Source organism: Acomys russatus, chromosome X, assembly GCF_903995435.1.
Source record: "Acomys russatus chromosome X, mAcoRus1.1, whole genome shotgun sequence".
NCBI lineage: Eukaryota > Metazoa > Chordata > Mammalia > Rodentia > Muridae > Acomys > Acomys russatus.
In genome coordinates, this window is record NC_067169.1 from 85192464 (window position 1) to 85470848 (window position 278385).

At 38.9% G+C, this 278385-nt stretch overlaps 2 protein-coding genes across 2 annotated transcripts; one reads left to right on the forward strand and one right to left on the reverse strand.

Moving 5' to 3' along the window:
• The first annotated feature begins 88563 nt into the window (after positions 1–88563).
• Positions 88564–205363, forward strand: Pak3 (p21 (RAC1) activated kinase 3). Its single transcript, XM_051142529.1, has 19 exons — positions 88564–88846; positions 89959–90069; positions 95253–95402; positions 115733–115934; positions 132265–132365; positions 134868–134930; positions 136504–136548; positions 137700–137853; positions 138724–138761; positions 154897–155028; positions 156389–156554; positions 168374–168437; positions 186728–186776; positions 187043–187155; positions 188561–188678; positions 190265–190364; positions 190851–191047; positions 202126–202263; positions 204792–205363. Exons 4-19 carry the CDS (start codon positions 115760–115762, stop codon positions 204879–204881), a joined length of 1743 nt encoding a protein of 580 aa, XP_050998486.1. The 5' UTR covers positions 88564–88846; positions 89959–90069; positions 95253–95402; positions 115733–115759; the 3' UTR covers positions 204882–205363.
• Positions 205364–223987: 18624 nt separating this feature from the next.
• On the reverse strand, positions 223988–240762 carry Capn6 (calpain 6). Its single transcript, XM_051142139.1, has 12 exons — positions 240352–240762; positions 231756–231887; positions 230239–230447; positions 229544–229736; positions 228774–228967; positions 228460–228537; positions 228179–228365; positions 226678–226800; positions 226309–226511; positions 225639–225760; positions 225129–225265; positions 223988–224596 (listed from the first exon to the last, which is right to left on the reverse strand). Exons 1-12 carry the CDS (start codon positions 240514–240516, stop codon positions 224414–224416), a joined length of 1926 nt encoding a protein of 641 aa, XP_050998096.1. The 5' UTR covers positions 240517–240762; the 3' UTR covers positions 223988–224413.
• Positions 240763–278385: the final 37623 nt, after the last annotated feature.

Genomic DNA, 278385 nt, shown 5'->3' on the forward strand with positions numbered 1-278385 from the left:
GGTTTTTATACTCCCCCGCATTGTTTACATTCAAATCAAGGGCAACTAAGATGGTTGCATAGGAAGCAGCTGGTCTTTTCTGGGCATCCAGAGAAAGCTTCTAGATGGCAAATGAGAAATGCCTTTGAGTTGGCCTGCACTGAGTTTGTATCTCACCTTTACCTCTTAGTAGTTGTGTTAATTAGGACAGGCTCTTTAACATCACTGTTAAAGAGCTCTTCCTCTACAGAAACGAGACAGTCATCATGCTAGGTTCACAAAGTTGTATTAAATGAGATAGAGCTTATACAAAGTGCTTAGCAAGGGGAAGACAGATATTCATTTGATGGGATTTGATGGGTATTGATGGGTATTTACTGAGTTCTTCTATGTATTATTCATAGAAGTTCAAATCCAGCCAACCTCTACTTTCTAAATATGCAAACCTGAACATGTTATATTGGTTTAACTCTCTGAGACTTGGTAATTTTACTCTTAAATTAGGCTTGTACTAATAATATATAGCGTAGAGGATTTCTGTAAGCAATAAATGAGGTCAGACAAGTGTTAAACTCATGCCAAATACATAGACATAGTCTCAGCCAACATGAATTAACCTAATTTCCTTATTATTATTAGCAATTTTCCTCTGGGTTCCTTTTTATCCGCCTAACACTCTTTAAAATGGTCCTTTGCAGTCTCCTCCAGTAGACCTTCCCCAATTTGCATTGTCATTTCCCTAAGGGCGGAAGTCATATACTTCGTATCATTTCAGGAGTCTCCATTGGATCCAATAGAGGCAAGTGAAACATGAAACAGAACATCGTTTTTGCTGCAAGTACAACCCTCAATGGCTTCCTTGCCTGGGTTCTAGTTTTAGCCTTGTCTAGTTTGCTTGGAGATTTAATAGCAATTCCTTTTAACTTCTCTGGATTTCTCTTCCTTCATCTGGGGGTGATAATAATTCCTACCTTGAGGAATTTGCTGTGAAGATTAGAGTCTTAACACAAAGTGGGAGCTTCATAAGGGCTGGGTGTTACTATTATTTAGCAAAAGTCCGGCATTGAAGCATCATGGGAGTCACCCTGTGAGCTTACATGAAACTATGCGTATATACACTTAAACACATCTCCACTTCCACCACAGGTTGGAAGCATGAATGGAGAGGACCATTACCATAAAATGAACAAAAGTAGATATACAATGTCTGTAAAGGCCCTTTAAACTCCAAATTGAACTAGCATTCTATGTGAAAATTTCCACAGAACTGTGAGTCCTTGAGGTTTTCATTTGCTTGTCTGTGAAGTAAAATTCTTTTTTGTGTATGGAGCCCTGGCTGTCCTGGACTCACTTTGTAGACCAGGCTGGCTTCGAACTCACAGTGATCTGCCTGCCTCTGTGGGGGTGCTACCACCACCAGGCTAAATTCTTATAACTGAAAATTAGCCACCTTAAAATGAATGATTATGTGGCATTTAATACATATTCAGTGTTGCATATTCATAACCTCTGTCTCAGTTAGGGTTTCTAATGCTGTGTTAAAACCTAGGGAGGAAAAGGTTTATGTTAGCTTACAGCTCTCATGTCAGACTCCAGTGTTGAGAGAAGTCAAAGCATGAGCTCGAACAAAGCAGGACCTGAAGGCAGGAACTGATATTGAGGACATAGAGGGGTGCTCATGGCTTACTCTGCTTTGTTATAGCTCCTAGGACTCCATCCCAAAGGTAACAAGCTCCACAGTGGTTTGGGCCTTTCTACATCCATCACCAATTAAGAAAGTGCACCATAGGCTTGTTGATAGACCAACTTGTCCACAGACCTCATCCAAAATGACTAGTGTGTGTAAAATTGACATGAGAGTCAGCCAGCACAGCCTCTCAATATTTCTGAATTGATTACTCCTTTAGGCTGTCCCCAGGGCAAATGGGGCCTATTTGCTTCTCAATCACTCCTCTCCTTATTCTAGATTTCTTCACATTCAAACCTTTTTATCCAGACTCTCAGTATTTTCCATCTCTTTGTGGTCCAATAATAACACACACACACACACACACACACACACACACACACACACACACACACCTACCTGTTGGTAGACTCAGGTGTTAAAACTATGGAAAGATACCAGCTCTAAAGATTGCACTGGCAGAATGCATTGGGATTGGTCAAGATTCTTCTTACTCTGATATACTCAACACACATGAAAAAGGCACAGCACAGTGATACCTGTCTTCTAGTGGTCCCAGGGGCAAGAGACAATCTAAAAGATATAGCTATCAATTATAGCCTGAAAGAATCACAGTGCTTTTTGTTAGGTCTTCCATCTCTGGATTCACAGAGTGTTTGAGAAATTTGCTCTGTATTAAAGCAACTAGTGTATTGCAAAATAACCTCGACAAAATCTGTGACCACAGAGAGATCTACTGAATATTTGTATCCATGAGCATAAGGTATTATTATAAAGTTTAATAAAAATAGTTTAAATGTACTGGACATTTCTGTGTCAATCACTGTGCAAAAATCGTGTGTGGGGCTGGAGAGATGACTCAGAGGTTAAGAGCACTGACTGCTCTTCCAGAGGTCCTGAGCTCAAAACTCAGCAACGACATGGTGGTTCACAACCATCTATAACGTGATCTACTGCTCTCTTCTGACATGCAGGCATACATGCAGGCAGAACACTGTGTACATAATAAATAAATCTTTAAAAAATATGTGAATTATAGAGACATCTTTGCAAATGGCTACAGAGGTATGTATTGTTAATAAAAATATTTTTATAGAAGAGAAACTGTACTGGGAGTGGTGGTGCATACGACTTTAATCCCAGCACTCAGGAAGCAGAGGCAGGTGGATGGCTGTGAGTTTGAGGCCAGCATGGTCTACAAAGCAAGCAAACAAACAAACAAACAAACAAAACAAAACAAAACAAACAAAAAATAAAAGAAGAGAAATTAAGCCACAGAGTAGATAACTGACCTGTTCATGGCCATATATAGTAAGCAACTGACTACACCTTGGGGTTTTTGATGTTTTTGAGACATAGACTAACTATGTTTCTCTTGCTGGCCTAGAACTCTTTATCTAGATCATACTGGCCTTGAAAGTACAAAGATCTGCCTGCCTCTGCTTCCCAAATGCTGGAAAATCATGGGTTTTTATACTACCAAGTAATACTGCAGTATTCTCACTACAGTTACTAGCATAAGAAAACATACATAAACCATAGCCCACTCAACTCATCACCTAGGCTTTAACTCTAGTTCATTAACTTTGTCACCTTGGAAAGAACTCCTAACCTCTCAGAAACAGTTTCTTCATCTGAATAATTGAGACAATATTCCCGATGCATTTCCCTTGGATAGGTAAGCATAAGATATGAAAAGATGCAGACAAATATTTTGCAAAACTCTAAAGTGCTGTAGTGTTGTTTTTGTTTTGCTTTTTAAAAAAGATTTATTTATTTATTACATGCCTGCGTGTACTTCTGCCCCCCAGAACAGGGCACCAAATCTCATTATAGATGGTTGTGAGCCACCATGTGGTTGCTGGGAATTGAACTCAGGATGTTTGCAGGAACAGACAGTGCTCTTAACCTTTGAGCCATCTCTCCAGCCCTTGTAGTGTTGTTTTAAAAACAATTTCAGAGGATCTCTATGTTGGGCTAATATCCGCTTATGAGTGAGTGTATATATACCCATGCATGTCTTTCTAGGTCTTGGTTACCTCACTCAAGATGATCTTTTCTGGTTCCACCCATTTGCCTGCAAATTTCAAGATTTCCTTGTTTTTGATAGCTAAACAGTATTCTATTGTGCAAATGTACCACAGTTTCTTTATCCATTTTCAGTTGAGGGACATCTAAGCTGTTTCCAGATTCTGGCTCTTATGAATAAACCCAACAGAGGTTTAGGACAGATATCGGAACTTGCAGCTAGACCTTAGGTGGAGAGCTGAGAGTTGTATGGAAGAGGAGGGGAATGGGAGGACATGAAGGGGTCAGGAGCTCCACAGGGATACCATCAAAGCTAGTGGATCTTGACCTAGGGGGCCTAAATAAACTGATGCACCAACCAAGGACAATGCATGCAGAGTACCTAGAATCCCTGTCAAGATGTAGCTGATGGACAGCTCATTCTCCATGTGTATGTGGAGGGGTGAGAAAGGGGACTGCCTCTGACATGAACTCTGGTGCCTGTGATTTGATCACTGCCCTCTGCTGGGGGAGGCTTTGCAGGCACACAGAGGAAGGGGATGCAGGCTATCCTGATGAGACCTGATAGACTGTGATCAGATTGTGTGGGAGAACCGCCCCCAATCAGAGGTCTAGGGGAGAGGAATAAGGTAGAAGAAGGAGGGAGGATGAGAACTGGGAAATGAGAGCAAGAGAGAGGGGATAACAAACAGGATGCAATGTGAATAAATTATAATAAGTAAATTTTAAAAAGAAAGAAGACTGAATAAGCAATGGGGAACAAGCCAGTAAGCAGCACCCCTCCATGACCTCTGCATCAGCTCCTGCCTCCTGCTAGCTTCGATTTTTGAGTTCTTGCCCTGATTTCCCACAGTAGGAAGTGTGATATGAACCTATAAGCTAAAATAAACCCTTTCTTCTCTAAAAATAAATAAATAAATAAATAAATTCTCTAAAAATAAATAAATAAATAAATAAATTCTCTAAAAATAAATAAATAAATAAATAAACAAACAAACAAACAAACAAAATCCAACTCATTTTATTTTAGCAATAAAAACTCAGGATCCAGCCTCACATTTGACCAAGTCCCCTGGAGGGGGAAACCTGGTGGCACTCAGAGGAAGGACAGCAGGTTGCCAAGAAGAGACTTGATACCCTATGAGCATATACAGGAGGAGGTAATCCCCCTCAGGAACAGTCATAGGGGAGGGGAATAATGGGAAAATGGGAGAGAGGGAAGAATGGGAGGATGCAAGGGATGGGATAACCATTGAGATGTAATAAGAATAAATTAATAAAAAAAATTTAAAAAAAAACCTCAGGATCCAGATGCTGGAGTAAAAGCCTGCTAGTTCAGAGAGGCAGAGAAAGCACCCAGTTGTCCTTACTAGTCAGCCAACATCCCACAATGAAACAAAAACAAAAACAAATTCTAAAAGCCAAAAGTTCCTTCTCCTTCTCCATGCTGTCTTAAATACCCTTCAACTCAATGCCCTTCCTTTCTGTTTACTCTCTGTCAACTGGTTTCTTTCTCCACCTCTTGACCTAGGGTTAACTTTATTTAATCCTGTGTACAGAAAGCTCTTGGAATAAAGGCATATATTAGAGATGAGCCACACCATATCTTCATAACCACTGCTTACAATAAACAGAAACTTCTTGGATTAAAGGTGTGTGTCAGGGCAGAACCACAGCAAACAAGAAACAGGTTTTACAGCTCACAGTCTAGGGATTTACAATGGGATCAAATATCCTGCAATACTGTAGAAAACCGTGATCTGAATAATGGTTTTCTGGGACTGTGTGGGCCAAAAAGTTGCATCCTAAAGAACTAGACCTAAGGGTACATACCTACAGACTTGGGAAACTTGATTTGTTTGCCTAAATCAAACACTAGGCAAGTCATTGCCATTTCCTTCTCCGTAGCTGTATTAACCTTCATGTACCAGCTTTTTTGTAGACCATACCTGCAATTATTAAAGTACAGCTGAAACATCTGTAGGAAAACTTACACCTTTCAGGATATCAGGGAGCCAGGAATACCCAGGGTACACCTTAAAAGATGTCTCCAACTAGTTGTAGGATTTGAATTTTCAAACACCTACTTTATTTATTGTTCTTAAATGCTTCTACCTCACTTCCAATCCACATATCAGAGGTAGGAGAGAATGAAGATTTATATGGGTAGGGAATGTGGACCATTTTAGATGTAGTTCCTTAGGCCAGTTCCACTCTGCTTTGTCAGGATACCAGCACTCCAGACCAATAGTAAACACCAAACAGCAACATGAATCAGTAGCAGTGGCATGATCCAGCAGACACAGCAAGGCTCTGACAAATCAGCACGAGTCAGGAAAAGCAGCCAGACTCAGCCAGAGTACAAGTTCTCTGAAGTGTTTCTTTCTGCAAAGCAAAGACCAGAGAAGATCAGTGAAGTGATGTAAATTGTTGCATGGTATAGCAATGCAAAAGTGTCGTCTCATTGTCTGTGGGGTTCTATTTATATTTTTTCTAAACATCAGATGCTCTCTTATGTATCTTTTTTCAACAAAACATCACATTCCCCCTCACAAAACAGCTTCCAGAAAAAAACATCATGTGTCTTCTCACAAAATAGTTTTCGGCAAAACATCAGGTGACCTCTCATGGGTCTGTTCTCTGCCAACAAAGGTCACAAGATGGTGTTCGAGGTGGAAAAACACTCCCACATCCCATACTTTGGGACCAGGACAAACAAACAAACCAAACACAGACATACACACATGCGCGCGCGCGCGGGCACACACACACACGAAACAAAAACTTTCACTACAGCTAGTTCCATATATTTAGGGGAAAATTACATCTTACCTATCATAGAGGTTACAGTACAGATTATGTCAAGATGGCACATTTGAAAATGCCTTGCATAGTGCCTGCATCACAGTATGTGCTCAAATGATGAGAGTTCTTTGGTGAGTTAGTTTGTTATTCTTGAAGCGTGGACCACATGCCGAGGGACAAAGAGGCTGCAGTAGGTTGTGGGCAGATGTTTTGAGAGGTTGAGATTCTTCAAACACACAGGGCTTGAAATTTATTGATTCCTTGAAATATAAGCAAGAGTTTGAAACACAGCTGCCTCTATTTGCACAGGAAAGATTTATGCTTGAATCATTGCCTGACTTCCTATGTGGGCTATTTCTGTTTCCCAGAAATGTTGGGAAGGGGTGGGACTGAAGCTCAGTAAAATGCTTTTCTGTTCTTACAACATTCACCTTGTATTGCAAATGATTTAACAGCCAAGCAAACAGGAGTCTCTAAGAAAGGAATAACTTGTAGTATCTTTAGCATACACATAAGTATCAAGGGAGCATAAAAGATCAGGAAGCAGTGGAGAAAAGAAGTGATCTCAGGCCAGGTACAATTCTTTTAAAAATGAAATATTTTCAGAAATTATATGTGTTCTATGTGTTCACTGCCATTAATAGAATAATGCATAGGTGTTAAAAGTAAGCAAGGTGCTCATCCATTGCAGAGTAAGCAATATTAACAACTTTGCTTTGAATCTTCTCATGACTGTCTGTGTCCACACAACTATATATAGGCTTGTATCAGATAGATTAGAGACACTGCTCTTTGTTCTAGAATGGGATTACGGTATGTATGCTTCTGATGCTAAACAACCTATCACTCTCTTACCAGCATACACATAGATGCAGATCTGGTTTCTTCTTTTAAACAGATATTCATTAGTCCATAGTATGAATATACCAGGATTCATTTAACCATTTATCAATTATTAAACAATGCAATAGGAAGTAGAAAGATAAGGGACAATTCAACAATAAAAAAAAAAAAAAAACAGGAACAGTAAAGTGCTTTACTAAAGGAATTTATTTTCCAAAACTCTAGCAGGGTCATGGATACTGATTATAGAATTTCTTTCAGAGATATGGGAAGATGAGTTTATTGCTAAAGTACTTGTCATACAATGGGAAAACCTTAGTTTGGATCCACAGCACCCATGTGTAAGATGGATGCGGCATTAAGGGCTTGCATTCCCAGCACTGGGGGTATGGTGGTGGTTGAGACAGGAGGATTCCCTAGGGTTTTCTGTCCAGCCAGTATAGCCAAATCTGTGAACTGACAGTTCAGTGAAAGATCTTGTCTCAAAAAAAAAAAAAAAAGGTAGAAACCTAGTGAAATGGCTTATCAGGTGAAAGGTAATTTCTGATGGCCTCCACATGTGTGCTGTGGTACATGTGTCCATCACCCACAATAATGAGTTAGGAGTAGTAGTGAATTTAAAACTAAGATATGGCGACTGAGGTAAATACTTGGTATGAACTTCTCATACAGACATACATAAACATATAAACATGTACATATACATATACTACACACAGTATTTTTAAAGTCTGCATGAAAATATTAAAATGTTAATTTACAGTTTTACTTATTAAAGCTCGTTATCATATATCACTTCCAGGATACATAAAAGGTGCATCAAGATACTTTGTCATGTTTATAATACTTTAGGGCTTCTGTTTTCTTGCAGTGCTGGGGATCAAACCAACAGCCTTATACTTGCTAGATGACTGTTCTCCCAGAGAACAAGATGGTTTATGCCTTTTAAAGCATTTTTACAATCCAATTCTACTCTTGTACAATAAGACATTTTCTTTTTATGTGACAACAGGCAAACAGGCACAGAGAGGAAAGGATTTATCCAAAGCCACACATATAATTAGAAGCATAAATAATTTGTGTTGAGTTTGGAATTCATTATCCAGTGTTTCCCCTTCCCTGGACCAGTGAAGAGAGTATAACATGAAATACCAGCCAGTTCCATTTCTCACTAGGCATTTGCTTGGCTCTCACTTGGCCTAATTTCTCTTTAACTCTAAACATCTGGGAATCCATGCATCTTTCCATGGCTGACTTAACACCAGCTGAGCACCAACAATATGCTAGGCACTCTTAATACCTAACTTTGGCATGGAATCTAAAACATCTATTGCTGTTCATGTGTAGAAAAGCCTACAAAAACATTTCACTTCTCTAAGATTGTTTTTCTCTATTTCCTCTTAAGATGCCTCCAAGGACATTTTTTGTTGTCAGGTAGGAATATGTGTAGTTCTGAAAATATGGCCTCTTAGTTTGTCTGACTTGCTCTTGAAGATAAATGCATCCGTTTCTTTTCTTTTCCAGAATAGCAAATACAAATCAGTTTTCTCTTCTGATGAGTCAAAACTGCAGCTCACTCAACATGGATGAGTCAAATCATTTTATAATGTTTTCCATGACCCCAAGCATTTTCCTTAGCATTGAAATGTCCTCTTTAGAGGAGTAATGTCTTAGTCTTAATTCTTTCCTGCCAGGAACATCTAGTTAGTCACCTGCCCTATTGACCATGTTCTATGAATATCTTCTGAAATGTTTTGAAAAATCTGCCGTTTTCCAAAGCATTCTTCTGCCACAGGCCTTGTTGCTTTAAGCCGCTTTAAGCAGCCACAGAAAGGTACCTGCAGATCTCTCTGCTGTTTTTCCTGTCTAACCCTGTCATCTTACAACACATATTTCTAAGAGGCATTCTAGCTATGTCATGTCCCTAGTGAAAACTACAGATTTTTCAGAGTCCCTTTGCTCATTTATCTATTTGTCATTTGGCTTCCATTCAGCAGGAATACTCTATATTCAAGTAATACCAAAGGTGCTTAAGAACATAAAATGTAAATCAGATGAAGACAGATGAGCTACACAAAATGTAGATAGACCCCAGTTAAAATAAATATAATCCAAAGTCTTCGTACTTTCCCACCTCCTTACTCCTGGAACAAGCCTTGGATTTATGGCACAGTCTGAATTTCTTTCCATAAACCCCTTAGTTTGGCATTCAAGACTACTCTAACCTGGCTTTTCACATCCAAATATCTCCCAAAACACACTTTGCTTCAGGAGTTTGGTCTCCTGTCTTCCCAACACAGCTGGGTCACTCCCACCCCTTTGCTTTTATCCATGCCATGCACTAACCCTAAAATGTCCAATCTTGCTCTTTCTTCCTGTCTGGCCTACAGCTATCATTCAAAGCCTAGATCTAACCTCACTTCATAAACCCCTTGTGGTTTCCTTGTTTCACACCCTAGTTCCCTTATTTCCCAGGAGCTTGCTTCCTGGTTCATACTGTTTTGTGTAGCCTCTTTATCTTCATCTGCTTTACATTTTAGGACAATTCCTTTGCTCCATCACAGACATGTCTATTCAAATCCTTTGTTCATTTTATTTTTTTCTGTTTCTCAAAGTTTATTTCCCTTTTTTTTATCATTAATTTACTTATTTATTTTACATCCCAATCAAAACTTCCTCTTCCTACTCTCCTCCAAGTCCTTCTCTCTCCCCTCCCCTCCCCTCCTCTTCACTTATGTACCCTCCCTTTCTTCTCAGAAAAGGGGAGACCTCTCAGGGTTGTCAATCCACCTTGGCATAACAAGTTGTAGTAGGACTGGACACTTCTTCTATTGAGTCTAGACAAGGCTGCCCAGTTAGGATACAGGGATCCAAAGGCAGACATCAGAGTCAGAGACAGCCTCTACTACCATTGTTCGGGGTCCCATCCACATGTTACATATGTAGGGGGGCCTAGATCCATCCCATGGGTGCTCTCTGGTTGGTGTTACGGTTTCTGTGAGCCCGTGTTGGCCCAGGTTAGTAGATTCTGTAGGTTCTTTTGTGATGTCCTTGGCCTCTCTGGCTCTTTCAATCCTTCATACGCCTCTCCATAAGATTACTGAGCTCTGTGGGTCTCTGCATCTATTTTCATCAGCTGCTGGATGAAGCCAATCAGATGACAGTTATGCTAGGCTCCTGTCTGCAAGTATAGCAGAATATTATTAATAGTGTTAGGTTGGGCTCTTAAGTTAGGCCAGTCATTGGTTGGCCATCCCCTCTCTTTCTGCTCCCTATTTATCTCTGCACCTCTTGTACACAGGAAAAATTGTGGGTAAAAATTTGTGCATCTGGGTTGGTATCTCCATTACTCCATAGGAAGTCTTGCCTGGTTATAAGAGGTGACTGTTTGTTGGTCCATATCCCCTATTTCTAGGGCCAATCTGGTCTACAAAGAGAGTTCCAGGACAGCCAAGGCTATACAGAGAAACCCTGTCTTGAAAAACAAAAAAACAAAATAAGGAAAGAATAATTCATATGATGATCCACCTGTCTCTGCCTCCCTGAGTGCTGGGATTAAAGGCATGCACCACCACACCAGCTCATTTCAGGTTCTTAGCATTGTTTGAACGTGCTTATGTCCTGTCTCCCAAATGAGATTCAAAATTTTTTCAGACTAGAGGTAGTCTTTAATTTCTTTTATGTTTTCTGTTGTGCCATTCTCTCATTTGCCAGGCACATTATAATGGCTCAGAATTGTGTGCTGACTAAGCCATTGAATCCTGTCAACCCATTACCAGCCTTGCGTGCCTTTGCAAAAATTTTCCATTAACTGGGGCCTTAAAGAGTAGTCATTCAAAATACAGAAGTGTGGTCTAAAATACAGAAATGGATTGTAGGATTGGAAACAAAACCAGAGTCTATCAGGAAGCAGCTATTTTATGACATCGGTTGGGAAAATTGTACCAGGTGTTGGGTAATATTAGTTTATACTGCTACTAGTGTATTAGCTGCCTGCATAGGGGAGACTGAATAAGGACATGGAAACCCAAGGGATAAACTTTGATAGTTTGCTTACTGAAAGAGTGTGTATTTGTGTGCATGTATGTGCATCCATATGCCTGCGTGTGTGTGTTTGTGTATGTGTGTGTGTGTGTGTGTGTGTGTGTGTGTGTGTGTGTTTGGACATGTTCTTGCATGCAAAAGGACAGGTTGCAAGACATAAACTGATTTTATGACCAGGAATGTGATTAGATGTTTGTATTATTTCCAACAGCAATCATTATTCCACATAGAGCATTACCATCAACTATGTGACTGCTATTCCCTAAACCTTTCATGATGTCAGTTTTTTATTCGTCTTACTTGTCCAAATCAGTTCCAAGCTCATAGCAATTCTTCAATATACATTTGTATAATGAAGGAAAAAAGAAGGGGAAATCAATAAATGGAGGGAAAGAGGGCCATAAGGAAGTGGAAATACTCATCAAATGATTATATCATCTGCTATCAGAAATATTAGTGATAAATGGGATTTTCAAACTTGATGCTTTATTTTAAAATTGGTGTTGCTTTGGAGAATCACAGGGATAAACAGTGTAAACCCAACCCAATAAATATAGTGGGCCCTGTTTTGATCTGGAAGAATTCTCAAGAGAAAGTAGAATATTTTGACATAAATGAAAATATAATATAACAAAACCTGTGGAACTTAGTAAAAGCAATACTAAAAATATTATTAGCAGAGATGATTACATTAAACAAAAAAGATGTCCTTAACTCAAACCCCAGATTTTTCACTTATAGAATTAAACAAAGGGAGAAAACTGAACTGGAAGCTCGAAGAAGAAAGAAAGAACGATTAAAACAAAGATAAGAATTTTTTCAAAAAAGACAGAAAAAAATTAACAAGACCGAGAGTTGACTCTTTGAAAAGATAAACACAATTGTTTACCTTTTTCCTACATTTGGCAAAAAAAAAAAATTTAAATGAAAAAGAGCCTCACAAAGCTAAAACCAGAAATGAAAGGAAACATTACAAACAGTGTTGCAGAAATAAAAATGATTGTGAGAGAATACAATAGACAATTGGATGACATATTTGATAACCTATATGAAATGTGAAAAAAAAAGCTAGAGATATACAAGCTAGCAATCTTGAGTCTTAAAGCATTGAAAAATACTCATAGAGCTGAAACTGTGCATAGGGTTGGAATAGCAGCCCAAATGCACCAATAAAGAAAAAAAGCCCAGGACCCACTCCCTTTAAATGTTTTTCAATTTCAACCTTATTTTTATTAGAATATATTGGTTGTACAAAGTATAATGGGTTTCATGATAACATTTTACAATTCACTTTCCATGTGTCTTCTAATTATACCCTTGCCTGATTCCCCTTCCATTTTCTCATACATAATAGTTCTTCTTTAATTTTCCATAAAATCCATGTATGAGAGAAAGCACAATGTATGTATTTGTGAATTCGTATTATTTCACCTAATATAAAAATCTCCAATTCCATCTATTTTCCTATAATTGATAACATTTTCTTCTGATTTCTATAAAAATTTTAGGGAAAATTACCCATAACCTTTATTATGTTAAAAAAATTGTAGAAGACACTTCTTAGTTCATTCAGTCTGTGCGCTTATATGAAAACAAAGACATGGTGAGAGGACTACAGACCATTGTCCCTTATGAATATTGATGCAGCTGTCCTCAACATAATATTAGCAAACAGAATTAAGTAGTGTATAAACAGATTACATGCTATATTCAGAAGGGAGTTCCTTCTTGGAAAATAAGGGCAGTTGAACATAGAAAACAAGTTAATATAATGTAGCTTGCTAGTTTTAGGTCAACTTGATACAAACCATAGTCAGATGAGAGAAAGGAACTATAATTGAGAAAATGCTTCCATAAGATTGGGATACAGTCAAGCCCGGGCTGTTGGTCCTGGATTCTTCTCTGAGCATGATGAGCAAGCCATGGGAGCAAGCCCGTAAGCAGTACCCCTCCATAGCCTTTGTATCAATTTCTTCCCTTACTTCCTTCAGTGATGAACTATGATGCAGAAGTGTAAGCCAAATAAACACTTTGCTCCTCAGCTTGCTTTGGTAACGCTGTTTTATCTCAGCAACTGTAACCCTAAGATATCTAGCTACATTAACAAAACAAAAGCATAAAATCACAAGATCATCTCAAGTGAAAAGCATCATATATCATTATATAATGATAACAAAAATTCTTAGGAAAATAAAAACAAAGAAACTACTTCAACCCATTATAACAGTATGAGTCAACCTTAGTTTACACACAGCCAAATCTTTTATGTTAAAAACACAGAGGTCACAAAATGCACAAGAAATAATAATTCAGCAAAATAATTCAGAGTATAAAAATAACACAAAAGCTATTTGTATACATTGGCCAATGGATAATAAATTACAGTTTAGGAACAGGCAGTCCTTGTGTACTCTGGCGCAGTACTGTGACCATAATAGGTAAGATTTATATCTCCAAAAGCTTGACGAAAGAATAAACCTTAAAAGAAAAACTTTAAAATGCAATTGTAGCTGTAGAGATGGCTCAGCAGTTTAGAGTACTGACTGCTCTGCCAGAGGACCTGTGTTCTATTATCAGCACCCACATGGTGGCTTACAACCATTTGTAACTTCAGTTTCAAATAATCCAACACTCTCTTCTGGCTTGAAATGCTCTATACAGACATACATGCAGCAAAACACCCATACACATAAAATAAAACAAACATTTTAACATATAAGTGTAATATCATCCAGAAGTTGTACTCCTGGATAGATAATATCCCAAAATCTAAAGTATGAATTTGAAAAGATATTTATATAGCCATGTTCACTGCAGAATTATTCACTGCAGTCAAAAGTTGGCCTTAACCCAAGTGTCTGTCAACACATGAATGGATTTAAAAAGTGTAAAAATTGCACACCCTTAGGCCTAGCAGAGGTACATAGATCTTTGTGAGTTCTGGGTCAGCCAGAACTCATAGAGTCACTGTGTTTCAAAATAAATAATTAAGCTAAAAAATTAAAACAATGGATGGTTAGTCTTTTTAAAGGAAGCAAATTCCTTAAGCCAGTATGCAGAAACAAAAAGGACACATAATACATGATTCTATTTATAAATGGTAGTTTAAAAAATCATATTCATGAAGTAGAAAATAGACTGATGGTTGCCAGAAGCTGAGGTAGGAGAGAATGGTGGGATGTTATAATTGGTATAGTTTCACTTGTTATGATTTAAGGATCTGGAGCGGTCAGTAGTTCTACAAGGAGACCATCAAAGACAGCAGATTTGGACCCAGGGGAACCTGCGCAAACTGATGCACCAACCAAATAACACATGCAGAGAACCTAGACTCCCTGTTCAGATGTAGCCAGTGGACAGATCATTCTTCACATCTCGAGAGGAGAGTGAGGGGACGTGGAGCAGGGGGTGCGGGGGACAGGGAGCAGGAGATGGGGAGGAGGGACTGCCTCTGACATGAAATCTGGTGGCCCTGATTTGATCACTTCCCTTTGGTGGGGCAGCCTTCTAGGCCCACAAAGAAAGGGGATGTAGGCTATCCTGATATGAGAGGCTGTGGTCAGATGATGGAGGAGTAGGACCCCACCTGTCAGAGGTCTAGTGGAGGGGAATAGGACTGAAGAGGGAGGAAGGATGGGAACGAGAAGATATGAGTGAGGGGATAACAATCGGAATGTAATATGAATAAATTATAATAAATAAATAAAAGATTTAAGTGTTCTAGAGATAGATGGTGGTATGGTTGTATGGTAATGTGAGTGTATTTAATGCCACCGAATTATATACTTGAAAGTGATTGAAATGGGAAATTCATTTTGTGTATTTTTATGACAATAAGCACGTAATTCCTAGATATTTATGTTGCAATTTGAATATTCAAGGAAAGTAATAATTTAACACAGACATATTAGTTAAAATTTTGTTTTGTGGTTAAAAAAAGCCATATGTTATTATACATGTTAATAAAACTGCATGAGTGGAAACAGTGAGATAGCTCAGCCGTATGACTTAAGTTCAGTTTCTAGGACCCACAAAAGCTGGATGTGGTAGCCGGCATCTGTGATCACAGAATTCCTATGGTGAGTTAAGAGACAGAAACAGGAGAGTCACTCAGAAGCCCACACACCAGCTGTCCTGGAGAGCAGAGACACAGAAGCAATGAGAAGCCTACTCCTCAAGGTGGTAAGAAAACCTACTCCTGAAATTTGTCCTCTGGCGTTACATGGTTCCCTTCATACAATAATAATAAGCAAATAAATTAAATTTCAATAATTAAAACTTTAAAAAGTTACATTGGTAAAGAGCATATTAAAATCTGAGTACTTTAGAAGCACTTGTGATGTTCTAAATGCTATTTAACTACTATCTCATTTAATCTGCACAGCAACCTGTGGAGGAGTTACTATTATTGTCCCATTTTAGAGATGAGGCAAGTGTGGACCAGGAACCCTCTCCCTTTGAGTAGATAACAGTCATTCAACAAAGAGAAACCGTTAGGCCAAGTGAGCTCTCCAACTTTACATGTGTTATAAAGAAGAGGTGGAAAGGAAACATATTTTTGTGCCAAAGCCCTAGAAAAGACAGTTTGGCAACTGAATGGCAGATATATCCTATGTCATAAGTCCTCAAATGAGACAGAGTCTATGATGGCTTGTAGAAGGCAGTGAAAGGGCTATAGTTGTAAGATTTTATCTGGACTCTGCCCAGGAAAAGTGAGATGTTCTCTGGATATTATATAAATAAATAAATATGTAACCAGTTTCGGAGGACTTTCAAAATCTGGCATGAACTTCAAGGTCCTGGAATTTTTTTTCCAAAATAAACAACGAGAAAGGAACTCTTTTGGGAATGTGGGAGAAGAAGGAGAGGGAAGAAAAGAAAGAAGATGAGAAGGGAAGAAGGAGAAGGAGGAGAGGAAAAGGAGGAGAGGGATGAGAAGGAGAAAAGAATTAAAGGTGGTGCCTACAGGATAAGTGAGTTTAGCTATAAAATAGTACACCTAAGCTCGACAGTATTGCTGGAAGACGCTCCCTTTTAATATGTGTTTTTACTTCCCTATACCTGTAAGAACATTGGATACACGTGGTCCATGAAGCAGTTAGTGAAGGCCATCCTCTGGGTTCAGAATGAGAGCTGCGGTTCTCCCTTGGAGATGTAAGGACTTGGCTGCGCTCAGCACCATTAATTCGGTTCTCCCACCCATAGCAAACTGATGCCAATTTGAGGGATTGAATCACAGCTCCTTCTCAGCTGTCCAGCTGTGCTTGCCCAGAGGCCTGCCTTAATAGTGCTATAGCCTCTTTCGTACTCAGAGACTTTTCCTATTCATCATCATCTAGAGATTGCTCCCTGGTGCATTTCCTCAGAGTTTGGAGCCAGTGAGGCTTCACCAAGTTGCACAGGATGCAAAGGTTTAGGGGAAGGTTCCTTTTCCCCACATCTGTTAAAAGACTGGAAAAGAGAAGATGTATAAAATGTGTGAGAAGAGTTCATTTAGTTCAATCTAACAGTTGCTTAAGATCAGACATTCCTCATACTATTCATTATTTCCCATACTGTTTAATATGGCAATTAAAGTGGCTACATAGACTAGATGAATCGGTATGAGATGGATAAAGGATATTGGATGTGTGACTCACAGATGAATGGATGGATAGATGCTGGAAGATACATGGCTGGAAAGATGTTAAATGGATGGATGGATGGATGGATGGATGGTTGAAAAACTAGAAAAAATAGAAAAACACACATACACACAAATCTGCTCATATCCCAATAATGTTTGAAGTTAAGGTATAACTTTTTGAAATCACCATTAGATCATTTCTCTTTATTTCCACTAGGCTTAAAATATTCTCAACAGTGGTACAAATGACAAACCTTACCTTAGTGTCGATAAGTTTAAGTGACATTCATTTTCACTGTGAAAGTTTGAGTTACTTCTTTTTTTATTATTAATTTATTCAAATTACATCTCAGTTGTTAGCCCATCCCTTGTATTCTACCATTCCTCTCTCCCTCCCACTTCCCCCCCATTCCCCTCCCCTATGTCTGTGACTGAGGGAGGCCTCCTCCCCCTGTATATGCTCATAGGGTATCGAGTCTCTTCTTCATGACCTATTATCCTTCCTCTGAGTGCCACCAGGCGTCTCCATCCAAGGGACATGGTCAAATATGGGGCACCAGAGTTTGTGTGAAAGTCAGATCTCCTTCTCCACTTAACGGTGGAGAATGTCCTGTCCATCAGCTAGTCTGGGTAGGGGTTCGAAGTTTACTGCCTATATTTTCCTTGGCTGGTGCCATAGTTTGAGGAGGACCCCAGGGCCCAGACCTGCCTGTAGTTTTCCAAGACCCTCTGGATCCTATTTCCTCATTCTCCCAGGATTCTCACACCTAAATTCTCAATAGGATGTCCTCCCCTCTGACCTACTTTCCTGGTAGGTAAAGTTTTCCATGGGGACGTACCCCTTGGACTAGTGTATCGATATAAGTGAGTATATACCATTTAACTTTTTTTGCTTCTGGGTGAACTCACTCATTATGATAATTTCTAGTTCAATCCATTTGCCCACAAATTTCAGAAATTCCTTGTTTTTAATAGCTGAGTAGTATTCCATAGTGTAAATGTACCACAGTTTCTTAGTCCATTCTTCTACTGAGGGACACTTAGGCTGTTTCCATGTTCTGGCTATTATGTATAAAGCAGCTATGAACATGGTTGAGCATATGTCCCTGTTGTGTGGTAGTGCATCTTCTGGGTATATTCCAAGGAGTGGAATAACTGGGTCTTGAGGAAGCCCTATTCCCATTTTTCTGAGAAAGCACCAGACAGATTTCCAAAGTGGTTGTACTAGTTTGCATTCCCACCAGCAATGAAGGAGTGTTCCTCTCTCTCCACATCCTCCCCAGCATGTGGTGTCAGTTGAGTTATTGATCTTAGCCATTCTGATGGGTGTAAGATGGGATCTCAGTGTCGTTTTGATTTGTATTTCTCTGATGACTAATGAGGTCGAGCATTTCTTTAAGTGTTTATGGGCCATTTGATATTCCTCTGTTGAGAATTCTCTGTTTAGTTCTGAGCCCCATTTCTCTATTGGGTTATTTGGTTTGGTGGTGTTTAATTTCTTGAGTTCTTTATATATTTTGGATATTAGACCTTTGTCAGATGAAGGGTTGGTGAAGATCTTTTCCCAGTCTGTAGGCTGTCGCATTGTTCTCTTGACAGTGTCACTTGCCTTACAGAAGCTTCTCAGCCTCATGAGGTCCCATTTATTAATTGTTGACATTAAGGCCTGGGCTGTTGGTGTAAAAAACCCAGAATAGCAAAAACGATCCTATACAATAAAAGATCCTCGGGAGGAATCTCCATACCTGATCCCAAGCTGTACTATAGAGCAACAGTAATTGAAACAGCATGGTACTGGCACAACAATAGGGTGGTTGATCAATGGAATCGAACTGAAGACCCAGAGATGAATCCACACACATTTGGTCACTTGATTTTTGACAAAGAAGCCAAATCCATTCAATGGAAAAATGACAGCATCTTCAACAAATGGTGCTGGTCTAACTGGATGTCTACATGTAGAAAAATTCAATTAGACCCCTATTTGTCACCATGCACAAAACTCAAGTCCAAGTGGATTAAAGACCTCAACCTAAAAACAGAGACATTAATCCAGTTAGAGGAAGAAGTGGGGAAGACTCTGGAACACATAGGCACAGGAGACAACTTCCTGAACAGAACACCAACAGCCCAGGCCTTGAGTTACTTCTTAAGTCAGTTGTATTCACCTATACTCTCCACTGTTTTGCCATTTAGGCAATTGGTAAATAGCACACTACAGAAAACAGCTCTCATCTTTATTCTAGAAAAATTGCAATATGTTTGAATACTGTGGTCTAAGACAGTTGTTTGAAATGTCTCCAGTGGAAAACAAAACTAAACAAATATCGCACATTTCCTTTCATATATAGAATCTAGATTTTAAAAATGAAACAAGTAAAGAAAATAGACTGGAAAAAGTAGGCAGACCATTGGGACAGAGAAGTTGGGACAAGGAGAACGAATACTATTGAAGTACTTGTTTATGTATATGCATGAAAATGTCATAATGAAATCCATAATTTTGTACAGTTGACATATGCTAATTAAAATATTTCATTCCTTAGCACATACACGCAATGCACATAAATTGGTTGGCTATTGTGAGACATTTGTTTGTATTGTTCCTATGCATGGGGAGCTCCTAATCTAGTGTGAAAAAAACAAGTCTGTAAAAGAGGGCTCCAGGATGTGATGAATACTAAATCGGAAGTAGGTAGAAGCCGTTAGAGGAGTTTAGAGCAATGCATTTTGGGCTACCCAAGAGGATCAGAAAAGGCTTCTTCCACAGGAGAGAGTTACCTGGAATCCAAGTCAAGAAAAGTGGGTTTTCCCTAGCAAAGACAACTAGTGAATAGAAAACAGAAGAACAACAAATCATGACCATTTCTAGTTGATGCTGAACCATCATCACACTTTGTGGTGACTATATGTGAATGGCTAAATTAGCTCTGATTTCCTAACAATTGGTGGGCACATCTTTTCCTTTCACATGTTTTGATGGCATATTTGTTTCTTTTTGCCTCCCCTAGTGTCAGTGTCTCCATCTTCACTACCCTGATTGGAGCCATAGTTAGAACATTCTCTTATTTAAGGGTTACAACCTCAATTTCAGCTTTGTCCTTGTCTTTATCTCTCAAATGCAAGAATATTTAAACAACTAAAGATATGTAGACTGTCAAGCATGCTGGCACATGACTGTGATCCAGGTTCTTGAGAGGTAGAGGTGGGAGAATTGTGGTAAAGCCTGGGCTACACCGGAACTCTGACTCAAAAACAGCACAAAAGGAAACAACAATAAAATAATCTGAAGCTGAAAATCCATGCCATCTGTGATGGATAAAGCAACAAACATTAACGTTTGTATTAGCCTCCAACTAAAACAACTTTTTCTTCGATTGTGAATCAACAAATTACAGTGGTATTAGTAATTATTTTGGCTTTATCATTAATAAAAATCACTGATGTTTTGGATTACATGTGTGTAATTACCATTTCAAAATTATGACAGCTATGGGGCCTGGTATTATTAATTGACTAGTGTGTTAATAAAGCACACATTATTATAGTCACAAACATTTCAAATAAGACATTTCATTATTGCTGCTTTTCTTTTAATCCTATACATATAATTTTATTCATTAAAAATCACATTGTTTGGTGCCCTCAAAGAGGATTTAGCAGAACTCACATAAAGGTAGAAGAGAACTGATTGCACAAAGTTGTCCTATGACGTTTATATGTAGGTCATAACCTGCTGCCACATCACAGATGTGTGCACAAACACATAAATGAATGAGTGAATGAATGAAAACATTGTTTTGAGAGGCATGTATAGGCTGCAATAGAGTTCACTAGAGGTCCATAACATGAAAGTGGGTAAGAGGTCCTATCCTGTATTTTGTTTTCACGTAATTGCTCATCCTAGAAACTCAGGAAAACATTTCTGTTTGGCCACTGTGTTGTCACTTTCTTTCAGAAACATTCCCAGGCTTGCAAACATTTATATCAGTGCTTCTGAAGACCATTAAATCTAGGTAGTGTTTGTGTAACAAATTTGTGTAACATGCAGAAAATATACGTGAACAATTCTGTGGGTTTTTTGGAGGGGTTGTTTTGTTTTGTTTTTGTTTTTTATCTAAGTCTAGCTCTTTAGGGCACCAGACTTCTTCATGCAAGATAATCTATTTAGTGTCCCACTTGTAGCTACTGTTCCTGTTATTTGTGGACACAGTGAGAAATTGAGGTTTGGATACCTACAGTGTTGCATTTAACCATTCTTTTTCCCAGGATGGCTCTGTGAACAAAGTGCTTGTGTATATCAAATGAAGATAATGGAAAACAAAGGGAAGACTGCTGATGCTGAGCACAGACCCAGCAGGCACTTACGGACACTTGTTAGGAAAGAAAGAGGCATGGAAGACATGTAAATTTCATCTGACAGGGGCAATTTCGCTCCATTTCCCTTCCTGCTGATTACTGAAGTGAAAGAAGAAGGGAGGATTGACTCAATTGTCAAGAACATGAAGTAATTTGGTTCAGCTCCCCAGTAACAAAGGCCCTAATGAGATGGGTTCTTAATGAGCCAGATCTTCCTCCTTGTCCTCTTCTTAAGGGGTTCTTCATGGGCTCATTGTCAGTTTGTCTCCCATGCTTGTGCTCTTATCTTCTTTCCCTCATTAGTAACCTGCACAAAAGTATAATTGTGTGAGTGCACACACATCAGCAAATGACTCATACTGCGTCTCTGTGAATTGATTTCTTTTCGTTGGCTTTCTTGGAACATCCTGCTTTTATATAGTGAGAGGGTGGTAGAAGTCAAAGGTTTGCATCTATCCTCTGTACACCCAGAGGCCAAACGCATACACTCTTCCTGACCACAGCCTTTATGCATTGCTGCCACACAGATGTGTGTTAAGCTAAACCTCCACACACATCCTCTACTGTAAAGGCATCTGTGATGGGTGGGGAAACATACATTTATATCTTTCTGACTCTCTGAGACTGGAGAGGTGCAATTAGGAGACATGAATATGTCTGTGGGGAATATGCATTCCTAAATATTTTTTGCCTACCCCCTTCTCACATTCCTGCAAATGCAAAACTCATTCCATGCTTGGCATGGTAGCTCGTGCCTTTAATTCCAGCACTCAGAAGGCAGCAAGGCCAGTTTGGTCCACATATTTTCTCCCAGGCTAACCAGGCTACATATTAAGACCCTGTATTAAAAAATAAAAGAAAGACTTAGTGTCTCTGGTTTTATGTTGAGGTCTTTGATCCATTTGGATTTGAGTTTTGTGCAAGGTGACAAATATGGGTCCAGTTGCATTTTTTTACACATAGACCTCCAGTTAGACCAGCACCATTTGTTGAAGATGCTATCCTTTTTCCATTGAATGGATTTGGCTTCTTCGTCAAAAATCAAGTGACCATATGTATGTGGATTCATATCTGGGTCATCGATTTGATTCCACTGATCAACCAGCCTGTTGCTGTGCCAGTACCATGCTGTTTTAATTACTATTGCTTTATACTACAGCTTGAGATCAGGTATGGAGATTCCTCCAAAGAACATTCTCCACAGTTGAGTGGAGAGTGGGTTATGACTTTCACACAAACTCTGGTGCCCCATATTTGACCATGTCCCCTGGAGGTGGAGACCTGGTGGCACTCAGAGGAAGGATAGCAGGTTACCAAGAAGAGACTTGATACCCTATGAGCATATACAGGGGGAGGAAATCCCCCTCAGGAACAGTCATAGGGGAGGGGAATAATGGGAAAATGGGAGGGAGGGAAGAATGGGAGGGTACAAGGGATGGGATAACCATTGAGATGTAACAAGAATAAATTAACAAAAAATTTAAAAAATAAATAAAAATAAAAAATAAAAGAAAGAAAAACTCAAACAAACAAACAAACAAACCACCACAACAAAAACAGAACACTCTTACAGGCAATAATAGGGAAAAAAATCCCAAGGGACCTAAAAAACCACAAGTTCAAGGGGCCCTTGTTTCACAAGTGCTGTGTAGATTTTCAAGGTCCCACATTGAATGCACACACCCAGCAGGGGAGGCAAACATTTCTACGGACTTATATTTGATGGCCAGGCTGACAGAGGAGGCACCCCAATAGACCACCTTGGAAAGACTTTGCTCAGCATGTGGGAATACAACTTCCCTTGTCTTAGCTCTGCAGCTAGTAACTAGAAGTTGGGGTGTCTGCCACCCACACTTCTTAGAGAAGATTTCCTGACACCAAATTAGCCATTTGAAAATTGAACCTAAGTGATTCCTATTTGGCTAATTGCTTTTAAGGAGTCTGCCAAAAACCCCTCACTTCCTCCAACCCACACTCACTCAGAAATTCCAGAATAACACCACAGTCGGGCCAGTCATTAGACATACTTGTGTGGTTGCTGGAGCCCCATGAGAATTCCTAAGAAACATTTGAAAGGGTCCCCAAACAGATCCTAAGAAGCTCACCTGTGGCTGCTACTTCGTTTGGACACAGCTAAGTACTGAGAAATGCTGGACTCAATAGCGAACAGCATGTACAATATCATAGAACCTCTTGGGCACCTTAGACTACGGCTGCCAGAGAAAACACTGAAGCAGACAAAGAAGTGATGCTCACATGCACAGCTCCGCTTAGAGTTTTAAATTTTCACTCAATCTAAATCCTTTCAGGCCTCACAAGAGCAATACCATGGAACATATCAGCAAAGTTACAGGCTTGAAATCATGCTGCACTCAGTCTTTTTATTTTAAATTATATTTACTCACATGTTCTTGTGTACATGCGTGTGTGTGTGTGTGTGTGTGTGTGTGTGTGTGTGTGTGTTTGCACATGCCATACACATGTGAGGAGGTTAGAGGACAACTTGCTGGAATGGAATGGTTTCCATCCTTCCCCACCCTGAGACCCAGAGATTCAGCTCTCACAGGGCTCCAGTCCAGGAAGTTAGGGAAGTACTTACTCCACGCTGTACTGAGAAGAGCCCACTCAGTCCCCCCACTTTTTATTGAAAATAAAAATTTTCTCACATAATACATCCTGTTTATGCTTTCCCCTCCCTCTATTCCTCCCTCCAATCTGGATCCACCCCCTTTTTGTATCTTAATTAAAAACCAAAAGGCTTCTAAGGGGTAATAGAATAAAAGATAAAACAAAATTTAACACATCAGAATAAGACAAAACAAACAGAAGGAAAAGAGCCCAAGAAAAAGCAAAAAAAAAAAAAAAAAACAGATATAGATACAGAAAACCACTTGTTAGCCTACTAAGGAATCCCATAAAAACCCTAAACTAGATATATAAACACACACACATACACACACACAAAGGACCTGTAGTGCAAAAAGAGAAAAACATATATAAATAAAAAATTTTAAAGTGTTTAAAAAAGCTCTGACATGACATTATGAGATAAAAAACCAACAAACAAAAAACCCCCAATGACAGGCACCCCTGAGTCTGAACTCTGTTGGCCATCTATTGCTGGGCATGGGACCTAGCCTCAAGAGTAGTTTGTTTCCCCAGTGAGACTCCATTGGAGAAAGTTAAACTTTCACTTGCAAGTGTTTTCCAATTGGAGATAGCTTCTGGGTTAGGAGTGAGCACATGTGTCCACGTCTTCTTTCAGCTCTAGGACCCTATCTGGTGCAGACCTGTGTATGCTACTTTAGTCTCTCTGAGTTTATATAAGTGTTGTTCAGTTGAATTCGAGGGACTTGTCCTCCTGCTCTTCTCCATCCCCTCTGGCTCTTATGACCTTTCTGCTTCCTGCAGGTTTCCCTGAGCCATGATTGGAGGAATTTGAAGGAAACATCCCATTTAGGTATGAGTATTCTAAGATCTCTAACTCACTGCATAATGTCTAGTTGTGGGTTCCTGAAAATGTTCCCATTTGCTACAGGAGGAAGGTTCTCTGATGTTGAATGAGCAAGGTACTGAGCCTATGAGTATAGCAGAATGTCATTAGGAATCATTTTATTGCTATTTTCTTGTAGCAGAATACTAATATTTGTCTTCCGTCTAGGTCTCTGGGCTATCTAGTCTCAGGTTCTTGATCCCTCAAGCAGTGTCAGGTATGGGTTCCATCTTGTAGAATGGGCCTTAAATAGAATCAGATATTGGTTGGTTACTCATACAAAGTTTGTGCCATCACTGCACTACCGTATTTTACAGGCAAGACACCTCTGTAGGTTGCAGATTTTTTTAAACCTGGGCTAGTATTTACATTTCTTCTTTGGTAGAGTACAGAATATCTTCTTGTACTGAAGACACTAGCATATAAGTGTGAGTACGCTATGGCATTATTATAAAAACTGGTGTCCATAAGTATGTGGATTTATGTCTGAGTCTTCTATTTGTTTCCATTGAGATGGTCATGTGGTTTTTGTCTCTCAGTTCGTTTTTATGGTGGATTATGTTTGTTGATTTATGTATGGTGAACCACCCCTGCACCTCTGGGATGAAGCTTACTTGACTGTGGTGGATGATCTTTTTATGTGTTTTTGAATTCAGTTTGCAAGTATTTTATTGGGTATTTTGCATTTATGTGCATAAGGGGAATTTGTATATAAGTCTATTACTTCGTTGGGACTTTATGTGGTTTGTGTAACTGTGGCCTTATAAAATGAATTGAACAATGTTCATTTCACTTCTCATTTGTGAAATAAATTTGAAGAGTATTGGCATTAATCCTTCTTTGAAAGTCTGGTAGAATTCTGCACTAAAACCATCGAGCTCTGAGTTTTTATTGGTTGGGAAACTTTTAATAGCTGTTTCTATTTCACTAGGGGCTATAGGTCTATTTAAATTATTTATCTGATCTAGTAATTTTGGTAGATGGTACCTATCAAGAAAATTATTCATTTATTTCAGATGCTCCAATTTGGTGGGGTACAGGGTTTTTAGACTATGTCCTTATACTTCCTTGGATTTCCTTAGTGTCTGGTGTTATGCCCTCCTTTTCATCTCCAATTTTGTTAGTTTGGATCTTCTCTCTGCTGGAGGGGACCACTTTTCCTCTTACTCCTGTGGCTTGTGATTTAGTTCCTAACACACCCTTAGTTAATTGCTGGTTATTAGCCAGAGGCTATTCTCATTCCCTTGCTGCATGGCTTCTCCAGTGTAGTGGTTTACATCAAGGTGTTCAAGCTGAAAAGACAATGGGGAAAGAGTACTAACAAGATGCATCTACGTCTTCTGTAAATTCATCACCAAAGTGTCTTCCTATTTCCTTTGCCATCATTTAATCCCTGGAAGCAAATGTCTAGGTCCATCTGAAGATCCATAGCTATGATCCCTAGAAACCATACCGGAGGCGACCAATCTCAAATAATGTAAAGAAAAGAAGGTCTTTCTGGGGATCAGAAACCTAGTGGTGGAAGCTTGAGCAATTTTATTCACTTTCTTCTTGACTTTACTCTAGATAAGCACTAGTGATAACTACTACAAAGGATACATCAAAATGAAAATATATAAAGGCAGTCTGAGGAACTTCTAGTAAACCTCCCTTCTCCAGTTCCTTGAATCATTCAGAATGGAGGCTAATAGTTTAGTCTCAGATGCATAGATTCAGTCCAAGTTCTGACACTAATGATGTAATCTTAGGGCAGTTAATAGATCACGCTAAGCATCCTTTTGACCACCAGTAAAATAGTAATGACAAAACTATCTCTTAAAGTAAAGAGGAATGAATAAAATAATATTATCAAACATTTAGCAGACCAGCACACAATGATGTGTTAATTTTGTTATTGCTTTATTATTATATAATGGGAAATTATTTCATTCATTTTTTAAAAACACTCCAGTCTCCCTCCTTAGACCATTCCAAGGCTGTCATGCCATCAGTGTGCTCCCTCAATTTTCTAGCTTTTTTTTTCTTTGCCGCCACTAGCACACACATGACCACACAAGTGTTCGTACATCAGCAACTTTCAATTTTGATATTTCATTTATTTTTCTATTTGATTCTCAATGTGGATGGCAGCTAGAAAGTGAAAATGATGGATAGCTTATTTGCTCAGAAATGGTTATAGTAACATGAGCTAAACTATGCCCAAAGGGAAAGTCAGAGAGAGAGAGAGAGAGAGAGAGAGAGAGAGAGAGAGAGAGAGAGAGAGAGAGAGAGAGAGAGAGAGAGAGAAATAGAATAAGGGAAAGGGAGAGAAAGAAAGAAACCAAAAATGAAAAAAGACTCAAAGGAGAATTTTGTAAGTGATACCAAGAACATACAGTCTTCCATAAGCAAGAGACTGCAGCTGACTGTCTCAGTGGACATAGAGTTATCATGTTTCTACTCCTTCTTTTCTGACAATGTATAAAGTTTAGCTTTTACATAAGCTTCTTTAAGCTGATTTTTTTAGGCAACTCAATTGTCACTTTATGGTTCTTGCTGTTTTCATTCCTTGGATCATTTCTCCAGTCAAGGCAAGTAGACTACAGTGGCTTCAAAGGACAAGCTTGTTGTCATGAGTCATGTAGTTTTGTCCCACTGACAACTTCTGTATCCTATCTGAGCTGCTTTATCCACTTGAAAATGATCTTCATGTCTATGCTGGGACTTGCATTATAATGGAATGAATTCTTGACTGATTAAAAAAAAAGACCTAGATCTTAATTTCTTCACTCTTGCTAACTATAGGATTTGTGGCATGTCTTTCCTATTCTATACCTCTATCTTCGTTTTCTAGAGATGTGATAAAAAGGATGACCAAAAGCAACCTGTGGAGAAAATGTTTTGTTGTTGTTTTATTTTATTTTTTGGCTTACATATCCCAAGTCACAATGAACTGGGGAAAGTTAAGGCAGGAGCTCAAAGCAGAAACCTGGGTTCAGACACTGGAGATGAAGCCAAAGAAGAACATTGTTTACCATGGCTTTTTTGTTACCCAAGATCACCTGTCCCAGTGTGGTACCACTACAATGACCTTGGTCTTCCCATATCAAGTGTTAATTAAAGTCCTACCCTCCCCCCTCAGACTTGCTTATAGGCCAGACTTCTGGAGGCAGTTTCTAAATTAAGACTCTGGCTTTCCAGACACATCGAGGTTTGTGTCAAATTGACAAAAACAAACCAGCACAACCTCACTTTCTTTTCAAGAGAAATAGAACTATCCATTCCCTTCTTAACTACATAGCCTTTTGGAGAGGCTAATCTGAGTTCAGATCACATCCTAAAACCTGCACAGCTGTTATATTAATGGAAGTAGTTGTGGTCTATATGGGTCAAGGGTTCTGCTTCTTATTTCAGTTGTTACACTCTACAGGAATCACCCAAATCTCTAAGCCGTGGTTGATTCACCACATAATAGCCACTGTGATACCCACAGGGAGTTATAAGCAGTTGGCTGTTTTTCATTCGGAACCACCTGTTGTTCTTTACTATGGGTGGCTGATGCCATGCTGGGAACTGAATGATGCCTGGCATGAGAGTGGAGTGGAAGTGGTGTGGTGTGCCAGCAGGCAGAGGCTGTGGTCACGGCTGTGACACATTATTAGTTGGGTCTTTTCAGGCTTTCCTAGAGAGAGAAAAAAAATAGGAAGAAAGTACTTTAAAAATAGAATTTAAAATGCTGTGAAAGTACAAGGTATTACGCTTTCGTCCCTCCCAATTACTATCCCTTGTCTATGTTAGAGACCATGTTACACTTTGCCCTTGCAGCATCTCATTCCATCTTTGCCTTTGCCCTTGAGAGAATAATTAAATTGGCGAGAAAATTAAGCTTTAAGATAAACTCTAAAAATCTCTCCCAAGACCACACACTTTGAGTTGGCATAGCCTTTAATCCAATCCTAAGATCATTTTGAGACATAACAGTGGCCCATGTTGACAGGTCAGGAGAGTCAATGACTTATACAAAGCCAAAAAGCCAGTCATCGAAGCACAGAAGGCCCAACGTTCTATAAGATGCAAACCACAGAGCTTATCTCTCAGTGTGCGGCCACACCTCATGTTCACCATTCTCTAGGGAACATCTTGAACACATGCATAGTACCAGGGGTTTGCCAAATAAGGGAGCATTGAACACAGAGCTCAATCCATCTGAGACTCCAAGATATATGTAAGGATGAATTCAACTATCCAAGGCCAAGATGTAACTATCTACTAAGTAGTTACTTAGTCCTATGACCTAGTAGACAGCTTTTCTTCCATGAGATCAACGGTAACCAACCATTGTATGTTAAGTGCTCCAGATATGTTATAGGCCCATTATGCTTCCTGCCAAAATTCTCCATAGAAACTTTGTTAAATGTATAGTAATTGTATGTGAGACTATCCACCTCACAATGCTTTGAAAGCATTGGGTGTAATGATTTTTATAGGTTGCTCTTGCTTATCAGATGGCCAAAAATTATATCTAACCATTGTATCCACTTTACACATTTTATTACTAGGTGAAATTGAATATTTTTTGTTTTGTTTTAATTTGGTCCTTTTACGAACTTATTGGCAATCTTTAGTTCCTCATTTAGAAATGCTTTATATCCTTTGCTCATTAAGTGAGAGAATGTTTGCAAAGTATTAGACACAGACTGAGCAAGCTCTCATGAGAAGGAGCTATAGCAATTATTAAGAGTAGTAAATAGATGGTGCAGTGTGGGCAGAAAGCAAGATTGGGAGATCATCAGGACATAAAATGCAACCCATGTAAGGTTCCAACACACAGATACCAAGTCTACTTCTATCATCAAGTCCCCCTGTAACTATGAAAGAGTTCTTTTCCTTCTGCGAGCCTGATCATGACAATAAGTGCCATATCATCTTCTGTTCATCTGGAATGGAGTACTAGCCCTACCATGATTACAATTGAAAGAACCCCAACATCCTAAGATACCTTAAATCAAACATTAGGCATGGGAAAGACCTTTCTGACAGAATGAGCAATTATATGAGGAGGAAGAGGGGAATTCTCTGTAGGAGACTTCGGCAAAAGGGAAGAGCAGTTATACAGAGGGATGAATAAGAACAAAATATAAAGACATATACATATATATGACATATTTGTCTTTATATTTTGTTTATACATATAAAGTATGTGTGTGTATATATATATATATAGTGTACTTCTACTACATACATACAGTACCATAATAAAATAGACTACTTTGGCTTGGGGAAAAGGCTTAGTGAGTTCCACTGCCTTGTCCAGAACCCATGTAAATCTGGACATGATAGCTCGTGTCTATAATCCCAGACCTGTTCCCTTGGGATGGGAGCCAAGAGCCAAGAAAATCACTGGAAGCGCTCTCTCTTTCTCTCTCTCTCTCTCTCTCTCTCTCTCTCTCTCTCTCTCTCTCTCTCTCTCTCTCTTTCTCTCTCTCTCTCTCTCTCTCTCCAGCTAGCCTAGTGTAATCTGTAGCAAACAATACCGGTCTCTATCTTAAATACTGTAGAAACATAAGAACTACACTCAAGGTTGTACTCTGAACTCGGCAAACATGGTGTGTACATCAGCTGTCACTGACACGAACACCACTCATACACACACACACACACATACACACACACACACACACACACACACACACACACACACACACACGTCATATATACAAAAAAATTAAAATAGAAACCCATTACTTTGTGTTCTGACTTTAGAAAGCAGGAGAAGTAGTCTTGCTGAGATTAAATATAACATCACCTATGGGACTCTCGGAAAAATAACTAAGATCAGAATAGTTCATACTGCAAGGAAATAGTCTCCGCTCAATGAAGGCACATTTTATATTACTGTGGTTAAGTGCGTGGGGTTGGAATCCACATTACCCAGGCCAGAATCCTGCCTTTGGTATTTATTAGATGTGCAAACTAAAGCAAGTATTTCAGCCTCTTTAGCACTCGGCTTCCTCCTTGTAACATAAAGGTAATAATACTGGCTTCATCAGAGAGTTGCTATGAAGATGAAATGGATTGTTATTTGCTTTGATGAGTCTCTGACATATACAAAGCACAATATAAGACTTCTTTTTACAAAAACCAAATAGGTAAAAGTGAGAGCTCGTTAAAAACAAGTGGAAGCTGTGCTTTAAGGTGTAAGAGTGAGATCGCTTTCACTCCTAGAACATCAGCAGAAGTCATCCGTATGAAATATACTCAAGAATCAACAAAGGCTCCTTTGTAGACACAACACTATAGACGTTGCCACTGCCTCCTGCCTACAAGTCAGTGGAGGTCAGACAAAGTTTGCAGAGAACCTAGGTTAAGTCAGAACTTTGTAGTCTGCTCTGCCACTCTCACTTTCATTGTAGCATCTTTGCTGAGATCTTTACACCCATCCACAAAATTCGGAGGTATAAAACTCAAACATTCCCTGCTCCAAAAGCAGCTGCTACTTTGAAAGTCAAGCTTAGTCATCAGACACTGGACAAATAGGATTGACACATGACTTTTGGTGAAACTGTTTCATTGCTGCATTAGATGTCCCTTACTGATTCATATTCTTCCCATATGTGGGGTTTCTGTTGTTATTAAATAAAGGGAAGTATGCCATAAAATAGATGCTATCATTTGTCAGATTTATAGCTTGTCTAGCCTTACCAGCATTTAACTTTAGCCTCTTAGTCAGCAAACCGCATCCACTCACCCCCTTTCTACCACCTGTCACTCTTGATAAAGGCCTGGGAACTCTGCCTCCAGCCGAGGTTGTTCAGCAATGGTCTATGAGAGAACATGCTGCAATTACTTTAAGCTCAGCAGATCAGCCTGATGCTTTAAGAGACTATGCACACAAACGGCTGTGGGAGAACTAGGGCAGAAATGATTTCCTGCTTGGAGAACCAGGCTAGACTACTGTAGTTCATGCAGAATTAGCTTCCTGAATGATTAGAGATGGGGTGCCATTATTCTTAGTTGTAAACAGAGCTAGAATCCAAGCCAGGAAACCCCAACAAATGGCAACATCATAGGTGGAGGAATATTCTCCAGAATAGTTAGGTTCATAGGACTCTCTACAGCTTAGAAGGGGTGCTATGAAAAACACAAGTCCTAGGGTCTTGCTTGAAGCATGCGTCTTGATCCTGAGTATCCAGAGGGCTGTCTATATATGTCAGAGAAGGCTTGGACCCTTAATTCCTTCAGGGGCATTTAGTATCCCTATGAAAAGTAAAAATAGAAAAATACTATCTATGAGATACCATCCAAGAAGCGGTATGGTGTTAGAGGTTGTCACCCTCTCTGTATAAGACTTGAATCAGGACTAGAGACAATGTGGCTGAGCAACTCCAAGTGTGGCTTTGGAACTGAGACCTGAGTTCATGTCTATGCAATCATAAGCCAATAGGTGAATTGCTTACCCTTTCCTAACTTTAGTTTGCATTTTACTGAATTGGAAATGAAATTAAGTGTCCATGATTCTATGGGTGTTTGGAAAAATATATAAGATAGAATGCAAGTATACTTTATACTCTTATGCAAAAACTGAGTGCTCACTAAATATTAACAGTCTTAATCATCATCACCGTCTTCATTACAGATTAATCACTAGACACAGATACATTTAATTACTTAAAATGTCTACATATATTTCCACACTTTCAATTCACATTATATTTCATAATTACACTATTGTTAAGAGAAAATGGATGACTGTGATATGACAGACTAGTTCAGAACATATGACAAATCAGGGTTCATGCTTTCACCTATTCCCTAGGTATCCGGGCAACATGCTCAGCCTCTTAGGACTCAGAGGACCAATCATGCAGGACAGTGCAAGAACTCAGCAAGGAAATCCTGCTAACATGCCTAGAAGAGTGCTCTGCACAGAGTAAATGGCATGTTTTTCTAGTTATTGTCATTATGGATGTTTTTCTCTCTGCAACCCAGCCCTATTGTGATTCTGTTAGACTTTCTTCCTCTAGCCTGGACCAGACAGAAGTCCATTAAGACAGTAGTGGTCTCCTGAATTGTTGGAGGTTTAGGGGCTTATGGAATTGACACTATCAGGCTATAGATGTCGAACACAGTGGTACCAGATAGGGGCAGGGGAGACCACCCTATTAACTAAAGTCACTGTGGCTTTAAAAGGCGAAACTGGTTTCTACTCATCTCCACCATGGAGTGGGTTCTTCAGCAGCTCTTGTGCTATTGTGTAGCCTCTGTCTTCCAGTCCCCACCTTACCAGTCAGTTCTACATGTATGCTTCTGGCTGACGAATTTGCCCCTTTCCTCAAATATTTGCTAAAAGCTTCCCAAAGCAGGAAGCCTCAGGGCTGCAGAGCACTGTGAGAGAGATGAAGCAGTCGTTTCCATGACAACAATTTGGCACTTATTAGTGTTTGCGTAGGCACTGAGGCAAGATCTGGGGTCCAGACAGGCTCTTGCTATGAAGGACTGAGCGAACAGGATTGCTCTCACTTTGTCCTTTTGAATATGAACCCCAAGAGGCAATCTTAAGAGAGCAATTGGAGCACAATTTGGTCATTTCCCTCTAGAGACATAATTTTAGTGTTTCTTGAGGAGCTCAGAATCACTGTCCTTACTCGATGCCCACTGTCTTGTTAACTAGGTTTAGCTTCCTCAAATACCCTTTTATCATAGAACATACTCTTTTGCCCAAAACCTTTACTTCCTTTTCCTACTACCAATCTCTACCTTGTGACATTGGAGGCCTTCCACATTCTCTTTTCTTGAAATTCTGGTCACTTCTTCCACTATGTACTGTCTACTTCAGTAAAGCCTTTCTGTTTTATATCATCTTACAGGTGTTTTTACTTCCATACGATTCTTCCTTGGGCTCCTGATGCCATAAGTCATGCTTCAAGGATCTACTATTCCTTTACGACTCATTACAAATGTTAGTTTCTTCAAGAAATATTATTTAACCCCCCCTCCCTTAATGGAAACCTTTTCTATGAACTCAAGTTGAAGCACTGCTCAGATTGGCCATGCAGAAAACACCCTAATGCATAATGCAGTTTTTGTTGTATTACTGGTCTTTATATGGATCTACACAACTAGAGAGTAGCCCCTAGCCCCCAAAACATGACTTTATTTTTTTCTGTTCCTACCACAGTCAATACAGGCCCTGCTCTTAAGTAATTAGAATAGATAGATAGATAGATAGATAGATAGATAGATAGATAGATAGATATAGATATATAGATAGATAGATAGATAGATAGATAGATAGATAGATAGATAGATAGATATCACACAGACACACACACACACACACACACATACATACACACATACACACAAAGGCCTTACCCTAACGCCTGGTATATAGGAACTAGTGGATAGATGTATGATGCTATTACAATCATCCTCAATTAGTTCTTGATTCATGCCCTGGTACATCTGTCACCATTTCTATTCATGGCCCTCATAAAATGTCCCTGGATCTTCATGTAGTCTTAAGCTTGGAATCTTCATGAGACATTAGCTTGGCAAAGCTCAGTGAGTGGCCATTGACCTTATTTTCACCTTTTGCTGCTGTCTGCTTACCCCTCCAGCTATCAGGATAGACTGCATCATTTTCATCAGTGAATAACACAAAGGGATGACTCTGAAAGTAGTGAGATCAGAGTATTAAACCAAGCATAGGGTGAGTGTGGAATCCTGGCCTAGGTCTTGTATAGTTAGGAAGACAGGTCTTCAGGCCATACTCATTCTATTGTGCTGTTTTCCAGCCCTGGAACAGGATATAGAAAGTCTGTGAGTGGCAAACTGTACTAAATAGTTGAATACTAAGTTTCCGAAAGGAAAGTCACTGGAAGGTGAAGTACAATAAAAAGCAATCTGACACAGCTGTTGTGGTAGCTCTTGCCCTTCCTTGCCTAGGTTCTGATCAAGCCCTTTAATACTCCTATGCTGGTACTCTCTGCTTCTTCCTTCCCAGGTCTTAGCAAATTGGACCACAGAGAAAACATTTCATTTGTTTTATTTCCTTTTAGTTCTCTATCTGCTTTTAAAAACATTAATCATGATTAATTTTGAGGCTAATGTGAATAGGTCCTCCAACCAGCCCATGCGCCATTCACGAAGAAATGGAAAATGAGATCAATGTGTTTTCAAGAATTATAATCCATTATTATAGCTCTAAAGGAGAATTTGAAACACAAAACTAATCATTGCCTTGTTTTCTAAGTGCACATTTTATACATGTATTTAATCACCACTCTATACTGCATCACGATTTAGTTATATCAATTAAATATTTTTAAATGCTTAAAGCAAAGTATGACATAGATTTAAATCCTACTTTATCTTGTCCATAAATATATCAGAGTATTCTAACTACACTTTCTGAACATAGAAAGCATAATTTTATAGTCTGTCTCTGATGTTTCCAATACTGAAAGTTTCTACAGGTCAGTTTCTGGTATTTGCCTTTTCTTAAGGTAGCTGATATTTTTCTCTTCTTGTATCTAGCTGTCTTTGTTTGCTGGCCACACTATTTGGAAATTACTTGTAGGAGTAACTTGGATTGCACCATAGTTCCCTTTATTCAGGGGAACAGGGGGGAGAGAGAGAGAGAGAGAGAGAGAGAGAGAGAGAGAGAGAGAGAGAGAGAGAGAGAGAGAAAGAAGAAGAAGAAGAAGAAGAAGAAGAAGAAGAAGAAGAAGAAGAAGAAGAAGAAGAAGAAGACAGACAGAGAGAGAGAGAGAGAGAGAGACAGGGAAGGAGGGAGAGAAACCAAAGGTTGGTTTTGACCACTTTTCCGTGGTATTCCTGTTAGAGAACCATCTTATGATCCATTTTCTTTAACCATTTAAACTCAGGGTACAAGTGTAAGAGGTTGATGGTTGATGTGTTCACTCATCCTCCAAATACAATTGGATATTTAGCTCATTGCGGGGAGTGTTTTTCACAAGATTTCTCATCTTTGATTCTTTCTAGGCTTTTATTTCAGTAATCTGAACCCATAAGACTTTTACCATGAAGATTCAAGTTGCCTAACACTGGAAAGATGTTCCTAGTATAAAGCAGCGATCTCTGTCCTCATTCAGCTCTCTTTGTTTCTATTGTCACTTATTTCTTGACATTTAATGCTTGCTAAAGTTTTAGTTCTCTATTGATTTTAAGCTTTTATGCATATTTTCATAATTTAGGTGTTTCAACTATTATGGTAAACTCAAGGTATACCACATATAATTTTGCCACTATGCTTTGAAGTAGGAAGTTACAATGGAAGGTTAAAACCTCCTAACTTACAAGAAGACTTCTTGAATTTACTTGCTCAAGGCCATATAGTGAATTAGTGTCAGGCTTCTGCAGTGTGTCGCTGTAGTAATCCCAAACATTAGGAAACAACAGAGTAGCTTGATGACCCACTGTGCTGACATGTATGTCTGCTGAGGGTGACTTTTGGCTACTCCTAGTTTTTCTTCTACCTTCTTTCACCATCTTCTTTTAAATTCTTCCCTCATATGTATGGTGTATGTGTGTGTGTGTGTGTGTGTGTGTGTGTGTGTGTGTGTGTGTGTGTGTGTGTGTTTCCACCTCAGTATATGCCAATGCACATTTGTATGAGTTTGGGTGTGTGTGTGTGTATAGGCCTGAGGTTTGTGTATGGATTCTTCTTTGATTGCTGTCCACCTTATATGTTGAGACATGAACTCTCACTGAACCTAGTACTTTCTAACATGGTGAGACTATCTAGCCAGCTAGCTCTGGTGATTCCCTGTCTTCACCATCTCAGCATGGGACTAACACATGGCCTACCTGACCATCACTTATGTGGATTCTTGGGGTCTGGACTCCAGTTCTCATGACAGCATGGAAAAGGCTTTAATTACTAAACTATTCCCACAGCCCATGTATTACCATTCTGTACTCTTGTCTCAAGGAGCAGGACCTGATTCATTTGTTGGTCTTTTATGGTGTGGAGGTGGGGGTGGTGCAACAAACACTTAGAAAAAGAATAGGAAAAATTTCCAAAGCTGTGATATTACGTTCTTAGAATTTTCCCTTCGCTTTCTGCCTATGTGCTCTGGCCAATACCTACACATATAGTCTTGGAAACACATGTGTCTTTTGGCTTCTCTGGTTGTCTCTCCTGTTGTCAAGCCCTGCCTCGAACTCTGTAGTTGCTACCCCTCAGGTACAGCATTGGAGAACGAAAGTACCAGAGGCTTGGAGTGCTTTTCCACGTGAATGTTAATTTTCCCATCTATGCTGTCATCTGTGACTACCAGAAGCTGATCTTCTTCGAATGTGTATAAGCAGGTTAGTGGAACAAAATCTTTAAAACAAACAAACAAAAACCACTGTTTTGTAGTTACCTATCTAATTTGGACCATTGAGATCGTTAATTTCAGACTTTTATGGAGAGGCTGGTTTAGGAGACTCAGAAATATAAGCAACAGAATATTCTGACTATATCATGTCATAAAAGCTTGTAGTGGTGCGCACAGCCTCTATAACGGACATCCAGTGAACTTGACAGATACCTGAACCACAGACAGCCCCAGGCTTTTCTATGCCTTTCCCTGCCCACTAAACATGGCATCTGTCTTAGAGCTTAGATGTTCTTAGCTTCTTACCAAGGATCCTTAACAGATGCTACATGTATAGCCATGGACATTTGTTTGGAAAGAGGCCAGCAAGGGAAAAGGCTTAAAATTTATAGAAACCTTGAACATCAGTGTTATAGCAATAAGCACTGAGGTAGCGTGACACCAGTGAAAGGCAGAACCCCACTACCACTTTCCACTGTTATGAGCAGGTATTTCTAGGATGCTAGGCTTTTGCAATAATTTTTACCTCCAACCCTTGTATTTTCTACCATTTTGAGCACAATGCTTCTGTCCACTCTTGAGAAGCACTATGGATAGTTTAGCATACCTTTTCCCTTGAGTTTCCTTTCATTTGGGTTTCTGTTTTAATTAAGACAGTCACTAACTTTGCTCTCTCCCTATATTCAAATGATTGTCCTCGCTGTCTGAGGTTTGTTTTTCCAAGCTGATGAGAAGAAAGCTAATAGGAAAGTCTAGAAAGGAAGAGAATTGGAAAGTTGGAGTCACTAAACAAAAGTTGGATCTACTCTGTTAAGAGCCTATGTTTTGCCAGCATCCAATGCTTACCCACACACCCTTCCCTAGATGTACTGAGTTTTAGTGAGCAGTACTTATGTTCTTCTCAGAATGTCTGCTTTCAGCGTGTGTTCATGACTGATATCACTCCACCCTGACTATATATCCATGGGCCAGGGCTGGGCTGCACAGTAGACAATTCTCAAATGCATGGGTATCACTACTCTAGAGCTATAACGGGAATATGGTTTTCAACGTTAGTCACCTCTATTTGACCCTGGCTCTAAGCTTTTGTCTCTGCTACTGCCATATGGCTATGTCCATACAACATAGCCTTCTCACTTACTGATCTCCATTTCACTCTGTAACCTCATCTATTATTGAGCTTGCCTGCTTCACTTGGGGGACTGAGGGAAGCCTTGATGGATGGGTTACAGAGAGAGCTACATAGGATCTAAGGCAAAATGAGTTGTCTGCTGAATATCTACTATTGGCTGGACACTACTGGGCATTTTTCATGCCTGCATTCATTTGCTGTTAGTCAAAGAAATGTAGTCATCTTTAAAAGGTGGGAGGCCGATTTGTTTTCCCCTATAATAAGTGGAATAAGATGATTAAAGGGAGGGATTATTTCATGAGTAAGGACTCTGTGATCAAATAAATATATGACTTTAAGCAAGCCACTTTTCTTCTGTTTACTCCTCTGTAAAATGGCCATATAGTCTTTGCTCAGTTACCAATGTGCTTGTTATACAAGTGATAGAGAGTAACGTGCTTTCAAAAATTATAAAATCTCATGCACTCTTATGCAAGGCAATTAGAGTATTACTTAAGAATCAGGGTGCAGATGGGCTGCGGGGTTTTCTATCTGAGCTTGTCAACTTACAGCTTGTATATGGCCTTGGAAAAGTCATTTATCATCTGTGTATATAGGTTTTTCATGTTTGGTGCTGGAGAGATGCCTCAGAAGTTAAGATTACTAGCTGCTCTCCCAAAGGTCCTGAGTTCAATACCCAGCAACCACATAGCAGCTCACAACCCTCTATAGTGGCATGCTGGTTGACATGCAGGCAGAGCACTGTGTACATAATAAGGTTTCACATTTGTGCAATGAGGATATTGAGAGTCATGGTTCTTGGGATTTCTAAAGAAAGATTAGATCATATGAAGAAATGTTTGAAAAGTATGGGTATACAATAATGTTTTCTATACTGAGTATTTTACTTCCTTCTTTTCTCATAGCCACTCTTTCTTCATTAATAATCTGTATTGCAGCAGAACTTAGTTAATACTGCAAGTCCATGTACAAAGTATATAGCATTTTCTACACTAGGGCATAACAAATAATTTGATCCAAGAACATGCATGTGATATAAACAGGTGTTAGAAGCTCAGTACTCCTTTTTCCCTGGTAGGTAAAAGAGGGGCCCTGTTAAAACTGATAAGCTCTGATGTTTGTTAACTTTTTACAAACATGGTTTCTATACTAAATTAAATACACTAATGTATAGAGTAAGGGACAGAATTATTCTACTACTCTATATTTATTGACTGAACTTTATGTCATGTATGAGTTACAAAGAAGATTATTATTCAGTCTCTGATCTTAAAGACTTGACCAATTATTGGGAGATACGAGGCACACACTCAAACTTATATAAGAGAGCATAGAGTAATAGGCTAGGTAGATGTGGATATAGAAGTTGTTATATTAAGTAAATAAATACAGACTCAGAAAAACAAATACTAAAGTTCTCACTCTATATGCAGATTCTAATATTTAATATATATGAATATATTGGATGTGGATGTGATTTTCAGTGTAGGTATAGGTCATGCAACTAAAATTTTCACTATCTTGATTCCGGTTCCCTGGGTCAGCTATGTTTGTTTCAGGCTGTGAGAAGTGGCTTTGTGTGATTGTCTAGTCAGCTTTGTGTGATGGTTGATGTGAACTCTGGTTCTAGTCAGCAATTAACTCACACCACATGAAGAACAGGTATGGCCCTTCTTCTGCCCTTATTACATGATTAGTTTTTATGGGTTGGTCAAGTCTAGAGATTTGTTGTTGTTGTTGTTAGTGGCTTTATATCCAATTCTGATTAGAAGGATCTTTTCTCTTAAGTCTTTCCCATTGTTCCATCAAGAATTGAAGTGGGAGTCCAGGTGTTGTTGTACACGCCTTTAATCCCAGCACTCGGGAGGCAGAGGCAAGAGGATCGCTGTGAGTTCGAGGCCAGCCTGGTCTACAAAGGGAGTCCAGAACAGCCAAGGCTACACAGAGAAACCCTGTATCAAAAAAACCAAAAAAAAAAAAAAATGAAGTGGGATACACATTAGAGACTGATACTACATCCCAGGTAGGACTGGATCTATCTCCTTCCAGCTTGGAAGAACTGCTGTTGACTCTGAACCCAATGGCCTTATCCATTACTTACTCATGTCAGTACAATATGTACTGATCAGATCATAGGATGTCAAGGCTATTAGGCAATATTAGTAAATGAAGAGACAGTGCGGTGGCTATTTTTCAATGTCCAGTTGACTAGATTTAGAATCACCAAGGAGGTTTCTTTGAGCAAAATTTCAAAGAGGTTTAATTGAAGAGGGAAGACTCACTTTAAAGGTAGCACTATCTCATGGGGTGGGGTCCTTGGGTAAATAAAGAGAAAACAGAAGAGAAAGCAAGAGGAATATCAGCATCCATCACCCACTTTCTTTGTTTCTAGACTGTGGACATAATGTGACCAGAACCTCATATTTCCATCACCATACCTTTGATATGATAGATTGTAGCCAACACAATCTTGGATGCAGCATCAGCCCCTAGTGTGAGACCTTTCTAATTTCTAAACAGTGAAGCTTAGGGCCTTCTATCCCCAACAAAAATTTGAAAGTTTGACAGACATATGAAATCACCCAGGGTGGCAATACCTGGAGCAATACCATATTCTCTCTTCCTGTAGTATGAGCCAATCCCTAACCAGAGTCTACATTAATCATATCTGACTAAGTAGTTACACATAGAGGCATATTATCTTTCTTCCCTTAAGTTGCTTCTGTCAGGTGTTTTACCACATCAATAAGAAAAGCAGCTAATGTAGAAGACACAGTTAGAACCTGCAATGTGGTATGCAGAGATCTGTAAATATCAGTACTGCGGAGGCATTGATGGCGATGTCTGTCTTTTACAAAATTGCCTCAAGACAAAGTGTACACAGGTACAGACTGTGGCAATGATTATGTCACAATGTGTATGAAGCACTGAAGTCCTTTCTGGTTTGAGAGAGATTTACCTAGTGGCATGCACATTTATGCAACAGTTCCTGGAAAGTTATATAATGTTTGGTATAGTGCTTACAAAAAAGGATGGTGTCTAAATTATTTAGCAAGTGATTTTGCATGGGCACTGACCCATCAATACAAACATTGGGATATGATGCTGGAGCATGCATGCCTTATGCTTTCAGTTGTTCAGTTATAAAATTGTCCAGTGATCTGGAGTAGAGGGGGCAGATTCTAGGGCTAGGAGGATAGTGCTTTAGTTTTCTTCCTATTCTAAAACACCATGGCTAATAGCAACTGAGGGAAGAAAGTGTTTAGGCAGGAACCTGGAGGCAGGAACTAAAGCTGAGGCCATGAAGCTGCTTATTGACTTGCCTCTCATGTTTTTCTCAGCCTCCTTTTTTGTTTTGTTTTGTTTTGTTTTTCAAGACAGGGTCTCTCTGTGTAGCCTTGACTACCCCAGACTCGCTTTGTAGACCAGGCTGGCCTTGATCAGCCTGCTTTCTTATACCATCCAGGACCACCTGCCCAGGGATAGCACTACCCTCAGGGACCTGAACTCTCCCACATCAATCAGGAATCAAGAAAATATCCTACAGAATTGAGGTTCCACTTTCCAGCTAACTCTAGTTTATGGCAAGTTGAAAACAAACAACTCAGAACAGGTATTGTGGGAGACGGGTTATGACACTGGCTCTTTATTAACAGGCAGTAATATATTCAGGGTTTTAACATTTGACATGGTCATACCAGTGACTATATGAATATTCTTTTTGTTGTAAGCTTGGTGTATTAAACAAGAGTCGACCAAGGGTGTGAGAAACTTTGGATAGTAGCAGATGGCTGTCTTACACCATGTGGAGAAACAAAGAGGGCAGGGCCAAATAGAGCCCTTAGAAGCACTAATCACTATTAAGATTGTGATCGTCACTCTTCTCTTTGTAATTCTAAATCATACGAAAGATGTTTAAAACCCAAACAATAAAGCTCTGATTTTTCTTATCATGACTATTTCAGCTTTTGAAATTAACAAAATTTATGTTCTTTATATAATTGGATGGTTGGTTCCTTTGCAGTGCTGTGGTCTAAGCACATGCTTATTTGGCCCTCCAGATAATGCAGTGTTAATGAGGTAGGACTCTGTAAAAGTGGGTCCACCGAGCATTTAGTGAAAGACATGGACCCTGGTTTGGAGCAGGGCTTCCTTTCTATGAGTGAAATGATTATAGAAGCCCTGGTTAGGGTGAAAGATATTCATGTCAGCTCACAGTGGACCAGTGATGGGAAAGTTTCTGGTTTGTTTGTCCTATACAAACTAGTGGCAGCTGGTAGAGAATGACCTTATGATATGCAGTTATATTGCAGTTTAAAATGGGGTAAGATCCATCATAATGGCTAAGATCAAAAATTCAAGTGACACCACATGCTGGCGAGGATGTGGAGAGAGAGGAACACTCCTTCATTGCTGGTGGGAATGCAAACTAATACAACCACTTTGGAAATCTATCTGGCGCTATCTCAGAAAACTGGGAATAGGGCTTCCTCAAGACCCAGCTATTCCACTCCTTGGAATATACCCAGAAGATGCTCCAGCACACAACAAAGACATATGCTCAACCATGTTCATAGCAGCCTTATTCATAATAGGCAAAACATGGAAACAGCCTAAGTGTCCTTCAGTAGAAGAATGGATAAAGAAACTGTGGTACATTTACACTATGGAATACTACTCAGCTATAAAAAAAAAAAAAAAAACAAGGAATTCCCGAAATTTGTGGACAAATGGATTGAGCTAGAAATGATCATAATGAGTGAGTTCACCCAGAAACAGAAAGAGTCAAATGGTGCATACTCACTTACATCTGGATACTAGCCCAAAGGGCATGTCCCATGAAAGTTCTCATTTACCAGGAAAGTGAGATAGAGGTGAGGACATCCTATTGGGACTCTAGGTGAGAGAAGTATGGGAGAATGGGGAAATAGAAGGATCCAGATGGTTCTAGAAACCTATACGAAGAACACTGTGATGGGCAGATCTGGGCCCAAGGGTTCTGCTCAAACTATGGCACCAAGCAAGGACAATACTCACAGTGAACATCAAAGCCCTACCCTGATTTAGCCAATAGACAGGACATTCTCCACAGTTGAGTGGAGAGTGGGGACTGACTTTCACAAGAACTCTGGTGCTCCATATTTGACCATGTCCCCTTGATGGGGAGGCCTGGTGGCACTAAGAGGAAGGATAGCAGACTACCAAGAAGAGACTTGATACCCTAGGATCATATACAGGGGGAGGAGGTCCCCCTCAGTCACAGTCATAGGGGAGGGGAGTAGGGGAAAACAGGAGAGAGGGAGGAATGGGAGGATACACGGGATGGGATAACAATTGAGATGAAATATGAATGAATTAATAAAAAATTATAATGTAATAAAATAAAATAAAATGGGGTAGGATCAACTTCATCACCTTGGAAAAAGTTTAGCAATTGCTATAGTCTTGGAGAGTGTATTCTCACAGAAGAAAGAAAAGACACATAGGCCAGTGACAAGAATGCATAGTTCCAAGGGCTACTCAGCTGTAGAATAGACTTCCTTGGTGTGGTATGGTGTGGCTTGGTGTGATGTTAATAGCAATGTTCTTAATACACACATAGCTAGGACAGTCTATTGTTTTCTGGAACATAGGCAAGTGTAAGAGAGACACTTAGCGTATGCTCTGAACATGTGTGGACCTTCCATACCCTCAATATGTTCTGTCTGTACTTTCCCTGTTTAATGCATAGTGTCCCAAGGGGCCATGTCAAGGAAAGAGGAAATGAGGGGAGGGGAATAATGGAAAAATGGGGGGGGGGGAGGAATGGGAGGATAGAAGGGATGGGATAAACATTGAGATGTAACAAGAATAAATTAATAATAAAAAAAAAAAAAAAAAGAAAGAGGAAATGGTTCTTGAATAGATGTTGCTTTCTAGTGCGGTATGGCATTCAGAAGTGTCAAAAATGAATTGAGAGCTACCCCAGTGGATGTAGCCTGACCTATGGGCTCACTCTTAGCAAGAGCCTTCTGATGCTATGTGATACCGCAAAGGTGCCATGGCCTGGAACATATCTTTTAGCTAATTTTGCCCTTAGAATATATAGGGAATGAGGACGTTGGAGTATTGCCTAGGATTGGCTCCTAACTGCCCATACTTTTCTGTCATCTCATGTCTGTAAAGATAAAGACTTAGAAAGATATCAATAATACTGAATCTCTCGTGGAATTACAAACTTATACAGCCTTCAGTTTTCCTTTCTGCACTGACAGACAGTGGTAACCAGTGAGGTTTGGAGATCTCTACCTTTAGAACTTGTTCTTGCTCCAATTCTGTCACTCACTTATGAGTCAGTGATAGAACTTTATTTCTCTACAGCTCTTGAGCATAAGCCATTCCATCAAGTACACCTGGAGATGACACAGGCCTATAGTTTAATCTCAAAGTTCCTTCATAGAAGATTATGTGCTATAACACAACAAATATCTCAGAAGAGTACATGTGAATGGAATATAATTGTGTGCATGACTATTTGTGTTATACCTACATCACCACCATAAAAAAACTATCTGTGTCTGTTCATAGCATAATATAATATAGTTTATTATTTAGTAATAGTATTCAATATACCACAATAGACTCATCGTTTGCTCTTTTCCAATATAGATAATTTGCAACTTTATCATTATATGCCTTCTTCCTTGAATGAGGCCAATACTCTTGTAAAAATGTTTTTAACATTAAATTTGTTTTGTTGACGATTTCACACACACACATGTTCATTTTTTATTGTTCTTTTCTCTTTCTCCCATTTCCTCCTCTTGTCCACCACCCTTTCCTAATAATCTCTTTCCTATCTTCATATATTTTCGTTTTGTTTTTGTCTTTTGGGATTTATACAGAGTCATCTGTGCAGAGACCAAAACTTTTCCAAATTTTTCATTGTTATCGCTTGATTGGCTTAAGATTTCATTAAAGTAGGACTGACAGAAAAGAGCCAAAAAAGGAATGTACTTATGATAGTATATAGGTGAATACACTTGGTTGAGGTTAGAAAAATCTCAGATCTCTATCACACTCAGAAGTGGCATGACCCAGGAAAACAAAATTTGATCCTCAATTTCATTATGTGTGATGCAGTGGTAACCATAATTGCACCTGGCTGGTGGAAATCATCCTGAAAATTAAATAGAGTTGTGAGATAATGGTTATAAGATCTTTAAGACAGTATCTAGGCAGGCAGTAAGGACTCAATAAATATTAGTTTTCATTATTACTAATACAGTGAGGAGAGGGACTAAGAAAAAATGTTTGAGTATTATCCTATATTATCTAACAATATAGTACTTGGTTGTTTTATGCTGCCTTCTGAACACAGCATTTTCTGAGTACCTTGCATTTCAGGGTTTGCCCTAAATGACTCTTTCACCTGTATTCCATTCTATTCTCTGTATTTTGTTCATAACCTCTAACATTTGGCCCGTTCTTTTATTTCATGCACATTTTAAGTTAATTTTCCTTTCCTTTCCTCTTTAATGTTTAGAGGTTATTGGAGAAGCTGAGGGAGATGATGCCATGCATGGATACAATGTGAATTAGGCTTCTTAACAATCCAGAGTTAGGTAGAGACAAGAGTAGGTGGTTGCTGCTTTCAGAGTCCCCATCAAAGGCAAGTGGAAACATGGTCACCAGCAATGGACCTTCTCATATCCCAGCTTTCTCACTTCCTTGTTTTATAATGACCTAGAACTTGTTAAGAGTAAGTGAACTCAGCATCTGTGAGTTTTTGGAAAGGCAATCATTGTTGACAGTCCCAGTTAAAGACCTTGTTATCAGCACAAGTATTTTTTCTGACTAATGGTGATAATGGCACTGGGTGTAGGTAGAAAAAAAGAGAAGGTTAAGGCCAGTCTCCACTGCATGGCAAGTTTTAAGGTAGCCTGGGTTACATGAGACCATGTCTCTAAAACAAACAAAACCCTATGCACTCAGCAGACACTCACGCAGGCACACAGGCACACACAGTACCTAAACATGATCATTTCATTGAGCTGTGAATCATTACCTTATTGCCTTCCATTGCATCCCCTTTCATTGCCTTGTTCCAGTTTCATTTTTTTTCTCTTCTTCCAGACAGTGAAATTTGCTTACACACGTGCATATGCACACACACACACATACACATGCATACTTTATAAAAACCTACTAATGTCACACATAGCAAAGACCAGCAGGCAAGTGGGAATCCAAATTGTTGGAAGGCACAGATTGTGGCGACTCGGTGACAAGGAGAATAGGAATGGCATTCAATTATCATTATGGCTGCAGGGGGAAATAACTCAAGATGTTTAATGTGTAAGATTAGATGTAAAGTAAAACAAAAAGGGATGGGCACAATACCACTTAAAGAAAGTGATTGCTTTGGGCTTAGATTCTGCCTAGATTGTTTCACAAGCTAAATTCTTCCAGAGAATGCTAAGAAATGTTTCCACTAGATAAGCTGATTGTATCGGTGTGATCACTGAGATGGAATCTTTGTTATCCATTCTCACACTCAGTGGATATTTACTGTACATATGCTATTCTCAAGTCTTTACTGTAGGCCTTAAGGATGCAGGGATGAACAAGTTTCAACTAAAGTTACTGGTCCACTTCACACTCCCTCCAGTGGAAGTGGAATGGTCTCAAAGTCAAGTTTGAGCTTGGGTTTTCTTATTCCAAGAGTGAAAGCTCCAGAAAATATGACTTTCTCTCCAGGGCAAAGACACGCACACACAAACACACACACACACACACACACACACACACACACACACACACACACCAAATGAAAATGAACCCTTGAATTAAAACCAAACAATGTCTTGTCCTTGTTAGGAACCCTATTGTGTGCTCACCACACAAACCCTGACACTGCTTGATGCCCATTTGCTAACAGACTCTAAACAATCAATCCTTGATGGGCTCCTGGCTCCCACAAGCCCAGGATGAAGGGCAGCATGGAGAATGAAGCCTTGCTTTCTGCCAAAGAGATAGGATGCTGTAGCAGAATGTGGTAGCTGCCAACAGTGCCTTCTGAGCAGAAGAGCTGCAGCTAGAGATCTGAAGACCTCCTTGCTCAGCTCTGCTGCATACTCAGATGAGCTCTTTCGCTGGGAGAGCCACAGGCTGGCAGTGAGTAAAAATTAAAATGGCACGATGTCAAGCGACAACATTAAGGAATAAATCAGCTTTACAAACAGCTTTAGATGTCTGGGTGAAACTGTTGGTGCAGTTGCTGCTGACTACTTTCATTCTGGTGGCTTAAAGTTTCAGAATGTGCATTTAGGTTGGAAAAGTGGAGTAGTGCTGGGGACTTTATAGCTAGGCTTTCCCCATCTCCTCAAGCGATGCAGACTTACTGAGCGGCACTCTAGTTGCCTAGCTTGACATTTGCCCCTGTGAATAGTGAAAGGTATATCTTCAGAGGCCAATGGCAGAAGTGCCAAAATGCTTCCTCAGAACCCATTTCACAGGGCCAGCTGCAAGGGAAAATCTCCACATGGTTGTCCAAGGGAGGTAGAGGTTGAGGAAGTGAGAGATTATTGTAATCCCTTCCTTCTAGTATTTTCTTGGATGCTAGAAGGTGTAATAAGTAAACTCCTCCAAATAAGGATTACTAGTCTCTTCAAGTAGTTTGGACCCCTCACAGAATCCTATTCCTGTTGCTTGAGCTCTTTGTGCTGAGGACACCCATACTCTGTAGCCTCTGTCCTTCCTGCAGACTTGTAGACCCAAACAAAAAGTCTCTGCCTGATATTGCAGAGAATGAATGAAAATCATTCTGTACCAAACCTATCAATCTCCCTTCCCACCCACTAGTGATTCATCTCAGAAACTTCTTTATTTTAATGGCAACAATGTATGGAATCATTTGTTTCTTCCAATATGTTCCAGTTATCAACCTTTACTAAACTACTGTTTCTTTAGTTTGTTGCATTTTGATGAATGAAAAGATAATTACTTCACACCTTATTGATTTGTGTTGCCAGTTCTGATACTTTGTAATAGAAATGGTGACCAGAGAAGAGTCTTCCATTGTTTGCAGGATTAAGTACCTTTAGTTGAAATCTTGGTATGATTAGTCTAATATTGATTTTTTTTTCTCCTTCATTTTGCTTCTGACTGCTACCAATTTAATTAAATGCTTTAGTGCCTGTTGTCTGTATTTCTGCAGTAAATCACTCTGTTACCAATTAATTTTCTCAACATTCATTCAATGCATATTAATTCTGTGCCTACCACGTACAGGACACTATTGTAGGCTTGGGAAATACAACTGCCAATCCTGCTCTAATGAAGCTTACTTTCTAGTTGTATGTGTGTTGGAAAATAGAGAGTAAAGAGTTCAAGCACAAGAGAATTTCTTGGATATCAGTACTATGAATAAAATAAATGAATATTTTAGAAAGAAAATGACAAGGTCAGAAAAAAGCCTCCAAGAGGAAATGGCATCTATGCTGAGACCTAATGACAAAAAGCCTGTTGCATGGAAAGATCTAGAGCTAGAACTGGCTAAGAGTCCCTAACTGACTTATTAACCAAGACAGAGATTAGGCTATAGTGAGCATGCAGGATGTGGTACATGACAAGGCTGAAGAGACACCAAGGGTCCTTGTAAATCATCTAAAGGAGTTTAGACTTCATTCAAAGTGCATCAGAAAGTTATTGTGTGAGTCGTATTTTATGAGTTATGATTTAAAACTTGATTCTGGGGACATTGTAGTGAATTCATTGGAGGCTTACAATTAGTGATGATGATGGCAAATAGTAATAAAATAAAAGAACAAAAACAGAAGTGGGCAAACCATTTAAATAACTATTGCCTACACTATTGGCCACTTCCAGTTTTGGTCTTTGAAACAATGTTCCAAAGCATGGAAGTGGTTGAAACCACTAAGAGGCAGTATTAGTAAAGAAAAGTAGAGGGCATGGGTGTTGCAGTATTTAGAGATCTAAAAGGCCAGGTGCACAGAGCTCAGAAAATGAAAAGAAATTGTAAAGAAAACAAGGGAGAAATAAAACCATTGTACAAGCTCATGGAGGTTGCTAAAGATCTTGAAAAGAATAGTTGTTATAGTATTCCTAGTGAGAAAACCTTTTAGAGCTACTTGAGAATAAACAAGGAACGGAAATAAATTGAGTGTAACCTGTTTTTCCCAAGGGGATTCTGGCAGAAAAAAAGATCTCCATTTGTATATACATATCTTGAAATGAACAAGTGCCCACTGCCTATTGCAGGAGGGAAAAAGATTTATTTGAAAGAACGATGTCCTTCAGGTGGCCAGAGAAAATGATGTTTCTTATTCCCTGCTGTCAGAATGGTCCTCAAATAGGGAAGTTTGTTAAAGCAATATGCCTGCTCCAAAATTCACCAGTGTTCTCACACTGCCTAGTAAATAAGATCAACTTTGTATCTTACAATTTTAGCCTAATTCTAATCAGCCTTTCTAGCTCTGTTATGTCCCGGAGAGAGCCTAGGTACACACACAATAAAAGCAAAAGTAAGACACTCACCATTTTTACTCTGTGTATGTCCTTAGCTCAGAGCTTACCTGGTACTGTTTCTTCTTAATTTGTATGCTTAGGTGCCTTCTATGATGCACCTGGGAAGTAATGATTCCTCCATTTTCTACTTACTTCAGAACTTTACAATTTGCACAGCTTGTGCCCAAACTGCTGGAATTGGCATCTCTCTCGGTTTTTCCGGTTATAAAGAATACATGGAGACTCTGTTATTAATCATTTTTAAATTAGTTTATAAAACATTAAATTTCATAAGCATTTTGTACCCTTCCATTCCTAGTAGCTTCTTTTTCTACTTTGTTTCACATGTATTCTACTGCCCTAACCCTCTTCTGTAATACTTTCCCCCTTTCTAGTTGCATGACCTATTGAGGGAGCTGAAAAGGTGACTAAGGCCCTCTGAAGTGCCATCTGTTTCATGAGACAGCCTGGAAACTTCTCACATTCATCCCTAATCCTCCCTCCCACCCATTACCACCCCTTCCTTAGATGCCCTCCACTCCCGGCCACTACCAGTAACTCCTTATTTATCCTCTTTCTCCTTTCTTTCCTTCCTATTTCCCCTGATTTCTTTACACCCTTATTCCCATTCTGTCTTGGCCCAATCACTACAATGTTGATGGTTTCCTAGTCTCTTGGAGGCCAGAGGAGAATCAGGCAACTTCTAATGTAGTCCCTAACGCCTGCCAGGGCTGTACTCAGAGGTTTTGTTTCCTATAGGCAAATTTTGCTCCTGGACCCAGAGTGGGTGGGGTTGAGGAACAAATTCCTCTTTCTCTTGTTAGCAATTTAAGTATCACATTAGGAAAAGTACTTTGTTGTCAAGCTTTAATTAGATGTTTAAATAACCATAGCTCATTGTGGCTTATGTCCTTCAAACCTTTTTCTACTGAATTTCTCCTTTTATTGTATGTCATCTATTGGCTTCTATTCCTGTATATGATGTAATCACGCTAAATTCTCCTCCTCCCTCAAATATAAGGCATGCTTTATACCTTATACTTATTGTTTCGGGGAACAGTGTTTGCTTTATTGCATGTGAGCAACTACTTATATAGTGGAACCCTATTGACTGTGATTGGTTAGCACATTACTTCAGATAGAATAGTAAGAGCTCATACCACTAGGATCTTTATGCAGATGAAACCCAATAAAGGAGATGTGGAGAGTGCAGTCCAGACTCATCTACAGACCAGCTACCAGCCTACTCACACTGCTTCAGAATGCAGTGCTCCAACTTCCGGGAATAATCAGGAGCACAGTGTGCCACGCTTCTTATTTAGAAGTCCACTGTGCCAGGTAGGCTGGCCAACAGGATATGCCTGCACTTTCTCTTACAATGCATGTGAATTTCTGCACAGTATAGTGCATTATGGATAATTTCAATTTATGTGATCAATCTCTTAATTTCAGTAAGCATAAAAGTTGTTTCAGTTGTTCTGTTCTTGTAATATTTGTGAAAACCTTAACTTATGTAATTGAGTTTCTCTAGGATATACACTAAGAATAAGAAATGCTGGATCACAATAAAAATCGCTTTCATTTATATTAATAAATATCACAAAATTGCATTTCTAAGTAGTTTTCCAAATTCAAAGACCACTAAAGTATATAACTGTACAGGATTTACTAATTAGTATTAATATTTAATTTTGAAATTATTCATGTGCTAAAATTATCATTTATGAATAGCTAGAGGAAAATACATTATTTTCATCTAAATCTAAGTTAATGTTTTCTATGCTTGTTTTATCTATCAATCTATCTATTTACTGTCTATCTATCTATCTATCTAATATCTATCTATCTATCTTCTATTCATCTATCTTAACTGCTGAACTATTTCATAAAAACTGTAAGTATCATGACTCAAATTTGTGGTCCTGGGGATGAATCCAATGTCTCACACATGTTAAGAACACTTTCTGCCACGAAGTTATATCCTGAGGCTAATGTCATGATTCTTTTTTTAAAATATACTTTATTAACTTATTCATATTACATCTCAATTGTTATCCCATCTCTTGTATCCTCCCATTCCTCCCTCCCTCCCATTTTCCCCTTACTCCCCTCCCCTATGACTGTGACTGAGGGAGACTTCCTCCCCCTGTATATGCTCATAGGGTATCAAGTCTCTTCTTGGTAGCCTGCTATCCTTCCTCTGAGGCCCTGTCATGATTCTTGACCCTTAGATAGTTCAGCAAGTGCCTCCTAAAAGTAATGACATTCTAATATATAAGCATAACTTATTTTCATACAATATCTTATCACATGTATAAAATTAACAGTAGTTTCCTCATTCTTATGCCATTTAATATACACTTCACATTAAAATTTCCTGAGGTGTCACAAGATGTCATTTTAATGTTTTGTTTTGACAATCAGGATTCAGTCAAGTTTAACTAATTGAATATTTTATAAAGATGTAATTGAAGTACCAAGAAAGTCACTGTTTAAAATTGAACAATATAGTGATATGTTTTTAAATTTTGTTTGAGACAAATTCTTGTTGCCTATTTTACCTCATTCTAGTCTTAAACTCATGATCCTCCTCCCTCAGCCTCTCTGGGTACTAGACCAGGTGTATAGTACCACTATACGTAGCAATATTTTTAAAAATATGCTAGGTGTATTAATGTAATAATTCCATTACACTTTCATCACCCAATAAAGAAATAGTGTATCTATTAGCAGTGACTCTTAGGCTCCCTTACCCTAATTCCTCTTGAAAACTGAGGAGAACAGTGACCACATCTATTCCTATGTAGGATGTAGCGTCAGTCTCTAATATGTGTTCCATTTCAGATAGTTATAGAATGCTGGGCAGAACTTAAAAGCAAGATCCTTAACACTATGTCCAAAGAGTCAAACAAACTTCTAAATGGAATCAAGTGTAAAACCATATGTATGTGTAGTTTTTTGTGTATGTCTTCTTTTGTGTAGCCATTACATTCTCAGATTTTGCCTTTGTTATATTTTGGTATTTTATTTTGCTCATTTTATGGCTGAATCGTGACTGCCTCTATGGGGTTTACTAAATTTGGCCATTTAAGCATCTGTAGGTATACATTTTAGTTAATTCCACTTTCAGGCATCTATAAGTGATGACTGTGATCATTCATTGGCTGAAAAAAAATTTTGGGGGGGACATATATTTTCTTTGATATTGAGTATATATCTAAGAATAGAACTGGTATGCTCTGTAGTGCATGCACCATTTACTTTATCAGGAACTACTTATGAGTATCACAATATTTGCAAATATTGCCCAAAACTTAATTTCCAGAAGATGTCTCACTCAAGTAAAGACCTTTGCTAGCAAGCCTTATAACTTGAATTTGGTACCTGGAAAGTATGTGGTAGAAAGAGAGAACTAAATTCCACAAGTTGTTCTCTGACCTCCACATGTGTGCTATGGCAGTCCATACAGTCACACACACACAAAATAATAATAATAATAATAATAATAATAATAATAATAATAAGAAGAAGAAGAAGAAGAAGAAGAAGAAGAAGAAGAAATAATTTTTGTAAATAATTTACTTCTTTAATTTTCAAGCAGATATTTTCACATAACAAATTTGATGAAATAACATTTTAAACTGAGTTTTCATTAACAAAATTATTTCCAAGGGAGTGTTTTGTGTTGATGTGTGCTCCATTTCTCTCTAGCGCTCACGCATACATCAGTATTGTTTGAAGATGTCCATGAGAAATTGTTCACTTTCTCTTCAATGATTCCAAAGAATTCTAAACTATTTGAGGTTCTGCTAAGGAATCTATGTCGGGGGAGGGGGGAGAGAGAGGGGAATAGATCACAAAGATAGGTACCTCCAAATTGCTCTGTTTGGTTGATTATAATGTTCTGTATTAAAATGTGCCACTATTTATCTCTTTTTCACATTGAATTAAAATTATTTTTATTTAATCACTTTATAGCCTGATCCCAGCCTCTTCCCTCCTCTCTTCCCAGTCACACTCTCATACCCCCTCCCCCTCTCCCTCTTTTCCTTCCCAGAGAAAGGGAGGCACCCAAGAGGTACCAACCTACTCAGTCATCTTAAGTCTCAACAGGACTAAAGTCTCAGCAGGTATCCTCTCACACTGAGGCCTGACAAGGCAACTCAGCTAGGGGAAAGGGGCCCAAAGGCAGGCAACAGAGTCAGAGACAGCCCCTACTCCCACTGTTAGGGGGCCCACATGTTAACCCAGCTGCACATCTGCTCCATATGTGTAGGGGGTTCTAGGTCCAGACCGGGCATGTTCTTTGGTTGGTGGTTCAGTGTCTGTGAACCACCATGGGCCCATGTTAGTTAACTTTGTAGGTCTTCTTGTGGTGTCTTGGACCACTCTGGCTCCCTCAACACTTCTTCCTACTTTTCCACAAGGTAACTCAAGCTCTGCTTAATGTTTGGCTGTGGGTCTCTGCATCTGTTTCTATCAGCTCTCAGACGACAGTTATGCTAGGTTTCTGTCTGTAAGTAGAGCAGAGTATCATTAATAGTGACAGGGGTTGGCTCTTTCCCATGAGGTGGGTCTCAAGTTGGGCTAGTAATTAGTTTGCCATTCCCTCAATCTCTGCTCCATATTTATCCCTACACTTCTTGTAGGCAAGATAAATTTGAGGTTGAAGGTTTTATGGGTGTGTTGGTGTCCTCCTCCCTCCACTAGAAGTCCTTCAGGGCTATAGGAGGTGGTGAGTTCAGGCTCCTTAGTCCCTGCTGCTAGAATTCTCAGGGTCATCCTCAGAAACTTCCAGGAGCATCCTCTGTCCTGGAGATTTGTTCTCTCTTCCAGTCCTTCCCCTAGCCCCAGGCCACCCTTGCTCTCCCCACACTTCCACACACCTATTCTATATGGAGGGAAGGAGAGGGGAATGGCCCACAAAGTTAGATACCTCCAAAGTGCTCTTCTTGGTTGATAATAATATTGTTTGGCATTATAATGTTCTACTCACTAATTTTTTTCTCACACTGAATGAAATTATTTTATTTATGTATTTAATAACTTTACAGCCTGATCCAGGCTCCCTCCCTCCTCTCCTCCGAGTCTCACCCTCATGCCCCCTCCCTCTCTGCCTTCTCCATTTCTTTCTCAGTCTTCCCCCACACCCACTACCATCCCTGCTGCTCTTCTACACTCCCACACACCTGCTTTCCCCACACCTGATCCCCACCCCCATTACCCTTCCCACCCATCTCTCACCCAGTTCCCTCACTCCATCTACGTCAGATGTATAATTTCATTCCCTCCCCTGAGTGAGATACAAGCATCCTTCCTTGGGCCCTTCTTGGCTTTTTTGGGGGAGGATCTGTGGATTGTAGTGTGGTTATCCTGTACTTTATGGCGAATATCTACTTATAAGTAGTATATACCATATGTGTCTTTCTGGGTCTGTAGTACTTTATTCAGGATGATCTTTTCTAGTTCCACCCATTTGCCTGCGAATCTCATGATTTTCTTGTTTTTAATAGTTGAGTAGTATTCAACTGTGTAAATGCACCACAATTTCTTTATCTATTCTTTGGTTGAGGGTCATCTGGGTTGTTTTCAGTTTCTGGCTATTACAAATAAAGCTGCTATGAACATAGTTGAGCAAATGTCCTTGTTTTATGGTGGAGCATCTTTTGGCTATATGCCCAGGAGTGGTATAGCTGGGTCTTGAGGTAGATCTATTCTCAACTTTCTGAGAACCCTCTAGATTGATCTCCACAGTGATTGTACAAATTTGCACTCCCACCAACAATGGAGTAGTGTTTCCTTTCCTCAACATCCTCCCCAGTATGTGTTGTCCCATGAGTTTTTGATCTTAGCCATTCTGAAGAGTGTAAAATGGAATCTCAGAGGCATTTTGATTTTATTTTCCTGTTGACTAAGGATATTAAACATTTCTTGAAGTGCTTCTTGGACATTTGAGATTCTTTTGTTGAGAGTTCTCTGTTTAGCATTGTACCCCACTTTTAGTTGGTTTGTTTTGTTGGTGTGTAATTGCTTGAGTTGTTTATATATTTTGAATATTAGCTCTGTCAAATGTAGGCTTAGTGAAGATCTTTTTCAATTCTGTGGGCTATCATTTTGTCTTATTGATAGTGGCCTTTGCCTTGCAGAAGCTTTTTAGTTTCATGTGATCTCATTTATCAATTGTTGCTCTTAGAGCCTGAGCTGTTGGTAGTCTGTTCAGAAAGTTGTCTCCTGTGTCAATGAGGTCAATGCACTTCTTCACTTTTCTCTTCTATTAGATTTCGTGTATATGGTTTTATGTTGAGGTCTTTGATCCACTTGGACTTGAGTTTTGTGCAGGGTGATAAATATGGATCTATTTGAGTTCTTCTACATGTAGACCTCCATTTAGACCTGCACCGTTTACTGAAGGTGCTTTCTTTTGTATGGTTTTGGCTTCTTTGTCAAGAATCAAGTGGTCATGGTTTTGTGGGCTTATTTATGGGCCTTTGATTCAATTTTATTGGCCAACCTGCCTGTTTTATTCTTAATTACTGAAAACAGTTTTCCACATTATTATGATGATAAACATTTTCATGTGCATTTTGAAGAGATAGTGTCAAGTATTTTCCTAGTTTTGGTTACATTATTATTTTACAATGTGTTATATGTGTTACTCATATATTTCTAATCAAATGGCTCCTTAACATATGATTTACTAATATCTTCTCCTATTCGGTGGGTTGTGATGTAATTTTCTTTATAATGCCCTGTGGCACAGAAGAGTTGTTTTTTAAGGTTTTATGAAACCTCATTTGTTTTCTTTTAGCTGTTTGTAATTTTGTGAGGGACTGCATTAAATATATAGATTAATTTAGGGTATCATGTCATTTTATTGTCAAATCTAATTCATGAAGATAGACTTTTTCACGTTCATTCTTTGAAAATTCCTTTTTTAACTATGTTTTGCTTTTCTTATTTTCTGTGTATAATGGTCACATTCCTCTTAGATTAAATTATTCCTCAGTATTTTATTCTATTTCATTCACTATATTAAATAGTAATAATTTTAAATTTAAGTATTATAATATTTATTACCAATATAGAGAAATGTGGTCGTTTTATATTAATTTTGACTTTTACAATCTTTCTGAATTTGGGTATTGGTTCCCCTAACTTTTAGTGTATTCCTGGGGAGTGTTCTGTGTATAAAACGGTGTCATCCCCCAATGTAGATGAAGTAGAACACTTCCTTTTCACTGTGAATAACCTTTGTTTTTCTGCCCCATTGCCCTAGCTAGAACCTCTACTACTGAACTGAAAATGAGTGATGAGATCAGACACTCAGGTTTGTTTCTGAACTTAAGGGAATTCATTCTGTCATTCGTCATTATTTTAGTTTTGCTTTTTTTCCAGAGGTGGAGCTGTGTCCTGCCATTTCTAGTTTTTTAATATTTTTCTAATCATAAATGAATGTGAGTTTTATTGGATTTTTTTCTGTGTCTGTTCTGATTGTCATGTAGGGTATTCTACTTAGTATTCTACTAAGGATGGCAGAATGCTAGAAGAAATGTTAATTTATATTTGTGTGTTTAAATAAGCTTGTATTCTGGAAATTAATAGTATGTGTTCACAGTTTAAAATTAATTTTATAAGCTTCTGTATTTTCTTGACAATATTTTTTATATTTGTGTTTATCAAGGGCCCTGGTACAAAGGTTCCTTTTTAGCGATTTCATTTTCTGCCTTTAGTATAATTTAATATTTTCCTTAAAGAATTAGAACCTTAAAGATTCTAGGACTAGAAAGATGGGGATGAGATGATCACAAGTTCAAATTCATTCTCATTTATACAACCAATTCAAGTCAGACTGTGACTTGACTCAGTGAGAGCAAGCAAGGTGGGGGGGGGGGGGTGAGAAAAAAAGTGAATAGGAAGGAAGAAATAGAAAGTGTCCCTCTTCTAGTTTTGGTAAATAATGGTTAGTACTGATTCTTTAAGAATTCTCCTTGGAACTAAACAGGGAATTCTCAAAATTCATAGCACTAAGTGCCTTTAAAAAGAAACTGGTCAACAGAGGAATATCAAATGGCTGAAAAACACTTAAAGAAATGCTCAACCTCCTTAGTCATCAGGGAAATGCAAATCAAAACAACTCTGAGATTCCATCTTACACCCATCAGAATGCCTAAGATCAAAAACTCAAGCGACACCACATGCTGGCGAGGATGTGGGGAGAGAGGAACACTCCTTCATTGCTGGTGGGAATGCAAACTAGTACAGCCACTTTGGAAATCTATCTGGTGCTATCTCAGAAAAATGGGAATAGGGCTTCCTCAAGACCCAGCTATTCCACTCCTTGGAATATACCCAGAAGATGCTCCAGCACACAACAAGAAAATTTGCTCAACCATGTACATAGCAGCCTTATTCATAAGAGCCAGAACATGGAAGCAGCCTAAGTGTCCATCAGTAGAAGAATGGATAAAAAACTGTGGTACATATACACTATGGAATACTACTCAGCTATTAAAAACAAGAAATTCCTGAAATTTGTGGATAAATGGATTGAGCTAGAAATGATCATAATGAGTGAGTTAACCCAGAAGCAGGAAGAATCAAATGGTATATACTCACTTATATCTGCATACTAGCCCAAGGGACATGTCCCACGAAAGCCTTCACTTACCAGGAAACTGGGACAGAGGGGAGGACATCCTATTGGGACTCTAAATGAGAGAAGCATGGGAGAATAGCAACGTAGAAAGATCCAGGGGGTCCTAGAAACCTACAAGTAGCACATTATGATAGGCAGATTTGGGCCCAGGGGTCCCGCTCAAACTAAGGCACCAGCCAAGGACAATTCAGGCGGTAAACTTTAAACCCCTACCCAGATCTAGCCAATGGTCAGAACATTCTCCACAGTTGAGTGGAGAGTGGGATATGTCTTTCTCACGTACTCTGGTGCCTCACATTTGACCATGTCCCCTGGAGGCGGAGACCTGGTGGCACTCAGAGGAAAAATAGCAGGCTACCAAGAAGAGACTTGATACCCTATGAGCATATACAGGGGGAGGAAATACCCCTCAGGAACAGTCATAGGGGAGGGGAATAAGGGGAAAATGGGAGGGAGGGAAGAATGGGAAGATACAAGGGATGGCATAAACATTGAGATGTAACAAGAATATATTAATAAAAAAAATTTTTTTTAAAAAGAGAATTCTCTAGACCAGATCATTGAAGCATCCTTGTCCTTTGTAGAAAATACTTTGGTTTTTAATCTAATCCCTTTATAAAGGCCTATTCAGATTTTCTAGTTATTTATTTAGTCATCTTTGTCAGCATTGCATTTTGTTTTATCTCTTTAGTGTGTATTATTCTAGATCAGTATTACCACTCTTTCCCAATCACATCCATTTACATATTTAAATGATCACCAATTTTCTACACAAAGTCTACTATATAGTTAAGGTTCTGATTGCTTTGAGATGCTTATTATATACTAAATTCTTAAATACACATACTCCAAGTTTTTGTAATACTCCATTGATTTATTTTAATCTAGTCTTATACAACTATATTTAATTACTCATATATACAATATGCTTTTACATCTGTGAAGAAAATATGTTATCATTTTCTTTTTAAAGTGATCTTGGCTCTGCTTGCACATTCATTTTTCTGTAAAATTTTAGAATCAGCTCATCAAATCTTATGAAATATCTCTTGAGATTCAGAATCTCATTATGTTCATCTTATAAGATTCCTTCTGTGAGAATTTATAGCCTCAATATAATGAGCCTTGTATCCATAAACAGGATCTTTCTTGGTATTGTAAGTGATATTTTTCAACTGCACTTTCAAATTGATTATTAATAATACACAGAAATATCTTAACATTTATATACAAACCTTATACAAATCACTTTTTATTGTGTTTCTTTTTTAACATATATGTTTATATTATTACACATGAATAAAATAAACTACATACAGTAGGAAGAACTACAAGACAATCAGGAATTATATAAATGTAACATTCCTAGTGATGTGGCAAACATGAAGTAAATATCTTTCCTAACTTATTGAGTCTAAATTTCTGAATGAAAATCAATATCTATCATATCTCATATCTGTTAACTTAAAACATCATCTAAAGACATCTTAATCCCTACCCAACTAAGCTTACTTGTAAGACTAAACTATCTGGTATTCAACAACATCAGAGAGACTTGAGAAGGAATAAAACTTAATTACCTGAGTGAACTGGAAGTGCAGGTTAGCAGCTTCAAAAATGAAGAAAGGACTGAGACAGTTTATTGCCTGAACAGTCACCCAACACTCTCTATAACATTGGAGCATCATCTTCAGCCTTCTGGCCCAGTATATCAGACAGACATATTTGTGAGGCAGGAACTATTGAGGATTTTCTTACCCTGTCTTGGCAGAGTTTGGCCATCGACCATGCTAGCATCCAAGTTTGCCTTTTTTTTTTTTTTAGGTAGAATTCTGTATGTGGCAGAAATGAGGACATTTTCCCCAGTGGTTGGTTTGTCACATTTGAAGGCAACTCCATAAGGAGGTTTTTTGATGCTCATCATCCCCTTTGAGGTAGGTTGTCTTGTTGTCAAAGAGTCTTTAGAATAATAAAAACATCTTTAAGAGCCATATTCTCTAGGTCTCTGAGGCTTTTGAAGACTTTAACTATTTTACCTTATATATCTATAGAATCATACCTATCTGTTAGACATAGGATATATATTCTCATGATAAAATTAGACTAGTATTTGACATAACCATGATTTGTTCAACTAACAATTAGCTTGTATTACTTAATTATCCGAAATAGGCTGCAGCACCACTTTCAAGGTATTGGAAGTAAATCTTGTATTATAATTGAGGTGGATGGGTATAATACTTCATATTAGAGAAGTGTATGTATATATAGTGTGTGTGTGAAGAGTAATCTTAGATTTTAATTTTATACTAATGTATCATAATAATACTTATTTTGCATCAGTATACAAAATTCTATGCCAATGAGATAAAAATGACCTCATTTGTGAGTAACAATTAAGGCCTTGAGTTGAAGAGTAGACTCAATAAACTACCTTTTGTTCTATTCTTCCTCTATATTTCTGTATCCTCCTTTCTTTCTTTTCAACTCCTATCTCCTTACTTATGAAAGAAAGATAAAGGAAAAGAGATATGTCCCTGAGTCCAACCTAGTTTTCTCTCTGTATAAAACCAATAATACCTTATAACCAACTGCCAATGAAAATAAGCATCTGTAGACCAATAGAGCAAACAGAAACATACCCAACTCCCTTAGAAGAAATGGGACATTGTTCTTTTAAGGTTTCTTAAGGCTGATTTAAGGTGAATTATACCTTTGAATGGGCCAAAAAAGTTGGGGGGAAATGGTTAAGAAAGCCAGGAATAGCATTTGGGGTCAATTTTCTAAATGTTGAGAAAGTCCAGGCTTAATAGGAGTCCTGTGCAGGACAGTCTGAAATGCTGCACCAATTGGGATCAGATGCTTTCTATAACACTGTCTTGGAAGCTGTCCTGTTCTGATAGAAAACAGCAACTGAAGCACCCGGGGCTGGAACATGGAGGATGGAGGATGGAGGATGTCAATGTCCAGCATGCTGTGAGGAATGAATTCTGTCAGGTCTGATCCAGCATCAGTGTCCAGTTCTTTTGTTCTGAAAACATTTCTCACAAGCATTATACGGTTCTAACATTATAATGGTATAAGGTGTGCAGGATGCACAGAACAATTAAGGCTGGTTCTTTGCTCATTGTATGAGCAGAAGTAAGACATCTGCAAATCTTCCTTCATGCCATATTAAGAATGGCCTCTAATGAAAATTGCAGAGAATCTGTGACCAACATGAAGTCTTGTCTATGCATAGACATTCATATCTCAGCCAGTCTCAGAGCTAATCCCATGTAGTCGGATTAGCAATATAAGTTATCTGCTTGTTCTGCAGTTTGAATTCTTTATATCCCGATTACAGCCCCCTCCCTCATCACCTCCAGATCCCATCCTCTCCCTCATCCCCTTTCTGTCCCTCCCCTAGTCCTTAGACTGGGGAGCCCTTCTCCCCTAACATCTGACCTCAGCTTCTCCAGTATAACCTGTACTACCTGTAACCTCTTCCTCTGTGCCCTGGCAAGGCCACCCTGCCAGGTGGGAAATGAACAACACTAGGAGGCCAGAGTCCATATCAGAAGTAGCCCCTACTCCCCATATTATGGGACCCACAAGGAGACTGTACTACTTATCTATTACATCTGAGCAGAGGGTCTAGCTCCTCACCATGCATGGTCCTTGGTTGGCTCATCAGTCTCTGTATTATAATGTGGTTAACCTGAATTAAGTGGCTAACATCCACTTATGAATGAGAATATGCCATGTGTGTCTGTCTGATCTGAGTTACCTCACTCAGGATGATTGTCTCTAGTTCCCTCCATTTGCCTGAAAATTTCAAGATTCCTTTGTTTTTGATAGCTGAATGGTATTCCATATACAAATCACTTCTAAAGAATTTGGTGAATTATGATATTTGAAGTTTTTCTTTGTTTTAAATTTAATTTTTTCCTTTATTCCATTGGCTAGAATATCTACTTCCCTATGGAGTAATCGTTGTTAATAATCACTTCTTTCTTCTATTTCATTTTAATGAATGTCTTTTGAAATCATCACAATTAAAGTATATTTGCTCTTTGTTTTTTAGATAAGTTTATCAAGATAAGCCATTTCAAATTTGGTAAAATGTTTGTTAAATCATTAAACTATGTTTTACTAATTTCAGCTTAAATCTGAGGACCAGATTCCATCCTCATTAGGAAATAACACATAGGTAGAAACTTCAGTTGAGTTGAGTTATGGGAAGATGGAACTCAAAATCTGAAGCCAGATACCCATGAAATATTCTAGAAGCAAAGAGTTTTCTAGAAAGCTCTTTGTATAATGTCCAAACTCTGTCTTATGAAGAAGTAAGATTTGGCTTCCTGTCAAACAGGAAGAAGAGAATGGCATGGTAGGATCAGGCTTGGAAGACTATTTTCCTTTTGTGGACTTTGTTTCCTACCTTTGTTCAATGAGTAATTTGAGAACAGAAGAGCAACTTTGAGTTGTTTCACCTTCCAACTCTCTGCTGTTGTTCAGAAGATTATCTTATTTCATCCACTACTTTCCATTCCATTGAGGCAGCCACTGGCTAAGATTGATTGGATTTTTTCTTTCTGTGCTATACTGTTTACAGTTCCATATGGCAGTTCCACATTTTGATACTTGAACAAAATTCTTGTTTCTTACTCCAGCATAGAAAACCTTGTAGTGGAAACCAAATACCTAATAGGTAATGTCCTCAAAGAAATCTCTGTTCCTACATTTTGCAAAATAATTAGGAGGAAGCATAGAATAAATTATTCCTGTTTCATTATAATTAGTGAGAAACATTAGCTCCCATTGGTCTAAATTATAAAATCACTCCCTTTTTTCACATATGATATAAGCTGAACTGAATCATTTAATCTTTCTATGTCTTAATTTTCTGGATGCCAAGTAAAAATAAAAATAATTATGTACATCAAAATTCATTGTGGTGATTAATACAGATATGTATAAAACATTTCCCCAAAGGTCTCGATATTTTAAAGGCTCATAAAATAATATCTGTTAAAATGAAGTATTGAATTCAATTATCAGAAGCCTCAGAGAACCTGTATAAACTTGTCTCCAGTGTCTTGAAAGCAGACATCCATGAAATGACTTGATCCCAGGGATTCAAGAGAACCATGATTTCTCAAGAAGATCTTCAGTAGCCTTCAGTTTCTAGCCTTGCCATCTCTTCTTGTAGTAAAGTGTAGGTACTCAAAACTGAATATTCCTTGCAAAAGTAGTAACCCCTAAAACATAAAAGGAAGATCTAGGCCCCACTGAGTTCCAAGAATGACTATTCAATTTCTGAATGCATCCAGAATTTGTCTTGCCTTCCCTGGATGTTGCCAGGAAGGAGCCAAACACAGTTCAGCAGCACTCTAAACTGCAAGTACTTCCTAACCACCTACCTTGAGCTATGCTGATCCACTTCCTGTTCTAAAAATCGGCTCCCTGCTTGTTTAATGGGGAAACATTGCATGCTACATGGAATTCTGTCTCTGGCATGCTCCTACTTTGACCAAAATAGCTCTTCACTATGTAGAAACATTTTCTTATTTTCAGACAAAAGATGACATGGGAGTGGTAACTTTCGTTAGGACTTTATGAGAAGGAAAATCAGACAAGTTTTAAACAATGATAATAATACTTAATTGTGGTTGTTTACTACTTGCATAGTATATCAGAGAGAACACTGCTAAATGGGTCACATGAATTGTATATTTTACTCCTCGCAACAAACTAATGTATTGGTACTACTAAACACATCTGTCTAAATTATGAAAAAAAAAAGAGGCTCAGAGTGTTCAAACAATTTTCTGACAGTCTCATAGAGTTTTAAAGTTTCTGTTGCTAGTATGAAAGATTATTTTTCCTGTCATGTATCTTAACAAATTATTGGTGATGTATCAGAAAGCTATTGGTTTTTGTAGGCTATTAGTTTAATTCATTGTGTTCAATTTTAATGTTCATTTTAATCTTTTATTAGTTGACTCTAGATTCTTCATAGGCTTCTTGCTTATAAAAATCATGAACTTCTCTCTTTTGCTTTTAAATATTCTCTTATTTCTCTTACCTTATTGCATCAAAAGACCATCACAGAGTTGCGCAGTAAGTGGTGATAGTGGCCACTCGTGTCTTGCTCCTTGTTTTAATATTTTGTCAACAGTTACTTACACCAGCAATTACTGCTTGTTGGTGCTTCCTATTGAAAACCACTCTCACAAGGAGCTTTGTGTAGTTTATGGCAATCTTCCCAGTAGCATTAGAAGGAAGGTATTGCCATTCTTCTTAGTTTTGCAAATGAAAAAAGTGTAGGATGGAGTGATTTAATTTTTTTCTAAGATTACAGCATATGTATATGATGGAACCAATATTCAAATTTGACTCAAAAAGCTGGGGCCATTGCCAAAATTATCTCTACAAAATTTTATAAAAATGTCTTGGGTAAGTTTTCTTCTAACTCTTTCTGTATTGCTTTTTTAAAAATCATAGATGAGCATTAACTTTTGTTAAATGCTTTTTGTGCATTTGCTGAGATGGTCATATTAATTTTTTTAATTTGTCACTATAATGACTTGCATTAATGAACTTGTTCATGTCAAATTACTCATACAGTGCTCGGATAAATCCTATCTTATTTAAATACATAACTTTTAAAAAGCTGAGATGGGGAAAAGAAATTTTCCCATAAGATTTTGTTGTTTCAAGAAACCATTGTTGCTGTGTGGGCATGAGGTGTAATGCTGTGGAAACAAGAGGATACCTTTGCAGAATAGTTCTCTCTTCCACCCCCATGAAGGTCCTGGCGGAACTAACTTGGATTTTCAGGTTTGTGTTTCAGGACCTTTACCCATAAAGCCATTTGTCCTTCCATTTCTTATTTTTAATATCACCTTGGTACCTATTTTTATGACTGTTTATCTTTCTGGCAATGGTTCCTGTACTCTCTGCCTTCTTCTCATTAGTATTTATTTGAGGTACAACTTTTAATAGCAATTTTAGTTTCACACATCAACTCTAATTTATTTGTTTTCTATCTATTTCACCATTTTCTGCTTCTATCTTTATTAATCTTTGTCCTACACTTTACCTGGATTTGTTTTATTGCTCTATTTATAACTCCAGGAATAGATAGCTTAGTTAATTTATTTCCCATTTATTTTTATATCTTAATAAATGAATTCAAGGCCATATGGCTTTTTTGCTGATTGTGGCTTTGCCTGCATCTAAAAGATTTGGATATGTACAACTTTCATTATCATATTAATACAAATGTCTCTTCATCTCAAGCATTCTTCACAGAGGTATTTGTGTTTTAAATTTATAAATGTCTATTGGGATAGGCTTGTGTCAGCAGGGAGTGCCATAGTTGGTTATCTTTTTATTGTTGATTTCTAATAGTATTTGAGTCCTGCATGGCTGATTTCTGTGTTTGCATTCTCAATCAGTACAAATGGTACGAGTCCATCCTGTGTGTGTGAGAGGGTGTGTGTGTATGTGTGTGTGTGTGTGTATGTGTGTGTGTGTGTGTATGTGTGTGTGTGTGTGTGCCAGTTTACTGAATTGAAGACAGTGTAAGTGTACGTGGGATTGGATTTTTGCATTCTACTCCACCTAGCAGTGGGCATTTGAAAATGTGGGAAGTGAGACAGACTGTCAGTGTGAAAAGGTCAGCTGCCTTGCTGGAAGCCATCCCCTCTACAGCCTTCAACTGCGTTGAAAGAGAGCATTTGCTTTTTCAGCCCTGTTTCCTAGACATCATATGCACCATTTAGTCCTAAAAACTGTGGCTACCTTTCAGAGACCTAGTTGTTTGTTTATGGTTATAATTTATGGGTCATATTGATTAAGGCAGTAGAATCGTCAGTATTTTTTATAGATTAAAAAATAATCTATCCACACTGAAATGGTCATATCAATGATATAGTCCGTAAAGGCTAAGGTTTCTGGTTAATTCTTCTGGCAGGCAGTGCCTTTTCAAAAGCATTATCTCCATAAACAAAGAGATAGTTAGTCTATATTCTCATATATTCGTATATTCGTGGCTAAATAAAAACAAACAAGATGCGTACATGTCCAGCTTAGCAGCTTATATGAGTGCTTCATCTCTCCATTTTTTGTTTTTTGTTTTTTAGTCTGAAAATAAGAAAATGTTCCTACATAGTGAGAAGCTATTTTGGTCAAAGTAGGAGCGTGTCAGCGACAAAATTGCATGTCACTGCTTTATAACACAGATCTCTGTACACAGACGTTTGGAACGCAGCTGCCCATCGTATTTCGTTTGTATTGTCTACCTCCTCCAACTTCTACTGCCAGTCCCTCCATTGCTGCTTTACACAGGCTGAGAATGGTGGCTTTTAATTTGTTTCCCAGATGAATAGGGCTGCTACTACCCCCTAACTGGAGCCCCAGTACTGTTTCATTTTGCCTGCGACCATTGTGTTTAATTGTCCTGCTTCCTTGACAACCTTTAATTGGACTTTTGTAGACTGGGTATGACTGTGGTTTCCTTCTTTTCTCTGTCACTACGGGCAATGCAAAATAAAGTGAGACCGAATACTGTGATCCTTAAACATCTCTGCCAGATATTTCATTGCAGTGTATATGATTATCAGTTAGCCCTTTTCTTTTATGGTCATTTTTCTGTCCACGAAAGCCATTACACTATGATGTCACATTAGATGAACTCCCAAACAAAGAAACAGACTCTCTGCTGAGATTTCAGGGTTGTTGCACTAAGCCCAAGCTGCCGTGAAAACCTCTATCTTCATATAGCTGAGTTTAAGCATGTATATAGGCAAAGCAGGTTGATCCTGAACTGTGTGTGTGATTTTACTGTTTCTGACTTCCAAAGGTTGGTATCATGTGTCTAGACGAGGACATCAGATGGACACACCCAGTCTTTCTGAAGCTGAGTCATACTTGCAATAGACACAGTTGTGCAACAGGAAAAATTTTCAGTTTCAGCGGAATTAAGGGAAAGAATGAGACTTTTTTTTTTTAACACGAAGAGTATTTGAATATAATGCTAAGTTCTTTGCATACTTAAAACTGACACTAGAACTCATAAGCAACTCTTTCAAATGAGTTCTAAAGGGCCAGATAGATGGCTCAGTGGTTGAGAGCATGTCTTGCTCTTTCCAGTTAACAGCATATCCTTTTCCTCCTACCTGCAACAGGTGACCTACAACCTCTTGTAAGTCTTACCTAGGAAGGTGAGCATTATCTTCTGCCTTTCGTGGGCAACAGCACTCATGTGCACACACCCACACATATACATATATACCTAATTGGAAATAATGAATGTCAAATGCGTCATTTATCTTAGAGCTGAAAAGACCTTCATGTTGTCTAATAGTGAGTTATTCCTTTTACTGGGAATGCTATTTTTATCCCCAATTTATAGATGAGGCAGCTGAGCTTTACAGACAAGCATGCTGTTCTATAGTCACAGTTTCATGTAAAACTACTGCATCAGACTCCATGCCTGTCTTTTGCATCCTGTCTTGGTCACTGCTTTGATCTCAGGGAAAAGAGCCCAACTATGTTGTTGCATGCTGTGCCCCTGGTGAGGAGAATTTTCACCTGTAACATCCATAATTGAGGGTAGATCTGACTCACTCCTGCTTGCCTGTAGAGAATTGTTGTATCCTTTTAATGAAGCGATATTCTCACAAGCCTCTGCAGCTGCGTATAGTTCTGTCACATGCAGGCTGTCATTTTCCCAACTCTTTGATGCATGTATTAAAATATTCTTTGGAACAGTACTTCACGGCATAAACTTAGTCATCAGATGACTTTCTTAGTTAATGGTGCTTGCATACTTTAGAATCTGTAAGTGGTCCAATATAATAGGGCAGCCCATTACATATTTATGTCATTTAGGGTGGATATTAAAGATGATTTTGAAGACTTCTTACATACAAAACTAGATAATAGTCATCAGATTTTCTGATTGAGGTGTGCAAGCCCTAGAAATATTGTAGAGTATAAATACCATGAAACTCCTTAGAAAAGTAGTCTCTGAATTCTCCCATTAGGTGATTATCAGTTTTCCAACAACGGGACTAAAACAGGATGTCCCCCTCCCAATAATTTATTTCTAAAGGGAGAATTGTGATAAATGATATCGACAAAACATCTATATAAGAAATACATCAAATTCATAAGTGTAGATATTTAGATACAGTCTGATTATACAGTGTCAACTTTTTGTCAGCAACCACCTATACACCCTTCTATATATGCACCCAGCCAATTTTATACCCTAGAACTTGTGTGTTAAGTAGGGTCATCTGGAGGAAAAGAACCGACATAATATATATGTTATAAAAAGGGAATCTTGAGATTGACTTGCATAGTAGAGCTGAGTACTTGGGTAGTCCAACAGTGGCTATATCTGCACACCAGGAAGGGAGCCTGGTTACTTATAAGTCTATGGAGCTGGATGTCTTAGCAGTCCCAATCTAAGGTTGAAAGTTTGGCATTCCCTTGAGAGTGATTGACTGTTCATTAGAGACCCAAAGAACTGGAGTCTGATGGACATGAAAGACAGCAGCCACAATAGATGGACTTGTTTAGGTAAAGGAAGTGATGGCCGAAAAGCACACAGTACTTTTTCCTCGCATCTCTTTCCATTTGGACATCACATTAAAAGCTACCACCTGCTATGCAGACAGGTTTCTCCTGAAAATGCCCTCATAGACATGCCCCAAAGTGCATATCCTGGACCATTCTAAATTCTGTCAGTTTGAAAATCAAGATCAACTGTTACAGTATTTTGTATCTGTTTGGCCTGCAAAGCAAATAACTGACACAAGGAGACTGAAACGTACTTTAAAGCTGCCAGCACTTCACTGGGCAGAGTGTGAACTGATTCTAATCTACTCGTAAACTAAACAAACTACTCTGAACCTTATAACACACATATATTCCAAGCACTTGCTGCTATGACCTCTGGGCCGGTCTGTGTCAAGTTCCCACCATCCTCCAACCCTCCAAAAACCCCTGTCCCTCTCCACCCTTCCAACTTTTCTCTTCCCCGGCAGGAAGTCCCGCCTTCCACTTCCTGTCCTTCTGCCCAGCTGATTGGCTAAACAACGCTTTATTGACGGTTGATACATTCACTTAGCATTCCTCCACAATCAACTATCATGACTTGCAGGGAACTTGATGTTTAAATGCATATCGCCTCACTTGTGCCCAATTTCATCTGAAAGACTTTTATTCTCCTCTACTTTTCACCACATTCTAACCCTCTGACCTTAGATGTCTCTGAATATCTCCAAAGGTCCATTTCTTTATCGATAAAATTGGAATAGAAATTATTTCCCAGCCTTTTGTCTACTAGCCTTTGGGTCAAAGTAAGTTTTCTAATTTAGATTTTTAAAAGAATTGTACAAATGTGCAAATTTTGTAATAGTTTCAGTGGGATTATAAACAATATTCAGTAATGCATCACATTAATATTTCTAAAACAAAATATATTTGCTTTTATACTAAGAGTCTCATGTTAATCTCCGACAGGCTTTTTCATAACGTTTGGCAGGGAGTGAATGAAAAGCTGGTTTATAGAGCTCTCTGAAATTTGAATTGTTGACAATGGAATGTATTTTTGTACCTGAACATAAGCATTGTGTGTAGAAAGTTTTTTGATTGTTGGCAATTGAAGCTCAGATATTATAAGGTTGCTAGCCTCTGGATTCAGGTTCTTACACTTGCACAGCAAGTGTTCTTACCCACTGAGCCATGTCTTTAAGACACCTCACAATTTATTTTGTTTTGTCTTTGGATTGTTTTTTAAGATTGAGAAAGAATGTACCATTGGGTGGGTGGGGGAAGAATTTGTGACAAGTTAGGGAGAGGAAAGAATATGATCATAAGGCAGAAAATTTATAAAAATAGAACACTTAAAAATTAAAGATAAAATTATTTAAGCTTTTAGCTAAACTAAGGAAAAATGAGAATATGAACTAAAACTCAGAAATAAAAGAGTAGACATTGAAACTGGTATTACAGAAACATAAGAGCTCATAAGACAATAATATGAACACTTATATGTCAGGAAGGAGGGTACACAAGAAGAAATGAGCATATGTCTAGATAGTTTAAATATACCAATCACAAAGAGAAAATATGAACACAGAAATAATGATTAAGGAGATTGAAAAGGAAATAAAATCTATGACAAATGATTTCTCATTTTAATTGATTGGAAGGATTAGTACTATTTAAATGTCTATACCTTCAAGCACATTTCATATATTCTGAGGCTGGTCTTGTAGTAGTAGGTTATCAATACTAAAAGGGGCTTCAAATATCCAGTGATATTCCTGTAAGTTCCCAAACTCATTTTTTATAAAAAAAAAATAGGGGAGGAAATACTGAAATTAAATATAACTATAAAATATAATCGCCAAAGAATTCTTGAACTAAAAGGAACATAGAGGAACCACCCTACCTGATTTAAAGGCATATTATAAAGCTATAATAATTAAAACAGTATAGCATTATGAACCAATAAATCAATAAATATATGTAAGGTCAATTGATTTCAACCAAGATTCCAGTAACATACTACGTGGAAAGGAAATCTCTTCTTAAATGGTGTTGGGAAAGCAGAATATCCACATGCAAAGAGTGTTGGTTTGGATAAGTATGGCCCCCATAGACTCAGATATTTGAAAGCTTAATCACCAGGGAGTGAAACTTCTTGAAAAATTTGAGGTATGGCTTTTTGGGAAAAAAGTGTGTTGCTTCGAATTTTTAAAAGCCCACATCTCTATGTTGTCATGCTTTCTGCCATGATGATAGTGAACTAATCCTCTGAAACTATAAGCAAACCCACAATTAAATGCTTTCTCGTATATGAGTTGCCTTTGTTATGGTGTCTCTTCCCAGCAATAGACCAGTGACTAAGACATTATATTATACCCTCATATCCTATCTTATATGAAAATCAAGCCAAACTAGATTAAAGGCTTGAAGATAAAAACTGAAACTGTAAAAATCACTGAAAGAAAATACAAAGGAAATGGTCTGACATTGGTTGGATGATGAGTTTTTATAGGCAACATTAACAAAACTAGAGAAATAGGACTACATCAAACCAAAAATAAAAATAAAAATAAAATAGACACAAAAGGAAACAAGCACCAAAGAGAAGAAGCAATATTGGGAAAAGAAAAAATATTTTCATTTTACATCTGATCAAGATTTAATATCCTATATATGTGTGAAAAAAAAACTTAAGCAACTCAATAGTAAGCAAACAAAGCAACTTGCCACTGGCTACAACACTGATGAAAATTACCCCTCCTCTCTAAGCCACCATTAACTGCTAATAGCTCCTCAGGGAGTAGTGGGGCCTCAGGAGCTCTTCACATCCAGGATAAAATTTTGATAGGCCCCATTTTGTGTAGGTCTTGTGCAAGCTATGCCAGTTGTGATGAGTTTGTAAGCACAATGCCCATAATATGTCCAGAAGACACTGTTTTTTAGCACTTCTTACCATCCAACAACTCCTAAATTCCTCCTATCCCTTGTCCTGTGATATTCCTTTAGCACTGTAGCAGGTTATATAGTTGCCCCATTTGTAACTAAGCACTCAAGAGTCACTTGTTCTCAGCATTTTGACTAGCTTTGAGCCTCTGTTTTTAACTGCACCTATAGTTAATAGAAGCATCTCTGACAACAGCTACCATCAGCACTGATTTGTGGGTATAAACATAAGTATTTAGAAAGAAGTGTTGACAGCATGTCCAAATAGCAAAACAACAATAATAGATTCGCAACCAGGGCTATGGAGTCCTCAGCCACGGATTGTTTCCCAGGTTTCCAGTATCAGGCACAAATTCTATCTGGTGGAACAGTCTCTTCTCTGCTTCAAATCCGATCAGAAAGTAGTTGGTTGTTTCCATGTAATCATGCCACTGTTGCTGCAGTGGACACATCTTGCCTGGCAGATTGGTTTGTTTGGTTTTTTTTTTTGTTTTTTTTTAAGCTTTCAGGGTTCACAGTTGGTCAAACTATTGATTACTTTTCTCCCCCAGCAGTCTGCATTGCATCTTCTAGCACTATGAAAGTCAGTCAGCAAGGAAGAAGCTTCTAGTTGAGTTCCTGTTTGATTTCTCTATGTCCTATAACCAAAATACTAGTAGGGCTTTACTATCTAGTGCTTGTGGGCACGTAGGAAAAATGACAATAGCTTGTATTATTTTTGAGGCATCTAGGTTCTCCATGTTAACAACTCATAGAGTGGCCCACTCCTGGCACCGAGACTTTCATTTAATAACCTCTAACATCTGGGAGCAGTGGTATCTACCAATAGAGGATAGCCCAATTGAAACTCTTTTTAAATTATATTTTTAATTATCTTATAAAAATGTGTTTATTGAGAAAGTGTCTCAACATGTAGACCATTCTGGTCTCAAACTGAAAGGCTTCCTGCCACTGCCTCCTAAGTGCTAGAATTTTGGGTGTGTGCCACTATACCCAGCTTGCATTTTGAGATTATATTAAACAGCCTCATAATGTGCCAGTGGAATGGCTGGCTGGTGCATTCAGATATGCCCATGAAATGTCCAATGTGAATTACAATATTGTACGATGTCTGTCCAATATTTCTTGTATGCATATTCCCACTGTTTTCAGAATTAGCTATATTTATGAGCATCTGAAGGGCTAAGAGTAGATTTATAGAGAAACCATCTTAGTGGCATGTCACTCTATCACATATGAGCTAATATACTTGAAATATTTTGGAATCACCGGGTCTAATGAGTTATTTTTCCTCTGTGTTCTTAAAGGGAAGTCATGAACTGCTAAATGCAGGAACACTAAGGCGGGGCTGTGACTGGTCTGCACCAATTGTGAGGCAGCTTCAGACATGCACTATAAGTCCTCTGCATCTTCTTTCCTTGTTGATTTTCATACTGTACCCCAGCTTGAGTTATACCTGAGACAGTTTCTCCTCCAGGTTGCTTCCTTGTGGCCTGCCTTCCTCTCTGTGGTGTAAATGGATGGCACACAATATTTTCTAGTTTAGTACAGTAACTGACAAGCCCCAGTCTCAAGCTTGTGCATAGCTTACATTCAAATTACCTTGGGTCAATAATTGAGTCCTTCGTTTTCTATGCCTTTCTGTAATTTGTCTTTTTGACTCAAAAATTTTGAAGCTGTATCCTTTTGTGAAGTTCGGGGAGTGTGTTGTATTTTATATTTTGTTTTGTGCCTTCTTTATGTCTTTTGGCACAATAAACTATTTGAAAAATAAATACTTTCCCTTTATGTGAGTTTTTTTAAGTCAATTTAAATACACTTTATTTTTAGACAACCTACATGGCATGTTTTTTTTTTTTCTTACAAAAACAATGCCTCCACTCCAAATAAATCATGGTCAAAATAAAAGCTCAAGATGACATCAGTCCCATTTGTCCTAAGTTCTGGTATTGTATGATCTCTAAGCCATACTTAAAGAAAATCATGAAGGGAGTCACACCATCTTCACAGTAGTCCAGAAGTTTTTTCAAATGACCTATAAAGCTCATTTTTTTTGGATTGGCCAGTATTAAAAAACACCATTCACCCAAAATGGGCCATGGATCAATCCATTTGTCCACAAATTTCGGGTATTCCTTGTTTTTAATAGCTGAATAATATTCCATAGTGTAAACGTACCACAGTTTCTTTATCCACTCTTCTACTGAGGGACACTTAGGCTGTTTCCATATTCTGGCTATTATGAATAAGGCTGCTTTAAACATGGTTGAGCAAATTTTCTTGTTGTGTGCTTGAGCATCTTCTGGGTATATTCCAAGGAGTGGAATAGCTGGGTCTTGAGGGAGCCCGATTCCCAGTTTTCTGAGAAAGTGTCAGATAGATTTCCAAAGTGGTTGTACTAGTTTGCATTCCCACCAGCATGAAGGAGTGTTCCTCTCTCTCCACATCCTCACCAGCATGTGGTCTCACTTGAATTTTTTATTTTGGCCATTTCTGATGGGTATAAGATAGAATCCCAGAGTTGTTTTGATTTCCATTTCCCTGATAACTAAGTAGGTTGAACATTTCTTTAAGTGTTTCTCAGCCATTTGATATTCCTCTGTTTTGAATTCTCTGTTTAGTTCTGAGCCCCATTTCTCAGTTGGGTTATTTGGTTTGGTCATGTTTAATTTCTTGAGACAGAGGGAAGGACATCCTATTGGGACTCTAGGTGAGAGAAACATGGGAGAATGGGGAAATAGAAGGACCCAGAGGGTCCTAGAAACCTACAAGAAGAACATTATGATGGGGGCATCTGGGCCCAGGGGTCCTGCTCAAACTATGGCACCAGCCAAGGACAATACCTGCAGTAAACTTCGAACCCCTACCCATATCTAGCCAATGGACAGGAAATTCTCCACAGTTGAGTGGAGAGTGGGGTGTGACTTTCACACGAACTCTGGTGCCCCATATTTGACCACATCCCCTGGATGGGGAGGCCTGGTGGCACTCAGAGGAAAGATAGCAGGCTACCAAGAAGAGACTTGATACCCTATGAGCATATACAGGGGGAGGAGGTCCCCCTCAGTCACAGTCATATGGGAGGGGAGTAGGGGGAAAGTGGGAGGGAGAGAGGGAGGGATGGGATAAAAATTTAGATGTAATATGAATACATTAATAAAATATATTTTAAAATTTTTTAAATAAATAAAAAGAGCCATTCAAAAAACAAACAAACAAACAAACCTAAAACAAAAACAAAAACAAATTGACCATGAAGAGAATATCCATAGAAGCAAATGTATTTGATTTTTAGTATGAGCAGGTCACCCAAAAGTTCTCTCTTTAGGTGCTGAATTATTTTTGGATGTTCTTTTCAAAACAGTTGGGCTTAAGGGAAATAGAAAGTCCAATGGGAAGGAGAGAATGACAAATGTTCATAATTAGAGGGAGATAGTATCAAAGACCATTATATACATGTATGAAAATGTAATGAAACCCACTATTTATACAATTATTATGAACTAATAGTATTAAAGAAATTTATATTATTTTATTTGACAATTATATTTTAAAAAATAAAGCACTATATCATAGCTTATCAAAGTACCCAGTCTGAAAAACAGTTTTTCATTTCAGTCAGTCTGTTTTAATCACATATCGGAGAATTGAGCTAAAATTGCTATGAGATTGCTCCTTGTCCCCACTGTCTCCTCTGACCTTCTAAATGGGAAGGTATCAAAATTCAAGGCAGCAAAGACAGATGCTCTGAAACAAAGATTGGCCTAGACTACTAATATGATAAAATTGCAATTAACTAAAAACCAAGGGTCGTCAGCTCTGTGAGGCATCTTAAAATTTCTGTTTAATTAAAAGCCTTAGCTTTGTTTTAAGCTAGTTGGAGTTGAAGAAAATTCCTCTTTACATGTGTCTAAATACAGAAGTCTGACTTTGAAACATGTTGCAAATGTCTGAGTATCCTGGCTGTGGTGTGCTTGGGAACAAGATTCTGTAGAGGGCAGAACTCTTTTGTTGGGTTCAGTTTTCATTTTTGTAACTGGAGTTCACTAAGTAGCCCAGGGTGGCCTCAAACCTCTAGCCATTCTGTCTCCACCTCCTGTGTGTTGAGGACAATAAAAGTAGAGATGGAGGCAAAGACCCACATTGCTGCCTCCAGAAGCCTGACAAGTTCCCTTTATCATTTAGGAAACTCAACTCAGGCAAAACCAGAGCCTTGGCTTCATCAAAGAAAATAATTTTAGGATGAGCCAGTCTGAAGCAGAATTGGAGTTTATTAGGAGACTTTTTTTTTTAATTAGAAGACTTTTTAAAAACATAGATCTTAAGACTGACATTTAAGGCTGGAGAGATCGCTCAGAGGTGAAAAGCACTGTCTGTTTTTCCAAAGGTCTTGAGTTCAATTCCCAGCAACCACATGGTGGCTCACAGCCATCTATGATGCGATCTGGTGCCCTCTTCTGGCCTGCAGGTGTACATGCAGATAGAGCACTGTATACATACATACATACATACATACATACATACATACATACATACATACATAAATCTTTTTTTAAAAAAATGAAGTTTAAGAGAGGTACATAGGCAAAATAGGCCATTCCCAATCCTGTATATAGGTTTCTCAAAGGGAAGTCACCTTTATTCCTCTTTACAATAGTCACATATACGATTTTCTAAATTATTACCTACTAAAAATGATTACGAAAGAATTTAAATGAGACCAGAGGTAGTTCCTGATATGTACCTCATAAAATTACAATTTAAGAAGTAAAAAGTGTAGGGATGCAGAACGCTGGGCTATCTTCACTCTAATGGCAATTAACAGTCTAGTACAAGATTCACAGGAAATAGCTGGGAAAGAATAAGGCCATACTTGAGGACCATATATGTTTAGGCTTTAAGTCCATTTTATTGCTCTTTTATCATGATTGTGTCTGTGTGTGTGTGTGTGTGTGTCTGTGTGTATAGTGAGACTTATCAGTTGACAGTCTTATAGCAAATGCTAATTGGGTGGGAATTCTGTATTCTCAGCTGGTGTGGGGCTTCACTGAGACTCTGGAGTGAGGGACTCCATGTCCCATAATCCTTTTCAAGCTTTCTGTTCTGCCCAATTGGGTGTATAGGCTTGTGCCATCATACCCATCTTCAGTTGCATCATTTGCAACCTTAGTCCTCAAACTATCTTTCCACATTCTCCCTAAATGGCCAAATGCCTGCAGTAACACTCCATTTTCAATCTGCACTGTTTATTCTTGGATCCAAGTATTGTTTCCCATTCTAGGAGGATCCTCTGAAAGAAAAAAAAAAAAGATACCAGAAGAAGAAATGTCAATCAGGTTGCCTCCTTCCCAGATCCAAGAGAGAGTAGTGATTCATTAGGGCTTCTTTGTCTGAAATATGTCCCTGAAAGGAAGAATAGAACACTGGAAGGGAAGGACACATTATGACTATTAAGACTAGTCTCATTTTTGTAGGGAATAAGTCTATTGCGTCAGTTTCATACACAGTAAAAGGAAAACTCTGATGATGTTAGTTGGGGAGGGTGCAAAGAAGTGGGGAGAGAGGGAGGAAGGAGACAGATTCCTAAAATATGGGATATACTGAAGTAATTTTTAAATGAATCTAGATAGTTCAGATTTTACTTTAAAAATCTAAGGGAAAGGGTGAAATTTTAGATTATTTTAGAGATTGTCATTTAATCACAATGTTTCCCTTTTTTCTTTACTCTATTCTATACAAACACTTCCATATACCCCTCTCAGCTCTTCTTCAAATCCAGGATCTCTTCTGTTTCATCAATTTTTATTGCATGTATATATGTATTTACACACACACACACACACACACACAAATAGAACCTGTTGAGTCCATACAAACTTGTTTGTATGTTTTCAGGGCTGTCCACTTGGCACAAATGGTATACTCTCCCCTGGAAAAGGCCACCCTCCTGATCCCAGCTTTTCTCATTTTTCTGTAGCTCTTTGTGTAGGGTTAAGGCATTACTTAGTTTAGCGTGTTCTTTGGTGTCATCCTTATTCAGAAAGCTATGTGGAGTCTAGAATAGTATACTTTCGGAAGTGCCTTACACCTTAAGGCAAATTTAAATACAACAAGAAACTAGTGAGAAACCCTTGGTGCCTCTCCTCCTAATATATTTCTGGTAAGGGCCCGAGCATTTTGGTGGAGGACAGCGAAAACTGTGCTCTATTTCTTTGCCTTTCTCCAAAGAACTGAATTAGGGAGCATGTGTGCTTTCAATTGGACAAAGCCTTGTTAAGAGTGCTTTCTAGCCTTACAAGGGTGGTGAAAATTAAAAAGGGTCAAAGACAATCCTAAGATTAGTGAGAAAGTATATACCCTTTCTACCCCCTGCCATCCAGCAATCCCATTTACAAAGACACCCCATGTCTTTCAAAAGAGACCCGCAAATTGCCATGGAAATCTGCCCCAACAGGCTGTGCTCCAGTCAGAGGAGGAGCTTTTGTTCAAAGGGTTATGGAGGGGGGGGGCTGCACCATAGTGAACACCGTTAAGCCTCACTAATTCCCTGAAAAGGGGAAAGGCCAATCTTGATTTGTAAGAAGCTTGAATTTGAAAATATGCTGAAAGAAATGCCATGTTATTATTTCTAAAAAACCTGCAGTCAAACTGCTGGTTGCAGTCTGTGCATTGAGCTGCTGAGACTCTTAAGGCCCAGAACAAACAGATAAGGGCTGTAATTAGCATATTGGTCATTTGAATGCAAAGTGCACTTAGAGTGGCGCTTAAAAACCGTCTGTTAGCATACTCCCCTAGCAGGCTGTCACTTTCCTATGTATATAATATTAATTTGCCTAGCAACATGCCCTATTTCCTTTTTTGGCAGTAAACTTTAGCCTAGCAAGTCAGAATCCCATAAATTTCCCATATTGGCAGCAGGAGTAGAAGAGGAATGTAGGAATCTCAGGGATATGGAGAACTGCTTTAAAAAAAATCACCAGGAACATATTAGAAACTTCTATCTAACCCTTAAAAGTCACAATTGCTTACTATTTATTATTTACTAGCTAAAGAATGTATGCTGTTGGATGATTAAGAGGTGGGGGATGCACACTGTTCGAATGCCCCTCCTCCACAAGCGATCTTAGCCAGTCAACAGAGAAAGGAATTTGGCTGTAAGTCCCTGCTTTGTAGCAAAATAAAGATTGTTCATGAGGTACAACAGGTGCTTAATTATACAGAACCCCAGCACATTGAAATCACCATCCATTAAACGCATCTGTGCTGTTCAGCCAATGCTGCCTGCGTATTTATTAACTTTGTTTTAAAATTCCCACTTCAGGGCACTTAATTGGAAGCAGGGCTGAGTTATGTGGAAAGAGGGAAAGGAAAGATGAATACAACTCTGATTTTATTCAGTGTCACCAGCACATTGCTACAGACATGGGAGAAAGGTGTAGTAGTAGTTTCCAAGTCCAGCAAGCTGCCTGGTACACTCAGTAAGGAAAAGGCTGGTGGAACCTCAGAGAGGAAGGAATTAAATGCCTGCCTCTTGGGAAAATTCCCCCATTCTACTTCGTGGCCCTGTAAAAGTCAGAGACACTGAAAAAGAGATAGTGAGAGATTACCCATGAACCTCTTAGAGGAAAGATCAATCATCCTTAAGCAATGGAATCCCTAATTTAATGAATGGTTCCCAAACTTTGCTGCACATTAGAATCTGAGAAGATTAGAAGCCGAGGGAATTTTTTAAAGCTCAGATCCTCAGATATGTGCCATCAAATTAAACCAGAATGTTTACCAATAGGGCCTAGGCAATAGCATTTTTTAAAAAGACTTGTTTATTGTTATGTATACAGTGCTCTGCCTGCGTGTACACCTGCAGGCCAGAAGAGGGCACCAGATCTCATTCTAGATGGCTGTGAGCTGGGAATTGAACTCAGGACCTCTGGAAGAGCAGCCAGTGCTTGTATCTGCTGAGCTATCTCTCCAGTCCAAGACAACAGCATTTTATAAAAGTAATTTCTCCTGTGCAAGGAAGTTGAGAATCTTCTTTATGGGCATTTATGTTAATATTTCCAATTACCCTAAGAAGGAGGATTATATTTCACAGATGAGGAAAAGTTCAAAGGGGCCAAATATGTTGTCCAGAGTCTTGAAATTATAACACAATAAAAGTGGAATTTGTATGCAGTAGTTTAATTACAGAATCTGCATGCTAAAATTTTATGCAACAGTGCTCTCCAGACTTTTGTCCTCATATTCAGCACTAAGAAGACAATCCCATGTCAGTGTGCTGAGAATTTATTAGGCATCTGTTACATAAATCATGCAGCTTTAGTCACACTGTGTGCTTCTAAGTAGAGTCAAGGAAATAAGCCAGCTTCTGATAAGCTTGATAACCCTATTTTGATTGTCATTTCATTTGCTTTTTTGAAGCTTTATTAGATCAAGACTATCAGAAACAAGACTATGGTCTGACAAAAATCAGATTTATTGTGTGACTTGGCCATTGAACATCCTCAGTCACAAATATCAATAAAAAAGCAAGACTGGGTTCATTGGTAGGAAGGTAATAGTCAGCTAAGGGTGGAGGAGGAGCTTGATGACATTTCACAAGTGCTATGTAGCCCTGGGAGAAACTGTTTTCATTAAAGTTCCAGCTGGCTTTATGTGTCAATACTCCCACTCTGAATAATGGCAAAACTCTTATTCTCAACCCATGTAAATTGTTATTCTTCCAATCTCAGGCAGATGTAGACTCTTTCAGGTTTTTGCCATTTTAAAATTAGTTGGATCAGAGAGACACATTGATATTCATATCAGTCATAAATAGATGTATTGATTTCCAGATAAGTTGATAAAATATTTCACATAGGAGGACATGTCAACAGTGAAGGAATCTGAATAAGGTTAGTGTTTGAATTATTAGTGTTAGGACAGCATCAACTTCGATATTTTAAATATTCTGTAAATCAAAACAACAAAGATATTTGGTCAAGGATACTTTTGAGCTCTGGTACTTTTTTGTGACTCCTACACTACTCCAAATATTTAATCAAGTCATAAAAATTTTTTCTAGGATCATAATTTTGATAGTTATTGACATAAGGCCTTTTGGGGCTCAGGATGTAGCTCAGGTGCTAGAGTGCTTTGCCCGATAGACATAGTAATCTAGGTTCCATTCCCAGCGCGGCATACAAGTGGAATCCCCTGTGAAAGGTAGAGTCAAGAAGACCAAAAACCCAAGGATATTCTCAGATGCAGTAAGAGCTCAAGACCAGCTTGGGCCGCATGAGACCCTGTCTAAATAAATAAAAGCACTTTCCCAAAGTAGTCTGGCTTCCTGCTCTTCCACCAAGAGTTTGAAACTGGTAACACCAGTGTTCTTTTATATAGGTCCGTGGATTTGCCTCTTGCATGCATTAGTGTTGTCAGTGTACACTGACCAGTAGATACAGATCTCGAAAGGTTTATAGGTATGGGAACTGTTTGTTCATAAGGGTGCCAGTTAAATATAGTCTCACACCATATATTGCATATTACCAGATAAGAGTAGGTGGGACAAGTAGAAGGAAAGGCAGGGGGGCATAAAAGTAAAGAGGGAAACAGAATAGCTTGGTCAAGCCAACGCTTGGGCATAAGGAAAGATGAGTTGGAGCTGAAGTATGACAGGCCAGATAAGATTTTCTGCTACTGAAATCAAGTTTGCCTTGCATATATATGTATTGTTAGCATTTACCTACCTGAGTGTATACTTTGCTCTCAAACTAGATTCTAGATCCCCTAATGAGATGGCCCAAGTTTAGTTCATTTGTCGAACCTTTGTAGCACCTAGCCCCATGCCTTATCCTTGCTACACATTCAGTAAATGTCTCTCCGAAATGACTGTTATATATCATAAGAAATGTGACTGATCTTCCATTTCTAAATTACCTGAAGCCCAAATATAACATAGGATAGTGGTTTGTGTTCAGGAAAGGGGAAGTAGCAGGCAAAAAAAAAAAAAAAAAAAAAAAAAAGAACATACATACCAGCAACAATCCTGAGCTCCCTTTGCATCTGTCTTTGGAGACCAGTTTTGGCCAAGTCCTTCCATCTTGGACTCTGGGTCATACCCACGATGGATGGCACCCTTTGAATACAGAATGCCTATCACTAATGAATTTGACATTCTGCTCACTTCTCCCTCTCTTTGGCTTTAGTGAAAAGTTTCAGAGATTCTTCCCCTCCTCGCCACTTGTTTCTCAGGACTCTGTTTTACAACAAACATGTGAGTTCAGGAGGGACCTGGTTGGGGTGGGTAAGGAACTTCTGAAAGGGTGCACTATCTCTCCAGGACTTGGGTGGCATACTTTATCTGAAAGAGTGGCCCTCAATGTGCCTATTGATGAGTGTCCTCCTTCACCTCTGGAGAGAAATGTTCCACTGCTCATCATTTTAGATGATTGGGTGTGGGGATGGGGGCATTTCTGTTCCTGATAACCTTATTATGTGTTTATCAGGAGCAGACACTGCCCAGGTTGTCACGACAACCAGCAATGATTCAAAGCTTCCCTGAAAGGTCTGTATCTCTGGCAAATAATCAGCCTTTAGCTCCCAGCAGATGCTGAACTGAGCAGCCAATCACAGGTGAGCTGAGAAAACATGACATCATAGTCCAGCTGGTCCAAAAAAAATTTTTTTTTCATTGATTTTTTGTCCCTTAGATAATATCCCCCACCTCTCCTCTCTCTCCCTCCCTCCCTCCCTCTTCCTGACCCTCTTCTCTTTCCCTCCCCTTACCCCTTCTCTCTCCCCCTCCCTCTCCTCTCTCTCCCCCTCCCTCCTGCTCTCTCCCCCCTCTCTCCCTGCTGTCTCCCAGGAAAGCACACAAACAAGTACACACACACACACACACACACACACACACACACACACACACCACAAATCCATCACAAACAACAACAAGAAAATCCAACTTTTTCAAATACAATTCACTCTGCAGTTTGACTTAGGTTCCCCAAGTGCAGGGAGTGGGAGTGGAAGGGAAAGAAACTTGTAATGTGTTTCTCTTGGGAAAAAAGTCAAACAGCATCAGCTCGATTAAATAATGTGGGTTGATATGTAGGACCATAGTGGAGGCAGAGGTAACTAATACCAAGTCAAAGAAGAGAAACGTCCTACTTCTCTTATTAATTCACTCCAAGCCACCTGGATTCAATCTTCTACTTTTCTACCCCCACAAAAAGAAGCAGGACAGAGGCAGTGGACTTCGGAATCCTCTCAGATTCTGAAAGGAAGGCCTCTAGTGTGGGATGATTATAAGGAACAAGGGTTAGGACAGACCCTCTGTTCCCAAATACACATTCAAGAATCAAGTGTACATATGGCCTCGTCAAATTGAGTAAGGAAGTGTGTGTTTCTGAATTTCATCAGGTTTGCTATTGTATCATCAGTCATTTGCATCCAGACAACATTTCAGAGACAGATAAAGTGGGTTTGACAGAGAAGAAAACCAATACATGGGGAAAGTGGACTCTTGATAAACGGTCTGTCCACTTTTCCAGAGCTCTGCGTCACAACTCTGGTCTCAAGGCGAAGTTCTTAGCCATATGACTCTCTCTGCTCCACACTCTGGGTTTTCAGAGATACCTCTTGGCATGTCTGAACTCCCTGTATTTATCTCACATGCAGCCCACAAAACTGCTTGCTGCAGGAGAGCTTCAGCTGCTAGTAGTGGGGGGCAGGTAGGTAAGCAGAAAGAGGGGCAATTATATTGACTGCAGCATACAGTGGTACCAGACACTGAGTGGAGATGTACTTGGCACTTTGCTCCTAGTTAATGACTGGACACTAGTTGCTGAGCAAGTCGAGGTATGAAAGTAGCTTATAGACTCACACCTGCGGCCTGGAGATTAAGAGCACTGAGTGCCCTTTCAGAGAGCCTGGATTTGATTCCCAGCAGCTCACCACTGTATGTCACTACAGTACCAGGTCATATAGAGCCCCCTCTGGCCACTAGGCATGCAAGAGGTGCCTGGAAATACACATAAAAATAATAAAAATTAGAAAAGCACACTTGCTCCTGAAAATAATGTGAAGACCGAGAGCTGCAAAGGCTCTACATCCACTACCAGGAACAGCTTCTGGCTGTGGGCCTTAAGGTAGGAGTGGAAAGAAAGCTACGGCATGTGGACTAGTCCTGCCCTGTAGATTACATATTATTATTTTTGTGCATCCAGTCTGTGCCCAGAACTGGCTTAGTCCACCACACCTTTGATTGCTCTGCTTGAACCACTGGCCTGCCATTCACAAAGCTTTCAGGACGGTTAAGGTGCTGATTGATTTTGTTTTAAGCACTCTCCTGAATTATATTCTCCATTCTAATTATGATTATATAAGCAAAATGTACTATATGCTTATTATTTGAATGCATTCTAACCAATTTATTCAAACAATGGGCTTGCCTTCCCAGTACTGAGTAAGGGGAGGCAGAGGATCAGGAGCTCAAAGTCGTCCTCAGCTACATGATGAGTTTGGAGCTACTCTCAGCTTTTTAGAGCCTATCTAAAAAAGAAAAAGGAAAGAACGTGCATGCTAACAGTACAGATGTTTCCTCTCTTTTTTATACAGCTACATCAATGAAATAATTGGAACTTGAAAATGTATGGATTAGACCTAACCACTCTAACTTAACCCAGTCCACTGAAGAGAGTGGGTTGCTATTCCTTGGGATTCTGTGGCTAAAGGGGGCCTTGGCCAGCTGCTGCCACCTACAATTCCAAGAGAGTATCTTCATGCAGAAATTCAAAGTAAAGTTTCTATTGAATGTTTGTCACTTTTGCACCATGATACAGTTAAAAAAATATTCTGTATTGCACCACTGGAAGTTGGAGAATGTAAGAAAACACATATACTTATATGTCGTAATCTGTCCCATTTGTTGCCACAATCACATTTTCAGCAGTTTGCTGTATGTAATTTCAATGTAAACACACACACACACAAACATACATGCACACAACTTTTAGCAAGTATAAAATTATAGCATACATATTATCTTGCAATTGTTTTTTTTTCACCCAAAAGAAGGTCAAGGTGTGCTTCTTATTTTAGCATATGAGAATCTACTTGATTTTTTTTCTGATGAATAATATTCAAAAGTGTGTACATACCACAATTCAATAATTTTCTTTTTCTTTTTTTAAAGTTTAATAATTGTTTTTATTTTGTGTACACTGGTGCCTTGACTGTATGTATGTCTGTGGGAGGGTGTCAGATTCCCTGGAACTGGAGTCACACAGAAAATGTGAGCTGCTATGTGGGTGCTGGGAATTGAACCAGGGTCTTCTGGAAGAACATCCTATGCTCTCAAACACTGAGCCATCTCTCCAGCCCAACAATTTTCTTATTGTAGCCGGGGGGGGGGGGGCGGTGGTGTAGAACTTTAGGAAATAATGACTATATCTAATATCTTGATACTGGTGATAATTTCACAAATTCATCATTTGTATCTTCAGACTCCTGCCGTGTGTTCTTCAGACCTGTGCATCCTCTCCCACTGCAGTCAGACTTCGAATGAGTAGTTTACAAAATTCAAGAGTAGCTAAATGCTGGAGCACACACATATAGCGCCAGCACTTGAGAGGAAGAGGCAGGAGGCTAGAGGACTTGGGGTTTTGAGGTCCCATCAATGGTATGATGTTTCCTTTATTTAGTATATGACTGAAATGAAGGCATTAACTTTAGTTTACTTCAATTGCTAACAGCCCCAGTTTGGATATTTGTCTTCTCTTGTGAATCATATACCTGGTTTGGTTGGTAAGAACCAATAGAGAATCAAATTCAAAACTTGAAGTTTGAGCTACATCTATCTTTGCTGATGACATATTATTTTTGGTGCCACAATGTCCAAAAAATGTTAGTTTTACCAGCAAAATTTAGAGACCATCTCCATTTGTGGTGTGTGTGTGGTGTGTGTGTGTGTGTGGGTGGGTGGGTGTGTGTGGGTGTAAAATACTCCATGTCCCCCATCCCCAACATATGCTCATATAGTGTGATAGAAAGGATCTAATATTAGAATAGGAGGCCTGGTTTGTGTGACCATTTCTATGATCCAGTGCACTGGTGACTTCAAGGCCCTGGGATCCCACTGCCTGTTCTATGAAATTCAGATCATAATGCTTGCTGAGGTAAACTGTTGTGATTGTTGTGAGGATTAAATGGTGAGATACAAAGGAGGTTTGTAATCAGAGATATGTGATACCAAATGGTTATTAAATTTGCATCCTTAAACTCAGGAGCTTCTAGGCAAAGGAGGAACAGATAGTGGGAACAGGGAGGAAAATATTACACACAGAAGAAATATTAAGTATGTACAGTTTAAAGCCCTTTCCTCTTGCTCTGTATTAATGGAGAACAAACCCCATTGGTAGTAAAGACTATCTTTTTGTGTTAAGAATAACACAAGTTATCACGTTTTTTACATGAGGATATAAGCCTTTTCTGCTGGGCTTACCAGAGTTATTTGAATGACATTACCATGCTTCCATTTGTCAAGTACCTAATAGGATTTTGCTGCCGCACCCCCTCCCTAAACATGCTTAGTTTCTGTAATCACTAGGGACAGAAGAAACACACACATGAAACGTTTACATAACCATGTGAAGTGACTGCATAAATGGCTGAGGTATATGTGAGGATTAGAGTGAAATCAAATACCTTTTAATTACAATTTTAATCAATACCCCAGAAACCGTATTTGAATCATTACCAGGAAAATCTAGTTACGCTTCTTCTTCTTCTTCTTCTTTTTTTTAAGCATTTGGGTTTAAAATAACCCAAATAAATGCAATTTACAAATAAGGTATGTTACCATTAGGTAAATGACTTTTAGATCAGTATTTTTTAGATTACTTCCACCATTATGTATAAAAAAATCAATATGATGTAGTTACTTTTTTTACCTCCAAAGTTAATTAAAAAGATATCTGTAAACTCATTGGAAGCATCATCCTGATTTCAACCTATTAATCAAGAATGGGAGAGAGAGTGTGTGTTGCATTACAAGGCAGCCTCTAGGCTGGGTTTTAAAAGCGATTTTAAAATACCTTTAAAAAAAAAAACAGCACTTACCTTGTATACTTTTGTTTATAAAGCCAGTTTTCATAGCCATTAATACCATGATTGAAATTTATTAAGCTTCAGTATGTTAGAAAATCCATGGACTCTGTACTCAGATTTAGATATGAATCTCTCCCTGTTCTGCTACTTTCTACAAGCTTCATAAAGTACTTATGTATGAATAAATATGTATTTTTTATTGAAGAAAAATGTTGCGAAGTCATCCTTAAAAATGGTTTGAATTGTGTAGTTTATTTAGTCTCTGTTGTCCTTTTCCCTATTTTGTAGCAGTTTGGTCATTGTTCTCTTTCAGTTCCTCATGTTATTCAAAATGAATTAATTCTCCCCCACCCCCACTTCCCCGCTATCTGTCGGAGTTGTTATCTCTGGTGAATCCAGAGATCTTTTGTGTGTCTCTTCCTCAGAGCATCTGACACAACCTGAAACTCAGTCCTGGTGTAAAAATGCATTGTGTTGTCATTGTAAAGAAATGAATATTGGTTCTTACGCAGTGTTGAGAAAATTAAATCAAAGGGGCATCTGAAAGAGTTATTATTCATTTTAACCAGTCATTTTTGTGGAGATACACTTATCTTTATTTACAAAAACTTTACAAGTAGAGAAGAAAATAGCCTATAACCCCACTACTTTAACCTAACTATTGAAATTTTATGCTCACTTCCTTCCGTATTAGGAGGCACATTTTACATCATTATAGTTTGAGCATGCATACTATATTGTGTAGCCTATTGTCTCATTGCAGAGATCTGACATAATTTATATGATCTGCCAAAATTCTAGGGAATATGGATTTGGGAGTGAGAAATGATGATTTGCCAGAGTAGATGTTAAATGGCTTAGGGCACATGTCAAAATGTGAACCTTCTGGTAAAGACAAGAGAAATCATTACAGATTGTAGGGAAAAGGTGGACAAGGAGATCTGTATAAAATCAATTGGAAGTAGAATAATTCTTCCTTTTGTATATGCCACCTGTTTTGAAATGTATGTTTCATGTGCAGAATACTATCTCCCCTGTGTAAATAGCTGCCTTTCTAAATTCCACCGCCCCGTCTCCCCCCTCTTAGTTTTCTATGTAACCTGCTAGGCTGACAGGTGTCGTCCCAAATCCAAATTTCCTTAAGAAAGCCTACTCCTGTAGATGGATTCCAAGGCCTGAAATGTATCTCAATGCCTAGTGTTCTCAAGGGTAGCAAGAGAGAAAGATGCGTGAATATTTCCTCTCCACTCCTGTCTGGTGTCTCTTTCTCAATGGCTCCACCTTCCTCTTTAGACAATCTCGACAGTGTAGAAGTTTCCATCTCCTTTCCCTCTCCTTTCTCCCCCCCCCCCCCCCGCCCGTTCACTTTCTCCTCCCCCCCCCCCCTCCTCCTAGGGCGCTTCCTGCCTGGAAACAAAAGATTGGTCCCCAGTAGCCCACTCAGGGCGATTTTACTTTTATGCTCACCATCTGATTGGCCTAGGTACGGTGCAGAGCCCAGGTGACGTCATAGCAAAGAAGAGCTAGGGAGCGGTTGCTGAGCAGAGGGGCTCTATAGCAGGCAAGCAGCTGTGGCCTCAAACAGTCTACCGTCGTAGATTGGGGGCTGCAGCCTTTCCTCTCTGGGAATAAGAGCACCAGGCGAGAGAAGAGCCTTGGGGGGAGCGGACTGGGTGCGGGGCTGCAGCTGCAGCCACTGGGCTGCAGCTCTCCAGCCCAACTGCTGGCGTGCTCCGAGGTACTGGAAAGGTCTTGGCAGGGTGGCTGGACCCTTCGCAGGTAAATCCCGAGACTTCTGTACTGTACCAGGCTAACTCGGGGGAGGGGAGGCTACTGGGCAAATGTTCTTTCCTGTGTCCCTGTCCTGCTCCTGCTGTGCCCATCTTTGACTCTCCTACGTGGCTCCCTTGCCCAAGCCGTGGGACCCAGCATACAGTGCTTGAAGGGGTTTGCCTAGGCAGATGAGTGGGTGTGTCCGGGCTGGTGGTGAAAGACCTGGCCTTCTTCCCTTGGCCAAACCCAGGGGCTTTGGATCACCTGGGGCAAAATCCGCCCTGAAAGCTATGTGAGACTCTAAGTCTCCTACCATCTTCCCGTGCCCCCCACACCCCACCCCAGGCCACACTGTTGACAGCAGTCCGCCAGAGAAGGGGAGGGGGTGTGGCCTCACTCTGGCCAAGTCTGCATCAGAACAGCCCTACTGAAAAAGAAAAGTACCAGATTTCTTAAAAGGGAGCTTTCCTTTCTTTAAACATTTTTCCTCCCCCCCCTCCCCTTTTCATTTGGGGGGATGGTAATGACAGGAGGACTCTCCCCCCCCCCACCTTTTCTTCTTCTGTGAGGACTGAATGAATTCAATAAGGTCCTTAGAAAACCCTGGAGTACCCCCTGTTGGCTCCTATCTTTGTTTGGGGAGTGGGGTCCGTGGGTTTACTACTTCTTCCCTTCCCACTCCTCCTTAGCTCCCAGGAGACACTGTCCTCAGGTTGTGACCTGGCATGATGACTGGCGTACTTCTGAGTGAACAGAACATTTTGATTGAGACACTGGCAGGTTTTCCTTTCTTAGGTGATGGATGAGGGTAGGGTGAGGGTTTTTTTTGGGGGGGGGGTGTCGATGGTTCTTCCAAGGAGGGAACCAGGGGCTCCATTGGGCTTGGTTTTTGTTTTTCTGTTTGTTTGTTGGTTGGTTGGTTCCATCTTCCAGAATCCAGTTCCAGATTCAAGCCTTGAGGTTTCTGGGCTGTGCGGGCTATAGAAGCAAAGGAGGGAAGGGTGAGTTGCTTGGCTTTGGGAAGCATTATTGAGGTGGTTGCAACGCTATTTAAAAAAAAAGGCTTTCACCGGGGAAGCCCTTAGCCATGTTAGTTTTGCTCCCCCATGGTTTTACAGACACAAATCCAGGCCAACTGTACGGCTGTCTGAGGTATTGGAACAGAAGGAGGTCCACTCCAGTTGGTGACAGCACGGTGGCCCTGTTCTAGGATGAGCCAGATATAAAAGGTCAGTGTGGTTTGCTCGGGGCCTGTTTGTGAAATAATACTTCACCAGGATGTGTGATTTGGCACTTGAGCTTCCAGTCAGGGGCACCTTTGGGTAAAGGGGCTCACTGTGGTAATGGAGGTAATGGGTGATTAATAGGCTGGGATCTGGGAAGAAATCCAAATTGCCCTCTTTTTTTCTGGATACAAATATCATACGCCTGTGTCCATGCGAGACACGACATAAAAAAGTGTGGAAGATATGCTGAGTTAAAGCTGGCTACTGATAGTCCAGAATCCAGAGAGAGAGAGAGAGGGAGAGGGAGAGAGAGAGAGAGAGCCCTCAGCATGTGAGGAAGCAGGGTCTTTAAAGACTCTGAACAGAAAAGTTGACCCTGTGCCAAGAGTACAAGCAACAGGCCACAATACCCCACTGAACATTCAGAGTAGCTGATCATTCCCACAGGTGGTAGGGTTTTTCCCCTCCTGTTCAGAGAACAGCTGAGAAGTTTGCTGAGGGCTCAGAAGACACTGGGTAGTAGATTTGCTGGGTGAGGGCAATGGTAAATGACTGCAGAAATGGCAGGGGGTAGCTATCAGATTTTCTTCTAGTGTGAAGTCCTGACTAAACACAGGGTCAAAGAGGATGACTAGTACAAAAGAAATCAGATCTAGAAGTCAGACTGAATAGGTGGGGGCTAATGGCCTAGGTAAGAGCAGAGCTGTGGTGGGAGGGGGGGAAAAAGTCCTGTTTTTCTCTGGTAAAATGGTAATGGAAAAGTTTTGGTAGTCAAGAGGTAAGAGCAGAGCTGTGGTGGGAGGGGGGGAAAAAGTCCTGTTTTTCTCTGGTAAAATGGTAATGGAAAAGTTTTGGTAGTCAAGTCAGCAGTGGCTCAATCAAGGATTATAGGGACCTTCTAGCTGTTTAGGGAGTAAACGTCATTCCCAACTGCATAACCCATTTTCAGGAACTAGTAACTTTAGCCAGAGAAATGAGAAGAAACTTGAAGAGCAGTAGGAAAAAAAAAGACAGCTCTTTCCTTTTGGATAAGCAGAGAGGGCAGGGCATGGAGGCTGGAAAGGAGGGTAAGGGAGCAATAATCTGAGATGGGAGTCTGATTTTAAATGGATGAGTTAGGCCCAGGTTTAAGATTAAAAAAAAAATCTCAGGGGCCCCTGGGACCTTGTGTCCACCAAAGACAGCAAAACTTTACCCTGGAAGCTAAGTGTGGCATCTGGGGCACAGCCTAAACCTTAGCCGAACCCCCACCCCATTGCACCCACATGCACTCCTACACCTGTCAAGAGCTAGGTGGTTCCCTTTGCAGAGCCAGGGTAGTCTTCCAGGCCAAATCCTGGCTAAGTAGCTTTGCCAGCAGGGGGCATAAAAGTAACTATAGCGACATGGAGGCTCCAAGTCCTCCATTTCAAGTGTGGTTAGGACCAACTAACAGCCATCCATACATTTACAATGTGACTTAGGAGTGCCAGAGAACTACACAAACCTCCCGGTCAGTGTGTTCCCTTTTCTTCCCAGAAATGTGGCGCTTCCTGCCGCGTAGGAAGACACATGCATTTACTTGTGATTACTTGACTCACTAATACACACAGCCTAACCGGGAGTTTAATTGGAAATGTTAATCAATGCAATAGATCCGTGTCTGATTTGCACATTCGGTCAATTCTCTGCACGTTGGGACAATCTGTGCTGCACCCAGGGGATGCAACGAGGGGGTAAAACGGTGCAGCTACAGCTGGGACTAGGGGGGATGGGAAGCAAAAGCGGGGAAATGGCCCTTGAAGACTTAGAAGAAATGAACAACTTGCTGGTGGGGAGAAGAGTCATCTCAGCTATGTTTTCACAGAGAGGCTGGATCATGAGATGGATGGTCCAGAAGCTCACAGAGCTGATGCAGGGGGGGATGGGGGGGGGAGGCAAAGTTTTCTGTTGGGAGAGAAGGGGTTTAGATATAAAGAAAGAATATTTTTTATAGGGTGGGTAGGGTGGAAGCTAGGATAGCATGAGCCTTGGCAATCAGAAATCAGGTGTTCTTGACTGAATGCATATGATCCAGTGCCTGTTTCTTTGACCTTCAAATGACAGAAGTTAAACTAGGTGTTCTCTAATCTGGTGGGAACCTTTTTAGGAAGTGGATCCCTTTCTACTTCATAGGTGAGGTGGCCACTAAAGTTCAGCCCTCCTGCAACAAAAGAAAATAGCCCTTCAATATCACTTTCCATTTTTGTATGCTCTCCAATTTAGGAAAAGCCAATTCATAACAGGTATCCAGCCGTTTATCTTTTAGCCACATGACTTCACTTTCATGTCATGTGAATGAGGAACATACAGAAAAGGAGAAGTCCAGTTCTTGGTTTTGCTGGCATCCCTGTAACTAAGCCCCAGAAAAGCTCTGTATGGTAGTTTTCATAGACAGATCATAGGGAGTGGCACCGATACTCACTACTGTTTTAATTCTCCCAGTACAGTCTCAGAATAGAAGGGGCTGTGGTGAAGACAGATTTTTAAAAGGGGGAGCTTGCTTGGGGGTGGTTCTTTACCCTCAGCTCTATCTGAGCCTGGTGAATTCTTTGGAATTCTGCACCCTAAACAGACCACTATCTCTGACAGTTAGCACAATATCGCCCCCTAGTGGTAACTAGCGACATATTTTTCTTAGCTCCTCTTGGATCCCATTTTCTCCATGTAGGGTGCCAGTACTCTAACAGAGCTCTTACTCCTGGCAAGCAAAGGCACACTCCTTCTATCAAGACTGAAGGAGAAACTTGGGAGATGCAGCTTCCTTCACAGCATTCTTAAATGTGAGCAGGTTTAGAGAGAAGTGCATCACTCTCTTCTCCCTTGTGCTTTTTTTTCTTCTTTTGACTGGGAAAAAAAAAAAAAAAAGATCCAGGAGCTTTCCCCAGAAATTTTTAGTGCTGCATGTCAATGGTTCTGGGGAAGAGAGCATAACTGTCACAACTCTCTTTGATCTCCATCCCAAGGTTATAGTTTTAGCCCTCAGACAGGGCTTCTGTCGAAAAGCAAAAATGCAGCAAGGAAAGATTGTGTGTGTGTGTGTGTGTGTGTGTGTGTGTATGTGTGTACACACAAGATATGAGCATCCATACTTCCACAGATTCCAACAAGAGGTCTGAGCCACAGGCAGAAGGTAAGACAGCATAAACGCACGGTATAATTCAGCTATGTAACACTCACCACTCAATACAGATGTACAACATGGCATAGACTATACATGCTGCACACTACAAATTAGACACAAGGTGTATACACATACATGTAGAATGCATGGCAGAGATGCAATCACATTTTACACATTGCAGAAATGTAATGCATAGTGACAAGATAAATATACACAACATGATAAATTCAGCACTGCACATATAATACAATACAGGTTCACAATAAACACATCATGGTATAGATGTGACACACCATATATACATATAACAGTAAAAGGAATAGCACAACCATACATGACACAGCTTTTGCTGATACACAGAATAGGCTATACTCAAAATACATGCTCAGTAAACAAGCAGTGCACACAACTGGTCACTTGCCAGTTGCTTCTGCAGTGGTTCAAGCTACACAACTGGTGGGTTCAAAGCAAGCTACCAGGAAGTTAGCATTTGATGTTCCAAATGAGGGTATGTGGGAAAAGTGAGGTACACTCAAGAAAAACTTAGAAACATGGAGATTTTTGGTTAGTACAGGCTGTTGCATTCACCCTTTTCCTACTGTCCCTAGCATTCTTTCTCATCCCCCACAATCAGATGCTGCTTCTTCAGTAAGCCCTATCATCAGGAATGGGCCACATCTGATGCCACCTCCCATACACCCTGGCCCTTCTGGAGTTCTGACAGCTCTTGCCTCCCCACCTCACCTCACCGACTTGCAAAGTGAGCTTTTGAAGAGAGGGAGGAGGTGACTCATCACTCAGTGATGGAGTGGGAGGGATTTGGAAAGCTACTAGGGGTATGCCTGTGGGAAATCCACAGGAATGCTACAGATGCTAGAGGGCAGTTGTGATCGAGAATGGATACAAGAGGAAGAGGCGGACCTAGGGTATGGCATTATCTTTTTTGCTTAAGAGGTGGAATTGGAGACCATGGGACTTTTCCTGACTCCCCAAGACTTCAATTTTGCTTTCTCTTTAGATATCCTTCAGTTTATTTCTTTGGGTTAGAACTCTTTATTTTGGCATCTTCTAATAACTGAGTGCTAGCCTGAGTCATGCTCTATTTGAGTTAGCATGTAGTTGCTGCTTTCCTTGCAGAGTAAATATGGTTGTGTATGTATGGGGGGTTTAGGGGCAAAGTAGGTGGGGGTTGTAGAGATCAGAGTCATACAAAGAGGAAAATCAGTTTTTCCCTGGGAAGGATCAATTGATGGAGGGAAAGGGCAAAAAAAATAGAGGGATTAAAAAAACTTGTCTCTGGCAGAAGGTATAGCTGGATGGTAGAGTGACCGCCTAGCATGCAAGACCTGATGGTTCTAGATTCCATCTCCAGGACGAGATGGAAGAGGAGGGGAGGGAGAGGAAAGAGAAAGACCCTGTTTCCACTACAGTTAGAAATCTCTGTGAGGTTTGGTGGCTAAGGGAGTTCAAGTGGAGGTGAGACTTGGAATTGAGGGATGGAAGAAGTGAGCAGTAGTGGTGGGTTACTAGGCAGCTCAGATGGTTACCTCTATTGACTGCTGTACACTGGAATGTGCCATCTCTAGTTAAGTGTGCACATTTAACCCTAATTCTGAAAGTTGTGTAAAATTTTCAGCTGCATCTTCTTTGACTTATTCTTCCTAATACATGTCCAAAATGAATAGGGAAGCAGATTGTTTACAGCTGATGACAAGTAGGCCCAAAGTGGTGAGGTGGCAGGCATCAATTATTAATTGGTACTCTCATCTCCTAACTCCCAGTTCAGTACTTTCTAAAATCCTACACAACGATATGTTTTTACACTTCTGATTTACTAGCCTTCTTAAGTGGTTTTCTGAAATACCCAATCCCACCCTGTGTGTGTGTGTGTGTGTGTGTGTGTGTGTGTGTGTGTGTGTGTGTGTATGTGTGTGTGTGTGTGTGTATGTGTGTGTGTGTGTGTGTATAACATATATGGGGGTAGGATGAGGGAGTAGTAGCAGCTGTAGAAAGGGTTCTGTCTCCCCCACAATCCTTTTCTCAGCAGGCTCCCCCAAGAAAGAACAACTGGGTCCTTGCATCTTGTGGCAGTTGGTGTGCACAGCACTGAGTCAGTCTGAGCTGAAGCCAGCCCAGCCTCCTCTCATGGGCAGCACCCCTCTGTGCTGAGATCCTGAAGTGGTGGCTGTGTGAGGTGAGTAACGGATTGCAGGGCATGGAGTTAGGGATATTTGAATGTTGCCCTGTCACCTGAGCTCAGGCCCCATGTTAGGCTTCGGGGCATGACCCCTACTTTCTGAGGTGTTCAGTCTGTTAGGGCTGTCCTTCGTCTCTTGGTTCCTCCATCTCTAACATCAGAATGACAGCCTTGACCTACATTTTGAGGTGAGGAGGAGAAACAACATAGCAGTCATTGCCAAGTCCTTTGCAAATGTCAAGCACCATCTAAGAGCATCAGTGTGACACAGAAAATGCTTCCCATCAAGCTGTCATTTTTTTTCCTCCTTTCCTGATATCAAAGTGGCATTTCAGCCACATGTCACAAATCCTCCAATCAGCTCCCATGCTTTCCACTGCCCCATAATCTTAATGTTGTCTTCATATTCAAATATATTCCCAACCCACTCTTCTTTGCTTCTGGGACTGGCAGGCTCAGCTAGAATTTTGTGGAACCTTCTCTCCACCTTCCCACCTAAGCAGGTGGCAAAGGCATACTCCCTCCTCCAGCTCTCCAGCACGAGTCTGTGGTGTGCATTCCTTTTTTATTTTTCTCTCATTATAAGTCACCCTTAAAGAGATCCTAGACTATTTCTCTGCTCAGGTAAACTAGATTATCAAAGGCAAGTCTTTACTCTTATAGGTCTCCACTGTTCCTTACAAGTGACCAACAGTTCCCCAGCAGCTTTGCACATAGGACCTGTCTCTTCCTCTGTGCAAGCCTGTCATCTGCCCTTCTATCTGCCTCCCAAGCAATCTCAGTAGCTTCTGCTAGTGCCTTCCCTACCTGCTCTTCTATAGTAGTCTGCAGCCTAGACACCTATTTAAGACTCGATGGCCCTGCATCTCTCTGTCTAGTGCACTCACTGTCTTACCCACTGTCAGCTGCTTTTAGGCATCTCTCCTGTTGCCCAAGTCAACATCCTTCACTGCCAAAGAATTTGAAGAAGACAACCCAACAAAGAATATGCAACCCAATTCGCTTTCATGCTGAACATACCTTGGGCCTAGAGGCCAGTAGAGCTGCATCTCAGCAGCAGGTGTTTGTGTGATACCTTCTCATGAAAGGGAAGCACCAGAGTGTTGCGATGGACTGGAAGGGATGAAATTACAGTCCCGCTGATACTGATGCATTCAACTTTCTAGAGATGGTTGGATCCAGGATCCTCTATAGACTTTGACTGACAGAAGGTAACTAGAACTGACGAAACTAAGAAGTGTGTCTCAGAATCTCTCCTGGGTTTTCTGTGCCAGCGCCAAAAATACATTTTATTTACTATTTACTGTTGTCAGCCCTGAGCTAGGCACTCTACAAAAAGTGGGCATTTTCTCAACTAGTTTCTATTTCTGCTTCTGAAGCTACAAGTGATTCAAGTTTAACTTAGGGTTTTTTTTTTAATCGTTGTCAATGTAGAGGTTGGGAGGAGATCACTAACTCTAGAGCTAGAAGAACACTGCTGTTTGGGGATGAAAGACATTTCCTGAAGTTTCCCAGCCTCCAGTGTTACTCTCAGGACTCACCCAATCACATCCCTGCCTAAACTCACCCTCACTCACCATTCCTTATCCCTTCAGTCTCTCTCTCTGTCTCTCTCTCTGTCTCTGTCTCTCTCTCTGTCTCTCTCTCTCTCTCTCTCTCTCTCTCTCTCTCTCACGCACACACACACACACACACACAATCATATTTATAAGCGCAGCCTAAACACAGCTAAATACCCGTATTCATATTTTCATTATGATACATATACACCTTACACCCCACTTGAAGCCTCCCACCCACTCATACCTTTGTACTTTCTTAACGTTTTCACACACTTTTATATTTACTTACATTATAGAGGATCTAATGGAAGTCAGTAATATAATAACATACACCCTTACTTACTAACACACCTATTTAATCACTCTGTGCTCAGACGTACCCTAACTTTCCCCATGCCGAACTCAAACTTCTTCCCATGTCACAGCCATATACAATGCACCACTTTTGTATACTCTGGTATGTTTGCACTGGTAGTATAATTTTCCTCACAGTCACACATGACTCGGGGGCATACAGGTGTACACACATACTCATATCATGTATATAGGTGATAGCAATAGAAACACTATCTCGCCCACTTACCCTATATTTTTGAACTATTACACTCTCCTGCACTATTTTACGTTCACTCACATGCACAGCACTAAAGCCATCCTTTCTCCCGCATCATATTCTCAGAGAATCTCACTTAGCCATAGAGGCACGTATTTTGATACACATTGACATTCATGAACTTTCTTTTCATAGTAATACCTAGTCATCGCATTCAATACTACAGCTTCAGACACACCATCTGAAACACTGTGATACACACATTTTCAGAAACATGGTCATTTTCACCTGCTGTCGGCATTTTTCCTTTTGCGCAATCACTTATACATAGCTATGTTCACAGAGACACGCTTTGGCATGTACATATTCTCATTCATTACTCATTTAAAATTCATAAATACAGCCACCCTTAATGCATAGCCGTATTCACATACTTACACCCATGAATCTCTAAATCGGCACTCTCACTTTCAGAACTGTACACTGCAAATTGTTTATTCCCACTCATTCTTAGGGAACACATACTAACCCTTCCTTACGCTCTTATATGTACACCCTCGTACATGCCATCCTGATTCATACCATCACACATTTTCACACAAACACTGTTTAACTTACAACAGATTAGTATTTGTACATATTCCCACTCTTTTATTCTCTTACAGATACATCCTCACATTGTTACATACATTTATGCAAATGTACACAGAGTGACATGTACACTGTTTATAATCACTAATGTGCATTTTACTTGTATATACCACAATGGCATACATAATTTACATTGCAATAGTCAATTCACATAAATACTTACATGCAGTCACACAGGTGGTTGCTAACACCACATATGATAGCGTTATTGATATTTACATTCATTCATGTATTCACTGTACAAGAAACTCACTTACTTTGATTAATAGACCTACTCATATTGACCCATATCCCTGTGCCGTCACATACTCTCCTGCAAACAATCCCACACCTTCAGCTCCTCACATGGGTGCACTGATCATGTACATCTTCACATTGGCACTGACCTACACTCCTTCTGCAGTATAAGTACACTAACTAGCATTTATCCACATTGATTCACATACACTGATAGTGACCCACACTCACATGCAACTTCATATGTACTTTTCTGAAAGTCTTTATATGTGTTCACAAACTGACATTTTTGTATTTCTACACTTTCTCAATGATGTATACTCTAAGAGAATACTAACCAATCCCATGTAGCAGTGGTGGCATTTGCATGGTGTGATTATTTCCTAGAAGTTCATGCCTTAACTTGTTATCTCCTTTCCTCAGGGGAGGGTAAGAGAGGAATCTAATTCCTTAATGCTGTACCATGAATAATAGCACATGTATGGTTTTATGTTTATGACATAAAATTGTTGTTGGCTATAGCACATGAAAAGGGAAGATCTGCTCCACTTAGGCCTCACAGATCTACCCACATATATTAATACTCTGTTAACTTGGAACACAATATTCAACAAAGAGAAATAAGGCAATTCTCCTTTTAAGAAGCGCCCCACACACACACGCAGGTACATGTCTCATTTTTTCCTTGAGCACCCCTCTTTTGATTAACCCCTGTGCTTATAGTGTATGTTAAAAATGCATTTTCATAACCTCAACCTCTGCTTTATTAAAGAAAGGAAGAAAGGGAAAGAAAGAGTTAATATGCTAGCTGGATGATAAAATACATTTTTTACTGTGAGCGTGTTCACACATATGTAGACCCCACTGAAATTTCAACAGCTGTTACTAACGAGTCTCAGAGGAGGTTGCTCTGTAGGCATAGGTAAAGAGAAGCTGGTGGAAGTTCTTTACACTCCAGCCAGACTGCAGATCTTCCTATAAGAGCGTCAAAAGTAGCACAGGCCCAGGGGTGAGCCAGTGAGACATGAACTTGGATCTAGAGATTTACAAACATGAGAACACCCCCACAATAATCTTTTTAGTTCTTGGCTTCCTCCACTGGGGTCTTTTTGTACCACAGCTTGATATGGTATGGAACACAAGTGAGTGTGACATAATGTCCGTGTGGCATGCCATGAAGAAAAGTCTCCATTCAGAAACATCATTCAACCATTTGACTCCATCATTAGGTTGAAAATGCCTTGGATAGCAGTAACTCTATCATAGTACTTTAAAAAAAAATCTCTCCTGCCAGAAGGCTAGGCCACCAAGAACTACTTCTGTGACCCAATTAAGGAACTAAAAGGAAAAGGTAGGCGGTGGTATATTATCAGTACATACCCAGTCTTTCCCTCTTCCTCATCTTAGAATTCTAATGGCTGACCAGATCAGAAGATTCTTCTATAGGTTCTACATGGTGTCAGGCCCAGAGAGAGATTCAAATGGGTGAAAGACACATACTGTGCCTTTGAGGTTTTTTTTTTTTTTTTCAATTTGTGCATGAAAAGATAAAGCTCATGAAAGAGTCATAAAAAAGCAAGTCTTGAAGCTTGGCATCAGAGCTATCTTTATTGTATCATCCAGTGGTCTGTAGACTGTAAAGGACTTAAAGGCCCAGAAATGGTTGGGAACTTCAGGCAAGAGTTAAGGAAGCCACTTGCCAAAGTAAACTTTCTCATAGACATCTTGCTCAACACTAGGCTGTACCATCTTTCCACTGTATAATAGAGTCCTCTGTCACTGGGCCTAAGGTAGAGAAAGAGCTACAAACCTTAATGAGATCATTGTACTTTATCAAGATTAAGCTGCCACCTCCTTTTTGGAGACAGCTTTTGAAAAACAGCCTGGCAAGTTAACCTTTGATAGTTCATTGTTGATATCTAAAACTCACCATAGGCAATTTGTACAATTTATGGGGTGAGCTGAAGTTTTAAGCAGGAAAACTATGTACCAGCCTGGATTCACATCAATTTAATGAAAATTGTTTAGTGAGAAGATCGACTCTCCAGAACCTATGTGTTATTTTATGCCTTTGGAAATCCTTATAATGTGTTTCTCGATTATAAATAAAGCATTAGAAGAATCAACTTAGGAGTCAGTAAGACCAGCACCTGAATCCTTGGTTAGCCACTTTCTAGCTGTGTAACCTGGTGTGAGTATTAACCTCTCATAAGAGTCGGTGTATTTATCTGTAAAATCAATTTCGTATGAGGATGAAATAAGATGTTTTCAGAAAACAGTTCAATAGCTGCCCAATAGTAAACGTGCAAGTGGTAGATGCTATTATTATCTTTCCACTACCTTTGAAAGGCACCATCAAAGGGAGAGAGCTCCCAGACAGCAGAGAAATGGTGTGGAGCCCAAACCTTTGCAGCCAAAGGCTGATGTTCACTGGGCTCCCTTGGCTTATTTTGAATTTCTTATTTCAGCTTAGCCAAAAGCTAGCTGTCAGTGGTATGCCTACTCAAGGAGACAATTCAAAAATATGACTACCCTTTAGCTTTCTCAATCCCTGCATCACTAAGGCATGTTTATCTTGCCACCTCGTCAGCGTTTCTTCTTCACTTACATGTAATAAAGTGATATAAATGCTGTCAACCATTCAAGGATGGTACCTTCATTTACTGCTCCAGGAAGTTGGGGAGGGAGCATGGAAGAAACTCCTAATGCTAGAAGGTCAGCAGTCAGCACACTTCTGGCCCAGCCCAGACTCTAATGTTGAATGTCTCCTTTGTAGATAGATTGTTTGCTCTTTTCCAAGAATTGGTCTCAGATCCCACAGTGGAAGCACAGTTCACTTACTTTGAAACTGTAAGGCATTCAGGAGCAAGCAAAGAGTGATGAGCTGAGACTAAACAAATCTTTGAAACTTTGTGTGGCTGAAGAGCTATAAAGAAGAGCATAGAGACTTGACACAGCTCGGTGGCAGGGTGCTTGCCTAGTGGATATGAATTCCTGGATTGATTCCCCCAGTGTGTACAAGAAAGACCACAAAATAAAAACCAGAAAGTAGGCTTCAGAGTCACAGACATGACATTGTAAAGTCTTCATCTTTAGTTTACCGGATGATGGGGCTTGGGCAAATGACTTAGTGTTTCTGAATGTCAATTTCTTCATTTTTCAGATAGAAATAATACTAAAGCCTCATAGATACATGTTATGTGAACTTTTAAGTACCTAGGATATGATAAGATCTCGGTGAATAATAACAGTTGTATTTATAGCTTGTGAATTATGCAGCAGTAATGATAAGCATTTTATTAGTTGGACATCTTTTGTTATTTTGAAGCACAGTCCACATGTAGAATATTGAATCTTCACATGCATTGATGAGGCGGCCCCATTTTCCATATAAAAAGTAGCTACAGAACTGCCAAGCAATGTACAGAACACTACCAGTAGTGCAGGCCAAACAGGCTCTAGGCCAGCAGGAATATTTGCATTTTCACGTGAAAAGTCTTAAGGAGCTATAGCGACAAAATGGGAGCTACTTGAGCAGAAACTATTTCCTTCCTATGGGAAAAAATATCTAAAGGTGAGCTATGATTTTTCTGAAACCTACTGTATTTCACAGTGGATGAAACCCTCTGTGTATCTTACACAATGCCCAGCAAAACACAAGATTGTTATCAATGTGCAATGTGACATCATTATAGTATTCTTGAGAACAGAGCAGAGTATCAATAGCTACAATGGTAACAGCCATAACCAAGACGAATACTTCTTGACATGTAATCTGTGGTATGTCTCATGTTGGTCCAGTAACAACAGACTGTAGAGTATTAGTATTCTCAAAATATATAAGTGTATCAAAGACCTGTGGTAGTGCTTGGACATTTTGTTTCTAATGTGCAAATAACAAGAGAGCAAGCTAGACTGACTTTGCAGAAAGGCTATTTCTGACCTGTCTGTAACTTTGCATTATGATCAATACATTCAACTTGAAACATTCTCGTCTTAATTTCTTTAACCTCATACAATTCAGCTCTCTGACCTTTCTTGATAATCCCTGTCTTCTCTCCCTGTTCCAGATCCTCAACATTGATGTGCCCCAGAGGTCCTCTCTTTTCTATTACTTTATGGACTTTCTGGGCGGTTACATATTTCTTCATACTGATGGCCTCCAAGTTAAAATCTTGAGTCCATATGTCCAGCTGTTTTGCATTAATTCCACAAGCCAAACCAATGTGTCATAACTATACTTCCATTGTTGTTATCGTTTTAATGTTATCTCTACTGAGAAGAAATGCAACCAAAGCTATATATTTTTTCTATTATGTATGAACTGCAGTTTGCTTCAACATTTTCTTGCTTGTGATTTAAGAGCAAGATGCATAAACATTTGTCTTGCTTCCCCATAGACATTTCCAGACTCACTTTTACTGAGATTTCCAATGTGTCACTCTTCTTCCCCTCCTATCATGCATTTGAGATGTTTGTAAGTGTTTTGTCTTTCCAGAATTACTGCCTTTCTCAGAAGATCCTATGTTCAAATTTAGATGCATTTGCTGGAGCAAAACTTGAATATTATTTCTTGTTCTTCAGAGTACAGCTAATGCTGGCAGCCCAGTGTGTGCTATGCAGAGGAACACTAGTGTAATCACATGTGGTATCCTCATGCAAAATTCAGTATTTTATTTCACATCACATAAGATGGTTGATTTATTCTCATTTCACAAATCTGAAAAAAAAAAACATAGTTTTTGTTGAAATCTTCAGCACAACCTTATGCTATAAAACAAGAAGACCTCCCATGTTCCTTTGTATCCATGTATCCTGGGATAGTAATATATATCCATTCAGGTTTCATTTGGGAAATTAGAATATTGGTGTCATAGGGATATAGAAAAGACTATGATTTCTTTTAAAAACAATATCTAATGTTTATATCACTCCAGATTCAGCTGGTGTGATATAAATTGTTCAATTTACAAAATAGGTGCCATATCTCTTGAAATCTCTTGCTTCCTGCCTTCCTTTTTCTGTATTACCTGTGTTTGTTATACCTTGACTCGCTATCATAATATCATACCTCAAAAGTTATTCTATTTTTACTATTTGAAAATTTTAAAAAGTTCTGTCTTCAATTGGATATCTACCACATTGGCACCTATGGATTAGTTCTAAAATACAAGCTAATCATGCTGTTCCACTACTTGAAATATCTTTGTGTAGGCAGAAAGAATCCAAACCATTCTGGGCGTGTTAGTGCACACCTTTAATCCCAGGACTCTGGGAAGCAGAGGCAGGTGGATCTCTGTGGGTTTGAGGCCAGCCTGGTCTACAAAGTGAGTCCTGGACAGCCTGTCTCAAAAAATCAACACCCTCACTGCAAAAATAAAAGAAGTCAAACCAAAAAGAAAGGCATATAAGAGCTTTCTTATTTCGCCTTTACATACTTTATGTTTCCCTTTCTTTCTCTGATCTCCTTTGGACATTAACAAGTACAGTTCTTTATGCTTGGAAATGCCTTTCCTATGATCTGGTTATTTGTTCTCCCTAATTCAATTCAAATATACTTCCTCTGTGAAGCTTCTTTCTTCAGCCCCCTCCTTCAATAACAATGTTTTCATCTTTGAACTTAGGAGATGTGACTGTCCTTTTAAGTTTCTTCAAGGTGGCAGTGCTGCTCCTTGTTCATCTGGACACTATTAGTTAACCATTTTTTTTCTGTCCTTCCTGAGTATCTTCTGTATGGCTGGGCATAGAGCAGACATGGTGGAAATGCCGAATGAATTAACGGATCTGCGAACATTTAATGAGTCCTTGGCATTGAAGAATAATCCACAAGTAGAGCTGAAATCAATTTGTTTTCTCTCCTTCAAGATAATTTTTTTTTCAGGCTTATAAAAAGATCTACAAGGAAGCCATGCAAGATAATACAATTTAGTTTTTAAAGGCAACACAAAATAATAGTTTATTTTCCCAAGTATTGTTACTAATGTTTTCCTAGATGTTTGCTCATTCATATAGAGGTATCCAGTACTAAAATGTTTTTGTTTTGTTTTTTTTGTAAGACCCCACTGGTTTCTTCTTTTGTAACTTATCTGGAACCAGAATTCTAGCTCTTAGACTTGCAAATACTGCTTTCTACACAGTTTTGATATCTCTTCTTTCTCATGCAGCACCAATATCATTCAGCTCAGTAGAAACAAATACCCAAAACAGATAAAATAAGAAAATAAGCTAATGCACTCAGAGTAGTCATATGTTAGAATATATGATTGAATAATATAACAACATGTTGATTCCTACTTTCCAAAATCTGTTGAACTCTTGTACACTTGTCATACTCTATTCACCCTCTTGGCTCCTTTGGGAACATTAACGATGATTTCTATATTTCCTTCCTTCCGAAGCGTCTTTTAAGTATGTGGGTTGCAGCACATTGTATTACTCCTGTCTAACTTCCCTGAAGACAAGAACCAGTTTTGATCCATGTCTGTTCTCCCTAGATCCAATGCTATACCATACACATGGGAAGGTTGGTGGCATGGATGGGGGTATAAATGTAGGCTGTGTGGTTTTTTTTAAAACAACATCTACTACTTGGATACCATTATTTTCTTGGTAGTTATATTGTTGTCTATACATTTGGTATATATTTAAGGATAACATGCAGCCACTGTTTGAGCCTTCCAACCTTACTCTGGGCTATGTATTTATTTATGCTGATCACATAGCATGATACTTGGAACACAGCACTGATAAAGATTTGTTAAATAAATGAGAGTGTACACAAATGGGTTGCTTATGGAGTCCTTCATAGTAAAGTCATAATGTTCAGTTCCTCAAAGGGTAGTAAGTTTGGTTTTGTCCCAAGTTTTTTGAAATGAAGTCACCCTCAGATTAACAAAGATAAAGCACTAACTGGTGCATTTTTCTGTTAAAGGAAATGGTTTAAGATTCTTTTCTTGATAAGATCCTGATTAAGCTATGCAGATAAACAGATGGGACATTCCTAGGTGATCTTCCCAAAGCTATCAGCCTAGCCAATGGTTTTTTGACAAAATTTTGAGTGATCTGTCATAGGGAAGTTGCTAGGCTCACTTTCCAAGGAGCTAGGATATTCTAAGACAAACATCATATCATATAGCTGTGTATATTTATTGTGAAAAACCAGACTCCCTCTCCTTATCCCCAATTCATTTGTCACAGTAACATCTAAGCTATAGCTGCTGGTCCAGAGGACTAATCTGGAAAATCATTCTTGGTTCTTCCTCAGGCCTGGTTGCTTCTTCACACCACATTCTGCTTCTGTTTGTTTCCTCTACAGTTTTTCTCACCTGAACCCATTTCTTTTCTACTTTGAGATGCATGCTTGGACTTTTTAACTTCAGCTTGGGGGCTTGTCAGGGTCCTAGAAAAGCACATAACAGTCTCCACTTTCTATGTCTGTGAACACTGGAGAAGCAAAGCTGATTGGGTGCTGCAGTAAGGATCTGCTCTAGCAGGAGCCAGTCACAGTTCCTATCTTTGTAATCAAGTAGTAGAACGACGAACAGCAAGGAGACAACAGCATTTGTTTGATGTGACAGTTTGCTCTTGAAGAGCCTGTGTACATTAGTAACCAGATGGCTATAGGGAGTGCAACATAATTGTGAAGTCACCACGCAGATTAGGGTGTTTGTTTCTATACAACTTTTTGTGGCTTATCATCCTTTCTGAAGCCCATGGCTATTTTCCTTTGTGTTACTTCTATAAGGTTGAGACATGATCTCATGTAGTCTTGGTTGGTCTTGAAGTCTTTTTACTCCTGCTTCTTAAGTGCGGGGATTACATAAATACAACACTATGCCAGGCTTGGCTAGTTTTCTTTTTTTTTTTTTTAAGGAAACCACTTGAGATTGGAGGTGGTAGTTGGAGGAGGGCAGCAAAGATGGAGAATTTCTAACAAGGGCTGTACCAAGTAGATGTTTATATTTGACTATTTTTGAAGTAGGATAGATGAAAAGCAAGTTTTCTCACCTTCCATTCTTCCTCTGGTATTTTAGGAAAACTCTTTTTTAATGTTTTCATTTTAGTTTTATGTTATTTGTATCTGTATTTGACCTGCTGGATCCCCTAGAATTGGATTATGGGTGATTGTCACCATGGATGTGAGGACTGAGCATTGAACCACAGTCCTCTACAAGTACAGCAAGTGTTTTTTTTTTTAATTTTTTATTAATTTATTCTTGTTACATCTCAACGGTTATTCCATCCCTTGTATCCTCCCATTCTTCCCTCCTTCCCATTTTCCCTCTTATTCCCCTCCCCTATGACTGTTCCTGAGGGGGATTTCCTCCCCCTGTGTATGCTCATAGGGTATCAAGTCTCTTCTTGGTAACCTGCTATCCTTCCTCTGAGTGCCACCAGGTCTTAACTATTGAGTGACCTCTCCAGCTGGAGCCTTTTTTAAAAAAATAGACATTATTTCATATTGCCCAATGTCTCTCAAACAAGCTTCTGAAACACTTGCACAGCCTTTTAAAATTGTGGACATTTAAATTTTAATTCAAAAGCAAAAGCTGGGGAAGAGTTGCTATGCTTTAGGCTAGCTCAGACTTTTTAACTCCAGATCAGATAGGAACTCACTTTTGGCTGACCAGTGAACTGTGCTAAGTTGATGTAAGTTCTTGGTTTAAAAACAATACCAGGTCTCAACTGCCCTCTTGTAGTTCTCTTCAGGCATGCATGGACAGCTACCTTACCGGGAGCCATTCTGGGTCCAGGGAAATTAGGGACACAACAAGGAGCTCTGATAATGAGCCATGAGTCAGAGGTTGAAAGCAGCATTCAGCCATCTCAATGCCAATGCAAAGAGCCCTGGGAAATGCAGCAATTGAAATTCTGAGCTTAAATTTAAGGGAATGTGTTGCTGTTTCACTGCAGTGGATAATTATAATCCATGCATAGTAAGAGGAAGCAGCTAGAACGCAGGAGACCCAAGACTTTGCCTCACCACACCCTGCTCCCTAGGGCTATTAGTGTGCATCTAATTTGTTCCATCTGAATGTTTCCAAGGATATTACACTTTCTATTTGAGAACCCTGAAATGTTTTATTACTGGACCCTGCTTTCTTTTTATTTTCCCTACCTATTCCTTTGAGGTATCTCTGAGTGTAATTATTTCTGTTCTTTCACGCTTAAAAATATCTCTGCCTTTGTACTTTATGCATCTTACTTTGTCTTAAAGAGCTGAAGCCTGAAATGATGCATTAGTCTGTAAACATAAATACACATCAGACAATCATTAGCAACTTCTTGGCATTGGCTCATGCAGCATATACAATAAAGTATGGTGCTGCATATATTTAGAAGCTTAAGTAGTCATTTGAAAAAGAGCTATTTGTCCCTTGCTATATATGCAGAATATGAGGTCCAGGTGCTGGGAGTATACCTATTGACTTTTTTTTTTCAAAACCTGACACTGAAATCTGTAACTATAATCTGCTGATTTCTTGGACTCAATGCCAGGTTCCTGCTACAAACAATGGAAGTCTCTCATAAGAACATTAGCAGAGGACAGGGCTACTATACAACTGACCTCATTTGCGTGAGTGAATGAAAGAGAACATGACTGTGTTCTGTGTGAGCGTGCTTGTATGTATGTCATCAGTGAGCTATCTCTTGCATAATCTAAGATTGAAACTAGACAGCTGTAAAAAGACCCAGTGCCTCCCTTGCTCGTCCGACTGCTTTTGCAAACCTGCTGCCTGACAAGTAGCTAGGCTCCTCCCGATCAAGTGATATTACAAATGGCTTCCCTCCATTATCCACTGTAATGGTATCTCCCTGGCAAGGCTCTCTGAAACAGCACACCCCTGTCTCTGATAGCAGAGTTCTCTTGGTGAGTGCTCCCAGAAGAGGCAAGCTCCAAAACAAGGCCGTCTAAGAACTGGTACAATCAGTCAACAAAACCTTTTGGAGTTCTATCAATAAATTGAATAGCCGTGGGCCTTTGCATGGGAAAAGCAAATGAACTCAGTAAGTACCAGCCTGAAGTGAATTGATATGAAAAGGCTATGCTTGTTCTTTTACAATTTCAAGAGGTTAAAAATCTGTATATGAAAAGTGTGCACCTTTCTGTTTTCTTGAATATATATTGTATTGTTATAGGGTGTTGTTGAAAGGGGAATTGGCAAGAACTTGGGGGTTTAAGATATCCTAGACTTGTTGCTTTAGCTTCTTTTGTCACTTAATCTATACTCTGTACACTCTGCATGGAAGACGTAGAGATGATACTGCCTTCCTGGCTGTGTTGATGTGAGGCCTAAACCAAAGCAGAGCAAGGAAGTTAATTTTTTTTTTTTTTTAGAAATTACAAACTTATATATCTTAAAAATGAGATGTTGTTAGCCAGAAACTAGCTGCCTTCTAAATGATGCCCACTGGCCTTGCAGTTAGACTAGTGCTAGTATTTGCAAGCATGCCATTCTTGGCTCAGACTTTCTGCAAGTAGCAATGTAGACTTATGTAACATTATGAAAACCTACTCAAAGCTGAAACCAATGCCTAGAATGTATAGTGCTCTGTTTAATGATCTCAAATACAATGTCTGTTGAGAATACACTGTACTAGTTAATATGAATGTATGCACTTGTGAGGGCGATGCTCCTGACCTCATGGAGCTTATGATCTACTGGGAAAGTATGGCATGCGTAGTGGCTCAGTGTAATTTGAGACTAGATGACAGAAATCCTAAAACAGGCCCACAAAGCTGCCTGTAGTTAACAGCTGAGAGTAGTAGTGTGGTTCTCGAATATCTCAGAAACTCAGCTTTGTCTCATTATCTTTCCAATAAAATATCCTCTTTGACATAACATAGTATAAAAACTAATGTCTAAAACATGTCTAGAAGTATTCAGATACAAGTTGCTAGAGAAATGCAAAGTAATATATAATACTTTTTTCATGATACTATTTTGTAACCTTATGGAAAACTACATGGTTTTTCCTTTCTTCTAGTCCTTTCTTTATTTGGTGGTTAGAAGGAAGGAGACAATTTATAAATTATCTACTATATTTTCTCACATTGTCTATCATGAATTTTTGAGGTGGGTAAGTAAATTTGGTAATAATGCATGCAAAGTAGAGTGAGTTCAATGTTGGTTTAGGCTAATTACCAAGACACAGCTTGTTTTCTACTCAAGTCTATAGCTAAACATTTCCATAACCATCTTGAAAATGTGTGTTTCGGGTACAAGGGAATATAGAAAAAAGCCAAAAAGTGTAGTTCTTGAATCCTCTTTCCTATCACCAAAGTATACTTCAATGTATACATCATTCCAGTAAAGGCAGCAATGTCATCTTAACATAAAAAAAATGATTCCATATTGATATAATTATCTAAGGAGACATATGATGGTTTTAAATCTATTCTTATACAATTCCTTGAGGTCTAAAGGCTGTCATTAAAATTTTAATCCTTAGCCAATGGACAGGACATTCTTCACAGTTGTGTGGAAAGCAGGGACTGACTCTGGCATGAACTCTGGTGCCCCCTATTTGACTATTTCCCCCTTGGTGGGGAGGCCTGGTGGCACTCAGAGGAAGGGTAAACAGGCTACCCGGATGAGACTTGATAGGCTGTGACCATATGGTGGGGGAGGATGTCTCCTTCTTTCCCAGGCCTAGAGGAGGGGAATAGGGTGAAAGAAGGAGGGAGGGAGGAACAGGAGGATACAAGTGAGGGGATAACAATTGAGATATAATCTGAATACATCAATTAAATTTTAAAAAGGGAAAAGAGAACTAAAAAAATTTAATCGTTGATCTACAGCACTAATTCTTTCTATACAGAACCTTCCTCCAAGAACATTTATATAATACACTCATGTTTTCATAGGAATCTGTCACAAGCCTACTATGCTTCTACTATCCTAAAACCCATCTTCTTTTATATGTCCTTGTGTTAAATTATTGTTGATACTTCTGTCACAACAGCTTTTGAATATTCTATTCTGCTCTGTTCTATTCCAGTCCCATCTGCTGTATTCTATATCTGTATTCCAGAAAGATTACAATTTACCCTGGACACTTCCTCTAGGCTCCATTCCAGTCTTGTATCCTCTAGTTTCATATGCAAGGGATATTAAACAATGTTGGTGTGATCACCAATGTCTGATGGTAGATTTATGTTGCTCCTGGTTTTGGAGGCTTTCTTTTGATTCTGGCTGTGTATTTGCTAGCCTGGGCATTTGGTTGAAAGGCAGAGAACATATTTGTTTTGGTGTGAAAATATGCAAGTAAATAATTACATAAAAATTGAAAGTATACAGATGTTTATTTCTATATATGTCTCTCATGGTATTTGTTTTAATATTTATTTCATTTGCTTATGGCTTAACAAGTGGTCTTGCAAGCAGTAGGACTAGAATTTCTGTCTTATCATCCTTCACATACCTGGTATATAATACCTGAAATAAATGGGCACAACTGGCATTTTTGGCTGCATCTAACTCAACATATATACCATAGTGTGGATTTTGATCATATTAGCTAGTCTATAGTTGATTGTCTTTCTTTTTCCTTGATTGTTAGATCTGTGAAGATTAATGGCTTTCTTCTTTTAACCTCCAGAGAGTTTAGTCTGCTATTGCATAGCAGGATAATGCATATTGGAAAATGAGAGAATAGCAACAGTAGTTGAAAATTTCTAATTCAGTCTATAGATGTCCTTCATTATAACAACTGTGTTCCTCTACAGATGCTTTGCAGCAAGGTTCTTTGTCAACAGGCAAGTCAGTAAAGGGTTGTTTGTGTTCATATAGTCACCCATGCACACATGCCCTCACACGTGTGCATGAGACTGAGAAGAGAAAAAAAAAAGATGTAAAAAATAGACGTAAAGTATCCTAGTGGTTTTAAAATAACCTGTTTAGGATTCTTGGTCATAGTGAAATAAAATAATTTTTAAAATAGCAGATGAGTTTCAATTGCAATTACAGAGCCTATGTCAACACTAACTCCCAAGGGCTAGCTCAAAAATACATAATGTCCACAAAAAACATTTCAATTATTTGTGAAAATGTAGTAGCTCTGTAATCAGGATATGAACAGATATAAATTGTGGCTGTTTATACACTAATGTTACCTATTTTTCTACAATGATAATGACCAGTATCTGAAAGTGAAACAAATATCCCGTGGCTAGATCTGAAGTGCCACTCAAAAGTTTCTGTTGTAGCAATGAAAAACAACAGTTAAACTTACTTAAGACTAAACAGTTTTTTGATTGGGCTCCTAGACAATAATAGTACTTTTGTGTAACACTTGAAATGGAGCCTACAGCCATCCCAAACAAAATAGTCTCTCTTAAGATCTTGGAAATAATGACATCATAGGCAAATTGAAGCAGCAATCCATTAATAGTGTCCTTTGTCTCAGAAGAGGACCTGACTTAGTAAATTGGTATACTTTACAAACATAACATAAAATGATTATCTCTTTCTATTGAAGTGTACAAGATACCTCCTATGTGGGAAGAAATACATTAACGCCGATGCTTCTAATGTGAATACATTTCCTTTCTCCACTTGCTTTGAAGTTGGGTTAACCATGTCAAGATGTTAATTTTTTGTTTGTACTTTATAAGTATTTACAAAGAACTGAAGTAGTATCAAGATAATTTAAACAAAATAAAATCTGTAAAGTCTATAAAAACGGAGAGTATTTAGGTCATGTTTTACATTCCCAGTGTGGAACTGGACATCCATTCCTCAGTCTCATGGGCATCTCTGTAAAGGTTGATTCCAACCCTTCTGATGACCCCCAGATGAGACTAATGAAGCTAGAACAATCTATATTTGTGGTTTGTTGATATGTAGAAAGTCTGCCATATAAGCTTGGCTCTCTGCAGAGTTCCTGAGATATCTATCTGTCACTTATGTGTTTTTGAAATCTGAGTTGTAGGTTTTAAGTACAGATAGATGATTTTAATTTAAGTTTTCTATCTAGAATAGTCTTTAATCCTCAATCTAAAACATACCTGGGCAGATAGCATCAGGGTCATTAGGTAGCCTGAAATGAAGCAGTGCACAAGCATGCTTCCTTGTTTGAAGAGTATAATTAGTAATGCGTAAATAGGTGTGGAAGCCACACCTATTGATCAAGAACAAAGGAGCACAGTATCTTAAATTAAGTACTTGCCCTAGAACCCTTGTTGTCCTAGACTCTTGTCTTGTTATGCAAGATCAGATCTGTTCTAAAGAGGGCATACATCATCAGAAAATATATATCATCTGGAAAATGGTAGCTCTTTATCCAGAATTCTGTCTCTTGGTATTTCTATTTAAATACTCAGGTCCTGCCCAATAACTTCCAAATTTGGTTCTTAATCAAGCTAGATGTTGCATATTTGAGATTTCTGTAATAATAACTTCACATTTGGATATTATTATCAAGCCCAGAACAATCAGTTTCATAAGAAATTCTTCCCAATGGCTAAATGAAAACTGTGAGCTGGGCCAGTAAAATTTAATACCACTGGTGGAGTCAAGTGTTTTTGGAGAAAAGTAAATTTAGAAGGACCAAAGGTCAAAATGCAAAAGAGAATGTAGTTCATTAGCCCTGCTTTCACCTTTCACATATGTGTTATAATAATTACTAGTACCATTAGCATGTGGTACTTACTATATTAGCATACATTTCATCTTGACATTATAGTTATTTTTCATTGTACCTATGCTATAATGTCATAGTTTCACTTATACAGGATACATGGGGTTTATTAGGTTGTTGTGGTGATGACAAAACATTGCCAGATGCTTTCACCATAATAATTACTGAAGACACACAGAATTGGTTTTAATACATTAAGATAATGCATCCCATGGCAAAGGAAAAGGAAACAGATCTGTGTAAATGAAGATCAAGCCAATCTTAGGGAATTGGCAGCCACCTGGCGGAAAAAGACATTCTTTAATACCTATTCTTTTTTATTGTTTAACGGTTTCATACACTTATATAATCAATTTTATTCATTTTCACACACACACACACACACACACACACACACACACACACACACACACACACACCCCGTTCCCTTCTTTCTCATACCTCTCCACCTCTGGATGAAATTCATTTTCTCACCCGGTCTCCCTAATTTCATGTTTTCTTTTTTCTATGTGTCTCACTTATTTTTAATTAGGCTCTTACTAAGGTGTAAATGGGCAGTTACTTACTAAAGCAAGCACATCCTATAAGCGGTTATACCACTGATGAATATGATAGGCCCTCCCCCAACAACCTATGATTTTGAGTAATTTAATTATATAAATATATATGTATGTTTACATATGCATATGTGTGTTATATACTATACACACACACACACACACACAAACACACATATGTTTACATCCTAACTTCAGTTTCTCCACCCTCTTCTCCTCCCAGTCATTCCCCTCTTCCCTCCCCCGACCGACTCTTCCTCTGTATCTCTTCAGAAAAGTGCAGGTCTCCCATGTATATCAACCAGCTCCCTTTAATTACCAATAGGCCGTTCAGTGACTGTATATATTGATTGAAGTTAGAGTATAGAAAAATAATTTAAAATTTTATTAACATGTATTAATTATACAAAATAATAAGTTTCATTATGCTATGTGATACATACACATAATGTACTTGGATCGTCTTTACCTTTTTCTTATCTTCCTTCATCTCCTTTCCTGGTCCTCTTTTTGTTCTAAAATCTCCCTTATACTTTAATATCTTTTATTTAATCTGTATTTTCATGTGGGAGAAAGCATAATACTTGTCTTTTAAAGTCTGGCCAATTTCTTTATTTTGTTACTTCCTAATGTGTTCATTTTTTCTATAAACAGGATTTCATAAAACATAGTAAAAAATTTAAATTGTCCTCATATGATATAATTTATAGGTCATTATTAAAATCAATAAAAATACTGTAACCACTAAAGCTAAAAGGAATAGTAGCAGACCCTTTCTTTCTTTCTTTCTTTCTTTCTTTTCTTTTCTTTTTTTTTTAGACAGAGTTACTCTGTGTAGCATTGGCTGCCCTAGAACTCGCTCTGTAGACCAGACTGGCCTTGAACTCTGAGATCTGCCTGTCTGTTCCTCACCAGTTCTGGGATTAAAGCTATTCACCATTCCTGCCTAGTGACAAGCCGTTTCTTATTCCAACAGCTAACTAAGGATACTCTTTGTTATTGCTGTACTTACATTCACTTACAGTAAATGTCCTTTTATAGAGTGACATAGTAAGTTATATTTGGAGAATTCATAAATTCATAAATTAGTACTAAGTAATACTTGACAAATTTACAGAGACTCCATTGTAACTAGGTTTGATTTTTCTTATATTAAAACCAGGAATTGATCCAAAAGACACTTTTGAAACTTGACTTGTGCCCATGAGGATCAACTTCTATAAGGGTAGGCCAGAATTAGAATAAGAGGATGCTTGGACATAAACATTTCCTTGGAGATGCTACACTTTTTCCAGTTCATGCTCTGAATTGGATGAAACAGGAATGTTCCCAGACTTTGACATAAGAATCCAAATAACAGTGAAATTCAGAATAAATAATAAATTCATAAAACCTAGACTAGATTTTACAACCCAGTATGTTCCTGGGACATGAAATATGATAGAGTAAAATTATGATGTCTCCTCTGAGTTCAAGTGTTTTCTGCCTTTGGCCGTAATGACATCCAACCCACCTGTTTTAGATGCTTGCTTGGGAAAAGCATTGTCTGCCAAGACAGTATGCCCCAACCTTCCTGAAATTGACATGTATATAAAAAGCTTTCTTGCACTTTTGATTAAAAAACAGCAGAAATCACTTTGCAAATCAGGTACACAGAAGTAAGAAGCAGACACCAAGGCATGCCAATGTTTAAACATCTAATAAATTGTGGTGGTGGGCTTTTGACAAAAATCTATGCTTGTGTCAACTTAAAAGTGTAGAAAGTTTGTGTCACTTGACAATTTGATAATCAGCACAATATTTTTTAAAGAAAATCGATTCTAAATTGTTCGTTCACAGATTATGCATGGACAACAGAAATTAGAGAGTCTCACTGTGGGAAAATCAAGGAAGCTTACACATTTGCATATGCATATTGAAAGTCACTAGTGACTGCGCTTACTTCCAATTTGGCAATTTGTCTTCTTAGCCCTTGGAGAGGCAAATGTCTTCTCTTTGCACAGTGAATCCGAGTGAATAAATGAAAGAGCAATGCTGTTTTCGAGATGATAAGCTCCCCATGTGTACCAGACTTGCATTAGATGTGTCTTCCCTTACCTCCTGTTTGCCACTGCTTTTCCTTAGGAGCTGTGAAATCAGCTGCAACTGAAAATGTCTGACAGCTTGGATAACGAAGAAAAACCCCCAGCTCCCCCACTGAGGATGAACAGTAACAACCGAGATTCTTCAGCACTCAACCACAGCTCCAAACCACTCCCCATGGCCCCTGAAGAGAAGAATAAGAAAGCCAGGCTGCGCTCTATCTTCCCAGGAGGAGGGGATAAAAGTAAAGTATCAGTGGCCGGGTGTTCAAAACGGGCCAGTTTATTCTTTCCTTGTTTCTTGCTTGGGTAGTCCTTTCTGGAGCACTGGCTGCTCAGAGCCTGCTTGGCCTTTACAGCTCCATCTTCAGAGGTTGTGCTACATCAGAGGATCATGCTTAATTGACCTCCTATAGGATAACGGAAAATATACATGCTGTGTTTGCTCTCACACGAATTGAATTTATAGATTTAAGTAAAGGGAAACCATTGCAAGAGCACTGTATTGAGTGTATAAACAGCAACTGACTTTCTGGAAACGTAGGGTAGATATTTAAGCAATGTGTTCCTAACTTTAGGAGCTGTCCATTTTTGATACTTGAGCGTATGGGTAGATTTCCTTCCATATATCTTCTTGGTAACTGATGGTATTGAGTTAAGTATATAGGAATAAGTCCAAGTTACCACACTGTTTTCTGTGTGAATCACAAGGTAGGAAAAGGAGGGCTTTGTTTCTTTATTCCTCTACCAATTGTCACCTACGTAATCAGTTCCATGTTCATGAAAGTCACAATATATTATCATTTACCCATGTGGCATTCATAAATACAACTTGTTGCTTAAATAGCATATGCTACAACTTTGTGACAATTGGTTTTGTGAATTTTTTTAGTAACTAGCGTATATGGTTGTATTATTTGCCGGAAAGCTGAAATATAGCTTCTGTAAGTGTAACTCTTGAACAGCATGTGAGTAAAGTAAGCATAAAGTTGTTTTCATCAGTGAAATTGGTCAAAAGGGAAAGAAAGGTAATGTTTTTGAAAAAAAGTAATTATTGATATTTATCTTCAAGGTAAAATAAGTAGTTTGGGGGTGTTTATATGGTGTTAATGAATTTATAATTTGTATCATAAGAAGAGGTGAAATTCTTGTTAGTCACTGTGTTGCCTCTTGTATGTTTATAAGGTGTTTCTTCTTCATGACCGAAGGATTGAAGAGAAGTAAAAGGGTGCCTTGCCTTCCATACAGAGGATCTGTGACCATAGAAGGGAGAGTTTTAAAAACATGTTTGCCAGTACTTAAGTGGATCTTGAAAACTGTTTTGTGAAAGAAAAGGGTGGTTTGGGTTTGAAGGTGTGTCACTATCTAGAGACCAAGTCATTTGTAATAGTTATGCCAAAGAAAAGCTCTCTATACAACACCTGCTACCCGCAGACGGTGCATAATGGATGACAATACACAAATCTTTGGTGCTATTGAAAGTGCATGTTTGTAGTGTCTTTGAAAACTCCTACTTTGAGGAGCATGGGTTTTGGAGAATCAGAGGAGTTGACATTTCTGTTTTGGGCCAGTAGTTCAAGTGACCTCATAATGAAACCACTGCAGTTCTCGAGAAAATTATGCCCAAATCTCTTCAGGGGAAAAGATCTGAGCCAAAATTTTCTTGAACTGGCATGCCCACAGAAGAGTCTGGATGACTTCATCTGTCATTCAGAAATGCCTTGAACGGTGCTTTCTTAGAGATATTCAGGACTACTTGAAGGAAAACAAGCTTGAATTCAAAAGTCTTGTTGGTTTTTTCTCATCCATTTGGTACCCCATGCATTTGCCAATATGTACATGTTCTAGGATATACCCAATCTTTACTATCAGCCAGACTTTACCTTTCAGCTCATATATCAATGTATGGTCAAGCCATTCAGGAATATGGAGTAATTATGTGTTGTTCAACAGTTGAAATCTCACAAAGGTCCTGGAGGTACTAATGTGAGGGATTCTTACACCATTACTAATGCTGAGTCCTTAATAAAAGAGGCATCAGTTAGTTTGCCAACTCCTGGTATTAGTGTAACCCAGAAGATTTGGCAACAGATGGTGAAACATCTTCCAAGATCGCCTCTTGAAGGCAGTGAACTTTTGGATCAAGAAGAACCTATAAATGATGAAAATTTTATGTAACTAAATTTGACTATGAACTTGTTCATACTACTATGTGATAAAGTATTTTATAGGATGATCCTCAGGGAGGTTCTTGTATGCCAGAGGTTATTATCATAGGAGACAATAAAGATAACTAGGAGACTTTTAGGAGACAGAGTTATAAGGAAAGGGAACCTTTTTTTTTAATAAGAAAACTTATGATAGTCCAAGGAAACTAATGAACATTGGGATCTTCTCATATCAAATATTACTTGTTTGAAACTTGAATGATTTTGAAGAGTTTCATAAAGAGGTATTATGAAGACTCACCAGAAACCATCTAAGTTAAGCTTTTAAGCCATCAATTGCCATTTACTAGTATTACTGGACAGGTGACACACAGAGAAAGCTTGGATAATTTAATTTCACTTACAAAGAAGGGCTAAAAATGTGCTTTTCTTTTTAAAAGCTGTTATGAGAAGAAGTCAAAAAATCCTAAATTACTGAGGTAGTGGCATTTAAATGCCTGTACTGGATAGCTGATAAGTTGCCTTCACAGCTTAAATGAGTTTACTGAACTCAATAGAGAAGTGGTTGGGTTTCTTCTAAAAAGATGTTAGACAGAAGTCTTCTTCACAAGGGGTAAAGTCATTAAATAATGCTGCTTATATTCATGTTTTTGATACAGTGTCAAGATGAGGTTTCAATGACTCTGAGAACATTTATATCCATGAATTGAACTAACAGTTCACCACTGTACATTGCTTCACTGTCACCTTCATTTTCACTACCATAGAGTAATATGTATGTTCATATCATCCCTAGAAATCATCTCAAGATCTAAACAAAAATATGTAGAGTCTTTCATTATTACTGTTTTAAATATTGGAAAGTCTTTTTGTCCTTTTTATTTAGTGTATTATTGTTATTATTAGTGCCTATAAAATATTTATAAGATATTTGAAAAGTACACTTGTGACCTCATTGCTAATGTCCACGTTTTCCTCTCCTATTTCCAAAATTTCCTCAGTTAAACTTTGCTAACTTCAGATTTGCCTAAAAACCTGACCTTCATTGGTGAAAAAAGAGTATTGTTTTTCTGTCCCTGCTTCTTGATGGAGGTTTGAGTAACATCACAGTCGTTTTGAATTAATAAAAAGAGCATTGAACTTGGGTTCTGGAGGCCTGAATTCATGTAAGGCTTGGGCAATAGCAATTGTGACTTTGGGGGCAGTCATATGGCTTCTGAGCCTGAATTTTTATCAACTGTTAAATGAAGATGGCAGGGTGTGCCATGCCATACCAAATCTTTGTACCTTTAACCTAAGGTACAAAGCTCCTGCGTGCTACAAAATGTAAATTAACTGCTGCTGGGTAATTTTGAGTTAATATTATGTTTGTAGCATTTAATAGCTTCCACAACCAATAGACTGAGTTATTGAACTTACACCTTTTAAAAGTAGCTTTTGCCATGATTGGAATCTGTATGTCAATTATAGAACACTATGCAGGAAAAAAATTTCCTTACACTTGTGTAAGCCAAAGGTCACTAGATTGATGTTATTCCTCATAGACCCTCTTTTTTAATTATATCATCAAAATTATTCATCAATGTCAACTTGTAAAATAAAGATAAGCCTTTAGAAAATAAAAATCACTCATAATCATCGAAATCCCAGAAATTATGCTAATATGTTGGTGGATTTCTTCCTACAATCTTCGTGTGTGTGTGTGTGTGTGTGTGTGTGTGTGTGTGTGTGTGTGTATTATTGGTTTATATCTTTATATAATGAATATCATTATATATATATATACAGCTTTGTAGTTTGATCTTTTTAATTTACTATTTTCTTCAAAATATTTGCCTCCCTTTTAAAGTCTATAAATGTAATTTTTAGTGGTGTATAATATGTCGACATATGGTGGCATCATGCTTAATTTAACCATTTTATTTTTTGATATCTTGGGTATTTTCCTAATGTTTCCCATTATAAATAACACCTACTTCATCACTAATTGAAAAGAGTTGATTTGTTTACAATTTAAACTTTTCTATTTGTATTGGAGAACGTCTATGGGTTGATTTTTTTTTAATGGCTACATTTCATTGACCAAATGGAACAAGAGACAGATAAAAGAAAAAATATAAAGTAGCTTTCATTTTGAGATTGAGGAGCTGCCATTGTTGGAGACTGCCCTAGGAGCTGAGTCTTTTTCTTTCTTTCTTTCTTTCTTTCTTTTTTTTTTTTTTTAAGGAGCTGAGTCTTGATGTTAAAGCAATGAAAGAGGCACAGTTTGACACCATTTTACTGATACTATACTATACAAAATTTGAAGGATTTAGACCTGGAAAAAGATATTGTAAATAAGTGGCCTGATTTTGTTGTTTAGAGAGTGTGAAGTGTGGGGCAGATTATGTTTCTCATTTGTTGCCTACTAGAATGCTTGGGGCCGAGTGCGTGGTTCATACATAGCACTTACAATAAGACTTCTTGGTATGTGCGTACTTTGTGCTAACTGTGTTCCAGCTTCATTTTATCTTCTTCCTTTCATTTTTTATTCTTCCCCTTTACATCCTTATCTGTTTTGAATATATGGATTCATGTTGCATTTTATGTATTCTTGCCATCCATGGCCTTGTGTCAGTTGCCATCCATTTTGGATTAAGCTTGTGAATAAGTAAATTGATGAATAAATCAATTCATCAATAAATGTATAACTATAAATGAACCAGTAAGGAGAAATCAATGAGGCAAATAAACACAGCAAGGACCCTGAAATGACATTGTGGGCCCCCAAAGTAATCAATGTTAAAGAGTTAGAGCTGAACATATAAGAAAGAAGCAGGTGAGCCTGCGCTTGGAAGTGACCTCTTCTTTGTGACAGCTGTTTCTAATGTCCTCCTTTGTTTTATGTCTTGAACTGCTTTTGAGCCTTGGATACGTTTTGGAGGATGTATGATGCGGTATGAAGGGCTGTGTCTTTAGTTCAAATGTGTATTTCTTGTGGGGAAATCTGGAGAGAATTGTGTCTTTGTGACCTGAAGAATGCTTGGAGACATAGGATAAAATAGTGTGATAAAAAGAAATTTATGACATATAGAAAATTATCACTCATTTGCTGACTACTTGCTGGGTGCCAGTCTGTGCTCCAGGCACCATGCATGAACATTCCTTGTTGGAGCCCCCTTTAAGTCATAGCAGTATATGCTTAAAGCATTTAAATGTACAATCCAGGACCACATAGCAAAGAACTGAACCCCCAAACACCCCAGTCTATCTCCAACCTGTTTTCATTGTACTACATTAACCTTCCTTGCAGTGAAACAAAGGGACTGAGTAGCAATCTGTGTTGCTCTCATCAGAAACCAGTGGTGGCTTTCATTTTTCTTAAAAAGTTTCAGTGTGCTTTAAAATGTATACAAATATCAGGAAAAGTTACTTTTTAATTGTCATGTAGAAACTGATAGTAACACAATATTCACAATAGAGATGGGCTAACAGTTTTTGGGTGTTTTGGGGTTAGGTTATCATTGAGAATACATAGTTCACATGCTTGCAAATGGCTTGCTTTAGAAAAGTGAGGCTCTAAGTTGATATATTCATATATGTGAATAAGTTATTGAGGTGCTACACAGTTCTTGTTACTGTACTGAAAATACACCGTTATTCTAATCCCTGGAATACACCATCTGTTCTATATCCTACACAGTGCTAAGTACTGTGGTGCAATGAGAAAATGCTCAGCTATCTTTAAAAGATGTATTTATTTATTATTTATACAATGTTCGCTTGCATGTACACTTGCACACCAGAAGAGGGCACTGGATCTCATTACAGATGGTTGTAAGCCACCATGTGGTTGCTGGGAATTGAACTAGAACCTTTATAAGAGCAGACAGTGCTCTTAACCCTTGAGCCATCTCTCCAGCCTGCTCAGCTATCTTTAATGGTCTTTTTAATCTAATGTTTTGGTCAATGCACATTACTAATTTTCATCTAATGCAAAGTAAAATATACTTGGTGCGGTAACAGTATGCAATCCTTCTTTGGTAAAACTAAGGCCCTTTGGAATCTTGCAGGAGTTCAAGGTGATTATTAATTCACCACCAATGTGTAGGAGTGTCAGTGAATAGAAGGATAGGATCTGCTACCAGAAAGCCAGGTGGCCGAGACTGGTGCTTCCAGAATAATGTGTACATTACATTTGGTACTCTAAAAGTGCCCAGAAGGAAGTCGTCTTTTTAAATTTGTTAAATATTATTTTTATGTTCCTTTTGTGTTGGGCCTACATGTATGTCTGTGTGAGGAAGTCGGATCCACTGGAACTTGAGTTACAGACAAGTGTGAGCTGCCCTGTAGGTACTAGTAATTAAACCCAGGTCCCCTGGAAGAGCAGCCAGTACTGCTGGGCCATCTCTCCAGCCCAGGAAGTCCTTTTTATAGATCACTGGCCAGTGTTTTGGGAAGCCTGAAGGATACATAGTTCTTTCTTGCCCTCTGGGATGAGTGCTATGCCCCAGGGGAAGAGCCTCTTATCTATTCCTTCACTCTTAGAAGATCCTTATTGAAATGGAAAGAAGGTGGGGTACAGATATCCACTCCCTCTCTCCAAAAGCCTGTGCCCCCACTTCAAGGGTAATAAACAGGGAAAATTTGCAGGTAGCCCGGTAAAACCACTATCTACTCAAATTGAAGAGAGGTATGAAATATAGAACTGGGAGATGTATACAGTGAAGTAAAGAGAAAAAGGATAAAGAAAAAAAGGATAAAAAGAAGAACAAAGGATGAGGTTAGAAGGGAGAAAAGAGAAACATGCTGTATCCAACATTAAAGTGAAGTATGAAAGGATACAAAAGTTACTAATAGCCAAGGATTAAGAAAGTCCTTTCTTAAAGTGGATGAGGCCCTTTTACCCTTCTCAGCCTTGTACTTTATTTATATAACAGTCCATTTGGATAGCGTGTCTCCCTAAGGCACTACTTCGTCTTTGCCTTATAGTTCTCAAATATTACCCATTGAAACTGGTCCATCTTTGTAATGAACAGAAATAAGACTGGAGCAAGTGTATGCTTCCTAGAAAGAGATGAAAGGCAACTTTATTATTTTCCAGACTGATCAGTATTGTTGAGTATTTCTGAAGATGAAACCACAGAAAGCTATGAATGTCTGCATGTGTCAATGGGGCTGACTACATGCCTCACATGGGACTGTCATTTCCTTGTGCTCATCTGATCATTTCCATGAACCAGCCAACACATGGATTAAGCTTGTAGCTACTCTTGCAGAAGCAGGTACCATCTGGAGGTTCTATCTGTACATACTGTCTTTATAGCTACTGAAGACCAGAGAGAAGGAAATTGGCTGACTATTTTCCCATGGAAATGAACTATACATAAAGAAAATTCAGATAGGTGAATTAGACCCTCTGAATTACTTTAGCTGGTTTCTGAAGGCAGAATAGACTTTACACACTGTACTGTCCCAACTACATATTGATGATGTTTAAAGTCGTGTTCTGCAATCCTCCTATGATGGAGGTAAGGCTTTCCTTGAAGCTACTTTATACAAGAGGCCATTTCAAAACCATTAAATGATGCCGACAAAGCTGAACAGGTGTAGTCTTCAAGCCTTAGTTCAATGATTACTTGCCCAAACAAATGAAAATAATTGAACCTTTTTTGAAAATATGTTTTACTCAGTGGAAAGTGCAAAATGGAATCTTTTAAGGAAAAAAAAGGAGAAACCTAGGTGAATTAGCAACGATGACCTTGGTCATTTTTATTTTCTTACAGGATTTTCTTCCTCTTGTCCCACTTTACTAGCAGGAAGTACCTAGACTTTTTAAAAATGCATTATTTTTCTGTAATTATTGTGTTCTTTCGAAGATGTTTAAATTGTTTTATGACAATAATGTTTGATGTTTATAAAATTAAAATATTGGGTAACTATACTAAATTAGAACAGAAGAAATGGCGATTGTTTCTTCTCTTATACTGATTCCTAAGCCAGCCCTCTTCTTGTTTGATGAGAAGCACCCTGCTTTTCTACTCAGATTCAGTGTGCATTTTTCCCAAGATGCTAGGCTTAAATAAGAAAGAGTTATGTGGAGACTTTGTAGTTTTTTTTTTAACCTGCCCTTCACTGTCAACTTCTTTAAATATTTGGAGCCAACATTAAAAGTGATGTTTTATGCCTGCTTTTTCCATTTCCATTACCACATAGTATTTCCAATATTTGCAATGGTAAAATAATAAATTTCAAGGCTCCCAAATGTAAAATCTAGACAATTACTTTTCCGGCTGTGTCAAGAAAGATTTGCATGTCATAAGGAAAGATTTACATGTCATAAATTCAGGAGGTAAGAAATTCCTGTGGGTCCCCTCCAAATAGGGTATTTTTATAGAAAGCAGGTGTGTTAGGGAGTAGAAGCTTGGCAGAAATCAATCCCTCTGGGACTATTGCTTTCCCAAAGAGCACCTGCTTGGTGATACCACCTGTAGGGCTATTGTTGCCCTAGGAAGAACAACGGTTCTGAAATACTTATACTTACTCAAGTATAAAAAGGGCTTCAGGAAGCTTTCCACTTTAGAGTGACGGCACCGTGCACTGGCTGTGAATCAGAGGGTGAAACAAAGTGATAGCAAAATGAAATATAGCAGCAACAATCCCATATGTAATGCACTGCCCTAGTAGTTAATTAGGCAGTAATGTCTTTTAAACCTCACAAACCACAAAAGCAATATTTTATAGACAATGTGTGAATCTCAGAAAAAGCATCTCTCATCGAGGTAAACAACGAGCACCTCATGAAGGATTGCCAGTTAGGAAAAATGAATGTTATCCCCCACAGAATGTGGATAACAGTTTAAAAAATAGTTTTTTCATCATGAATTTCCTAGAAAGGAAAAAAACTGTATGGACGTTGTGTTATAAAATAGGCTTCTGAGTATGGTGCATCTCTGACCCAGTCATGCCTACTTCCAGTGCAGAAAGTGGCTCCTCCTGGCCACACAAGTTATTTGGCTTCACTAATATACACCAGAAGGGACAAGGAGGTGTTCTCATGCCAAGTCAGTGGTTGTTGCATTAAGCAATTTCCCAGTAAAGTTCAAATCCACAGGAGCCCCAATTAAAGTGGCCTAATAAATTGCTTTATTAGCTCTCCATTATCTTAAAGGACACCCCATGAGATAGAGACATGGGAGCAAATGGCCAATCCCTAGATCTGAGTTGTATTTTGACTTTAAACACAAATGTAATTTATTGGTTTTTCAGTTCAGGAGTAAGATAATCTGGAGTATGTCTGAACTCCTTGTATCTGTCACCCAAGAGATAGTGGTGCCTGCTGTTTATGTGTCGAGCTGAGTGATGAACATTGTAAGAAAGCAAACTCCTTATCTGCAAGGGATTTCCCAATTGCAAAAATAATACATGCATGTGTGTACATACATGTCTCCACACATGTGTACACAAAGGAAGAGATGGAGGGAGGGAAGCAGAGATTATAGGAAATGCCCAGTAATTGGCCTTAGAAGTAAAAGATGTAGTCATAGGTAGGTGCTTTCATTTCTCTGTTGCACACCCACTGTTTGTTCTCAGCCTGAGTGAAGCCTGATAAGGCCAGGTACCTTAATAGCACAGAGCTAACGAGCTTGTCTTCATAAGAACTCCATTATCTCATCCACCTCCTCACAGACCTTTCCCACACATTCGTTACCATTATCTCCAGCTTCATCTTTCTGTCCTTCTTGATTTTCAAGACTATTCTCCCTGTGTTTACTGCTGTCTTCTAATTTATATGTTTGCTATATGCTTTCGTACTTCTGATTTTTTTTCTTCTACTCTCTTTCTTATTTCTTTATAGATTGTTTATCTACCTGGTACTTGTGGGTTTATTTCTTGGGTCCTACTTTTAGTTCACTTAGACTGTTGACTACAAATATCTCTATTTTTCCTGTGGCATGCATTTATCTTGAACATTTATTCTCTTTTATTCTGATTTACTTCCTAGTTTTCTCTAGTCTGGTAATATTGCTCCTTTTTTTAAATTGAGCTCATTCTCCCAGCTAATTTGTACCTTTAAAGTTTTGCCTAAGTTCTTAATGAATCATTTAGCATAATTTGTCACTACATTGATCCCTAATTTAATGCTCACTTCCTAACTGCTCCACTGACTGATTCAAAGACAATGAAAGAGAGCTGAGAGTTATTCCATATTGCCAGGGTAATGAAATGTTTACCTCAGGGAACTATCCAATCTGTATGTTTATTGTTCTTTGGAAACATTATTTTTGTATTTTAAATTATGATTAATATTTGGTTTTGGTCTTTCCAAATTAATACAGCTTTAAGTGTTGCTTTTTAAATTTTGCCACATGTACTGGAAGATATTGCATACTTTCCTTTGCTTTAATTTATTTGTGTGTGTGTGTGTGTGTGTGTGTGTGTGTGTGTGTGTGTGTGTGTGTGTGTGTACTTTTAGGGTAAATTTATGTAGAAAAGCTTTCTCTATGTCTGTCTCTTGCCATTCATTTGTTTACCTGCATGCTCTATTTTCAAGGAAGGTAGAAATTACTCTAAAATATAATTCTGGAAGTAACTTTATGAAAGCTAATGCAAGAAAAACAAAAACAATACTCTCTGGAATTTTAGGGGAGGATGGAAAGTGAACCTCCTAGAACAAGTAAATCCCATGTGACAGTTTTCTAAAGCAAATTACTGAAGATAAATGCCATTATTGAGGGATTTCACCTGAGGGAGACTGGTTGGTTGTCTGTACCTTGAATTCTACCCAACTGTGTCCCTAATATATATCTTTGACACCAAAGTGACATCTCACCCAACATGTGACTGAAGGAATATGGAGTCATTTCCTCCAATGCATAAAGATCACTGACACCATGAACAAAGTCAACTACTAAAATAATTCTACTATGTAGCCTTCACTTCCTTGGTCTTCTTAGTGGGCCTGGGTCATTGTTTCCTCATCAATGAACAAAGAGCAAACAATCATGCCCTATCTCCTCAGGGTCATTCCATGCCATGTAAAGCCATCTATCCATCCATCCATTTCTTTACTCATTGGACTTATTATGAAGCATTGAGTGTTATGATGTTCTGAGGCAAAGAAGGTCTAAATTCCAATCTCCGCCTTTAAGAAACTGATGGCTTGATAAGAAGCAAGTTAGTCAATGATTAGAATTTACTATGGCAAGTAAAAACAGAAGAGTACTGGAAAGCAAAATAGGTTGATGATTGAGGGGAAAAGGACATAGAGAAGGCTTTCTGAATGAGATGACCAGTAAACTGAGGTGAGTCTTAAGAAGTATACAGAAAGTATAAGTAGCCATGTAAGGAGTGAGTGGCTTTTCAAGTACAATGAGCAGCATTGCAAAGGCAACAAGCATGAAACACTGCTTCTTAATATAACTAGAAGTTCTGATTTGCTACTCTGAATGATGGGAGAGTAGGAAGTGGCATGATAAAGCTTTGGAGAAACAATGCAGGAACAGTGTCATTAGAAGTAGGAAATGTAGATCCATTATTTACAAAGGACGCTTAGTAAAAGAGAGGAATGAATCAGGTTGCAAGAAGAGGAACTGGAGATGAATGAGGTAGGAAAGCAAGGAGATGTAGTGTCATATTCCTTCAGAAATATTTGCTATAAGGAAACAGGGAGGCAAATAATTGGAGATGTCTAATGGGTGTTGGGATTGTGCTGAGACAAAGTTGAAATCATAGTGTGGATGCTGAAATAAAGGAAGTGTGTTGAAGAGATGAACCAAAGGGGAGAGTGTATTGATGAGGAGAGGTGACCCAAGGCAGCTTCTAGGGAATGTGATCTAAACAGCCAACAAAAAATATCTTATAAATAAGTCCTAAAAGAAGAGGCCAGAAATACAGTACTGGATTCTAGGAAAGAGCTATGTGGAGGAGTTTCAAGATGTTTCTGGTGCACAGTGTTGGTTCTTATTGAGAAGACATTTTTATAAGGACTGAAACATGGCACTTGGGAATTGAGATTAATGTGTGTTTGGGAGCTATTACAGTTGTTGGAGAAATGAGAGATGAAGTATAAATTGATTTTGTAGATGCTTAGCTTACATAAGGCAGTGGTGAGTGATGATAACAGTAAGTCATGGGTATGAGCATGTTGACAGGCTTTCTTGTCTTTTTGGAATGGAGAAATCCCAACATGTCTTTTAAGCCTAAAAAAAAGTTTGAGAGGAAAGAGAAAGACTGAAGAGGTAAGAAGAAAATGACTCTTCTAAGAATCAGTAGTGTTCTAGCTAAGGTCTGTGATCTTAATAATAAAACAATCCACATTTCCATGTAATCCCTTCAGGGAACAATCCATAGCAGCTTTAGTATAGGAATGGAGGGAATTTAGCCCTATGTCAGGATAGAGCTTTGTCACATAGTTGCTAAAGGAAATCATGGGGTGAGAGTTCCTAGGACCATAGAGCAGGAGCCATTTACATGATGCACCACAGAATGTAGGCCAGGGAGTTGGTATAAGTGCCTTACAATAGAGATAGCCAGAGAGTGTTGGTTTTGTTGACATCATTGTAGACATGATACAGGAGTAAGGGTTTCACAGAATTAGGTCAGTAGAGTGGTAGACTGGGCTTAGAGCATGAGAAAACAAGATTGAATATTTCAGAGAAAAGGTCATTCTGCTTAATAAAAGCAGCAGGGTTATTTGGAGTTTCCCCCCCTAGCCAAACATTGCCTCTTGGGTTTAGAAAATCATTTGTCTATATATAACTTCCAGAGAGCTTGACAGTTCCAACTAGACACCATACATTGAAATTGTATATACTTACCCATGGTATTGTGGCTAGAACCATTCAATTAAAAGGTGATGTAAACAGTGGGTTGAAAGGGGAAAAAAGGAGATAACACTGATCTGAGGAAGACCAAGGATCCCCTAAGGAAGGGGTTTGAAGAAGTTGCCCACTTGTATCTCCTGTTTCAGAATAATGCCAGTGTAGAGATTGGGAAGAAAGACTGGAAGGCAAAGTCTTCAAAGGAACAGGGGCATAAACAGGAAGGGGAAAGTGCCAATCACTTCAAAAGAAGAGTAATTTAAGTATTGACCTCAAATAAACACTTTGGAATAAAGTGACAGAAATGTAACTTCACCATTCTTGCAGATGGGAAAGTCTTGGGGTAGAGCACCTCCCTCTAGGATTATATAAGTAGAAATCCACACAAAAGGCTACAGTACCTCATTTTAAATATAGATTCCCTCAGATAACAGTGATTTATGGAGAAATTTGAGAACCCAAGGCAAGAAATGTTGAGAGTATTTAATGGTATAAGCTCTAGCTCTAGAGATAATGTAGACTATTAGGAATGGGTATAGAATCGGTATAGGTCACAAGATGGGCTTTTGTTTCTTTATATGGTGATAGAATAGAGATAGATGACAAAATATGAGATTTTAGAAGGTTTACCTAACCCTAAGGTAACAAGGAAAATTTGTTCATACTTGGAAGGTCCCAAAGTAAAATGGTGTTTGCATTTTGTGATGCAACCAGTAGTTGGTGGCTTTGCTCTCTGTTCTGACAGAATATGGAAGCTACACTTAGAAAGTGATGCTCACTTGGATGTCTGTTCTTTGCAAATACCAACCTTGGGTGAATCAGATTGAATCTTAGCCCAACAACCAGGTTAGCATGGATTTTAGTATATGTCACCAACGTTTCCTAAATTCTTAATGGAAAGAAATTCATTGTAGAATTCCCAAGAAATGAAGTAAAACAACAATCAGATATCTAAGCTCCATGTAATTATTGAAGATTTGCTGAAGACTAGGACAAAAGTTGCTTCATTTTTCTTGAAAATCTACCAAGTCATCAGCTAATTGGAGTCCAAGTTTATGTTCTTGGAACATAGTGAGAATTAGGTTCACATACTAGTTCTGCCAGCTTTATAAAGGTGGTTCCATAGTTTAAGTGAGATAACTCTGGAACTACTTTTTTCATGGTCAGTCTTCCAAAAATGATGGGGCTTGAATATTCATATAGGTGCTAGAGAATTGTAAGATGAGGTTTGTTGTCAAGTGTTGTGAATTTTAGACAGAGAGATAGGTAGGAAAAGAGCCTCTAATAATACAGCATTGGTAAGTGGTAAGCTTATCAGTAAGCTTAGAATATATACTAGGTGGTTCTATGAGAGAGTCTTCAAGAAGAATAAGGACTGGTAAAGTGCTTGCATTAAATTTTGTGAGGCTTTAATATGATCTCCAGCATGGTAAACAAAAATAAAAGAAAAATGTAACAACTGAATGAGAATAATCCAGGCAGATCTGGCAGGAGAAGGTAAGAAATTCAATATTTTAAGTCATAGCCTGGCATATATAAAAGCGTGGAGGCAAGAGAAAACCCTGATATTTAGGAAGCATTGAGAATGTGGATAGTGGTTTCCATGGCAACAGTAGAAACTACAGAGGTAAACTGTTGACCAGGTCATGCAAGCTCTTAAATACAGTGTTTGAAGAATAAATTTTAACACGTAAGTAATGAGATCTTAAAGGCAACAACAGTATCTGGTCACAGAATAGCTAAATGAATCAGAGGGGAGCAAAATGGGAGGCAGTGGTACACGAGGGAAATATCAATGCCTTGGACAAAGATAATGACTTATGAAACAATTTCAGGAGATAGAATTAAAAGAAAAATGGTGACCAACAATGTAAACTTACAGAAAAAAAATCTAGGCTGGCTTCCAAAATGTTGGTTTTGTTATCTGGGCCAATGTAGGAGTACTAACTTCTGTGGGAACACTATGACTTGGCTATACAACTCTTTTCAAAACTTTTTAAAATTGAAAAATTGATTCTTTTATGCAATATATTGTGATTATGGTTTCTCATACTATTTCTCTTCCCAGCTCCCACTTAATCCCCCATCTGGGTGAATCCCTTTCTGTCTCTCTTAGAAAACAAACAGGTATCTAAGTAATAATAAAATAAAACAAGTCTAAAACAAACAAATCATAATATGACAAAACAATCAAGCAAGAAAAGGGACCAAGGAAAAAGCCTAACAAAGGCATACAACTCTTTTAAAGACTCAAATACATGATAAGTGTCAGTATGCTTCGTATTTCCTTAATTTTGTATACTGTCAAATCATTTCTTGTAATTATCAGTTGGAAAGGAGTGATATACTCTCTTCTTCATTCCATTCCTCCCCAAAGAGGAGACTAAGACCATATGCCTCCTCCAATATGGAGGATGAACACATTGGAGTTTCTTACTTTTTGCACTTGGCCTCAAGAGAAGGCAAAAAACTGGCTATCAAGCAACTTCCTTAGAAAGACACTTTGAGTCAAGTCTATACAGAGACTTTCTCATGTGCAGTGATTATATCTAAGACTGTATGTCATAAATGTGCAGTCAGTAGAGAAGAGGGGAGAGTTTATTTACAGGCAAAGAAGCCATGGATGAAAGTTCCTGAAAAGATGTAGGGCATAAAACAAGGTCTCTTTAACTGGAATCTAGAGGTGTTATGAACTTATGAAAATAAATGCAAAATTGTGTATGTGGTATTATGACATTTTGATGGGTAGAGGTCCTATAGATTTCTTTAGATTTTTCAAGTAGTATTTGGCCCTATAGAAGATATCCAGAGCTGGTTTCTATGACATTACTGAAGTTACTTCAACAGGATTCTGCATCCAACTGGAACAATTTTAAAGCCTTGGGGAGCCTTGATAAATTATGAATTATGTACTTACAATTGTCTATTGTTCTTAAATAAAAGTCTTCCCAAATTGTATAAAGTATTTTGTAGTACCATATCTTGATCTGTCTCTGTCAACCAGATTAGGGAGTTCCCTGCCATAGGCTTGTGTCTGGGAGAAAAGAATATGTACAGAGAAAAACTGCAGGACAAAGGCTGCAGTAGGAAGGGTAAAATAACAAACCCAATGTTACTCAAAGAAATGACGGTTACTGTGTGAGGAAGAAAATCAGACCATATTGTCAAAGAAATGCAGAGGCATGTGGTTAGCCATGTCCAGCAAGGTTGGGAGGTCAGAAAAAAGGAAAACAAAGATAAAAAGTTACCTCAGTGGAGCAAGAACAAGGGGAGGCTGTTCCATTTGCCACTCTGAACACATAGAAATGGCCACAATGGTATGTAAAAATCAGAGGAATTTGCACTACCAAGAGGTCTCCAGTCACTGTTCAGTAAGGATAACATCAATTACTAAAGTAAACTTGTTATAAACAATGGAGTCTTCGCTGAGGTTAAGACACAAGTACATATGTACCTGAAAATAATGAGTCTTAAAGTTTAAATTTAAGATTTAAATAAGTCAGTTGTCTCTCTATTTTGTAATTGGTTTTGGTGAGGCTTCTTATGCAGTTTATGGAAGCCAAAACTATGCCTCAAATAAATACATGTTAACATTTTGTCTTTAGCAAATAAGAAGAAAGAGAAAGAACGCCCAGAGATCTCTCTTCCTTCAGACTTTGAGCATACGATTCATGTGGGGTTTGATGCAGTCACCGGGGAATTCACTGTAAGTAAGCTCCTTATTTGGTGTTGTAAGCCATGAAAACAAAACCTATTTTCTTTACGAAATAGGTTTCAAGTAAGGATTGCTGTATTCCAAAACGTGAGACTGACGATGGACTTTTCCTGGATAATCGTACATAGCAATGGAAAACAGGCAACAACATTGACAAAATGGTTTTGTCTGTCTTAACAAATGTGTCTTATCACCCTATAATTTTAATTGAAAATATTTATTTGCCAAGGCACAGAAAATATAGCTGTGGTAAGGAGACCCTGCCTGAACCTGTTCTTTAATCATGTGAAGTGAATCAAAGAATGATTTATTCAACTTGTCCAGTGAAGGCACCTGAATAATTCAGGATTTACAGTGGCTCCTGAATTACACAGATCAGCTAACTACAGCAACCAAAAGTCTCTGTAAAATTTGCCTTGTGGCCCCTTTGATTTTAAGAACATAGATTATTTTTAGGATTATTAATAGTTATATTTTGTATACATTCAAAACCACAAGCTCCTTGTTTCAGGAAGAAATATTAGTTGTATATCACATATGTATTAATAGTTATATGATTATTCACATACATACTATATATGAATAATCTATTATAATTGCCAACATGAATTATCTGGCTATGACATACATCTAGGTCTGTTTCTTCTTTGGATAATTGCAGTGCTCAAATAGCACAGTGTCTCAGATATACGCCATTTTATTCTTCTAAAGAAAGTATTTGGCTGCCCCCTCCTTATTAGAAGAGTGAGGGGAGAGAGGTTGTTAGAAATATGACCCCATATTTCAGCCAATTTTTCTATACAGTAAGCAACTCAATTAACATAAGCATTTGGAAACAATAAGGAGCTTCAAATGAATTTAGAAAATTGAACTTTGATAAAAATCACCACAATATTTTATGTTTTACTAAGGTAGAAAATATATAGACATTGAAGAATGCAATTTCCTGTCTTGTAGCATGATGGTTAGTGAAGGAACTGTGTCATGTGGTTAAGTAGGGAGAAAGAAGCAAGGCAATTTGATTTGGAGAACTAAACTACATTGGTGAATTGGCAACCAAATTATTTTATTTGGGATTAAGCAGTTCAAGAATGAAATAGAAACAGAGTAAATGTCTTGCCTCATAAATTAGTGTAGGCTGATTATTTCTATGTTCTTGTTAGCAAGCAGAAAGAAATGCTCAGAAATGAGACTGCTGAAATTGAGATCGATACAATTTAATGAATTTTGATATCTGAGTCAAAGACATTACTTAAAAACCATTTAGTTTGAGCCCAGGCTTTATTTCATTGCTAGAACATTTTCTTGGCTACATTTAGAAACTACAAACCGATTATCAACATTACCACCCACCGTCTTTCCCACCGGATTGAAGATTGTTTTTGTAGTCTGACCATTGTGTGTTTAAAAACATCCAAGGAGACTCTAGTTAATTTTCTGATATTTGAAACAAGAAACGCCCTCAAACTTTATAGTTTTGTCTAACAATTTGTCTCTTTTCTTTTAAGCATTTCATTTTTTAGTACCTCTATGTTTTTCTTCCATTAAAACTTCTCATAGTTTGGTTGCTGTTATTCCATGTTTTCTTATCTTATTCTTTTCCTTTTGGGGTTATCCTGTGAGTGTCATCTCATTTAGCATTCTTCACTTGCACTTTATTTATGTCTGCCTTATTTGACATCCTTTGCACAGTTTCCCCATCTTTAGCTCTGTCTTTATTTTTGTTTGAGCTGTGAATAAAGGGAAACTAAGTCACCACCATCTTGCTGACTGCAGCACTAAGCCATTTCTATAGTGGTCTGAATTAGAACCTAATGGACCAATCAGAGACGAGGGAGGTGGAATATGTTAGAGATAGCCTTTCTAGTCCTGATGCAACCAATCCAAACAACTTCCTCTTACAAAATTCTTTGGAAATGAATTAGCTGTTTACTATTTCCACTAATAGAAATTCACTGACCTTGCAGACAGACACACAACAAATTTGGAAATTTGAAGTATTTTTTGTCATCTTGATGATCTTTAGCAGCTGCTTGTACATACATTTTAAAAATGATAATAAATTCTTCCTTCTTCATTATCTTAATCTGTGATTTTCAATTAGTATTCTAGTATATTTAACTTTTAAACTATCAAAACTAATAAGCCTTTAAAACTTCTATTGGTAGGATTTAGACTTGAGTCTTAATTGCCATAGATACCATTAGGTTATTGTCTGTTGGGGAAACTTGATTATTGTGGTTGTGGAGGCTGAATTTTGAGCAATTTCCTGAACTGCAGACCAGTTGTATTACAAGAGCCTACTCTGTGGAATAATTGAACACTAGTCTGATATGTTGCTTGGTGATTGCCCTAATGGCTAGTTGGCTCATATGATCTGGGCATACACTTGGACCCTACAGCTAAAATTAGGATGGGAGGTGAGATTTTGGGGTATTAAATTATTACAAGTCCTTACCCATTATATTGCCATTTTTGTCCCAAATACTTCAGAACTCCCCTTTCCAGACCTCTAGACCTGTGACGGTCGCTTCAAGTCAATCAGAGGGAAAAATGGTATGAGTGATATAAATTATCATTTCTTATGATAAGATAAATGCTTGGCCTGTTATATCATGCTGCCATTCTCCTGGGCTACACTGGACACACCCCAGCTTGATGTACACCCACTTGTTATTGTATACACACAGGCATCGATATGTGCTCCTGCTCCTGATGCTCAGACTTGTAGGTCTCCCTTAGCTGTCTAATGTTTTAGATTGATTCCTCAATTTGGAGTAATGAGATGTCTCTCTGATTATATACCATTGTGGCACATGCTCAAATTACAGTTAATCAGGTATCATTGAGAAACTAGTTTGTCTCACCTTAGAAAAGAGAAATTATATCAGCAGTATAGTCATGTGGTAAGTAGAGTTATTTAGAAGAACATCTTCAACTGACAGCATTTCTTTTTGCTGTCTAGTGATTATGATACCACTATTTATCACAAAAGTTTAGAAGTGCCATGGGAATGTATTATACCTATAAATATTCTAATGCTTATGGTAATGATCATGCCAGTGAAGTCTGCTTTAGTGGTTATGTGCAATGCATACCTGGATTTGTAACACTTAATAACTCCTTTGGCCATTACAGTATTAACCAAATGCTATTAATTGCACTTAGAATCAGAACTGGGATCATGCATGGGCTCCTGAGTTCCAATTTTTGGCTTAAGCTTTAGCATCAAACTGCGTGATGAATGCATGTAAACGTGTTGTTTCACTGTGCTTGGAGTAACCATCAATGCCAGGAATCAAAGACATATATCCCAAATCAAAGCAATTGGGTCAAAGCATGTTCCTTTAGCATTTAAGATATTTTTAATTAGACAATTCTGTTAATTTGTATCTGATCTTATTTGTGGGAAGTGGGGTTTGGGAACTATATCATTAAATGGAAATTATTCATGCAAGATTTGAAATGAAATGTTTTCCTTTCCCTAGTATAAATGCATACTAAACCTAAGCATAGTACCTGGCAGTATAAGGATGGCTTTCGTATAATTTCCTCTAAGCCACCCATGACTTTAGCTACAAAGTACAGAATAATAAAGCTTAATATTACAACAAAGTTCACTATTGTTACATAGCCACCCTTTGAATTTTAGCCACATAGATAAATGCAATGTGAAATGGAAATTTAGATTACCAGAACTGGGAACTGAAATTGGTAACTTCATCCCATGGCCACGGGCTATCTGTGATAACCCAGTTATAAAAACAACTTGCAAATGATTATTTAAGCTTTTTGTGATGCTATCCCTTGTCCCTCCAAATTCTTGTTGCTGCTGTTTGGTGATTTCCCCAATCACTTAATGGTAATTCTTATTACTGCCTATTTATGGCCCAAAGTGGAATTATATATCCAAACTTTGTAACACTACTTTCTCTGTTCCCTTAAATTTGTTGTCCTGTAGCCTGTCCTTTCCCGGGTTTAGTTAATAACCCCCTATTTCCATAACTGCCCCGCTTTAAAAGGGATCCCCTCCCCATTCAGACCCATTGGTTTCATTTCTTCCCACCTTCTAAGTTGTCCCACATTCTGTTTTAACTTTCTTTTCTTTCTTTATTTACGTCCATTACAGCCAGATCTCTATGGCTCACAGATGTGCCCAGGGAAGCTCCCAGAGGTGCGTCACAGGCCCAAAAGAAGCTTGCATCAAAGTGCTTCTTTGAGATGTCATAGCACTGCAGTAGCAGGTTCATGTGTGTGCAGTAGAGTTGTTGCTTGGCTTATCTCACTTTTTTGTTGTCATTCCCAAACTCTGGAGGCCCATGTCACACATTGTTTTGCCGAGACTTCATGGGACAAACCATATAAATTGTGTCTGGATGCACTTCAGCAATAGTGTAGCTATTTCTCTCTCCAAGCCATTCTTGGAGGTTGGATAATTATAAAATGGGGATATCTGCAGGTTGAACACACAGGAAAGAATGCTCAATGTAAAGCTAAAACTGCTCTGTAATTTTAAATAATTCTCCTTGCCCACCCCCCGCCTCTGCTCCACATGCTTCATATTATTCATTACAAATTTTTGAAAGGATTTGATATAGTCCCCAGCTTCTAAGTGGCCAATGAGTGAAGTAGGGAGGGAGGGAAAGGGGGAGGAAAGGAGGAAACCATGCCCTGTAGAAAGCTGCAAGAAAAATACCCCAAGCAGCATAAATGCTACTGTTCAGGCTTTCAGGGGCCATTGCTCCCCCCCCCACAAATCTAGTTTTTCTCCTCCAAATTTGATCAAACCCTAGAAGCCCTAAATTCCATTTTGTAAACAGAAAGTTTAAGCTGACCATGGATGAGACTTTCCTTTGATTTGAAAGGATATTCTGGTTAAAACATACCCCAAGTGATCTTATGTTACTCCAGTCATTAAAGAAAAATCACTGATCTGCACTATACTATACTGTGCACAAATTTAGAGAAGTCTTGCTATGTCTGCCCTGAGTCACCAGAAAAAACAAATAAGCTAAGCTGTATACATCATTTCATGGATGAGCAGAGTCAATATGGAGGTGATTTTCATGCGCTTTTTTTTTTAATCACAATCATACTCTCACCCACCCTTTTTAAGTTGGATCCTAGTTTTACCTATGTGTTTTGATTAGAGGAGAGAATGATTGCATTATTAAGTTACTAACGTTAAATCTAGAATGTAACTTCAGTTTCCCAAGTGTAATCCTACAGGTAGCATGGGCTTCTTGGTGAAGAACTTTACTGGAACATGTGCATGCTCCTGATGAATGTTCTGAGCAGCCATTCTTTCCCTTTGGTTGTCCACAGGGAATTCCTGAACAATGGGCGCGGTTACTCCAAACCTCTAACATAACAAAATTAGAGCAGAAGAAGAACCCACAAGCTGTTCTTGATGTCCTCAAATTCTATGACTCCAAAGAAACCGTCAACAACCAGAAATACATGAGCTTTACATCAGGAGGTAAGGAGGATGCTGTGGTATCAAAAGGGGAAGAGCCAGTTCTCAGAGCTTCATGAGGAGGCCAAAGTATCTATAGGGATATTGGAGTTAGCGTCAGTATTTTCTGCACATGGCTTCAGTGTAAATTAAGCAGCAGATGGGGTGGGAACCTGACATTCATGTTAGAAGATTTGTTTTAGTTGGGTTTTGTTATAGTACAAAGAAGGAAAGTGTTCACTGGAGCAGTGATGATAGCTTGAATCAGCAAGGACACGTCTTTCTAACTCTTCCTGAGTACAAATGTAGTCAGTCATATAAAACTAGGTTTCTAATATGGCAATGAAGTAAGAGGATAAGGATGAACAGTGATATCTAGAAATTTATTAAATGATCTGGATCATGACAGCACAGAATAACTTTTGTGCTTGTCAGCTTATTTCCAATGGGTCCCCAAATTGAGAGGGGAAAAAACCATCAATGTCTTACTATTTGTAGAAACTGGAATATTGTTAATCACAATTTGTGACTCCATTTGCGGGTATGTACGTATCCAAGTTAAACCAAAACTGTAACTTCACTCTTATGTACATATTTCATTTAGTTGATCATTTTTATCATTTGAGAAAAATCATCTGAGTTGGCTCAATAGAGTAAATCATTTAGCGTTTAGAGAAAAAAAGAATACTATATCTTTACTCCCGCTGAAATGAGGCCTTCATTGGCAAAGAGACTTGCTGAAAAATATGATTAGGACCTAAAAAGAGATATTTTAGGGAGAAAAACACGCCATCTGTCATAGATTTAATACTGAAATTTTCTTCTAATTGAACATAAGCAGTTTTTAGGTACGATTTATGAAACAAAAGTGACTTTTTTATTCTGACTTTTCAGATAAAAGTGCCCATGGATATATAGCAGCACATCAGTCTGTAAGTAAAAATTTAAAAATTATTTCTCATAATCATTGTAACCTAAGATCTAATAGCACAATTGCTTGTATTTGTTTCATATACCCAACTTTCAGATATTAATTTTAAAAGCAGTTAAAAAGGCATTATTTAGAAACATAAATTTTATGTATTTTAATATATTTAATATATCAACTTAATATGAACCTATATTTTATCTATTACTAAAGGTACCATGTGTTTTAGTAAACTTAGGCACCACTGTTAGTTTCACTACACCCAGTTTTCAATTCTAAAAATAAATGACATTTGTTATCACAAGTTTCATAGAATTCTCTGATTTTACAAAAATTATTTTGTAGGAAAATATTTGACTACATTGTGATATTTGTGGAAATATCACTACCACTGTACTTCCAGCTAAAACTTCAAAAGAACTATAATTCCATATTCAAAGTATCCACCATTCACTACAACCCATTTTTGGAAAAGACAGGCCAAGCATATACTCTTCTGAGTGATATTCCCATACCGGGCAGTCATGTGACTTATCAGTATATATAGTCAACAGTCTTATTGCTATTATACACATCATAATAGTGCTAGGGTGCACATGTTAGATGGGACCTTTGCAACCCCTTAGTTGAACACTTTCCTTTTTTAAAGGGAGAAATAAGGATTAGAGGAATCCTCCAGAGCTCTTTCAGCAGTCTCTTAGAAAAGTCATCACAAAAACTTGTTTATTGCTCCTTAGAATATTGTTTTTTGTTTATAAGATTGAGGAAGAAATAGTAAACGCTACTGAAATGGTATGAAAGCTCACAGCCAAGGCCACTTGGGTCAGACATTAGATAATTAAGGTTTATAACACATCTAGAACTCCTGTAGAATGCTTTCCATCACAATCAACTCACACTATAGCCTCAATCAGTCACTAATATGGTGTTTGCCTTTAAAGGTTTACCTTTATACACATATCATGTAAGTAAAGTTGTACAGGATATAAACTTACATAGTTTGCTTTTTCATTTATAATATTTCTTCTAAGATTCATCCATGCTTTTGTTGGTGTCAATAGTTTGCAACTTATATTGATCCATTATTCTGAGATATGAATGTACCACTGCCTAACCATGCACTTATTCAAGGCTTTCCAGACTATGTCCAGTTCTCACATATTACAAATAAAGTTCCTATTAAAACTCATGTGTAATGGGCTAGTGAGATAGCTTCGTTGGTAAGAGCACTTGGTGCTCTTCAAGAGGACGTGGGTTTGATTCCCAGTATCCACAACTCACAACCATCTGTAACTCCAATGCCACAATGTCACAGAATCTTGACACCCTCTTGTGGCCTATGCAGGCGTGGCTTTTGGAGTAACCTAATTGAGGCAATGCAGAACAAAGAAATGAGAAACATGTTCAAAAACGCTGGGTTTATCCAGTAGACTCTGTGCTCTGATAGAGATAATCCACAGCCCAGAACCCACCCTATTTATTATATACAGTGAAATGAGGACTCAAGTTTATTATACTCAGATGAGCAAAGAGGCAGATTAGCTAATCCCGGTAAGGGGTCTTCGTAGGAGAACAATTAGAGGATGCAATTTTCCATTGGGAGGAAGCTGTTGTTGATAATTTCAAACATGTGCTGTGAACATCCATACTTGCACCAAGAAAAGACTGGTCATTCTGATGATTCTGAGGCATTGGAGTTCTTGTCATGGCCATGATTATGTGAACAATACACTTTCACTCAGGATTCATCCACTCCCCACACGTAGTACAATGCAGACATGTATGCAGGCAAAACACCCACACATAAAACATAAAAGAAATTCCTGTATATTTGCCTTTATGTGGACAAGTAGTTTTGTATATCTCACACTGTTCGTCTTGAAAATACTAGTCATATTAACAGTAATTTAATTATGGAACTAGTAAATTCTCTTAATTGAACACTCGCAAAATATATTTGCAAAGTACAGTGTGGGCTAGTTACTATTTGCATATTCATTTACTCTTCCCCACAACACAGTTACGTAAGACTTATCCCATTGCCGTCAGTTTTCAGATGTACAGATAAAGAAATTTAAGTTCAGAGACACAAACGTATTTTACTAGGATCACAACACTATATTTAATTGTATTATTTTTTAAAGTGAGGCACATGTGGGTAGATGACTTTCCTCAAAATCACAGAGCTTTGTAGAGGACAAACCAGAAAATATGTCACCTAATTCTTGGAAGTCCTGTAGTAACTAAAGGAACAGTCAGTCATATTCCTTAGAGAGAAAAGGGTCACAGGCAAGGCCTCTCTTGCTGTGGATTTTTATTTTGATGCTCTGATAGAAATTATTTCCTGCTTCATTTGATTCCCTAGAGGTGGAAGTCATCTTACCATTTACTCAGGGCTGTAGATAGCCAAGCTTGTTTTTATAGAGAGTAAATGCTGGCTTCATGTCACCTTAAGTAACCTGTATGACAACAATAAATAACTGTACATGGTAAAGCTTTGAAATAGTGTGACACTGTCTCAAAGATTACAAGTAAAATTACCATTTAATTAAGCTAGTCTCCTTCTATGTATATATTTAGAGCAGAAGGCAATGTCTTTGAGAGACTCTTTGTCCGCTTGTGTTCATAGCAGCTGCATCCACGATAGCCAAAAGAGGGAACATCACAAATATCTATAAGCAGATGAAGCAAATATATGTATTAAATACAAGCTTTTGATTGTTGTTTAGCATTATGATGGAAGAAAAATTTGAACATGATAAAATGTGGTGAATCCTGAGGGCCTGAAAGAAACAATAATAAGACAAATATTGTATGATACTAATCATAGGAATGCACAGAGGAGTTACATTTTTATTGAAAGAAAGTAAGATGAGTGCTAGGATCTGGGGCCAAGGAGAATGTAGAGTTGCTTAATGAGAACAAAGTTTTAATTTTGTAAGACAAAAAGGGCTAATAAGTATACAATAATGTGACTGTTCTTAGTACGACTTAAATATCCACCTTAAATTTCTGGAGAAAGTAATTTATGTTATAGATACTTCATGAGAACAAAAAATAAAATAAAGAGCAGGGTACGGATATAGATTAGTAGTTGAATGTGTGCTTAGCATGTATAGACACAGTTCAGTCTCCAGCACACAAACACACACACACATAAACACACAGACACACAGACACACACATACACACACACACACACACACTTATGCCTACATGCACACACACACTAAAAAACCAAACAAATAAAACACAGAGAAGAAAAAGAAAGAAATGAAACGAGAGGGGAAGATTTGAGCATAGTGTTTAATCTTGTTCTTCTACTTACTGACTGTATTTGTGAAAGTAATTTAGCTTTTCTGGACCTCTCTTTGCTCTGAGCTTCTCTTTACTCAACAGTAAATGGGAATAATAACAGTATCTACCTCCTAGGGCTTGTGTGAATATTATGTATAATAATAAATGTATTATACTATAGTATCTAGCAGATGTTCTGCATTAAATATAAGTTGCTATATTATTACTATTACTTGCAGATGGGAGCACTAGTAAAAATTCATTCTCTCTACATAAGAGACTTGTATGTGACCATATTTAAGCCTTTGCCCATACTCCCTCGAACAGAACAAAATGTGGCTCATATAACTGATCAGGCATTTCCTTACTTGACATGATAACTTTCTGGGTCACAGTGAAAATAAAAGAAAGGTCACAGCCAAGTAGAAAAAAATGGCAACAACCTACAATCAATACCTACTTTCCCCCAAATAATTTAATCTTATATGTGTGTAATCATGAATTCCCTGATAAAGACATAGATCTCTTAAAATATTTGTATTAATTCTTTGAGAATTTCATGCAATATACTTCGATCATACTCACCTCCAAGTCCTCTGTTTAAGTCTTCCTAGATCCACTTCCACCCTCCATACACCCTCAGTTTCAAGTCCTTTTATTTTTATTTAATAAACCTTTGACTGGCTAATTAGTTTAGTACATACACTTCTGGGTATGGAGCCTTAAAGAAAACTGATTTTCTGAAGTCACCAACTCTCCTTAACTCCTAGGTTAGTGGTAGTATTTCATGAATCCCTTCCCAATCCATGCTACTAAATAAATATTTATTATATTTATATATATTATAAATAAATATTTAGTTAGTTAGTTATTCACTTTACAGACTGATCCCATCCCTTTGCCTCCTCCCCTCCAAGTCCCTCCCTCATGTCCCCTCCTCCATACCACTCCCCTTCTCCTCAGAGAAGGGGTATAAACCCACGCTAGCACATGAAGTCTCAGCAGGACTAAGCACATCCTCTCCTACTCAGGCTGGACAAGGCAGTCCAGCTAGGGGAAAGGGATCCAAAGGCAGACAATAGAGGCAGAGACAAAGGGAACTCACATGTTGAGAAAGCTGCACATCTGCTACATTGTGTGTGTGTGTGTGTGTGTGTGTGTGTGTGTGTGTGTGTGTGTGTGTGTGTCTAGGTCAGCCCATGTAAACTCTTTTGTTAGTGGTTCAGTCTCTGTGAAGCCCCATGAGGCCAGGTTACTTGACTGTGTAGGTCTGCTAGAATATATTGTCTGGCTTGCTCTTTTACAGGTCTTCCCAGGCAAACCACAGCTGCAGTGAGTTTATAGGTGTGTCGTTCCTGTCCAGATGCCATTTTTGTGCTCTGGTCCTCCCTGACCTCTGGCTCTTACAACCTTTCTACCTCTTTTCTATGAAGGTCTCTGAGCCTTAGCAGAGGGGTTTGATACAGACGTCTCATTTGCAACTGAACACATGTGGATACTTTTCCCCTGTCTTTATGTATTTAATTAATTTATTCAGATTACAACTGAATTGTTATCCCATCACTTGTATCCTCCTGTTCCTCCCTCCCTCCCACTTTCACCCTGTTCCCCTCCCCTAGGTCTAAGTCCAAGGGGAACCTCCTCCCCCACTATATGGTCATAGGCTATCAAGTCTCGTCTTGGTAGCCTGCTTATTCGTTCCATGAGTGCCACCAGGCCTCCCCACCAAGGTGGTCAAATATAGGGCACCAGAGTTCATGTCAGAGTCATACGCTGATACTTTTTTTTAACTTTTTTTTATTAATTTATTCTTGTTACATCTCAATGGTTATCCCATCCCTTGTATCCGCCCATTCTTCCCTCCCTCCCATTTTCCCATTATTCCCCTCCTCTATGACTGTTCCTGAGGGGGATTACCTCCTCCTGTATATGCTCATAGGGTATCAAGTCTCTTCTTGGCAACCTGCTGTCCTTCCTCTGAGTGCCACCAGGTCTCCCCCTCCAGGGGACATGGTCAAATGTGAGGCACCAGAATACGTGGGAAAGACATATCCCACTCTCCACTCAACTGTGGAGAATGTTCTGACCATTGGCTAGATCTGGGTAGGGGTTTAAAGTTTATGGCCTATATTGTCCTTGGCTGGTGTCTTAGTTTGTGCAGGACCCCTGGGCCCAGATCTGCCTATCATAATGTTCTACTTGTCTAGTACAGCCACTTTGGAAATCTATCTGGTGCTATCTCAGAAAACTGGGAATAGGGCTTCCTCAAGACCCAGCTATTCCACTCCTTGGAATATACCCAGAAGATGCTCCAGCACACAACAAGATTTGCTCAACCATGTTCATAGCAGCCTTATTCATAAGAGCCAGAACTTGGAAACAGCCTAAGTGTCCCTCAGTAGAAGAGTGGATAAAGAAACTGTGGTACATATACACTATGGAATACTACTCAGCTATTAAAAACAAGGAATTCCCGAAATTTGTGGATAAATGGATTGAGCTAGAAATGATCATAATGAGTGAGTTAACCCAGAAGCAGAAAGAATCAAATGGTATATACTCACTTATATCTGCATACTAGCCCAAGGGGCATGCCCCACGAAAGCCTTCACTTACCAGGAAACTGGGACAGAGGGGAGGGCATCCTATTGGGACTCTAAATGAGAGACGCATGGGAGAATAGCATACGCTGATACTTAACCTCAGAACTTTGACCAGTTATGAGAGAAAATAATTTTATGTTTTAGGTATGTTAGTTATTTAAAATGACAACTTGCTGGGATGATGTGTATATTACATTTTATTTTCTCATGTGATATAAACTGTTTGGAGATTCTTTCTACTGGTTTTTATAAAAATGAAGCTAAGTTTTGTAACAGTGAAATTCCGCTAAATTAGAAAAAATACGATCTTGCTCTATGGAAATGAAAATATTTAATTACATATCCACTTTTTTAGTGCTTGTTTGTCAAATAACTCTTTGTATAAACCTTACAAGGTTTGAGTTCACCCTTTTAGGGAAATATTAGTATGATCAAAAGAAATTACAATACCATGTGGATGGTTTTATGCACTATTAAGTGTATTCATTTGCTGTGTAAATTCATGGTAAAGACATTGCATTGATGTGGAGAGGGTAAAAGAAACAAGTCTTTGTATTGAGATGTTTAAGTTTAGTGCTTGGTACAGATAGGTATGTGATACATATTTGGTGGATTTTGAGTTAGAAAATATATCATAAAAATGGCATTTAGGCAAGATCTTGAAGAGCAAATAAGAGTTGGGTCTATGAAAACGATGATAGGTACTCTAAACAAAAAGAATACCAGGGGAAAGATCATGATGAAGAGAGCAAGGGAATAACCCAATTGAGAAATGGGGCTCAGAACTAAACAGAATTCTCAACAGAGGAATATCAAATGGCTGAGAAACACTTAAAGAAATGCTCAACCTCCTTAGTCATCAGGGAAATGCAAATCAAAACAACTCTGAGATTCCATCTTACACCCACCAGAATGGCTAAGATCAAAAATTCAAGTGACACCACATGCTGGCGAGGATGTGGGGAGAGAGGAACACTCCTTCATTGCTGGTGGGAATGCAAACTAGTACAGCCACTTTGGAAAGCTATCTGGCGCTATCTCAGAAAACTGAGAATAGGGCTTCCTCAAGATCCAGCTATACCACTCCTTGGAATATACCCAGAAAATGTGCCACCACACAACAGGGACATACGTTCAACCATGTTCATAGCAGCCTTATTCATAGTAGTCAGAACCTAGAAACAGCCTAAATGTCCCTCAGTTGAAGAATGGATAAAGAAACTGTGGTACATTTGCACCATGGAATACTACTCAGGTATTAAAAACAAAAATATCCCAAAATTTGTGGACAAATGGATGGAACTATAAACAATCATACTGAGTGAGTTAACCCAGAAGCAGAAAGACTCACATGGTATATACTCATTTATAATTGGGCACTAGCCCAAAAGGCATCTCCCACAAAAGTCTTAGGAGGAGATTGGGATAGATGTGAGTACATCCTACTGGGACTTTAGGTAAGGGAAATATAGGAGATGGGGAAATAGAAGGACCCAGAGGGTCCTAGAAACCTGCAAGAACATCATGACAGGTGGATCGGGGCCCAGGGGGTCTGCTCAAACTATTGCACTAACCAAGGACAATACAATGGACAGGACAGTCTCCACAGTTATGTGGAGAGCAGGGACTGACTCTGACATGAACTTTGGTGCCCCATATTTGACCACCTCCCCGGCACTCAAAGAAAGAATAAGCAGGCTACCAAGATGAGACTTGATAGCCTATGACCATATAGTGGAGGAGGAGGTCCCACTTGGTCTTTAGACCTAGGGGAAAGGAATAGAGTGAAAATGGGAGGGAGGGAGGAATGGGAGGATACAAGTGATGGGATAACAATTGAGTTGTAATCTGAATAAATTAATTAGATAATAAAAAATTTTAAAAAGAAGAGAGCAAGGGAACAAGGGATAGGGGTTTGAATGATGATTATGCAAGAGAACGAACCATAGAATTTATCCATGAACGTTAAATTGGGGCCAAATTGCAGAGGTCCTTACAGGGAATTCTAAGTAATCTAGCTTTTCCAATATGCAGTGGAAAGTCCTTCAAGTGTGTTTGGAGCAGTGCAATTAGATGATTAATGTTTATTCTTTAATGAAGATTTAATTTAACAGCAAATGTCCAAAATTAATTAAAAGCAGAAGATGAGAGTAGATGAAGGGTGGCTAGTTAGAAAAATAATGTGTGATTCCAGATTAGCAATAATGAGGACCCAAAGTGTGTTGCTGGCAATAGGAGTGACCACTAGTTTTGTAGTCTAGACATGTTTGTTACTTGGACGTGGAAAGAAAATATGAGGAACAAAAGACAAATATCACATAATTTTCTTATATGCAAAATCTATATTTAAAAAGAGACTGTTTAGAAAAAAGAAGGCTGTAGGGAGAAGGCGAGGAGGACAATACAGTATGGAGTGTGAATATGTACAATGTACATGGATATGCATGTGTGAAAATAGCAAAATGGAGCCCATTATCCTGTATAATTGATATATGCTAATATAATATAAATATATGCTTAAAATAATATATAAGTAGAGAATAAGACCAGGTAAGATATTATTTTGAGAAAGAAGTAGTTTTCTTTTGAAAGATGCTGGAATTCTTATTGGACAATTTGACTTTGAAAGGCTGGTAAGTCAAGTAGTAGTAATTGATTACATAAGCTGTGTGCTTAAGACAAGGTTTCTGTTGATTGACTGAACTGAATTGGACCCTTAACTTTAATGAGGTTCACTTCAGTGACACTCAGTCACTTAGGAATAGAAAGAGTACACTTCACAGTGTACATTCTGTCTACACTTGGATTTCAAGTGGGTTCTGAGTTATTGAACTGAAACTGAATACTCTGTATTCAGTTGATCACAAGATTTGGCATCCTTTATTATCTTTGGTAGAACATTAAACATAAGCACTGCTGCACTCTCTAGGTTTTAAACTGCTTGACTATGTATTGAGTGCTGAATCCAGTGATGTTTTCTATAGTCCCATGTTCTTTACTGCTCACCTTAGTATGAGTGTCTGTGGTAAATAATTGTGTGTTCCTGTATGCATGAACACATGTTATGGGTAAGAGGTCCATGCCAGGCAAATACAGTAATCCAAGGTCCACCTAACTTTTGGAGACAGAATCTCTCACTGGTGTTCATTTAAGCTAGACTGGCTAGCCAGTGAGTTTCAGGGATCTACCTATTTCTGATTGCCCAGTGCTGTGGCCACAGGCTTGTGCTGCCATGTCAAGCTTCTCACACTGTGCTGGGGATCTGGCCTCAGATCCTCATCCTTTAATAGCAAGCATTTACCAAATAAGTCATCTCCTTAACACTATATATCACTTTTTTACATAGATGTACTTCAAATTTTGTTCAGGAGCCTTACCTTCAATTTGCAGCCAATTTTTGACTGTAATATTTTGTTTTGATCACACCGTTCATAGTAAAATGATATATTTATAATCCTGAGCATCTATTTCAAGTAATAGGTAAAAGCAATACTAACAACATGTCACAATAGTGCCTCAAAAATCTGGGTGTGGAATTAACAGATTCTGCATTTGGACTTGTAATACTGGTTCGTTTTGTTCATCACGGTCATTGGCTCTTTTGCTTAAGCACATGTCAGAGTTCCTCAGGAATTCTGACAGCCTGCAGATTCCAGGCTGTACTTCCAATAGGAGTCTACAATAGAGCTCTGAAATCTGCAGTATTTTAGTTGTTTTATTTTTCTTTTACTGAAGATTAATTTTTTCATACATTTTATTCTGATTGTGGTTTCCTTTTACCCAGGTCCTCCCTAGCCCTTCTCCCATCCAAATCCAACTTTTTTCCCTTTCTCTCATTAGAAAACAGGCATCTAAAATAATAATAAAATAAGATAAAAAACAAACAAACTGGAATAAGACAAAACAAACAAACAGAAGAAGAAGAGCCAAAGAAAAAGCAGTAGAAACACAGATGCAGAGACATGCATGCTTGCACACAGAGAAATTACTTTAAAGCACAAAACAGAAACTGTAGTATTTGTGCCAAAGACTTGGAAGGTTAAAAAAAAAAAGGCATGACAAAGCACTATGAGACAAAGAACCTCCAAAACTACCATTGAGTTTGTTTTGTGTTTGCCGTCTGCTGCTGGGCATGCTATCTACCCTTAAGAGTAATTTATACACCCAGTGAGACATGATGGAGATAATTAATTTTCTTTTGCAAGTGATTGTCACTTGGATGTAACTTTGGGGTTACAGATGGGAGCTCTTTTCCTCTCCCTTTCTTAGCACTGGAACCCATCTAAATTGTATCCATGCAGGTGCTGTACATGCTGCCACAGTCACTGTTTGTCAGTCCTGCTCTTTTTCGAAGGCCTTGCTTTTTTGGAGCCCACCAACACCACTGGCTCTTATAATCTTTCTGTCTCCTCTTCTGCTGTTCTCTGAACCTAGGGAGGTCATGGAGGGGATTTGATGGCGGCATCTCATTTAGGGCAGAGTGTACCAAGGCCTCTCACTCTCTGTACAGTGTCCAGCTGTGGGTCCCTGTGATTTGTTCCCATCTACCTTAGAAGGTATCTTCGATGATGGCTGATCAAGATATTGATCAATGAATGTAGCAAAATGTCATTAGGAGTTATTTTATTGCTCTGTTTCTTTAGCAGAATGGCAGTCTTTCATTTTCACCTACGTCCATGGCCTATTCAGGCTCAGGATCTTGGCCACCCAAGCAGTGCCAGGAATAGGTTCCATTTCATGGAGTGAGCATTAAATCCAATCAGATAGTGGTTCATTACTCTTAGGAGCTTTGTGTCACTATTGCACCAGCATTTCTTGCAAGCAAGTCACCATTATAGAGTGAAGGGTTTGTACCTGGGTTGGTGTTGTACCTATCTCCTTTGGTAATTTACAGAGTATTTTCTAGTTACCATGAACACTAGTCAGGGATGAAAGTTCTAGGTAGGCACCAGCATGACCTCTCTATGTTTAATGAATTGTGCAGGTGTCATCTTCAGCAATAGGGCCTTACCATTAGTTTGTGGAGAGCAACTGATACCCTTGGCATTAGCCTGGGTTGTTTGAGGGGTTTTCCATGGGACTGTTTTGGCCAACAACTCTGTTAGATGTAATCCATTTCTACGGCTGTAGGTTTCATTAGGTGACAAGAGATATCTAATTGGGGCTCCATCTCTCCCATTATTTGGCAATTCCATTTAGATATCTATTGTTTTTAAATTACAAGTATTATCAATATTATCTGTAGGCCTGGCTAGTAATCAATTAAGACATAAACACTTGTTATATTTTAAAATAGCCTTAGTTAACATGGAGCAAGGCAGATATCAATCCTCTAAACTACCTCCCATAGTGGGGCAGGCATGGGATCCCTGTCTCAATCCCATGCCATCTGTTTTTAATAACTTTTATCAAGTTATCTCTCATTCATAATCTCAAATTCTTGTTAGTGTTTTTTGTCTGGGCCGGATTCTCCAACCACATCGGCCATGTGTTTCTCTTCATTCTAAGCCATGGCAGCCTTCTTCTCTTCCCCTCAGTGCGCTCTCTCTCTCTCTCTCTCTCTCTCTCTCTCTCTCTCTCTCTCTCTCTCTCTCTGGCAGTCTTTTTGTTTTTCAGAATTTTTTTCTCTTAGTCCCACCTAACAGATATCCCTTATATATGTATATATTTTAGGAAGTTTCTGCTGTATTAGGTTTCCATATGACACCTCAAATGACTCTTAGTTTTAGCTGCCCCTCCTCATATTCCCCCCCTTACCTTCTCAAGCTCCTCATCCCTGTTTGATCCTACTATTACATACATACACACTACACACACACACACACACACACACACACACACACACACACACACCGATCATCCACATCTTATGTATTATATTTCTCCTTCCTAGGGCGCTCCCTCCCCCTAGTCCCTTACTGTCTACCTGACCTCTGTGATTTTACAGATTGTACCTTGATTATCAATCACTTAATAGCCAACATCCAAATATAAGCAGCTACATACCATAGTTGTTTTTCTGAGTCTGAGTTACCTCACTTAGGATATTTTTTTCTAGTTCAGTCCATTTGCCTGTGAATTTCATGTTTTAATTTATTAAATAGCTGAGTAACAGTCCATTAAGTATGACCATGCTGGGGGGTGTGTGTATGTGTGTGTGTGTGTGTGTGTGTGTGTGTGTGTGTGTGTGTGTGTGTGAAAACCATAATACAAATTCAGATGTGTTCCTATGGAGTACACCTTGCTTTTTGAGACAAGGTCTCTCATTGGGACCTAGGACTTTCAGATTAGGCTACACTGGCGAGCTAGTGAGCTGCAGAGATCCACAAACCCCTTCCCCAGCAGGGCTGGGATTACAAGTGTATCCTGTCATGTCCAGCTTTTTATGTGGTTGCTGGGGGGTCAAAAATAGGTCCCCATGCTTATATGGCAGGCATTTTACCAACTGAATGGTCTCTCCAACTCCAAGATTTGGTGCGTTATTGATAAGCAGGCATGAAACAGAGGAAAGCTTTCTGCAGCATAATATCCAAAGTCAAACAGCAACTTCTCTCTGTACGAAGCAATCCCCAAAACGTTAGTGTTTAGTGGAATTCTATCTATTGGAAATTAGGACATGTGTAAGACCATGGAACTAGAAAATGTTATGTTAAGTGAGATATCCCAGGAGGCACAAAAACACAAATCCACATGTTCTCTCTCATATGTGGATCCTAGCTTCTAAATATTAAATATATATATTTAGGTAGAGGCAGTTATGGGCTGATGCCAAGATACTTGAGGGTAGCACATAAGATAGAAAAATCACTAGGCATGTGTCTATATCAGGGCAGTCAAATGTTCTTTTAAATACTTATGCAAAAATTCTACAGTGTTCTCATGATAAATAATTCTTGCTGGCTCATATACAATGCCTAATCACTTCATATTACTCTACTGTAGATATTAACAAGATTAAAAAGTTGCCATATTGACTTTCCAAAACAGACATAAATCCTTCACTGTAATATTTTTGTTAATGGGATGCCTCAATTCTGACCTCAAGAAATGAAAATTCATTTTAGGAACACCTTGGGTGGCAAAACCAGCGGCAAAAACAGAAAGAAATTATTCAAAGAGAAAGCAAGACTAAAAATTAAAAACACCCACAGTAACACTGTGCAAGAGAAATACACTATAAACATGTATAATCGAAGTGGGTTTTTTTGTTTTTGTTTTTTTAATTTTTTATTAATTTATCCTTGTTACATCTCAATGGTTATCCCATCCCTTGTATCCTCCCATTCTTCCCTCCCTCCCATTTTCCCCTTATTCCCCTCCCCTGTGAATGTTCCTGAGGGGGATTTCCTCCCCCTGTATTTCAGTAACTACAGTTTAAAAATAAAAATAAATGCTAAAACTAACTTAATGATTTTATTCAAGCCAGATAAAATTCCAGCATAGAGGAATAGAAAGTGGCACAAAGTGCCACCCTTAGCACAGAAGCTATTTGCAATTTCTTTTCTTCAATGGAGTGACACACTAGTTGTATCAACCATACTCCAGAGAAGCTCCCATACACGGCAGTGCCAACAAAAATCGGAGTCCATGGCAGAGCTTTTGTAGGTTTTTTCTTTTTTTCTTTTAAGAGAGATGAAGAATATGAATTTGGATGGGGAGGGATCAAGGGGAGGAGCTGGGAAGAATTGGGGGCAGGAAAAGAATATGATAGAAATATATGACATTTTCAAAAATTGAACAAAATCTTTTAAAAAGAAAAGGGAGAAATGAGAAAAATGAATGAAACTGGGATGGTGTGGGCTCAGCTAGACTGAGCACAATACATTCTGATTGATTGGAAGTGACAAATTTTCTCTGACCTCCCTAGTTAATGTGCAAGAGCAAGCAGGAAGCACATTCTTTAGAAGAGGTGTGCTGTCTATAAAATGAAACTCTATGATGGGCTGTATTTCCAATGTGGTTACCAAAAGGGAGAGTTCCAACCATGTTCCTCCATTACTGGGAAGAGGCAAAATAATCAACTTAAAATTTAGCAAGGATTTGTGGGCCGACTGTGTGAAAAATAGGAATTAATATGAACAGGAAATGTCACTATCTATGAGAGCAAAGGGGACTAGCGGGAGGGGGAAGAATTCCAAGGGGAGTAGAAGGAGATATGTTCAAAATAACTAATAAACTTATGTGAAAGTGTCCTTATGAAACCCAGGCCCATGTACAACGAATATTTGCCAATTAAAATTGTTTATTACCAAAACAACAAAACCCTCCAATATTCAAAATATTACCAGGGTTTGGCAAATTGCTCACTAGGTAATGTTTTCCAGTGCAAGCAATGGTGACCTGAATTCTGTTCCCCAGAACCCATGTAAACTTCAGGAGCAGTGACACTTGTCTATTATGTTATTGTAGGCCTGAGAGTAGGGGCTGTTAGATCCCGAGAAGATAAATGTTTGCTCACCCCAAGTAGGGAAGACATAAGAGAACAAAGTAGGGATACACCCAAGTCTACCTTGGTGAACCAGTGAGTTTTATTGGGATTACTTATAGGAGTATGGGTGAGGGGTTACATATAGGGCAGAAGTGACTCAAAAACAACTGCATCACCAAAGCCCCCCACCCCCCGACATGGGTGACAGCCCACAAAAGCTAGAAACCTGGAACATGCTGCCCAGCCTGCAGGCAGCTTAACAGATTGTAGAATATTCTTACCAGGTGGCACAGTTAATCTGAGCCTGTTGAGACAGCTTGGCTGGTTTTGTTGTTTCTAGACAGTTTGGCTGGTCTCTGCTTCTTCCAGGTGGCTGAGCTGGTCTGGGTCTCTTCCAAGCAGCACAGCTTGCCTACGAGTCTCTCTCAGCAGTCCTTACTGCTTATATACACTTGAGGAAGGTGGAGCCTAGGGTACGTGGTTAGTTAGCTTCAGGCATTTCCTGAAACCTTAATTTCCTGAGCTTAAGGAGTTTTCTAGCAGAAAGGAATGCTTCACCTCCCATTAGAACGCCCAGCCCCCACCTTAACAAAACTTCCCAAGATGGATATTTACCTCAAAGGAAATTGTTACACAACAGAGGGACACAGACACCAGACTTAGACCCCTGCCCCCCCACAAGCATATGCACCTGCATACACATGTGCAGATACCTATATATCATACAGCATACATGAATTTTTAAATGCTTTTATTTAACATGTCAATGTAAAAATCATTAATGCATTGGTAAAATAATTTACATTTTCATATCAAGTATATAGAATAATATAGATGTACTATACTATTAGAACACATATCAGTTCAGACTAGCTATGTGTTTTGTTATTCAATATCCATGTGTCTAATATCTGTCTATATCAAACCTATATCATAATGTATGTGAGCCTGTGTCAGAATTACCTATAAGACCTACTATAGTACAGATTTCCAAGTGCCTGAGTTTCTGATTGATAGATGTGGGTGAACCCTGAGAATTTGCATTTTTAACAAACCCACAGACACTGCTGCTGCTGAAGAGCTAATGAGAATCGTGGCCTTAATTCTTTCAAAATTCAAATTTGCAACCATTTTCCCACTGTGTTAACATGAAATAAAAACTGGAGAGTAGGTACTGTTGTGATTAATATTGTTAGTTGCTAATACCATAGATTATACATCATTGCAAATCACCAGTATTCTGCTTGCTGCTTAATACTGAACAATTGTTTATATGAGTACATGTTCCTTGGATCTTAGTGACTATTCCTGAGTGAAGCTTTATTGGAGGCTTAGCAAAGAAGAAGCATTTATTGGCTTCTTTGCTCTCCATGTTTGTGGAGCTATGTCTATGCTCATGGTCATGACCAGCATTGTTATCAGGAAGTAGCCTCTAGAACATGGCAAACTAGCATTCAGGAAAATTTTAATCTACTCAGTACATATTCAAAGTATTAATGTCAGTTAATTTGATGTTTAATGTAGTCATTGGTTTTAAAAACAACTTTAAAATATGAAATGAACAGTTTGCTATTTTGAGCTCAGTGAAAAGAAAAAATAATAATAGACTTTGTGGTCCATTTTATCATGACACTAATTCTAGTCTGAATGAGCCCTGGTCTTCATTACTACATGGTCGACCGTTGTGCTTATCTGTGAAAGATACAGTTCCTTCCTGTCTCTACACACTTAAGTATTTCATCTGTTTTCTTGTTTCTGAAGAAAAATAATGAAAAATTAATGCCTTTTCATTAAACATTTTTTGTTCTAAGAACACAAAAACAGCTTCTGAGCCTCCTTTGGCTCCTCCTGTATCTGAAGAAGAGGATGAAGAAGAGGAAGAGGAAGAAGATGACAATGAGCCCCCGCCTGTCATTGCACCAAGACCAGAGCATACAAAATCAGTAAGTCAGAAAGACAAATATGGTATGTTTTCTTTTACTTATCTTTCCTGATTTTATATAGATACATAAAATCATAGATTCACACATTCAAAATATGTCCTGAAAGTAATAGTGGAACTATCTACTGCAGTGGTTCTCACCCTGTGGCTTGCTACCCTCATAGGGGTCACATGTAAGATATCTTGCAGATCACATATTTATACTGTGAGTCATAACAGTAGCAAAATTACAGTTACAAAATATTAAAGTAATTTTATGGTTGGGGTCAGCAAACATGAGGAACTGTATTAAAGTGTCATCGCATTAGGAAGGTTGAGGACCACTGCTCTAAGGGAGACCATATCACTGAAAATGAGGCAGAGAGCAATTGAGTGACATCAACTGGCATCCACATACACATGATACACATGTACATACATGCATGTGTGTGTGTGTGTACTCAAATATGCACAAACATGTACACATACACATGAAGGTTCCATTTGGAGTGTAATTTTAGGGTATTGTTGACCAACTAAAACCTGTTGGGCATCTCTTGTGTTCCCAGAACTAAAGTATAAGATACGAGCCTGGGGGCTGTAAAGAATGGCTCAGCAGTCATGAGTGCTTACTGGTCTTCCAGAGAACCCTAGTTCCCAGAAGCTATGTTGGGTAGCTCATAGACCATCTGTAACTTGAGGATCCTATGCACTCTTTTGACCCCATAGGTCCTGGGACACACATGGCACGGGCGATCGTGCGTGGGCACACACACACACACACACACACACACACACACAAATTTATAAAAAAAATAATTTTAACAGTAATATGGGCCTAAAATTAATCTAAATCATTTGTTATTTTTTGAGAGTTTCATGTATAAGTACTATATTTCCATCATTCCCACCCTTCTGTCTTGCCCCGCAACTCCTCTCATGACCCCCCGACTCCCTCTTAAATTCGTAACCTCTCCTTCTATAATTGTTTTTTGTATGTTTGTATTACATAATCCAAAAGCAACAGTAAATGGGCCCAGTTTTGAGGTCATGATTTGAAAGTACAAGATTATCCCATTCAATGACTTGCTAATAATACCAAAAAGAAAGGAAGAAATAAATCCAAATGTAACTACAAATTATAAAACTGGAGAGGTAGAAATAAGGAAAGAAATCCACGTGAACCAGATAAGAAGAAGTACTGAGGGAGTGGCCACAAGATCAGAATGAGCAAGGTGGTGGATAGGGACTTCGGATCCTTTAACGCATGTGATACGCCTTAATGTTCTTTAACAACAGTGAAGTGACAGTCCCTTCCTGCCACACTCTTCCTTTCCTACTGTATTAATTGTGGCATTGGGGCGGGCATGTTTATCTTTCAGATCTATACTCGTTCTGTGGTTGAATCTATTGCTTCACCAGCAGTACCAAATAAAGAAGCCACCCCACCTTCTGCTGAGAATGCCAATTCCAGTACATTGTACAGGAATACAGATCGGCAAAGGAAAAAATCAAAGATGACAGATGAAGAGATCCTAGAGAAGCTAAGTGAGTATTTGCCCATCGTAAAGTAGTTCTAACACAGCGCCTGAGAGAAGAATTGGTCCTTTGGAGGTCTGAATCCCCTTGTCAGACTCTAGGATCCAAGGTGTCATGGGTGCACACATGGCTCAGCAGTGCTCCAGTTTGACAAAATACTCAAGATTATGACATAGATTCTCTCCTGAAAAATGCCAAGGATCAAGGAATTGTATTTATTAAATTCACACATAATGGCTAGATATTTGTATCAGTGGTCCCAATTTGACTCCTAGTAGTACCTTATTCTGTGTTTCCTTTGCCTGATAAGATTTAGTAGCATGATACATTAAGACAAAAAGGGACTATCACTTTTTACACTTTTTTTCCAGCTAACAGAACAGAGCAAAGGAAGAGAGAAAATTCATTTGTTGGCCACACGGAGGCACTATAGAAATGACAATGGGCCATTTTGCCACCAAGGAGCTAGCTGATGATAGTTTTGATTTTTGGTTTTTGGTTTTTGGTTTTTTAGTTTTATATATTTTTGTGTGTGTGTTCTTGTTTACCAGTTTAGATAGGACTACTGTCATCTAGGTGATAAGAGGCTAAGAATGCTGGTAGGAATCATAGGATATCCAAGACACACACCCCCAGCTTCCCCTTCACAGCAAAGTTATCATTTGGACTGAATAATCACTTTATGTCTATTGTACTATTGTCGTTGGAAGTAGAGAGACTTGGGGAGGTCAAGGTTGAAGGTTCAGCTGTCAATAAGCACTTAGAACTGTAATTGCTACAATTTAGTAAACTGACTCTGGATACTCAATTAAATCTGCCTCTAGCGTTAGTGTCCACTATTTGCTATAATAAAAGGCACAATAATTCTTACATGAGGAGTGCTATGTGAATGGCCACTTTCCATACATTACTGAGGCTCATTTTCTCTACAGTCACTTATGGTAGATTTTAATGTTTGTATTTACAGGACACTGAATGTAGGCTTTAAAATGCTTGAGTGACCACGTCACCAGAATAATAAGTGGTAGACCCAGAGTTTGACCTCCCATCTGAATGTCTTTAAAGCTTGCACTTTTGCCATTAGCCACTTTGGTTTTGCATAACTCAACTACCTGTGTATAAAACAGAAGGGAGAGATAAAAGAACCACCAGGAAAATGAAGTTCAATGATTCAGATAATCACTACATTTCTTCCTTTGTTTTGTGCATGTGACATGAACTATGACAAAGATTACATTAGACTTTTAAAATTGGACACTCATGCATTAGTAAAAATGACTGTTCTCTGGTGTCTCTTTTGAACCCCGGTGCTTTTGTTGTCATGAACATGGATTTACACATTTCATAAGTAGGCTAAGACAAAACTGTTACATTTCTGAGCCACAGTTTTGCTTGCAGACTGTGATAAATGCTACAGCTGGGAACTTTCTGGCTTATTCATTTTGTTCTGCATTGAGGAAAAACAGAACAAACAGGAGAAAGAACTGACTTAACTGTTTTTTAACATACATTTATTTTATTATACATGGATAAAACAAACTACATACAGCAGGGAGAACCGTGAGACAATCATGAGTTCTATAAATGTTACATTCATAGTGATCTGGCTATTTGTATTTGTCAAACTTGAAGGAAACATCTTTCCTAGCTTGTTGGGTTAAAATTTCTGAATGAAATTTAATATCTATCCTATCTCTATCATATCTATTAATATCTATCATATTTTTATATTATTAATGAAATTCAATATCCATGATATCTCTATCATATCTATTAACTTAAATTCTTTATCTTGACCTGAAAAGATCTTATCCCCTAACCAACTAAACTTGATTGTAAAACTAAACTATCTGGTCTTCAATGCCCCCTCAGAAACTTGAGAAGGAATAAAACTTAAATGCCTGAGTGAACTGGTAGTGTAGGTTAGCAGCTTTCAAAATGATGAAATGACTGAGACAGTTTACTGCCTGAACAGTCACCCAACACTCTATAACGTTGGAGCCTCATCTTCGGCTTTCTAGCCCAATATCTCTGCCAGACTTATTCACATGGCAAGAACTATTGAGGACTTGCTTACCCTGTCTTGGCAGAGTTCCGCCATCGACTCTGCTTGCATCTAAACATGTCCATTTTTAGGCAGAATTCCGTCAATGGCAGAAATGAGGACGTTTTGCCCAGTGGCTGGTTTGCCACATGTGAAACCATCTCCATAAGGAGGTTCTTTGATGCTCATAATCTTCTTTGAGGTCGGCTGGGTGTTGTCAGGAGTTAACTTGTCTTGTTGTCAAAGAATCTTTAGAATAATAAAAATATCTTTAAATGCCATATTCTCTGGGTCTCTGAGGCTTTTCAAGACCTTATTTAACTATATCTATAAAATCATATTTAACTATATCTATAAAATCATATCTATCTTTTAGACTTAGAATATATATTCTTGTGCTAAATCAGACTAGTATTTGACATGACCATGACTTGCATCAATATACAAAATTCCATACCAATGACTTAGAGATAACCTTTGTGAGTAACATTAAGGCCTTGAGTTAAGGAGTAGGTTCAATCATCTACCTTTTGCTCTATCCTCCCTCTATATTTCTATATACCCCTTTCTTTCTTTTCAGCTCCTACCTCCTTACCTACAGATGAAAAATAAAGGAAAAGAGAGACATCCCTGAGTTCAGCCTAGTTTTTCTCTCTGTATAAGACCAATATAAGACCAATAATAACTTATGACCACCTCCCAATGAAAATAAGCATTTATAGACCAAGAGAGCAAACAGAAGCCTACCCAACCTCCCCCCTTAGAGGGAGACACATCGTTCTCTTAAGGTTTCTTCAGGCTGAGTTGGGGCATATAATACCTTAGAAGGGCCCAAAATAAATTGGGGAAATGGTTAAGCAAGCCAAGGATTGCATTTGTGGTCCAGTTTGTAAATGTTGAGATATTCCAGGCTTAATAGGAGTCCTGTATGGGACAGATTGAAATACTGGACCAAATGGGATCAGAAACTTTCTACAACACCGTCTGGGAAGCTGTCCAATTCTGATGGGTACCAGCAACAGAGGCATCTAGGTCTCAAGCAGGATGTCAGTGTCCAGCATGCTGAGAGGTATGACTCCTGTCAGGTCTGATTCAGCGTCAGTATCCGGTTCTTTTGTTCAGAAAACATATTTCTCACAAGCATTATACAGTTCTAAAGTCATTGTTGTATGAGATATGGAGGATGCATGGAACAATTAAGGCTTGTTCTCTGCTCTTTGTATGAGCAGAAGTAAGACATCTGCAAATCTTCCTTCATGCCATATGAAGAATGGCTTCTAATAATAAGTCACAAGGATTCTGTGATCAAAACGGAGCCCTGTCTATGCATAGGCATTTGTATCTCTGCCAGTCTCAGAGCTTATCCCCATGTAGTGGGATTAGCAATATAAGATACCTGATTGTTCTGCAGTTTGAATTATTTACATCCCAATTGTCACCCCCTCCCTCAACACCTCCAGATCCCATCCTCTCCCTCATTCCCTTCCCCTCCCTCACCTAGTCCTTAGAAAGGCCAGCCCTTCTCCCCTAATGTCTGCCCTCAGCTTATCCAGTGTCCCCTGTACTACATATAACCTCTTCCTCTGTGGCCTGGCAAGGCCACTCTACACTCTCAGCATTCCGCCCAGTATCCAGCTTCAAGTCCACTGGGTGGAATCTCTCAGACTCCTAGGAGCTCCCCTGCTAGCAGGAGAGTAGATAATGAGGATTGTGGCCTGAGCAGGTCTCTGCTTGGCCTGCTTGCCTTGTGTTTATCTGTATCTGAGCAGTATGCTTCAGGTGGGTGGGCAGAGAGAGACCAAGGCCTGGAGTTGCTTTCAGGATGGTGGCTAATGCAAACCCTGTCCCGTGCCTGAATTCAGCTCTGAGGGCCACAAGGTTATGTTCCCAGCTGTCCCCTGGGATTTTTCTGTGGGTAACTGAGTGGCTAGGGGTTGAACCCACCCGTGCCCCACACAATGTGGAACCCTCTCACCTGGGAATCAGCAGCACTTCTGGTTTTCCTGCTAATCAGACGCAGTGTATGATCGATGCTGCCATCTTCGATTCCTCCCTAACTTAACTGTTTTAATGAAAATCAAGCTTATGTTTGTTTGTTTGTTTGTTTTAGCTTTTGCTTTGCTTATTTGGTTGGTTGATTTTGGTTTTTTGACATATGGTTTCTCTGTGTAGCCTTGGCTATCCTGGACTAGCTTTGTAGACCAGGCTGGCCTCAGAATCACAGAGAAAACTGCCTGATTTTTCCTCCCCAATTGCTGGGATCACAGGTGTGTGACACCATGCCAGGCAAGAATTAAGTTTTAACGAAAAATTTTGTAAAGAAAAAAAGAATTAAGGGAATGTTTTTCTCTATTGAATTTTATAATTCTTTACCAAAGAGAGCCATTTTTCCTCTAGCAAGCAGGCCACCTATGTCTGCCAGCTTTTCTTTGTGCTTGTGAATCTTGCCAAGGAAAACCTACTGAGAAATAGAAAAGGCCATCTTAGGAAGTAGACATCTCAAATTCAAACCACCTAACCCCTAATACACACTCTCTATGTTCCCTCAGTGCTTTTGCACACTGACAACCAGAAACAAATCATTTAACCCTGCCTGGTCTCAGTCTCTTACCTATGAAATGGGTATAAGAAGCATAAGTACATTTTAAATTTTTCTCTGTAGGATGGATCATAAAAAGAGAGGTACTTATGTTTAAGTAACAAGAATAAATTAATAAATAAATAAATAAATAAATAAATAAAATGGAAAAAAAAAAGAGAGGTACTAGAGTCAGAAATCCCTACCAATGCTAGCCAGTTATTTAATTTTGCTCATCCTCTATTTCTTCATCCAGAAAGTTGGGATAAAATAATAATAATAATAATAATAATAATAATAATAATAATAATAATAATAATAATAATAATAAGGCTGGAGAGATGGCTCAGCGGTTAAGAGCACTGTCTGCTCTTTCAAAGGACCCTGGTTCAATTCCCAGCACCCACATGGCAGCTCACAACTGTCTGTAATCCCACACCCAAGCATAAAATAAATTATTTAAAAAATATAATAATAATACCAACTTCATAACATATGACAATGAAAACCTCAGCAAATGTATCTGGTTCATATTGGGGGGGGCAACAAATGCTTGTTGTTTTTTAATATATTTATTTTAATGTACATGAGTAATCTGTCTTCACACACACCCAGAAGAGGGCATCAGACCCCATTATAGATGGTTGTGAGCCACTATGTATTTGCTGGAAATTGAACTCAGGACCTCTGGAAGAACAGCCAGTGCTCTTAACCACTGAGCCATCTCTCCAGCCTACTTGTTGTTTTATTATGGTGACAAACTCTTGTACAATAGGGCAAGCTTTGAAATGATCATAACGAAGTCTGAGTCCTGTGCACAAAGTCTGTATCCCTTTGAAAGTCTCTTACCTTCCCTTATCTTCCAGTAATAGTAATAGTCCCAAAACAATGAGAGTTCTTTTTGAAGATTAAATAAATGCATCCAAGTAGGTCAGATATATAGAATAATAAACAGTTTTAAATTATTATTTTTTTTTTTTTACTGTTGTACCATCATTACAAAATGGAAGGGATCTTCCACTAGGATAGGATGCTTATAACTCAGGACACTCTCATAAATGTGGTACCTGTACAGAAGTCAGTGAGGTTCTTGGAATCAAAACTGCAAATGAATCTTGAGAAAGTAGTTGAGGAGCCTATGCTGAGAGACAAAGGAAAGGGGTAAAATGGTAGAGAAGTATGCGGATGGCCTGCCACCTACACACGAGTGAGCCTTATAAGAATGAGGAAGAAATGACAGCTTCTACTTAATCGTCCTCATCTTCAACATCAGGAATGTGATTACTAGGAACTGTGTGCCAAACCACAGAGCCTACCAGCCAATTCATCTTCCATTCAGATATTGATGGTATGGGCCAGACCAAGGAATCTTTAATAGCTAGAAGGGATAGATCATCTTTCAGTTTTACACAGACAGATAGCTTGGGTCTGCCTTGTTCACCTTGGTATGTCTGGATCTGTTGGAAAATAAACAACTGCTGCATGCGAGTGAACATTTTCAGAAGGCAGGGACAGTCAGTATAATTGTGCACTATAGGAAATTTCTCTTTAGCCTCCCTCCTCTAAGCCCCACGACCACTTATTTCTCTTTGCCCTCCTCCCTCTTCCCTAGCACTCTATGCTCCAAATTCTTTTTCCCAATTCACCATCAGAGACAATCAAAATTAATTTAGAGGATTATTAAGTTCTTCCTCAAGAATTAAAAAAAAGGGGGGGCCTAACCAGGTGGTGGTGGCACACACCTTTAATCCCAGCACTAGGGACGCAGAGGCAGGAGAATCTCTGAATTGCAGGCCAACTTGGTCTACAGAGCAGGTTTCTGAATGTCCAGGGCTACACAGAGAAACCTTGTCTTAAGAAACAAAAGCAAAAACAAACAAAACCCTGTTTTATGATTCCTGTCTTCTTAGTGATAAGAATCAGCTTAAATAAAACAGAAAATATAATGCTGTTTCTTTTTTCTCTTGAAACCACAACATGAATCCATCATCAAATACTAGAATTTACTCATTTCTTAAAACGTAATACTTTAAATTGAGTTGTTTGTTTCTTAATTGGTAGGAAATGGTTCTGATATTTCTATCACGCTTTTCTCCACTTGATTTTATTGGCTGACCCAGATTTTGCTTTACTATGTCCCCATACTTTTCTTTTTCTTGCTTGTGATTTGTAAAAGCAAATTGTAATGGACCTAAGGAAAGAGATGACTTGAAATGCTTGGTCTGTGGCTGGAATTATAAAGGAAAGCCTCTTGTAAGCTTGCCTGTCATCACTAGATGGCAGCACACACTGTCTGGTGAAGGGTAGAGGGTGTGGGGACGCCATTTTAATTGGACAGCAGTTAAATTCTGAAGCACAATCTCATCAAAATGGTTGTCTCCTAGTAATCCTTGTGAAAGACTCATTTCCAGTTGTTTTTTTTTTTTTTTTTAACATCACATACCGTGGAAATAATGGTTGAATAATTTACTACCACAAAGCCTCATTAACTGAACCCTGCCAATTGAAATTGGTTGCAATTCAGAAAGTGGTTTGAGCTAAAGCTTATTTGCTTTTTGATCAGCCTATGGAAAAGAGTTTGCTCAGCAACTTCATAGCAAAACTTTCTTAGAAAAGTATAAACCGTTTAATAACACTCTGGTTTCAAATGACTTTAAAATCATCATTTCATCAAAAGAAGAAAAAAGATCCAGGGACATACCCATTAAATAACTGACTTGAAGAAAGATGGATTTAGTGATGTGGAGCTCCATTAGACAATTAGAAAAATAGAATAGCAACTCACATATCACTAAGTTGGTGGCATTCTAGAGATATAAATCTAATAAAATAAAATATATTCTTCAACCTCTTTTGAACCATGAACTTTTTCCCCAAAAGGAAATGCCTAAATTTACTTGTGTTTAACACCACAAGCATTTACTGAGTACTTGATATATGCTATAGCTTGTGCTGTATAAGGACACAAGTGATATAGGGATGAATAAAACTAGGCGTCTGAAATTAAAATAGCCCAAATGGTGATGCCAAAGTAATATATGACTCATTAAGGACAGTGAAAGAGAGTATAAGAGAGAGAAAAAGAAAGTTATTAAATTTATTCAAAGGGATCATGGCAGCTTCTCAGTAGAAGTGACATCTAAGATAACCTTTAAATCAGGGAACTTGCTATGGGAGAAAAATGGCAAGTATGTTGCAGGTGGAACATAGCATGCAAAGACTTCACTTGATCTTGAATGCAAAGAATTGATGCTACATACCTAAAACTTTGTTATTTGAATAAATATTCAGAATATTATTTGAATAAATATTCAGAATTAGGAGAGATAGCTCACTGGTTTAAAAAAATGTGACTCAAAGGTCCACAGTTTATTCCCATCATGCATGTTAGGTAGTTTATAATCCCTGAAACTCTAGTTCTGGGAGATCTAATGCCCTCTTCTGGCCTTCTTGTATATCCTCCTTGCCCATCTCTCTCTCTCTCTCTCTCTCTCTCTCTCTCTCTCTCTCTCTCTCTCTCTCTCTCTCTCTCTCTCTCTCACACACACACACACACACACACACACACACACACACACACACAGTGAAAATAAGAATACTTTTAAAAATAATTACTTCTAAAGGTTTTTAACTGGTTTGTAGGTTTGTAGAAGAGGGCAGCTTAACTATTACTGCTAAGCAGGGGCTGCTCAGGAATTACACTTTATGTTGTATGGTCAGAGCATAAAGTTCTAGTTGTCAAAGATGAAATAAACAGATCATGGTGATCCTTGCATACTGTGCCAAGGACTTTGGGTCTTAAATATAGGTTTCCAGGGTCTCTGGTATCAAAACCAGAAACAGCTGACCCAGTCTGTATTTAAAAAGCATCCTGAAAGAGGAGCAGAGCCTGCGTGACATGACAGAGCCTGGCAAAAGGAATTCCAGTTTAGCGGAATGTTGGAACAAAAGATAAGGAGAGTCCAACAGAAGCAGTAGAATTGAGGAAGGTATGAATTGAAAAAAAAAAGTCAAGGAAGAAAACAGATCCAGACCCAGCACTAAGTAAATACCATGTGCAGGGAGGGAATGCAAGGGGTGACTCAAAGTTGTTTCTCAGATCTCACCAGATACTTAGAGGATAGATCAGCAGCAGCACTGCTTAGGACAATGGACTGTAGCAACTCTTACAGTATCTGCTGCACCAAACGCAACTAAAACATGAACATCCATTTCTAAAATAATGTGAAAGAAGAGAGAATGGGGGAAAATACAACAAACCAGTATGAAATGGTCAAACAATAAAAAAACAAAGAACAAACCCCAGCAGGTCAGGAGTGGCTCAGTTGCTAGAGTGCTCGCCTAGCACTTATGAAGGTGTGGGTTCTATCCCCAACACCACACTAATAGTGTCTAGTGGTGCACACTTGTCATCCCAGCACTCAGGAGATGGACATAAGAAAATCCGAAATTCAAGGTTATCCTTGGTCAACAAAACACCCCCAAACAAACCCCAGCAATCATAAATCCCAAACCTAATATATTATCCGTAATTTAGCAGATTATTTTTTCCTCAATGTGTGCTGTCAATTATTAGGTTTTTAGATATGTTCTCCACTAGGCCAGGAGACAAATAGTCATCTAAATTACTGTGAGGTATATCTGAAATATATTGTATTCTATTTGAATATATATTTTCCTATTTTCATTCACTTGTTCAGTGGCAACCACTGCACTTGGCACCAAAATTAGGGCAGAGGCAGGCAGATCGTTGTGAGTTCAAAACCAGCCTTGTCTACAAAGGGAGTGCAGGACAGCTAAGGCTACACAGAGAAACCTGGACTCAAAAAAAAAAAAAAAAAAGAAAAGAAAGAAAAAGAAAAGAAAAAAGAAAGAAAGAAAAGAAAAAGAAAAAGAAAAAAAAGGAAAAAGAGAAAACACAGATTTTCAGACTTCAAATAACAAATAAATGTATGTTACTTTCATTACAATAATCCTAAAACACTTTGAATAAGCTGATGTGCTGAGGTTACATTTAGGTGGTAATTAGGAAGTCATAATTTAGATAGGAAGGGAACTAGGAAAGCATATGCGAAGAGCTAGTCACTGAATAGTGAGAGTATTCCTGAGACCTAAGGCAGAAGGGAAAGAGACAGGGGAAGAATAATTACAACTTAGCCTGGTTAGGTAAAAGCCAGATGGGGTTGGATGATGAATACCCTCTGGGTTTAACTAAGGAATCTGGGCAACTGTAGCAAGGAGGAACTTTTGCAAGTCTATTTAAAGATAGAGTAATTGGCAACACAGCAAAGATTGCCTACATTCCTGCAGCCCTACCATTCACAGTTCCCTCTTATCAAGTGCAATCTTGGAAGTGGTGACACATGCCTGTAGTTCCAGCACTCAGGGAGGCACAGGCAGATGGGTCACTGTGAATTCCAGGCCGGTGGGTCTACAAAGCAAGTTCAGAACAACCAGGACTACACAGAGAAACACTGCCTTGAAAAAGCAAAAAACAAAAACAAAAACAAAAACAAAAAAAAAGTTAATAGCTTCAAGCTTCAAAACCCCACCCAAATCTTCCCCACAACTATCGTAAAGACCAGGAAGTATGTCTCTCCCTTAAAGAAGTCTACATTTGCTTTAGAGCACCCTCTTCTTTTGCTGTGAATCTTCATGCATTAGCCTGTATTAAAATAGCATCACTATGCCCCAACTCTGCTTTCAAATAACAAAAAAGTAATACGTATAATGTTTCTTTGTGGAATGTTTAATTGTTGTTGTTCTTTGCAAGTGTTGTGTCTGTGTGTGTGTTAACACAAGTATGAAAAGTGTGAATACACATCCAGGTGCACATGTGTGCAGGTGCATATGAAGGCTCTAGTTTGACATAGGGAGTATTATTTGGTCACTCTTCACCTTATCCATCAAGGCATGGTCTCTCAGCTAAACCCACAACTCCTTGATACAGGCAGTCTGGCTAGCCCCTTCCTTCAGGATCCCATCTCTGCCTTCTGAGCACTAGAATCACAAGTGGACCACAATGTCCAACTGACATACTATGGGTTTTCTTGGGGATATGACTCTGGTCCTTATGCTTTCAAGTGCTATAAATTACTGAACCATCTCTGTAGCCCAAAGAATGATTATATATATATATATATATATATATATATATATATATATATATATATATATATATGATGTTTACACAAATCTGAAATACTTTTTAAAAAAAGTGTTGAGGGGAGAGAGTAATGGTTCACTTGCTGAAGTGGTTGCTGCACCTGAGTTCATGTCTCCAGCACATACTAATAGTAAGCATGCATTGGTGCATGGGTGTAACCCTAGTGCTAGGGAGGCAGAACTGGAAGGATCTATGTGACATGCTGGCCTGCTAGTCTTGCCAAGTCAGTGTGCTGTAGGTTCAGTGAGAAACCTTATATCAGAAAATAAGGTGGAGGCCCATAGAGGAAGATGCCTAATATGTACCTGTGGCCTCCATACATGCATGAACACACACACACACACACACACACACGCACACGCACATGCACACACACAAGTGCACACACATGCACACATACTTACATACACATGCATGGATGCCACACAGAAACATTGAACTGTATACTTTAAGTGGGGTGAATTTTATGAGGTTTAAGTCATATGTCAGTAGTGCTGGTCAAATGTTTTGAGCACTAGTCGAATCCTATGTTAACAGATGCATATTTTTGGAAAAGATGACTCACTTTATGACCAGACTTCCTCATTAGACCCATGCCTATTTACCATCCCCTTAGCATGGAACTAGTCAACAGTAATTACTCCATAGATATTCATCTTGTGGATTAGATGTAGTGGAATTCTTGTCTTTATTCCAATTCAAAAAAATTATCTTATTAAATCATGGGTACAATCCTTATGTATTTTAATCTTCTATCTATAATATTTATTTTATGCCAACTTTTTAAAATAAATGCTGGGTTGTGGTCAGTCCATTTTTTGTTTCCCAGCTATCAGCAGGTTTTAATAAAAGCAATATGAATTATTATTGCAGCTTTAATTAATATTTTAATGTATTTTAAACAAATTAAGCACATTTTCCATATAAATTATAAAAGTTACAGACTTTGATATAGTGATTTTGACTGTTAAAAGGAAATCAATCAGTTTCAATATTTCTCTCTCCCTCCTCCCACCTCTCCCTCCCCGTCTCTCTTTCAGGAAGCATTGTGAGTGTTGGGGACCCAAAGAAAAAATATACAAGATTTGAAAAAATTGGTCAAGGGTAAGTGATTTTTATTTGAAATACTAAGATGAACTCCACCAATGCACATATATTAAATCACTTAAATCTCAGAAATCCCACCAAGTTATATCTCCTGTTTTTTGTAGTATACTTGTGTTTTTATAATCAATATTAGCTTTTCCTTCTGGTCAGTTGCTTGGTAACTAACATAGAAAAGCATCCTACTGGAGCCTTTATCATTGAACTGGTAGTTTTGCGGGGACATTTTGATACCAATGCCCTGCACACATTCACACTGATTTATCCAGAAAAGCAGTAGAGTTAGCATAAGATCTAGCTTCTGTGAAAGCTCTCATTGCTTTGATGTGAGGTGTCATATCTAAATGCATGTGGGGATTAGATCCTGCTTCTTTGTCAAACTGAGCCACAGCCAAATGAGAATGAGAAAGTCCTTACTAAACAATCCATAGTTGGGCAAACTTGACTGTCGGAGTACTGACAAAATAAACCAATGAGACCAGGTTCATCATTTTCCCATACTGGACTTGTTAAAGAGTCAGATTTCCAGACCCCACTCACCAGATATTTTAATCAGACTCCAAGAATGATAATCTTATCAATCTTCGGATGATCCTGATCATCAGCTAGACATATGAACCAATGTTGAACCATTCTCTAGAGCTAGAGGAAGGAATCACCTGTTCTGCAACTCAGTTGGGTACATATATGTATCTCATGCCTCAAATGCCTCAATGTACAACTAAATCAGATGCTCTGAGGATGCAATAATGTTTAATGAAAGATGTACTTTCTCAAGTCCATATAAAAACTTTGACTTTCTTTGTGTCCAAGTAAAACATACCACAAGACAAGCTGCAAAAAGACAATATTATATATTACAGCAATGCAGAAAAGTAGAGTTTTAGATTTTATTCTAACATGTTTGGCTAAAACAAGGGATTGTGAAGACTGCAGAGATGATTCTATGGTGGAGAAAGCACAGAGAGGACAGGGTTCAGTTCTCAGCATCCATGCTAGGTGTCTTACAATCACCAGTGGTTGTAGCTCAAGGAATCCAATGCACACTCTGGCCTCCATGGATACCTGACCTCATGGGTACAAACCCACACACCTATACATAATTAAGCTATTTTTAATGGATGTATATGCACTGTTTTCAGAAACAGCACCACAGATCTTCATGGTTCCTCATGGTAGCGACTTTTGCTTAGCTTCATTTGGCTGTTGATCACTTGCAGTGTTGCTGATCCAAACAGGAATGTGCTGCAAGTATAATAAACACACTTAACTTCAAGCTCTTCATGTCAAAAATATGATAAAATATCTTTATAGGCAATTTGTATATTGATTGCCTATTGAGGTAATATTTTGCTTGCATTTGTCTAAACCGGCAGTTCTCAACCTGTGGGTCATGATTCTTTCACAGATCAAAATGACCCTTTCCCAAGGATTGAATATCAGTTATCCTGAATAACATTACGGTTAATAACAGTAGCAAAATTATTGTTATGAAATAGCAATGAAAATAATTTTATGGTTGGAGGTCACCAGAACATGAGGAACTAAGGGTCACAACATTAGAAAAGTTGAGAACAACTGGTCTAAGTGAATTATATAAATAAACCAGACTTCTGTTTCGAAGAACTTTGAATGTAGCTCTAGATATATAAAGTATAGTTCACTTTATACTCTTTTTATGTTTTAATATTGATTTTTAATTGAGACATAGTAATTATACATGTTTATGGGCAGTGATGTGATACTTTGATTCGTGTATTTATATTCCATCTGTGTGGTGTGGTGAGCTAGCTGAATCAACAGATAAAAGTGCTTGCCATGAAATCCTGACCACCCAAGCTTGATTGCCAGAATCCAAGGTGGAAGGAGAGAACTGACTCCAAAACATTGTCCTCAACACATACAACATGGCATGTGTGTGCGCGCACACACACACACACACACACACACACACGAGCATGTGTGCATGCACTGTGCACACATTATAATAATGAAATAGAATTTAAAAATTATTATATGATGTTCAAATCAGAGTAAACATAGTGATTCTTCTCAGAGAATCAGAGTAAACATAACAATTCTCTCCTCATCTTTTCTTTATGGTGAAAACATTTTTTAAACTTCCTTTTAGATTTTAAAATATACATAGTATCATTACAGCTATCCTACTTTTTAATAGCACACAGGAACTTCTTGCCTCTGTAGCAAAGGTTTCTTATCTGTTGGCCTTCCTTCCTTCATTCTTACTTCTCCCCTACTGTACCCAGCCTTGGGTAACCACCATTTGGCTCTCAACTTCTAGCAGATCAGTTGTTTTTTAAATTTTTTTACATATGGATGCAATTATATGATGCTTGCTTTTTTTTTCTTTTTCTTTTTCTTTTTCTTTTTTTTTTTTTTTTTTTTTTTTGTACTTGGCATGCTTCACTCAATATAATGAACTCCAGTTCTATCTGCTTTGTCCCAAATAACAGCATTCCATTTTTTGTGTTCTTTGAATAGTATTTTATCGTGTATACGTCTTAGGCTTATATTGCTGTGATAAAACACCATGACCAAAAGCAACTTAGGAAAGTTAGGGTTTATTTTTGTTTTATACTTCCAGATAACATATCTTCATTGAGGGAAGTTAGGGCAGAACCCGAGGCATGAACCTGGAGGGAGAAACTGAGGCAGAGGCCATAAAGGGGCACTGCTTACTGGCTTGCTCAGCTCGGCTTGCTTAGCCTGCTTTCTTATACACTCCAGGATTACATTTTCCATGGGTAGCAAAACTTGCAAGGGCTGAGCTGTCCCCCATCAATCACTAATTAGGGTTTGCCTATGAGCCCACGATGCTGGAGAGAGGAGGTGCATTTTCTCAATTGAAGCTCTTTCTTCCCAAATGACTCTAGCCTGTGTCAACATGGCATAACTATGAGCCAACAGACTATGGGTACCAATATCTCTTTAGCAATTCATCAATTGATAGATACTGTTTGATTCCACTTCTTGGTTATTGTGTGCTGTACTGCAGTAATCATGTATTTCAGATGTTCTGATTTAATTTTCTATGAGATGCCAGGATCATAAGGTGGATGTATTTTTTGAGGAGAAAGACTCCTGTACTGTTTTCTACAATGGGTATACTAGTTTAAGTTCTCACTAACAGTGTACCAGAGTTCCCTTTTCTCTGCATTTTCACCAGCATTTGTCACCTTTTGTTTTTAGTACTGGCCATTCTTTTACTGATGGGATGATAGCTCATTGTGGTTCTGATTTGAATTCCCCCAAGGATGTATGGTATTAGCATGTTTTTATGTCCCTATTGGCCATGTTTGTCAGCTTTTGAAAATGTTCTATTTAGATCTATTTACCACTTTTAGGTGTGACTTTTGGCTTTTTTATTGAGGTTTTACAGTTTCTTATATATTCTAGATTTTTCTAAGATTGATGTGTTCTCTCACATTCTGTGGATTCTGAAAGTTTTCACTTCATTCTATTGAGTGTTTATAGTGTATGGAATCTCATTTTTTGCCAGTTTTGATTTTATTACAATTCACCATGTATTTCTAATGGAAAACATCTTCTAAATTAGAGCTTCAATAAAGCACTTTGTTACATAACTGTGTTCTGAGAGGTCAGGATGGGAGATATGACCTTATTTTGATTGTTAGTTCCCACTATGATTCAGCTGAACAAAAAGAGCACTGACTATTAAAAATAAAACAAATAAAAATATTTAGGAGATGCTTTTAAGTATCCCAGGTAATGGAGCCAAATTAATAGTTTCAGGAACAAAGATCAGGCCACCACTAAGTGGCTTTGCTCACCAAAGAGATTTCCTTTTGTGACTTGTAATCACAACTGGGTGTCTAAAGGGCCAAAAGTAAAGCTATATATGATAAAGTATTTAACATTTAAAATTAAGCAAGGGAAGGCCAGCCATGGTGGCACACCTCGCATCTCAGCACTCAGGAGATGAAGGCAGGAGGATTAGGTGTTCAAAGTCATCTTCAGCTACAGAGCAAGCTTGACACTAGCCAAGACTACATGAGACCCTGTCAAAAAGAAGAAGATAATGAAGAGGAGGAGGAAAAGAACCCTCCCCCAAAACCAAATTTAAAACAAACATCATATGTCCTATTTGCTGCAGCAGCAGCATCTGTTTTACATTCCCAGAGAGTGTATGATGTTTAAAAATGATGGAGCCAGCTGACAGTTGAGTCATAATAAGTTCTTAGAGATTAGGAAGTCTATTCTAATTCTACTTTTGTCTCCTTTAGTGTCCAACATGCTGTTACCTTGGCATGGTGGTACATATTTTGTATTTAGTAGGCCCTCAACGTTTTTTTGTACAGTTATGAACAACAGCCAAACACAAAGATTACTTGCAGAGCTTCCCCTCTCCACTAGTCCCATCTCTCTCACATTATTTTGCATCAGTAAATATTGGTTGGACTAATGAAAGTGTTTGCCCATCTAGCTTTCTTTTATATTCATGTCTTTTCTGCCTTTTTGGTTTTTTTGTTTTGTTTTGTTTTGCTTTTCATCACTCACTTTCTCAATGTGTCTTTATCCCTTCTTCTTTCACAAAGACTTGGTCTTTCGTGGTCACATTGCTTTGTTGCTTCTCTGGTGTGTGCTGCACATCTATCTTTTGCATATCTGTTGGCTTCACTGACAATTTTCACATACACACAAATAGTCATAATATAACAACCATTATTTTTTAAAACTAAAATAGCTATAAAGACATAATGTAAGAGCTTAAGTTTATTTATTGGCATTTTGTAGTTTGTTTAATTATATTTATTTTAATTTGATTGTTTTGTTTTTTAATGGATCATTCCCCACTCTTAAGGTTTTAGGCCAATGAACAAATACTTTCTCTACATTTAAAAAAATCCTTATATTAACTTTGTTTTTACTTAAATGGCTTGCAACTGATTTTTCCATGAATTATTGCCCTGTGCTAGGCAAACTAGGATCTGGTTTCAAGACACAGTGGTTTTCTTTTCTTTTCATTAAGTCTTGGTTTTCATTGTTTTTGCTTTACCTATTGTTATGGGCACTTTCAAAATGCTATCAAAAGCCCAGTATTCCACTTTCAGCTTCAGGGAGCACAAGACCCCACTCTTCAGAGCTGAATTTAAGAGAAGCCTTTTCATTAATCACTCTCATCCACTTGTAAAACTCCATTTTTTCCAGTATGAGATTCTGCCATGCCAACATCCAGGCCTAGGGCCATAGAATTAGGTTCCATTGACCATAAATCAAACTCAGAATTCCATGTCTAATCATCACAAGCCATAACTATGAAGCTAAGCTTTAAAAAATGACAGAATTTCACTAACTTTTCTGTGAAAAGTGTTCTATAATCTGGCTGCCAAATCTAGACATTTTGGTCAGATGTGTACAGGGAAAAGAAGGTAGAAAGAGAGAAGGAGGAGAGAGAGAGAGAAAGAGAGAGAGAGAGAGAGAGAGAGAGAGAGAGAGAGAGTGTGTTAGATGTCCCCCAAATTGCCATTACCGTGAGAACAGTGTCAAGGTGGAAAATAAAGTTTTGTCACTCCATCATAGTTCAATAAAAGAATATAGATGGGGAATGCAGCCCAGTAAGACAACTGAAGCACATATTTTTTTCCATCAATGGCTATCACGGGAAGTCGGTGTCCTTCCTAAATAAGCTGTAGCAATGCGACAGAGGTTGCAACTTACTAATGCTGGCAGCTGCCTTGCGGTCTCATTAATATGCTTGAATTCATTTCAAGGTGTTTTTCTCAAGTGTGAAAGCACTTAAAAATAGATCACCTTTCCTTTCAAACCCATCGTGCCTTTTCTCAACAATTTTAGTAGATGAGTTCATTTTGTAAAGAAGAACCACGGATATAAACTGATTTAGACCCAGTTTAGCAAATGTTTAAATGTCGTGGATTATGATTGCGCACTCACTGTGTTTAATGTAGAGCTATAATTAGGAACCAGGGTCTGGGCTATGTGTCATGCCAACACCTTTAATCTCAGCAGTCAGGATGCAGAGGTAGGAGAATCTCTGAGTTTCAGGATGACCTAGTCTACATTGTGAGCTCCAGGACAACCAGGACTACACAGAGAGATCCTGCTGCAACTCCACCTCCATAGAAAGACCCAGGTTCTGGTAGCTCACTCACTGAATGTCTAGCGAAAAGAAATGGATCGTTGTATTATGAAATAAGCCGTGGTTGGGACTCTAGCTCCACAATGGCACTGATGTAGCAAGTAGAAGATCTAGGTTCCATTCCCAGTATAAAAGAAAGAAAGAAATAAAGAAAGAAAGAAAGAAAAGAAAGAAAGAAAGAAAACATGGAGGGGGAAAGTCAGGGCAGATTCACCTCCATTGATATGCATTAACTTTGTATTGATCCATAGACTCATCTTGCCAACTCCTCTTGAATCCCTTTGGAGCTGCCAGGCTCTCACTGGCCTCTGCTCCCTTCCCTCCCTCTGACTCCTGTAGATTGCACCTGTAACAGCTTGGATCTAGTACTTATGAATTGTCTTAAAACTTTTAAAAACAGAAGAAAAAGGGGAGAATTTTGAAACAATAAATGGAAAAGAAGGCAACATTTTGAGCTCAAAAGGCTATGGCCAGTTTAATTTCTTTAAATACACATTTTACAGTTCATGACAAAGCAGCATATGCACTCTCTAAGACGGAAAACCAACAAGAGAAGGCATTTAAAGCGTGGAGCCCAGCACATGTCTTGTGGTTAAATAGTCCATTATATTAGCTATTAGTTTTTGGTTATTATATTAAGAGTGAAAGGCTCACCTACATACATATCATTATGACATGGAACAGAACATAATAACATTACGATGCAGTTAAAAAGAGATAAGGGAACAGAGAATGAATAAATGATTTATATCAAAACATGAAAATGGATTTTTAGTAGAGAGGACATTTGAAATAGTATAAGAACTTAACCAGTGCACATCATGGAACTTCCACTTGAAGTAAACTAAATGAATACTTGCTTTAGACTAAGTTTTATACATGTTGGTGTCCCTAGATCTATAACAGTGTCTTTTGTATTTGTTGAATCCACATTAAAGAGAGGAGCAGGATAAAACATAGGTAGTGCACTTAGAGTTAAAAGGAAATAATGCTAGCATAATAAGTAGGTGGTAGGTTATGAAACAAATTGAGAGATACAATTTGCAATGTGTGTTTATCACCATTTCTTTGCTGTGGCAAATAAGTGGCATAAAAAATAAAACCTAAGGGAAGTTTTTATTTTGGCTCACCGTTTCAAAAGTTCCAGTCCATGATCAGTTAATTGTATTTCTCTTAAGTAAGACCAAAGTCATGATGAAAGGCTATTTACTTTATAACAATCAGAAAGCAAAGGGATGGACCCAATAACATGATAAAACCTTCCAAGGCAGCCCTTTAGAGAACCACTTCCTCCAACTAGAGTCCATCTCTTAATAGTCAAATGAATCAGTCTACTCATAGAGCCAGGACCTTGATGAGCCATTAATTTCTCCATAGCCTCACCTGGTAGAGGCCAAGCTTCTAACACTAAAGCCCTTGGGAGATAAACAATACTTTGTTTTAATTGTGAAAGCTTAATTTTTTTTTAGTAGATACTAGCTGGGTAAAACAGGATAATGTCAAGAGACGCTGTCCAAGGAGGAATAGACCAAGAAATGAAACTTCCATTGTTTCTGCACATAGTGGCCTGGCCGTGGCCTCACATGGCTCAGTCATTAAAATAAAACAAGCCTTTAAAAAGAGAGTTTGTAGAAGAATGCACAATGAAATGGGTGTCACTTCAATATGTGTCCTCAGATTTCCAGTTATTCTGCATAAGGGAAATTTCCAGGAAGAAATTACTGTTGGTTTCATATGTAATACTCTTTTTCTAATTCACTGTTTAAAATGCATGCAAGTACATAGTCACTCATATTTCATACACACTTGAATATAAGCTGAACTATAAAATAACTTTGAAATAATTTTTAAAGATGTATTTATTTATTATTATGTATACAGAGCTCTGCCTTCCTGTATACCTACAGGCCAGAGGAAGGTATCAGATCACCTTATAAATAGTTGTGAGCCACCATGTGGTTGCTGGGAATTGAACTCAGGACCTCTGGAAGAGCAGTCAGTGCTCTTAACCGCTGAGCTATCTCTCCAGGACCTTTGAAAATAATTTTGTGGTTTGATTTTCCTGAATACATGTGCTATTAGGTACATAGCTGCTTAAATGTCTGCTTCCAATGTCTAACTTGTTCATTTGCTCCCACTTACATACTTAAAACTATACAGTATATAAAGTTATATATTGCTTTTGTAAATTTCTTTACTTGCTAATTTCTCAAACAAAAGAATTCAATATCTTCCTCAGCAACTGCAACACCACTGCGTTTATAATTTGCTAGAGTTCCGTTGGGAGTCCCCTGACAATTGTATAAACATATCATCTGACTTCCAGCTAAGATATCTGAGATGTGAAATCCATATGAGACTCTGGCTGTGGACATGTTATCTCGTTCACAATTACACAGTCACTTAGTATTAAGATGACTATTTTCTGAGTCTGTACTTTCCTGCACATTTATACGTGTAGCTACTCTATCACTTTTATGTGAATGATTATATCTACTACATCATTTTTTTCAGTTTCTGTTAGAAATTTCCAAATGTACACAAAGTGGAGAAAATACTATAGCAACACATATTCATATCACCGAGATTTAACATTATCATATTTTTTAGTAAACACCCAAAAATTAATTGTTTGCTATCCTCTAATTCTGAGTTCTCTCACAATGCTGTTTTTATAGTTGTTCTATTAAACTTAACAATCAAAAATCTACACACTGTGTTCAGTTTGCGCTTACATTTCTGTACTGTAAAATCACCTTTTGCCATCTACTTTGTTTTCCAGCACTATTGACCTATTAAAAGAACTGGCCGTTGTCTGGTAGAAAGCACCATTACTGGTCTTGTCTGTTAGTTTCACTTGGTGTCAATTGAATTGTTCATCTGTTCTCCGTGTCTCTTCCCATGTAAAGTTCACAACAGTCTTCCATATAGTACTGTAATGATTGATGATCATTGCTAAAATCAGTCACTTCATTACTGATTATAAAATAGTAACTTTCTAAATCCATCATTCTTCTGTACTTGCTGACTTGCATACATTTATTGAAAAAACCTACGTTTAATCACTTAGGACTCTTTGGTTACACAGAATTATACAAATCAAGAGAAATTCATTTCTTAATTGTCAAATTTTGATATAATGCATCAATACCCAAGTGACTTCCATCAAGAAGGCTTTCTTTTACATTTTAAAATATATTTACAAATCCATGGAGTATTATATTTTGTCTATTTCATTTATTTGAAGTCATTATTGTTTTAATGGCCAGACTATAACTTTGGCTAATGAGAGTCCTGCATCAGTTTTGAGAGAGTTCTAGAACAAGTATATTTATATCTAACACTTGTGTCGCAAGGACATAAACTCTGAAGTTATTCTTACATGTCCTTTCTTTGTAATTCTGTTACTCTCTACAAGCTTCTTTTCTCATTTGAACTGAGTGTAATTTAATTCAGTATGTATTTCCTATACAATATTTGTTGCCTGAAAACAAATGCTTAAGAGCATTATTACCTGATATATTTTTAGGAGATTTGAGTATAAGGCAACTCTTTTCTAGGGGTAGGAACATTTACCTATTTGCGATGAATATATTTTAGCCTAGATGTTGACATAGTTCATAGCTCCTTTACTGTTACATACCTCTGGTTAAGATGTGGTTACATAGCAGTATCTTGCTCTTTTCAATATGTGCCTGCTGTTTTGCATTTGAATTTAGCACAATTTAGTTAATCACGCTTCCACTGATGGGCATTTAGGGCTGTTTCTGATATACTGCTACTATGAACAAGGCTTCAGGAACAAACTTTGCAAATACATCATTTCACATTTATGCAAACTCATTAGGATAATTTCATAAGAGCATAACTTTTGTATCAAATAATATATTCATTTAAAATGTTCAAGTTGCTCTCCATAAAGTTGCTTCCATTTCATAGTCCAACAGAAGTTCATAAGTGTGCTTATGTTTACAATGGCCATGTCATACCGTATCTCTCCAGGGATAAGCTCAGCTGTGCATACAGGCTTGATGGAAAGTGGTAGCAAGAGCACATTTGGATCATTTTACTCTTAGCCATAAAGATATATATGGCCAGAGGGATTTTATGCAACATCTGGATATTTTCCAATTGTATCATCAAATCTAATGGAAATATAATTAATTCATCGACAATTACAATTATGCAGTATTACCAGTTTATGTGTAATCAAGCACCCAATACTAGTCCTTCTATATTTGTTGTAAAGTTTTAAAAGTAAATGTATTATGTTATATATATATATTTCAGAATTTTCTCTAATATTCCATGGGTGACTACTTTAAACTGTCTTTAAACTGTCAGGTAAAGTTCCCATATTGAAGATGACTAGGTCTAGATCTTATTCCTTTGAGGGAATTTAATTTTTAGGTTAACATATCAAATAATCAATTGGACTATGACGTGTTCATATTTATATCTGTTCTAATTTGTGCCCTCCGCACTGCTCTTACTTCTTAAAACGTAATATAAATAGCTGTTTGGTTTAAATAACCTAACAAACACTATACTGCTTAGAACTCAGGGATAATTGCTGAGAATAAGCCCTCTGACCCATTTTGTTGTTGATGTTGTTGTTGTCACCGTCCTCATTCAGAGTAAGAGCAAAAGTGATGTCTAGTGTGTTAGTCTTTGGATTGGACCATTCACATCAAAAGTATTTGCTTCTTCATTAGATGTTCTTTGGACCACATAAGGCAGAAGACTGCTATGAAGCACTAAATCTATAATAGGCTTTGTGATGTATGAGATTGTGAAGAACAATTTTTATAGACCAATGGAAGATGCCCTTTGTTCTACTTAATGCTATTAAATGCCTTGTGTTGCACCCTGTCCCTTGTAATGAAAGATGATGCCATTCAATCAAACACAAAGTTTACACACAACGTTGGGTTTTTTTGCAGCCATAGTAATGAGCATGGATTAAGCCACCTGCCCCTCTTTCCCACCCAGGCCCTCTTGAAGCCAATGGCACACACTGTGAAACAGATGCTTAGACTTAATGTTAGAGTGAATAACTGAAAGTTATCTGGCACTTGCAGGGATTAAACTCTGTAACTGTGGACTAAGTTCTCTGGCCTCACACCTATAGTATGTTACAGCTCTTTTTAAGAAACAGATGACCATGAGTGATCTGGGAAAAGCTATGTCCTAGCTAAATAACACAAATTTCCCCCATTGAATTTTATAATCTTCCTTATTAAGGGCAATTGTAATAATATCAAACAAACATTTGTGACACTTTATGTCAAGTGCACTTATATAGCAAAACAATTTCAACAGAGGGTCCTATTAAGTAGTAATTTTCTTAAATATTCAGGACAGTGCCATTTTAATCTCAGTCACATAGAAAATCCTAATTCAGTGAGAAGAATTACTAGGTATCTTTATGTAAAAAGAATGAAACATGTTCTCAGAAAACTGGGAATAGGACTACTTCAAGACCCAGCTATTCCACTCCTTGGTATATACTCAAAAGATGCTCCACCATACAACAAGGACATATGCTCAACCATGTTCATAGCAGCTTTATTTGTAATAGCAAGAACCTGGAAACAACCTAGATGTCCCTCTGTCGAAGAATGGATAAATGGACTGTAGTACATTTACACTATGGAATACAACTCAGCTTTTAAAAACAAGGAAATCCTGAAATTTGCAAATGGATGGAACTAGAAATGATCATCGTGAGTGAGTTAACCCAGACCCAGAAAGATACACATGGTTATATACTCACTTATAATTGGACACTATCCCAACAGAGATTTCCCCCTGAAAGTCTTCACTTAGCCAAAGGAGATTGGGATAGATACTGGAACTTCTTAGTGGGACTCTAGGTGTGAGAATTAAGGAAGAATGGAGAAATAGAAGGATCCAGAGAGTCCTAGAATCCTACAAGAAGACCATTAAGAAGAGTGGATCTAGATCCACGTGGGTCAGTTCAAACTACTGTACCAACCAAGGACAATGTATCAGTAAACCTATAACCCCCATCCAGATCTATCCAATGGACAGCACATTCTCCACAGTTCTCTAGAGAGCAAGGACTGACTTGGACATGAACTCTGGTGCCCCCTATCTGACCACTTCCCCTTGGTGGGGAGGCCTGGTGACATTCAGAGTAAGCTGGGTACCAGGAGCAGACCTGATAGGCTGTGATCTTATAGTGGGGGAGGCGGTCCCTTTCTGTCACAGACCTAGGGAGGAGGAATAGGATGAAAGAGGGAGGGAGGGGGAATGGGGAGATACAAGTGAGGGGATAGGGGGAGGAGGTCTCCCTCAGTCACAGACATAGGGGAGGGGAGAAGGGGAGAAATGGGAGGGAGGGAAGAATGGGAGGAAACAGGGGAAGGGCTAACAATCGAGATGTAATGTGAATAAATTAATAAAAATAAATAAATAAACAAGTGAGAGGATAACAATTGAGATATAATCTGAATAAATTACTTAAATAAAAAAAATTTAAGCAAGAATCAAACATGGCATGTCCTGGACAGACTAAATAGGCTAAAATGGAAGTGTGGGTGAATAAGTAGAAAAATAGAGATAAGAAGAGCACCTGGGGGAGGCAGCTTAACATAACAGATAGAAATATAGTTTGAGGAAAGACCACAGTTGCACTTTGCATTAATGAAAATGCTTAAGATCTAGTGTTAAAATGGAATAGTTGGCCTTAAAGATAAACGAAATCATATTTCAGAACAATGGACGCAACTGGAAATTATGATGCTGATTAAGTAAACCAGACTTAGAAAAACAAATATTGCATGTTTTCTCTTATGTATGAAACCTGTATTTAAGGGTGTGTGTGTGTGTGTGTGTGTGTGTGTGTGTGTGTGTGGTGTAGTGTGTGTGTTGAAAGTAGGAAAAGGGACATAGGAGAGAAAGAAGGGAAAAGAAGGAAAAAAGGTAATAGAATATATGTAACATGAAAACAGAACGTATGGTTATTGAAAGTACAGATAGGGGTAGGGGTGAGGAAAGGACACAGTGATAGGAGATGAATAACAAAGTATAAATGAAAATGCCATAATGAAACTCATTAATGTGCATATTAACTTAAGACAAATAAAATTTAAATTCAATGATACATGCAAAAGTGTAGTAAAAAAGTGATCATTTTTTTCAAACTGGTGCATGTTTTAAACTCAGCTATTAGCTGTATAGCCTCAGCAAGCATTGCTCAGTTCCAATTTACTTATTTGTAAAATGAGGAAAATAGAGCTACACTGAGTGGCCACTAAGAGAGATTATTCATTTCTGGAGGACTGTCAGAGACATTCTCAATAAATGATACAGGGGTTTCTAGCAGCAGCGGGAGGAGTGTATATATACTAAATAGGGCTTCTGTCCCTGACTGTGCCCTCATTAGCACCATGTAAACATTAAAAGGGAATATCACCTATCCCTCTGGCAACCTCACACATTCCCACCAAGCTCACAGTGCCCTTGATTGCTTTCTATTGCCTTTTTCTCTTTAGGCACTCCTCAAAGTTCTCCCAGCCTTACTTTCTTGCCCTCCTATCCTCCAACTCATTTCCATGCTGACATCAAAGTGATTTATCTCAACTATTAATGTTCCATGTTGCTGTACTGGCAACTATTTAGCATAGTTTGACATTGGTTCTTAGCAGGAAACCTCAAGAAATGGTGATACTTAAACTGACTTGTGAGGAAACAAGAGAAATGGTGAATTGTTTGTTTCTTTCTAGATGCTTCAGGCCAGATGCCAATGTTTCCATTTGAAGGTTATGCACTTGGTGCAAAGTTGAGAGCCTAATTCATCACATTGGAATTGATGAGGAACATGGTTGATCATTTTGTCAGTTTAACATTCTTTAACCATGCTGGAGGTTTAGGAGACCTATGTTAGTTAGTTGTTTCATATAGGACTTCATATGGGACTTCAGAGTTCTCATCTGTAATGTGGAGGTTAAACTTGAATGATTTGGTTTTTCAATTCAGTTCTACTAATGTATAATTTCCTTGCACCATCTGAGGAACTAATATTCGTAATAAAATTTCTATAAATTAATATTCTTCTTTCAGTATTATAACTTCAATAAAATGAGAAAGGGGGTACAAGAATCAATTTAATTAACTGGCTGGCAAAACTTCAGATCAGCAAACCCAATATGTCAGAGAATAAGGAGTTTTATCCCCCATCTTTATCACTTCAATTTCTGTCATCTTTATTTCCTAAAATGCCAACAGATGGTACAGTTTGAGTTTCTTTCTTTTCTTCTTATTTTTTTGTTTTGGGGTTTTCTGTGAGGTTTTTTGTTTTTTGTTTTTTTTTTTGAGACAGGGTTTCTCTGTGTAGCCTTGGTTCTCCTGGACTTGCTTTGTAGACCAGGCTGGCCTCAAACTCACAGAGATCCGCCTGCCTCTTCCTCCCAGAGTGCTGGGATTACAGGTGTGTGCCACCATGCTCAGTTCAGTTGATACAGTTATAAAATAAAGGTAAAGTAAAAATTTTGTTGTATAAGCCTATGTATTGAAATATTTCAATAAACTCCAGCACACTGCAAGACTCGTTTTTTGGGAATCTATGTGCCATGTGGTTGAGATCGAGGGTGTCTCCGTTTTAACACTGTACTTCAAATATTACAAAGAGAGGATTGATCCGCTTGACCACCAACAAACCATCTAGAAATGAATGACTTGTTACTTGTTTCTGTGAACTAGGCTATGTAATCTTGACCATGAACTGTATTTATTAATAATTGAATTCTTATACTTTATTAAACAAAATAATTGTACATTATTATTGTTATTTAGAGATTTTTTCAATCAGTGTCATATCCAAAAGTCACATTATGATAAATTCAACAAAGGAAGGAAATACATGTGATATTTAAGTTACCACTATTTTCGGTGGTAAAATTAAGTGTCTATTATTAATTTTGAAATATTAATTATCTTGAAAACTCAAGATATGTAAATAGCTTCCTAGCCATCTATAGACTATAATTAGGAAACTAGTTGCAACCAAGAAATAATAACTATTAATAGCTACTTGGCAATTACTATGTGCCAGAGCTGTATGCCTTTTAAGCCTTGCATACATTTAATCCACCTTTGAACGTAAATTACAGAGTCCCACAATGATAAAGTAATTGTATTTGAACCAGGAGAGATAAGAGTGAATGGGTCTAAGGAATCTATCCTCAGCCCAGTAGTGGACAATGAAAATGATTTAATGGATGAGTCTTGAATATATTGGGATCTCTTGGAGAGAGGAGGAAAAAGCCTGCCATGTAACTGAGTCAGAAATCAACCTTCAATTCTTAAAGTGTAAAAAAAAAAAAAAAAAATACAATAGACTTGGGTTTCAGTGAAATGTTAGTTATGTTATCATGGAGTAGGCAATAATCCTATTTTAAGCAATTTAAGACATTAAAATGCTTAAGGGAATGGAAGAACAGAACAGAACTGAAAGAAAACAAAGAATTTAAATCTCCAAAAATGGTAAACACTAATCCCTCTTGGGCTTCCACTCAGCCATATTTTTGTTCCCTAGGGCAGTGGAAATGGGCTTCACCTTTGGAGGACCAACCATGGAGACAAAGGGGAAAGTCACCATGTGGGTCAGCCTTTTGTCACTCTAGTTCTAATCAGACCAACTCCCATCTTACTTAGTTTATGTATTGTAAGTCCTTCTGTATGATTTTTACTTAATGTGTTCTAAGCTAGAGAGAGAGAGAGAGAGAGAGAGAGAGAGAGAGAGAGAGAGAGAGAGAGAGAGATGCAAAACCATTTCTTGAGGGAGAGAGGCTTAAAAATCTCTACAAAGTGTTCCAACAGATCACCCTTAAATCCTTGCTTTTGAAAAGTGAAGATATGCTAGCAGGTTCTTAGGGTTGGGCATGGGGTGGGACCAACCACAGTCAGTAGATCAGTTCTCTGCTGTGAAATGAGGACGTACAGCAGGAGTACGGAATAATAACAGCGGTCACCACATTAAACTTCAGCACTGATCTGGGCTCAGGGACAAATGCTTTCTGTGTCATTTGATCCTCTGATGTCGTAAAAGATGGGTATTACTAGTATCTTGTTTTACTGATGCTGTCATTCTTCAGCATCTGAGGGCATGCAACTGTCTTAAACATCTGGAACTACCCAAATAAAGATTTTTTAAAACATACTTTGCAATTAAGTTTGAAAAGCTCCTTGGGGACTTATGGGTGCTAAAATGAACACCACGGTGATTGAAATTATCTATTCTTCTGAATTCAACTTAATTCTGAGTTCAGTAGGACAAATCACACCCTGGTTCCCAACTCAGGAATGTCTGACCACTAATTCCAAGAACGAAGTGTCTCATGAAGCTTCAGTTGGATGAAATACTTTATTGAATATTTTTATTAATGTGTTCATTCAAAAAGTATTTATTGGGCATCAACTATAAGTTCTGAATGCAGCATCTACAATATACAAAAAGGAAGACAGATTTGTTTGATATAAGCCTAAAACATGTTGAGAATCACCAAGTGCTCATTCAGGTACCACCCAGAGATTAAGCTTAATATTTAGCCTAGTTTCAAAAACTAATTTTAAAGCTAAGCAGAATGTGGTTTGGACATTGTATAGCCTGGGAAGGTTACTCAAACGTTTTGACTTTCAGCTTTCTGATTTATGACATGAAAGTAATAGAGCTGCCTTATATATAAATATAGGGAAGGATCACATAAAAATCAAGTATTGAAAGTTCTCAGCACTGTGTCTGACACACAGAGCACATTCCAAACACACTTACTGCTACTGTGGTCGCCGTTTTCCTTCTAAGGGGAATGAAATTCATTGAGGGGAAATTACCAGTCTTGTATTGCATGGTTTGTGATGGTGAAGCAGTCTTAAATTGCTGCTATTAGTCAAATATTTCTTATACTGCACTTTCCACAGGCTTTTAAGAAATGCTATGGCTTATCCAGGGAGTAGAGACATAAGAAAACAGTTCCTGAGACTGGAGTTTTGACTCATGACTGTAATCCCAATATTTGGGAGGCTGAAATAAAAAGTTCACAGCAAGTCCATCCTGGGTTATGTAGGAGCAAGAAGGAGACAAATAAGGATGGACAGACAAATGCAGAGAGGGAGGGAGGGAGGAAGGGAGGAAGGGAAGGAAGGAAGGAGGAAAAGGGGATATTGCTTAAACTCACCTAAATCTTAGAGCATCATAATACCTAGTAAAGGAGTCATTGGACAGATGTCTATCCCAGCTGTGTTACTTGCCACCATGGAATGGATACCTCCTCACCTGGAGATTAGGAAGGAAAGACATTCAGAAAACAGGTGTGGTTCGCAGAAAAATACTGGGAATTAAGCTGGACAATACATTTTCTCTTTGCAACGCAAGGGATATGTACTCAAAGTTCAAAATAGAAGCACAAATACTACAAACACTCAAGGAATGATAGGTTAAAAAATATAGATATTTCACAGCAGTGAAAACTCACAGAAATTGTTGAGAAATTCAACAAGAAAGAAAAATGACAGAAGCTCTGCAACAGAGCCACAGTGATATTCCTTTGTGTATGTACCGCACTGATGAAACACGAAATTAACTGATTTGTTAAATGAGGGGTTAGAGACACATAAATAGACACATAAAGTAGCTGCAACAATAACAGTTGAGTTACAGTTGCCTAAGCAAAAGATCATCTAGTCTTTTCTGAAATTTACTTCAGTTTAATCAGAGGCCTGAAATGTTGGTCATTTTCATACATAAAGAATATGGAGTATTATAGGGCTTCCCTAAGAAGAACAAGGCTTAGTATTCTAAATTTAAGAATGCATAGTGCAGGCATTCTGGTGCCAGAAAGTCTAATGAGAGCTCCTAATCCACCACAAAGGATGCATTGTGATTATTTCTGATGTAATTACAATATAAAGCAGTTGTTTCACTACTGTGCACTTATAACTTTGCTAAGAGAGTAGATCTAATATCAAGTGTTCTTAGCACAATAATTGTTAAGAAACTGCTCCTGTGCTACCTCATCACTGAATCTTGATCATGCTATTTTTGCTGACCTGAAAATCATTTTTGTACAAGGTGAATATCGCAAATACATGGATTGTTTATTCATTGGGTAATTTTTTGCTTTTCCAGGGCATCAGGCACTGTTTACACAGCACTAGACATTGCAACCGGACAAGAGGTATGTACTACTATCCAGTCTTTACTAATTTACTTTGTGTTTATCAAATTTTCTTGTTGATGATGTGTGTCTAGTGCAGCATGGGGTTATTATGGGAGAGTAATTTGTTGATGTACCGAACATCTGAGATAGAGAGTTAATGACTGATAAAAGAAAGGGTTCATATTTGTAGAACAGAAAAAAATAGTAGATAAAGAATGTGTACATTTATATTCATGTATATTTTAATAGTCATAATTTGTTCTTATATTTTATTCATCATTCAGGTGGCCATAAAGCAAATGAACCTTCAACAGCAACCCAAAAAGGAATTAATTATTAATGAAATCCTTGTCATGAGGGAAAATAAGAACCCCAATATTGTTAATTATTTAGATAGGTAAGTGCTCTTTCTCTTATTGTTTATATATTTCATTCCTAAGATGTTGTTTTCTTGTCAAATTATTTATTGGGAATTTATTCCTTTGATAACCATTTACAAATATTTCTAAAATGATACAAGTAAAAGAGTAAATATTTGTCTAGCCATCAAACACTTGAAAATATATTTTATGGACTTGGTTCTGAATATAAGTAGTCTGTATGATTTCCTTTTTTGGATGGTGGCTCCATGTTGGCAGGAAATAGACAACTACATATAGGAGAAACCACTGGTGATTAAACATTTAATCACGTGTCTATTTGGAGCCATATGGTCCCTAGGAGGCTAAGTAAAGAAGGCAGACAACTATAGCCCTGCTTTAATGGATACTTTATGATTAACAGAGTGAGGTCGAGGGAATTGAGACTTTCAGCTTAAACCTTCTTCCTACAGCAGGTAATTAATGTCTTGTTAATCAGCAGTATTAAGAGCATGTTACAAATAGGCACTTAAAGACTGTGTTAATTCTTCTCTTGTGGTTAACATCTGTCTCTTTGAGTTTCAGTCATTGTATGCTTAGCACCACCAGTTTGTTCTCTGATGGGATGCAAAAGACATAAGGCTAGATCTCAAGTTCCATTAGCCTGCTGTATGTGTTAGGCCAATAGACATTAATAGGGTAGGAAAATGACAGATAAAAGGACAGTGGAATTTTCAAGTTTTAATCAGTGATTCTTGCAGTATCCTTCATGACCCATCTACAGCAGTGTGACATAAATTCGACTTCTGTATTTATAGTTATGCAAACTTACATTTGTACTTTTTAAAGGGGCTGATTTCTAGGCTTTTGTCCATAACTAATAAAAATGGAGCCTATGAACTTTGAATTGCAAGAGACTTGCCTATTGGAACCCAAAAGTTCTATAGAATTAGCATCACAAAATAGAAAAGTCTTACTTCATAGTGAGGTAGGCTTTTGTTTTGTTCTGGTTTTTTTTTTTTTTTTTTTTCTTCTTTAAATATACCTGTAGCTCATGATGGCCTGGAACTTATCATATCCCCAAGGTTACCTTTAAACTCAGAGTTGTCATGCTCTATTCTCCCAAGTAGGGGGAATTACAGGTGTGTGCCACCATACCAAGCTTAGTGACATGGGTATTAAGGCATAATGGAGTCGCTGCACTGCAGTCACTCTTCTCTACAAGAAGATGTTGCTAATTTATTTGAATAATATCCTACTCTTCCTGAAGGGTGAGGCTATCCAGTGACGCCAGGTTTGAGCACTGGAGTGTGTTCCTTAATAATCAGTTAAAGATAATGCGTATAACCCTTTTTACACTTGACTTTCATCACAGATAAAGCCTGAGGACACTAGAGTATCTACTCCTTAGTCCAAAGTCAAAATGTTCTTTTTTTCTTACAGCTACTTAGTGGGTGATGAACTGTGGGTAGTCATGGAATACTTGGCTGGTGGCTCTTTGACTGATGTGGTCACAGAAACCTGTATGGATGAAGGACAGATAGCAGCTGTCTGTAGAGAGGTAAGAAAAGAAAATGTTCCTTCCTGACAAAAAACATGAAATCTGTCAATGCTCTCCTAGTGGTTATTTAGAATATTTCTAGCATCAAAATAACAATGGCATATTTTTCTACTAAAAATGGAAAATGTATTTAAACTATAACTTAATGTCATGCCTTTGTATTACCTGTGCCAGAGCCTTATTTGGTTGCATTTTTGTGGCTCTTTTAAGCACAAATATGCCATTCAGGACACCTTGCATCTAAGTCCATACATAGTAGTGTCAACGAACATGAGCAAATATTATGTTCACATGGAATGCCTTTCTGATCCGTGCATGATCAATGAGTCTCATAAAATACAGACTACGTTATGTTCCCATTATTTTCTAGAAGTCAATTTTCAATACATTTATTTATTCGTGTGTGTGTGTGTGTGTGTGTGTGTGTGTGTGTGTGTGTGATGTGTGCACATGGATATCAGAGAACAACTTGTGTACATATGGATATCAGAGAACAGTCTTTGGGATTCAGTTCTCTACTTCCATCCTGTGGGTCCTGGAAATTGAGCTCAATTTGTAAAGCATGGCAGGAAGTGTTGTGACTTGTTGAGCCATCTCATAGGGCCTAGAAAGCAATTTAAACAGTTTTCCCTGACCACAGAAAGTAATTGCTTTCACAGTAGTCAGTGAATATTCCTTATAGGCCTTCAGTGGGCCTGAGGATCTGTCATTTATAAAGAGATATCAGAGTTAGTGCATTTAGCTTCTAGAAGATTCGATGGTATTTTATTCTATTATTTTGATCAATGTTGATCAAATGTATAACATATGCTTTTCAATGGAGTCTCATCGTGAAATTTTCTACAGTGTGAAATGGAAACTTGAAAACCAATGATAGTGCAACCAGGCTAAATAATATTATCTAATTTTTCTGTTGGCATGGTTCTCTTCAATTTCCTCATTCTTTGACCCTCCTCATTCCGATTACTCCTGCTCAGAACATACACACACATAGCAACAAATCATGTTTCCTCATCTTCCATGAATCAAGTTGATATTCACTTATTAAGATATTCTACCTGAGCCTGTATTTTGTATCTTTTAGTATTGCAAGACAAAGACATTTCCAAACAAGTAACTTTGGAACTAAATAACTGGCCATCCTCAGACATCAGAAATAGGCTAAGGAAATTATTTCAATTGTCCATTCTTGTTTCCTACACTAGATCTAATGAGTCAAATCTCAGCACGTACACTGAGGCTTACAACATCTGGATAAGACCAAGCTGAATCAATATCACCTAGAAAACAAAACAAAAGCATGATTATGTTAACTGGCCAATTGGACTGTAGTAATTAATGGTTCACTTCATTATCCTCTTCATGGTTTAGTCTATAGCGGGGCATGGGTGCCTTCAAATATATAAGATTAAGTATCATCGCTGTTGTAAATGGTAGTGTGATTTGAAAATGGTGTTAAAGCATTCAGTATGCAATTTCACTTCACAATATAATAGCACAACCTTTTCCAAAATTTACCTGAAGATGCAAGATAGAATTAAAAAATTCTTTGTGATATAATTATAACCTTTTTTCTGATCCAATAGTGCCTCCAAGCTTTGGATTTCTTGCACTCAAACCAAGTGATCCATAGAGACATAAAGAGTGACAATATTCTCCTTGGGATGGATGGTTCTGTTAAACTGAGTAGGTATTTGGATTCCGACATTTAAGAAAATATTAGGGAATTTCTGCTGCTCTACTGTCTTTCCTGAAAAGATGATGGCTACTAAAAGTGATAGATCTGAAAACAGTTTGGGCTTAATTTGAACTAAAGAACCCATGTGCTAGTCTCTTCCTATAAATTATGACCAGATACTTTTGGAATTAATATTTCAGAATTTCTAATGGTATCCAGAATGGATTTGATGGCAAATAACTAACTGGAAAATGTAAAAGTCCTGTAAATATATGAGAAAGTGTTGGAAAGGCTAATGAAAGTGGCATCACCTTTGTCAATAATTTCTAACCACTTTGAAATCAAGACTAGCGGAGAGATCAAGAAATGATCAGGATTTGAGTTAGGCAATTGTGGGACTCATTTTATCATTAAAAGAAAGTTCAACAACATGGAAAAATAAACTATTGCAAAAAATATTTGGGCACACTTTAATAGATTTTTCTTCTCTACAGCTGATTTTGGGTTTTGTGCCCAAATCACTCCTGAGCAAAGTAAACGAAGCACTATGGTTGGAACCCCTTATTGGATGGCACCTGAGGTGGTAACTCGAAAAGCTTATGGTCCAAAAGTTGATATCTGGTCTCTGGGAATCATGGCCATTGAAATGGTGGAAGGTGAACCCCCTTACCTTAATGAAAATCCACTCAGGGTAAGTCAGGAAACTTCCTATTCCTTCCCCCAAAAAAGAGAACAGAGAAGAAAAAATACCAGTGGTCAGAACTGGCACTTTTTTTGGAACAAATAACACAGAGACAACAAGTTATGATATATAAATTGCTCTGCACTGGAAGTGCCTTGTTCTCAGTCTCTCTAACAGCAAAAGCCTTTAATATTCTTTAATATACTATAAAGCTGTAGAAATGGAAGAAAGAAAAGATGAAGGAAGAAAAGGCATTTTTATCATATGTTAAAATACTTGACCTAGGAAACTCTTGTTTCATAATTACTTTAACACAGTAAAACAGTACCAGAACACTTACCATTTTTTAAGTTGGACATTTTTCTTTGCAATGATTCATAGAGCAAAAAACAGCTTGGTTGACAATGAATGAAACAGACATAAACATAGCACCAGCCTGATGAGATCACAAGCTTAATTAGAAGACTGTCAATATGAAAACTATTTAGGGTAGAGAACTCAGTTATCTACTACATAATTGGAGGTTTGATCCTCAAGCACTTCAGTTACTTCTGCAAAGAAAAAAAAATGAAAACCTCCACCTTGTAGGCTAACCCCACCGGCTTTACTCAGAGATCGTGTGGGTAAAAGTCAAATAAATACAAAAGAATCACTTGCTTAATGTAGAAATCGGTCAAAAGCTACTGGGGTGTAAAGAGCTTCACAGTAAAGCTGATGCTAGATTTCATATGCATAAAGGACACAAGATTGTTGTTAAATGGAAATAGGCATAGATTCAAATCTACTCTTAAAACTCATACACAGCATCATTGCCAAAGGTATTGTCTCTATCGTTGTCATGAAGAGCCTAAGACTGTGTTTTGTCCTTGGGATACAAAACCCATTGCCCTTAGTAATCAGTTAAGTGTATCCTCACTGTGTTTGCAAAATCTATATTCAACCCAAATACATGTGGCTCTCTCTATATGCAAAGAAATCTGTGAACTAAACATCTAGTTGTTTCTGCAATTGAAAATTTTGTAATTGAGAACCATGCTTTCAATATGGAGGGAGAAGCCTCCTCTCATCTTTCCTCCGTTTGATTCCACGCTGGTATTTGGCCGCTGATCCTAGAAAATCACAGATATGAGGGAATGAATGCCCTAGCGAATGCTAGGGGCTGTTAACACTAGTCTCAAGAAACAATCTGCAGGTGAGATGTGTGCATTGATTAGCCATCTGCAGGGCTGCGTAGATGAGAAGGGGCATTTTCCCACCATTTGTGGGCCAGCCCTTCATGCATTTAATCCGGTCCACCCCTGACCTGTGGAACAGCGCATCAGGATAATTAAGAGGCTTTTCCTTATTGTTTAACTATATTTTCCCATGAAGCAACAGCAATGAAAGAACACATCAGATTTGTTGTTTCTATAGATTTCCTCCTCTGAGTCTTCGAAGTTTAGTGGCACTAAACAGATTACAGCTATTTTGCTTTCTGCCTTCTGCTGAGTAATTTACAACCTGGGGAATTTAAGGATGAAATAAATGGTTCTGTAAGGCAACTGGTCTCAGAAATGCATTTATTGCTCTCTTCTGTTCCCCAGTCATAACTGATCTCTCTTTAGCTAGACTGGTAATTAGTAGAAAAAAAGGAAACAAGTTGTAATCTCCATAGGCGTCTTTTAGCCTGACATCAGAACTCATAATTAATAGCTTGTCTCTTAGGATTCATAGCCTTCTACCAAAACAAGTCCTTACAGATTAATAAACCACAGAGTTCAGGAAGTCTACATTAGGATTATGAGAAAAAGTGTGTTCAAAAAGACCACCTTGTTGAATTCCACAGATAAGGATTGACTAACATTGTGCCTTACTCTCCTTATGGGATTAGGCCTCTGGGTAAATAATCAACTAGTGAGCTTGAGGCAGCCTAATTCTGAAGCCCTCTTCTTCTAGTTGCCAGAAATATTTTCAAGCCCTGCTTGTAAATTTGCTGTTATTGAGTTTCCTTAGAGAAATGACAGTGACCAAGATGCCTAGATGCCCTTATATGGGACTTGAAAAGAGTGTTCACTGAACCCATAGGAAGATTGGAGACAGAAAGGTTCAGTGTGACACTGTAGAGATCCTACTCTTTTCTTGGATTCTGGTGACCAGTCGTAATGTTGGGAACTAGAAAATCATACAACTTTATAAGAGATATGAAAGACTCTCAATTATTTTTTAAAATATATTTAATTAATTTATTCATATTACATCTCAATGGTTATCCCATCCCTTGTATCCTCCCATTCCTCCCTCCCTCCCATTTTCCCCTTACTCCCCTCCCCTATGACTGTGACTGAGGGGGTCCTCCTCCCTCTGCATATGCTCATAGGGTATCAAGTCTCTTCTTAGTAGCCTGCTATCCTTCCTCTGAGTGCCACCAGGCCTCCCCCTCCAGGGGACATGGTCAAATATGAGGCACCAGAGTTTGTGTGAAAGTCAGACCCCACTCTCCACTCAACTGTGAAGAATGTCCTGTCCATTGGCTAGATATGGGTAGGAGTTTGAAGTTTACTGCATGTATTGTCCTTGGTTGGTGCCATAGTTTGAGCAGGACCCCTGGGCCCAGATCTGCCGGTCATAATGTTCTTGTAGGTTTCTAGGACCCTCTGGATCATTCTATTTCCCCATTCTCCCATGCTTCTCTCACCTAGAGTCCCAATAGGATGTCCTCTCCTCTGTCCCACTTTCCTGGTAAGTGAAGACTTTCATGGGACAGGCCTCTTGGGCTAGTGTCCAGATATAAGTGAGTATATACCATTTGACTCTTTCTGCTTCTGGGTTAACTCACTCATCATGATCATTTCTAGTTCAATCCATCTTTGCTGATACTTAATGACAGCTTTCTTGATTTTTTATATGATCAGGGAAATTCTAGACAGCTTGTATGTACCAAGACCATTAGGCATAGTTGAGAGAAGCCCTAACTACTGAACAACAGCGACGAAGGGTCAAACTGTATCCTGTTCCCTCCAATCTCTGGAACCTGTGCTGTGGATTGGAATGTCTGAGTTTGATGGCGTGTGTTCATTTGGAATTAAAGTCAGACATAAACTTCCTGAACACCAGAGAAGCAAGCAGACTTTGCTAGCACTCAGTCAATATTGTTTTGAATGTATTTCAGGGAGAGCTGGGAGCATTTCCTTCTTTTTCCATAAGCCACTGTAGAGCAGCAAACTTTATTGATGGGTTGTTGACACTCCTCTTCCTTTGAAGGCTTAACCTATGCCTAAAAGGAGGGGAGAGTTGGGATAACTACAAGTAAAATAATTATAGAATAGTAACAGTGTTTCTTTTTAATAAGAAAAAATATTGCCTGTCAAATGATAGGAAGCCCTTAAGAATTCGGCACGGGAAAATGGGACTTGGCCATATAAAAACTGAAAGTTTCATGTAGATTATACAGAAGCAGACAGTTCAAAGTAGTGAATTATGACCCAGAAGAAAGCCAAAGAAGAAACTGATTCCATAGCAAAGTAAAATCCAAGAAATTAACCAGGCGAAGAAAAGAGAAAGTTTAAAAATGTGGCCATCAGGGAACCATTGTTGGCCCAGAGAGATTCCCATATCCTCTGATTTTTTTTTTATCATTCCTCAGGGAACTTAGAGGCTCAGATGGTTTGGGTATAACCCATGGATGTATATGTCTATTCCACTAATAAGTACCATACCATTGGCTAAGGAATTAAGTCCACAAAAATCAAATATCATTGTAAAGAAATGAATCTTGGGTTGTGGTTGCACATTTGCTCACTGAAGTGTCCACTCATATGTTTTATCTTATGGCTTTTGAAATATGAATTCACCAAGAAAATCAGGGTCTTCCTGAAACTAAAGATAACTTCTGACTTTTAGGTTTGTTTTGTTTTATGTCCTTTCTATTTCAGCCACAATATCAGCTTAAAAAACCATTGGCACTCTGATCAAAACATTCCCAGAAAGTTTTTAGCTGAGCCTCTCAGAACACCAAGTTATTCTCATCAAGGACATCTATTCCAGTGATTCTCAACCTTCCTAACGCTGTGACCCTTTAATAGAGTTTTTCACATTATGGTGTCCACAACCATAACATTATTTTCATTGAAAATTCATAACTGTAAATTTGCTACTGTGATGAATATTTATAATGTAAATATCTAATATGCAAGATATCTGATGTGGGACCCCAAAGAGGCTGTTGATTTAAAACTTATTCCAAGAAGTAATCTGGCCTTTTTGCGGTGCCTTTTATATTTCTTTTCCTTTTCTTTCTTTCTGGTGTTGAAAAGAAGGAAATACTTCATCCTCACATGTAGGGGATGTTGATGCATGGGAAAAGACTAGAGAAATTTTTCTGGCATCTCTACTGACTTTATTGATTATGGGAGTCAAGGAAGGAGTTCTGTGTCAAGGTCTACCAGTCTGGAATCTGTTACCTTGTGTAGGTTACTTCTTGGTTGGGCTCTCTTTCCTTGCTGCTTTAGATGATTACAGTTTGACTAAGCTATTGCCTGCCTAGTGTGAACCACAAAGCCCTAGACTCCATGGAGTTCCTTAGGCTATTGAAGGGAACAAGAGTCAGGGTTCTTGGTTCCATTGGGGCATTTCCTCTTTAATTCATTTCCTTTGTTGTCATATCCAATGAGATGCACCTAGACAAAGACACAAATGTATGTTTCTGTTTATTGATTCTGTGTGCTTTGGTTTTAGGTAGCTATACCTTTCTTTGACCCTGCCAGGAAGATTGTAGTGTTGTCTTTAAGTGTACTTTCACAGAAGTGACCTTCAGAAAGCATGTAGACAGCCTATCTCATCACCTCCAGACCAAATGTGCCCTCTAGAATATAAGGACCACCCCCCATCTTACCAAGCAAAAAAGTTTGACCATGGTGTGAAACATGCTGTGTGTGGGACGTGACAAAGTCACACTGATACTAATCATAAAAAAATACTGCAGTGGTGAGCAACTGAAATTAACAGTGTAGGGAGTGATTGTTAAATATAGTCACTTTTCCAGTGGTAGTTCTTTCTCAATTTAACTTTTAAATTTCTTGGCTAACAAACAATAATTATATATATTATCGGAGTAGAGTGATATTTCTTTTTTTAATTAATTAATTTATTAATTAATTCGTATTACATCTCAATTGTTATGCCATCCCTTGTATCCTCCCATTCCTCCCTCCCTCCCACTTTCACCATATTCTTTTTCCCTATGACTGTGACTGAGGGGGACCTCCTCCCCCTGTATATGATCATAGGGTATAAAGTCTCTTCTTGGTAGCCTGCTATCCTTCCCCTGAGAGATACCAGGCCTCCGCATCCAGAGGATATGGTCAAATATGGGGCACCAGAGTTCATGTGAAAGTCAGTCCCCACTCTTCACTCATCTGTAGAGAATGTCCTGTCTTCTTGGCTAGATCTGGGTAGGAGTTCAATGTTTACTGAGGGTATTGTCCTTGGTTGGTGTTACAGTTTGTGCAGAACCCTTGGGCCCAGATCTGCCCGTCATTATGTTCTATTTCTAGGTTTCTAGAACCCTCTGGTCCTTCTATTTCCCCATTATCCCATACTTCTCTCTCTCTCCCTTTTTAAAAGATTTATTTATTATTCTATATATAGTACTCTGCCTGCATGTACACCCACAGGCCAGAAGTAAGTGACAGATCACATTATAGATGGTTGTGAGCCACCATGTGGTTGTTGGGAATAGAACTCAGGACCTCTGGAAGAGCAGTCAGTGCCCTTAACTGCTGAGTCATCTCTCCAGCAAATGAGATATTTCAATGCATTGATCACATCCGGATAATTAGCATGTTTATCTCCTCACCATTACAGGATGAGAGAAATGGAGCAGTAGAAGAATGAAGCTATCCTATGTTCTGGCCTTTATCCTTATTTCTCTCTCTTCATTCTACCAACTGCCTTCCCTCCTGCTGTCCCTTGGCTCCTGCCCTTGCCTTCCTCTCTTCCATTTCCTCTCATTATCACAGCATCTCACCTTTCCCTGACTTCCTGGACTGTTCTCTTTCCTGATTTTAAAAAATCAACATGGTTATCTTAACTCATACATTCAAATGCCCCATAGTTCCAAACCATGAGTACTGCTAAGGTCATGCAGTGTCACATCATGAATGCAAGTTGCCTGTTACACATTTCTTAACAATGAGCACATGGGCTGTCAGAGTCATCTGGTATTTATTTTATGTCATTGGCCAAAGATTTCTGCTTGGAAAAAAGAGTATTCCAAGGCTAGTCTGGCACTTAATCAGTCAGTACTACCTAATTACCTTTTATTATCAGTCTATAAGGTAGATCCCTAAGTTCATTCTAAATGGCTCTTTAGGGATTAAGCAGCAAAACAACAGCTCCTCATAATCTGGTGACAGATGAGATTTTTGTGTGTAAGGTAATATAGAGGTAAATTGGACTACAATGCTATATCATACTGCAGTGTGAAGTTGAAACAAAGTATGGTATGCAGTAGTGTGTGTACATATAGTGGTTTCTTTTTGCAGAGTGGATTCTATTAAACTTCTTAGAAAAACAAGGAATGTCCAAGCCTTTCACACAATTCCTAAGCACACAGGAAGTAGTACTATGTTCTGGCATTTAACCTGTTAAATCCTAGGTAATGAATAAACTAAATCATAAGGTGTCAACTTGCTCATTGCCAAATATTGCTCATAAAGCATTGAGTTAAAAAAAATCTAAAATGAGAACAGAATCAGGACAGCAGGAGGTTGTAGGAACCATGCAGAATACAAAATACAGGAATTCAATTATTCTTCCAATTAGATACACTAATTTTCTCTTAATATTTGTGTAAATTCAGTTGCGCATAAATACTGGTAATATAAACTCTCAGTATGCACCCCCTACAAACACACACACACACACACACACACACTCCCCCCTCCAGCTATGTATGTATCTTTTGCTCTTCATTTTCAAAATAATAGAGAAGTAGAGAATCATTGACCACAAGAGTTCCCAGTTTCTCCGGACATGGGAAAATACATGAAGTATGCCAGATGTTCACAGATAGCATGCCTCATTTCTTGACTTCTCTTGTCTGCCTCTGCTGAGAGACTGAAAAGTGAGAGAGGGTGACATGCAGAAGTTAAGAGCATGGAGTCAGAACTCATACTCCCTGGATTCAAATATTGATGATATCTATATTGTTAAAAGTATGACATTAGGCAGGTTATTATTCTTAACCCCACAGGAGATTTTCTTTAGCTGTCAGTTAAGAATCATACTATCCTACCTCAGGAAATAGTTGTGTGGATTATATGAGATGACAATGATGTTTTTCATAAAGCAAGATTGGTTATTATATACGTGCTACATATATTATATGTAATGGAATCAATTATATATTTATACTTGCTATGATCATATACTGATGTTGACATGTAAGTAACCTTCTTACTCTTGTTGTTCAATTATATTGTATGTTCAGCAGATTTTGAGTGTACTAGATTGGGAAGCCATTCACCATGTATAAAATAATTGCCACGGGAAAAATGGACTGTGAGTTTCAAATACTCAGCTTACAGAAAGATTTCTCAACCCTAACCTGTCCTTTTCATAAAGTGCTTCATTATATTGCTGTTGGGACTTGTTAAACTCGCAAGCAGATTTCCATGAAAGTCTCTTGGTTTGTTTTCCAATGACTTAACGTAAACATTATAAACTGCTATAATGAACTTAAGTCACAAACTAAAGCTTTTTAATTAAATAGTCTTATTGCAACACTGCCATAATGGAAATGTATGGGCTACATATGGATTGTCTTGGCACTTCTTTGGAGAAATGTGGTAACTTCCACAGTGAAGGATTTGATCTTTTTCAAGTGAGGAAATTGCCTATAAGGTAAATTTAATTCTTTCTCCAATTTGATACATTGGTTTTCTCTTAGTATTTGGGTAAATTCAGTTGCACATTAGAGTTAGGGAAAACTTTAGTGGTTGTATGTTGTTGTCAGGCTATTTATAGTTATCATGGGGAGTCTGCAATACTACAAATGTTTCGGTACTGTTTATACAGTGAAAACAGCTACCATTTTATTTCTGTAAATCTTATTTCTATTACAAATACAGTCTATGAGTAATGGCCCTATATTGCCTCACCTTAGGAGAAATACAGCCTACTTGATGTTCTAATACGTTCTATTATAAGGCCATCCCTGTTCAGTGTCAGCTTAAAAAAGAGAAAAATTTAAAACCATGACGTTTCTCAACACAATTTTTTCAAGTTCCTGGGAGCACTTGTTATCTCTCTTTCATCTCTGTGTTTGTCTGAATCAAACATGTCGTTCTTAGCTTGATCCTGATGTCCCTCCCTGTGACAGTATGCCCTTATATACATTACTCATAGAGCATTCTTATTTCTTCCCCAATCAGTAGTGGCAGTTAATATGCTCACATGCCAGCTTTGCCAACTCAAATATTGTGGGTTTTATGTTTTGCTTATTTTCTTATAATCTGACTGAATAATTTATTTTACAAACTTTAGCCTTTATATTTTGTTTATCAATTCATTATATTCCCAGAGCAACTAAATTTGTAAACTTTGGTTTTTATTATACATCGTTCAAAGTATCCATTTTCAGAAAATGACTTCAAAATTCAGAGATGATCATAGTATAGTTTTTCCTTTCCTTAGGCTCACAGTCAAGGAGGGAAGACAGATCTGTAAATAAATAAAAAAGTATAAACAAATGCATTGTAAAAATAGATTTGTGGATGCTGAATCTCAAAAGAGAAGAAGGGCAACTATCCTTATTGCTTGGATTGAGGGACAAAAGATCTTCAGTGCTAAAACAAAAAGCGGTACTCTAAAAGATGCTTTAATACTGCATCTACCTGAGACAGATGCCAAAGACTAAAGAGGAGACAACATTCGAGTCAGTGTCAGTCAAGTAACAGTTTACCAGATACTAGAAGGAGATGAAGATAGCAGGAGAGCAGAGAAACAGTATTTCCTACTCAGAATTAAGCAACAAATCGGTGTGACTAATACATGAGCTTTGGCTAGTGTGTATGTGTGGGAGTGGGAAAAGAAAGTCCCTAGAGTGAGAATACAGCAGAAGAAAGCTGACAAAGGAAGCATAAATGAAATCATAAGATATGCCATGCCAATCCTTACTGTGTCCTGTGGACCAATGAAATGGTTGGAATGATAACTAGGAAGCAACGCAAAACACTTTTGACTGAAACTGTGTACATATGAGCATAAGTTCCGAAAATCTCTATGATTTCTCTAACTTCTCCTTTCTCCCCTAAATTCTCTTGGAGAAGAATTTGGGACAATACCATCTGAAACCCATATCTTTGGACAATAGGAGGATACTAAGATCTTTTAAGTAGATAACTGAGTGACGAAATGAAACATGTGTTAAGATGCAATTGTTAAATGGAGTGTGGTTAAGCACAAAAGGATCCAAATAGGGACAATGCTAAAGTTGTCTGAGAAAAGTACTGATCTTAAGCCAAGATAATAGTGACAGAAAGAAGTGGATGACTGTGAAAGCCATACAAATGTTGCATTGGTAGAACCTAGTAGAATAAACTGTAGGAAGTTGGGAGGTTGATGGTATGAGGAAGGAGAACACAGTGATAACCCTGTGCTTTCTTGCTTACACTAAAAGCAGCTATACAAAATATCTAGTTCACTTTCTAATAGTCAGTTCCTTTTCCTTAAATTTTCAGTTACTTTTTAAAAACAGCACATCATCACTCATGGCCAGATTTCTTTTATCCAGTCTTCTTCATCTAAGACTTGGCTTTGCTGCTAAAACCCTTTTTGTTTTCATTGTTGTATTGGCTACGACTGTATTTGTGTCTCATTATCAAGGCAGTGGATAGCAATTTTCTTTTTTATGAAGACAGCCCCCAGCTTACACACAGGATATGTTCCAAAAGTTCATTTTTAAAGTTAATTACTTGGACCCTACAGTGCATTTTTTCCATAGAATTAGCCTTATACATAGTGATTTGGTTCCCAGGCCAGTCAACAAAGACCAGTTTAGTCCATAATGCAACTGAACATGTGGGGTTTTGCAATGGTAATTAGGTTGAAATTATACTGTTGCAATTAAAATGGAAACAATAATTGAAAAAGAAATAATCTGAAGATTTTTTTCCTTGAAGGGCAGTGTTTGATGAAAAACATGTTTAATCCTCCGAAGACAAAGTAGAATAGATGAGGACTCGATGCCACAGTTTTAAAAATGCATTTTAAGTAATGTTTCAGGGTGGAGTCAAAATAATAAAGTCAATATTGTGTTCATAATAGGAAAACTTAAAAGTTGAAAAATACATCTTAAGAATCAAGTCAAAAGTAATTGTAAAGCCAGGGTGAGCTTCTTTTAACAAGCTTTTGGTCTTAACTTTTTTCTTAATATATGTAATTTTATAGATCATGTTCATTATACAAAGTGGTGTCTTTCAGAAAGGTATTTTGATTCATGTGTTAGTGTGTACTTGGCAAAGTCTGACCCCCATTTGTCTATCCTGACATCCACTGCCCATCCCCTTTCTTTTCCTTAATAGCTTATCTTCTACTTTCATGTCATATGTACACACACAAATATATGTGTGTGTGTGTTTGTGTCTGTGTGTATGTGTGTGTGGTGTGAAAAAAGAGAGAGGGAATGAGAGAGAGAGAGAGAGAGAGAGAGAGAGAGAGAGAGAGAGAGAAATCTAGATTTCATTTATGAAAGAAAACATGTTTGTCTCTCTGGGTCTGGCTTCTTTTATCTTCTCCATTTCTGTCCATTGTCCTAAGAATGACATTATTTTATACCTCCCTCAATAAGTGTAACAATAGTAGTTAAGGTACATCCATGTGATGAACTTCTACTACAACAATAACAACTACTATTAATGAAGGATAAGCAAGTCAACAACCAATCAGGTTAGGAGTCAGCAGTTAAGCTATCAGCACAACCTATTTTCAGTCCCACCTTCCAGCAGAAACCATGTTCATGTTATCCTCTAAAGCAGACAGAATATGAACAAGAAGAACATAATTTTACTATGTACATGCCGATTAGATTTGGATCTTTTTCTTTATAGGCCTTATATCTGATAGCCACTAATGGAACCCCAGAGCTCCAGAATCCAGAGAGACTGTCAGCTGTATTCCGTGACTTCTTAAATCGCTGTCTTGAGATGGATGTGGATAGAAGAGGATCTGCCAAGGAGCTTTTGCAGGTGAAAATAAAATAGGGCAATTTACAAAGAGAGAGATACGTTGAGCTTTTCTGTGTTAATGTGTAACAGAAAAATATCTCTGTTGAAAGACATGTAGTTAGAGTTAGACCATTGTTGTTAGATCCTGAACAACACAAATAGAGACTTTCATCTATTACATGATTGATTGATTGATCAGGTTGCCTTGCCTTTTAAAGAAGAATTTGCATTCTAATCTATAATTCTCTTTGGTTCTTCCTGAAATTTGATTCTTCAAAGAAAAACAAACCAAAATGTGACTCTCTGATATTGTTGGGGATTTTTGTTCTATATTTTACTTGTGCCTCTGGATGCTATATGTAGGTGCTTTTGGCCAGAGGTGGTTTTCTATATAACTATGCAATTATTTTTTCATGATATTTGCTACCCGAATGCTTTACTGGTCAAAGCCCTTTTGTTTGTGATGCCAAATAGCAGATACCAGCTTGCCTGGGTGAGTATCATGCAGTTCAGACTGTCTCTGTAACCATTTGTCTTTTTTAATGGCTCTCAGGACTAATATAGAAGATGATAATTGGGGCCTGTTATCTCCCAAGCTCATTACATATATAATCTCATTCAGTTCTTACAACAGTGTGGGGGGAGTTGTTGTGACCCTATTTTGCAGATGTGGAAACAGAGGCTCACACAACTCTTGAATGGCAAACAAGTTCTAATTTGAGCCACGGATTGCTTGATTTTCCACCATACATGAAATGAAAACCAATGTAGATTTTTCAAAGATATATTAATTTGACAAAGCATCACATCCCTAGGACTATACAAGTGGTTTCACTGCTAGAGACCATTCCTTTGGGATGAATATCAAGACCTGTGGCATCTAAGAACTGTTTGTTCTCTCTTTGACTTTGAATAGATAAGCCCATTAAACAAAAGGTCCAATACTTGGATATACAAAGTGCTAATCATACACTCACTGTGTTCCACAGTAATTCTTTGCATGAAAATTCTGTTCCAATTGCTCCTAACCGTCTTTTAGAGACAAGGACCCATGTCTGGGGGAAAAATTCTTAACCCATGCCACACAAGAGCTAATCTTATATATAGGAACTATAAAGGCTGCACCATTGTACCATCCCTTTTCTGCTGTGAGCATTTTTCAGATCATCACAGGGTCCTAAAATATTGACTCTCTAATGACACTTTGATAATCTTCTAATTGATCCTCAAATTATAAATGCAAAGCATGACTTGTAAGTGCTTCACTTCCACATCTTTCCAAGCTTGTCACCACATATATATCCCTCTCACACCTTCCCCCTTCCCCAAGGATGTCAAAGACACATGATCATCAATGTAAACACATAGATAAACAGAGCACAGAAAAAAGTATCTAATTATCACACAGGTGGAACTGAACTTCATTGTTCGGACACCAAAGCCCCTGTACTTTGTGCTTCACAAAAGGACTCCGTTGTGGAGATTTTTAACATACCTTTCAAAATGCTGAATTTAAAATGGAAAGCAACCATACTAGAGGAAACGTCTAGAAGACAAATCAAAATGTAAGACAGGAGAGCAGGGAGGCCATCAGGTCAAACACACACTATTGTGTTTGTGAGTCATCCCCATAAAGCTGATGATGGGGTGAAACTGTGACTGAAATGAGATCTATAAGAGATGAATTAGCAAAAGAAGTTAAGGAGAGCTACATTATAGTGAGCAAGAGGCAGAAAGTGGAAGTAGAGAAGGGAGGAGGAGAGTCAGAACACATGCACCAGGGAAAGGCCTGAGGTAGTAGACTGTCACAGGTCCGCAAAGAAGCAAATATTTTTTTTTCTTTCTTTTTTTTTTTTTTTTTTTGCAAATATTTGAAAGAAGGAAAGGAGATTAGCTTGCTTCGACTCTTGTTAATGAGCCAAGAGAACGAATGGAGACACAGCTATTGGGTTTGGCAGTAAGGAGCCAGTGGTTTCAGAGTAAAATTGACTTTAATGCTCAGTTGAAGATGCCTTTTCAAGCCTGAGAGCAGCTCCAACACCATTCATCAATTTAAGAAATGGAGAGTCTGGCCATTACTGAGTGAAATTTTCCAAGCTCTATACAAAAGAGTTTCTGTCTGTGCCAAGTAAATTTCCATAGGGTACTGTGATATGGAAAGACCAAAAAGAAACAAAAAGAAAAAACTCTGAAGAATAAAAGCTGGCAGGGATTTTTTAATTAAATAGTGTCCCAAGGAGTGCTCAAAACATATTTCAATGAAAAAGAAGATATTTGAAGATGTAAAGTTACACCAATGCAGTGGTTCTCAACCTGTGGGTCATGACCTCTTTGGGATTCATATATCAGATACTATGTATATTTACATTACAATTCATAACAGTAGCAAAATTACAGTTTGGAAGAAGTTATGATTTTATGGTTGGAGTTCAGCACAACATGAGAAACTGTATTAAAGGGCTGCAGAATTAGGAAGGTTGAGAACCAACTGCTCTACCGGGAAGGGAGAATTCTAGTAATTCCTCTTTTTTTTCCCCTTCCTTTTACAGCATCCGTTTTTAAAATTAGCCAAGCCTCTCTCCAGCCTCACTCCTCTGATTATCGCTGCAAAGGAAGCAATTAAGAACAGTAGCCGTTAGAAGTGCAAGCCTTACCCCTCACCTTCTCCCTGATGAGTAAGACTGAAATAAAAACTCTGCTGCAGGAAATGTGGAAGAAAAGACAGTCAATTGGGGTGGGGGTTCTTTAACTTTCAAGTGAATAGAAACTTCTTATAAGCCTTTTTCCTACTTCCCTCAGATTATGTAATTTATTTGTAAGCCTGAACCGCAGCCCACACAGGGCAGCAATGTAGAAGTGGCCGTTAAGTGGTCACTTCCACCGTGAAGCGAAAGAGCCAGTAGTGAATCCCCTCATTTTGTGCATTTACTTTGAAGAAAAGGATTTCTCAAAGATGCACACTCCCTCTTCATAGTGTTGTGTTTGTTTTTAAGTTAGAGAGTAGTCCCTCTTGCATTCAAACCTCTTTCAAATCCCCTTACCCAATGTGATGTTTTTTCACTTGCATTGTCATTAGATGTCCAGAAAAAAAAAATAAAAGATGTAAAATGTTTTTTAAAAAGAAAGCAAAAAAGCAAAGAAAAAAACACAAAAACAAAACAAAACAAAACAAAACAAAAAAAACAAAAAACAAGTGCTGTGTGAAGCTGTGGACGTCCATGCCCTAATAGAGTCGCAATTTTTTATTCTTCTTCGGTAGTGGTGGCTTGGTTTGTGTACCTATTTTTCTGCATTTGTATTGGAAAAGGTTTCCTTTATGACATTTTCCAAAAGCAGAGAGGAATATGGGTGTTCAGGATAGGCTTTTAAACGTTGTTGTGTCTAAACAAAGCTCTAATTGTGAGATACTGTCACATTTTACATGGATGCTTATGTAGTAGTTGAATTGTCATGTAAAGCAGCTTGTTGGCCTCTGTGATGACAGAAAAAGGACACACTGAAAATGTGGCAGCGCTGCTGGGTGAGTCCAGGTCCTAAACCTAGGATATCCTGATAAGAGAAACCTTACTTACACAAAGATAGGACTTTCTCTGAGAGCCGAAAGGAAAATGCAGAACTCCTCATTGGGCAGTAAAGAAGCAAGGATAATAGGGAAAGGAATCCTCTCCTGTGCTCCTGCAACATAAGCATTGTACAACAAGCACATTCTGAGGAACTACATCCATTAGTCAACATTCTTCATAGTACAAATGATTCATTTTGACAATTTGTAACACTTAAGAATTTTTTAAAGATCAAGAGATCAGCGATACAATAAAGAATTCAACTCAATAAGAATTGGAAAGTCAGTGAAAGCTACATCCCAGCCAACACTTGGCTCTAAACATTTGATACTGATTTTCTTATGTATCTCTCCGATCTCTTTTGAGGGATATGGTATGTACTTATTTAGTTACTTGGGCTTTTGTCCTTTAAAAGCCTATTCATACAGATGTTGGAAGTTCACCAAGAAAATAATTTTGATCTGTATTCATATATCCCAAGAAATAGTCCAAATGAATTCCTTTTGTGGCTTGAGGAAAATTACCAAATTTGACTATTATTTTACTATTTGTATTTATTAAAATGTATTAGTTAATCTTTTGAAAGTAGAAAAACATCTGGAAGGTGTCTACATAGAAAAGGATATGCATCTCTATTGAGTATATAGTCAGTTGTATGAATTCTAGAAAGTTGTTTCTCTACACCTTTGAAAAGCCAACAAACTGTGCTATACAGCATTTCTTACTTTGTAGAGTCAGAAAATCTGAGAAGAATTTATCTACATTCAGTGAGAGGAGGAGAGCGATGGTACCTGCCTCTCTCCTCTAGGAGATACATCTGTTCATGCAACTAAGATGAAAGCAGGTTCTCTAGAGTTTCTGCTAATCATATGTTTATGTTAAGAAGATGATACCACTGGTGGACTTCCTATTTTCCTACATTAAAAAATTAAGGGATTTACCCCTTCCCTGAAAATATCCACCATGGAATAAAAGACAAATGTGAAGAGAAAATCAAGGGATTATATTAATTTCAAGTTTATTTTGCAAAGAGGTATCTGGGCCTAAATTTTTTAAATGTCACATCTCTCTAGTGAGAGAGGAGAAACGTTAATTTTTTACTTTATTTTATTTTAAAGTAAGGATTTTTTTTCCCACTTGTAGTGCCAGGGAATTCCATAAAGTACCTGGGATGCAAAGAATTCAATTGACTGATGGCTCTGCTCTGCTAGTAGAGAGAGCCCAAACCCTGGTTGGGAAGGCTAAGATATCAATTAACATCCTTTGCATGGTGTAAAGGCCTTTGTTGTTGCTGTTGTTATTGTTGTTACTGTTGTTGTTGTTGTTATTTCTATCGTTGTTATTATTTAGAGGACCCTGGAGCAGTGATCCTTCAGATCACTGTTGGCAGAGAAATGACTGTTCTTTATGCTCTCCACGCAGCATATTCACATTGAGGGGCCAGGTACCTTTTTACCATCACTTTGTACCAAGATCTAATCATCTGTTCCAGTAGCCAGTACTCATACAAGATTATATCTATGTACATGTTCAAATGAGAGCAGCTTCTAAAGTCTTGGACTTGTGTTGAAGAGTTATACATATTTCTAATAAGTATTAGAGAGAAACCATTTCTCATGCCAAAATGATGCTGAAGGGTCCATATTTGGTATACTTGAACAACTTGGCCTCCATATGAGTAATGGTTTATTCCCTTTCCTTGATTTTGTTTTGAGCTCATCTTAATCTGGGTGAGCCTATCCAGATCTTTAACATTGCTAGTTTGCCCTGAGACATTTGTGGGCACATTTTTGAATGTTGATTCAAAATGTCCTGAGGTAGGAATAGGGCAGTGGGGAAGTCAGGGAAGGGTGAGAAGCACAGTAAAGATTATTTATTTAAGAAAGAATAGAACATTAATATTGTAGCTAGGATCCAGTTCGTTGTCATAACCCCATGAGGATTTGGGGATGACACAATCCCCCTAAATCAATCACCATGTTGGGTAATGACTTCGTTCTTGCTGATCTTGTCTATGTGTCATTGTAAATATTTGTGCATCCATGCACCATTTTGGCTACTGGATGGCCAAGTCACATGAAAAGATTTAACTCAAGTATTTATTCTTTAATTGTGTTATTCAGATTTCTTTCAGGCTTGTGATGCACCTACAATGTTTTAGTTTAACCACCTAGTCCTCACATCTATTTCTCCCCTGTGAAGCACATTCCATTGTTAAAAGAAAAAAGAAATATAAATTGCTTCCTGTTTTCTGTATAACCGTCTTAATAGTTTGAGATGTTTGTCTATAATGGATATTTCTCACCTCAAAGATCGTGTAAATAATTCTATTCATTTCCTGAGTGGGTCATTTATTTCTAATGAGGCTGCCAGTTCTCAGAGAGAGTCTATGATGAAGTCACTTTTAAATAACACAAACAGGGATTCCATCTATGTAAAAAAGAAATGTGCATATGGATAAAGACTGGGAACACAGATAATTGAAATCAGTTGTGTTAGGGTGGTGGGATTATATGAAAAATTTTTTGTTCAGAAATTTTCTTTCTTTGATATTGTTATATTATTAATTTAAATAGGTAAACAACAGAAAGGGAACTATAGAAACATAGAAGCGATGCCAGAAGCAGATGCCTCTGGCCAGAGCCCAGAGCATGCAGGGCACAGATATTTCCTAGTTACAATTATTCTGTAGGCTTTATACTTGCCTGGGTACTGAGGTTGGCACACGCTCAGGTATGGCACATGCTTTCTTACCAGAATATTGTCTAAGACAAAGCTAAGGAGACATCACTGCTAGAACTCCAAATGCATTCTTCTGCTATAAAGCAGGCTGCCCTCAGCTTTGGTATGGCATCTGGGTGTCTATTTTGTTTGCCTTAGATTGGAGGGCTGACAACTTGATTAGTCCCAATGATAATACTTGTTCTGGATGCCACCTGTCTAGATTGTTCTAAAAGATTTTTAAGGTCAATTTCGGAAGAATAGAAGGATAAAAGAGCTATCTCCCATCATTTCCTTGCACAACAAGACCTATCATTCTTGTAGGGTTCTTCTTTAAATGACAGTAGGAAAATCCTTTTGGTTTCAATAGAAATTATATTCAATTAAACCTAACTATGAAATTTTTAAAAGAAATATTTAAGATTGTCTGTTAGCATCCAGTTCTAGTCCCATTAGCTTTGCCTTGGGATGGTCTTCTTGTGCTGAATAACTAGAGCTTGTAGGCAGCGATCGAGGTTTGTTTTGTTTTGTTTTGTTTTGTTTTGTTTTGTTTAAGAGAAGGGGAGACCAGCCACCAAAGGAGAAGAATTTCCTTCTAACTCACCAAAGAAATTTTAGGTGAGGACTTCAACAATTATGTTACATAGTGCCGTCAAAAGCAGACCATATCCCCAGAAAACTGCCAAAGGTTTACTTAGCTACTCACAATGTGATGGAAGTCTTTACCCTGCCATCCCAGTTGAACCTTGTCCTTTTCTGCACTCTTTGCAGTTAATATTTACTCAAACAAGTGAATGGTGTGTGGTGTAAACATCTCCCAGTCTTGGAAGAAGCCTGAAATTCATCATTTGTAAACTGACAGTCTATGGGCCTGGGATTTGGAATAACCTTAACACACAATACTGAACATATACTTGCATGTGGATTGGAAAGGAAATACATAGGGCCTTGGGAATAAGGAAAATGTTTCTCCTATGAAAGAGTTTTTCCAAAAGACTTATCTCTACTATAAGTCTTGGTTGTTTAGCTTTTGGTTTTATCAATCCTTTTCTGCTCCACACTCCATTAGCGGTCAAATATATCTAACCCATCTTCTCATGCATGGGAATGTCTGTTTATCAATAAGCAGTATCTCACTAAATCTGCAAATGTGGGGATTGAGATATCACCATGTGCACACCTCTGACTATAAATACAGTGTCAACTTGTAGCATTGAACTTGCAAGGGGAACTTATAAAATCTAATTAGTGCCACCAGCGTCTCCACAGAAGTGGTCATCAGGTGACTGTTGTTCTGTAATACCAATGGGAAGGCAAGTACTGTGCTCACCTGATTTGGTAGCTAGGCAAAAACTGACAATAATGGTAGAGAATGAGTCAGATGTAGTAGAAGTAACCATACCCAGGAAGGAGACATAGATGCTACCATGGGCGTTTTACCTTACTTGTTGTGTGACCTCAAGCAAATCACTTCACCTTTCTACTTATTCATCTATAAAATAAGGGTATTGAGTTAACTGCTCTTCAAGGTTTCTCCAAAAACTTGACATTGGGGTAACAGTTTGCCTTGCAATTTCAACCTGCCAAAGTGCTGGTAAATATCACAAGCTTAAACCTGAATCTCTTATGTTGCAGTTACATAGAATTATGTACAATGGAAAAACTCAAGTAAGTGAAGTTAACACCACTAGGGAATGTTGATGAAACTTGTGGAAACCTTCCAACTTCACAATTGTTTTGTTTTTATTTTAATGTCTTTTTCCCCTTAATGTTCCCAGTTTTCATTTTCTATACACTGTATGCAAAGTCTGGTTTCCATTAAGCTGTGGCTAACATTTGCTACTAGAACAGAAACTCACTGTCACATTTCATCGAATAAAACTGTACTTGGGCCTCTCTTTTCCTATGAAGCAGTTATGGGCCTTAGAACATTAAAGTAGAAATGGCACAGGATGACAAAACCTAAGCATTTTAATGGCGAAGACCACAGTGTGGACCTATGTACTTACAGGTTGCAAAAAGAGCAATGGAAAGACAGTCGCATGCTTTTAGCTGACAAATTAGTTGTTGGGATCAAAGAAAGTAATTCTCATGGAAATTCCCACAGCAGTTGGCTAGTTATAGGAGCATGCTGTTGAAAAAGAAGATAAACTAGAACTTAGTTTGGTGGATGGTCCCTACTGCCTGCCTACAGCAGAGTGCCAACCAGCCCTGAGTGTGAAATTCAAGTTCAATGTGTGTGCTTGTGTGTGGTGTGCTTTTTTGACCCGCATATACTATATTCACTAGTGATGGTAAGATCTTTCACCATTAATGGGTTGTGTTTAAAAATCTCAGTACATCCGACAGTAGGAGCCAGATCGCAAAGATACTGACATCTACTGGGATTGAACTCATAACATCCAGATAAAATAAATTGAGAAGGATCTTCATTTTCACTGTTTATCGGAGTTGTATCTCATTTTGCTGTGCATAACTTTTGTCAAGATGTGTTATTTGTAAATCCATGTGTAGTGAAATTCTTCTGTAATTTTGGATTAACGGTATTTATGGTCTTCTGTTTGTTTGACTTTTAAGTAAGTCATTTCTGTTGTAGACTTGCTGATGGTATGACGCCATCCCTCTGCCCTCAGCAGCTGATCTTTTTGAGGATTTTCATTTCTGGTATTGTTATTTTAAATTGTGGTTGAAGCAATAGAAATTTGAAATATGGATTGTGCATGACTGTGTCTTGAGTGTAAAAATATTGCAGTTTGAAACTTGGACCTAAAGTATTGCAAATAAAATGACAAACATCAATTACCTGTTGCTGGCCTCTTCTGTTACTCTCTTGCCCTACTCTGATTTCATCAATCATGTTGCCTCTTTCACATTTTAGAGGGTATCACTCACTCTCTTACAGGTACAGAGGTGATAAAATGGCTAGCATTTTACCAATACAGAAGATACACCAAAGAATCTCCCACTGAATAACTCAGATTCTCTGTCTAGATCAAAAAAGTAAATGTATATACTCAATACAGAGCAAAAGCTTGGTAGATCCCAAAGGGAGATGAAGGAAAATCGCCATAAGAACTTCCATCTGAACAGCTAGTCAATTTTGATTACTTTTCTGCTGAGAAATTTCTGAATATGCAATTCCATGTTCATGATGTTATTTGTCTTACATCTTTTTAAAAGGATTTTATTCCTATGTATGTGTGTTTGCATTATGTACAGATTTGTATGAGTGCCCATGAGTATCAGATCAGAGAGCATGGGATCTCCTGGAAGCAGAGTTACAGGCAGTTGTGAGCCTGCTCATGTGGGTGGTGGGAACTGAATTCTAGTCCTCTGCAGGAGCAGAAAGCCACCTCTCTAGCTCCTTCCCATATCTTATATCAGGGTCTTCAGAGGATCAAAGAAATTCCAAAAGAGCATCACTAAGAATCTTTATTCATTTACTTACACATTTCTTTTTAAAATCATTTGCCGCTCCTTATGGAGTGTGTATTCAATGTAATATACCTTTCTGTAAATGGATACAATGCCACCCATCTTGCCCACAAATGCCAATGGATGGCTTTAAAGACAAAGGCACCTGCCTCCAAGCCTAATGACCAGAGTTCAATCTTAAGAATCCATGGGGTAGAAGGAGTGGATCCACTCCCCAAAGTTGTTTTCCTGACCTCTACACCCACGCTATGATATACATGCTCCCACACACCCACCCAGATGCACACATATAGATAAAGGTAATTTTTAAAATGTCACTTAATTGATTTCTAATGTACTGTTACTTATATGTAGGCCTTATACTTTTTTCTCTTTATGTGGAAAGTTGGAGACATTTACTGTAAATATGAGTAAATTAGAAGCCCTTATACCCAATCAGAAATCAGTTGGTCACCTCTACAACCTTCATATAACTATTGCATTGGTAGCGCCACTTTGCCAGCAGGTCAGTATTATAGCGCGCAGTGTCCAGCACTGAGTAAAACCATTGATGCCTTTCCTCTCTCAGCAGCCTGCACACAGAAATCAGACTTTCTGACGCTGTAAGCTAGCCGGCTTGGAGAGAATTTCTTGGTAAATTTGAGGCCAGCTTCTCTCTTCCTTGCATTCAAAGTGTTATATTCAGCAACGTGATCTTATCATCTACTGATGGTAGAAAACCAAGAAAATGGCAATATCCTATGCTTCTTTAGCTGTGCATTCAGGTTCCACTGAAGTTTTCATTTAATAATTCTTAAAATCTTGGAGCAGCATTGTCCACCAATGCAGGGGACTTCTGTCCTCCATGTATATACATATATACGTGTGTGTGTGTGTGTGTGTGTGTGTGTGTGTGTGTGTGTGTGTGTGTGTGTAGATTTCCATAGGTTTTATGTATTCTTGGATTTTGCTAACACACTCTCTACATTCCCTTTTCCCCAATCCTGTTAGACCCACTTAAACCTTTCACTTTGAGTATAAGGTTCCTCTTCTTTCATGTCATTTCTGTTCTGCTATCCCTTCTAGTTGAGTATTTTCCTGGGTTGGAATGCAGATTAAACCACTTTAAGATTCCATCTCATTAACATAAGTATGGCCCAAATCATGAACCTGACAACAAATGCTGGCATAGAGTAAAACCTTTTATACACTGTTGGTAAGAATGTAAACTAGGGAAGCCACTGGGGAAATCAGCCTAAAGACTTCTCAGAAATGATCAACAGAACCTTGACTATAAACATAACCATGACCCATCTATATCACTTTTAAGTATATACTCAAAGGACCATATCATACTACAGAAACATTTGCACATCAATGGTTCATTCACAATAGCTAAGAAACAGACTCAACCAAGATGATCCACAACTGATGAAGATAAGGAAAATGTGGGATATATTCCCAATGGATTATGACTTAACAGTAATGATAAATCGGATTATAAATTTTGCAGGTAAATGACTATAACTGGAAAAATGTACTGAGTGAAGTCACCCAGGCTCAGAAAGACAAGTGTCATTTATTCTCTCTCATGGGTTGATCATAGCTTTGAATCCTTTATATTTAACTTGAAATATATGGGAAAGCCAGGGAACTAGAAACTAACCACCTTAAGGAAAGAGCATAATAAACTGTAGGCGAAATAGGAGTTGAGAGAAAGAATACTGCTGACAGAAGTGTTCAAGCAATGGAAGAAGATGGAGAATGAAGAAAGGAGGTGTTGGCAAAAGGCTAAGCAAAATCAAAGGCTCATGAAAAATATGTAGAAATTATTTTATGAACAGTAAAATTACCAGTTTTTATAAAAATCAATAGCATTTTTTTTTTACCACAGCAACTTGGAGAAACAAGGCATAAACAATGAGAAATGGATTCATCTGCAGCTTAGTACTGCTCATTTGTTTGCTGGAACTCTAGCTTTGTCCAAGTCCTTCATATTCTACTGTAGTAGAATGGGCCTAATACCTGAAATGCTAACTACAAATTGTTAGCTGTACTGTATATTCTCAGAGGCATCAGCTACCAGGCTCTTGGTTGGTTAGATTCTATTTGTTTACCATATTTTTTATTTCTATTTTTTTCTTTTTTCTTTTTTCTTTTTTCTTTTTTCTTTTTTTCCCTAGACAGGGTTTCTCTGTGTAGCCTTGGCTGTCCTGAACTCACTGTGTAGACCAGGCTGGCCTCGAACTCACAATGATCCGCCTGCCTCTGCCTCCCTGGTGCTGAGATTATAGGCGTACACCACCACTGCCTGGCTTGTTTGCCACATTCTTATATGGTAAATACCACCACTACCACAGCCGTCTGCTAATCCTGAACCAGCATCACCATGCAATTACTCAAGTGCATGCCCCTCTACTTACCTGTGTTTTCAATATACATATGAGTCTCTGGTACTAGTAGAATTCTGGATAGGACCCTGGGGTAAGCCATTCATTTGTAGCACTATTCCTGAAAGCAAATGGTCACCTCCGTGGGATCAAACCATTTTGCTACGTTTTTGTAACATTTAATAGTTCTATTTTAATTATTTACACCTAGTCAATGAGTTAGGAAACATGATTGGTTCTCACATCCCTTTCTTTACTCCTGAGACTTGTATTCTAGTGCTTTTCTGACCCATCATCTGCCATGAAACTTAATCTGTAACTTTTTCTGCAATCCTTGCTTTTGATACCTTCTGTTATTGTAGGCACTTTGGAGTTGGCCTCTTGACATTCCAAGGTTCTCATGTAGTGCCTGTTCTGTCCAACACATTACCTGACCTCAGTGACTCCCCTTAACCATAGAGGAAGAGTCCACTATCCCTTTTGTTATGTATCTTTCATAATTCTAAAGCCGGAACCATGGGGATGACACTACCAAGGTTGGCTGCTCACTTGGCATGGATCCTAGATTCCTTTAATCACATTTGTAGCAGCTTTGCTTTTTGTTGCTTTTTAGAAGGCAAAATTTCCTTAAGCCCCCTTTCCCACAAATTGAAAGCATAGCTGGGTGGGGTCTTGCTCTGGGGGCACTCACCCCTTTATTCCATTTAGGATCAGATCTCTTCTTAATCTCTTAATCTCTTTCAGCATAAACTTTGGCTCCAACAGTAAATGCTCTACTGTGCTTTTTCTCTTCAAACTGTATATTTTGTGGGGGTTTTTTGCCCCATTTGTTTATTCATCATAGACCTGCATAAGAGTGATTACTAGTAACCATGCCACAGAGGCAATGTTAGGCTGTGTTGATATCTACTCCACCAAAGAAAGTAATCCATTCCTTTTCAATTAAACTTCATGCAAATTCTTAGACCAAGACTGGAAAGCAGCCCATTATAGTTTTTGCTTCCCTCTGAGGCCTGTTGAGTAGGCCCTCCACCACTCACATGGCTCTTGACATTACTGTCTTCCGAGCTTCTACTAAGATGGTCTGTTAAGCCCTTCTTACAGCATTCTACCAGTTTTCTAGTACAAAGTCTTCCACATTTCTACAAAAAAAAAAAAAAGAAACCCACATGATCAGTTTTGTCACTGTGATAGCAACTTCTTTCTTGGTTTCTTCTCTATTGCTATGATAATACACCACGAGCAATAAAAGATTATTTCATTGACTTAGAGTTTCAGAAAGTTGGAATACATGGTCTTTATGAAGGGAAACATGGCAACAAGCAGGCAGGTGTGGTGCTGGAGTAGTAACCAAGAGCTGACATCTTCATCCACAAGCATGAGGCAGAGAAAGCTAACTGGGAAGGGTATGGACTTCGGAACCATCAAAGACACATCCAGTGACACTCCTCCTAAAAAGGCCACACCTCCTAATTTTTCCCAAACAATTCCACACTATATATTCAAAAGCTCATATGAATCCAAACACATAAGCCTATGAGGATCATTCTCATCCAAATTAACACATATTTTTATTATATTTTGCTTTTAACATATACATTTATATTATTACACACAAATAAAATAAGCTACATACAGCACGAAAAACCACAAGACAATCAGGAATTATATAGATGTTACATTCATAGTGATTTGACTATTTGTATTTGGCAAACTTGAAGTAAACATCATTCCTATCTTGTTGAGTCTAAAATTCTGAATGAAAATCAATATTTATCATATCTCACCTCTAAAACTTCTATCTAGACCTAAAAATATCTTAACTCCTGAACAACTAAGCTTCATTGTAAGACTGAACTATCTGGTCTTCAACCCCATCAGAGACTTAAGAAAGAATAAAACTTAATTACCTGAGTGAACTGGAAGTGCAGGTTAGCAGCTTCCAAAATGAAAAAAAAACAAAAACAGATAGTTTACTGCCTGAATAGTCACTCCAAACTCTCTATAACATTGAAGCATCATCTTCAGCTCTCTGACCCATTATTATCTGACATTATCTCATATTTCTGAGGCAGGAGCTATTGAGGACTTGTTTACCCTGTCTTGGCAGAGTTTGGCCATCAACTCTGCCTGCATCCAAGCTTGCCCATATTTAGGCACAATTTTGTCTCAGGCAGAAATGAGGACATTTTTCCCAGTGGCTGATTTGCCATGTTTGAAGTCAACTCCATAAGAAAGTTCTTTGATTCTTATCATCTTTGATGTAGGCTGGATGTTGTCAGAAGTTAACCTGTCTTATTGTCAAAGAATCTTTAGAATAATTTTTAAAAATCTTTAAATGCCTTATTCTGCAGGTCTCTGAGGCTTTTGAAGACCTTATCAAACCATTTTGTCTTATATATCTATAGAATCATATCTATCTGTTAAACCTAGGATATATATTCTTGTCATAAAAATAGACTAGTAATTGACATGACCATAATTTGATCAACTAAAAATTAGCTTGTATTACTTAATTATCCTAAACAGTCTGCAATGTCACTTTCAAGGTACTGGAAGTAAACCATGTATTATAATTGAGTTGGATGAGTACAATATCTCATATTAGAGTAGAAATATATATAATGTGTGTGAAGAATAATCTTAAATTTGAATTCTATACCAATGTATCAAAATTAAACTCATTTTGCTTCAATATACAAAATTCCATATCAATGAATTAAAAATAACAGTATTTGTGAGTAACAAGGCCTTAAATTGAAGAATAGCTTCAATAATCTACTTTTTGTTCTATCATTCCTATATATTTTTATATCACCCTTTCTTTCAGCTCCTATCTCCCTACTACAAAAGAAAAAGAAAAGAGAGACATACCTGAGTCCAACCCAGCTTTCTCTCTTTATAAGACCAATAATAACTTACAACCAACTCCCAATGAAAATAAGCATCTGTAGCCTAAGAGAGCAAACAGAAACCTGGCCAACCCCCATTAGGAGAAATGGAGCTTTGTTCTCTTGGTTTCTTCAGGCTGATTTGGGGCAAATAATACGTTTGAAGGGGCCCATCGCAATACAGGTGGTAAACTTTAAACCCCTACCCAGATCTAGCCAATGGTCAGAACATTCTCCACAGTTGAGTGGAGAGTGGGATATGACTTTCTCACATACTCTGGTGCCTCACATTTGACCATGTCCCCTGGAGGGGGAGACCTGGTGGCACTCAGAGGAAGGACAGCAGGTTACCAAGAAGAGACTTGATACCCTATGAGCATATACAGGGGGAGGAAGTCCCCCTCAGTCACAGTCATAGGGGAGGGGAATAAGGGGAAAATGGGAGGGAGGGAAGAATGGGAGGATACAAGGGATGGGATAACCATTGAGATGTAACAAGAATAAATTAATAAAAAAAAAAATGGGCAAATCGTTAAGCAAGCCAGGGATAGCATATGTGGTAGTTTCTAAATGTTAAAAAAAAATTCTAAGCTTAACAGGAGTCCTGTATGGGACAGACTGAAATGCTGGACCAATTGGGATCAGAAGCTTTCTATGACGATGTCCTAGAAGCCGTCCTGTTCTGATGGATAACAGTGACTCAGGCACCTGGGGCTGTAACATGAAGGATACAGGATGTCAGTGCCCAGCATGCTGAGATGATTGAATCCTATCAGGTCTGATCCAGCGTCAGTATCTGGCTCTTTTGTTCTGAAAACATATCATTTCTCATAAACATTAAACAGATCTAAAGTCATTGTTGTATGAAGTATGGAGGATGCACAGAACAATTAAGGCTTGTTCTCTGCTCTTTGTATGAGCAGAAGTAAGACATCTGCAAATCTTCCTTCATGCCATATGAAGAATGGCATCTAATAATAAGTCACAGGGATTCTGTGATCAAAGCAGAGCCTTGTCTATGCATAGACATTTGTATCTCTGCCTGTCTCAGAGCTATCCCCATGTAGTGGGATTAGCAATTTAAGTTACCTGCATGTTCTGAAGTTTGAATTCTTTACATCCCGATTGTAGTCCCCTCCCTCCCCTAGTCCTCAGAAAAGGGAGCCCTCCTCTCCTAACATCTGACCTCAGCCTATCCATTGTCATCTGTACTACCTGTGTCCTCTTCTTCTGTGGTCTAGCAAGGCTAACCTGCCAAGGGGGAACTGATCAACATTAGGAGGCCCGAGTCCATATCAAAAGTAGTCCCTACTCCCCATATTGTGGGAACCACAAGACTGTGCTGCCTACTCCATCTGAGCAGAGGGTCTAGGTCCACATGCTACATGAACTGTAATGTGATTATCCTGAATTAAGTGTCTAAAATCCACTTATGAGTGAATATATGCCATGAATGTCTTTCTGGATCTGGGTTACCTCAGTCAGGCTGATTGTCTGTAGTTCCATCCATTTCCTTGCAAATTTCAAGATTTCCTTCTTTTTGATAGCTGAATAGTATTCCATTGTGTAAATGAACCATAGTTTCTTTATCCATTGTTCAGTTGAGGGACATCTAGGTTATTTCCAGATTCTGGCTATTATGAACAAGGCTGCTATGAACATGGTTGAGCAAATGTTCCTGTTGTATGGTGGAGCATCTTTCAGGTATATGCCCAGGAGTGGTATGGCTGGGTCTTGACGTAGACTCATTCCCAATTTCCTGAGATAGTGCGAGACTGATTTCCAAACTGGTTTTGTAAATTTGCATTCCCACCAGCAGTAGAGGAGTGTTCCCCTTTTTCTGAATCCTTGCCAGTATTTTCTGTCACTTGAATTTTTTATCTTAACCATTGAGATAGGTGTAAGATGGAATCTCAGAGCTGTTTTGATTTGCATTTCCCTGATGACTGGGGATGTTGAGCATTTCTTTAAGTGTTTCTTAGCCATTCGATATTACTCTGCTGAGAATTCTCTGTTTAGCTCTGTACCCCATTTTTTAATTGAGATATTTGGCTTGGTGTTATTTAATTTCTTGAGTTCTTTATATATTTTGAATATTAGCCATTTGTCAGATGTAGGGTTGTTGATCAAACAAGGTGTGTGTTAGGTGCCGCCATCTTGGATCCCTTCAATTCACCACATCTTAATTTCTAAAATATACATGAAAAAGACACAAGACTACATTGCTGTTAGAAGGAAATGGAGAGAGAGAGAGAGAGAGAGAGAGAGAGAGAGAGAGAGAGAGAGAGAGGTCTCCCTTTGGTCTTACAATTGCATGCAGACCTGCAATTATCTCAACAAGATGTGTAATAATAAAAGCAATTAGCTTAATGGCACTTCTCTTCTGACATAGGCTGGGTACTTTGCCCCGCCCAAGATACACTACTTCTGATCTCCTTTCTGCCAAGGACTTCCTCATTAATTCCACATGTCACCATTCCCAGTTATATTAAGTGATAAGATCTCCAACTTTGTCTTTCTTTGCTTCTGAGGTCTTGCTGAGAAGACAGAGCATTCAAATATCTTGAGTTTTTACCTGTGAGCATGAATTGACTGGCTTCTTTAGCCTATAGTATCACGCAAGTATAAAGTTTATAACAAGAAACAGCCTTTTATTTTACAACCTGAAAATCTGAATTGCTTTATTTGACAGGACAGAAGACAATGTGATATTCAGCCAATATTATACTATAGAATAAGGTCTTTATTAACTGCTTCTACAGTAAGCATAAGTGAATTTTTCCCTTTGAAGTCTCTTGGACAAATATTAGTGAATGAATTTAAAATCTCTTTCAAATTTAAATGGTTGTCACTGATGGGATTAGAGTACCTTATTAATTAAATAAAATATAGCTACCCCTCTAGCTTCAAATAGAAAGCAGGAATTATTGTAGGATAGTATTCCTACAATTTTAATACCTTTTGAAACCTCAAAGCCCATCACCAGTGACACATCTTTTCCAACAAGACCACACTTCCTAATGTTTCCTAAACAGTTCTACCAATGGCAAGCCCTCAGATATACGAGCTTATGGGACTATTCTCAACCAAACCTCCACAGGAAGTGGCTGTCATTTTCTGTGTGTTTGTGTATGTGTCTGTTGAAGCCAGAAAAGGGCGTCAGATGCCATGGAACTGTAGTTACACACAGTTGTGAGCCTCCTGCATTGGTGCTGAAAGCCTTATGTTCTCTGGAAGAGCAGGAAGTGCTCTTTTTGTTTTTAAATGATTTTTTTTCACACAATATATTTTGACCATGGTTTCCCTCACCAAACTCCTCCCAGATCCTTCCCAGTTCTTTCCCCACCAGACTCCATTGCTTTCTTTCTCTCTCTGTAAAACAAACAAACAAAACCCCAATCCATAATTTAAAAAGAAAAAATTACAAGACGCACGTGCTTACACACACACACACACACACACACACACACACACACACACACACACACACACACCACCACCACCACCACCACCACCACCATCTCCAGCCATGACTTTTTAATTATTTTAAAATTTATTTGTTACTTTTATGTATATGAGTGTTCTGCCTGCATGTATATATGTGCACCACATGCATGCAATTCCAGTAGAATCCAGAAGGTGACTCCAGATCCTATTGAACAAGAAAGTTCTATGGAGTTGTGAGTTATCCGATGTGGTTCTGAGATTCAAACAAGAATCATCTGGAAGAGCAAGAAGTACTCTGATTGGTTGAGTCATCTCTCCACCCCATTTGATTTTGTAATGTATTTAAATATACATGTCTGAACTTCAAAATATTATTGAGGGAGTGTGAAATGGTTATGAAGCTTCATTTTATAAACATCTATTTTAAGTAATATTCTGTTGAACCCAGAAAAGTACATATACTCGGGCAGTCAGCACAACAATAACGTGGCTATTGTTAATTGTGCTGCAGTAAGCACAGGAGGGTATTTCTGTAGCAAGCTGCTTTTAATTTGCCTGCTCAGTCTGCCTGTACTCCTTTTCCTTCCCTCCCATGAAATGAATAATGTGCTAATCTGCCATCCTAGCAGCTTGCTTTTCCTAGATTTTGTATAAATGAAATCAAGCAGTCCAGCTTCTTTCACTCAACAGTTATTTTGTAATGCATAAATTCATCCCAATATGCCTTTGATACAACATACATGTAAGTCTCCTTATACATCATAAATTGATATAGATTGGGGATTAAGATTCTGAGGGAAAATATTTAACATGTCATTTGCACTATTCTTGATGTAGAGTTGATGATACATGGTTGATAACATGTGATATCACTTTCTGATCTGCAGCCTATTTTCATTTAATAGAGGCCTTGGTTTGAGGAGCAAAGGGATATTTTCTTTAACTGTTTGCTTTCTTACTGAGCAACTGTGAGCAAGTTCTTTCATGTCTCTTTTCTTTACCTTATTTATCTTAAAGGAAGGATGGATGCTGGTGCTTTGTGTGAACAGTAAATTAAAACTTCATGTATAAATCATTTTACATGGGACAAAATGCACAGTAGATACTCAAAGAAGATTTCTTTCTTTTAATTTAAAAACAAGTTTCTTTCTTCTCTTGTTTAAAATTTTTATTTCATTTTTTCTTTACATCTTGATCATAGCCCCCTTTCTCCTGTCCTCCAACCCAACCCTCCCATCTTCTTCTCCCTTTCCCTCCTCCCTTCTCCTCAGAAAAGGGAGACCCTCCGACCCAGTACTAACCCACTTCCCAAGTTGCCAATAGGACCAAATGTGGCCTTTTCCACTGAGTCCAGACTAAGCAGTCCAGTTAGGGGAATGTGATCCAAATTTTTTGTACTTAAAAAAGTGTTATGTCTTTGAGTTTAATTGTAATATTATAGTGCCATCTGGTGACCATATAGAATGATTACATTATCTTCATTTATAATACAATTTTACAATATTTAAACCCGTAATATGTTCTGGAATAACAGTGTAAGGAACAAAAGTGAAGGCTGTATTTCAGAGTTGTTTTGCTTGGTGAGGCATCCATTTAAATAAGAAGGCATAGTTTAAGGGAACTAAGAACTATTTCCTAGCCTGCCCTAGGATGAGCAGATGGCAGATTGAGTGTAGAAACAAATACATTGAAAACTCCACATCCATTTGACTCTGAAGATTTAGGAAGTAAGTTGCTGCTTCCCCTTGTGAGACTTTCCTCTGCACAGCTTTGGTCTTGAGTCTAGCTCCAGGGTGGTTTCAATAGTATGTAACCCCAATTAGCACCTAAAAAGAGAAGGCCCTTCACAATTCTACCAATCACCAGCCACCTACTGAAACAACTGCATCAGAGTGCAGCTGAAGGCAGGCTCTTCTGAACTCTGGCCCCTAATTAAGAACTTAAAAAGCTTCCTCATCACAAAGGGATGATTTGGGTTAGGACTGAAATCATGAGATTCACCCTTGGGCTAGAACTCCATAGAGCACACACTACACATGCTTTCAGTAGCTCTGAAGCATGTCTTTTTAAAAATATATTTTATTAATTTATTCATGTTACATCTCAATTATTATCCCATCCTTTGTATCCTCCCATTCCTCCCTCCCTCCCATTTTCCCCTTACTCCCCTCCCCTATGACTGTGACTGAGGGGGACCTCCTCCCCCGGTATATGCTCATAGGGTATCAAGTCTCTTCTTGGTAGCCTGCTGTCCTTCCTCTCTGAAGCATGCCTTATAGAAGACCATGCTTGCCATTCCTCTGGCACCAGTAACCAGTCAAGACAGCTCAATGTAATGAATATGAATTTTATTGGGCTTTTGTTGGTATAAGGCAGTGTGGCAAAGGCACTGTAACAGTTACAAATATTGCAAAATGTGAAAGAAAATGGATAAGCTCAGAGAGAGAGAGGTACAAAATGTATTTTTAAATGAATGCGTGCAGAACTAGACTAAGCGCTACACTATGTTTATTTTTCATCATTGCTGAAGCACTGAAATATTGGGGGTGAGGCTTGGGGGTGGGATTCAAAAGAACTTCATGGAGGAGGTGGAATTTATGCTGGGCCTTGAATAAGGGCAGAATACTGATAGATGAGAGTGAAGAGTACTAGAACATATAATGACTGATTCACAAGGAAATTTTGTAGACATACTGAAAAACAAACCCCTGGCGAGTGGAGCTTCCCTTCAGAGGGAAAAGCCTGATAGGTCTGGGTGGGAGCCAGACTCTCAAGTTCCCATATGGATTTTTCAGTACCAATGATATTAGGAAGCACAGGGAAGTGGGCTTGTATTAAATGTAGCAGCAGCAAGAGGTTTCACATTGTAGTCAGGGACCCCAAACTGGCTGTCCTATTACTAAACAGATTCTTGCATCGTTTTGGTGTGCATGATACATCACTAGTCTTTACTCTGGCCCACTGACTGGATGGTAGTTCGTGAGCGCTGAAATGCGCATGTGTGAGTGTAGGTGTGTGTGGATGGGTGTGGGACCAAAGATTTGTCTCCCACTGCAGCTTCTTCCACGTTTCCCTCTCATGGCACACAGCTGGCTTCCACATTGCTGAAGATCAATCCCTTCTCACTGTCTCAGCCTCATTGAACTCCAGCTCTTAAGCACCTAGGAAGCTTCCTCAACATGAAGGCAAAACACTGTGGAGGAGTGACTTGAGTTAGGGCAGAACCACATTTTCTGGAGATGATGGTGGTGGTGGTCATGATGGTGGTGGTGGTGGTGGTAAGCACTGGGACTGTTAAAGTCAGCTCTGGCTACTGGTGAATCTATATAGTGTCAGTCAGGAGCTGAGATGTCAGGCTAGACCAGCTTGGCCTTGATCATCTCTCCTTCTTCCTCAACATACCCTACAGGGAAGATATATTGGGTGGGTGGAAACAGCAGACACATGTAAGATGTCCAGCTTCTTGTTATTATCCCAGTTGAATCTCACCCCCAGAAGCCCTAAGGATCTTTTCTCAGCAAACATGTATGATCTCCAGATGGGACTGTCATCTCCCCTGTTCAGCTGCTGGAGGTATATAGGTTACGTAGCTACTGATGCTACTTGGATCGGGAGGTATGGGAAATATCAGAAAAGAGGAAACATTAATAAATGTGGAGTTTCAATAAATGTGAATCTTAGTAATGACTTGGTGCCTGACAATAAAAAAGATGGAAAACTGTCAGGATTCTCTGATACTGAACATTTACAGCTCAGTGAGATCATCGCTAGAGATCACTTTGAAGCTGATGTGGCCTTGCTTCACTTTGGCAGTGGGACCACCCTTCTTACGCAGGTACAGAGATTTCAGATCACGGCAGTCGCTGGGGTCAGCATCCAGAGTAACCTGCCCCAGGAACTGATCACAGAATTTTCTGCTATTCCAGACCTGAAGAGACAAATCAAGGAAGTGAGGATCAACAGCAAACTTTTAAATTGATGGATCTAGTGATATCTAGAATGTTCATCAAGAGACATTTTTATCTTTTCCTGATAACCCTGTGATTGAGAAGATAACGTTCCAAACAATATAGATGAAAGTAAATCAATGGATCACCTTTTATTTGTGGTCAGAAGTATTAAGCCAGAAATATTGCCAGACTGAAGTCTCCCATACTATCCTAGCAGTATAGGAGTTAACAAAAACTAGCAAATACTTTCTTTCATGGGATTTGTTAGTACCTGTGTTAACAAGTATACTCACAAGCAAATGGTATTCTGGCCATGGGACATACAGTTAAGAGCTTTAAGGTAGAGATGAATAATAAAGTCAGTGTTTTTGCTTAATGAGGAGTGTCCTGAATACAAACCAAATAAATAATAGATAGCCTTTGTTCTGCACCCTAAAATGTGAGATACCTGGGAGAATCAACTATGTGGTAGAGAATAAAAACTCCTTAAGATCCCTTGTTTGGTCGTACCTGGATGATAATAGGAATGTCAGTGGTCCTTCTGTAGAAAATGGCCTGGGTGTCAAAAACGGCATGCACAGTATTCTTCTGGACAGGGGAACGGACTTCTTCCTTTCCACATTTGATGACCAGATATGGATTTACAGCTGGAACAAAGTGACAATGGGTTTTGTTTTTGTTTTTAGCACAGTGATTAAAGTTTTCTTCATAGAGAGGCAAGAAGCTATAATTTCACAAAGTCCAGTCTGGACATTCCCACTTATCAGGAGCACTACAAATGACGCAGAACTGAGTGTCTGATCACATTCCTTCCCTTTCCCACATATCATATAGGAAAAGAAAAGTGGCCACTATGTAGACAGTTCCCAACAAAGTTCACATTCCATTCTCTAACAGGGTAAAAACAACCTCTGGCCTGAAAATATCAATGGAGATAGTCATTGCTGATACTGTTTTCCAGCCATATATGCAGTAACTAAAATAGAAGTTTGCTTCCATGGGCAGCCCTGCAGTTCTTACGTTCATTGGCATACTTCTTCTCCAGGCCCTCAGCACTGTGAACAGTGACCTGGGTAACAACTTTTGGATAGCCACGTGCCAGGTTCCAGCAAGACATCTTGGGCATGTCCAATGTCAGTTCCCTAGAACATTAAAGAAAAAAAAAAGTATCACCTCACGATGATGAAGTGGACCTGCTTAAATAGACTTCATTGTTCAACCATGTAAGAAGCTGGGTGTCCTAAACTACTCCTCCCCAAATGTGGCTCATATTCTTATGAGGGTTTATAGGATTGACACTTAAAGGCCAGAGTGCATATGGCTGGAGTAAAGCATAGTTTAGGCTACCCAGCACTGAGAACAAGACATAGGAGCAATGAAGAATTCCAGCAACTCAAGACAAAATAGAACTAAGCAGAGAACTGAAGATAAAATACAAGGGGCAGAGCTTAGGAGGCAGGCCCTTTCCCTCAGATGCCACATCAGAATTCTAAAGCTCAGACCTCCACTAGAGAATTTCCCATAGCTCCACTCGGAGAAATATTTTGACTACTTCCATTTCAATTAGTGAGGTCTCAAGCGAGCATATTGTCCCATTGAGTATGTGCATAGAGGAATATGGGAGAAAGGTTTAGGGTCAGAAGACAGGAAGAGAACAAGGGATGGAAAAGCATCATGATAAAAACTGAACCTGAGCTGAACGGGCACTTCAGAGAAGATCCTCAGAAGGAACTCGCTGGTGCGGCCATGCTGGAACATGGTTGGAACAAGCACATAGCTGCCTTTCTTCAGGTACTTGCTCAGGAACACAGTACGGGTGTCAATATAGGTGGAAGTCCCAGCACGCTCCTGAATATACAGGTGGTGAAGGCGGAATCTGCGGTTCAGCTCCACCTAGAAGCAGAGAACATGGAGCATTCCAATCTATGAAAATCAGAACTTTTTCTGTTAGAAGGTCCCACTTATGCTGTCTTCTTTATTCCTTCATTATTCTCCCAACTTTCAAACCAACTTAGACTCTGCATGCTCTTATGATTTCTTCTCCAAATGCTATTCTTACCTTGAAGAGTTCAAAGCCAATGATGTAATTGTCAGGTCTTCCCATTCGGCGGTAAGTGCGTATGTCCTTCTGCTGCAGTGACATGATGACCTTATGGCCATCCTCAGGCACAGTGAAGATGTACTAAGGAAAAGAGGCCATCAAAAAGATTAATTAGCACTTGCATTTAAGATAATCTATCTAGCCTAAATTTAGGGGAATAAAATTCTATAATGGGAAGCAGAGTCTCAGGTTAATATCTGGGCTCTCCTATTGACCAGACAATGGCATAACAGAGAATTAATTTGCAGCTAAGTAAAAAGCCATTATACTTAATTCTCTCTATGGCACTCAGCATGTACTGAAAACTCCATTTTTAGGGCTTTGGTGTCAAAGCAGGTAAGTTTTAATATGTATGTTTTGGATAAATTATTCATTTCTTCCTGTTACTATACCCTTATGTTTAAAGCTATATACAGAAGCATTCCAGAATTCATAAAGACAGAAAGCATTTGTATTCTATTCAACCTGACTTTGCCACCCACAAAGCCATGGGGGTAGATTCATAAAGCCAACCCAGACATGTGAGCATCCCAAGCAAGGGCACTAAAGGTCAATCTCATGTGTACACATATAGAGAAGCCATTTCCCAAGTTTGGTACTGTTGTGTGCTACCTGAAATGTTTTTAGGGCTGTAAGTGGGAGTGACATAGGTACAGTAACAATAATGAACATTTTTTAGAGACAGTTAAGATGGAAAAAGTAAAGAAAATTATAAGTAAACTAGTTTTCTGAGCCTTAGTTTTCTCCAAAATGCTGGACCCATGAGAGACGTAGGAAGAAGAGATATGTTCATAGACAGTGAGGCATCAACACAGCCAGAGTTATATCTGCGATGCTTTAACACATCTTCATACAGGCTACTATAAATTCAGGCTAGGGATGCTTGTGAGGGTCTTGTTGTTTTCTTGGAATGTGCCTGGCCAGACCACCTATAATGTCACCTATAATAGGATTGTCATGGTAAATAGACTGAAGAAGAAATTGACAGGGCAGTGATTTAAATCCTGAGGAAAAAAATGACCTCATTCCCAAAGAGAAAAAGCAAGTTATAATGATGGGTTTCAGAAGTGCAACCTATATGAAAAGGACTAAAAATATGATGTATGTTTCAAGAGAACAATTGGGTAGCAAAGACAAATGAGCAAGGACTGAGACAGCATCTGGAAGCAGATCCTCTCTCTGCTATGTGAGATCATTACCAGAGAGCAGGAGTTACAAGCTGTAACATTCAGAACAGGAGAGAGACAGCTGGAGAAACTAACTCAGATCTGAAAATGTTGCCAATGTAAGTCTCTGCAAGGAAACCTTGTCTTTTGGGTCTTAAGAGCGTTTAAGTCAATCACTGGAGATTGTGGTTGAGGAATATTATGCAATAGATTCAAATACCTGATATTAAATCAATATTCCAGAGAGAACCAAAGAGAGATCTGATTCTTACTGGGCAATAACTGATTCTAACCTGAGGATTTTGCAGAAAGGTATCACGGTTGTTATAGCAACCTCCTGATCGGTTCATCAGAGGGTCATCATCCACAGTCCAACATCCCACCACTGATTCCAACTCCTTGCGGCCAAAAATAGGGTTGTTCACATTGCGGCAGACATTCAGCTTGTGAAAGCTGTGGCAAAAATCTTCCAGACTCATCCTAAATGGCAGGAACGGGGGGAAAATTGAAAATGGTACTTAGAATGTATTTCTAGTAAGAGACCCAAATTTCTTGTTGCAGAAAGACTTCTCACCAAAATTCTCCATCATCAGACATAATGAGCCCCAGGTTCTTGCGATCTGTTACAGTCAGTTGCTGCCACTCTTCAGAACTAAATGGGGAAAAAAAAGAATAAAAAGATATGTCATTATTCCTGTTAGGTTGTCAAAAGAAGAGACTGCAGGAGGACTAGGACTGCTGGGTTTTATCTCTGGCTGGGTTGCAGACCACAATCCTGGCTAAAGCTCAGAGATGTCTCTGTTATCTGCTAGCAATCTAGAGGGCTAGGTTTGGGAGAACTATGGAGCGTTGAAGGTGTAGTAGCATTGAAAGTGAAATTTTCCTTACATTTCACTCCAGGGGCCGCTCCATTCCTGTCTTCCCAGTGGGTTCCTCAGGCGAACCATATACAGCTTCTCAGTCCTGAAGACTTCTACAAGTCTTTCTCCAAGGCGGAGCTTGCGAATGTCAGTCAGGGTATAGGTGTAACCCTTCAGTAGACCCCAGTCTGTTTCAACTTCTTGTTCCTCCTGGCTGGGAGACTGAAATCCAAGAGAGACACAATATGAGCATAGGATTTGGCAGAACCAAGTTTTGGATCCCCTTCTAGCTTGGTTGGTTCACCCCAGCATGATTGAATCAAGTTCTCCCTAGGCAGATGGAAATTTGATCCTGATAGCCAGTGTATCACAAAGTAAGTGAAAGAGAGAAAATAAGGTAATACCACAACTTAGTTTAAAAATTCTGTTTCCAAATAATTCCTGTCCTATATTAATATAAACTGTGATATGGTAGATTAATTCTTTGAGGGAACAGTCATAACTTCAAAAGCCAGGAGCCAAGACAATAATAATAATTTAGCAGAAATTATTTACACCACCTTTGATGGTGCCTCAGCTCTCTATGGAATGACTGGTTCAAAGGGATTTAAAAAAAAAAACCAACAACAACAATGCTCCCCAGTCTTCAAGCCAGGGCTCCGTGACTATGTTAGATTTCTGAGTTCCATTATTGGCTTTTTGTAGATCTCTGGGTTAAGTACAACGTTTCCTGCTAAACTTTGTCATCCTCTGTGCGAGACATGAGGAAAAAGTGGTTGTTTGGGGGTGAACACACACCTCAATGGAGCAGCAAATGAGACCTCCTTTGGTGAATGTTTTGTACAATTCTTTAAACAGTTTGTACTTCTCCTCAACAAGGTCAGTGTATCTTCCTTTCTGCACGTCAACAATTTCAGCCAATGTGCCCGTGAAGTCCATGATGATATCAGTAATGGTCAATCCATCCAAAGCCTCATAGCAGCCCAGCATCCTGGAAGCAAGTACACAGAGTTATCACAGGGAAATTAGTTATCTGGGTCCAGGGCATCATTTCCCCAGGAATTAAAACAATTCCTGCTCAGCCTTTACCAGTTGGCTTTTCTCTGGATATGAACTGGGAAATACTCTGAGATTACAATTAAAATTGTCTAGGCTTCGGCTATGTTGATAAATGCTAGTCCATGTAGAAACTACTTCCTATAGGCAGATGACAGACTGGCTAAAAGGAGATGAGAATTCCACATGAACTTCAGATTAACAATTTGAAAGGTTACATAGGTCTAGGATTTAACAGAAACCAGGGCAGCTGATTCATATGTCATCTATAAATTCTGAGAGCCAGGCCCAAGGCTATAGAAATGTCTTTAATCTTACTGAGATGCAGCTCAATTTTAACTGTAGGCTTGAGTGGAGAGGGAATGAGCACCCAAAGGCAAATGTAATATTTCCTTCTTAATGTATCATGACCATAGACTAGTCAACTCCCTCCTTACTTTGCATAAGCTTTTTCCAGTAGAGCATTCCAAAACTCATTCATGGAGGTGGAGAATGAGAAGACCAGATCTCCATTGATGGTGGGCAGCAAGTCATCAATCACCACCTCAGTCCATTCTCCAAAATGCCAGAAACGGAAGCGAAATATTCCAGCATACTTTTCTGGCTTTCGAGGATCCCATTCCTGTTCCTTATGGTTGGGAATTGTCTGGAAAGGTAAAACCATTTAGCCAAGTGTTGTTCATAATACTACGTCCTGATAGATATACTTTAGTGAAGTCCTAGGGAAACTGGCTTTGAAACTATGTTAGAAAAGCCTAGGGTGTGACATCTTATCCTCAACTTCTGTTTCTGTAGGTCAGTTTTGATGTATGTGATCTTATATTCCTGCCATTGCTGCTCCAAACACAAAGAATCCTGGAGAGACGTTGGAGGGGTTCTCATAGATAATCAATAAACTAGATGACAGACTATCCACATAGATTCATGGTCAAAGGTTTAAATACATGAGCAAGACATTTAAAGGTAATATGAGGACTGGAGAGGTGGCTCCCTGATTGACAGCATTTACGCTTTTATCATCAGTACTGGAGTTTGGATCACAGCACCCAAATAAGAAGTCGGGTGTCCCTGCAAATGTCTGTGACCCCAGATCCTCAGATGGGAGAGACAGGAGAATTGTGGGAATATGATGACTTCCAGATTAGTGGAGAAAACATGAGTTCTGATTCAGGGATATACCCTGCCTCAACATGAATAGGTCAAGAGAGCAAGATGAAGATGCCAAATGCCCTCTTCTAGCCTCCATGCATGCACATAGGATGCACCCACAAGTACATCTGCACATATACTCACACAAATAAGTAATAAAATAAATAAAATTTAAATTTAAAACCAATGAAACTACAATGCTTACTCTGGTTTGCCCTGTCTAGAGTTTCATTTATATTTGTTTTACTCATGTCATTAGTAAAATCACATTTTTGGAATTCTATATTTTATAACAATTGCACATAAATATCCTAAATCAGTTTGTATGAGGAAAATTCTTTTTGTCCTAAATCAAATGTTCTTTGTTGTTTTGAATTTTATCTGAATATTAAAGAAATTTTTGTGCTATTAGTAGTTTAGTAGAACCTTTTCAAGGATCCATTTCTATCTTTCTCACATTTTCTGTCATGCATATATGTGTTAATGACTTCCTAGCTCCTACTGGCTTCATAACAAGTTAATAAAAATCACAATATGAAGAAATATTCAGTCAAAACACTACAAATGGCAACAAAAGAGCAGCTGGTTCAGCAAAATGTCAATGTTAGAATCTAGTGTATATGGGTTTTCACTGCAAAACTCAGCTTGTCTTTATTTGTGAAAATTCTTACAACAGAAATAAGTCACCCTACTTCTGGCTTTGAGAAACAGAATGATCTTTTTAAAAAAGCTATGAGCTGATTTTCTGTCAAGTTATTCAAGAAGAAAATGGAAATAGACTAAGATCCCACAGAAAAGGTACTACCTTTGTCCAGTGTAACTCCTGAACAGCCAAACAAGAAAATGCAGGGATCATTGACTTGTTCCCCAGTCTTCCCTGGATCAGCTGGTGGTGGGTGATGTTGCCCACAATCAGATGGGGGTCATCAGCAATGTCCTGAGAAAACAGGAATTGGTTATGCAGGAGTAAGGGAAGAGTTTTTCGAGGGTTACTAGAAGCTGAGCTAAGTCTGTGTACGGGAGATAGGGTTAAGTGAGGGGATAGGATGCTGATAGATGGGAAGTTTGGAAAGATTTGTGGCTAAACATACACACAGAGAGGGAGGGAGGGAGGGAGGGAGGGAGGGAGGGAGAGAGAGAGAGAGAGAGAGAGAGAGAGAGAGAGAGAGAGAGAGAGAAAGAGAGAGAAGAGAAGAGAAGAGAAGAGAAGAGAAGAGAAGAGAAGAGAAGAGAAGAGAAGAGAAGAGAAGAGAGAGCACATGCACAAGCTCAGCTCAAGAGAGAGCACTTGCTCCAGGGGTGGGGAAGAGCAAGTGCAGTGAATAAGCTACGAGCTGTATCAGGAATGAGTGAAGGAATGGAAGGAGAGAGTGCTGGAAGGCCTTTGTCTTTGGGCTTTGGAGGCACTTTCACCACAGCAATGAACACTGGAAGACTAGAACAAAGAATTTTCATGCTGATCTCACATTTTTGTTAGGACGACACTTCCTGCTTGGAAGGGCGATTACCTTTAAGAGAAAAGGTCTGATAGAGGTGAACATTAATGCATCTGCCTTTCTAGGAAAATGAGTTAAGAGACCATACAGGAAGCCCTTTTCTAACACAAAGCAAAGCTAACAGCAGTTTCCATGACAACCAGCTTTCCCAACCCCCACCTTTGTATGAATAAAAATGACAGCATTAATAGCAGGCGTTAATAGGCCAGTCACAGGAATATTTCAACAGACACTCTCCCCACAGTGTATTTTCCAACAGCATCTGGCCAGAGAGTGGTGGCAGCATTTGCTAGGGGAATAAATACATGTGTATTTTTACTCCAGTATATCATTAGCTGGTCATTCCTACCGTGAGTAGGAGTAATGGAAGCCAAATAATATAACTACAACAAAAAGTAATGAAAACAAAATGGAGCTACTTTCAAAGTATATTCAGGGCCTAGAGACAAAGAATTCTCAAAGTTCACCTGGTAATGGAATGGATACCAGAGTGAGTGGCCAGACGAGAAACAAAGAGGCATAGCCAATAGAGAGGCAGGCAGGCGCCAAGAACTAGCACTATACAGGACATCGTATAATTGCAGACATAATGTGACTCAGAATGTTAGCACTCGCAGAGTTCAAAGACATCAAATCCTAAGTAAGTATTGATAAATAGGAAGAGTTTCATCGAAGTGGTTGTTGGTCCATATATTGATATTCTCCATGCCCTGTTGAAAGAAATCCCGTTACAAATGAAAAGAAAATGGAGGCACACACCCTTTAAAATTATTAAATAGAAACAACTATATTTTTCTGGTACACAATGTCTATTTTTTCCAATCGATCTACTTCTCCTTGATGAAGGGTCTGGTCTACAGAACAAAACATTCCATATATCTGTTAAAAGCCAAAATAGCTCTAGAAAAGAAACAGCCATTCTGGGCTGTTTCCACATCCAAACTGAAGAGGTGGCTTTGTCAGCTTTGCATTTGCTGGCCTTTTTTGTTTAAGATGCATTTCTGGTGTCTTATCACTGCCTTTTATCTTGGGGAGAGACTACTCCTATCATATTAAATAGTTTATGGGTTGTCAGCTGCTTTTTCTTTTCAGTTACTGAGCAGAGCACAGAGGAGGTGTGTTGTATGAGTCAGATCCTGATGCTTCTCGCCTCTGTTTCTCTGATTTTCCTAACATGAAATTAAGAAGCATTATCGTTCCTCCCTTGATCGGACATTGTCACTTTATTTGGAGCAAGATGTGAAGTTACACCCTAAATTCCTAAATACAGATGAAGCATAGGATTGCTTCCTAGCATAGACAGCACTCAAGTGAGTACTGAGTGAGTATAAAAAGTGATTTTATATATTTTAAGGCAAATTAGTTGTCAGTTTTATGTAGAGTAACTAGTGGTTGGAGTGACGCTGCAATGCTTTTAATTTAGACAAGCAGGAGTCTACACCCAGTCAATACTTTTAATGTGTGAACGTTTACTCACATAAGGGAGAAAAAAGACACATGAAAAGATTCAAAATGAAGAACTGGGTGATTAGTATCCTCTTTGTATGAATTGGATATAGTTATTAGCAATAGCGTGCTTTACAACGTTCTATCATCTATTCAAAATTTCACCTAACAGTTGGTTTTAAAACACAGTGACAGGCAGGAGGAACTTTGGAGATGATCTAGCCAACGTCTTATTTTGCAGCAGAAGAAAGAGAGTGATCAGATAAAGACAGCTACCCTGAGTCTCTGGTTAGCTAACTAATCACTAGGACATCTAGGTCTAAAGCCTTTGATTCTTAATACAAGCATAATATTAAAGAAAGGACCTCAAGGCTTCGGCTGGCCCATCCTTCCTCTCTAAGTTTGTCAATTGTCTTGTGTAAGAGAATAATACTGTGCAGCTCCACATAGATATCCATCCCAATATTGTATGCTCTTTGCTTGACACTCCTTTTTTTTTCCAAGATTTTCTCAGCTTCTGGTTTTAGGGAAAATCACCAATAGTCATTTATTTCCAGAATTCAGATCCCTAAGTATAAATCAGTCTTGTGCTACATACAAGCCCACTGTGTGGACGACATAAAGCAAGTCTTACTAAAAGCCGTATTTTCTACCTCTTATGTGAAGCATTAAAAGAGTACAAAACAGCCAAGGAGTTAGAATAGGTAAGAAGAATGAGCCAATGCAAATCTAACAGTTCTAAGAACTTCCAGCAATAGCTCCAAAATAATTAAATGGCTCTTAAGTGACTTTTACTATACATTTAGGACACACTGGATGTCTTCCTGTTAAAGTTAAAGAAGGAAAGTTGTAGATACTTTTCTGTAACTCCAGGCTGAGATGCGGAGTATAGATATGACATTTCAGTCTGAGCCATGCTGGCATAGTAGGAACAGGGTTCAATGAGAGGTCACAGCAGCTCACATATCCATAATATCAGGGTGACATGAGAGAAGTGAGGAGATGTAGGAGATGCTGTGTTCCTAATGGCTCCAGATGTGCTGGCACAGTTGAAGTCATTCTTGAACTGAGCTGTTTGGCAAAGCAAAATAGTTTCTTAGGTAGAGTGTACATAATACTAAGAAATTGAACATAAGAAAAGCTGGAGAGTTCCCCAAATACTATCATCCCAAGATAAATGTTCTGTAAAAAATACATCTTTTCTAGGAAATATACTCTCTTGGCCGAGCCTTGAGGGACATCTCAATTATTCTCACCTCATACTTATTCCCAGAAATCTCTGGTGGAATGGGATATACAATTATGAGATCTGTAGCCCTGAAAAGGTCACACGCTATTCGCAACAATCACATGCAGACCTTTAGCAATTGTTTATTCAAGGAACACTTGAAGGCAGAAAGCATTGAGATTCAGGGTAAAACATAAGGAACCACAGTAATATATGTATATTCCTTATATAACAAGCATCCAGAAGAGTGGAAGCAATTTCAAAAGCACTGTGTACAGCTGAATGGGGGGGGGGTAGGTAGGCATATGGCCAGCCCTTCAATAGGGTCTTTATGATTAATCATTCCCAGAAGGACTAGGGGCTAATTGGCATAAAACTTCCACTGAGGACGTGAGATCTGTGTGAGCTAGCCCAAGTAGCCATTCTCTCATCCTTGGAAAACTGAACCATCTCCAGATGGGGAGTTTATAGGTAGGCCTGGGCTCACAGACTGTCATATGCTCTCTCAAGGGTCTAGCTTCACCTGCTGGGACTGTTCATTTCTATGTGAGCACTGTGTCACCAGTACCCCATTCTCTTCCATCCAATGAGAACTTACTATGGAACCTAAGCATAAAAGCTCAATTTCAGAGGGGCAGTGGTGGCACATGCCTTTAATCACAGCACCCAGGGAGGCAGAGGCAGGTAGATCTCTGACTTTGAGGCCAGCTCACTTTGCAGAGTGAGTTTGGGGAAAGCCAAGGTTACACAGAGAGATCCTGTCTCAAAAAACAAAAAGTCAAATCCAACTTCCAGTCTAAACAACCAAATCATCTGAACCAAACCTTCAGACTCTAGTATGACACTCCAGCTATAGACACAAAACTTCTTTAGTGGGAAGAATTTTTGTATCTGTTTAATGGAACACTTCAGGCAGTAAGAAGGAGCAATGTCATACATACTATAACATGGATGACCTTTGAAAAGATGCTAAGTGAAAGAATCTGTATAACTTTAAGATTACATTTTGATGGGAAAGTCCACAATAGGAAAGTCTGGATAGAATTAAAGTACATTGGTAGTAGCTGGTGAGAAAGGGGTAACCTCACTGGGAATAAAATGGATCTTTTATTTTTGTTTTTCTCATTTTTGAGATTCTAATATAATAATATTATTTATCCCTTCCTTGTCCTCCCTCCAATCCATCCCTACACTACTTCAAATTCCTGGCCTATTTTTTCACTTATTGTTACCTAATGCATATATATCTTGTAATGCATATATACATATATGTGTACATACATATATATTCCTAAATATAACATTTTCAGTCTTTGTACTGTTGCTCATATGTATGTTTTCAATTCTCCCTGATGAAAGCTACTTCTCTCATTCCCAAGTTTCGTCAGTTGCTTATAGTTATTTGTGTAGGGCTGAGACCTCATGGGCTTTCCTCTGTTCAGTTTGGCAAAACATAGGTTTCTTAATGGATTGATGCAGCTATTGTTATACCACTGGATAATAGTAGCATTGGCACAATTCTGTGAATCTACCAAAAATGGTCACAAAAATGTACAATTCAAACAAGTAAATTTTGTGTCCTATAAATTGTACTTTCAACAAAAATGAAAGTTATTTGAAATACAGAATTTAAAATTAATATAGGAGTTGGACAAAGGATACAAGTCTATTCGACTCTATCTATGGAAACAATAGAAAACACTTTAGACCCACTTTCTGTGGAAAGACATGGTGTCTGGAGAACAGAGGAAATTTATGAGCCAACTAAGTTCAAATTACTAAAGCAAGGTTTCTGTTCATCAGTAGATGGAAATTCTATTAGCACAGAGAAGTATCACTTCTATTGTTATTCTCTCACTTGCTATCCTTTACGCAAGCATGAATATTCGTCTGGGTATGATTTTCTTCATAAGTTTTCCCTTGCCATTCTTATGACCATTAATTTTTACCTGGAACTTCTTCACCTTCCCGTTCCACCCAGACATTGCAGCAAAATGGCCACTGGGTAGAGTACTCCATGAAGGAATACTGAACAAAGCACATTGGCAGTCAATACAGAACTTAGAAGTTGACAATGGGAGTTGACAGAAGATCTTGCGCAGGAGCCCTTTCTTCTTCCACAGCTGGCTGTGCAAATTCTCATGAGGCTTTGTTTCATGTAAGTCAGGGATTAGATGTGTCTGACTCTGGGACTCTATTGTAGGTGGATATGAGTCAGTCAGGAAAAAAGCCAGAGTGGTTGGAGACAACTGGAGAAAAGATTTCTGTGGAAATTTGGCACACAAATTCAGCCGAAATTTTTTACCTTCAGATTCATAATTACACTGAAACTTCATGGAACTTACTTCTCATAAATTGTTACTACAATTTGGGTTCTCGGGAGTAAAGGAAAGATAAAAAGCATATGGAAAATACTAGTGTATCCAAAAAGCTAGGAGAAAAGTTGGGGCCACTGGATCATTGTAAAGAAGCAGGATTTTGTATGGAGTGTATGGATAGTTAATCTGCCACCAGCTAATTTAAGACATCTTTTACATTTCTGTGTATCTACTGCTTCTTTAAACCAAGCCAGTGCCAGGCATAGTTAAGTATATATAATTCTAGTCCTAGAGGTGGCTGAGACAGCAGGATTTTGAGTATAAAGCTACGTTGGGCTACATTCTTCTTGGATATCTACTATCTTCATCAATATGAAAGGTAAACTATCTAAGGTTTTTAGTATTCCTTTGTTTCTACGTGTGTGTGTGTGTGTGTGTGTGTGTGTGTGTGTGTCTGTGTGTGTGTCTGTGTCTGTGTGTGTCTGTGTGTTATGAGCACAAGCATGACCTGCATGTGGAGGTCAGATGACAACTTGTGGGAATTGGTTCTCTCCTTCCATCATGTGGTTCTAGGGACCAACCTCAGGTCTCCAAGCTTCCTGTAGAAGATTCCTCTTACCTGATTGATCATGTTGCAGACTCCTGCTATTTGACTTGTTGATATACATTGTGGGTTTTTGAGACAGGGTTTCACTGCATAGCCCTGGCTGTCCTGGAATTTGATCTGTAGACCAGGCTGGCCTCAAAGTCTGAGACTTGCCTGCCTCTGCCTCCCAAGTGCTGAGATTAATGGCAAGTGTCATCACACCTGGCTCCCTATTATTATTTTTTTAATCAGGAAAGTGAATTACATAAAACAAAATAACATACCTACCTTTCTAAGCCATGGTTAGTAATGATGAAGTGAAATAATAAATAAAGAACTACAACACATAATCCAATCCATACTATACATATCATAAATGCAATTCCTTTTGCCCCTCCCCTTGTTTTCATTCTCCACCCCTCCATACACAGACACATTCCTTACCATCGAAACTAACTCTAGAAGGAATATAGTTTGCCTTAGAGGAAAAAAAATAGACTGTTGTCACTAATTATTAAATTTTCCCCTCCCTGTGAATCCATCTAGGATTAAATCTACAGAATTTGGATGAAGACAGAGTGCAAAGAACTGAGCCAAGACAGAGGGGAGAAGATGTATCTAAAGACCTGCCAGAGGAGGAAGCGCTTTCTATTTGGTTCACATCTGGGAAATGGCTTCATGTTGTCTTCCAACTTTGCCGCCCACCAGATATCTTTCCATCTCCTCTAGGACTGCATCCCTCATCAATCATTCTCTCTCTTGCATCTTCAAACTCCTCTTTACTGTCTATACTCCTTAGCCTGCAACTATGCTCAAGTCTGTCTCATATTTAAAAGATACCCACCCAATAGACCTCTCTCAATTCCTTGCTTCCCTTTTAGCTACACTGGTTTCCGTAAGTCTCTTTTCTATGATACTTGAAAAAGGGGATTTCTCTAAGCACAGTCGATTACATAGCAGTTGTAGAACAGTGTTTGTTAGTTAAATGTGCACTCTAAGATGTCATGTTTAAGAAAAGGAACCTGTTTCTAATGAAAGTGAATATATGTAACATTCACTTTACTAAGTTTCTTCCTTACTTCCCTTTACTTTGAAAACAAGGAGAAATGTTCACATCTGAAAGGGATGGGCCTTTCTTCAAGTGTCATAGAAAAGAGACTTATGGAAACCAATGAAACTTGGCACCACCTGGTGGCAATGTGCATGAACTAAATTAACTTAGAATTCCATTTAAGCATTTAATTGGTGGAAATTACAACAATAGTGCGATTGTTGACTCCTTCAAGGCAAACACTGGGTTGGTGACTAAGGTAGATCACAACCACACATGAAAAGAATTTCCTTACAAAGGGAGTCTTCAGGTCCAAGAACTTGCACTTTATGGTATCTTCCACCTTAGGCACTTTATGATGGCCCACATACCTGATCATTGGGAAGGATCTCCAATAGATTCTCCTTCTGTCCAGGTGTACCCTCTTGATAAAGCAAGGTTGCTAATTATTTTTCAGACTCTATCACTTTATCTTATTACACACTGGCCTCTAGTTCATATCGAGCTTATGGAAAGGTGCTGAAGTCGGCAGTGAGACACAGCACATAGGTGTTCCATTGAAACCCATCAAAACTATTAGTAGTTAACATTAATGGGTCTCAAAAACTGCAGCTATATGTGAATCCCACTAGCTACAACTGGAATGACACCGGGGATGATATCCAATAAACAGATCATAAGTCCCCTCCCCACGAGCAAGCTCTGTCTTTTTCATACAGAAATCATTTCACTGATGCTCACTGTCTAAGATATTGGCCTCACTGATCTGAGATTGCCTTTTAGATAGTATGACAGGCAGCTAACTAAAGAGACAAGAGAATAGTTTCTTTCTGGATTGCAATATTTACTCAAATAAAATTCTAAAAAGAATAAGCATAGTATATATCCTTTTTGTTGTAACTATTTGCATATGACTAATTGACTAAACATTTAGTCTCTTCAAGCTAAAGCCTATTTTGAAACTGTTTCTGTGTGAGGTGACAGATATGTCAATTTGTCTGTTAGTCATTTTAAATTGTTCAGGCATATGAAAGCATCATGTAATCCACATATATGGATATATATATAACATATATATGTTTTATTTGTTAATCATAACTCAACAAAGAGAAAGACAGCATCAGAGAAAGAAAGAAAGAAACAAAGAACTGAAGGAAGACTGGCTTCCACATTTTTCTAAACAGTAGGTTAATGTAAGTGAAATAGTGGCTTCTGTGTAGTTTTGAATCAAAGGGAGAGAAAGAAGACAGAAAATGATGAGATAAATGAGAGGTACCTGAGGACGTTTCCACACAACCTTTCCTGGAAGCAGGCGGTTGAAAAACAGAGAGTCATTCTCCGGCAGGAAGGTAGGGTCACAGAAAAGGCGACCATCTTTGATGCATTCCTGCTTCAGTTCTTGGTACTTCTGGTTCTTGAAGAGTTTCAGTTGAGGACCCATGTTTTCCAACAATATCTAGAATGACAAACACTGTCACTTTGGTCTTTTGAGGATTACCTAAAATTCCACAAACGGCAGTTGTTGCAGTGGCTTCCTCCCAGAGACTTCAGACTGAGGAAAAGTCACTATGATCAAGAAAAGAAGAGTCAAAATTCAGATAAATACTGGGGTCCTGGGCGAGCACCTAACCATTTTAGGACCTCCGTTTGTTTATCTGCCAAATGGGACAAAATGCACTTTAACGGTCTCATTGGGAAATAGGTAACAGATGTGAAGACTGCCAACCAAGCATAAATCATTATAATGTAAAGGTAATTTTCCATTCATACTGATATGGAACAGCTCAGAAAAGTACATTTTAAAATTTGATGATAAAAGAGGAAAAAAAATCACTTTCCCATGTTCAGAACAAGTCACTGCCCTGGAGCACTGCATGCATAGTGCATAGGGGGAAAACAGCCCCTTTCGATTCTAACAAGTCCTGTTACACCACTACTTTCATTTTATCATTTAAAGAGCTTATGTGTTTTACTATTAGCCAAGAAGGCTAATGTAAAAAACAGAGCTCAGCAGATGGCCTCCAAACACACATAAAAAGATAGAAAGATTATATTATAGTTTTTCCCTTCAAAGTGTACAATCATTTGCAGACTCCAAAATCAAAAGGCAGGCTCTAAAATTCAATTACACTAATTTGACAGACTATAAGTTTTTAATCCCATAGCAATATAATACAGTGTTGCTTCCTTTTCTTTGAGAAAAAATAAAGAAAATACCACATAGCTAAACAAAATTAATATAGTGGTTTCACACAAAGTCTGTCAGACTGCCTTACACTCAAATATCCTGAACAGTCAGTTTGTGTGAGGATGATTTAAAAGGCAAATTTGATTTTACATAACTTTGTGGTGATAATAGATCTTTCGATGTCACTTCTTGATTCATGAGGATAGATTATGTAATGAACCAAATGATTTTCCTCGGACATTTAGTAATAAATGAAAAAAGGTGTTGTGAATTTTTTATGGTGTCAGCAACATTAAACTTTTATTCCTGTGATTTTGTGAGCTCAGGACAATTAAAACCAAAAACCTATGGTTCAGAGTCAAAAATGAACTGGATGAAAATTTCAAAAACAACAGCAACAAAAGCAAATGCCCAAATTGGCTACATTAACACTGTGCGTGTGTGTATGTGTGTCACACACACATATAGTGCTAATAGCCATGTGTGTGTGTGTTTTTATGTATAGGGAGCATATACCATGATTTCTACCTCCCATATCCCTCTTAGAAGCACTGAGACTTCCCCACTTATACTATTGCTACAGCCGATTTCCTGTGCATCCTGGGGATTTAAATTCAGCCCCTCTTGCTTTCACAGCAAGTTTGTTACTCACTAAGCCATCTCCCAGTCCCTACTGTGGCAAGTTACTATTTTCTAAAAGTAGTAATAAAACTAGTCTATTAGGTCCTCACATGTCCTTTAGTATCGTGGTGCACGGCCTCATGATGAAAGTTTCCCCACTTGAAAACCATTAACTTTTAAATCTAATTTCTCAATGTTATTTTATGGCAAGGCTATTTGCAAGATATGCGTAACGACCATGCCCTTTCTCTTAATTTAAGCATTAAGAGACTGAACATACCCACAATTTTTCCATAGCCTTATTTATCGTCAATTTTTTGTTTTCAATTTAAGGATTGTGGAAACACTGCAAAACACCAATGTGTTTTCCGCTAACCAGATTGAAGCAGGCTCCCGTGGTTTAGATATTAGTGTGTTTCATTGTATTTGAAAGCATGGGTGGCATCAGTAATAATTCACAGTTAAGCATCAGGGCCAACCAGAGTGTTTGCCCAGACTCCTTTTCAGAGCCTATTACAAATGGACTCTAATTTTCATGTGTGTTCAAAGTTACAGAAAACATTCCCGTGTTTCTTGCTTTCCCTAGAAGGTTTGGTGGATTGCCAGAGGCTGGGGGCTGGAAATATGGGACAGTCTGAGGCAATTAGGACATTTAGTTTGCCAGAACCTCCTAGTGCCTGAACATTCTGGATAAATGGGTATTTCCTGCCCAGGAAAGCCATGTGCTCTCACAAAGTCTCCTTTGCTAATCAGATAAATAGTAAGGTTCACAAAAGCTTGCAAGAGGAATTAGTTACAAAGAGACCCTGTCTAAACACAGAAGCAGCATCAATTCAACAAAATTGGGTTTGAGTTAGAGACAACAAAATAGGGCTGGCAAGAAGACTCATGGGGAAGGGCACTTGCTGCCAAGCCTGATGACCTGAGTTCAATTCCCCAAGAACCACATGAACTGGTTTCCACAAGTTGTCTTTATAAGCGCGCGCGCACACACACACACACACACACACACACACACACACACACACACACACACACGAAACAGAAACCAAACCAATAATAAACCATACTGTGATCCAGATAGAGTTACTTCAGAGTCATAACATACAGCTGGTATTGGTGGGTCAAATCTTGACAGAGTAAATACCTTTTGCATGAAGATGCTTGCATTATAAAGACATACAGAGAATTATGTATTTGAGCTCTCATTAAGGGACAATTGTAGTTCCAAGTCCTGCTGGACTTACACAATAGGATTGACCCCCATTGCTGACTAGGTAACAAGACAACTGTATTCCTGCTACTCTATGACCTTGATCTCTTTGTGTTTAGGGTTTTTTTTTTGTTTTGTTTTGTTTTGGTTTGGTTTGGTTTTCTTAACCATGAATCTAGAGGCATGTGTCCTTCACCTTTAATCTATAGCTGTAACTACTGAGATGATTAGTATAAACCAATTTTTAACAAAAGAAATGTGCCATGTGCTTGCAAGATATGCGTTAAAACCCTGTCAGTACTAGGCACCTTTTTCAGCATCTCATCATTGTACAGGAAATATTTGTTGAACAGAAAGATGTCTGAAGTAGAAAATCAATCTTTGTGCAACAAATACTTTGAAATGCTCCTTGTCCAATTTCAGCTTGCCTGTGCTTCCTTTGCAGCGGCCATGTTCTGAAAGGCACAACCTGTGCCCTATTACTCTACGGAAGCTGGTAAGACTAATTCAAACTTCAGTCTGTGACATGCCAGACCTGGTGTGTGAGTTTCCAATATCCCACACTTCGTCTTTTGGTCACAGAAACTTTTAGAGAAAATATTTTTTTTTAGTTCAAATGAAGAAATTCCCCAAAGTAAATCTGATGCCCAACTTTGAGGCATTCCTGCCTCAAGGATTTATGGCCATGATAGATATTGAAAACGTTTTTTATTTTCATGGTTTAATGATCATGGTAGAATCCAAACCCTTTACAGCCAAGGGCTCATTCAGTAGCTCTCAGTAAATGTGGAAACCCAGAAATGTATAAGCTGGCATTATGATGAACAACTTTCTCTGTTGGAGCAGAGGTGTATGGAGACAGCAATGTTTCTTGATTACTGTTCCATTGCACCAGATGGTGATATGGAGGCGAAAGTCATTAAAGATCACACATTAGGAAAGGTGATAGACAATGATAAAAGCCAGGGCTTTTAATATAACCCTCTCATCTCTAGATATCCTTTTGAGTAAGAACAATTCTGAAGAGCAAATGTGTGACCTGAGAGGAAGTGGCAACTGTGCCTAGCTAGAACAAACTGAAGGTTTACCATTGAGGTAATAGCCTTAGGCAGAATGTTGGAATCCAGAGCCACTGCTGAAAGAGGGAAGGTGAGGAACACTGTCAACCAAGACAATGGATAGGGGCAGGCTCAGTGTGTGGCAAGTTGAAAACTTCCAGGGGAAAATGGAGGGAGCCTGCCACGTGGAGCTCAAGGCTGCAGCTAGGAGAAAGAGCTTTAGATGCACACTGGACTTGAAGGCAGGCAGATTCTTAGAGGGAAATCATTTTCTTCTTTAACTGTGGGTCAGCCTTACGACAGACCCCAAATTAATTCTAAAGCAAAATTGACTCCCCCAAAAAAACCAAAACGAAAACGAAAAACACAAACAAAAAAAAAAAACACCTCAGATCTGTGATCACAAATTACTCTGGATTCAAGTTGAGTAGGTGAGGGAGGCAGGACACTTGAGGGCCATAGGGCAAGAAGATATGGCTCTGATGGTACTGTACCTGGCTAATTTCTCCCCTTCATTCTGCAAAAATAGAGGTAAAGCAGAAAAAAAAAGTGGGGTGGAGGTGGGCAACTGAGTACAGGAGACCTAACTCTGCCCTATTCTAGATACAATCTTATCCCTACTCCTGGGGTTGATGGGGAGATTCATTAGCATGCACATGCTACAGAGAAGTGTTTTCCATTTCTGCACAAGTAGAACCTTATCTTACATCTGTGGTCACATATCTGCCAAGGAACTTCGATGTGGCTGTTGACATTCAAGGTTTTGGCTAAATTTCAGGGATCTGAAAGAGGCCTTAAAAGTTCCTTAATCCACTCTATGGTTTTCCATAGGATATATTTATTCTGTCCAGAGAGAAGGCTGTGTTCAAAGAGAGAAAAATCACACAATTTACAGCGTTGAAAAATGATAGCAAGAAGTAAAAGACATATCAAAATTATTAAAAGAACACATATAGTCAGGAGATTCATGATCATGTACCCAATGCCACCACTTGTAGTAGATAACACCCTTTGCCCTCAGTTTCTCCATAGGCTGTCCTGCTTACCTCAGGGTGTTATTGGGAAGAGCTAATAAAAGTAAGTATGTGAGTGTACTCTTTGATTGTTAAGAATAAGTTAACATATAGCTGTTGTAATTAGGAAACGTTTGATTTTAGCAAATTAAATATCATTTCTTAGTAGAAACAGAGAAAATATGATCATATGCTTAACATAAGACACACATTGACATTTAAAGACCTATATAAAATGGCCCCTCTGCCATTCTTTACTCCGTATTCCCCCTCCTATTTTTGGCTGATTTGCTCTCTTGACTGACTAAGCTTATCCTAAAAGTCTATAATTTTACAGTCCTTTGAGAATCTAATTCTGATTTTATTTTATTTTTTCTAATTCTCGTTTTAACAGAAAGTTTTTCTGGAAGGACTCTTAGAAATCAGTTAGTGCAACTTCTTTCTTTCGTTGTAAAGTGAAGAGACTTTACCAGGGTTACATTGCAACAGAGTTGGCACTAAAACAAGAACCTACCAACTCTTTCACTAAGATTATATTTTGAAATAAGAAAGAGCTGTGATAGGAATGGCAACATGAAGACACAAAACTACAAGAAAGACACTTCTTTTGAACATTTTCATTGTTCTCTTTTTGCAAGAATGCACTTAGAAGTCTTGTTTTTTAATTTTAAGCTGTCAGAAGGTGATATGATTTCAAATCAAGGCTAATCAAAGAAACTGTTTTGGGGTCACAAAGAGGCTGTTTTCTGCTTTTAATTTAGGAGCTGAAAAGTTTCAAGGATATAGAAAGTCTGCTTTTTAACCTATTCCTGACCATGTAAGTATTCAAGCTGTTCGTGGACCACTGAAAACTCTAACAATGAATAAAGAATGCTGTTCAAATTCAAAGTATTCACACACACTTGTGCACACTCATGCACAGGAGTGCATATGCAAACACTCAAGTGCATGTGCATATGTTCATGCATGTCTGTGTGAACATATACACACACACACACAAACACACACGTGTGTGTGCATGCACGCTCCCACATAGAAGCATCCAGAGAAGGCATTAATTACCCACACAAAGTTTTGTTTATTCATTCATGCCATAAAGAATCCTTAATTTCAAAACAAAGATTAGTAAATGAAACATTTGTTGAAGTTTAATAAAACATTAATACAAACCAGGACACATTTTGCTGTGACAGGCAGAGCAATAGAATTTGCTGAATTTTCCAATGTGCTTTTCACCAAACTGAGTTCTAAATCCTCACACCCACTTGTTTCCATTGCAATGTGTAGCAGCTCCCTTTTCCTGACCCTGACTGAATCCAGCTCTGGTCAAAGTAGCACAGTTAAGCCCCAAACAACAGTGTAGTAGGGTGGGGTAGAGAATGGAACCTTGACTGCAATTCAAAATTTAAACCAAAGATAGAATCAGAGGGAAAACAAACCAGGCCCTCAGACTGATAATAGAATAGCCAAGATCAGCCTGTCACTAGGGCAGGAAGGTCCCCCAACTGTGCAGACAGGGAGTTAAGATAGCCTAGGCTGCCACTCCTTCATTGTGCAGCAGCCTGTAGCCTATTCACCCCATTTCAAGGGGTTACGGTGTGGCTCCAAGATTGTGCCTGAATTTTAAAACTTTGCCTATGACTTTGGGTCAGAGGAAACTGGATGAAGCTGCTAGCTGTCCAGCTTCTCTCCTCACACTCCTCTCACAGGTTTGCTCTTGCTTATCAAGTGTTTACAAACAGCACACACACAGAGAATTGATCAGCTAGCTCCCAGAAACTTCTTACTGCAACACCATCAAAATCACTGCATTCAGCCCCCAAAATTCAATTTCTTTTTAGACGTTTCAAAACTGCCATTAGCATACACATATTCACACATTCTATACAGACAAACCATAGCATTACTTGATGCAAAGTTTGATTAACTCGAAAGCTGAGGTTCCTTTGAGTCTTAGATGTTACATCTCAGAGAATAAACTTATAAACTAAATTTGTGGATACCCGCTCTCCTCACCTGAGTTATCTCAGAGCCCTGCTGCTGCTGCTGCTGCTGCTGCTGCTGCTGCTGCTGCTGCTGCTGCTGCTGCTGCTGCTCTTAGCCAGGTAACCCCACTAAGTCTGTTCAGTCAGTGCAGCTGAACAAAGATTCTGGCTTTCTTAACCTGGAAACTATTTGGGTTGTACCAAGCTCTGCTCACAGGGGGAGGTGCCTCACAGCAACTTCAGGAGCCTTTGCCCCGCCCAGCACTCAGAAACTGATCCTGAGTCACGAGGAAAATCTGGAAGGCGTCCCTGCCAGATGTGCAGATGGGATGCCCACTCCAGATCCACCCACCAGCAAATTGAAAAACCCAGAAAGCCACATTTGAAAGGCCTTTCTGTTTCAAGGAGAAATAGGACTTTCAGGAAATGTGTCTGATAGGTTTCTAACTCCTCAATCCCAGGGGCGGGGGTGAGAGATGGGGGGTGGGGGGACTGCAGACATGGACCTTACTGAAGAAAGGACACAGTGAACAAAAATATTCCAAATGTTGGCAAAGTTCTAGTGAGCTAGGCTGCAGACATGTTCCTAATAGACACTTCTGTGATAGCAATGAGGACTTCGGCCTCAAGTGGGAATGAAAGGGCACCTAATAGATGCAGGAACATAATGGTCACTTTGTGAAAAGTTAAGTAACATTTGGCCAAAGGCAGAGAGAAGGGAGGTGAACGGAGTTTGATTGCATGGCAGCTGCTAGAAGCCCGATTTCTAGCAACAGTGCAGTGTCGAGATTCTGCCAAGCAGTGTCGGGTGAAAAGCAGAGCAAATAGCTGTTTGCTGTGAAAGGCCAGCGAAAAAGTGTTGGTGGCATGCTTGGCCCCTGTAAAATAATGATGCTGAATCCTCCTAGAAGCCTGGATCTGCCTTTCCTGAGGTTTTCATTGAGACACAGCTGAAATGATATGATTCTTGGGATTTGGGGGTTTGGTTTCATGTTCACAAAATTTGAACACTACCATCATCTCAACATATTTCTTGCCTAGTGTGCTAGTTACTCGTGCACCAAAAATTATGCCCCTCCATCTCTATCACTGTATCAGTCCTTATTCTTGCTATTTGAAGATGTAAGAATTGAAAGAAGAGAGGTAGAGGGAAGAAGAGGGTGGGGAGAAAGAGACAGGGAGAGGGAGGGTGAGGGGAAGAGGGAGAGGGAGTGTGTGGTTTCCCTACTCACTGGCTCCATACCAGTATTTTTTTTTTCCATGAAACAGATCCGAACATTCCTATAACTAAATCTCTGTGATTTTCCCTTGACATTTTCCTTTGTGTCTTTTTTATGCAATATGGAAATCAGTCTAGAGTTGGAGCAATACAAAACGCAGAGCCCAGGAGAGCTAGGAATTCAAATATTGGCACCCAATTTGGCTCAATAGCAAGCTATTTCTTAAGCAAATAGGACTTATGAAGGATGTTGGTGTTGAAATCAAGGGAGAATGTCTTGTCTAGGCTCATCTTCAGCCATCGTTTCCATCTTCATAATTGTAAAATTAGTAAGAAGACATAAAATCTGAACATTAGCATTAAAGGTTATCTACCTTCTTGCTCAGTGCAGAAATAGCATCCAGATAATCTGAAAAACTCATCCCTGCATAAAGTGGTTTAGTTTATATTTGGATATTTGGCCCTTCTCTAGTTGTTAAATTGTTGTCCTTAGATTGAAAAAACATTAGCTTCACACAAACTAGGTCTAATTCCTCTTCTACACAACAGCATTTACAAGATCTATGAAGCCATTCTTGTTCAGATAAGCATCCTTGGATATAATCTCCAGGCTTTTTTTTTTTTTTTTTTTTTTTTTTAGCTAGCTGTCTTTTGAGTGTAGCTTGTAGCTTAATTAAAACCCTCTGTGGTTTCTTTCATGAACTCTTATTGTGTGTTTCTACAATAGATTTATATTTAACTTCCATGGTTAGCATATGTTCATCCTCAAAATCCATCTCCTTGTGTATTTCACTCTATCCCTCTTTTCAAACCTTACTTTATTACACACTTAAATGAATTTCTGAGGAAGTTGATACTGTATCCCCTGGATTTAATACCAGAGATGTACTCTATAGATGTGTGTGTGTGTATGTATCTCTGTAGTCTGTACATATAAACAGAGTGCATTTCTATATGAGTAAGTTTTTATTCACACATTTTATTAGTCTCTAATAAGTGCACTGAATGAGATATGGTATAGTGTAAACTATTGAAATGTTAACTTAGAGTCCTCTCTTATTAGAGATCACTTTTAATGAGCTTATTCTAAGTTGAAGCAAGTCGTGTAACTTTTGCTATCGTCCAGCTCCTGTTTTTCTTCATACAGAGGCTTTTCAAACAGTCCTGCTGAAATTTACCAAGGTATGGTGATCCTGTAATCTCTCCTTGTAGATACACTTTCAGAAAGGAAATGGGCTTAGTTAGGCATGACATGCTTTTGTGAGCTCGTGCTTACCACTAGTTATTTCCGCTCTTTGTAAAGCCTCACAAATGACCTGCTTAATAGCGCATTCTATACTTGTGCAGAGGACCAATGCCATGCTCACTGGTCTTGACTTTCCAAGATTTATATTTCACCCACACCAAATAACCACCACCCACCTTCACTGAAAACTAAGCTATGTTCTTCTCTGCATCTCTCAGCTCTTCCCTCGGCCACAGTTTCTCAAGGGCTACCAAGACTGTCACTGGGATCACATCTCTACAACCTCTCAGTAGATTCAGATGTAATTTGCCTGGGCCTGGAAACTTGAACTCACAGAAGGCACCTTCAGACTCTCATATTATCTCATCTATCTTGGTCTTTAATTCTCTTTCCAGTTCACAGATCATGCTGATTGGCTGAGAGGTTAAATAATGTGCCCGTGGCCATATACCTAGTACATTGGCAGAGCTGGCATTTAAATCCACTCTTGCTCACCATGTCCCCTGGATGGGGAGACCTGGTGGCCCTCAGAGGAAGGATAGCAAGTTACCAAGAAGAGACTTGATATTCTAAGAGCATATATAGGGGGAGGAGGTCTCCTTCAGTCACAGACATAGGGGAGGGGAGAAGGAGAGAAATGGGAGGGAGGGAAGAATGGGAGGAAACAGGGGAAGGGCTAACAATCGAGATGTGATATGAATAAATTAATAAAATAAAATAAACTTAAATTTTCTTTTAATGATGCTAACATGAAAACTGCCACCATTATACAATTAATTTATGTGTAAGGAGAATTCTTTAGCCCATTTATTCTGAATCTGCATAACTAATTATCATTAATAAGAAAGCATGTGGCCTAGACAAGACTGAAAAGTCAATAAAGCTTCAATGTATCTATTCCCTACTGGAAAAAAAAAATCCACTCTTGCCTATCTGACTCTGCAGTCTGGAGCTTCACTGCAATGCTATGTAGTTTTCAAGTACCAAAAGATTCCTCTGGTCTGTGAGAACTGTGAGTTTCAAAGTAGGAGAGAGCTCTTCTAGCAAGAATATATAAGGCAAGCTTTGCCAAGCAGGTAGGATTTGAACTGAATTATAAATAATAAGCAAAATTCAAGTAGAAAGGGAAAAGTGATATATGTATGTGTCAGTAGGGACAATGGAGGAAATTGAGGATGGATCCTTGGGGAGAGGACATAATAAAGAACCTTGGCTCTTCCTCATAGACTACTTGGCTTATCATTAGGAACACTGACACCACAAATGGTCAAGAGACAGCCAGAATGTTCCAGCCTTCCCTTACAAACTACTAATTCAAACTCTATTGCTTGCTGGTTATATACCATAAGGTAAGGCACAGTTTCTCTGCTATATGGTTTCCTGTTCTACAAAATTTTAGAGCACCAGTGTGAGGATTAAATGACCCATTTAATTCATATATCACACTTAGAACTATAATTGAGGCTCAAAAATCATTTCTTCCTGTCATTACTACTGTGACTCATTTATTCACTCAGTAAGCATTTACTTGTACCATTATTTATCATATACCATGAATGTATTACATCCAGAAACATGGCTTCAAATATCAGTGAACCAAAGTTCATTGTTTTCAGTCTGTATTTCTGTTCCACTGTTTAGATAAAGTGGACACATTTTTATTGTCTAAAACTGACTTTCCTTTGACATGTTCATTGGAGTCATTTTTTTTTTCAACTCACTCTTAGGCAGTCACATTAGTGGTACTTTACGATTATAGCTTCTGACATTACTAGGAGATACAATCACATAGCAAAATCCCTGATCTTCTGGCTCTTACAATCTTTTTGTCCCTCTTCCATAACGAGCCTTGAGCCATAGGTGCCGGGGTGTCTTGCAGATGTGTCCATTGTGACTGGGCTCCACAATTTTGCATTTTGATTGGTTATCGGTTTCTGGTGTGGTCTCTGTCTGTTGCAAAGAGAAGTCCCTTGACGAGGAGTGAAGACCACACTTAGCTGTTGGTATAATGGGACCTGTTTACAGATTGTTGTTAGGGATTGTGCAGGCTTAGTAAATGAGAGGTTGTAGATCCTCCTCCAATAACCATGAAATCACCAGCACTGAGGAGTTAGCTAGGTTTTCAGTACCAGACATGGCTTTTCCCTTTGTTGATGGGAGGAAAAGCTCCCGAGGCTTTAACCCTACACAAGAAGCTCCAGGCAGCCAAGAAAAGCTGGGAGTGGGTAATGTGGTCTTCCTCAGAGAAGAGTGCACCAACTGGCTGTCCACTGCCAAATGGTCAGCCCTGAAAACATACATACATACATTATATGGAATGTTCAGATTACATTTACGAATACATATGCATATATACATATGCATGCAATAACAATTAGTGAAAAAAGAAAGCGTGAATTAAAGAAAAGTAGAGAAGGCTTTACGGGAGCATTTGGAGGAGGAAAGGGAGTAATGTCATTTTATTATAATTACATAGATAAAATATACTGATAACAATATATAATAAAATTCTTTTTGATTTTGACTTTTTATACCTTTATTTATTTTTGGTAATTTCATTCATGAGTATTATATTTAAATAATTGCTACTACTCCCTCTTCCCTGTCCATCTTCTCTCAATTTCAAGGACTCTCCAACTTTAACATGTGTGTATTCGTGTGTGTGTGTGTGTGTGTGTATACATGCATGTTTGTGTAAGTACAACCTGATAAATCCATTTTGTATTGTCCATATGTAGAAGTGTTTAGACTTACAGAATAACCTGTCAGGGGAGTTATCCCTGGAAAAGACTATTCTTCTCCCGGCAGTCATTAATTTCATGTTGTTTTTCATTCAGTAGTGGGGCATTGTGATATTTCTATACCCATGTTGGCATGGCAACTGGTGCTATCATTATGACTTTCTTGTTTAGGTGATTATATAGTTAAGATTTCATGGGTGCAATTAAATATCTAATGTAGAAGATACAACCGCATGGCAGCTATCTCTGTCTTCTGGATCTTACAATCATTCTACTCTCTTCTGTGATGTTTCCTGTTCAACAGGAATATTCTTTGTGTTATGGATGTATCAAGTAGGTCCGGACACCCCACAGTTGTGGATTTTTAAGGGTTTCTATCTACTGCCAAGGGAAGTGACTTTGATATGGAGGTAAAAGCTACACTTATCTGTAGGTATGAGGATAGGTATTTCAAATGCACTTAGAAAGCACATCATTTTAGAAAAATGACAGTAGTAAGATTGTCCACTGGGGTCTTAACCTCACCAGACACAGAAAATCAGTTAGATTTACTGTATTAGGCATGAACTCCCTCCTAAAGAATGAGCCTTAAGTCCAGTGAGAAGACTGCTGGTTACCGCCAAGATACACGGGCCACTATGGCACCTTGTGGCAACTTACATATAGCATATTCATATACTGTGAGAGCTAGTCCTCAGGCAGGAGGCTTCTAGGTCACATTTAGCTCAATTCCTCCAAATCTCATGTCTTAAATATATGGTCTTCAACAATGGGGTCTATTTTCAAGTTCAAGAATGAAACTCAAGACAGCATCAATAGTTTATATTGCTTGGGAAGTGCCCTGTACTCATAACTAACAACTTAAAAGGAGGTTTCCCACTGCCTGTACTGGAGGTTTTGTTAGATAATCAGTGGCTCTTAGATGGGACAGTATTACCTAAGAAGTGGAATTTCATTTAAATTACACACACACACACACACACACACACACACACACTTTTAAGCAAACATAAACTAATGTTTTCTTATGGCTTTTTCAAACAGCCTTAGTTTTATTTCTCACCATCTCCCTCTCTTTCCCTCTGTATTATCTTCCCTCTCCCCTTCTCAGGTAAAGACACTCGCCCCATTTTCCTGTTGACCTTTCATAGTACCTATGCCTGAGGCACGCACGCACACACACGTACACACACGTACACACACACACACACCATGGTCCTCTCTACTTCCTTTGTCTTAAACTGACCTTTTACAGAAATCTCTGGGGCTTCTGGTGTGGAGGCTTCAGATATAACAGGCCAATAGGTGGCCACTCCCTGGCCAGTGCTATAGAGACTGACAGATCCTATCTCAGTCTTCTCTCATGCCTTTTGCTTCCTCCAGATTTCAGTCTATCTGAATCATTTCCTCTATCCTGGGCATTTTCCAACCTAGAATATAAAACTGAGCTTACTCCAGTGTGCCAGTAAGGGTGATTCAGTGCCCCCTAGTATAGTATGGTTCAGCAGTGCAGAGAAGTGCCATTTGCTTTTGGCTAACTAGCTGCAGTCCCTGCCTCTTTTGAGTTTACAGTCCCCCAGGGCCAGGAAAAGTGTGAACAGAAGCCACGAAGAGGATGGCTGTCAGCTTCCAAACCAAATAGCTTTGTGCCAGTGTGGGGTGGAGTCCAACCAAGACTCTGAGAGAGGGTAAACTGAATTTTTTCTCTACTTGGCCTAGTTAACATAAAAATGTGCTCCATTGAGTAACGAACAGAAATTCCTTTAATCAGAGGAGGAAGCAATTCATTTGCCTTGTCATCTAAAGGTTCTAGTTTCTCAATGTGAATCAAAAGAAATCACTGTCTCTATTAAAGTCAGTTACAGTGGTTGATAATCTCTGATCCTGCCAAATCTATATACAGCAGTTCTTGGTCACCAAGGCCCTTCCTCAACCAAAAGACTGGTTTCCTCACTATTTGCCATTAGCCCATCTGGGCCTTTGTGCTCCATTCTCAAGGCTAGACAGCATTTCCAGGAATACAAGTATTGGACTATTTCTGAAATAGCAGAAGCAGTACTGAGCAGGTTTGAGTGGAAGTGGTTTTGTTTTTGTTTTTTCTTTATGTGAGATATGGGGATGGCAACTCAGGTTGTCAGGACTGCATGGCATAAACTACTACTTACTGAGCCATGTACTTGACCCTTTTAAGTATGTATGCACATATATATGTACACATGTATGTATGCATTTTGTAATACAGTTGCATGGTTCTTGAGCATAAAATTTGTAGATGACAGCATTGTGTCACAGAGTCACACAGTTCAACACAAAGGCATGCTATTGTCTACATCTTAACGGAAAGATAAGGCTAGCTCCAGGGAAATAAGCTCTGAGAAGCAGATAAGAGTGGGCAAAGTTATAAACATAAGACAAAGCGAGAAGTCAAGAACTGAGATTATCCAGAACTCACAGGTCAGGAAGCATTGCACAACGTATGACAGAGATAAATAATGCAATGTGAAAGCCAAGAGCAAAACCAAGGATCGGGTTCTTACTTTTCAGTGCCTGCATGCCTAGTATCAATAAACCCTCTCCCTCTGTTTTTTATTAAAAATACCCCCACTATGATTACTCTGTCTCACTTTTCCATCTACTCAGGTCTTACCCTTTGATTATATAGTCATACTTTCTCCTTGAAGCCCTTTTCCTTCATTACCCATCCAGGCTCTCAGAATAGTCTTGTTTTTATTGACTCTGATATCATAAGGCTCCTGCATACCTACAATCGCAGCACTTTGGAGGTGGGTATGGGAACATTAAGAAGTCACTGTCAACTTGGGTTTCATACTGAGTTCTTTAAAAAAAAAAGTACAGCAACTGAAGAGTTGACTAAGTCAGTAAAGTATCTGCTATGAAAGCATGAGGACTTGAGTTTGTATTCCCAGCACACATATGAAAAGCCAAGAATGACACTATGTATGTATAACCACAGCAGGGTGGGATAAGTGGAAGGTGAATCTTGGGAGCTCATTGGCTGGCCAACCTAGAAGAATCTATGAATTACAGGCTGAGTGAAGACCCTATCTCAAAAAACATGGAGGAGAGTCATAGTGGAAGACTCCCACCATCATTAGCCTGTGACTTCCATACACACATAAACACCCCCACAACACATATACACACATTCATACCAACACATACGTACACCACATATACACACACACGAAAACAAAATAAAAACAAAAAACTTTTAGTGTAAAAAGAAATCCCTGAAAGCTATTGATAGGTTTAATGTTATATATAGTGTGTGGTATGCCCTGGGTTTAGTCACCAGCAAAGTATAAAATACCGCTTTCTAATATTTCCTATATACATATACTTGAATTCCATGAGATTTCAAAACCCCTTGAGGACAAATCTCAGGATTGTGTACTTCTTATACTGTGAAAACATGGGATGAGGAAGCAAGTTAGTATGCAGAAAATACTTGGCAAAGGAGTCTAGAGACATTCATAGGCGAATGAGCAGCAACTTAGCAAGAAACCTGAGATGGCTCCATCACATATGCACACATGTGTAAAACACATACACATATGTATGCAGGTGCTCATATACACACACACACACACACGTGCATGCACACACACGGGGGGTGGGGTGTATAGAAAGAAAATGGAAGAGGGAGGGAGGGAGGGAGAAAGGAAAGGAAAGGAGAGAGAGGGAGAGGGGAGGCGAGAGAGGGAGAGAATACACTATATATATATAATATCTTCTGGTCTAGGGGTAAATGTCAGGAATCTGTGAATAAGATCTTTGAGAGCTTATAGAAATAAGAAAAATAGGAGTTAGCTTTGAGTTGCCATTAATCCTGGGGGTAAAATAAAGATGGAGGGATTAGAAACAAAGAATTAAGAAAACTTTCTGCACTAAGGGAAAGGAACTCTTTTTCATCCTAGTAAAATGTCATTCATCTGGCTTCCACTGATTAGGAGTTTTTTGTGTTTTTTTTTTTTATTTTATTAATTGGACGAAAGAAGCCTAGAGTTTGTATAAGAAGATTTTGAAAAAGAAGAGTTGCTGAGCTAATTAAGCCCTCCTATGCTGGGTGGGTCGGGGATGGGGAAAGGACTTGTTAGACTTAAAGAAAGACATTTTTCCAGCTCTCTTATAGATTTCTTTGGAAAGCTTATTAAACTAATTATAAGCTATTCTTGTCCTCCCTTTCCTTTTTCAAATATTTGGGAGTATTAAGACTTCATTTAAAAATCTAGAATTCTGACATTTCACTATCTTAGATTCCTTTCTACTCCTTGGTTGCAGCCAAGAAAGAAAGGACTATGATTTCAAAAAATCCAAAGTACTAGAAACATTCATTGTGAAATCTCATTTCATCTTCATAAAACAACTCTGGCAGAAGTATTGTTTTTTTCTGGTGTGTGTGTGTGTGTGTGTGTGTGTGTGTGTGTGTGTATGTGTGTGTGTGTGTTTTAAATAAACATCCTCAAGCCATACTGGAAGGAAACAGTAGAATATTGATTTAAAAAAAATACTACAAACTCCAAAGCCCCACTTTTTTCCTTGGGACACATTGCCTCTAAACTGAAAATAACCATCAACTGATAGGGGTGATTCAAAGACTTTCAAAAATAATTGTTGTTTATTAATCACTTAAGTGTTTGTGAACTAATAAGAAAAACTTTGCAAAAATATACGTAATGTTTGTAATAGACTCAATTGGAAACAACCCCAGTTTTAGAAATATCAACTAGATTAATATTTCCCAAGGGTTGAAGATCAGGATTGCAGGGGATGATGAGTGTCAGTATAGCAGGGAAATACCACAAAGGTCCCTCAGACAACGACATTTATCAGTAGTGTGGCTATAAGTGGTGATACTTGGACCTGATGTGATGACAATATCTAGATCCAAATGTATGTGAACAGTTAAATATAAATAAAATGAGAAATATCAGTGAGTTCTGTCAAGGTCACTATGCTACCATAGTAGCGTCTCATAGACTCTTCCTAATGGGGAAAGCTGAAGAAAGAGTAACTGAATCTTGCTGCAATTTCTTATAGCTGGAAATGAACATGCAATTACTATATTTTTAAAAATAAAATAGACAATATGTATGAGATGGCTCACCCACAATTGAAATGTATCCTCTCTAATTTAATGAACACCTTTTGTCAAAAGATATAGGTACAATGTGCTGGTTATTTTTAAGCAGTTTATCTATGACTTAGAGACATAGTTAATAAGACTTTCAGCTCAGACACCATTCCCCATGGAGTAGCACAGGTCACTGATCCTGGCTGAACACAGGGGAATAGGAATGTGGTGTGAAATGGGAAGGAGCAGATTTCGTGCTTGGGGGCCTCCCACTTCAGGCTGTAACTTTGCAGGTCCTTCTGCTTTATTCCAGGAGGGGGAAAAACCCCTCTAATTTCAGAGATGTGGCTACAAGTTCAGATAGGTTCCAACCAGAACTGGTGATTGGTTGGGCTCTGTGCAAAATGCAAGTGTGGGGACTCTTTCAAAATAAGTAGGAATTTAAGACAGCAAACACAGGACATTAAACCAGGCACAGCCCCCAGAAGTACAGTTTTACATGCTATCCAGGTCTTTCCCTCAAATAACATTTATCATAATTCCCTACTGCTACGACATCTAAAACACAGGCCATTACCTTGTTTTCGGGCCTATGCGGCCTCTGAGGCCTATTCATTATGTAGTCATAGTGTTGGGAATCCTTGCATATTTTTGAGTATTGGCTCTTTGGTTTAGTTTAAAGGGGGGTGCTGGCGCTTCTTTCAGAGGACTTGAGTTTGGTTCCCAGCATCTATGTGGTGGCTAACGACTGTCTGTAACTCCAGAATCATAGACTCTAATGCCCTCTTCTAGGCCCCAGAGGCACTACACATATGTGGTACACAAATGTACATGCAGGCAAAACACTCATGCACCTAAAATCCAAATCTCAAAAATTGTTTTTTTAAATCCCTGGTGATAACCCCTAGCCAAGAAGATATCTGCAATTGACACCCACTACAAAAAAAAAAAAAAAAAAATTAGTTTTCTCCAATGGAGTCTCAGTGAGTATAGTAACCACTCTTCCAGGTAGGCCCAATTCTCAGCAGTAGATAGCCAACACGAAATTAATTCAGTGGAATTTTTTTGTCTCATATTGCTTTGTTTTTTTGGTCTTTTGCTTATATATTATGTTTTCTGATTTAATGTATGTGTGTGTTTCTTTTTTTTTTCATTTTGCTACTTTTGTTTAATTTTTGCCTGTTTGTTTTTTAAAGACAGAAAAAGAAAGTGAATGGAGTTACATGGGGGAGTTGGGGTGGAGAAAAGCTTGTGCAGAATATATTGTATGTTTTTTTTTTCTCGAAAACAAAATCCCTTGTGATCGACAAAAGAGACTGCAGCCACACTTCTAGATTAGGTCAAGTCTCTGAAAACTAAGCACGACACAACCAGCAAATACAGGCAGGAAGGTTGAGGGATCGATCACACCATCGTAAATTATCTGAGTTTGTTTTTAGAGACCCGTATGTCTCAAGCAAGATGCTGTAGAAACTCCAACCTGGAACTTTCACTAGACAGAATAAAAATGTTCCAGAGAAAGTTTTTTGTTTTTTTGTTTTGTTTTGTTGTTGTTTTTGTTTTGTTTCATTTTGTTTTTGCCTCTAGCCATACAACTAAGAAAAGGATAAGCTAACAATGGAAAACATTTTATGGCTATACCCATGCTATTGAAACTGACCATGAGTGGAATAAATGCATGCAACTACTGTGGAGTCCCATGGGGCTGAGTTTGTAGTATGTCTGCCTTACATCTAAATTCTCAGTACTTCAATGCGCCCATGAGAGTAGTACAGCAGAGAGCTGTATGCTAAAATAGTGAAAAACCTGATATAGGATGAGGCTAACAGCTTTTAAATTTAGTTTTCTCAGTGGTATCTCCGGAGGTCTCTTGTCTCAATTTTGTGTCAGGATTTTTCTTTCTTTTTTTTTTTTTTTAATCTACCTTATTCTTATTTTTGCCCTACAGGTCCTTTGTGTATATTATGGCTTCCGGTGTGAAGTTTTTATGGCATCCTGAGTGTGTGAAAGAGTGGGTCTTTGACTTTTGTGCCCTCTCTTGGGTTCTTTTCCTTCTATTTGTTAGGTTTTGTTTTATCTCATTATATCATATTATACTTTATTACTATCCCCTAGAAGCCTGTTTATTTTCTTTTTAAAAAAGATTTATTTATTTATTTATTATGTATACAGTCTTCTGCCTGCATGTACACCTGCACACCACAAGAGGGCATCAGATCACATTAGAGATGGCTGTGAGCCACCATGCGGTTGCTGGGAATTGAACTCAGGACCTCTGGAGGAGCAGTCAGTGCCCTTAACCTCTGAGCCATCTCTCCAGACCCCTTATTTTCTAACAAGAGACAAACTACCACATTTCCCTCATATAGCAATGCCCCTATCACTATAATCACAAGATATACTAATAGAAAGGAAGAAAAGAAATCCATGCCAATATAAACCAAAATTAAACTACGTCATAGACGTCATGATCCAAGGGGGAATCTACTCACACATACGCTTCCTAGGGTAGTATATTAGTTACTCATTTATTCTGTGTTCATTATGTCCTCAAACATTCATGATCTAATTACCTTCTGGATCTTGGAGATTCAGACACAGTTCCTGCCTTCAAGAACGAACGCTTTTTTTAATGGTTTGTTTTTTTATTTTTAATTACATGAATGTGTGTGTGTGTGTGTGTGTGTGTAAGCATGTGCATATGAGTTCAGGTGCCTGCAGAGTTTGGGAGAGGCTGCTGGATCCTCTGGAGTTAGAGGTAGAGGTGGTTATGTATTGGCTGACATGGGTGCTGAAAAATGTACTCAGATCTGTTGCAAGAACAATGAGCGACTTCCAAGATGGCAGTGGCCAGGACATACCTTATCTGAGTGGCAGAAGGTCACAGACTACCGATCTGGTAAGTAACCTGTCAGCTGACTCCAAAACACCAACTTTGGTATTTCCCTGCAGAGAGGGGAGGTGCCAGGAGCCCGGCACCCTGTGGCTGTCTCCCAAGTCTAGGAGACACCCACTGGGGGGTTGTATCCCAGGTCCAGGAGAGACCTGCGGGAGGCAGTCTCCTAGGTCCAAGAGGAGAGACCAGTGCGGGGGTTGTCTCCTAGGTCCAGGAGGGGCCCGCATGGGGCTTTCTCCCAGGTCCCAGAGGGACCCGCCGGAGGCTGTCCACCCAGGTCCAGGAGGAGACCCGCGAGGGGGGGTTGCCTCCCAGGTCTAGGAGGAAAGACCAACTTGGGGATGTCTCCCACGTCCAGGAAAGACCAGCAGGGGACTCTCTCCCAGGTCCAGAAAGACCTATGTGGGACTGTCTCCCTCCCTGGTCCGGAAGAGACCAGGGAGGTTCTCCAAGGTTCAGAAAAACCCAGCAGAGGATTGTCTCCCAGGTCCAGGAGAGACCAGCAGGGGGCTCTCTCCCAGGTCCAGGAGAGACTCACGTGGGGCTGTCTCCCTGGTCCAGGAGAGACCCCCCCGGGCATTGTCTCCAAGGTCCAGGAGAAACCCGCGGGAGGTTGTTGCCCAGGTCCGGGAGAGACCAGCAGGGGGCTCTCTCCCAGGTCCAGGAGAGACCTGCTTGGGGCTGTCTCCCTGGTCTGGGAGAGACCTCGGGGCGTTGTCTCCCAGGTCCAGGAGGAAAGACCAGTGGGGGGTTGTTTCCCACGTTCAGGAGAGACCCGCTGGGGGTTGCCTCCCAGGTCCAGGAGGAAAGACCAGTGGGGGGTTGTTTCCCACGTGAAAGAGAGACCCCCGCAGAGGTTACCTCCCAGGTCCAGGAGGAAAGACCAGTGGGGGGTTGTTTCTCACGTCCAGGAGAGACCCGCAGGGGGTTGCCTCTCAGGTCCAGGAGGAAAGATCAACAGGGGGTAGTCTCCCAGGTTCAGGAGAGACACGCGGGGGGTTGTCTCCCAGGTCGAGGAGAGACCCGTGGGGGGTTGCCTCCTAGGTCCAGGAGAGACCTGAGCTTGTCTCCCAGGTTCAGGAGAGACCCACAGGGGGTTGGTTGTCTCCCAGGTCCAGGAGAGACACACGGGAGGCTGTCTCCCAGGTCCTGGAGGAGAGACCCACCAGGGGCTGTACCCCAAGTCCAGGAGAGACCCACGGGGGGTTGTCTCCCAGGTCCAAGAGAGACCCACGGGAGGCTGTCTCCAAGGTCCTGGAGGAGAGACCCACGAGGGTCTGTCTCCCAGGTCCAGGTGAGACCCGGATGGGACTGCCTCCCTGGTGCGGGAGACACCCGCGGGAAGGGGACTGTATCCCAAGTCCAGGAGAAACCCGCCAGAAGCTGTCTCCCAGGTCCAAGACAGATCCACGGGAGGCTGTCTTCCAGATCTGGAGAAGAGAACCACCAGGGGCTGTCTCCCAGGTCCAGCTGAGACCAGGGTGGGGCCGTCTCCCTGGCCGGGAGTCACCCGTGGGGCGGGGGGTGGGGTGGCTATCTCCCAGGTCCGGGAGAGAACCATGAAAGGCTGTCTCCCAGGTCCAGGAGAGACCCACGGGAGGCTATCTCCTAGGTCCTAGAGGAGAGACCCACCAGGAGCTGTCTCCCAGGTCCAGCTGAGACCCGGGTGGGGCTGGGAGACACCCGACGGGGGGTGGGGGGATCGGCTGTCTCCCAGGTCCAGGAGATACCTGTGGAAGGCTATCTTCCAGGTCCAGGAGAGACCCGCGGGGGGCTGTCTCCCATGTCCAGGAGAGACCCGCGGGGGGCTATCTCCCAGGTCCAGGAGAGACCCGCGGGGGGCTGTCTGTCTCCCTGGTCCAGGAGAGACCATGGTTCCCACCCGCCACTTTCTGCTAGTCAAGCGTTTTTACTTACTCGAGTGCTGGTCCGAAGATCCAGGAGCTCTCCACTCCAGCAACCGGAGAAAGGATTCCTCCTGCTTCGCGAGAGCAGCACCCCAACCTTCAGTCCTTGTCCCACTGATCTCCCAGGAGCGACCTGCTGCACAATAGGAGCAGTCAGAGTCACGAGTCCAAGATGGCGGGGTCAGCTGCGTCCGAGCGCCGGGAGCACAGTGTCCACTGGGTGAAAAACCTGCTGAGCAGCTGACTCTAAAACACGCCCACTTGCATTCCTCAGGATTTCTCCGCCCTCCACCCTTAAGAGGACTCTGGACTCCAGAGACCTGGAGATCCAGCCATCAGTTAAGCTCTATTAGCCGTCTGGCTTAAGGAGACAACAGGACCTCACTGGATTAGAAAAGCCCAGCGGGTTCCAGGAAAAAAACAGCCAATGCCAGACAACCAGATGGCTAAAGTCCAGCTTTGGAGGGCCCCCCTGTCAGAGGGGGGAGGTGGGGGGAGGGTGGGATTGGGAGGATACGATCAAGGGGGTAATCGGTATGTCGTATGCATAAATTTTTTAAAATTAAAAAAAAATTAAAATTAAAAAAATTTAAACACAACAAAAATTATAGCACTATGGCTTCACCAGAACCCCATAAAAACACTGGATATTCTAATACAGTCAAAACACAGGTAGAGGCATATAAAGAGGGAACGAATAAATCCCTCAGAAAATACAATCAAACAAATACAGGCCACCATAGACATACAGAAAAATGCAATCAAGCAGGTGAAGAAAATTAATAACATGGTTCAAGACCTGAAAATGGAAATAGAATATCAACAAAGAAAACAAACTGTGAAATTCCTGGAGATGGAAAACTTAGAGAACAAGAACCAAAAAGGTAAACATTACTAACAGAATACAAGAGAGGGAGGAATGAATCTCAGAAGAGGTGCAGAAGATACAATAGAAGAACTTGATACATCTGTCAAAGAAAATATTAAATCAAGAAAATTCCAGGCACAAAACATCGAAGAAATAGAGGATACCATGAAACAATGAAACCCAAGAATAGTAGGGATTGAAGAAAAAGAAGACTCCAGGCTCCAAGGACCAAAATATATTTCCAAGAAAATCATAGAAGAAAATTTCTATAACCTAAAGAAAGAGATGCCTTTAAACATACAAGAGGGTTACAAAATACCAAGTAGACTAGACCAGAAAAGAAATTCCTCCCACCACATAATAATCAAAGCACTAAATCTATAGAACAATAGAAAAAGATTAAAAAACAGTAATGGTAAAAGGCCAAGTAATGTATAAAGACAGACCTATCAGAATCACCGTTGACTTCTCCAGAGAGATTATGAAAGCTAGAAAAGCCTGGGCAGATGTCATGCAGACACCAAGAAACCACAGATTCCAGCCCAAACTACTATACTGGCAGAGCTTTTAATGACCATAGATGGAGAAAACCAAATGTAAACAATATCTGTGCATCAATCCAGCTCTACATAAGATACTAGAAGGAAAATTCCAGCCCAATAAGGATATAGATAACTTCACAATAGTAAAACCAGTAGAAGACAAGCTCACAAACACACTCTCACCACCAATACCACAAAAAGGGAATTAACAGTCACTATTATCTATCAACATCAATGGACTCAACTCTCCACTAAAAACACACAGGTTAACAGAATGGAAGTGTGAGCAGGATCCAACATTCTGCTGCATACAAGAAACACACTTCAGCAACAAAGATAGACATCACCTGAGAGTAAAGGACTGGAAAAAGGCTTTCCAAGCAAATGGACCCAAGAAGCAAGCTGGAGTAGTCATCCTAATATCTAATAAAATAGACTTTCAATCAAAATTAATAAAGAGAGATGAGAAGGGACACTACATTCTCATTAAAGGAAAAACCTACCAAGAGGAAATATCAATCCTGAACATCTATGGCCAAAATACAAGGGCACCCACATTTGTAAAACATTATTAAAGCTTAAATCACACATCGAATCCCACACATTAATAATGGAGACTTTAACACCCAACTTTCACCAATGGACAGATCATAGAAACAGAAACTAAATAGAGAAATAATGAAACTAACAGATGTCATGAATCAAATGGACTTAATAGATATCTACAGAACCTCTCACTCAAACACAAATAATACCTTCTTCTCAGCACCACATGGAACCTTCTGCAAAACTGACCATATAGTGAGTCACAAAGCAAGCCACAACAGATACAAGAAAATTGAATTAGCCCAGTGTACTTTAGCAGACTACCATGGATTAAAGCTGAACTTCAGCAATAACAACAGAAACAACAAAAAGCCTACACACTGATGGAAACTGAACAACTTCCTGCTTAATGACTGCTGGGTCATGGGAGAAATAAAAGAAAGAAATTAAAACATCATAACATTAAACGAAAAAGAAGGCACAACAGACCCAAATTTACGGGATACCATGAAAGCAGTGCTAAGAGGAAAGTTCACAGCACTGAGTAACTTCAGGAAGACATTGGAGAGATACCATACTAGCCACTTAACAGCTTACCCGAAAGATCTAGGAAAAAAAGGAAATACACCCAAGAGGAGTAGACAAAGGAAATCATCAAACTCAGGGCTGAAATCAGTATAGTAGAAACAAAGAGAATAATACAAAGAATAAACAAAAACTAAGAGCTGGTTCTTTGAGAAAATCAACAAGATAGACAAAGCCCTAGCGAAACTAACTAAAAGGCAGAGAGACAGTACCCAAATTAACAAAATCAGAAATGAAAAGGGGGACATAACAGATACTGAGGAAGTCCAAAGAATCATTAGATTGTATTTCAAAAGCCTGTACTCCACAAACTTGAATATCTATAGGAAATGGATGATTTTTAAAAATTGATTTCACTTACCAAAGTTGAATCAAGATCAGGTAAACAGTTTAAATATTCCTGTAAAGAAATTGAAGCAGTCATCAAAAGTCTCCCAACCAAAGAAAGCCCTGGGCCACACAGTTTCAGTATAGAATTCTACCAGACCTTCAATACTCCTCAAACTATTCCACAAAACAGAAACAGAAGAAACATTGCCAAACTCATTCTATGAGGCCACACTCACCTTCATAACTAAACCACACAAAGACTCAACAAAGAAAAAGAACTTCAGACCAATTTCTCTTATGAACACTGATGCAAAAATACTCAATAAAAAACTTGCAAACCAAATCTGAGAACAGATCAAATACATCCACCATGATCAAGTAGGTTTCATCCCAGATACAGGGATGGTTCAACATATGAAAATCCCATCAATGTTATCCACCATATAAACAAACTGAAAGAACAAAAACACATGATCATCTAATTGCATAAAAAAGCCTTTGACAAAATCCAACACTTCTTCATAATGAATGTCTTGCAGAGATCAGAGATACAAGGCCCATACCTAACACAATAAAGGCTATATACATCAAGCCCATAGCCAACATCAAACTAAGTGGAGAGAAACTCAAAGCAATTCCAATGAAATCAGGAACCAGACAAGGCTGCTCACTCCATATCTCTTCAGTATAGTACTAGAAGTTCTATCTAGAGCAATGACACAACAAAAGGAGATCAAAGGGATACAAATTGGAAAGAAGTCAAACTATTGCTATTTGCAGAAGACATGATAGTATACATAAGAGACACAGAAGTTCCACCAGAGAACTTTTACAGCTGATAAATACCTTCAGTAAAGTGGCTGGATACAAGACTAATTTAAAGAAATCAGTAGCCTTCCTGTATACAAACAGAAATGGGCTGAGAAAGAAATCAAGGAGCCGGGCGTCGTGGCGCACACCTTTAATTCCAGCACTCGGGAGGCAGAGGCAGGCGGATCGCTGTGAGTTCGAGGCCAGCCTGGTCTACAAAGTGAGTCCAGGATGGCCAAGGCTACACAGAGAAACCCTGTCTCAAAAACCAAAAAAAAAAAAAAAAGAAAAAAGAAAAAGAAAAAGAAAGAAAAAAGAAATCAAGGAAACCATACCTTTCACAATAGCCACAAATAATATAAAGTATCTTTGTGTAACTCCAACCAAGAAATTCGAAGACATGGATGACAAGAATTTCAAGTCTCTGAAGAAAGAAATTGAAGAAGCTATGAGAAGGTGGAAAGATGTCCCACATTCATGGATCAGTAGGATTAACAGTATTAATGGCCATCTTACCAAAAGCAACAGATTCAATACAACCCCCAGAAAAATACCAAAATAGTTCTTTTCAGAACTTGAGAGAACAATTCTAAACTGCATATAAAAAACAAAACAAAACAAAAACTAGAATAGCTAAACCAATCTTATATAACAATAGAACTTCTTGGGGTATCTCCATCTCTGATTTCAATCTATACTACAGAGAAATAGTAATAAAAACTGCATGGCACTGACATAGAAATAGCTTGGTTAATCAATGATATCAAATTGAAGACACAGAAATAAACCTACACACCTACAGACAGTTGATTTTTGACAAAAGACCCAAAACCATACAATGGAAAAAAGACAGCATCTTCAACAATGACACTGGTCTAATTGTATGTCCATATGTAGAAAAATGCAAATAGATCCATATTTATCACCCTGCACAAACTCAAGTCCAAGTGGATCAAAGACATCAACATAAAGCCAGATACACTAAGTCTATTAGAAGAGAAAGAAAAAGAATCTTGAAATCATTGGCACAGGGGACAATTTGCTAAACAAAACACCAAGGGCCCAGGCTCTAAGATCAACAATTAATAAATAGGACCTTATGAAATTGGAAAGGACACTGTCAAATAGAACTAAAAATCAGTCTACAGACGGGGAAAAGATCTTTACCAATCCTATATCTGACAAAGGGCTAATATCCAAAATATATAAAGAACTCAAAAAATTAAACACCAACAAACAAAATAACCCAATTAAAAAATGGGACACAGAGCTAAACAGAATTCTCAACAGAGGAATCTCATGTAGCTGAGAAGTACTTAAAGAAATATTCAAAGTCCTTAGTCATTAGGGAAATGCAAATAAAACAACTCTGATATTCCATCTTACAACTGTCAGAATGACTAAGATTAAGAAAAAACCTATAGTTGACAGCACATGCTGTCAAGGATGTGGAGAAAGGGAACAACTCTCCCTTGCTGTTGGGAGTGCAAACTTGTACAACCCCTGTGAAAATCAATATGACGCTTTCTCAGAAAAAATGTAATAGCTCTACCTAAAAACTTGGCTATACCACTCTTGGGTATACTCCTGAAAGATGCTCCACCATACAACAAGGACATTTTCTCAACTATGTTCATAGCAACTTTATTTGTAATAGCCAGAATCTGGAAACAGCCTAGATGTCCCTCCACTGAAGAATGGATAAAGAAACCGTGATACATTTACACAATGGAATACTACACAGCCATTAAAAACAAGGAAATCACAAAATTTGCAAGCAAATGAATATAACTGGAAAAGATCATCCTGAATGAGGTAAGCCAGACCCAGAAAGACCCACATGGTATATACTCACTTGTAAGTGGATTTTAGCCACGTATTACAGGATAAACATATTACAATTCACAGACCCAAAGAAGATAAGTGACAAGGAGGACCCAGGGGAGGATGTTTAAACCTCCCTAAGATAGAGAAATAGAATAGACAAGGGTTGTATTTGAAGAGAGAGAACAAGGTAAGAGAGGGAATGCAAAGAGAAATAAGGTTGGAGATCAGACCTTGGGAAAGCAGGGAAGGGGGGACTGAAGGGCTGAAGAGAAAAGAGAAACTGATCAGGGACAGTTCTGTGACAAGCTGGAGACCTGAGTCAGAGTAGGCGTCTGGGATGATATGAGGGAGACTCTAGCTGAGAATCCTAGTATCAGAGTCCATAGAGACTGAAGAGGACACCCTCTAACTAGACAAGACTTCTAGTGGAGGAAGGAGAACCCCAACCCACCTACAAAATCTTTTATCTAAAATTTATCCTGCCTGCAAGATGTACAGGGATAAAGGTAGAGCAAAGATTGAGGCACTGTCCAACCAATGACTGGTCCAATCCAAGACCCACCCCATGGAAGCGAGCCAATCCCTGACACTATTAACAATACTCTGCTGTGCTTTCAGAAAGCAGCCTAGCATTGTTGTCCTTTGAGAGGATCCATTGAGCAGTGGTTTGAAACAGACACTGAGACTCACAGCCAAACATTGGGCAATGCATAGGGAGTCTTGTAGAATAATAGAGGGAAGGAGAAAATGATCGGGAGGGGACAGGAGCTCCACAAGACCAACAGAGCCAACTAACCAGGGCCCAGAGAAGCCTGTGGAATCTGAAGAACCAACCAAGGACCATTCTTGGACAGGACCTAGGTCCTCTACATAGATGTAGCTGAAGAGCAGTTCAGGCTTCATGCGGGTCCACTAGTAAGGAGAGCAGGCGCTGTCTCTGATATGGACTCTGTTGCTTGCTTATTGATCCCTTCTCCCTGGCAGGACTTCCTTGCCAAGCCACAGGGAAAGTGGAGGAACTCAATCCTGATGTGACTTGGTGAGCTAGGGTGGATGGGTAGGGAAGTTGAGGGGGTTGAGGAGTTGGGGAGGGGAAAGGGGAAGGCAGAATGGGACTGGGAGAAGGGGAAGGGGCTATGGCTAGAATAAACAGTGAATAAATAATTTAAAAAAGAACAGTGAGCATTCTTAACCATTGAACCCCTTTTTGTTTTAATTTTAATTAATTAATTAAGTTAACTAGGGAGGCATTGTGCCATGACAAAACATGCAGGAAAAAAGGGAAACCGGTGTGTGGAGATCAGTTCTTTTCTTCTACCATATGGGTCCCAGGGGTCAAACTCAGGTCCTCAGGCTTGGTGGAAAGTATCTTTATCTACTGAGCCATCTCAGTACCCCAACAGTATTTAAATATAGAACTTTTCAACTCATAGCTACTCACATATAGGATAGGATTTTCTATCATTGTCCAAGTCTATTATGTGCTTTGTAAAATAGTCCTAATTTTGAACTTTATCTATGACAAAGTTGACTTCTCTGAGTCTTGACAGCCAAAAGTATCCATATATCTGGCCAAATGTCATCTAAGGAAGAAGGTTTGCAGTTAAGAATCACTATTTTAAGATAAACTGACAGAATATGAGGACTGCTTTGATGGAGGAGACTCCTTTGACTCCTCATTGCTTCCACAATCCCTTCAGAGATAGCTTTCCTTAACTTTCAGCCTTAATTTATGCTACCTGGCTGAAGTTCACACTATATTGTACTGAATTATCTCATAATGTAGTATGCCCTTTCCTTTTCCAGGTGCCCTTTTTCTACCCTGGATACCTTTCCCTTGTCAAATGCCTCAAAGATGAAGTGCTCATTTTAGATCTTTATTTGATGTTTGTCTTCATTTTGAAGGCAGGGACTATGTCACATTCATCTTTGTAGCTCCACTGCTCAAGATTGAAGGAATGACCCTAACACACACACAATTTCTCTCTGATCCCCAACAAAACATAGAAAAGATAGAAGGGATGCTGTTTCTTAGCTCTGGGATTACTTCCATTCAGCTTGGGAGCAATGAAAAAAGCAAATGTAATGTTTTTATTTTATACAACTCACTTCATAGTAGAATCGTGTGAGTATCTGCAGGGTATGTTAAAAAAAAAAACAGTAGACTATGGGTGGAGGAAAAGCATGTAAAGACGAATGGGAGTAGGAGAAGATCATGAGACAGGTGACACCTAGCACACAATAAATAAAGCAGAACCCAGACAGTGCAGACTTGATATCTGCCCAGTGATACCCACTCTGAGCTCTTAACTAGGCTCCTTTCAAGAGAGAACAAAGATAAAGGATTACAAATGTGATGACGCCTTTAGACTGCTGAGAGCATCATTGGGTGAACAGTAGCCCCTGTACTACCTGATCTGATACTTCAAACAAAGGAAGAAAACTCTTCCTTAGCACTGTTGATTAATCTTACTGAAATTGCACATCTCTCACAGGCAATAGGTTTCTTCAGTACTGTCTAGCTTGCTTAGTTGTCACCTTAATAAGCTAGATCTCTTTGGGGCAGAGTTAACCTTCAAATCCAAATATTCTCATGGCAGGGCCTCAATACTTGTGTTATGCTGCCGTGGTTACATGGGCCTGGGTTTGGGATGTCTAGTCTTTCAAAGCAAACTTTCTCTTTCTTTCATACATTCCATTTGTCTCTCTAGAGGCTCTAACTCCTGAGACATCCCATTCGTAAGAGCGTAGATACACACCCACAGTAAAATGGCCTCTACAAGTGTTTTTGAGATTTGTGTGGTTATTTACCTGAAAATTCCTTACTTGCCAGGAACATCTCTTGGTGGAATAGGTAAGTTTGAGGTGGGACTAGAAGAATAACAGAGAATTTTTTTGAGAGAAAAGGGGGCACTGGAGGCACATAGAAAGGATATCTGTAGAACTTTTAAGGTTTGAATTAATGAGGAAATGTGGTGTTGTTCGGGATGGGTTCCAGAGTCCATGCTGGCAAACAATGGGAGATCCAATGAGAGAATCTAGATGTAGAGCAAGTTCACATGTGTTCTGCAAGCTGGTATGTGGAGACAGGAGCCTGTTTGGCCAAATATAGCTGTAAGGACAGTCATAGATTCGTTGGCTGGGCATCTGGGAATCCCGCCACTGCCTGGGGGTGGGGGAGTAGAATTTAAATGTTTCTGTTAAGTTCTTCTGGAATAGACATGGTAAGCAAGATCCACCCAAAGCAAAGTTGTGGACCTTAGGTTCCTTCCTCTCTATTTACTGTCCTCATTGCTTAATTCTCTATCTCCATTCTGTCCTTCCAGACACAGACCCCTTGCATTTTGTCCAGATATTTCTTCAAGCAACCTTCCACAGGAAGCATTTTTTTTTCCTCTCAGCCACTTGTCCCTTGTCTTCTCCTACTCACACAACATCACCTTTTTTTTTCTCATGTTGCCAATCAAGAGACAACGCCTCAGTAAATGGCAATGTTGTTCATGGCCAAATAATGCTGAAATCTGAAATGGGAGCATGTGATGAGTTTGCTGGAAGTGAGGGCTGACGGGAGACTTGAAGATTAGAGATGGGGCGGGGGTGTGTGTGGTAAGGATAGGGTGAGCAAGAGGGTAGGGGTGGAAATCTGAGAAGGTGGACCTTTTGGTGACCTTTGCATAAGTACAGCCTTGCTTATTTGTGAACAATTTTAAGAGCCTTCTCCCAAGGCTACCCCATTTACCACCACTCCATATTTTGCCCACCTTGTCCCTTCATTCTGGGACCCTGCCAGAAAGAACTATGTTGAGTAAACAGCACTTCTATGTAGAGAGACTGTTCAGTTTGGTTTGGGAATAGAAAAATCTTCCCGTGCTGTCAAGGGCCCCACAGAATGGATCCTGCTGCTGTTGGGGCTCATTTCATAGCTCCCTTGGACACTAAAATTAACAGATGGGACACTTCAATCAGGGGCACAGTTGTCCAAACCCACAGTTTAAATCAGTCACAGACAACTGTTTCATTCCCCACACTTGCCTGGGTGTAACAACTGCAAGAATGTCTCTGCTTAAATTACACCCAGTGACACCACAGGGAGAGAGACATGTCTAGGCTGCATTCATTTTCAGGCCTTTCCAAGCTGCTTTTAGAGCGAGGAGCAGCAGCCTTTCCACAATAGTATGCCAAGGGTTCTGACCCATGTCCTTTTTTATCACACTAGTGCCTGTGGCTTTATGTGTGGAAACAATGGTAATGTATGAGAGTGAGCAAATTGAGGGGGGGAAAAGGTCCTATTGAGTCTCACAGGTGAGCTTGTGGTGATCAATTAGTACCCAATGACAGAGCAGGACTGAGTGACAACTGATAAAAAGAAATGGTGAGAAAGTTCTTCTACCTGCCATTTGTAACCTATATTCCTGCAACCACTGTTCTCCAGCTCTTCAGTAATGTACTGCACCATTGATTCACTCAAGCATGGCTGAGGGGCCACTCTGTGTCAAACACTGAAAAAACGGAAATGGAGAAGACGCTCTTCTTTCCAGGAGTTCACAATCTATTTCCTATTCCTAGAAATTGAATTAGTCATCTTGTCTAGATGTCACTGTGATTCATTCCACTAGATTTGGTCGACGCCAGACACCGCACTGTACTGGCTACAGAGAAAAATCCAACAAGATCCCTTGCCTCAAACACTGCTAGCAGAGTGGCATAGATGGACGTATATTCTCTTGTACTTGGTGAGATTTAGGGATATTTGACTTAGATGCACTTCTAGACAACTTTTGATTTATCCATGATCTAGAGGGTCAATGGCTCAGATTTTGAAGGGGTCCAAGTCTGAGGATGAAGGAGACCCTCACATATGAGACTCTTCCCGTAGCAGTAGGAAGCGGTTCATATGTGCCTGGTAAATGCAAGTTATTTTTCTTTGGGGAGTTCTCCTTTTCAAAATGCCATTCACATAAGGGAAAAAAAAAAAAAGAATTCAAGATACTGAAATTTTAGTGAAATGAAGTAGGGAGACCGCGACCTAGTCTGTTGTTCATGTGGTTTATGAGCTTTGGACTTTCTTAAGCTGATAGTCATCCTTTCAATTTGCTGTCACCTTGTATTGGCAGCCCTCGATCTGGTGTCTCTGAGGGTAGTGAGTAGTGCTCTCAAGCTGTTTCTGACTGTTAAGGAAATTTAATAGAATCCTATACTCAGCCAAGACAAAGCCACGGAGGCCTCACTGAGATATCATGTTTCTTTGCTCTTGACTGAAATTGTATTAGTTCTGTGCGGTTATCTCATATGGATTAGAAGCTGAGTGAGTAAAATGTTGGGAAAATGAATCATTCTGTAATAAGTGTAGCTTTACCAGATACAAATCTTTCCAAATGTGGGGCTCACAGGGGAAAAAATAATAAAGAAAATGATCCTTGGTGGGGAAGAGGGTGGAAATCACTAGCCTTCTCGTCTGGATGCCAAAATTTGGCTGCAGATTCAAAGTGTATGACCACAGAATCCTGGGATTCTTGGCATCTGACACTCCTGATGTGGTTCCTGTTGGAAAAGTAAACATGCTCTGTCCCCAGCATTCTAAAGTGTTATACATTAACGTGCTTACAAAGCTCCATTCACGGGGGGACAGGTTTTTTTTGGATCGCGGTTTACTGTGTTTTTGTGCCTGCAGTGAAAGAACATTTCAGAGGAAGCACGGCTTGCCTCAGGTCTACAAAGCTTTGCTATTGCCGGACAAGCACAGGGCTGCTTATAACTTACAGAGCTGGGACAAGCTGTCCACACCATTCCCCTTCTCATCAACAGCATTCATCTCGTACCTCTGAACAGGCTTGTTCCATTTACACAAGCACAATAGACTCAGAATAAATGCTGGATACAAGGGAGGGAGTTGGAACTCTGTAGACTGAGAAGATAGAGTGATTTGAAGGAAGCTAATCAGAGAGTACTTTCTCTCCTTTCCATAGCCCGAGGGAAGTTCTGAAGGAGACTTAGAAGGAACCCTAAGGAAACTTAAGGAAAGGGAGGGACCGAGGTTTCTACAGAGAGAAAGCCCTCCCAAGGAAACACTGACCTCAGCCTACAGTTTTAAACAACTTTGGGGAAATGCAATTATGATAAAATCCACATAACAGGAACATTGGTAACTCTGAATGTGTAATGTACGATATATACAATACGGAGTCGCAAACTCTGAATAGTCACGTCTTCATATAATCAGAAACCAGGCATGGTGGAACATACCTTTAATCCAGTTTTCAAGAGGTAGAAACAGGCATATCTTTGGGGGTTCAAAGCCAGCCTGGTCTAAATAGTGAGTTCCAAGAATCTTTTTGTGCTAAGAACATCATTTGACGGTCTAAATTTTCTTCTAAAAGAGTCTCTTGTTTTTACTTGTGTGCATGTCTGTGTGTCTCTCTGTGTGCAGTCATGTATATTGGGTACTGACAGAGGCTATCAAATCACCTGAAGCTGGAGTTGCAGGCAGTTGTAAGCCACCATACATGGTGGCTAGGAACTGGGCTCGGGTCTCCTGGAGGAACAGCAGATAGTCCTAACCACTAAGCTATCTCACCAGTCTTCCCTGCTCGGCCCCCACCACCACTGCTGACATATTTGGAGGGACAGTTTTTGTGTTTTCAAGACAGGGTTTCTCTGTGTAGCCTTGGATGTCCTGGACTGGCCTTATAGACCCAGCTGGCCTCGAACTCATAAAGATCATCCTGCCTCTGCCTCCCAGAGTGCTGGGATTGCAAGCAGGCACCACTGTACCCAGCTGACATTTTTTAAAGACAAAGAAAATGTATCAAAAGTGGAAAATTAACCCAGTAAGTATGCGGCCTATAAGCCACAGGGCTAATTAAATGAGTTCTTCAAACTCCTTTGAGCTCAATATATTTGTGTTCCAGCTCTCTTGGAGATGCGCCTTGTCTTAAGCTTTTGGGAACATTTCTTTGTCTTTTCCTATTAGTTTTGGGTTTCTGGAAAGAAGAGGCCTTGTGTTTAGTATTATCTTCCTTTAATACCCACATCTTTGTTGGTCTCTTACATTCCTATATCGTCTACCTTATTAAGTGACAACACAAAAGAAGATGGTAGCCTCAAATATTGTAACCTCTTTGTCATTACACTAGAAAGGATTCACCACTCTACTTTCATGCCAGTCATAGGCTAAGAGCTATTGGTGAGGTGGTGTATCTTTTAAAATTATGCAAAGTGGTCAGAGTCTAATGGAAAGGCCATTCGATTGTCATTTTCTGGATTTGTGACTATAGGCAGGCCACTCCCCTTCTCTGAGCCTGTCCTCCCATGTCTAAGCCTGAGAGCAATCCCACCCCCCACCCCCAGCTTAGGTGAAGTTGGCTCCTGATAAGGAACTAGGTGGTGGGGCACTGCACCTGGCTCAGCAGGAAAGGTCGATCCCACTGGGTAATTGGTAGCCCTGTGCACTTGTGCAGCCCAGCTGTAATGCAGCCTGACCCCTGAGACTGGATTCCACTGCTCAAGAGGCAGCCACTTACATGGGAACAGGACTCCCTCCTCAGCACCCATCCCTGTACCTTGAATGCCCATGGCCTGGATTCTGTGAGAGCTTGCCTCTGGCCAGCAGGAAGCCCCCAAATGTCCTACTGTCCTTCAGAGTACCTCAGAGTTCCTCCTGCCATAATGCACATCTTCCAGCCAGAAGGTAAAATTTTCCTCCCTAGTTCCCACTCATATGTTGTTCTTCATTAAGCCTTGTTGATTCTACCTAAATCTCTACTACTTCCCCTCCTTTTTGGTCTATATGCCTACTACTCTTGTCTAAGCTGACAGAACGTATCAGCTAGATCATGACACCAGGCCCCAATGAACTTCTTGTCTCATGTTCCCATGTCCCTCAGGCCCAGCCTCCAAATGGCAGTGGTAGGAGAGATTTTTAACTACATTTTTATCTGTTCATCTCATTCTTCTGCTTAAAACTCTTTAATGACTCCCTGAGTGCTTTTCGGGGGAAGGGGATCCAAATTCCATCATTTGGCAAATCGGCCCCACATGGTCTGGCCTGTCTGCCTCCTTGATGTCATCTGTCACCACCTTTCCTGTATCATGACACACAGCTGAGCAATGCTGCTCTTCCTTCAGCTCCTCCAATGCTGAATGCATTTCCCCTCAAGGATTTTACATACTTCTCTCTCCTCACCTAAAATAGTGTCTTCCCCTGAGCTAACCTATTCCCCTTTGGGATTCAGCTAACTTGTCACTTCTTTTGGAAAGGCTCTCCCAGCCCTGATCGGGTAGATCGGGTACCCTGTGTGATTCATCTGTCATGTTATGCTCATTGTGTCTCAGCACTTGACACACTGTGTCACAATTATTGTCACCTTAGAAATATTTGGAGTTCTGTGTTGTGTGTAACCATGTCTATTTACCTCCTAGGGCCTAGCATGGGACCTAGCAAAATTTTTTGCATATTTTTCAAGGGAATGCATCCCAATTGACCTTTCCAACATGGTGTCCAACTACTCATTCTCCTACACTGCATATTGCTGGCTGCTCTACTCGACTAAAGGCCTTTCTGATCTCCAAACATATTAGATATAGATCAGACTTCTTTGCCTTTGCTCATACTGGCATTTCTGTCAGAAGTATCCCACCTCACCCTTTGCCTAACAAACTTCAACTTTTTTAAGCCTCGGCTCAAGTTTCACCTCCTGAGTGAAGCCTGTACTAGAAGGGAACCATTAAAGTAAAGATTTATTCTAGTCGGAGTAATTCTTAGCTCATTTTTCATCATTAATGCTTTATTATACTAATGCTTATATCTTGCAGCCTTCATCACGCTACTTCAACAGTCTTTTGAGTGCTTTCAGCTCCTTGCAGCACTCCCATCACAGTGTTTCCACAAGGTTTTAGGGCTCTGTGTGTGTGTGTGTGTGTGTGTGTGTGTGTGTGTGTGTGTTTCAGTTTCTCCCTCCCCTAGATGATGTAGGAGGGCATTGGATGACCATAATTCCTCTCTCACCCCTGGCTCTTTGTAAGGGAGCTTTCGCTCATTTCTTCAATTAAAGTGAGACATAAATTCTGCCCCTTCCCCCAGCCTTTGTCTTTTTCCTGCCAGTGTGCCCACTCATTACTGAGACAAGCCAGGGCTGCTTCTCTTTCAGGAAACATCATTTTCCCAATTAGCCCTTGATTGGAAACAGTGCTATTTCAGCTGGGCTGCTTTAAGGACCTGTTGATGATAGGCAACCTGGTCTTATGGAAAGAGCACTTTTCCTGGAGACAGGAGCCCTCAGCGCTAGCCATCTCTGCCTCTGTGTCTGAACACGAGTATATTAGTTTTATTCCCTAGGCCTCCATTTCTTCCTTTTCCGCACAAAGCTTAGAACAATTCATGAGTATCTCAGGAAAATCACAGAGCCTGATTTCCCCACAACATCTAAACCAGGCTTTACATTCTCACAAGATGATACTAGCCACAGCAAAGCTTAAAGAGTGCTAAAATTCACAGATGAAAGAATTACTGAATCACTCTGTACAGCTTCCCAGCCTGCTGGACAGTCTAACAAAGTTGGCTTGAGACAGGATCCCGAAACTGGTCTTTGTAATAACTTCTCCATGTCATTCCACCACCACCCCCAAACCAGGAAACTTAGGAAAACACTGAACACATGGTTTATAAAGGCCTGCCCACCTTTGACAGTCTGCAATTCTATATGCCTTGGTTCATTTCATGCTGGGGGGGAGGTCATGGCCCTTAATTCAGAAATGTAGGACTCACCCCACTCTTGGTCCATGAAAACATTCTCAGAACTATTCAGAAGCACACAGGCAGGGAAAAGAAAAGGATGGTAAGAATGTAAACTGACTAGTCTTGGTTAGAGAAAATCGGCAGCCTGGATATTTCAAGGAGAAATTATTTTCTCACTCAAGGCTGTCTCCCTGAAGCAGTCAGGGTTGTCTCAAGCAAGCCACCTGAAAGACGTTCTTAGTGTCACAGTGTACTGAAAACAAGAGACTAGACATGAAGAGTGACATTTCTCCCATACTGTCTTGGAAATGGGGGAGGACAGACAAGCTGATGAGGAAACCTGGGAAAAGCCTCTCTCCTAAAGGAACCCCACTTTCCACACCCTCAGTGCAGATGTGTGGCCTGGCAAGGGATGTTTTCCAATTTAGGAGTGTATTTATGGCAATTCTTTTTTAGAAATGTATAAAAACAAAATCACATTCAGTTAAATGTTTAACAAATCACCTTTGTTTGGAAGGGGGGCGGGAAATTACATAAGATCGGGCCTGCTCTGGAAACTCCAGGGTAGAAACTTGCCAGTTTTCCTCCATGTTTCGGTTTGTTTTTCTTATAAATACGCCTAAGTTCCGTTGCTGGTAGGTTTTGGCTACATCTGACATTTAGACAGGTGGAGAAATGTGGAAGGGCATTCAGAGGGTATTTTTCCAGGCAAGGAAAGAAGGGTAGACTGTGTCAGCAAGCGTGAAGTGTGAGTGAGCATTGTAGCGCCAGGGCTAAAGTCAGGGGAAGGGGCATTTAAGAGGCTACTGGGCTGTCAGGAACAGGGCGTGTTCAGGCCTAACTGATCAAGCCTAGGCTTTCTCTCTTTCCTGATTCCCATTCCTTTC

What these genes read in the sequence shown, in the direction of transcription:
- Pak3 (XM_051142529.1), top strand. Translation starts at nt 115,760, where the DNA reads ATGTCTGACAGCTTGGATAACGAAGAAAAACCCCCAGCTCCCCCACTG. An exon ending in CAGTCACCGGGGAATTCACT is followed by an intron (nt 132,366 to 134,867) that starts GTAAGTAAGCTC and finishes CAAATACTTCAG; the next exon opens with AACTCCCCTTTCCAGACCTC. An exon ending in CTGCCAAGGAGCTTTTGCAG is followed by an intron (nt 202,264 to 204,791) that starts GTGAAAATAAAA and finishes TTCCTTTTACAG; the next exon opens with CATCCGTTTTTAAAATTAGC.
- Capn6 (XM_051142139.1), bottom strand. Translation starts at nt 240,516, where the DNA reads ATGGGTCCTCAACTGAAACTCTTCAAGAACCAGAAGTACCAAGAACTG. An exon ending in AGGAGTTACACTGGACAAAG is followed by an intron (nt 230,448 to 231,755) that starts GTAGTACCTTTT and finishes TTACCTTTCCAG; the next exon opens with ACAATTCCCAACCATAAGGA. An exon ending in CCTTTCTGCAAAATCCTCAG is followed by an intron (nt 226,801 to 228,178) that starts GTTAGAATCAGT and finishes TCTTTTCCTTAG; the next exon opens with TACATCTTCACTGTGCCTGA.